This window comes from Pleurodeles waltl, chromosome 6 (genome assembly GCF_031143425.1).
Source record: "Pleurodeles waltl isolate 20211129_DDA chromosome 6, aPleWal1.hap1.20221129, whole genome shotgun sequence".
NCBI lineage: Eukaryota > Metazoa > Chordata > Amphibia > Caudata > Salamandridae > Pleurodeles > Pleurodeles waltl.
Genome location: NC_090445.1, coordinates 1,097,357,995 through 1,097,646,352, shown reverse-complemented (window position 1 = coordinate 1,097,646,352; position 288,358 = coordinate 1,097,357,995). Strand labels below are relative to the sequence as shown.

The 288,358-nt window shown below is 45.7% G+C and overlaps 1 protein-coding gene across 2 annotated transcripts; it reads left to right on the top strand.

The window, feature by feature from the left end:
- The first annotated feature begins 142,550 nt into the window (after positions 1–142,550).
- Positions 142,551–287,200, top strand: RASGEF1A (RasGEF domain family member 1A). 2 transcript variants are annotated; one of them, XM_069240201.1, is made up of 13 exons: positions 142,551–143,287; positions 248,424–248,603; positions 257,765–257,893; positions 265,509–265,646; positions 267,539–267,760; positions 268,786–268,860; positions 270,363–270,458; positions 272,340–272,442; positions 274,248–274,327; positions 278,614–278,805; positions 279,254–279,377; positions 281,015–281,087; positions 283,263–287,200. In XM_069240201.1, exons 2-13 carry the CDS (start codon positions 248,430–248,432, stop codon positions 283,285–283,287), a joined length of 1,431 nt encoding a protein of 476 aa, XP_069096302.1. In that variant the 5' UTR covers positions 142,551–143,287; positions 248,424–248,429; the 3' UTR covers positions 283,288–287,200. The 2 variants fall into 2 exon arrangements, with proteins under 2 accessions (XP_069096302.1, XP_069096301.1); XM_069240200.1 differs by lacking the exon at positions 142,551–143,287 and adding an exon at positions 218,739–219,041.
- The last annotated feature ends 1,158 nt before the right edge of the window (positions 287,201–288,358 follow it).

Genomic DNA, 288,358 nt, shown 5'->3' with positions numbered 1-288,358 from the left:
GTCTCCAGAGCTCGTCAGCTCAGTGGCTCAAGGGAGCCTTTTACCAGGAAGGCGGGTTGGGAGCTCACTGGGTCCCATCCCAGTCGACTTCGCCCCTTTGCATCCTGGTAAATGCAGTTCAAATTTAACGCTTACTTGAAAGTGTCCGTAGTTTTTCACTAAAGTTAGTGCAGTCAATGCTGTTCATCTCTATTCAAGTGTTTCTGGATAATTGCCTTTCATCAGTAGAGAGTAGAAAGCATCAAAAAATAACTGGGGCTGCTGGAAATGCTGCCAAAATCGTCTCAGGTCTAGTACCACTCACAGGCTCACAGGTGTGTCTCCAGAGCTCGTCAGCTCAGTGGCTCAAGGGAGCCTTTTAACAGGAAGGCGGGTTGGGAGCACACTGCCTCACATCCCAGTCGAGCTTGCCCCTTTGCATCCTGGTAAATGCAGTTCAAATTTAACGCTTACTTGAAAGTGTCCGTAGTTTTTCACTAAAGTTAGTGCAGTCATTGCTGTTCATCTCTATACACGTGTTTCCGGGTAATTGCCCTTCATCAGTAGAGAGTAGAAAGCATCAAAAAATATCTGGGGTTGCTGGAAATGCTGCCAAAATCGTCTCAAGTCTAGTACCACTCACAGGCTGACAGGTGCGTCTCCAGAGCTCGTCAGCTCAGTGGCTCAAGGGAGCCTTTTAACAGGAAGGCGGGTTGGGAGCACACTGCCTCACATCCCAGTCGAGTTTGCCCCTTTGCATCCTGGTAAATGCAGTTCAAATTTAACGCTTACTTGAAAGTGTCCGTAGTTTTTCACTAAAGTTAGTGCAGTCATTGCTGTTCATCTCTATACACGTGTTTCAGGGTAATTGCCCTTCATCAGTAGACAGTAGAAAGCATCAAAAAATATCTGGGGTTGCTGGAAATGCTGCCAAAATCGTCTCAGGTCTAGTACCACTCACAGGCTCACAGGTGCGTCTCCAGAGCTCGTCAGCTCAGTGGCTCAAGGGAGCCTTTTAACAGGAAGGCGGGTTGGGAGCACACTGCCTCACATCCCAGTCGAGTTCGCCCCTTTGCATCCTGGTAAATGCAGTTCAAATTTAACGCTTACTTAAAAGTGTCCGTAGTTTTTCACTAAAGTTAGTGCAGTCATTGCTGTTCATCTCTATACACGTGTTTCAGGGTAATTACCCTTCATCAGTAGAGAGTAGAAAGCATCAAAAAATATCTGGGGCTGCTGGAAATGCTGCCAAAATCGTCTCAGGTCTAGTACCACTCACAAGCTCACAGGTGCGTCTCCAGAGCTCGTCAGCTCAGTGGCTCAAGGGAGCCTTTTAACAGGAAGGCGGGTTGGGAGCACACTGCCTCACATCCCAGTCGAGCTTGCCCGTTTGCATCCTGGTAAATGCAGTTCAAATTTAACGCTTACTTGAAAGTGTCCGTAGTTTTTCACTAAAGTTAGTGCCGTCATTGCTGTTCATCTCTATACACGTGTTTCCGGGTAATTGCCCTTCATCAGTAGAGAGTAGAAAGCATCAAAAAATATCTGGGGTTGCTGGAAATGCTGCCAAAATCGTCTCAGGTCTAGTACCACTCACAGGCTCACAGGTGCGTCTCCAGAGCTCGTCAGCTCAGTGGCTCAAGGGAGCCTTTTAACAGGAAGGCGGGTTGGGAGCACACTGCCTCACATCCCAGTCAAGTTCGCCCCTTTGCATCCTGGTAAATGCAGTTCAAATTTAACGCTTACTTGAAAGTGTCCGTAGTTTTTCACTGTGAGTGGTACTAGACCTGAGACGATTTTGGCAGCATTTCCAGCAACCCCTGATATTTTTTGATGCTTTCTACTCTCTACTGATGAAGGGCAATTACCCTGAAACACTTGAATAGAGATTAACAGCAATGACTGCACTAACTTTAGTGAAAAACTACGGACACTTAAAAGTAAGCGTTAAATTTGAACTGCATTTACCAGGATGCAAAGGGGCGAACTCGACTGGGATGGGAGGCAGTGTGCTCCCAACCCGCCTTCCTGTTAAAAGGCTCCCTTGAGCCACTGAGCTGACGAGCTCTGGAGACGCACCTGTGAGCCTGTGAGTGGTACTAGACCTGAGACGATTTTGGCAGCATTTCCAGCAACCCCAGATATTTTTTGATGCTTTCTACTCTCTACTAATGAAGGCAATTACCCTGAAACACGTGTATAGAGATGAACAGCAATGACTGCACTAACTTTAGTGAAAAATTACGGACACTTTAAAGTAAGCGTTAAATTTGAACTGCATTTACCAGGATGCAAAGGGACGAACTCGACTGGGATGTGAGGCAGTGTGCTCCCAACCCGCCTTCCTGTTAAAAGGCTCCCTTGAGCCACTGAGCTGACGAGCTCAGGAGACGCACCTGTGAACCTGAGAGTGGTACTAGACCTGAGACGATTTTGGCAGCATTTCCAGCAACCCCAGATATTTTTTGATGCTTTCTACTCTCTACTGATGAAGGGCAATTACCCTGAAACACGTGTATAGAGATGAACAGCAATGACTGCACTAACTTTAGTGAAAAACTACGGACACTTTCAAGTAAGCGTTAAATTTGAACTGCATTCACCAGGATGCAAAGGGGCGAACTCGACTGGGATGTGAGGCAGTGTGCTCCCAACCCGCCTTCCTGTTAAAAGGCTCCCTTGAGCCACTGAGCTGACGAGCTCTGGAGACGCACCTGTGAGTGGTACTTGACCTGAGACGATTTTGGCAGCATTTCCAGCAACCCCAGATATTTTTTGATGCTTTCTACTCTCTACTGATGAAGGGCAATTACCCTGAAACACGTGTATAGAGATGAACAGCAATGACTGCACTAATTTTAGTGAAAAACTACGGACACTTTCAAGTAAGCGTTAAATTTGAACTGCATTTACCAGGATGCAAAGGGGCGAACTCGACTGGGATGTGAGGCAGTGTGCTCCCAACCCGCCTTCCTGTTAAAAGGCTCCCTTGAGCCACTGAGCTGACGAGCTCTGGAGACGCACCTGTGAGCCTGTGAGTGGTACTAGACCTGAGACGATTGTGGCAGCATTTCCAGCAACCCCAGATATTTTTTGATGCTTTCTACTCTCTACTGATGAAGGGCAATTACCCTGAAACACGAGTATAGAGATGAACAGCAATGACTGCACTAACTTCAGTGAGAAACTACGGACACTTTCAAGTAAGCGTTAAATTTGAACTGCATTTACCAGGATGCAAAGGGGCGAACTCAACTGGGATGTGAGGCAGTGTGCTCCCAACCCGCCTTCCTGTTAAAAGGCTCCCTTGAGCCACTGAGCTGACGAGCTCTGGAGACGCACCTGTGAGCCTGTGAGTGGTACTAGACCTGAGACGATTTTGGCAGCATTTCCAGCAACCCCAGATATTTTTTGATGCTTTCTACTCTCTACTGATGAAGGGCAATTACCCTGAAACACGTGTATAGAGATGAACAGCAATGACTGCACTAACTTTAGTGAAAAACTACGGATACTTTCAAGTAAGCGTTACATTTGAACTGCATTAACAGGATGCAAAGGGGCGAACTCGACTGGGATGTGAGGCAGTGTGCTCCCAACCCGCCTTCCTGTTAAAAGGCTCCCTTGAGCCACTGAGCTGACAAGCTCTGGAGACGCACCTGTGAGCCTGTGAGTGGTACTAGACCTGAGACGATTTTGGCAGCATTTCCAGCAACCCCAGATATTTTTGGATGCTTTCTACCCTCTACTGATGAAGGGCAATTACCCTGAAACACGTGTATAGAGATGAACAGCAATGACTGCACTAACTTTAGTGAAAAACTACGGACACTTTCAAGTAAGCGTTAAATTTGAACTGCATTTACCAGGATGCAAAGGGACGAACTCGACTGGGATGTGAGGCAGTGTGCTCCCAACCCGCCTTCCTGTTAAAAGGCTCCCTTGAGCCACTGAGCTGACGAGCTCAGGAGACGCACCTGTGAACCTGTGACTGGTACTAGACCTGAGACGATTTTGGCAGCATTTCCAGCAACCCCAGATATTTTTTGATGCTTTCTACTCTCTACTGATGAAGGGCAATTACCCTGAAACACGTGTATAGAGATGAACAGCAATGACTGCACTAACTTTAGTGAAAAACTACGGACACTTTCAAGTAAGCGTTAAATTTGAACTGCATTCACCAGGATGCAAAGGGGCGAACTCGACTGGGATGTGAGGCAGTGTGCTCCCAACCCGCCTTCCTGTTAAAAGGCTCCCTTGAGCCACTGAGCTGACGAGCTCTGGAGACGCACCTGTGAGCCTGTGAGTGGTACTTGACCTGAGACGATTTTGGCAGAATTTCCAGCAACCCCAGATATTTTTTGATGCTTTCTACTCTCTACTGATGAAGGGGAATTACCCTGAAACACGTGTATAGAGATGAACAGCAATGACTGCACTAACTTTAGTGAAAAACTACGGACACTTTCAAGTAAGCGTTAAATTTGAACTGCATTTACCAGGATGCAAAGGGGCGAACTCGACTGGGATGTGAGGCAGTGTGCTCCCAACCCGCGTACCTGTTAAAAGGCTCCCTTGAGCCACTGAGCTGACGAGCTCTGGAAACGCACCTGTGAGCCTGTGAGTGGTATTAGACCTGAGACGATTGTGGCAGCATTTCCAGCAACCCCAGATATTTTTTGATGCTTTCTACTCTCTACTGATGAAGGGCAATTACCCTGAAACACGTGTATAGAGATGAACAGCAATGACTGCACTAACTTCAGTGAGAAACTACGGACACTTTCAAGTAAGCGTTAAATTTGAACTGCATTTACCAGGATGCAAAGGGGCGAACTCGACTGCGATGTGAGGCAGTGTGCTCCCAACCCGCGTTCCTGTTAAAAGGCTCCCTTGAGCCACTGAGCTGACGAGCTCTGGAGACGCACCTGTGAGCCTGTGAGTGGTACTAGACCTGAGACGATTGTGGCAGCATTTCCAGCAACCCCAGATATTTTTTGATGCTTTCTACTCTCTACTGATGAAGGGCAATTACCCTGAAACACGTGTATAGAGATGAACAGCAATGACTGCACTAACTTCAGTGAGAAACTACGGACACTTTCAAGTAAGCGTTAAATTTGAACTGCATTTACCAGGATGCAAAGGGGCGAACTCGACTGGGATGTGAGGCAGTGTGCTCCCAACCCGCCTTCCTGTTAAAAGGCTCCCTTGAGCCACTGAGCTGACGAGCTCTGGAGACGCACCTGTGAGCCTGTGAGTGGTACTAGACCTGAGACGATTTTGGCAGCATTTCCAGCAACCCCAGATATTTTTTGATGCTTTCTACTCTCTACTGATGAAGGGCAATTACCCTGAAACACGTGTATAGAGATGAACAGCAATGACTGCACTAACTTTAGTGAAAAACTACGGATACTTTCAAGTAAGCGTTAAATTTGAACTGCATTTACCAGGATGCAAAGGGGCGAACTCGACTGGGATGTGAGGCAGTGTGCTCCCAACCCGCCTTCCTGTTAAAAGGCTCCCTTGAGCCACTGAGCTGACGAGCTCTGGAGACGCACCTGTGAGCCTGTGAGTGGTACTAGACCTGAGACGATTTTGGCAGCATTTCCAGCAACCCCAGATATTTTTTTATGCTTTCTACTCTCTACTGATGAAGGGCAATTACCCTGAAACACGTGTATAGAGATGAACAGCAATGACTGCACTAACTTTAGTGAAAAACTACAGACACTTTCAAGTAAGCGTTAAATTTGAACTGCATTTACCAGGATGCAAAGGGGCGAACTCGACTGGGATGTGAGGCAGTGTGCTCCCAACCCGCCTTCCTGTTAAAAGGCTCCCTTGAGCCACTGAGCTGACGAGCTCTGGAGACGCACCTGTGAGCCTGTGAGTGGTACTAGACCTGAGACGATTTTGGCAGCATTTCCAGCAACCCCAGATATTTTTTGATGCTTTCTACTCTCTACTGATGAAGGCCAATTACCCTGAAACACATGTATAGAGATGAACAGCAATGACTGCACTAACTTTAGTGAAAAACTACGGACACTTTCAAGTAAGCGTTAAATTTGAACTGCATTTACCAGGATGCAAAGGGGCGAACTCGACTGGGATGTGAGGCAGTGTGCTCCCAACCCGCCTTCCTGTTAAAAGGCTCCCTTGAGCCACTGAGCTGACGAGCTCTGGAGACGCACCTGTGAGCCTGTGAGTGGTACTAGACCTGAGACGATTTTGGCAGCATTTCCAGCAACCCCAGATATTTTTTGATGCTTTCTACTCTCTACTGATGAAGGGCAATTACCCTGAAACACGTGTATAGAGATGAACAGCAATGACTGCACTAACTTTAGTGAAAAACTACGGATACTTTCAAGTAAGCGTTAAATTTGAACTGCATTTACCAGGATGCAAAGGGGCGAACTCGACTGGGATGTGAGGCAGTGTGCTCCCAACCCGCCTTCCTGTTAAAAGGCTCCCTTGAGCCACTGAGCTGACGAGCTCTGGAGACGCACCTGTGAGCCTGTGAGTGGTACTAGACCTGAGACGATTTTGGCAGCATTTCCAGCAACCCCAGATATTTTTTTATGCTTTCTACTCTCTACTGATGAAGGGCAATTACCCTGAAACACGTGTATAGAGATGAACAGCAATGACTGCACTAACTTTAGTGAAAAACTACAGACACTTTCAAGTAAGCGTTAAATTTGAACTGCATTTACCAGGATGCAAAGGGGCGAACTCGACTGGGATGTGAGGCAGTGTGCTCCCAACCCGCCTTCCTGTTAAAAGGCTCCCTTGAGCCACTGAGCTGACGAGCTCTGGAGACGCACCTGTGAGCCTGTGAGTGGTACTAGACCTGAGACGATTTTGGCAGCATTTCCAGCAACCCCAGATATTTTTTGATGCTTTCTACTCTCTACTGATGAAGGCCAATTACCCTGAAACACATGTACAGAGATGAACAGCAATGACTGCACTAACTTTAGTGAAAAACTACGGACACTTTCAAGTAAGCGTTAAATTTGAACTGCATTTACCAGGATGCAAAGGGGCGAACTCGACTGGGATGTGAGGCAGTGTGCTCCCAACCCGCCTTCCTGTTAAAAGGCTCCCTTGAGCCACTGAGCTGACGAGCTCTGGAGACGCACCTGTGAGCCTGTGAGTGGTACTAGACCTGAGACGATTTTGGCAGCATTTCCAGCAACCCCATATATTTTTTGATGCTTTCTACTCTCTACTAATGAAGGGCAATTACCCTGAAACACGTGTATAGAGATGAACAGCAATGACTGCACTAACTTTAGTGAAAAATTACGGACACTTTCAAGTAAGCGTTAAATTTGAACTGCATTTACCAGGATGCAAAGGGACGAACTCGACTGGGATGTGAGGCAGTGTGCTCCCAACCTGCCTTCCTGTTAAAAGGCTCCCTTGAGCCACTGAGCTGACGAGCTCAGGAGACGCACCTGTGAACCTGTGAGTGGTACTAGACCTGAGACGATTTTGGCAGCATTTCCAGCAACCCCAGATATTTTTTGATGCTTTCTACTCTCTACTGATGAAGGGCAATTACCCTGAAACACGTGTATAGAGATGAACAGCAATGACTGCACTAACTTTAGTGAAAAACTACGGACACTTTCAAGTAAGCGTTAAATTTGAACTGCATTCACCAGGATGCAAAGGGGCGAACTCGACTGGGATGTGAGGCAGTGTGCTCCCAACCCGCCTTCCTGTTAAAAGGCTCCCTTGAGCCACTGAGCTGACGATCTCTGGAGACGCACCTGTGAGCCTGTGAGTGGTACTTGACCTGAGACGATTTTGGCAGCATTTCCAGCAACCCCAGATATTTTTTGATGCTTTCTACTCTCTACTGATGAAGGGCAATTACCCTGAAACACGTGTATAGAGATGAACAGCAATGACTGCACTAACTTTAGTGAAAAACTACGGACACTTTCAAGTAAGCGTTAAATTTGAACTGCATTTACCAGGATGCAAAGGGGCGAACTCGACTGGGATGTGAGGCAGTGTGCTCCCAACCCGCGTTCCTGTTAAAAGGCTCCCTTGAGCCACTGAGCTGACGAGCTCTGGAAACGCACCTGTGAGCCTGTGAGTGGTACTAGACCTGAGACGATTGTGGCAGCATTTCCAGCAACCCCAGATATTTTTTGATGCTTTCTACTCTCTACTGATGAAGGGCAATTACCCTGAAACACGTGTATAGAGATGAACAGCAATGACTTCACTAACTTCAGTGAGAAACTACGGACACTTTCAAGTAAGCGTTAAATTTGAACTGCATTTACCAGGATGCAAAGGGGCGAACTCGACTGGGATGTGAGGCAGTGTGCTCCCAACCCGCCTTCCTGTTAAAAGGCTCCCTTGAGCCACTGAGCTGACGAGCTCTGGAGACGCACCTGTGAGCCTGTGAGTGGTACTAGACCTGAGACGATTTTGGCAGCATTTCCAGCAACCCCAGATATTTTTTGATGCTTTCTACTCTCTACTGATGAAGGGCAATTACCCTGAAACACGTGTATAGAGATGAACAGCAATGACTGCACTAACTTTAGTGAAAAACTACGGATACTTTCAAGTAAGCGTTAAATTTGAACTGCATTTACCAGGATGCAAAGGGGCGAACTCGACTGGGATGTGAGGCAGTGTGCTCCCAACCCGCCTTCCTGTTAAAAGGCTCCCTTGAGCCACTGAGCTGACGAGCTCTGGAGACGCACCTGTGAGCCTGTGAGTGGTACTAGACCTGAGACGATTTTGGCAGCATTTCCAGCAACCCCAGATATTTTTTTATGCTTTCTACTCTCTACTGATGAAGGGCAATTACCCTGAAACACATGTATAGAGATGAACAGCAATGACTGCACTAACTTTAGTGAAAAACTACGGACACTTTCAAGTAAGCGTTAAATTTGAACTGCATTTACCAGGATGCAAAGGGGCGAACTCGACTGGGATGTGAGGCACTGTGCTCCCAACCCGCCTTCCTGTTAAAAGGCTCCTTTGAGCCACTGAGCTGACGAGCTCTGGAGACGCACCTGTGAGCCTGTGAGTGGTACTAGACCTGAGACGATTTTGGCAGCATTTCCAGCAACCCCAGATATTTCAGATATTTTTTGATGCTTTCTACTCTCTACTGATGAAGGGCAATTACCCTGAAACACGTGTATAGAGATGAACAGCAATGACTGCACTAACTTTAGTGAAAAACTACGGACACTTTCAAGTAAGCGTTAAATTTGAACTGCATTTACCAGGATGCAAAGGGGCGAACTCGACTGGGATGTGAGGCAGTGTGCTCCCAACCCGCCTTCCTGTTAAAAGGCTCCCTTGAGCCACTGAGCTGACGAGCTCTGGAGACGCACCTGTGAGCCTGTGAGTGGTACTAGACCTGAGACGATTTTGGCAGCATTTCCAGCAACCCCAGATATTTTTTGATGCTTTCTACTCTCTACTGATGAAGGGCAATTACCCTGAAACACGGGTATAGAGATGAACAGCAATGACTGCACTAACTTTAGTGAAAAACTACGGACACTTTCAAGTAAGCGTTAAATTTGAACTGCATTTACCAGGATGCAAAGGGGCGAACTAGACTGGGATGTGAGGCAGTGTGCTCCCAACCCGCCTTAATGTTAAAAGGCTCCCTTGAGCCCTTGACCTGACGAGCTCTGGAAATGCACCTGTGAGCCTGTGAGTGGTACTAGACCTGAGACGATTGTGGCAGCATTTCCAGCAACCCCAGATATTTTTTGATGCTTTCTACTCTCTACTGATGAAGGGCAATTACCCTGAAATACGTGTATAGAGATGAACAGCAATGACTGCACTAACTTTAGTGAGAAACTACGGACACTTTCTAGTAAGCGTTAAATTTGAACTGCATTTACCAGGATGCAAAGGGGCGAACTCGACTGGGATGTTAGGCAGTGTGCTCCCAACCCGCATTCCTGTTAAAAGGCTCCCTTGAGCCACTAAGCTGACGAGCTCTGGAGACGCACCTGTGAGCCTGTGAGTGGTACTACACCTGAGACGATTTTGGCAGCATTTCCAGCAACCCCAGATATTTTTTGATGCTTTCTACTCTCTACTGATGAAGGGCAATTACCCTGAAACACGTGTATAGAGATGAACAGCAATGACTGCACTAACTTTAGTGAAAAACTACAGACACTTTCAAATAACCGTTAAATTTCAACTGCATTTACCAGGATGCAAAGGGGCGAACTCGACTGGGATGTGAGACAGTGTGCTCCCAACCCGCCTTCCTGTTAAAAGGCTACCTTGAGCAACTGAGCTGACGAGCTCTGGAGACGCACCTGTGAGCCTGTGAGTGGTACTAGACCTGAGACGATTTTGGCAGCATTTCCAGCAACCCCAGATATTTTTGGATGCTTTCTACTCTCTACTGATGAAGGGCAATTACCCTGAAACACGTGTATAGAGATGAACAGCAATGACTGCACTAACTTTAGTGAAAAACTACGGACACTTTCAAGTAAGCGTTAAATTTGAACTGCATTTACCAGGATGCAAAGGGGCGAACTCGACTGGGATGTGAGGCAGTGTGCTCCCAACCCGCCTTCCTGTTAAAAGGCTCCCTTGAGCCACTGAGCTGACGAGCTCTGGAGACGCACCTGTGAGCCTGTGAGTGGTACTAGACCTGAGACGATTTTGGCAGCATTTCCAGCAACCCCAGATATTTTTTGATGCTTTCTACTCTCTACTGATGAAGGGCAATTACCCTGAAACACGTGTATAGAGATGAACAGCAATGACTGCACTAACTTTAGTGAAAAACTACGGACACTTTCAAGTAAGCGTTAAATTTTAACTGCATTTACCAGGATGCAAAGGGGCGAACTCGACTGGGATGTGAGGCAGTGTGCTCCCAACCCGCCTTCCTGTTAAAAGGCTCCCTTGAGCCACTGAGCTGACGAGCTCTGGAGACGCACCTGTGAGCCTGTGAGTGGTACTAGACCTGAGACGATTTTGGCAGCATTTCCAGCAACCCCAGATATTTTTTGATGCTTTCTACTCTCTACTGATGAAGGCCAATTACCCTGAAACACATGTATAGAGATGAACAGCAATGACTGCACTAACTTTAGTGAAAAACTACGGACACTTTCAAGTAAGCGTTAAATTTGAACTGCATTTACCAGGATGCAAAGGGGCGAACTCGACTGGGATGTGAGGCAGTGTGCTCCCAACCCGCCTTCCTGTTAAAAGGCTCCCTTGAGCCACTGAGCTGACGAGCTCTGGAGACGCACCTGTGAGCCTGTGAGTGGTACTAGACCTGAGACGATTTTGGCAGCATTTCCAGCAACCCCATATATTTTTTGATGCTTTCTACTCTCTACTAATGAAGGGCAATTACCCTGAAACACGTGTATAGAGATGAACAGCAATGACTGCACTAACTTTAGTGAAAAATTACGGACACTTTCAAGTAAGCGTTAAATTTGAACTGCATTTACCAGGATGCAAAGGGACGAAATCGACTGGGATGTGAGGCAGTGTGCTCCCAACCCGCCTTCCTGTTAAAAGGCTCCCTTGAGCCACTGAGCTGACGAGCTCAGGAGACGCACCTGTGAACCTGTGAGTGGTACTAGACCTGAGACGATTTTGGCAGCATTTCCAGCAACCCCAGATATTTTTTGATGCTTTCTACTCTCTACTGATGAAGGGCAATTACCCTGAAACACGTGTATAGAGATGAACAGCAATGACTGCACTAACTTTAGTGAAAAACTACAGACACTTTCAAGTAAGCGTTAAATTTGAACTGCATTCACCAGGATGCAAAGGGGCGAACTCGACTGGGATGTGAGGCAGTGTGCTCCCAACCCGCCTTCCTGTTAAAAGGCTCCCTTGAGCCACTGAGCTGACGAGCTCTGGAGACGCACCTGTGAGTAGTACTTGACCTGAGACGATTTTGGCAGCATTTCCAGCAACCCCAGATATTTTTTGATGCTTTCTACTCTCTACTGATGAAGGGCAATTACCCTGAAACACGTGTATAGAGATGAACAGCAATGACTGCACTAACTTTAGTGAAAAACTACGGACACTTTCAAGTAAGCGTTAAATTTGAACTGCATTTACCAGGATGCAAAGGGGCGAACTCGACTGGGATGTGAGGCAGTGTGCTCCCAACCCGCGTTCCTGTTAAAAGGCTCCCTTGAGCCACTGAGCTGACGAGCTCTGGAAACGCACCTGTGAGCCTGTGAGTGGTACTAGACCTGAGACGATTGTGGCAGCATTTCCAGCAACCCCAGATATTTTTTGATGCTTTCTACTCTCTACTGATGAAGGGCAATTACCCTGAAACACGTGTATAGAGATGAACAGCAATGACTGCACTAACGTCAGTGAGAAACTACGGACACTTTCAAGTAAGCGTTAAATTTGAACTGCATTTACCAGAATGCAAAGGGGCGAACTCGACTGGGATGTGAGGCAGTGTGCTCCCAACCCGCCTTCCTGTTAAAAGGCTCCCTTGAGCCACTGAGCTGACGAGCTCTGGAGACGCACTTGTGAGCCTGTGAGTGGTACTAGACCTGAGACGATTTTGGCAGCATTTCCAGCAACCCCAGATATTTTTTGATGCTTTCTACTCTCTACTGATGAAGGGCAATTACCCTGAAACACGTGTATAGAGATGAACAGCAATGACTGCACTAACTTTAGTGAAAAACTACGGATACTTTCAAGTAAGCGTTAAATTTGAACTGCATTTACCAGGATGCAAAGGGGCGAACTCGACTGGGATGTGAGGCAGTGTGCTCCCAACCCGCCTTCCTGTTAAAAGGCTCCCTTGAGCCACTGAGCTGACGAGCTCTGGAGACGCACCTGTGAGACTGTGAGTGGTACTAGACCTGAGACAATTTTGGCAGCATTTCCAGCAACCCCAGATATTTTTTTATGGTTTCTACTCTCTACTGATGAAGGGCAATTACCCTGAAACACATGTATAGAGATGAACAGCAATGACTGCACTAACTTTAGTGAAAAACTACGGACACTTTCAAGTAAGCGTTCAATTTGAACTGCATTTACCAGGATGCAAAGGGGAGAACTCGACTGGGATGTGAAGCAGTGTGCTCCCAACCCGCCTTCCTGTTAAAAGGCTCCTTTGAGCCACTGAGCTGACGAGCTCTGGAGACGCACCTGTGAGCCTGTGAGTGGTACTAGACCTGAGACGATTTTGGCAGCATTTCCAGCAACCCCAGATATTTCAGATATTTTTTGATGCTTTCTACTCTCTACTGATGAAGGGCAATTACCCTGAAACACGTGTATAGAGATGAACAGCAATGACTGCACTAACTTTAGTGAAAAACTACGGACACTTTCAAGTAAGCGTTAAATTTGAACTGCATTTACCAGGATGCAAAGGGGCGAACTCGACTGGGATGTGAGGCAGTGTGCTCCCAACCCGCCTTCCTGTTAAAAGGCTCCCTTGAGCCACTGAGCTGACGAGCTCTGGAGACGCACCTGTGAGCCTGTGAGTGGTACTAGACCTGAGACGATTTTGGCAGCATTTCCAGCAACCCCAGATATTTTTTGATGCTTTCTACTCTCTACTGATGAAGGGCAATTACCCTGAAACACGGGTATAGAGATGAACAGCAATGACTGCACTAACTTTAGTGAAAAACTACGGACACTTTCAAGTAAGCGTTAAATTTGAACTGCATTTACCAGGATGCAAAGGGGCGAACTAGACTGGGATGTGAGGCAGTGTGCTCCCAACCCGCCTTCCTGTTAAAAGGCTCCCTTGAGCCCTTGAGCTGACGAGCTCTGGAGACGCACCTGTGAGCCTGTGAGTGGTACTAGACCTGAGACGATTGTGGCAGCATTTCCAGCAACCCCAGATATTTTTTGATGCTTTCTACTCTCTACTGATGAAGGGCAATTACCCTGAAATACGTGTATAGAGATGAACAGCAATGACTGCACTAACTTTAGTGAGAAAATACGGACACTTTCTAGTAAGCGTTAAATTTGAACTGCATTTACCAGGATGCAAAGGGGCGAACTCGACTGGGATGTTAGGCAGTGTGCTCCCAACCCGCATTCCTGTTAAAAGGCTCCCTTGAGCCACTAAGCTGACGAGCTCTGGAGACGCACCTGTGAGCCTGTGAGTGGTACTAGACCTGAGACGATTTTGGCAGCATTTCCAGCAACCCCAGATATTTTTTGATGCTTTCTACTCTCTACTGATGAAGGGCAATTACCCTGAAACACGTGTATAGAGATGAACAGCAATGACTGCACTAACTTTAGTGAAAAACTACGGACACTTTCAAGTAAGCGTTAAATTTGAACTGCATTTACCAGGATGCAAAGGGGCGAACTCGACTGGGATGTGAGTCAGTGTGCTCCCAACCCGCGTTTCTGTTAAAAGGCTCCCTTGAGCCACTGAGCTGACGAGCTCTGGAGACGCACCTGTGAGCCTGTGAGTGGTACTAGACCTGAGACGATTTTGGCAGCACTTCCAGCAAGCCCAGATATTTTTTGATGCTTTCTACTATCTACTGATGAAGGGCAATTACCCTGAAACACGTGTATAGAGATGAACAGCAATGACTGCACTAAATTTAGTGAAAAACTACGGACACTTTCAAGTAAGCGTTAAATTTGAACTGCATTTACCAGGATGCAAAGGGGTGAACTCGACTGGGATGTGAGGCAGTGTGCTCCCATCCCGCCTTCCTGTTAAAAGGCTCCCTTGAGCCACTGAGCTGACGAGCTCTGGAGACGCACCTGTGAGCCTGTGAGTGGTACTAGACCTGAGACGATTTTGGCAGCATTTCCAGCAACCCCAGATATTTTTTGATGCTTTCTACTCTCTACTGATGAAGGGCAATTACCCTGAAACACGTGTATAGAGATGAGCAGCAATGACTGCACTAACTTTAGTGAAAAACTACGGACACTTTTAGTAAGCGTTAAATTTGAACTGCATTTACCAGGATGCAAAGGGGCGAACTCGACTGGGATGTGAGGCAGTGTGCTCCCAACCCGCCTTCCTGTTAAAAGGCTCCCTTGAGCCACTGAGCTGACGAGCTCTGGAGACGCACCTGGGAGCCTGTGAGTGGTAGTAGACCTGAGACGATTTTGGCAGCATTTCCAGCAACCCCAGATATTTTTTTATGCTTTCTACTCTCTACTGATGAAGGGCAATTACCCTGAAACACGTGTATAGAGATGAACAGCAATGACTGCACTAACTTTAGTGAAAAACTACAGGCACTTTCAAGTAAGCGTTAAATTTGAACTGCATTTACCAGGATGCAAAGGGGCGAACTCGACTGGGATGCGAGGCAGTGTGCTCCCAACCCGCCTTCCTGTTAAAAGGCTCCCTTGAGCCACTGAGCTGATGAGCTCTGGAGACGCACCTGTGAGCCTGTGGGTGGTACTAGACCTGAGACGATTTTGGCAGCATTTTCAGCAACCCCAGATATTTTTTTATGCTTTCTACTCTCTACTGATGAAGGGCAATTACCCTGAAACACGTGTATAGAGATGAACAGCAATGACTGCACTAACTTTAGTGAAAAACTACAGACACTTTCAAGTAAGCGTTAAATTTGAACTGCATTTACCAGGATGCAAAGGGGCGAACTCGACTGGGATGTGAGGCAGTGTGCTCCCAACCCGCCTTCCTGTTAAAAGGCTCCCTTGAGCCACTGAGCTGACGAGCTCTGGAGACGCACCTGTGAGCCTGTGAGTGGTACTAGACCTGAGACGATTTTGGCAGCATTTCCAGCAACCCCAGATATTTTTTGATGCTTTCTACTCTCTACTGATGAAGGGCAATTACCCTGAAACAGGTGTATAGAGATGAACAGCAATGACTGCACTAACTTTAGTGAAAAACTACGGACACTTTCAAGTAAGCGTTAAATTTGAACTGCATTTACCAGGATGCAAAGGGGCGAACTCGACTGGGATGTGAGGCAGTGTGCTCCCAACCCGCCTTCCTGTTAAAAGGCTCCCTTGAGCCACTGAGCTGACGAGCTCTGGAGATGCACCTGTGAGCCTGTGAGTGGTAGTAGACCTGAGACGATTTTGGCAGCATTTCCAGCAACCCCAGATATTTTTTGATGCTTTCTACTCTCTACTGATGAAGGGCAATGACCCTGAAACACGTGTATAGAGATGAAAAGCAATGACTGCACTAACTTTAGTGAAAAACTACGGACACTTTCAAGTAAGCGTTAAATTTGAACTGCATTTACCAGGATGCAAAGGGGCAAACTCGACTGGGATGTGAGGCAGTGTGCTCCCAACCCTCCTTCCTGTTAAAAGGCTCCCTTGAGCCACTGAGCTGACGAGCTCTGGAGACGCACCTGTGAGCCTGTGAGTGGTACTAGACCTGAGATGATTTTGGCAGCATTTCCAGCAACCTCAGATATTTTTTGATGCTTTCTACTCTCTACTGATGAAGGGCAATTACCCTGAAACACGTGTATAGAGATGAACAGCAATGACTGCACTAACTTTAGTGAAAAACTACGGACACTTTCAAGTAAGCGTTAAATTTGAACTGCATTTACCAGGATGCAAAGGGGCGAACTCGACTGGGATGTGAGGCAGTGTGCTCCCAACCCGCCTTCCTGTTAAAAGGCTCCCTTGAGCCACTGAGCTGACGAGCTCTGGAGACGCACCTGTGAGCCTGTGAGTGGTACTAGACCTGAGACGATTTTGGCAGCATTTCCAGCAACCCCAGATATTTTTTGATGCTTTCTACTCTCTACTGATGAAGGGCAATTACCCTGAAACACGTGTATAGAGATGAACAGCAATGACTGCACTAACTTTAGTGAAAAACTACAGACACTTTCAAGTAAGCGTTAAATTTAAACTGCATTTACCAGGATGCAAAGGGGCGAACTCGACTGGGATGTGAGGCAGTGTGCCCCCAACCCGCCTTCCTGTTAAAAGGCTCCCTTGAGCCACTGAGCTGACGAGCTCTGGAGACGCACCTGTGAGCCTGTGAGTGGTACTAGACCTGAGACGATTTTGGCAGCATTTCCAGCAACCCCAGATATTTTTGGATGCTTTCTACTCTCTACTGATGAAGGGCAATTACCCTGAAACACGTGTATAGAGATGAACAGCAATGACTGCACTAACTTTAGTGAAAAACTACGGACACTTTCAAGTAAGCGTTAAATTTGAACTGCATTTACCAGGATGCAAAGGGGCAAACTCGACTGGGATGTGAGGCAGTGTGCTCCCAACCCGCCTTCCTGTTAAATGGCTCCCTTGAGCCACTGAGCTGACGAGCTCTGGAGACGCACCTGTGAGCCTGTGAGTGGTACTAGACCTGAGGCGATTTTGGCAGCATTTCACGCAACCCCAGATATTTTTTGATGCTTTCTACTCTCTACTGATGAAGGGCAATTACCTTGAAACACGTGTATAGAGATGAACAGCCATGACTGCACTAACTTTAGTGAAAAACTACGGACACTTTCAAGTAAGCGTTCAATTTGAACTGCATTTACCAGGATGCAAAGGGGCGAACTCGACTGGGATGTGAGGCAGTGTGCTCCCAACCTGCCTTCCTGTTAAAAGGCTCCCTTGAGCCACTGAGCTGACGAGCTCTGGAGACGCACCTGTGAGCCTGTGAGTGGTACTAGACCTGAGACGATTTTGGCAGCATTTCCAGCAACCCCAGATATTTTTTGATGCTTTCTACTCTCTACTGATGAAGGGCAATTACCCTGAAACACGTGTATAGAGATGAACAGCAATGACTGCACTAACTTTAGTGAAAATCTACGGACACTTTCAAGTAAGCGTTAAATTTCAACTGCATTTACCAGGATGCAAAGGGGCGAACTCGACTGGGATGTGAGGCAGTGTGCTCCCAACCCGCCTTCCTGTTAAAAGGCTCCCTTGAGCCACTGAGCTGACGAGCTCTGGAGACGCACCTCTGAGCCTGTGAGTGGTACTAGACCTGAGACGATTTTGGCAGCATTTCCAGCAACCCCAGATATTTTTTGATGCTTTCTACTCTCTACTGATGAAGGGCAATTACCCTGAAACACGTGTATAGAGATGAACAGCAATGACTGCACTAACTTTAGTGAAAAACTACAGACACTTTCAAATAACCGTTAAATTTCAACTGCATTTACCAGGATGCAAAGGGGCGAACTCGACTGGGATGTGAGACAGTGTGCTCCCAACCCGCCTTCCTGTTAAAAGGCTACCTTGAGCAACTGAGCTGACGAGCTCTGGAGACGCACCTGTGAGCCTGTGAGTGGTACTAGACCTGAGACGATTTTGGCAGCATTTCCAGCAACCCCAGATATTTTTGGATGCTTTCTACTCTCTACTGATGAAGGGCAATTACCCTGAAACACGTGTATAGAGATGAACAGCAATGACTGCACTAACTTTAGTGAAAAACTACGGACACTTTCAAGTAAGCGTTAAATTTGAACTGCATTTACCAGGATGCAAAGGGGCGAACTCGACTGGGATGTGAGGCAGTGTGCTCCCAACCCGCCTTCCTGTTAAAAGGCTCCCTTGAGCCACTGAGCTGACGAGCTCTGGAGACGCACCTGTGAGCCTGTGAGTGGTACTAGACCTGAGACGATTTTGGCAGCATTTCCAGCAACCCCAGATATTTTTTGATGCTTTCTACTCTCTACTGATGAAGGCCAATTACCCTGAAACACATGTATAGAGATGAACAGCAATGACTGCACTAACTTTAGTGAAAAACTACGGACACTTTCAAGTAAGCGTTAAATTTGAACTGCATTTACCAGGATGCAAAGGGGCGAACTCGACTGGGATGTGAGGCAGTGTGCTCCCAACCCGCCTTCCTGTTAAAAGGCTCCCTTGAGCCACTGAGCTGACGAGCTCTGGAGACGCACCTGTGAGCCTGTGAGTGGTACTAGACCTGAGACGATTTTGGCAGCATTTCCAGCAACCCCATATATTTTTTGATGCTTTCTACTCTCTACTAATGAAGGGCAATTACCCTGAAACACGTGTATAGAGATGAACAGCAATGACTGCACTAACTTTAGTGAAAAATTACGGACACTTTCAAGTAAGCGTTAAATTTGAACTGCATTTACCAGGATGCAAAGGGACGAAATCGACTGGGATGTGAGGCAGTGTGCTCCCAACCCGCCTTCCTGTTAAAAGGCTCCCTTGAGCCACTGAGCTGACGAGCTCAGGAGACGCACCTGTGAACCTGTGAGTGGTACTAGACCTGAGACGATTTTGGCAGCATTTCCAGCAACCCCAGATATTTTTTGATGCTTTCTACTCTCTACTGATGAAGGGCAATTACCCTGAAACACGTGTATAGAGATGAACAGCAATGACTGCACTAACTTTAGTGAAAAACTACAGACACTTTCAAGTAAGCGTTAAATTTGAACTGCATTCACCAGGATGCAAAGGGGCGAACTCGACTGGGATGTGAGGCAGTGTGCTCCCAACCCGCCTTCCTGTTAAAAGGCTCCCTTGAGCCACTGAGCTGACGAGCTCTGGAGACGCACCTGTGAGTAGTACTTGACCTGAGACGATTTTGGCAGCATTTCCAGCAACCCCAGATATTTTTTGATGCTTTCTACTCTCTACTGATGAAGGGCAATTACCCTGAAACACGTGTATAGAGATGAACAGCAATGACTGCACTAACTTTAGTGAAAAACTACGGACACTTTCAAGTAAGCGTTAAATTTGAACTGCATTTACCAGGATGCAAAGGGGCGAACTCGACTGGGATGTGAGGCAGTGTGCTCCCAACCCGCGTTCCTGTTAAAAGGCTCCCTTGAGCCACTGAGCTGACGAGCTCTGGAAACGCACCTGTGAGCCTGTGAGTGGTACTAGACCTGAGACGATTGTGGCAGCATTTCCAGCAACCCCAGATATTTTTTGATGCTTTCTACTCTCTACTGATGAAGGGCAATTACCCTGAAACACGTGTATAGAGATGAACAGCAATGACTGCACTAACGTCAGTGAGAAACTACGGACACTTTCAAGTAAGCGTTAAATTTGAACTGCATTTACCAGAATGCAAAGGGGCGAACTCGACTGGGATGTGAGGCAGTGTGCTCCCAACCCGCCTTCCTGTTAAAAGGCTCCCTTGAGCCACTGAGCTGACGAGCTCTGGAGACGCACTTGTGAGCCTGTGAGTGGTACTAGACCTGAGACGATTTTGGCAGCATTTCCAGCAACCCCAGATATTTTTTGATGCTTTCTACTCTCTACTGATGAAGGGCAATTACCCTGAAACACGTGTATAGAGATGAACAGCAATGACTGCACTAACTTTAGTGAAAAACTACGGATACTTTCAAGTAAGCGTTAAATTTGAACTGCATTTACCAGGATGCAAAGGGGCGAACTCGACTGGGATGTGAGGCAGTGTGCTCCCAACCCGCCTTCCTGTTAAAAGGCTCCCTTGAGCCACTGAGCTGACGAGCTCTGGAGACGCACCTGTGAGACTGTGAGTGGTACTAGACCTGAGACAATTTTGGCAGCATTTCCAGCAACCCCAGATATTTTTTTATGGTTTCTACTCTCTACTGATGAAGGGCAATTACCCTGAAACACATGTATAGAGATGAACAGCAATGACTGCACTAACTTTAGTGAAAAACTACGGACACTTTCAAGTAAGCGTTCAATTTGAACTGCATTTACCAGGATGCAAAGGGGAGAACTCGACTGGGATGTGAAGCAGTGTGCTCCCAACCCGCCTTCCTGTTAAAAGGCTCCTTTGAGCCACTGAGCTGACGAGCTCTGGAGACGCACCTGTGAGCCTGTGAGTGGTACTAGACCTGAGACGATTTTGGCAGCATTTCCAGCAACCCCAGATATTTCAGATATTTTTTGATGCTTTCTACTCTCTACTGATGAAGGGCAATTACCCTGAAACACGTGTATAGAGATGAACAGCAATGACTGCACTAACTTTAGTGAAAAACTACGGACACTTTCAAGTAAGCGTTAAATTTGAACTGCATTTACCAGGATGCAAAGGGGCGAACTCGACTGGGATGTGAGGCAGTGTGCTCCCAACCCGCCTTCCTGTTAAAAGGCTCCCTTGAGCCACTGAGCTGACGAGCTCTGGAGACGCACCTGTGAGCCTGTGAGTGGTACTAGACCTGAGACGATTTTGGCAGCATTTCCAGCAACCCCAGATATTTTTTGATGCTTTCTACTCTCTACTGATGAAGGGCAATTACCCTGAAACACGGGTATAGAGATGAACAGCAATGACTGCACTAACTTTAGTGAAAAACTACGGACACTTTCAAGTAAGCGTTAAATTTGAACTGCATTTACCAGGATGCAAAGGGGCGAACTAGACTGGGATGTGAGGCAGTGTGCTCCCAACCCGCCTTCCTGTTAAAAGGCTCCCTTGAGCCCTTGAGCTGACGAGCTCTGGAGACGCACCTGTGAGCCTGTGAGTGGTACTAGACCTGAGACGATTGTGGCAGCATTTCCAGCAACCCCAGATATTTTTTGATGCTTTCTACTCTCTACTGATGAAGGGCAATTACCCTGAAATACGTGTATAGAGATGAACAGCAATGACTGCACTAACTTTAGTGAGAAAATACGGACACTTTCTAGTAAGCGTTAAATTTGAACTGCATTTACCAGGATGCAAAGGGGCGAACTCGACTGGGATGTTAGGCAGTGTGCTCCCAACCCGCATTCCTGTTAAAAGGCTCCCTTGAGCCACTAAGCTGACGAGCTCTGGAGACGCACCTGTGAGCCTGTGAGTGGTACTAGACCTGAGACGATTTTGGCAGCATTTCCAGCAACCCCAGATATTTTTTGATGCTTTCTACTCTCTACTGATGAAGGGCAATTACCCTGAAACACGTGTATAGAGATGAACAGCAATGACTGCACTAACTTTAGTGAAAAACTACGGACACTTTCAAGTAAGCGTTAAATTTGAACTGCATTTACCAGGATGCAAAGGGGCGAACTCGACTGGGATGTGAGTCAGTGTGCTCCCAACCCGCGTTTCTGTTAAAAGGCTCCCTTGAGCCACTGAGCTGACGAGCTCTGGAGACGCACCTGTGAGCCTGTGAGTGGTACTAGACCTGAGACGATTTTGGCAGCACTTCCAGCAAGCCCAGATATTTTTTGATGCTTTCTACTATCTACTGATGAAGGGCAATTACCCTGAAACACGTGTATAGAGATGAACAGCAATGACTGCACTAAATTTAGTGAAAAACTACGGACACTTTCAAGTAAGCGTTAAATTTGAACTGCATTTACCAGGATGCAAAGGGGTGAACTCGACTGGGATGTGAGGCAGTGTGCTCCCATCCCGCCTTCCTGTTAAAAGGCTCCCTTGAGCCACTGAGCTGACGAGCTCTGGAGACGCACCTGTGAGCCTGTGAGTGGTACTAGACCTGAGACGATTTTGGCAGCATTTCCAGCAACCCCAGATATTTTTTGATGCTTTCTACTCTCTACTGATGAAGGGCAATTACCCTGAAACACGTGTATAGAGATGAGCAGCAATGACTGCACTAACTTTAGTGAAAAACTACGGACACTTTTAGTAAGCGTTAAATTTGAACTGCATTTACCAGGATGCAAAGGGGCGAACTCGACTGGGATGTGAGGCAGTGTGCTCCCAACCCGCCTTCCTGTTAAAAGGCTCCCTTGAGCCACTGAGCTGACGAGCTCTGGAGACGCACCTGGGAGCCTGTGAGTGGTAGTAGACCTGAGACGATTTTGGCAGCATTTCCAGCAACCCCAGATATTTTTTTATGCTTTCTACTCTCTACTGATGAAGGGCAATTACCCTGAAACACGTGTATAGAGATGAACAGCAATGACTGCACTAACTTTAGTGAAAAACTACAGGCACTTTCAAGTAAGCGTTAAATTTGAACTGCATTTACCAGGATGCAAAGGGGCGAACTCGACTGGGATGCGAGGCAGTGTGCTCCCAACCCGCCTTCCTGTTAAAAGGCTCCCTTGAGCCACTGAGCTGATGAGCTCTGGAGACGCACCTGTGAGCCTGTGGGTGGTACTAGACCTGAGACGATTTTGGCAGCATTTTCAGCAACCCCAGATATTTTTTTATGCTTTCTACTCTCTACTGATGAAGGGCAATTACCCTGAAACACGTGTATAGAGATGAACAGCAATGACTGCACTAACTTTAGTGAAAAACTACAGACACTTTCAAGTAAGCGTTAAATTTGAACTGCATTTACCAGGATGCAAAGGGGCGAACTCGACTGGGATGTGAGGCAGTGTGCTCCCAACCCGCCTTCCTGTTAAAAGGCTCCCTTGAGCCACTGAGCTGACGAGCTCTGGAGACGCACCTGTGAGCCTGTGAGTGGTACTAGACCTGAGACGATTTTGGCAGCATTTCCAGCAACCCCAGATATTTTTTGATGCTTTCTACTCTCTACTGATGAAGGGCAATTACCCTGAAACAGGTGTATAGAGATGAACAGCAATGACTGCACTAACTTTAGTGAAAAACTACGGACACTTTCAAGTAAGCGTTAAATTTGAACTGCATTTACCAGGATGCAAAGGGGCGAACTCGACTGGGATGTGAGGCAGTGTGCTCCCAACCCGCCTTCCTGTTAAAAGGCTCCCTTGAGCCACTGAGCTGACGAGCTCTGGAGATGCACCTGTGAGCCTGTGAGTGGTAGTAGACCTGAGACGATTTTGGCAGCATTTCCAGCAACCCCAGATATTTTTTGATGCTTTCTACTCTCTACTGATGAAGGGCAATGACCCTGAAACACGTGTATAGAGATGAAAAGCAATGACTGCACTAACTTTAGTGAAAAACTACGGACACTTTCAAGTAAGCGTTAAATTTGAACTGCATTTACCAGGATGCAAAGGGGCAAACTCGACTGGGATGTGAGGCAGTGTGCTCCCAACCCTCCTTCCTGTTAAAAGGCTCCCTTGAGCCACTGAGCTGACGAGCTCTGGAGACGCACCTGTGAGCCTGTGAGTGGTACTAGACCTGAGATGATTTTGGCAGCATTTCCAGCAACCTCAGATATTTTTTGATGCTTTCTACTCTCTACTGATGAAGGGCAATTACCCTGAAACACGTGTATAGAGATGAACAGCAATGACTGCACTAACTTTAGTGAAAAACTACGGACACTTTCAAGTAAGCGTTAAATTTGAACTGCATTTACCAGGATGCAAAGGGGCGAACTCGACTGGGATGTGAGGCAGTGTGCTCCCAACCCGCCTTCCTGTTAAAAGGCTCCCTTGAGCCACTGAGCTGACGAGCTCTGGAGACGCACCTGTGAGCCTGTGAGTGGTACTAGACCTGAGACGATTTTGGCAGCATTTCCAGCAACCCCAGATATTTTTTGATGCTTTCTACTCTCTACTGATGAAGGGCAATTACCCTGAAACACGTGTATAGAGATGAACAGCAATGACTGCACTAACTTTAGTGAAAAACTACAGACACTTTCAAGTAAGCGTTAAATTTAAACTGCATTTACCAGGATGCAAAGGGGCGAACTCGACTGGGATGTGAGGCAGTGTGCCCCCAACCCGCCTTCCTGTTAAAAGGCTCCCTTGAGCCACTGAGCTGACGAGCTCTGGAGACGCACCTGTGAGCCTGTGAGTGGTACTAGACCTGAGACGATTTTGGCAGCATTTCCAGCAACCCCAGATATTTTTGGATGCTTTCTACTCTCTACTGATGAAGGGCAATTACCCTGAAACACGTGTATAGAGATGAACAGCAATGACTGCACTAACTTTAGTGAAAAACTACGGACACTTTCAAGTAAGCGTTAAATTTGAACTGCATTTACCAGGATGCAAAGGGGCAAACTCGACTGGGATGTGAGGCAGTGTGCTCCCAACCCGCCTTCCTGTTAAATGGCTCCCTTGAGCCACTGAGCTGACGAGCTCTGGAGACGCACCTGTGAGCCTGTGAGTGGTACTAGACCTGAGGCGATTTTGGCAGCATTTCACGCAACCCCAGATATTTTTTGATGCTTTCTACTCTCTACTGATGAAGGGCAATTACCTTGAAACACGTGTATAGAGATGAACAGCCATGACTGCACTAACTTTAGTGAAAAACTACGGACACTTTCAAGTAAGCGTTCAATTTGAACTGCATTTACCAGGATGCAAAGGGGCGAACTCGACTGGGATGTGAGGCAGTGTGCTCCCAACCTGCCTTCCTGTTAAAAGGCTCCCTTGAGCCACTGAGCTGACGAGCTCTGGAGACGCACCTGTGAGCCTGTGAGTGGTACTAGACCTGAGACGATTTTGGCAGCATTTCCAGCAACCCCAGATATTTTTTGATGCTTTCTACTCTCTACTGATGAAGGGCAATTACCCTGAAACACGTGTATAGAGATGAACAGCAATGACTGCACTAACTTTAGTGAAAATCTACGGACACTTTCAAGTAAGCGTTAAATTTCAACTGCATTTACCAGGATGCAAAGGGGCGAACTCGACTGGGATGTGAGGCAGTGTGCTCCCAACCCGCCTTCCTGTTAAAAGGCTCCCTTGAGCCACTGAGCTGACGAGCTCTGGAGACGCACCTCTGAGCCTGTGAGTGGTACTAGACCTGAGACGATTTTGGCAGCATTTCCAGCAACCCCAGATATTTTTTGATGCTTTCTACTCTCTACTGATGAAGGGCAATTACCCTGAAACACGTGTATAGAGATGAACAGCAATGACTGCACTAACTTTAGTGAAAAACTACAGACACTTTCAAATAACCGTTAAATTTCAACTGCATTTACCAGGATGCAAAGGGGCGAACTCGACTGGGATGTGAGACAGTGTGCTCCCAACCCGCCTTCCTGTTAAAAGGCTACCTTGAGCAACTGAGCTGACGAGCTCTGGAGACGCACCTGTGAGCCTGTGAGTGGTACTAGACCTGAGACGATTTTGGCAGCATTTCCAGCAACCCCAGATATTTTTGGATGCTTTCTACTCTCTACTGATGAAGGGCAATTACCCTGAAACACGTGTATAGAGATGAACAGCAATGACTGCACTAACTTTAGTGAAAAACTACGGACACTTTCAAGTAAGCGTTAAATTTGAACTGCATTTACCAGGATGCAAAGGGGCGAACTCGACTGGGATGTGAGGCAGTGTGCTCCCAACCCGCCTTCCTGTTAAAAGGCTCCCTTGAGCCACTGAGCTGACGAGCTCTGGAGACGCACCTGTGAGCCTGTGAGTGGTACTAGACCTGAGACGATTTTGGCAGCATTTCCAGCAACCCCAGATATTTTTGGATGCTTTCTACTCTCTACTGATGAAGGGCAATTACCCTGAAACACGTGGATAGAGATGAACAGCAATGACTGCACTAACTTTAGTGAAAAACTACGGACATTTTCAAGTAAACGTTAAATTTGAACTGCATTTACCAGGATGCAAAGGGGCGAACTCGACTGGGATGTGAGGCAGTGTGCTCCCAACCCGCCTTCCTGTTAAAAGGCTCCCTTGAGCCACTGAGCTCACGAGCTCTGGAGACGCACCTGTGAGCCTGTGAGTGGTACTAGACCTGAGACGATGTTGGCAGCATTTCTAGCAACCCCAGATATTTTTTGATGCTTTCTACTCTCTACTGATGAAGGGCAATTACCCTGAAACACGTGTATAGAGATGAACAGCAATGACTGCACTAACTTTAGTGAAAAACTACGGACACTTTCAAGTAAGCGTTAAATTTGAACTGCATTTACCAGGATGCAAAGGGGCGAACTCGACTGGGATGTGAGGCAGTGTGCTCCCAACCCGCCTTCCTGTTAAAAGGCTCCCTTGAGCCACTGAGCTGACGAGCTCTGGAGACGCACCTGTGAGCCTGTGAGTGGTACTAGACCTGAGACGATTTTGGCAGCATTTCCAGCAACCCCAGATATTTTTTGATGCTTTCTACTCTCTACTGATGAAGGGTAATTACCCTGAAACACGTGTATAGAGATGAACAGCAATGACTGCACTAACTTTAGTGAAAAACTACAGACACTTTCAAGTAAGCGTTAAATTTCAACTGCATTTACCAGGATGCAAAGGGGCGAACTCGACTTGGATGTGAGGCAGTGTGCTCCCAACCCGCCTTCCTGTTAAAAGGCTACCTTGAGCCACTGAGCTGACGAGCTCTGGAGACGCACCTGTGAGCCTGTGAGTGGTACTAGACCTGAGACGATTTTGGCAGCATTTCCAGCAACCCCAGATATTTTTGGATGCTTTCTACTCTCTACTGATGAAGGGCAATTACCCTGAAACACGTGTATAGAGATGAACAGCAATGACAGCACTAACTTTAGTGAAAAACTACGGACACTTTCAAGTAAGCGTTAAATTTGAACTGCATTTACCAGGATGCAAAGGGGCGAACTCGACTGGGATGTGAGGCAGTGTGCTCCCAACCCGCCTTCCTGTTAAAAGGCTCCCTTGAGCCACTGAGCTGACGAGCTCTGGAGACGCACCTGTGAGCCTGTGAGTGGTACTAGACCTGAGACGATTTTGGCAGCATTTCCAGCAACCCCAGATATTTTTGGATGCTTTCTACTCTCTACTGATGAAGGGCAATTACCCTGAAACACGTGTATAGAGATGAACAGCAATGACTGCACTAACTTTAGTGAAAAACTACGGACACTTTCAAGTAAGCGTTAAATTTGAACTGCATTTACCAGGATGCAAAGGGGCAAACTCGACTGGGATGTGAGGCAGTGTGCTCCCAACCCACCTCCTTGTTCTATATGTGATATATGTCATCATGTGGTCAGTGGGAATGCGTCTGCTGCCAATTCCATTCATATAATGCATCTTGGGGCATTTGATCTGTCTCAAATTTCTTTTGACACACAGGTTGAGCTGTCCTTCCTGTCCACAATATTTTCATCTTGGCATAGCTGCTCAGGATGAGTCTAGAAGTGCCTCCTGGCCTTAGCATTCCAGTCAGTGCCTGTCCTACCCACACAGTATACAGATGTCATCCTCTCAGATGTGTAAGTTCCAATGTGGAGGTGACAATCAAGGTAATTTTGAGTAGGATATACTGTTCATGTTTTTGTAATGGTGAAACAATGCCTGTTGGGAATTGTAGTGCTGTCAATCCTTGTACTACACACACTATACAGAGTTGTTGTTGCCCCAGGTGAGTCTAGTTCACAATATGGAGGCCGGACAGGGGTCTATGGACAGATGGACACTGGGCTGGTGAGTGGTTTTACAGTGAACTTGGCAAAAGGTGAGCAGTGAGCATGCATGACAATATATTTTAGTGATATTTTGTTTTTGTGACTTACCTGACTCCACTCCTCCTGGTATTCCTGGTAAGCCCTCAGGATGCCCAATACCTTTTCCTCCCATGAAGTGAGTTGGAAGGGAGGAGGTGGGGGCCCTCTGCCAGTCTTTGGGCCATGCAGCTGGTGCCTGGATGCCGTGGAACAGACCCTCCCTCTGAGGTCGTTCCACCTCTTCCTGCTGTCGTCCCATGTGCGTGGGGTGAGGCCCAAAGCATTCACTCTGTCGACTATCCTTTGCCACATTTCTATTTTCCCTGGCAGTAGTAATGTGCTGGGCCTGGGCTCGAAAAAGATATGGCTTTACTCTAATGATTTCATCCACCATGACACTTAACTTAACTTCAGTGAAACAGGGATTTTTTGGGGGTGACATGATAGGGATTAAAGAAATAAGTAGTGGGAAATGAACAGGTGATGGTGAGTTGATTGGTTGGGTAGTGCAAATGGATGTGATTGCAAATAGGAGTGTGTTGAGGATGGATGATATGTGCTTAGGGAAAGTTGTGGGTGTGCCTAATCTATAGTTTAGTGATTTTTTTCATGTGCTCTGGCTTGAGTGTTTGTCATTGTAGATGCAAAGGATTGTGGTTTGTGATGTGAAGGGGTGTGTTTTATAGTGTGCTATGGAGGTGTGTTGGGTGTGGCAATGTGTGTCAGCTGTGTTGTTTCCAAATCCATCCAATGTGGTCTTGTGTATTACTTTTTTGACCGTGAAAAGCAGTGGTTCGGACTGCCATTGGTGTGACTTTTCACTTGTAATAGGTTCAGTGGTTGTTTGACATGCTGTCGGTGCTGGTGGTTGGACTACCTAGTTCAAGCCCTCCAAAGTACTAGTGGTGTCGGATATTTGGCTGACTTTTATCAGTCCTGCCTGTGTGACTTGTAATACGGTAGTCTGTATGACCGCCTACATGGCAGCCTTTTGTCAGCTGCCACTATGGCGGTCCGAACGCCAAATTTGTAATCAGGCCCAAAATATTTACAGGTAAGAATGTATACAGTTTCTACACCTTTAGCCGCATTTACTTACCTTTTTTAAACGTAATTTTTATTTATTTTTTGGCAACTGTGACCGGGCGTTCCCGGCACAGAATACTACAAGTGACGTATCGGAGGGTTCCGATACGTCACTTCCGCGTCTCCCCGTTGTCGGGGAAACGCAACGAGAGCGAGGCTGGCGGGATGCCGTTGCCAGGGAAACCAGTGTGGTTTTCCGGCACAGCAGGATTGAAAAGGAGACGGCGGCGCAACGAGAGGAGAGTCCGTAGGAGCGAGAGGAGGATAGAAACCCAGAGGAGAGACCCAAGGAGGAGGAGCCCCATAAAGAACGACCGACGAGGACGGGAGGACGAGGAGATCCTGGAGATAACGAGGAACCCGAGCTGGAGAACCCTGGAAGGAGGGATCAACAGGAGGACCACCACAACGCCAGCCACGACCCTGGAGGGTCGTGGCTAAACAAGGTACGGTCCTTTTGGACACAAAGAAAGGGCACTTGTCTAAAGGGGATTGGGGAGGGGATATAAAGGAGGGGTGGAAAGGGAGGAATAAAAGGGCACCGCTACCACCACATGTGAGACACTTTTATCCCTCACCCGTCATAGATTATGGTCAGGTCATCCCCCAATTCCTCACTGGTACCAACCCCATCCTTTTGTTCTCACCTTTTCCCCCCCAATCAGTGAAAATAGAGAGAGTGAAAGCCCGGTCATAAACCCCATACTTACCCTAGCGTTTTCTGTCCTTCTGTTTCCAGTACCGTCCTGGATCCACCTGAGAGAACAAACCGGTAATTCCACCTGAAAGAGAGAACAAGAGAAACAGAGGACATCACCAATCCGGAGAAAAGACGAACAAGGCCATAATTTCGGGAAAACCCTGCCACGCCTTTGAGATAAACATTTCTTTTTCCACCATTTAATTTGAATAAACCACTTACCTAAGTAATACCACCGCCTCTCCATTGCATTTATACTGTTCGATCTGTCACAGTGGTGTCAGAAGTGGGATGTTTGAGGACCCCTCCCAGACAACCGAACAGTATACATAATGAGTGACACCCCCTCGTTGGAGGATATGATAAAACAACTGGCCGAGGGCCAGCGACATCTGCAGTTGGTGTGGGAGGCACACCAACGAGAAGCAAAAGAGGACAGGGAAGCCTTACAGTCGGCTTTGAAAAGTCAGGCAACAATCCTCGCAAATAATCAACTGGTCCATGAGACGGCCATGAAGAAACTAACCGAGACTATTGCTGTCAGTAAGGTTCACCCCAATGTCCCTAGTTCTGTGTTACAGAAATATCAAGAAGGTGAAGACCCCAAATCCTTTTTCACTAACTTTGAGAGAGTGGCTTCATCAGCCCAATGGCCTGAGGATAGATGGGGTCAGTATGTCGCACCCCTACTTACGGGGATATTACAAGCAGCGTATCAAGCAGCAAACCCGGGGGGAACCACACCATATCAAGAGATAAAGACTAGTATCTTAGAACGTGTGGGACATGACACCGAATACTATAGGGTCAAATTCCGGAAAATCAAATGGGGACCGAATGAGGACCCCCGAACCTTTTATTATCGTGTAAAGGATTTGGCGTTGAAATGGTTGGGTCCTTCCGGGAATAGCAGGGATGAAGTGATCCAGACGATCGTTCTCGAACAATATTTAGATGCCTTGCCTACGGCTACAAAACACTGGATCCGCCAACATCCGAAAGTGAATACGGACATGGCGATCGATTTAGCATGTGCCTATCATCGCTCAGTGGATATAAGGAGTGTACCACCCCGACCCAGCATAAAACAGGGGCTATCCAACCCTAAAAGTACTCCCAGAGCCCTTCCCGACGAGCCAGTTCCCCGCAGACTAATCGACCATCCACCGGTACCAGGACCCCAATGTTACAACTGTGGGGAATGGGGACACATCGCCCGCATGTGTCCGAGGAAACAAGATAGCAGTGAGCCAATGGAGATCGGAGTAACTCGGCGAAGGGTACTGTGTACAGGAAGAGGTAACCTGAAGTTTAAACAGACCCTGAGCATCAATGGACGAGCGGTATGGGCTCTTATTGATTCAGGTTGTAGCCAGTCTGTTGTGAGGAGAGATCTAGTAAACCTAGCAGACCAGGGAGCAGAACGATGGGTGAATATTTGCTGTATTCACGGAGACAAAGAGCAATACCCCTTACATAAACTAACAGTCGAGTGGGGAAATTACCAGGATGTCCTACCTATGGGAATAATGACAGAACTGATTGAGGAATGTATCATCGGGACTGATTATGAACATTTTCAAGAGGTCCTGGATCATGTTAGAAAACCCAAACTGACACAAGACTGGTGGAGGGAAGCTCCCTTTTCTGACAGTGTTATTGAATGCCCTATAACCCGTAGGAAGTTGTCACGTAGGGAAAAACGGGCCGAAAAAGCGAATCACCGGGGAAAAGAAGCACCAGGACAAAACCCAGGCCTTATAGCCAAAACACATGAGGCACCTGTCAGTTTTCCCCAGCAACAGAGAGAAGATCCTTCTCTTGCGCAAGCTTGGAAGTCCGCCAAATCAGAAGAAACCGAGGAGGTGGGTCCCTACTTCCTAATTAAGAAAAACCTCTTATACAGGATAACCACTACTCGTACAGGGGTACATAAACAACAACTACTGGTACCCGAGCATTGTAGAGATCACGTCCTAACTCTGGCTCATAGTCAACCAGGTGGGGGTCATTATGGGAGGGAAAAAAACGAAGAGTACCTCCTTAGGCGGTTTTATTGGCCGGGGGTTTTCGCCCACATACGCAAGTATTGTTCCCAATGTCCCAGGTGCCAACTTACTGAACCAGGCAGACCTAAGAAAGCCCCTCTAATGCCTTTACCCATCATAGACATCCCTTTTAGTAGGATGGGGATGGATCTGATTGGACCTGTAGTACCCTCAGCGAAAGGTCATATGAATATCCTAGTTATGGTTGACTATGCCACCCGATACCCCGAGGCTGTTCCTCTGAAAAGTATGACAACCAAAACTGTTGCCCAAGCAATGATAAACGTCTTCTCTCGAGTCGGGTTTCCGCATGAAATACTCACCGACCAGGGGACCCCCTTTATGTCTACTCTCATGAAGCAGGTGTGTAAGACATTAGGGCCCTCATTCTGACCCTGGCGGTCGGTGATAAAGCGGCGGCCAAGCCGCCAACAGGCCGGCGGTCTAAAATATGCAATTCTGACCCTGGCGGGAACCGCCAACACAGCCCGCCAACTTAACACTCCGACCGCCACAGCGGTACAAACAAACAGCGCGGCGGTTCCCGCCAACAGCCCGGCGGCAGACAATGTACCGCCCACCCTATTACGACCCACCAATCTGCCACCTTTTCCAGGGCGGGAGCACCGCCGATAAGAACACGGCGGAAACAGACTACGAACGGGAAAACGCTCACCTCTACGCACTCCACGCGAGATTCCGGCAGTATGGAGCCAGAGTTGCAGGTCATCCCCGCACTCCTATTCCTGCTCATATACCAGGAGCACGCCCGGCGGCGCGGAAGACATCGGTGAGTACTGCACCTACGACACAGGGGAGGGAAAAGATTACCGGCACACACCCACCCACCCACACCCACTACAACACACACATCAATGCATTCCCACAGATCACTGTCACAACCCACAAACCACCCCCCTCCGAAATAATGCAAAGACCAAAAGAAGAGATCATAAACGGGCAGATATATTGAAATATGTACACCAGTAATCCCAATAAATAAATAAACTATGTACAAAAATATACAGCTACTAAATGTAGTCCAACCACTGTCCGTGGATCACAGGGGTCCTGTGCAAAGGGGCAAGGCCCAGTCCCACGACAAGAACTCCACGGAGAGAACACTGCAGGGGCATCAGAAAGAAAATAGGACAGGCACCTCAGGGGGAAGGGAAGGGGGGGCACCTCAGCCACTTGAGTACACGACGCCAGATCCACGAGGGGACTCCATGACCACTGGCCCATCCTGGGGAGAGCAAAGCCACAGTCCAAACAGTCCATACAGTGGGTGGCCTGCCCACTGGGCCATCCTGGGGAGAGCAAAGCCACAGTCCAAACAGTCCATACAGTGGGTGGCCTGCCCACGGGGCCATCCTGGGGAGAGCAAAGCCACAGTCCAAACAGTCCATACAGTGGGTGGCCTGCCCACTGGGCCATCCTGGGGAGAGCAAAGCCACAGTCCATACAGTCCATACAGTGGGTGGCCTGCCCAATGGGCCATCCTGGGGAGAGCAAAGCCACAGTCCATACAGTCCATACAGTGGGTGGCCTGCCCACTGGGCCATCCTGGGGAGAGCAAAGCCACAGTCCATACAGTCCATACAGTGGGTGGCCTGCCCACTGGGCCATCCTGGGGAGAGCAAAGCCACAGTCCATACAGTCCATACAGTGGGTGGCCTGCCCACTGGGCCATCCTGGGGAGAGCAAAGCCACAGTCCATACAGTCCATAACAGACCCCACTGCCACTGGAGGAGGCAAGTTGGCCAGAGGACATCCTGCAGCCCTGCCCGAGATAGATCCTGCCCTGCCACGTCTGCCAAAGGGCCAGCGGTTCTTGCCCTGAAGGGCCCAGTTCAGCGGTTCTTGAGACGGCGGGGCCCAGTTCAGCGCTCCTTGCCTTGAAGGGCCCAGTTCAGCGCTCCTTGCCTTGTAGGGCCCAGTTCAGCGGTCCTTGCCCTGAAGGGCCCAGTTCAGCGGTTCTTGAGACGGCGGGGCCCAGTTCAGCGCTCCTTGCCTTGAAGGGCCCAGTTCAGCGGTTCTTGAGACGGCGGGGCCCAGCGGAGCGGTGCGTGAGACGGCGGGGCCCAGCGGAGCGGTGCTTGAGACGGCGGGGCCCAGTTCAGCGGTTCTTGCCCTGAAGGGCCCAGTTCAGCGGTTCTTGCCCTGAAGGGCCCAGTTCAGCGGTTCTTGAGACGGCGGGGCCCAGTTCAGCGGTTCTTGCCCTGAAGGGCCCAGTTCAGCGGTTCTTGAGACGGCGGGGCCCAGTTCAGCGGTTCTTGAGACGGCGGGGCCCAGTTCAGCGCTCCTTGCCTTGAAGGGCCCAGTTCAGCGGTTCTTGAGACGGCGGGGCCCAGCGGAGCGGTGCGTGAGACGGCGGGGCCCAGCGGAGCGGTGCTTGAGACGGCGGGGCCCAGTTCAGCGCTCCTTGCCTTGAAGGGCCCAGTTCAGCGGTTATTGCCCTGAAGGGCCCAGTTCAGCGGTTCTTGAGACGGCGGGGCCCAGTTCAGCGGTTCTTGCCCTGAAGGGCCCAGTTCAGCGGTTCTTGAGACGGCGGGGCCCAGTTCAGCGGTTCTTGCCCTGAAGGGCCCAGTTCAGCGGTTCTTGAGACCGCGGGGCCCAGTTCAGCGGTTCTTGAGACGGCGGGGCCCAGTTCAGCGCTCCTTGCCTTGAAGGGCCCAGTTCAGCGGTTCTTGAGACGGCGGGGCCCAGCGGAGCGGTGCGTGAGACGGCGGGGCCCAGCGGAGCGGTGCTTGAGGCGGCGGGGCCCAGTTCAGCGCTCATTGCCTTGAAGGGCCCAGTTCAGCGGTTCTTGCCCTGAAGGGCCCAGTTCAGCGGTTCTTGAGACGGCGGGGCCCAGTTCAGCGGTTCTTGCCCTGAAGGGCCCAGTTCAGCGGTTCTTGAGACGGCGGGGCCCAGTTCAGCGCTCCTTGCCTTGAAGGGCCCAGTTCAGCGGTGCTTGAGACGGCGGGGCCCAGTTCAGCGCTTCTTGAGACGGCGGACGGTCTATGGCCAACTGCTAATTGCCTGGTGGTGCCCTCCTGGGCAGCGGGGATGGTGCTCCTTCACTGCCCACCTGGGCTGTGGGTGGTGGGGCCCTCCTGGCCAGCTGGGCTGGGTCCTCCCTGGGCAGCGGCTATGGGGGTGGTGGGCTCTCCCGGGGCAGCTGTGCCGGTTCCTCCCGGGGCAGCGGCTATGGGGGTTGTGGGCTCCTCCTGGGCAGCAGGCCTGCTGCCTGACCTCTCCGACTTGCTGCCCTTGCCCTCCTTAGTCGTGGGCCTGTGGCCCTTTCCTCCCTTTGGAGCTGTGGCTGGTGACTGTCTCTGGGTGGTGTCCGGGGGGGATGTAGAAGGCGGGCTCCTGCGGCGACCCTTCCGCCTTCTGCTCCTCTTCCCAGGGGGTGGGCTGGCTGTCCCCTTGCTGCTGGGCGAAGATCCAGACATGCGGGCTGGCGGGCTCCAATACCCCTGCACCCTTGTCAAGGGGGCTGCAGGGCTGGTGGTGGCTGAGGTGCTCTTCTTACCCCGACGAGAAGGAGGGGGGGGCTCAGGGTTAGGAAAGAAGTTAGTAGTGGCGAGGAAGAGCTTCTTGGGACAATGGAGAGTGGTAGGTACAGTGGGAATGGGAGTGGAGGGAGAGGATGTGGTTGTAGGTGAGTCACGTTTGCTGTCTTTGGGTGCAGGTGCAGGAGGGATAGGCTGTCGTGAGGTGGATGGCTGTTGGGTGGGTGGGTGGCTGCGTTTGTGTGGTGTGGAAGAGGGGGTGACAGACACAGTGGGAGAGGACACAGGGGACGTGTAAATGGCAGTGGGGGTGGTGACTGCACGTGTGCGGACTGGAGTGGAGGGTGTGCTGGTGATGGAAACACTGGCTGATGGTGAGGTGAATGGAGGTGTGAGTGTAGACGTCACAGGGAGGGAGGAGGGAGACGAGGAGGTGGGGGTCACAGAGGTGGTAGTGACTGTTGGCATGTCTGCATCGGAATGTTGCGTGTGTGAATGTCTGCGTGATCTGTGGTGCTTATGTTTGGATGAGCTTCTCTTGGGTGTTGAGGTGTGTGCAGGCTGGTCTGATGGTGTGGGTGGGACAGGCAGAGGAACAGGAGACTGGGAGGAGGGAGTTAGTAGAGGCAGGCAGGAGACAGGGACAATGGCTGCTGTCAGTGCTGAGGCCAGAGCCTGGAACGATCGCTGATGGGCAGCCTGACCCGAATGAATGCCCTCCAGGTACGCATTGCTGCGATGAACCTCCCTCTCCACCCCCTGGATGGCATTCAAAAGGGTAGTCTGCCCAACAATGAGCGTTCGGAGGAGGTCAATGATCTCCTCACTGAGGGCAGCGGGGGTAACAGGGGCAGGGCCTGAGGTGCCTGGGGCGAAGGAGATGCCCGGCTTCCTGGCAGAGCGGGCACGGGGCGAACGCTGAGGGGCTGCTGGGAGGGCGGAGATGGTGCGCTGGGTGGCGGCTGTACCTGTAATGGCGGGGGGCACGGATGGTGCCACCCCCGCAAGGGAGCCCCCTTCCGAGGACGTGTCCGTGTCGCTGCAGGGTCCAGTCATCCCCGTCGTGGAGCTCCCCTCGCCCTCCGTCTCACTGGTCCAGTCTGACTCTGTGGCATGGCCCTCCTGGGCCATGTGAGATGCAGCTCCCTCCTGCCCCGATGCCACTTCTCCTCCGCCTGATGATGCTGATGCACACAAGCACAGAAAGACAAACAAAAAGGGGGGGGGAGAGAGAAATAAAGGGATATTGAGTACATGGATCTCCGGTACAGTTAGCGGACATGACAGACACAGATGCCCCCTGCACTAAGTTGCGCACTTGGGGTCCGCTACGCATTCCGTGGAACATGCCCTACACGCCTAGAGTTGACAACTGCACCCATGGATGACACGGCCCAGGGATGGCTGTACTGACAAACTACTGAGGGTGGTGGCTGGGGACACAGGGGCTTACGGGGGTGCCCAGCCTACAGATATCGCCCTGGCCTAGGGGGACCCCCAGCCCTCCTCCCCCACCCAGACACCTCCACTGCGCGACAACAGAGTAGATAATGCTTGTACTCACCCCCTTGTGTCTGCTGTGCTGCCCTCACGCGCCCATCCAATTCAGGGTAGGCCACCGCCAGGATCCGGAACATCAGGGGGCTCAGTTGACGGCAGGCACCCCGCCTACGTTGGGAGGCCATCCCCAGCAGAGACTCGGCGGTCTTCTTGGTCCCGCGGCGGATGTCCTCCCACCTCTTGCGGCAGTGGGTGCCCCGTCGATGGTGGACCCCCAGGGTCCGGATTTCCTTGGCGATGGCACGCCAAATCCCGATCTTCTCATGGGCGCGGACCTATGTGACACGTACAGGGAGGGAGAAATACCACGTTCAAGTTTCTCAGCATTTTCCTTTCCAGTGGGCCAACGCCCCCCATCCCCGCCAGGCCCCCTGCCAGGCCCCCCGCCAGGCCCAACATGCCCCCCATCCCCGCCAGGCCCCCCGCCAGGCCCAACATGCCCCCCATCCCCGCCAGGCCCCCCGCCAGGCCCCCCGCCAGGCCCAACATGCCCCCCATCCCCGCCAGGCCCCCGCCAGGCCCAACATGCCCCCCATCCCCGCCAGGCCCCCCGCCAGGCCCCCCGCCAGGCCCAACATGCCCCCCATCCCCGCCAGGCCCCCCGCCAGGCCCAACATGCCCCCCATCCCCGCCAGGCCCCCCGCCTAGGCCCAACATGCCCCCCATCCCCGCCAGGCCCCCCGCCAGGCCCCCCGCCAGGCCCAACATGCCCCCCATCCCCGCCAGGCCCCCCGCCAGGCCCAACATGCCCCCCATCCCCGCCAGGCCCCCCGCCAGGCCCCCCGCCAGCCCCAACATGCCCCCCATCCCCGCCAGGCCCCCCGCCAGGCCCCCAAGCCAGCCAGTGGCCCCAAATCCATATTGAATTAAACTCACTTGTTGGTCTGGAGGACCGTAGAGTAGCGCATACTGGGGGAGGACCCCATCCACAAGTTTCTCCAACTCCTCTCCAGTGAAGGCAGGGGCCCTTTCCCCAGTCGCAGCAGCCATTGTCCCTTCCAGACCGAGGTCACAGCAACACTTGCAGTATAGCTCCTCTCCTGTGAAAGTTCAAGTCGCAAGTGGATAAGTAGATAGGAAATGGCGGTCACGTCCGCGGCGGTGCGTACCGCGGCGGTGCGTACCGCCACCGCCGGCGCCCTTCGCCATTGGCTCCTGAAACCCATAGGCTTCAATGTTAACCAATGCGGATTCGCGCCGCGGTCTTCGACCGCCGACCGCCGCGGTGTGCCACGCCAGCGCATTGACCTCACATCCCATTGTCACACTTCACAGGTCAGGCAGCCACCATTTCGAGGGTCCACATGACTCAATTTCAACTGCGTCACACAGGCCTAGGCCTTGCATAGCCACTCAGACACGCCATTCACTGCATAGAGAATCGTTTACTGTGCAAGCTGTGAGTACGTACCTGTGGGTTGCTTGACTCTGTGCTCCATGTTGTCCTTCCTAGGCACCGTCCGCTGGGTTTGGCGAGGAGACGGATGAATCCTCGCGTGTACCGACCGCTGGTGGACCTGTCGACAATGGAAGAACGCCACATTATCCTGACCTACCGGCTTGACCGTGCCACTATACATGAACTGTGTGCCCAGCTGGAGCCCGACCTGATGTCCCCCATCCGCCAACCCACAGGGATTCCCCCTCTGGTGCAGGTCCTGTCAGTACTCCATTTCCTGGCAAGTGGGTCATTTCAGACAACAGTGGGAATTGCTTCTGGGATGTCTCAGCCCATGTTTTTGAAGGTGTTATCCAGAGTGTTGTCTGCCCTGATGAAATACGTGAGGAGCTACATCATTTTCCCTGAGGTGGGCGAATTGGCTACAGTGAAGGGTGATTTCTACGCCCTTGGACATATTCCCAACGTCATTGGTGCCATTGATGGGACCCATGTGGCTTTGGTTCCCCCAAGAGACAGGGAGCAGGTGTACAGGAACAGAAAAAGTTACCATTCCATGAACACCCAGGTGGTGTGTTTGGCTGACCAGTACATCTCGCATGTAAATGCCAAATTCCCAGGGTCAGTGCATGACGCCTACATCCTGAGGAATAGCAGCATCCCTTACGTGATGGAACAGCTAGAGAGACACCGTGTATGGCTATTGGGGGACTCTGGGTACCCCAACCTGTCGTGGCTACTGACCCCAGTAAGGAATCCCCGGACCAGGGCAGAGGAACGGTACAATGAGGCCCATGGGCGTACTAGGAGGGTGATCGAACGCACCTTTGGCCTCCTAAAGGCCAGGTTTCGGTGCCTGCATATGACAGGTGGATCCCTAATGTACTCACCTAAGAAGGTGTGTCACATCATCGTGGCCTGCTGCATGCTTCACAACCTGGCTTTGCGCCGCCAGGTGCCTTTCCTGCAGGAGGATGGTCGAGACGGTGGTGTTGTGGCAGCTGTGGAACCTGTGGAGAGTGACGAGGAGGAAGACGACGGGGCTGAAACAGACAACAGGGACAGAATCATTGAACAGTACTTCCAATAGGACACAGGTAACAATTCAAACATAATTTAGTAAATGTGAACTACTCTCCTGCATCTCTGCTGCCTGTCTATTTGCCCCAGTGTATGATGACTGAGTTGTGGCTTTTCCCTCCCTATTTCAGATCTGGGGTCCCCACTACGAGTCCTGTGCTTCGTTTCCCCATGGACTACAGCTTTGTGGCAGCTGTTTGTTGACTTCACTATGTACAAGGACATATTTGCACTGTCATGTCAATTACAATATTTTGAAATCACAGCCAGACTCCAGATAGTTTTGTGCAAAATAGGTGTTTATTTCAGTGCTCAAAATGGGATGGGTGGTTTCAAGTGGGTGGGGCTATAGTGAAGGAATGTCCATGGCAGAGTCCAGAGTAACAGTCACACAGGTGCATTGTCCAGAGGCCTGTGGAGAGATGGAGCATGGGCAGTTCAAGGATGGACAGGGTGACAATGTGGGACAGTGGGATGACATCAGGTGGTATCCTTTGCTGGCGGGGGTCTTGACATCCTACTCTGTCTTCTTGCGAGATCTCAGGGCCCTCTTGCGGGGTGGTTCTTCTCCTGCAGGAGGTGGGGGTCTGGTGGGCTGCTGTTGTGCGGGGGCCTCCTGTCCACTAGCGCCGGCGGAGGTGGTTGGCTGTTCTTGGTCCAGGCTAGTGGCAGGGGCCCTTTGTTGTTGTTGAGTGTCCGTCCTGGTGTTGATGAGGTCCTGCAGCAGCCCTACCATGGTAACCAGGGTGGAGGTGAGGGCTCTGATGTCCTCCCTGTACCCCCGATAGTGTTCCTCCTGCAGTACCTGGATCTCCTGGAACCGGGCCAGTACCGTCGCCATTGTCTCCTGGGAGCGGTTGTATGCTCCCATGATGGTGGTGAGGGCCTCGTGGAGAGTGGGTTCCCTGGGCCCGTCCCCCCCCTGTCGCACAGCTGCCCTCCGAGTTGCCCTGTTTCCCTGGGCCTCTGCCCCCTAGCCGGTGTGCCCACTACCACTGCCCCCAGGTCCCTGTTGTTGTTGGGGTGGTGGGTTATCCTGGGTGCCCTGTAGTGGTAGACACACCGCAGATTGACGCGCCCTGGAGACAGAGGCATGGGCCCGCTGGGTGGGAGTTGTGCTGGTGTTCCCAGAGGGGTTTGGGTCTGTAGTGGCCTGTGCCTGTGTGAGGGGAACCGACTGTCCAGAGGTCCCCGATGGTCCGGGCTGGTCATCAGTGTCCAGGTCGACAGAGCTGCTGTCATCGCTGACGGCCTCTTGGGTGGGGGGTGTGGAGAATTCTGGGCCCTCCGTGGCGGTGTGTTGACGGTCGGGTCCTGCAGGGGTATAGAGGTATGGTTATAGTTTCAATGTGTGGCATATGGGTGTATCTGTGGGTTCCCGTGTCCCCAAGTGCTGGCATTCGTGTGTGGGGGCTTTGGTGAGGGTGGCTTGTGGGGGGGATGTGTATATGCATTGGGCATGCTTTGGTGATGGGTGTCCATGCTTAGTGGACGCATGCAGGCCTAGGTTTTGGGATGTGTGGGTTGTGATGGTGAGACATTGGCAGGGAATAGGTGTGCTGGGGGTGGGGGTGAGGATGGTGGTGGGGGTGAGGATGGTGGTGGGGGTGAGGGTGAGGGTGGGGGTGAGGATGGGGGTGGGGGTGAGGGTGGGGTTCGAGGATGGGGGTGAGGGTTGGGGTATGATTTGGCATGCAGGTGGGGGGGAAGCAGTAGTGAAGCTTCAACTTACCAGTGTCCATTCCTCCGCCGACTCCTGCGAGGCCGTCAGGATGCAGGATGATCAAGACTTCCTCCTCCCATGTTGTAAATTGTGGGGGTTGAGGTGGGGGTCCTCCGCCAGTCTTCTGCACGGCGATGTTGTGCCTGGATACCATGGAACGCACCTTCCCCCGTAGGTCGTTCCATCGCTTCCTGATGTCTTCCCGATTTCTGGGGTGCTGTCCCACAGCGTTGACCCTGTCGACAATCCTCTGCCATAGCTCCGTCCTCCGGGCAATGCTGGTGTATTGGACCTGTGTGCCGAAGAGCTGGGGCTCCACCAGAACGATTTCCTCCACCATGACCCTGAGTTCTTCGTCTGAGAAGCGGGGGTGTCTTTGGGGTGCCATGGAGTGGTGTGTATGATGTGTGGGGTGGAGTATGTGTAGTTAAGTGTGTTGAGTGTGGTGGTGTGTGTTGTTTTGTGTGTGGATATTGTGTGGGTGATGGTGTAGTGTGCCTCTGTGTGATGGTATTCTGTGATCGCTGATGTGTCTCTCAGTGCTTCTTTCTGAATTTTTTGTCGTAGGGGTTTGTGGGTGATGTGGGTGTGTGTTTTATATTGTATTGTGTGTGTGGGAGTGGTGTGTGTATGTGTATCAGGTGTGTGGAATTCAAATCGTCCAATGTGGCTGAGTTTTGTTCGTTTGTGTGTATTCTGACCGCGGCGGTGTGTACCGCCAATGGAAAACCGCGTTTGAAAGACCGCCGCGTGGATTCGTGGGTCGTAACGGCATGGGCGTATTTCTGTTGGCGTGACGGTGGAGGTTTGGTCACCTCCACTTTTCCGCCGACCGCTGGTCTGGCGGTCTGTTGTGGCTGTCGGATTTTCGGAGGTTTGGCTGCTGCGGGTCAGAATGACCGTGGCGGGTTACCGCGGCGGAATTATGGAGGATTTCTGACCGGCGGTAGGCGCCTTTTACCGCCGAGGTCAGAATGACCACCTATGTGTGACAAGATTTCCATATAAGCAGCAAATTGATAGCACAAGTGCCCAAGGTATGACTAGCATTGCTCACAAGACATCCCCTGCACATGGCAGCCCATGTCCTAAGTCCTGCCACACCCATGTTCCCTGTCTCACCCCACCATTCTTCAGAGGTCCCTGGAAAGGGAATATGTGTACCCAGATAATCCCTCCTCTGCACACACCCAGACTCACAAATTGAATCCAGTGTGCTTCCCTCTTTAATATGGTATGCCATAGTCATTGTTCTTCTGTCTGCATGGACTTCTGGTTAAATAATGCACTGCCTTGTAGTCTGTAGGACCTGTAATCACCTGTACATTGCTTCCCATGTGAAAGGTACTGTTGGCCTTTGAGCTTGATTCTCACCTTCAGGACTTGTGAGAGACTGAAGCTGCACACACCTGTGAGCAACTCCATGGAGACCAGCCATTTGAACATGCACTGCCCTAGCAGCTGCCTGTAACAGCATAGAAACTGCCATTTTATCTATAACACTGTTCTGCATTGCTGTATAAATCAGCTGTGTAACACAGCCCCTGGGTTATTGTGTTACGTTCCAACACACAGGAGAAACACAGTTTTCATTTTCCACAGTGTTGTTCCACCTTTGACCAGTCTCAGTCTGCTCACTGTGTATTTGCCTCGTTAAATGTTTGGATCCTGATTGACCCTGCATCCTGTTAGCCTGACTGGGTCCTGTCTTTGCATTACCATAAAGGTTCCCTGTGGCTACATTTGTATCATAGTTGCTTTCCCAGCCCTCACTTTCCTCCTGGGGTATTGTCAGGTGTGTCTACAATGCATACTCAAATTGCCCCCCACATATTGATGGGGCTTGCGTGGTGAATAGCTGTGAGATTAATCAGCACACAGGCACTGATGTTCCTGGATGCAGTGGGAATTTTAGAGGCCAACCTGTGTACAAATGTTGTGAGAAAACCTGCCGGTTTAAGAATCCTGATCCATTAACTTTGTCAGCACACCAAGGTTGCCCTATTGTCAGTCTCATAACACATCTGCAGTGCCATAGCTGGACCATCCCCATGTGTGTTCTAAATTCCTCATTGGCTTTCCTTCAATTGATCTGTGAAAGATACTTTGTAGATTTAGGAAATGGCTCTACAGACTCATGACTAGACCTGCGCGTAACTGTGATAACATGGACCCCAATAATGATAGAGGCTAAACATTGGCCCACACACTTGAACCAGACACCTTTGTGCATTTTGCCACTGGAAATATGTGAACACGTGCTGCTTGGTCTGCTGGTCCTCCAGTACCACAGGAGAGACATGGCTCATTTATATGACTCCTACTGTGGCATGACATGACATTTGTGGATTGTATTTGGGACTCGGTGTCACAAATACAGTACCCACATAGCATTATCCCATGCCTGACTCATGGGGAGTAAACAAACAAGTGCCTAGGAAGTAGTATCCAACATTCCAGGACATATGATGGCTTAGTTTTGGAACATTGTCATGACCAACCGTCTGCTATCCATCCTGTGCATGCTTTGTCATTGGTGGCGCTTATGTTCCAAAAAACCTAGGAAGTGCACACAGCAGTTGTTGCTACGTGTATGACAAACACATGTCCTCTCTCATTTCCACACTGAATAGCATCTGAGGGTTCAACACATTGACTTCACATGCATACAAGCAGATTTGCAAAAATGTGTCTTGTGATGTTCACACAGTGGGACAACTACAATAGTAAGAGCCAAATCACACACATTGACCCATAGTCATTGAGTTACTGTATTGAGTTGCGTCGCCTTGCTATCCTCTCTTGACACAAAACCTGCCCAAACTGGGTAATACCCAATTGTATTCCACATGTTTGGCCATCTATTGTGTCAGTGAAGAGTGAAAATCCGGTACAACAAGTAGAGGATCATGGTCCGCAGTAGTGTGACCAGTCACATGTGCCCATACACCGGAATGCACAATGTGGTGCAATCAGCCTATCTCTGTATTGTCACAACTGTCATGTACTATTACAAATGAGAAATGACCCAAACCCAGTTAAAGCCAGAAATTTTGACGCATGTGCGTAAAACAATACGCACATGCGTCAAAAAAATGACGCATATGCATCGAAATATGACGCACATTGCCATGAAACATCCATTGGCCCTGAGCGGTAATACCTACCCAGTACCCCCCTAAAATTGGTTAAGTATGAAAAATATTTCAAAATATGGATGCAGGGTTATTTCTAAGCATGTGCGTAAAAAAAAAATGAAGCACAGACTGTAAGCGTCATAATATTTTAACGCATAACAATAAAAACGCAACGCATTTGAGGCAGGAAGTGATGTAATAGGATATCCTGTTTACAGAATTGGTCAGTGGATGTACTTTCACTTTGCAGTCTGTGATATTTCCTGACTGTGTAGCTGTGTTTTGACTTGTCTCTCTGTGCATTTTGTGAATTTGTCTCCAGTGTGGTCTTTAAATTGTCTTTTTGTGTTTCATAAGTGTCTGTGGTATCCTGTGTTAGTGTTTTTTTTTGGTCATTTCTGGTGTCAACATTTGTCCTTGTAGTGTTGGGAGTCTGTTGTGGGGAGTGTTTGGGGATAATTGGGCTGTGTTCTGTTAGTTATTTTGCATTTCCCTGTCCTACTTTCCCTCTAGTCTCCTCTGTACCCCTTTATTCCCTTTTGTTTGGTGCAAGCATGTTGGGTAGGCCTCGTCTTGGCAGGATGGGAGAGGAGGATCTGGGTGGCTTTATTTGGCTGGTGTGCCAGTTCCTGCCATTAATGATTGAAGCAGGTGGTCGTGTGATACAGGGCTATCACACAGAGGCAAGGAGGCTCCGGTGGACAAAGGTGTTGTACCATCTACAGCAAATCTACAATACACCGTGCAATGACCACCAGCTGAAACACTGTTGGGCTGACCTGGTTGCCCAGGAGCAAGACCGTCTGGCCCACCTGGGATTGTGATTGGTGGCCCTGTTGGTGAGTACAAATCAGAGTAATGTGCACATTTAAATGCTCTGTAGTAACAGTAGCAGATTTGTTCATGTGCTGCCGGCAATGTTTTTGAACATGTGGAATGCAAGTTAAACATACAGGCCCATATTTCTACTTTATTAGCACCGCATTTGCATCATTTTTTGAAGCAGGAGCGGTGCAAATTTACAAAATACAATAGTATTTTGTAAGTTAGTGCCGCTTTTGTGTCAAAAAGCAGCACAAATGTGGTGTAAAAAATGTATAAATATGGCCCACAGTTGCCTGTGAGACACACAATAATTCCTACACATTACCGTCATTTGTTGATGCAACAGCTAGACTAACTTTCAAAACACAACAGGAGCCTGTAAATTAGTGCTGCCTTCACGTCAATTGATGATGCTAATGTGGCTCTAACATTTGTTTCATGCATGGTCTGTGAGTGTATCAGGAAACACTTGTTTTAAATCCAGATTTTTACAGGAAATATAGTGTTCCTCAATATTTTGTGATACATGTCTGAACTGGATTCTGACACATAAGTAACAAGTTATAGCTGACCTCAGGTAACATTTTAGACTGATATTTGGAGTTTGTAGTGCCACATTTAAATTAGGGATGGATGCCAAAAGGTATGCACACGGGTTCATATCTCTATGGTTGGTGCAACTTACCATAGCTGTGGCACATCAAATGAAGAAAATGATACAAATTGAGGGCTAACAACTGTCCCTGGCCCTCTGTACATTATACCTGTGTGTTTTAAATTGGTCTTAGTCACAATAGCTGGGTGACTAGTATTGCAGTCCTCCCAGAAAGTGGCTTGGCATGTCTCTCATATATACACATGATGAGAGGAATACACTCCATGAATTAGTCTGCTAACTAATGAAGGAGCATGTTTGCCACCACATGATAGTTAGGGCCACTGGAGGTGTGCAGATATGTGTGTATCACTCACTGGAGTCCCCGGTCTGTACATGTTTGCAGTGGTATGTAGGATGGAGTATCATCATGTCTGAGAGGCTTGACTTTCTGAGTTAATATTACACATAGGGCCTCATTATGACCCTGGCGGGCGGCGGAGGCCGCCCGCCAGGATCCCGCCCTCCAAATTACCGCGCCGCGGTCAAAAGACCGCGGCGGGTATTACGAGTTTTCCCCTGGGCTGGCGGGCGGTTCCAGTAAAACCGCCCGCCAGCCCAGGGGAAAACGACCTTCCCACGAGGATGCCGGCTCGTAATCGAGCCGGCGGAGTGGGAAGGTGCGACGGGTGCAGTGGCACCCGTCGCGTATTTCAGTGTCTGCAAGGCAGACACTGAAATACTTTTCGGGGCCCTCTTACAGGGGCCCCGCGACCCCCCCTACCGCCATCCTGTTCATGGCGGCTTTCCCGCCATGAACTGGATGGCGGTAGGGGGGGTCAGAATCCTCATGGCTGCGGAGCGCGCTCCGCAGCCATGGAGGATTCCAAAGAGCAGCGGAAAGTCAGCGGGAGACCGCTGACTTTCCGCTTCTGACCGCGGCTGAACCGCCGCGGTCAGAATGCTCATTGGAGCACCGCCAGCCTGTTGGCGGTGCTCCCGTGGTCGGTGGCCCTGGCGGCCACCGGCCGCCAGGGTCAGAATGACCCTCATAGTATTTGAATTTGGAAGTATAGTACAGTGCACAGACATTGAGCACATTTCTCCCTTCCATGCCTTACAGGTGGACCTGCACCCTACACTATCCGAGAGGTGGCTCGATTTGCAGGCCCAGACATCTCCATTAAGTGTTGATATTTCTGTTCTGTGTTGTGTTTGCTGATGATGTGTGATTGACTCCTGTGTGTTAGACACATAGCAAGGTGTGATGGGCTGGTCAATGATCGGATATGTTCCTTGAGTGAAGCATCATTTATTCCCCATCTTTGAGTTAGCCAATCATTAGCGTATTGCCATAATTTGGGATTGTAGGTCAGTCCTGTAGGCAAGGCCATGTGAATAGGGATGGGTTATGTGGATAAAACTTAAATTCAGAAAATGTAGCAGAGGACCATATTAGTGATTTAGTCAGCAAGTCAGACCCTGATTCTCCCAGAATAGTGATGCCAAAGTCTTACCCACAGACTTCAGCTTCCCTATTCACTAATGAACATGTTTGACTGTATGTTTGACTTCCTAGCAGCATGTAGCTCCACATGTTGTGCTACGAGTATGAGGCACTTGAGTACAATGGCCTAGGTGTGCATGCAGCTCATGGCCAGATGTGTGATTGCATCTATCTGCTTGTTGTAAGTTATGGGTTACTGGTAGGAAATGATGTTGACAATGGTCTGCATTTCCAAACATAAGTGTGGATGGGATTGTCCAAGGTTTGGGTGTATCCTAGTTGGACTTCCTCCTTAACTGTGGTGGGCTGGCCAAACCCATGTACAGCTGTCCAAAGTTTCCTGGGTGTCCTTGTTGTTTGAAAGTATTTGTTGCTTGCCCCCCCTCCCCCCCTCAGGCACTGACGTAGGGTTATGAATAGTGTACCTAGGACTGATGATCCAAGTTTAGTACACAGACATGTAAATCTGTAAGTCACTTGTCCAAACCTAGGATACCCACTCATGATTAGCAACTGCATTCTATCCTGGCAATTCCATTTACAAATTGCAGATCTTGTGGCCCTTGATTGTCATCAAGAACATAGGGGGTCATTCTGACCCTGGCGGTCTTTGACCGCCAGGGCGGAGGACCGCGGGAGCACCGCCGACAGGCCGGCGGTGCTCCAATGGGGATTCCGACCGCGGCGGTAAAGCCGCGGTCGGACCGGCACCACTGGCGGGGTCCCGCCAGTGTACCGCGGCCCCATTGAATCCTCCGCGGCGGCGCAGCTTGCTGCACCGCCGCGGGGATTCCGACCCCCCCTACCGCCATCCAGATCCCGGCGGTCGGACCGCCGAGATCCGGATGGCGGTAGGGGGGGTCACGGGGCCCCTGGGGGCCCCTGCAGTGCTCATGCCACTGGCATGGGCATTGCAGGGGCCCCCGTAAGAGGGCCCCTACATGTATTTCACTGTCTGCTGCGCAGACAGTGAAATACGCGACGGGTGCAACTGCACCCGTCGCACAGCTTCCACTCCGCCGGCTCGATTCCGAGCCGGCTTCATCGTGGAAGCCTCTTTCCCGCTGGGCTGGCTGGCGGTCTGAAGGCGACCGCCCGCCAGCCCAGCGGGAAAGTCAGAATTACCGCCGCGGTCTTTCGACCGCGGAACGGTAACCTGACGGCGGGACTTTGGCGGGCGGCCTCCGCCGCCCGCCAAGGTCAGAATGAGGGCCATAGTAATTTGTTGGCCTGTCAGTGGTGGAGGACTTGCAGCATTATTTTTACCTGACAAATGGCTGAACAATGATGCCAAATCATTCAAGTCGTTACCCATCTTTTACAGCATTTTTCTGTGCTGTTTGATGATAGGACATGTGTAGGCTGCCTTGGCATGTACTGCCTCAGGGACAATCAGTGATCTGTATGATGATATGGCCTGTTTCTGGTACATTACATGTATTGTCTGATTTACTTCTGGAGCCATATCACACAATGAAGTACCTAATGGTTTTATATCTGTTTTACCAGCTGCCAATATGAATCCCATCCAGATTCGGGCGTTTCAGCGCAGGGCGATGCATTACCGCCACATCCTGGATGTGGAGTCGGGGTTCTGCAATATGGCAAGGCGTTATCGCCATGAAAGAACCTCTGGAGTGTGGAGGGCATTTGCCCAAGGGGGCCCTTCCGTGTCCACCACAGCCACCACCACCAGCACCACCACTACCACCCAGGTGGCACCAACATTAGCAGGCACCTTTGCTGGACCGTCAACATCCACAGCTCCAGGACCTGTCACAGCATCACCTGCACCTCCTCCTACAGACATGGCACCGACAAGGGCACATACTTCCTCCACTGGCATCCAGACCACCCCTGCTGCAGTCATATACTCAGCAGCTTTTCTACTGATGCAACGGAACTTGGACCGTATGTTGCGGAAAATGACCAGACTGCAGCAGGAGGTGGCACAAGTAAATCGGAGGGTGCGTGCCATCAAAAAGACCCTGTCTACAAGGGCCAACTTGTAGACATTATACTCAGCCATGATTCCCTCCCCTCCCTCCTCTTTCCTGGTTATTTTAATTAGTGGGTTTAGGGGGCTTAGTGTTAGGTTAGTATAGGCTGTTAGTTTAGTTAGTAGTAGTGGGTGGGGGTGTGGGGGTATGTTCCTTTTTATATCTGTTTTTTATTATGTGTGCGGGTGGGTGGGGGATGATGTTGGGGTTTTGGTGTTTTTCAAAAAAAATTAAATAAATTTAAAAAATCATAAACAAATATAATAAAATACAAAAACATATATATATTTGTTTAGTATAAGATAGTATGGGCCTGATTCTAACTTTGGAGGACGGTGTTAAACCGTCCCAAAAGTGGCGGATATACCACCTACCGTATTACGAGTCCATTATATCCTATGGAACTCGTAATACGGTAGGTGGTATATCCGCCACTTTTGGGACGGTTTAACACCGTCCTCCAAAGTTAGAATCAGGCCCCATGTCATTATGTACTCATTATATCGAATGTTCCTGAACTCAAACCTCATTCCACTGAATCTTTTACCGAACTTAAAAACAAGGTTATTCATTGGTTGCACGTGAATGCAGGGTTTGCTTTTTCCATGACACCCTCAATACTGATGGTGAGAAGGGTAGGTTGGGTGGGTTCCCTAGCGAAGATCGGTTCAGGGGACTGCATAGTTATCAACTTCAATTCTCCAGACCTTGTCCAACGGCTCTTTTTAAACGCTAATAGACCTTATCCTATAACTGAAAAAGCCTCCCTTTGCAGGTTAAAAGTGTTTTATCCACCTCCCATGCCAGCTTGGAGTAGACAACTGCCAACGTTATACGGGGCTCCCCCGGCTACCCACACACAGTTTATCCCTGTACTTGGCCCTAGATGCCCTTCGTCATCTCTTTCTGAGACAGACTGACTAGGAGATGACCTTTCGGAAGTGGCTCCGAGCAATGGTGAGGCTGAGGACATTCACCCTACTGCCCTCAGCATCTCTAACTCCGTTGCCCCTTCGACCTTGGCAGATCCTGTTACCCAGGGATCACCCACAAGCATCACGAGCCAAGTCAGCGAGGAATGTATTCCGTTCCTGTCAATTGTTCCATACATTCTGGGGTCCACCCGTATGGCCAACCCACCTAATTCATATATAGCTGGGGTCACATCCAGCGAGGTTCACAAGGCACATAGCGAGAAAGCCACTGGTCCTAATATACCTGAGGGAATTAGTATGGTTCCTAGCAGTTCCTCCCCCTGTAGGAAATATCCTCAGAATAAAGCAGGGTCCATAAAAACAGAGGATCTCGACAAGGTACTCAGCTGGAATATAGCAGGGTTGGAAAGCAAATTACAAAGCCCAGGATGGGGCAGTTTTATTGATGATCACCTGATCTGCCTCTTCCAAGAAACGTGGGCATTAGAACCCAAATATAGACTAGGCTTTAAAAGCTATTGGGTTCCAGCACGCAAGTCATCTTCTGGGAGACCATCGGGAGGGCTGCTTGTGTGGATCAACACTTCTCTTAGGTGCAAGATAGAAGAAATAGATACAGGTTGCCCTGACTTGCAAGTCCTATTAATAATGATCTCTGAAGAGAGACCTTTACTTTTAATTAATATCTATAACAGGAATGTGAGCTCCCACGCTGATTCTGATGTCCTGTCCATTTTGGACAGTTTTCTTAAAAACAATCCCTCCTTCTTTGTTTTGATTGGAGGGGATTTCAATGTCACTTTTGAACCTAATCCTCTAGTCCAAGGAATATGTAAAGAAGAGGATGCCCATTGGGGCATCCCTCAGCTAGTCTCCAACAAAAGACCAAGGCTGAATAAATCTGCGCGCTTACTGGCCGACATCACACTAGCCCATGGCCTCCGAACCTGCAACGGTCGCTCGCGCTCGGATGTAAATTTGCAAGCTACCTTTAGGCGCGGAGGGCTCAGCCGTCGTATTGATTATATACTTCTTGACATCCGACTGTGGAGACACATGTTCGATATGAGGGTCCAAAAGCAAATTGAGAGCGATCATGACCCGCTGATTTTATCGACCAGAGGACTTTTTCCTTCGTTTAATGTGCCCTACTCTAAGAGCCATGCCTCCCAGCTGGCTCTAACTAATAACAGACGCAACCTAAAATGGGAATCTGTTAATTCTTCCCCTAAACACCTGGCATCTATTTACAACCTGCTTGCCAACCAGATGGAGTGTATGATCTGGCTAAATGAGAATGGGGAGGGTGACAGAGTTTTCGCAGCCCACACTGACTTGTTCCAATCTTTAAAGCATCTTTTTACAAAAAAGTTTCTTAATAATCCTAACAAAAAGCACTGCGCTCCTTGGTTTGACAATTGTTGCAGAGAAGCACAACTGTCTCTCCTGGAAGCAATAAAAGATGGCCATGTTGGGCCGTTAAGAACAGCCAGAAAAGTTTATAAGAAGGAATGTTCTAAGGCACGCAGAAGTTGGGAAGAGGACAGATGGGTTATTATTTTGGAGACTGCTAAATCTAATGACACATCTAGGTTCTGGAAACTAATAACTGATGACTGTAGCAATTCCCCTGCCGCACCTGGCTCCTCAATTCTCTCAGCATCATGGGTAGAGCACTTTGGGCAACTATACGAAGGGCCTTCTGAAGCATCTCTGTGGGCCCCTGATGCCCCAATAAACCATGAGACCAACCCGATCACATTCTCTCTAACCGAAACAAGAGCAGCAATAGACTCATTGAAATGGGGAAAGGCCCCTGGCCCAGATAAGATTCCAGGCGATCTATACAAATCAAGATCAGATATATGGGCACCATATCTCAACCTTATCTGCAATGCTATTGCAGCAGGGGCCCCCGCTCCACCCACTTGGAAAGGGGCTGAAATAGTACCCATTTTAAACAAAGGAAATCCGAACATCCCTGCAAATTATCGTCCGATTAGTCTCCTTGATAACTCCCAAAAAATCTATGCAAAGCATCTTCTGTTCCATCTTGAGGAATGGATTATGGAGTCCGAAGCTCTTTCTGACCTACAAGCAGGATTTAGACCTGCAGTGAGTACAGTTGACCAAGCCCTAAGATTCATGTCAATAAAATGGAAGAATGTTGACCTGGGGAGGGGTAATCTCTACGTGGTCTTCATAGACCTCAGAGCCGCATTTGATTTGATCCCCAGGAACCTGCTGTGGTCAACATTATCAAACATGAGAGTGCCATCTGGTCTCCTGAAACTCATTGCTCAACTGCATGAAAATACTTTCGCTCAAATTAGATGTGGCCAGGGGGGCGAGTTGACTGACCCCGTAGCTATTAAAAAAGGAGTTAGACAGGGATGTGTTCTGGCACCCACCCTTTTTTTGCTATATATCAATAATTGCATCCACTACTTAGAGAACTGTATAAATGATTCACCTAAATTGGTTGGGAAAAAAATCCTGTGTCTGCTATATGCAGATGATACAATTTTGATATCTAAATCGCTAATGGGTATCCAAAACCTGATCAACCAATTCTGTGTTTTTTGTAGTGACTATGGTCTGGACGTAAATATTAAGAAAACAAAACTCATGATATATAGTACCTCCAAGAAACGACCGCGCGTTAGCATAGAAATGAACTCGATTCCATTGGAGAAAGTAGAAGAGTTCGACTACTTGGGTTTCAGACTATCGACCACAGGCAAATGGATGGCAGCCATTGACAAAGGGGCTCTCATTATAAGCCAGAGAGGTGGGGCCCTTGTCCGTAGATCGAGAAAAGCTCCGAGTCCCCCCTTGAACATACCTGCAGAGATTTACAATGTCCAAATCAGAGCAGCGGCCCTTTATGGAGCGGAACTTTGGGGGTCCCACAAAAACCTTGATACTCTGCAAATCAAGGAAAACCATTTCCTTAGACAGATTGCCCGGCTAGGTATGGGCTCACCAATGACCCCTCTAAGGCTAGACCTAGGTCTAAACAGTATTAAAACCACAGCAGCCCTAAGGCCTCTCTCCTATTGGATTCGTTTATGGAAATCTGCTGAACTCGAACCATATAGGTTGGCTATAAGAGAGCTCATAGCCACCCCCCAGGCACTGGAGAAAATTCCATGGCTGAAGGAAATGAAATCTGCCTGGGTCAAAATAGGTTTTCCTTCCTACTGGAAATACCCAGATCAAATCCCCGATAATGCAAGGAAACTTGTCACAAAAAGATATTGGGAGAAAGTTAATGAAGACTCCTTGCACCAAAAAGGGGCGGGCAGGCTAACAATGGAATTTCTCCAACTCAAGCACGAGCCCTGGCCTGAGAACTTCTTGAACCTTCCCATGCCTCCGTACGCCCGTGCTTTATATCTCCAACTAAGATATGGTACACTGCCTATTAATGGTTTTACGGCTCACTGGTCACCTAACATCGCTTCAAATGATAGATGTATCTCTTGCCAAAATTGCAAAGAAACAATAGAGCATTTACTATTTTTCTGCCCTTTGTATAAGAGTCCCAGAGGGAGGTGGATCATTCCCCTCTGCAAAAATATGTCATTATATGATAGAGCAAACGCCACCAGAATCTGTACACACGACTCATCCTCCGTGGTAGCTATTACAGTTACCAAATTTTTAGCGGAGGCCTGGTACATCCGGCGTAGGCTTATTGTTTCAAAGGGCATGTGAGCCATCCTGACATTAGTCGACAGAAGGAGTCTCAACTGTTTTTTTTTTTAGTAGCATCAGTAGGAATTTCTTAGCTGGAGCTTGTTGCCCTCTACATAAGGATTGACGAGGGCCAGGTCTTACGGGAAAACAATTGCACACATTGGTGTGTTAGACAGAATTTTATATCCTAGCTTTTATCTTTTTTATTCTTAACATTTTAGCCATGTCTTATTTATTGTACTTTTTATCTACAATCAAATACTTAGGGGGTCATTCTAACCCTGGCGGTCCAGCCTGTTGGCGGTGCCCCGCTGGGCACTGACCGTGGCGGTTTGACCGCGGTCAGAAGTGGAAAACCGGCGGTCTCCCGCCGGTTTTCCGCTGCCCATTTGAATCCTCCATGGCGGCGCAGCGAGCTGCGCCGCCATGGGGATTCTGACAGCCCATACCGCCATCCTGTTCCTGGCGGTTCGCCCGCCAGGAACAGGATGGCGGTATGGGTTGTCGTGGGGCCCCCGTAAGAGGGCCCCACAAAGAATTTCACTGTCTGCATTGCAGACAGTGAAATTTGCGACGGGTGCCACTGCACCCGTCGCACCTTCCCACTCAGCCGGCTCCATTAGGAGCCGGCGTCCTCGTGGGAAGGTAGTTTTGCACTGGGCTGGCGGGCGGCCTTTTGGCGGTCGCCCACCAGCCCAGTGCAAAACCCAGAATACCCTCAGCGGTCTTCTGACCGCGGAGCGGTATTTTGGAGGGGGAAGTCTGGCGGGCGGCCTCCGCCGCCCGCCAGACTTAGAATCACCCCCTTAGTCTTGTTTATCTTATTGTTATACTGTCCTGATTATTACTGTTTTTATTTTGTTATCTTGTTTTTTTGTTTTTTTTAACAAATACTATTTATCATGTATGATTGTTATCTTTGTTACTCAAAATGGTCTAGATTTCTAGACCGAATGAACTTAATAAATAAAGAAATACTTGAGATATTGCATCTTTTCACAATGATAAAGTGGGATCCAAGAAGCATATTACTTTGCTTCAGAATGTGAATATTCACAATATCAAAGTCTAGAGATTAATGGAATGAAAGTCCAAGTTTAATCAGGGTCTGTCTTTTTAAATAGTGGAAAACTACAATAAAAATCAACACCCACACCATCCCTTTTTAAGAACAGCTGCTGCATCTTAAATAAAGAAGAAAAAATAAGATGGGAAATATTGTTTTAATTAATCTCGACTGGATGGGTGATCTTCCATGTTTGTCTTGATTTAAAGGGCACCTTCCTCCTAGCGATGGCCAGAGTAATGTCCTCCTTTAGTCATCCTCAACCCTGGCTGTAAGGTTTCCTTTGAACATCAAATTTTTCCACAGATAGCAAACAACAAACTTAGTACCTTTCCTCCCTATTTCTGTTGATGTTCTACGCAAACATTTGTTTCTAGCACTGAATTAATCACTGAAAACATTCTTTTATCGCCACCAAGGAGGTTTAGAGGTGCTACATATACCATCAGCAGGACACCTGATTTTCTGCCATTCAGCATCTACGATAAAGGTATTTTTACCTGTCATAATATATTTAGTCCATAAGTAAAGTAATTCCACTGGACAATATAGGAGTCAATTGAAAGGCCGGTGACAATAATCTAGCAGCAACAGTCCCCATGCCCTTACCTGAGTGTGCTGTGACCAGACCTAACCTACAAGTCAAGTAATGTCAGTTGCTCATTGTTTTTACTCATTTTAAGACCACCCCAGAGAAAATCTTATATTTGTCCACAATTATGGCAAACACTAAATTTGTGAATAAAAGATAAGTGTGTTATACGGTTCCTACTCTGAAATTAGGACTGTGTATTTAGGACAGCAGAACTTCAGAATGTGGGAGACTGGGTCAATCCACACCATCAGTAACTGTCGGCACAATGCCTGGGTAGCTCACAGTTCCTCACCAAGAACCCCAAACCTACCGAGGTGGAAGGAGATTATGGCAACCTGAACATGACATCTTGACTCCCCAGGGAAGTTATGGAAACAGACCTTACCCTTTCAAGGTATTACTCATTGCTGCCAAGGCTAGAAACAAAGAGATGCGAGATCCGATTTCAATTCATTTATTGAAACAATTGCAATCTAGAATAAAGAGAGTGAGCTGCGATCATTAAGCAGATGAAACAAAGCAAAATGTAATCAGCATTACAAACATGGTAAAGAAGATAAACAATTGAACTATGGTAGAGGTGGCTCTAGATGGTCTAAAGGTTCTAGGAGTTCCTACCTAACCCCAAAACTATGCAAGAGCATAGTAGGTATACCTTTCTGCCTGGCCAATCTAAGGGATTAACCCCAACCCATACCTGAAAACAGGATCAAGAGTTGGCCTGCTAATGTACCAGGAGGCTGTTAGATTAGCGCTAGCCAGCAAGCTGCATGTCGCACAACATTCGTCCCAGGATAGTCATGCCCAGAATAACATCTGCACCTTCTGGCTCAGTACCCCGTTTATATAATAAAGTCATAGTTTGTTGGAAGAACAGTTCTGATGCAATCCTGTGTCTAGATATTAGATATATAGAAGCTGTCTGATGAATGGGCAACATAAGAGCTAGGATATTGTGTACAGTGTCCCTAGCCTTGAACAGAAATTACATATTACAGATGATGCAAAGGCTAACTAAACAAGCAACAAGTACCACAGATTCCTAGAAGACAGTCATGCAAGAAATGCAGGTAAATGTCATTGCTAAATACAGCTGCGCTAAAATGAATAAAATATGAAATATAAAATGAAGCTAAAACAGAGGTCCAAGAAGTCCGTAAGGCAAGTGCAGGGATGCATTTTTCTTTGGCATTCAGGAGCCTGGTGCTGCCAAATGCTGAAAGTGCCTAATTCCACTGATACCAAGAGACCAATTCACAAAACCATTTGTGTATGGAAAGGAGTTCTACAGGTGTACTCGTTTATATATTCTTTGCGAATTTGCCTCAAAGTCCCATCTCTCTATTAGTAAAAATGTGAAGAGGCCGCAGTCCTTTCTATTTGCACTAATTGTGCATGAACATTCCTATTTAATACTGTTGTATACAATTTGAAGATAATTCACAAAGGCATTTTAAGAGTACATAAAGGAGTTTTACAGGAGTACTGATACAAAATGTATCGGGAATAGACTTCTTACCCTGTGTTGTACAGCTTTTTTTCCAATGTTTTAGACACTTTATTTTAGCAGACTAGGCCTGCCATTGTGCACTTTAGCCCAGTTACATTTTATTCAGCATTGCTGATATTTTTCTAGAATTAGCCACATTTGCAGTGTTGTTTTATTTTTTCTGTCTGTCGGTTCCCTTGCCTAGGAAAGCATCACGTTCTTAGCACTGCATTCATTTCACTTTGTGCTTTCCTCAAGGTAGCAGTCAGATAGGGTTGCCGGCAAAAGTGGTACGCTGTGCCTCCAACATTCACAGAAACATGTACATCCTTATTGGGCACAGTTTTCCTAGAACATCCATTGTTTTTTTTTTTATAAAAACACTTCTCTGTTACATAATGTTAGAGGGAGATTCCAGCCAGATGACCAAGACTGCATGCTAATTGCTGAACGTCTTCACTACAGCTGCTTGCTTAGACTGTTGAATTCCGGGCCTACACGGGGACGGTATCTTTTCAAACAACAGGTGTCCTTGCTCAGGTATGGGGGATGATGTCTTCCCAGGGGGGAAACCTGAAGGGCGGATTAGGGCTTATTACGCTGTGCTCTAACATAGCTTAGATAGGAAACAAATATATTATTCTTAGTGACAGTACGGTGGGACTGTTTTTGTGTTTCACTCTCTTTGTCACAATTTTGCTTTTATTGTGTTTTATCATGCTAATTATTGCAATACATGCCATTTTATCTAAGATGCAGTTACTTCAATAAACCTTATTGAACTATACTGTGCTTCTGTTTGTCTTTTCATGTGTGAGACTAATGTAACTGAGAGAAAGGGATGAGATCTGATCGACCACGATTCCCATGAGGAGTCTTCTCTGTCATGCGTCAGTTGCCACAATCATCCCTGCTCTCGGGTGGAGATGAGGCACTGCTAGTTGGCCAGAAAAACCCAGATTAGGCCAACAGGTTTCACATGGTGTGGGATTGTACTCAATACCCTACAATTCAGGTGATTCTGCTGCCCAAATCCAGTAGTCTCATTAGGACAACATGAACCTACGCTACAAATAGCACCGCCAACCTTTGGTCAGGCACTAATTTTCGGATCCTCCTAAATATCTCTGTCTCACTATGTGCTAAAGGCGCCTCAATACTATACATGGAGATGTCCGTGGTAACGAGGATTTCCTCCTCAGCTAAGTAGTTAGTATCTAACTAACGCTGTAAGTTGTACAAGCTTGAATCTTAAAAGGATTAATCCCCATTTGATGTCCTTATCTCTGTACAAATACTTTTATCATTACCATGGCGAACCCCCAACGGGTAGTAATTGCAGCAAACATGCGACCACCCCTTACTTCACATTTATTAGCAAATGGTCTAACAGGCTAGGGGGGTCAAATTGCATTTGTTGTTGAGGCTTATCCAGCCTACAGAACAGAAACATTTTATTCTTGGATCACTTTTCCAGCAGCTGATGGGAACACAAATACATTTCATCACTACACACCTGCTACTAACATACCTGCACAATACAGTGCATATGCATTTTTAGAGATACCTTTATCTTATCAAGACCATAATAATTGGCTTGATGTCACCCTATCACATAAATACTACACATTAGGTTAAGTCCTCTAAGCAATGATGGCCTAACCTGGCCTTTATTGCCCACATATACACCGCACACTGAAGCAGCAACCTTGACAGTATCTGAGGTTTGCCGCTCGTTTACAGAGCTCTCGGCAATATACAGACTGTTAGTACAGTTTGTAATACAACAATTAAATACAAACCCAGCATATGCTACCCCAGTGCAACCACATGCAGTTACGCCAACCATTAATCCTGCGACTCTATATTTGATCATGGGTAAAGTACACGCCAATCGGGAGGAAATTCCATTGTGGTTAGCTCAAACAATTAATGCGCTGGAAGTAGTTTTTCCCCATACTGGACCTCAGGATAAACATAGAATACTCACTATGTGCTTGCCATTTTGGATGGTTCACACAGTAGATAACTGCAATACTTGGGGTGCGGTATTTGCAACGCTCTATACTACTGCACACGGTACATCAACACTTGCCAATCTTCCGGAGGTGTTAAAACCAATTCAAGATGAATACGAGGCTGCCCCAGCCCTGGATTTTAGGATGCAATTTATGGGCAATTTTGCCACAGTGTCCTCAATAATATTGATTAATCTGAAAGAGGAGGCAGTTACACTAGCGGTGTGTATGCGGCTCCGCGACGTTCCTGTACAGGATCAAGAACATGAGCTGCCAAAGATTATCGCTGAGACCTACTCTAGTATTGGTCGAGATAGACTGTGGGCCAGACCCATTAAACCACAATTACAGGGTAAATCTAATAAAGATTCTACCAAGCAAGCACCTGAAGGATCTAAAAAATGCTGGGATAAAAAAAAAAAAAAAACACCTAAAAATGAGAGGGGAGAATCTCCGCATTTGGAGACCCCTCAAAACCACTATAATCTTAGAAATAGAGATAATATAAAAATGCCTGACAGATATCAATACACTGATACACTCCAATCGCGTTCCTTTCAGGAATCACCAGAAAAATGCAGTGAGAGAGGTGGGCGGTCTGAGCAGCGAATAGAGTACGTGAAACCGAGAAAGGACTCACAACGCTCATCTGAAATTTCAGTTAAGTAACACAAACCCCAATTCAAAAAGAAGAAAGTGCCAGCAGTTGCAATATGACATGCCACTGAGGCTTTACTAAAGAACAGGAAGTGGGCACTAGCACTGCTAGACAGTGCAGCAGAGGTCACAATAGTTTTCCGGGATCTTCAAGAGCATCTGGAGGTTAAAGCAACTGATGACTTCTTATAAGCTGAGACTGCGGATATGCACATCTCCACGCCCAGCGGGTGTATAAAGTAACTATACAGTTAGAAGGAGACAATGAACGCACAATTGACACCATCATTTGGAATCGCATTGTTACCAATTACGATATTTCACTAGCCGAAAAGGGGATTGTTGTGGGATTTGCTGAATTCGGCTACAAATTCAATAAAAAAATAAAAATAGCCCTAATTAGTTTCCTGGGTGTGGAACACAAATTATCAGACGAGGGCAATAGCCTTACGCCCAATTTTTAGAAAAATGCTCACAATTACAACTTCCAAACAACATCAAAAAGCTCCAGTCTTTGTTGGGCTTTTTACATTTTGCCAGAACATACATTCCTGATTATGCACAACGCATCAAACCCTTATATGACTTGATCCGTCCTGACTTCTCCAGTAAATACTGGACAGTCAAACATACATGCATTTTCAGAGCACTACAGCAGGACATGCTTGCAGCTAAACCCCTACACACAAGAGACAACAAAAAACACTTGGTCATCAGAGTAATTGTTGGTGCCATTGGTTTCACCTATGTAACGTTCAATGAGGGTAAGATCATCCCGATTGCATACAAATCAAATTTTTACTCTACAACAGAACAACGTATTGCTCCAATTTAGAAAATTCTCACTGCTGTCATTAGAGAGTGACCTCTGGCACGAGGGAAACGTATCATTGTCGTATCCTCCATCCCGGCCCTAGAGGCTGTTACCATAACTAGCGTTCCTAACGCTAAAGAACTACATCCATGTTGGATTCAATGGGGAACTACTCTGACGGCCACTGATGTTGACTATATTTTTTACTCAAAATTACAAACTCAAGAATTTTTGCAATAAGAATTTGAACACTCAGTTCCAGCAAACACGTTGCCTATTGAACAATATCAAACACTTATGTACACTGATGGTTCAGCCAACCAGCTATAGGCACAAAACATCAATACTTCACTGCTTGACACCTGGGCACACAAACACATTTTAGTCGCTGTTGACTCATGCTTCAGATTTATATGGGTTTGGCCACAATGCTCGGCTGACGCACAAACTGTTATTAAAGATTTGCAAGTCTTTATCATCACATATGCTGTTGTGGCTTTCCACTCAGACCAGGGTCCTGCTTTTGTTTCAAGGGCTTTCAGGGACGCCATGGCTTCATTAGGGGTCCAACTGAATTATTCATCTCCATTTCATCCTGGGGGAAATAGTGTTGTGGAGCGAAGAAACTGTGATTTAAAGCAATCCTTAACAGCCAGAGTATTCTGCACGTGTCGTAGTCGGCTTACACACCTGTATGGAGTTCAGAGAGCACTTAATAATCTGCCCATAAGATCCCTGAGGGTGCATACCTTGTACGAATGCCTGTTCGGAACACAAATGTATGGTCAAGATCTTGATGGTCCTGGCGTGGAGTGGCAGATACACCTTCTGACATAAATTTATGTGTCACTGTCTTTGAGGACTTACAACAGTTCCATGATGACAACAAATCTGCCAGTGCTACCTCCTTGGGAATAAGGGATGTACCAATAACATCTACTGGCTAGATTCCAAAAAGTTGGGGATTCAGTGCGTGAAATGATTGCTGTGAAAAAAGAGTTTGGTCCATCCTAACGTGCACGGTTTCCAGTCCTGGGAATACATGGTACCAGAACTGTCATGCTACCACCACTGCCTGGTTCTAAAGAAAATCGCTTTGTCTCCATCGAAAATGTCAAGCTACACCACATGCCTGATCCGGCACAGCAGACCTAGGGGACTCCTGGGTAGTACCCGAATCCCTCTCACTAGCGATCAGGATGTTCCTCTACAGGTTTTAAGCAGCAACGCTGAGACCTCTCCGAGCTTGGGGAGGGTGGAAAATGATCTTTCATTAGTTCCGCTAACTTCTTCTGTGACAAGTAACATCAACAACATTGAGCGATCCTACTCAAATTCGATACAAACTGATGGTATAGTCTACTATGAACCTCCAAGGGAGACTTCTGTTAGCTCTCCTCTTCCAAACACGGCTCCAGTCTTTGCACAAACTGATTCTGGATATTTTGCCGACATGAATGACACTTTCACCGACTCATCTGCCTCTACTGCAACAGAACTGTCAAGAGCACGTAAGCTGATAAATTGGCTCACAATTAGCTATTTTATCCTTCCATGGAACTATCTATGGCTCTTACTAACCTTACTTGCCTTTCTCCTTTGGATTAGGCTTGTCATTGTTTTCTTTTTACTGATATATGGTCATTATCTTCCTGAACGCTCTACAGTTGAACTGGTAGATGAGGTCCTAAAACCACATTTTCCCTCTCATAAAGTCCGTATAGACTTGTCCCTTGTGAACATTTCTGCTATACCAATTCCTGATGAGATCGTTTTGGATAAAGTATTATTTGACATATATGGCCCGATGGAGGTCATTCAAATTCTGTACGCATTCAAACTTTCCATGAACCATGTTATAACAGTTTCTGGCGATTGGGATGTGAAAACAGTTGATTCTATGATGTCTGATCTGCAGTATTTCTCTGTATTTGAAAGTGAGGCCCTCCCCCCCATCCTGCTTCTCCATCTGCTGAAGGGAGTTCTCCTCCCACAGGCACATTCCTTTGGGTTCAGCCCAGGCTACTTCACACCTCATCAAGGCAGCCTGGCCAGGCTGCTAGAGGCTGGCCAATCAGAGCAGAGCACTACAGGGCTGAAGTAGGCAACTTTTTAGGTAGAGTTTAAAACTCTTTACCTGAGCAAGTTATATTAAACCCAACAATTGTAAGTTGTGGGATTTATTATAACAATTAATTTGATACCAAACCTGAGCTCTCTGACACTTAAGGGGACTTTGTAAATTAAAATAAAGTCTGTCTATTTTAGCCTATGGAGGCCATTCACTACAATGAGGGAAACATTAATTTGGCTGTTTTACCTCACCAGGGCTTATAAAACTATTTTTATAAGGTCCCTGCTTATAGTTACATGGCACCCAACCATAGGGGCGCATAGGGCACACCTTAGGGGTAACATATGTAAAAATAAGGTAGGTTAAGTCTTTGGAAATACTTTTAGGTCCAGATGTAGGAAGCATTTTGCGCCTCGCAAACTGCTAAAAATAGCAGTTTGCGAGGTGCAAAAGGCTGAACGTGATGCAGAATCACATTTTGCGAGTCGGTACCAACTCGCAAAATGTGATTCCGACTCGCAAATAGGAAGGGGTGTTCCCTTCCTATTTGCAACTGCATCACGATGTAGAGTTGCTTTGTGACCGCGAAAGTGGTCACAAACCAACTCGCAGTTACCATCCACTTGAAGTGGATGGTAACTCATTCGCAAAAGGGAAGGGGTCCCCATGGGACCCCTTCCCCATTGTGAATGCTCACAAAAATATTTTTTTAGAGCAGGCAGTGGTCCTATGGACCACTGCCTACTCTGAAAAAAATGAAACAAAAAGGTTTCGGTATTTTTTCTTTTTGCAGCTCGTTTTCCTTTAAGGAAAACGGGCTGAAAAGAGAAAAAAAAAACTGCTTTATTTAAAAGCAGTCACGGACATGGTGGTCTGCTGTCTCCAGCAGGCCATCATCCCCGTGAGTGCCTAGACTCGCTATGGGGTCGCAAACTGCGACCCACCTCTTAAATATTCATGAGGTGGGTCTTTGCGACCCCATAGCGAGTCGCAGAAGGTGTCTGAGACACCTTTCTGCATACCAGTTTGCGAGTTGCAATTTGCGAGTTGGAAGGACTCGCAATTTGCAAGTCGCAAATTGTTGTGTACCTACATCTGGCCCATAATTCCAAAGTCGAATTTGCATGTATTTTTAATTTAAAAGCAGCCAGCAAGGTAGGACTGCCTTTAAAATGACATTGGGCACCTCAGCAGTGCACCTATGGGTGCACCACCTATGCTGGGGTCCCTAAAACTACATGCCCTTCCATATACTAGGGACTTATAGGTAGGTTGACTTAGCCAATTATAATTAGCCGAATTTGCATACTCATTTTATACAGCACACAGGCCCTGGGACTGGTTAGCAGTACCCAGGACACCATCAGTGTCAGGAAAACACCAGCAAAAAGTGAAAAATGGGGGCAAAAAGTTAGGGGACCTCGGCAATCAGCCCTGTTTTCTCACATTAATCCAAAGAAAATTATGGAGATATGTTCTGTTATAATTATTATGGACATCATTTCTTTCACAGAGCAAGTACCCCAAAGACTTTTAATTATACGCAGTGCGAATACTGTCTGACTACATCAGTGGGGAGTTCAAAAACTTATACTGAAAAGTTTGCATATTTCTCTGGGCCCAATATTGAAAATGGTGAGTCATATTATTTTAAATTGCCATTAATGGAAAGTAAACATATCTTATTGACTGATACATTATTTATTTATTCTGAATCCTTTGTTTCCCTGTTAGCTACAGAAGGCTATGAACATTGGTTGAAGTCGATAGACTTAAAAAGTGTGTAGGGAACTAAACATTGGCAAAGGAGGGGGAAGGAAGCTTTATTTAGAGCATGCCTGATACCTGTTCAAATTATATTTTTAAATGAAACCTTGCAACAGACAAGTTGTTTAGACTTAGCAAAAATTAAGGATTTGAATGCGCCCAGTGTTCCTGCCCCTGCAAATTTTACGAATGGCAAAAGTACACAAATGCACCTGAAGATCAGCTTGATGGGTGGGTCCAGAATTGAAAATGTAACACATCACTTTCACGTCCTGGTGGGTAGTTATTGTGGCCAGTGGACACCAATGGTTGCCATATATGTTTTGTAAACTCCACGGGGGGTTTCAGAACAAGTAGGCCAGATCCTCTCTATGTCTCATCGGAACACTCGGGTATAGTAACAACATATAGTGTAAGGAAAATATGCCAGCAATGGTTGAAAAGTTCCTCACTTAATGCTGTTGAAGAACACCTCGGTCTCCTGTCTAACTATAAAGATTTGAAGGATTTCATGTTAGGCCCCAAAAGACAACGCAGAAAGTGCTTCTGGCAGTATATACTGGGAAATTGGCAATTACTACTGTGGCGGAAACCACCAACAAAGACAGCCACTTTAACACTCAGACCACCACGGCAGTACAAACAAACAGCGCGGCGGTCACCGCCAACAGACGGGAGACATTGTACCGCCCACACTATTATGACAGGCCAATCCGCCACCTTTTCCAGGGCGGATTCACCGCGGATAAAAACATGGTGGAAACAGGAATTTCGAAGGGAAAACGCTCACCTCATCACACTCCATGAGGAACGAGGACATCATGGACCCGGAACTCCAAATTCTACCTGCAATAGTCTTCCTGCTCCTGTACCAGGAGCACGAACGCCGGCGGCGAAGACCACGGTGAGTACTCCACCTACGACACAGGAGAGGGGGGAGGGAAAAAACAGGGACACACACATGCAACACCCCCACCCCCACTCTCACCCACTACAACACGCACACTAATACATGTTGATACATAACAGTTACACACCCCCAAGCCCCGCGGAAGAATGCAAAGACAAAAGGAAATTATTGTAACCATTGTAATCTATTAAAATCCAGTACTCAAAAATATATATACACTATAAACAAATATATACACCAATAATACAAGTCCAGGTATTGCACCATTTAAAGTCCGTGGACTACTGGGCCCAAAATGCATGGGTGAGGCCCACACTCGATACCAGACCAAAACAGAGAGAACACTGCAGGGGCATCAGATAGAAATTCAACAGGCACCTCAGGGGGAAGGGGAGGGGGGGCACCTCAGCTGGACGAGTGCACGACGCCAGATCCACGAGGGGGTTCAATGCCCACTGGTCAATCCTGGGGAGTGCAAAGCCACAGTCTCTCAAGTCTCTACAGTGGGTGGGTTGCCCACTGTTCAATCCTGGGGAGTGCAAAGCCACAGTCTCTCAAGTCTCTACAGTGGGTGGTTTGCCCACTGTTCAATCCTGGGGAGTACAAAGCCACAGTCTCTCAAGTGGATAACAGTCTCCACTGGTTCTGGAGGGGGACTGGTGCCCAGAGTGCTTCATCCTGTGAAGGACAGAGGTAGTGGATGGATCTCTCCACTGGTTCTGGAGGGGGACTGGTGCCCAGAGTGCTTCATCCTGTGGAGGACAGAGGTAGTGGATGGATGTCTCCACTGGTTCTGGAGGGGGACTGGTGCCCAGAGTGCTTCATCCTGTGAAGGACAGAGGTAGTGGATGGATCTCTCCACTGGTTCTGGAGGGGGACTGGTGCCCAGAGTGCATCACTCACCCCGTGACGGACCCAGTTGCGTCAGTGCCCCTGCCGCTCATGGGCTAGCGGTGCTTGAGTCGGCGGTGCCCTGTTCAGCGGTGCTTGATTTGGCGGTGCCCTGTTCAGCGGTGCTTGAGTTGGCGGTGCCCTGTTCAGCGGTGCTTGTGCTGGTGGTCCTTCATGGCCCAGCGGGGCTTGTGCTGGCGGTCCTTCATGGCCCAGCGGGCCTTGTACTGGAGGTCCTTCATGGCCCAGCGGGGCTTGTGCTGGCGGTGGCCTCCTGGGCAGCTAGGCTGGGGCTGGCGGGGCCCTCCTGGGCAGCTGGGATGGGGCTGGCGGGGCCCTCCTTGGCAGCTGAGATGGGGCTGGCGGGGACCTCCTGGGCAGCTGGGATGGTGCTGGAGGGGCCCTCCTGGGCAGCTGGGATGGGGCTGGCGGGGCCCTTCTGGGCAGCTGGGCTGGGGCTGGCGGGGCCCTCCTGGGCAGCTGGGCTTGGGCTAGCGGGGCCCTCCTGGGCAGCTGGGCTGGGGCTGGCGGGGCCCTCCTGGGCAGCTGGGTTGGGGCTGGCGGGGCCCTCCTGGGCAGCTGGGATGGGGCTGGCGGTGGCCTCCTGGGCAGCTGGGATGGGGCTGGCGGTGTCCTCCTGGGCAGCGGGGATGATGGCGGTCTTCTCCGCAATGCTGCTCTTCCCAGACTTGCTGGGTTTCTTGTGGCCCTTCCCCACCTTGGGAGGTGTAACAGCTGACTCCACACTCTCAACGGGACCCCTGGGAGCGGCTTTGGTGGCTGGAGTCTTCCCCCTCTCCCGCTGGGCACTGGCCAACCTCTGATGCTTCACAGGGGTGGGACTGGCTGTGCTGTGGCTCCGTGCCACACTGGCTGTCCTGGTGGCTGGTGCACTCCACATACCTGTGACTACAGGCACCACTGGTCCCGGAGATGTTGTGGCTGAGGTGCTACTTCGGGACCTATGAGATGGACGGGGTGGGGGAGGTGTGGGAAAAATTTCAAGGCTGGACAGGAAAATTCTTTTGGACACACTGGGACAGGTAACTGGAGGGGGTTTGGGAGTGGAGGAAGAGGTGGTGGTAGTAGGAGGTGTACGTTGGTGACTTTGGGTGCAGGTGCATGCGCTGGAGGCTGTCGTGAGGTGGATGGCTGTTGGGTGGGTGTGTGCCTGCGTTTGTGTATCTTCGGAGGGGTCGTCACAGACACACTGGGAGAGGACACAGAGGACGTGTGAATGGTAGGCAGGGTGGTGACTGCACGTGAGCGGGGTGTGCTGGTGGGTGTGCTGGTGAGGGACGTAGTGGCTGTAGAGGTAGTGCATGCAGGTGTGTGTGTAGACGAGACTGGGCGGGAGGAGGAAGACGACGAGGAGGGAGACACAGTGGAGGCAGTGGATGTTGGTGTGTCTGCATGTGTGTGATGCTTGCGTGAGTGCCTGTGGGATGTGTGGTGCTTATGTTTGCCTGAGCTTCCCTTGTGTGTGAGGTGTGTGCAGGCTGGTCTGATGGTGTGCTTGGGATAGGCAGAGGTACAGGGGATTGGGTGTGGGTGGAGGAAGTTGGAGGGGGGAGGCCAGACAAAGGGACAATGGCTGCCATCAGTGCTGAGGCCAGAGTTTGAAAAGCTCGGTGAAGGGCCGCCTGACCAGAATGAATGCCCTCAAGGAATGCATTTGTGTGTTGCAACTGCCTTTCTACACCCTGGATGGCATTCAAAATGGTAGACTGCCCAACAGTGAGTGACCTGAGGAGGTCAATGGCCTCCTCACTGAGGGCAGCAGGGGTGACTGGGGCAGGGCCTGAGGTGCCTGGGGCGAAGGTGATGCCCACCCTCCTGGGTGAGCGGGCATGGGGCGAAGGCTATGGGGCTGCTGGGAGGGCGGTGCTGGTAGGGGGTGTGGCGGCTGTACCTGTAGATGCAGGGGCACTGATGTTGCCGCCACGACAAGGGAGCTCCCAACAGAGGACGAGTCCGTGTCGCTGGTCTCAGCTCCTGTCCCCGCCGTGGAGCTCCCCTCGCCCTCCGTCCCACTGGTGAATTCAGAGTCCGTAGTGTGGCCCTCCATGGCCATGTGGGATGCAGCTCCCTCGTGCTCCGGTGCCACTGCTCCTCCGCCTGATGATGCTAATGCACACAAGAACAGGTAGACCACAAAAAGGGGGGGGATGACAGAATAAAGACATGTTGAGTACATGGATTACCGCTACCATTGGCGGACAAGACAGACACAGAGGCACCCCTCCCACTTTGGGAGGCCATCCCCAGCTGAGCCTCTGCCGTCTTCTTGCTCCAGCAGCGAATGTCCTCCCATCTTTTCCGGCAGTGGGTGCTCCGTCTGTGGTAGACCCCCAGGGTCTGGACGTCCTTGGCGATGGCACGCCAAATATCTTTCTTCTGGTGGGCGCTGACCTACATGAAATGTACAGGGGAAAAGAGAAGTCATTACTAACTGAACCGTCAAAGTGAGTGGCCCCCATCCCTACCCTTGCCATGTGGCACATGCACCCACCGTCTTTCATGCACGCAGCACTCTGCCCCCCTTCCTTCTTACATCCAGCCCTCTCCACACAGGCATAGCCCATACAACATGCTCCCTGTGTACTTACCTGTTTGTCTGGAGGACCGTAGAGTAGCGTGTACTGGGGGAGGACCCCATCAACGAGCTTCTCCAACTCCTCCGATGTGAAGGCAGGGGCCCTTTCCCCAGACGCATGGGCCATTGTCTCTTCCAGACTGAGGTCACAGCAGCACTTGCAGTGTAGGTCCTCTCCTGTCGAAGATCAGGTATTGAGTGATTGAACAGATAGAAAATGGCGGTCATGTCCGCAGCGGTCACGTCCGCGGCTGTGCGTACCATCACCGCCGGCGTACATTGTCATTGGCTCCTGGGACCCATAGGGTCCAATGTTAACCAATGCGGCTTGCACCGCGGTCTCCGACCGCCTACCGCGACTGTGTACAATGCCAGAGCAGTTACCTCACATCCCATTGTCCCACTTTAGAGGTCAGGCAGCCGCCATTTCAGGGGCCCACATGGCCTCATTTTATACTGCGTCACACATACCCAGGCCTAGTCTCAACACACATACAGGCCACCTTTTGTGTATGATTGGTGTTCTGTGTAAACTGTGGGTACGTACCTCTGAGTTGTTTGACTCTGTAGTCGCTGTTGTCCTTCATAGGCACCGTCCACTGGGACATTTGAGAAGATGGTGGCATCCTCCGGTGTACCCACCGTTGGTGGACCTGTCGACAATGGAGGAGCGACATTTGATAATCACCTACAGGTTTGACCGTGCCACAATCCAGGAACTGTGTACCCAGTTGGAGCCAGACCTGATGTCAGCAATCCGCCATCCCACAGGAATCCCCCCTCAAGTGCAGGTGCTGTCAGTGCTCCATTTCCTTGCAAGTGGGTCTTTTCAAACAACTGTGGCCATGGCATCAGGGATGTCCCAGCCTATGTTTTCCAACGTATTGTCCAGAGTGTTGTCTGCCCTTCTGAAACAAATGCAGAGCTACATCGTTTTCCCTCAGGTGAAGGATTTGCCTACACTGAAAGGTGATTTCTATGCCCTGGGACATATCCCCAACATCATAGGTGCCATTGATGGGACCCACGTGGCTTTGGTCCCCCCCCACAGGAGTGAACAGGTGTACAGAAACCGGAACAGTTATCATTCGATGAATGTACAGATGGTATGTTTGGCAGACCAGTACAACTCCCATGTGAATGCCATGTTCCCTGGCTCAGTGCATGACACCTACATCCTGCGGAATAGCAGCATCCCTTATGTGATGGGTCAACTCCAGAGGCATCGTGTGTGGCTTTTAGGTGAGCCCCTGGAAGCAAGACAGTAGGAATGGTTGTCTGGGGTTATCCCTACAGGTTAGTGTGTGTCTTACAGTTGTCCCTCGCCATTTGCAGGTGACTCTGGGTACCCCAACCTGTCATGGCTACTGACCCCAGGGAGGAATCCCAGGACCAGGGCAGAGGAACACTACAATGATGCCCATGGGTGAACTAGGAGGGTGATCAAGCGGACCTTCGGCCTCCTGAAGGCCAGGTTCAGGTGCCTGCATATGACAGGTGGATCCCTATTCTACTCACCAAAGAAGGTGTGCCAGATCATCGTGGCCTGCTGTATGCTTCACAACTTGGCTTTGCGACGACAGGTGCCTTTTCTGCAGGAGGATGGTCCAGATGGCGGTGTTGTGGCAGCTGTGGAGCCTGTGGACAGTGATGAGGATGAAGCAGAGGAAGAAGACATGCAGAACAGGGACTCAGTGATCCAGCAATATTTCCAGTGAAACACAGGTGAGAATACATTCCTGCCTACTAAATGTACTTTTACACTACCTCCTCTATCCTGTCTGTCATTTTAACCCAGTGTATGGTCACTGAGTTCTCACTTTCCCTTACGGTTTCACAGATGTGGGTCCCAACGTGTGTCATCTGCTTACATTCCTCATGGACTAGAGCTGTGTGGTATGTTGACATTACTATTTCAATAACATTTTGTCACTGTAATTGCAAATACACTATTTGAAATCACAGACAAACTCCAGATAATTTTGTGCTTTAGGTGTGTTTATTTAAATGCAAATTATTGGAAGGGGAAGTTAAATGGTATGGGGTGATGGCGGAGGAGTGTCCATGGCAGAGTCCAGTCTATTAGTCTCACAGGTGCATTGCCCATATGGGCATAGGAAGTGGAGCTGGGGCAGTTTAATTATGGACAGGGTGACAAAGTGGGACAGTGGGATGACAATTAGGGTGGTCTAATTTCTTGGCGGGGGTCTTGGCATCGTGCTCTGCCTTGTTCGTGGATTTCAGGGACCGTTTGCGGGGTGGTTCTCCCTCTGCAGGGGGTGGGGTGCTGGTGTGGTGGTCCTGTGGCGGGGTGTCCTGTCCACTAGCACCGGCGGAGGTGGTGGGCAGTTCAACGTCCATGCTAGTCTCAGGGGCCCCTTGGAGTGCCACAGTGTCTCTCCTGGTGTTGAGTACGTCCTTCAGCACCCCTACGATGGTGCCCAGGGTGGAGCTGATGGTTCTGAGTTCCTCCCTGAAGCCCATATACTGTTCCTCCTGTATGCGCTGGGTCTCCTGAAACTTGGCTAGTACCGTTGCCATTGTCTCCTGGGAGTGGTGGTATGCTCCCATGATGGAGGAGAGGGCCTCGTGGAGAGTGGGTTCCCTTGGCCTGTCCGCCCCCTGTCACAATGCAGCCCTCCCAGTTCCCCTGTGTTCCTGGGCCTCCGTCCCCTGGACCGTGTGCCCACTGCAACTTCCCCCAGGTCCCTGTTGTTATTGGGGTGGTGGGTTATCCTGGGTTCCCTGTAGTGGTGGACACACAGCTGATTGACGTGTCCTGGGGACAGAGGTATGGGCCCGCTGGGTGGGTGCTGTGCTGGTGTTTCCAGAGGGGGGAAGGTCAGTGGTGGCCTGTGCCTGTGTGAGGGGAACTGACTGTCCCGAGGCCCCCGATGGGCCAGGCTGGTCATCTAGATCCAGTTGGACATAGGTGCTGTCATCACTGTGGGCCTCTTCTGTGGGTGGAGTGGACATGTCTGGACCCTCCTGTCTGGTGACGTTGGGTAGGGGCCCTGCAGGGGTGGAAAGGCATGATTATTGCATCTGTGTGTGGCATGGTGTGCAATGGGTGGGTGAATGTGTACCCCAGTGCTGGCATTCCTGTGTGGGACCTTGTGTGATGATGGTTTAGGGGGGTGTAAGGCTATGTGCAGTGTGCATGCTTTGGTGATGGGTGTCCATGCTTTGTTGTTGCGTGAAGGGCTTGGTGTTGGGATGGCTGTTTTGTGATATTGGGACATTTGTGAGGAGTTGGAGTGATAGGGGTGAGGGCGAGGGTGGGGGTATGTGATAGCATGCAGGTAGGGTGGGGGATGTAATAGTTAAGATTTGACTTACCAGAGTCCATACCTCCACCTACTCCTGCGAGGCCCTCAGGATGCCGAATCGCCAAGACCTGCTCCTCCCATGTTGTTAGTTATGGGTGAGGAGGTGGGGGTCCACCGCCAGTCCGCTGAACCGCCAGGTGGTGTCTTGAGACCACGGAACGCACCTTCCCCCGTAGGTCGATCCACCTTTTCCTGATGTCCTCCCGATTTCTTGGGTGCTGTCCCACTGCGTTGACCCTGTCCACTATTCTTCGCCATAGCTCCATCTTCCTTGCAATTGAGGTGTGCTGCACCTGTGATCCAAATAGCTGTGGCTCTACCCGTACGATTTCCTTCACAATGACCCTGAGCTCCTCCTCCAAGAACCTGGGGTGTCTTTGCCGTGCCATGGGGTGGTGTAGGTGATGTGTGGGGTGGTGTGTGTGGTGATAAGTGTGGTGTTATGTAGTAGTGTGTTGTGTGAGGTGCGTGGAAGTTGTGTGGGTGATGGTGTTATGTGCCTGTGGATGCTGTTTTACTTGCTAGTGGTGTCTCTCTGTGTGCTTCGTTCTCAATTTTTGTCATAGGGGTTTGTGGGTGATGTGGGTGTGTGTTTTATATTGTATTGGGTGTGTGGGAGTGGTGTGTGTATGTGTCTCAGGTGTGTGTATTTCGAATTGTCCAATGTGGTTGTGTTTTGTAAATGTGTGTGTATTTTGAGCGCAGCGGTGTGTACCGCCACTGGATACTGGGGTTGAAAGACCGCCGCGTGGATTCATGTGTCGTGATAGTGTGGGCTTATTTCTGTTGGCGTGACGGTGGAGGTTTTGTTTTCGCCAGTTTATCACTGACCTTTGGTGTGGTAGACTTGTGTGGGTGTCTGAATTTTGGCGGGTTCCGAGATGTGGGTCATAATAGCTGTGGCGGAATTCCGCAGCAGCGGCGGTGTGTTGGCGGTCTTCTGCACTGCAGTAAGCGGCTTTTACCGCCAATGTTGTAATGACCCCCATTGTCTTTTCTGCAATAGACGTAGGACAGAGCGACATGTCATCCTTACACGATGGACAGAGTCAGCTAAGGTCTATTATGCAGTTAGGTCGGACACTACAAACACTGAAAGCAGGATGCGTTCCCTTGCAATACGTTAGTGCAAAGGTTATATTTTCAACATTTAATTTAATGTGACAACAACAAATAATGGCTAAGAAGGAAGCAACTTATGTCATGCTAAACATCGAGAAATTTGGAAAGTTGCCTTTTGGTGTGACCGAAATACCACCCTGCTTGAAACACATTCCAGTAGGCAGACATCAAAGGCTGGGAGATAGTTACATACACAAGGTGTGGGAGCTTCCCTTTTCGTACAAATGTTTCAATGGCATGAAAGAGGTCTTTCTTAGCGGCAGTGATTGCAAGACTTTTGTAAGCCATTCGATGGTTTGTCAGCAGCTGTCCTTGCACAGGGAAAACAATGCCTTGCCAGCAAACTTGGTTTTCTATCTGAAGGGAGTTCCAGTCCCCTTGATTAGACCTGTGTTTCAGGTGTTTTCAAATGGTAGGTATGTGCTCCTTAACAGTGAGAGTTGTTGTGGAATGCGAACCGGAATACCTTATGTCATTTTGGTCTCCCAAACTGTCACCTGTTGTGGGACTGTCCTTTTTCCCTCTAAACAACAAAAAGAAGTAACAGAGATTTGGCCTCATATTGCTACTTCAGATGTGAAATTTGACAAGTTGAGCAAACTCAAGGCCTTATTGTTTCAAAAACATGTGGCACTTACATCTGCGCTCGCGAGCTATGCGCTTCAAGTTGCGAGGTCATCGGCAGAGATTCAGGCCCTCATTGCGAGTTTGGTGGTCTTCAGGCAAGACCGCCATGCAAAATCCCGCCAGCGTTGGCGGTACAGTGTCCGCTGTATTACGAGTCACAAACACCAAGCTGACAAAACACAGCCAGAAATCCAACACCGCCACTGATGGCGAAAGAGCGAATGTCCATCCGCCGGGCCTGCCACGCCAATACCATTCCGGCCGCCATATTATAAGTTACAATTCAGCACAGCGGAACATGCACGGCGGGAAGCCATTGGTGGTGCGCACCGAGGCGGGCTAGAAAATCACCGCCAATAGAAGGCAACACCAGATTGGACAGCCCGAATACTCCACACCTGAAACATATACACACACCACACACACCTGTTCACCGCACTATAAAACACACCCCCTCATGCCCCTACAAACCCTTGCGAATATCACCACGAGCCAGAGATATAGGACCCAAGAACCACTGCACATAGAGCAATAATTCACACGTTGCGCGCACCTCCACAACAATCATCCACCCGCACTGCACCTCACATGCATAGCACGCACCCCCACAACATGTCAGTCACAAGCACCCACGCTTGACCCACACTCAGTTGCGGTTCATGGTGGATGAGATCGTCCGAGTCGAGCCACAACTGATGGGAGCACAAGTCCAGCAAACATCAATTGTCAGGAAAACTGAGCTATGGCAGAGGATCGTCGACAGGGTGAACACAGTCGGCAGCTACCCATGCACAAGGGACATCAGAAACAGTTGGAACAACCTCAGGGGGAAGGTCCAATCCATGGCATCCAGGCACTACATCGCCCTCAAAAAGACTGGCGGTGGACCTCCACCTCCTCCCCTTGACCTGACAACCTGGGAGGAGAAGGTCTTGGACAAGATGCATCCTGAGGGCCTGACAGAAATCATTGGAGGGATTGATACTGGTAAGGAAACTACACCTCCCCTGATCAATAACCACTCCAGTCCTGCATGCCTCCCAAGCACCTACCGCTCCCCATCATGTAACAAACCACAAGAATGCACCCCCACTATAACCCCACCTTCCTACTCTGCCGCATTTATCCTTGTGGAGCTCAGAAAATATTTGCGACCCGCAGGGTAGCAATGGAGTTCATTAAGACAATTACCTCACAATGACATGAACAATCTAAAACTGATGTGGAGGAAGACAGCAACTGATTCTCTGCGGCCCCAAGGGTACCTTGCACTACTGGACTATACCAGATCACACTTCAAAAAACTTTTGTGACCCACAGTGTCGCTATGAAGCTTCTTAAGACATTCCCCCAGAGACAATGCAAACAGCCTGAAGAGGACATGGAGGACCACAGCAACTGCAACTGATTTTGTACTGACAAATTGGAAATTTGAACTGCTGGTTTGTCTCGGCTTTCACTGAGTGGACTTTAGGTTGGAATATATAGGCCCTACCTCCGGAGTGTATCCTGCCCTCAACTCTACGCATAACTAAACTATCCGGTACCCTGCTGTCCCTCCCAGCCATCTCTGAACATCTGGAGAAGAACTAGGACTCTGGTGGCCTCCGCGAAGGAGCCCCCCAATATTTTCACTGAGTGGTAAAATAATGATTGAGATGTATACCCTCATGTTTTCATTTATGATTATTTGATTTGTAGGTTGTAGGATTGACTTAGCATGATTGGGATGCTGAAGTGGATGGTGGGTGGGTTTACTGTTTCTTGGTTATGTTGCCATCACCATGCTGCTACATGCTGTCCTATACAACTATTGTCACCATGATGTTAGGATGGACCTGACCCAAGGACGCATATCTCTCTTGACCTGGAATGTACAGGGGCTTAAATCCCCCCGTAAAACTCAGCAGGTACTCACATACGTAGACAGACACAATATACATATTGTACTCCTTCAAGAGACACGCTTAACATGCCAAACAGAGCCTGCTATAGGTGGTTGCTGGGTGGCTTATTAGGTAGCCTCTTCCTACTCCTCCTACTCTAGCGATGTAATGATTCTGGTGAAAAAGGGATACCATTTACTGTCACTCATTCTGGACTGTATGATCAGGTAAAGTATGTGATATAACTCATAAGCCTGTGTGGTACCCCTGTGAATACATTTGGGCCTAACATAGATGACCCCGACTTCTACATTATGTTTTGGTTCCAACTACACACTCTCAAATCGACCACCGTTACATGGTGTGGAGACCTCAACACAATGATATGGCATCTCTGGAACTAGGCACTTGTCTAAGTGCCATATCGCAGGAGCATAGGGAGAGGGAGGACACCTTGGATGCAGTCTGGCCACCAAGCTGAAGGAACCCTGGACACATACACTCATTGGGAAAATAACCACTCCAGAGGGCACAGAACATTGCGATATGCCTGCCATACTGTCTGACTTCACTGACTTTTACCCTTGCCTTTATAAATCCCAAAACTCTGCTTCAGCTGAGGGGATAGCAGAATACCTGGATGATGTGGCCCTGGAGTATCTGTCCCTTGGCCAGCAAGAGTATTTGTGCAGCCTATCACGATTGACGAACTAAAATATGCCATATGTTTGCTCCTCAATGATAAAGCTCCAGGTATGGATGGTCTGACAGGCGAGTTTTATAAGGAGTTTGTTGACATTCTTGCACTACACCTCTATGCTGTATACAAAGAGGCATATGTTAAACAGACTTTGCTGCCCTCTAAGGGAAGCCTTAATTATTGCATTATTAACAGCTGAAAAGCGCTGGAGTACTGAGAGTCCTATTGGCAGCTCTCTCTAATCAATAATGATGCAAAGATCCTAGCCAAGATACTAGCTATCAGGCTACAACCTCTTCTCCCTAGTCTACTATTGCCAGTCCAATCAGGCTTCATACCAGCTCGGTCAAATCCCCACAATCTGCGATCTTCTATTCGCATTATTACACCAGCTGAACCACTCTCTGAAGGTGGCGGCAGTCCTCTGGAAGCCGCTAAAGCCTTCAGTTCCATTGAGTGGGAAAACATGGGGATCCCCTTGACATTTTTGTGGTGGATTTGTTTACTATACATTAATTATGTAGCTAGGGCGCGTATCAATGACTGAAGTTTTGTGCATCCAGAGGGGCACACGACAGGGATGCCCTTCCTACCCAATATTATTTTCAATCACTCTGGAACCACTAGCATGCTTGATTTCTCAGTGGCTTGCAGCTTCGCATTACAATTCCAGCTGTATCCTCTTAGTATCTGTATGGGGATGATACGGTATTATACATCAGAAACCCCACCAAGCATCTAGCGTCAGTAGTACAGGATTACATTTGGTTCAAGGGATTCTTGGGTCTGAGCATTAAATGGTCGAAATCGGTCATTTATCCTCTGACTCTGAATACACGACCCACTCACTGGACTTCCCTCTGCTATGGAGCATGGGTCCTGTTAAATATTTGGTAATCTGGATACATAGGGATACAGAATTGGTGATTCATTATAACTATGACAAGCCATCACACAGTTAGAATAACAAGTACCCAGTTGATCCAGGCTATCATGTCTTTAGCAGACAGAATGGCTGTCATGAAAATGGCAGTACTGCCCAAATTGCTCTGCCTATTTATTAATATTTCTATAGTCTGCCACAGCATTTTTTCAACCCTCTCTGGACACATATGATAATACTGGCATGGGTGGGCAAACAACCCAGGATCTGTTGGGACACACTCACACTCCCATATGTGCAAGGGGGGTTTACTGTGCCAGACTTGAAATTATAGTATCTTTGTGCCAAAGTCCACTTTGCCCATTACTGGTACCATCCACACAAATGCAACCCACATCTTGCAGTGGAACATGACAACGCCAACCCCATCCCACTCAAAGCCTTGTTGCCACCCAGATGAGTAGATTTGTCTCAAACGAAGATCAATACCATTCACTGCACCACAAGGGCTTGGTGAGCACAAGGTGGTGCAAGCAAAAAAGGAACCTCTCTATGCTCCAGGACTTCCCCTACTGATCGACCTGGCCATATGAGTCGCACAGGAGGATAGAGCACTAGACATGCTTGAGAAGGCAGAGTTGAAAACGATGGGAGATGCTTACCCTGGAGGGATTTTCGTTGCTCTCGCTGACAACTCACACAGGCAACTGCATACCCGAATATTGACAGTCACATACTGTTGTCCCGGACAGCCATATGAGACCTAAATCCCCATTTTCTCAGTAAAACCCCTTCACTTTCTCTGCTATAAATTTTGTTCACTAGCACTTTGCGGAGGAGTCTTATTATTAAGCTGTATGTGGTGGCACGAACTGACAGACCAGAATCCCAGGGCCCTGCACTCGAGAAATTAAATACCATATTTAATTTGCCATTAGAGCCGGCCAACTGGATCTTTTGTTGCACACTGACGGGCGTCCTCACGGCAAAATATTATTTACGCCTTACTCACTTTAAGTATCTACAGCAAATGTATTATACACCTGTCAAACTGTTTAAATGTGGTCTGACAGGGGGTACAAACTGTTTGTGATGTGGAGGACCAGAGGCAGATTTTCTGCACCTAGCTTGGTTATGCTCTCCCATCTGGCACTTTTGGGCACAAGTTACGGAAGCTCTGGCGGACATGGCAATGTAGCCGGTGGGGTGTGACCCCCTGGTGTGTCTGCTCGCACTAATCAAAAAGACTTGCACCCAGCCAATCGTAAACTTGTGGCAGTGGCTCTGTTACTGGCAAAAGGGAGAGTGCGTATGCATCGGGGAAAACGTGGTGCACCAACTAAGCGACAATGGTTATCACAGTGTCTACTGCAGGGAACAATTGGAACTGTATGCAGAAAAACTACCAATGACCTGGAGGCCCAGGAACATATGCAACCCCCTTACTGTCTAAACGCTGACAGTCCAGGGTGTCTTAGAGGATCAGGTTAAACAGGAGATGAGTTTCACAAGACTGTATGGCAGGAATGTCTACACATGTGGTCACAATGCTGCACAGACAGGGCCCAATATCTCATTGTATACAGCACTACTTGTCCTTATGCTGTTGTATTTCTTGTATATGATGCAAAAATATAATTAAAAAAGACACCTTGTCCTGGGTGAGTTCCTATATCAGATTTAAGAGCAATTGTGGACCTGTGGAAAAGATTCACTCCGACGATGGCAGCTGAAATTGTATACGGGAAGAAGGCATATTTCTTTTAATATTTGCCAGCTCCCTAGCACAAGAATAAAATATCAAATGACCTGTTGCGAGCTATTACTACCCTACATGGCCTTATTTCTGCCTTCTGATCTGGGACATTCACTAAAAAGTAGAATGTGTCAGTCATCAGTGCCACAGCCTTTGCCACTCTCTATAGTGGTGTACCAATGTAACTGTTAGTTCTGGTCAATTGACCACAAAGTATTATGCTATTTGCTTCATGGTTGTGGCGGGAAGAGCATTTTAGATCCAACTTTTTTGGTGATTGATCTCGCTGTGTACACCTAACTCTTCACTGCTGCGCTGTTTCTATTAAGGGACATTACTGGACATTAACAACCAGATACAAAGTACACACACCCAGGAATGATGCGCGTAGCACAAAGGCTTTTGTAGTAGTGCATAAACCGTGATTGGAGGTAATCTTAGTATAGGTTAATCGGATCAGAATGCTCTTGTTATGTGGCCTGCAAACTGAATGCCAGTCCCCATCACTTGCAAGCGACTGTACAAATTAAGCACTTAATAGCACTATTCTTAGATCGTCCTATTTTCTCTGATGACAAAGCTGGTGGAAATGCTTTTAGCACTGGACTTAAGTTTATTGCCAACAGTGTTAGAAGCCTGATTTAGTGTAATGTCAGTAGTGGTGACACCATTGGTAAACAAGCATTGGCAAAGCTAATAGGTCTCGACAATACAAGAGCTATTGCATTTGGCAATGTGTTTTGCAAGTTGGACACCAGCGTGCCTGCTGTTCAGCATGCCTCAAAGTTAGTGGTGTGCCGTGTCAGAGTGGACTGCGGGAGTAGAGTGTTGTAGAGTGGATTTGTTGGAGTACCGTGAAGTAGGGCGAGCAGAGTGTCATAGAGTTGAGTAGAGGGGAGTAGAATTCAGTGGCAGAGAGTGTTGTGGAGTGCGGTGGGTTAGCATAGGGTGGAGTGGGTTGGAGTCGATTGAGGTAATGGGGTGGATTAGATTGGAGTAGCGTGGGGTGGGGTGGATTGGAATGGGGTATAGTGGGGTGGATTGGATTAGAGTGGATGGATTGAAATGGGGTGAGGTGGAATAGGTTGTGGTCGATTTGAGTGGGGTGGATCAGATTGGATTGGGGTGGGTGGTTTGAATTGGAGCGATTGGGCTGTGGTGGGGTGGATTGGATTGCAGTGGGGTGGATTTCATTGGATGGGATGTGGAATGGAGTGGGGTAGATGACATTGGACTGGAGTGGGATGGATTGGATTCACTGGATTGGAATGAGGTGGATTGGACTGAAGTGGGGTGGATTGGAGTGGAGTGGATTGGACTGGATTGGGGAGGATTGGATTGGAGTGGGGTGGATTGGATTGGAGTGGGGTGGGGTTGAGTGGAGTGGGCTGGGTGGATTGATTCCAAGTGGAGTAGTTTGATTGGAGTGGTGTTGGCTGAACTGGGATGGGGTGGGGTGGATTGGAGTAGAGTGTGGTGGGATGGAGTGAATGAGGTGGATTGGAGTGGGGTGTGGTGGAGTGGGGTGTTTGGATTGAAATGGGAAGGGGTCTATTGGATTGGGGTGCAGTGGGATGGATTGGATTGGAGTGGGGTGTGGTGGATTGGATTGGATCGGAGTGGGTGTGTTGGATTGGATCGGGGTGGATTGGAGTGGGATGGATTGCATCGATGTTGGGTCTAGTGGAGTGGGGTGAGGTGGATGGATTGGATTGGAGTGGGGTGGGGTGGACTGAACTGTGATGTGGTGGGTTGGGGTGAATTGGATTGGAGTGGGTGTATTGGAGTGGGGATGATTGGAATGGAGTTGATTGGCATGGGGTGGATTGGATTGGGTGGATTGGATTGGAGTGGGGTGTGTTGGATTGGAGTGGGATTGACTGGTGTGGGGTACGCTGGATGGATTGGATTGGAGTGCGGTGGACTGAACTGGGATAGGGTGGGTGGACTGGATTAAAGTAGAGTGGGGTGAATTGCAATAGAGTGGGATGGTTTGGAGTGGGGTGGATTGGAGTGGGATGGACTGGGTGGGGTGGATTGAATTGATATGGGGTGAATCGGATAGGAGCGGGTGAATTGGATTGGGGTGCATCGGATTGGTGTGGATCAGATTAGGGTGGAGGGGATTGGAGTGGATTGGATTGAGGTAGATTGGATTTAGTGGGGTGGATTGGATTGAGTAGGGTTGATTAGGGTGGGGTGATTTGGATTGAGTGTGGTGGACTGGATAGGAGTGGGGTGGATTGGATAAGGGTCGGTGGATTGGGTTGGTGTGGGGTGGATTGGACTAGGGTGAGGTGGATTGGAGTGGGTTGGACTGGGTTGGGGTGGGGTGGGGTGGATTGGATTAGAATCGGGTGGATTAGATTGGAATATGTTGGAGTGGATTGTTGTGGGTTGGATTTATTGGCGAGAGGTGGGCTGAGTTGGAGTGGGGTAGGTTGAGGTGGTTTGGAGTGGGTGGATTGGACTGGAGTAGGGTTAATAAATGTGGACCGGATTGGATTGGAACGAGGTAGATTAAAGTGGATTGTATTAGCCTGGGATTGATTGGGATGGTGTGGGTTGATTGGATTGGAGTGAGGTGGTTTGGGTAGCAGTGGACTTGATTGGAGTGGGGTGGATTGGAGTGTGTGAACCTGGTTGGGTTGGGTTGGGTTGGATTTGAGTGGGATGGATTGGAATGGAGTGGGGTGGACTGGAATGGAATGGGGTGGATTGAACTGGAGTGGATTGGGGTGAGGTGAATTGGATTGGGGTGAGGTGTTTTGGATTGGGTGCGGTAGATTGGACTGGGCTTGATTGGGGTGGATTGGATTGTGTGAGGTAGGGTGGACTGGATTGTAGTGGGGTGGACTGTGGTGGACTAGACTGGGGAGGACTGTGGTGGATTAGAGTGGGGAGAATTGGGATGAAGTGGAGTGGATTGTATTGCATTGAGGTTGCTTGGGTTGGAGTGGGGCAGATTGTTTTGGATGAAAGTGGGTTGTTTGGGATTGGAATGGGGCAAGGTGAAGTGGGGCAGATTGGAGTGGGACAGATTTAAATTTTTGGGAGTGAGGCAGTTTTTTTGGGATTGAAGTGGGGCAGGTTGGAGTGGGGCAGATTGTTTTGGATTGGAGTGTGGAGGATTGGAGTAGGACAGATTGTTTTGGACTGGAGTGGGGAAGACGAGTGGGATGATTGGAGTGGGTCAGATTGTTTTTGATTGGAGTGGGACAGACTGGAGTGGGGTGGATTGGAGTGGGACAGATTTTTTGGGTTTGGAGTGTGGCAGATTGGAGTGAGGCAGATTATAGTGGGGCAGATTGTTTTGGACAGGATTGGGCGGATTGTTTTGGATTGCAGTGACACAGATTGCAGTGGAGCAGATTGTTTTGGATTGGAGTCCAGCAAACTGCAGTGGGGCAGATTGCTTTGGATTGGGACAGATTGGAGAGGGGGCAGATTGCTTTGGATTGGAGTGGGGCAGATTGGAGCGGGGTATATTAGAGTGGTGCAGATTGAAATTTATTGGAGTGAGGCAGGTTGTTTGGATTGAAGTGGGGCAGGTTGTTTTGAATTGGAATGTGGCGGATTGGAGTGGGACAGATTGTTTTGGATTGGAGTGGGGCAGACTTGAGTTGGACGATTGGAGTGGGGCAGATTGCTTTGAAATGGAGTGGGACAGACTTGAGTGGGGTGGATTTAAGTGGGACAGATTGTTTTCGATTGGATTGGGCGGATTATTTTGGATTGCAGTGATGCAGATTGCAGTGAGGCAGATTGTTTTGGATTGGAGTGCAGCAGACTGCAGTGGAGCAGATTGTTTTGGTTTGGGGCAGATTTGAGTGGGGAAGATTGGTTTGGATTGGAGTGAGGCAGCTTGCTCTGCATTGTAGTGGGGCAGATTGGAGTGGATTAGATCGGAGTGGGCACATTGTTTTGGATTGAAGTGGGGCAGATTGTTTTGGAGTGGTGCAGATTGTTTTGGATTGGAGTGGGGAGAATTGGCGTGGGGCAGATTAAATTGGGGGTTGGGAGGACTGGATTGGGTGTTGTGAGGGTTGGAGTGGGGTAGGTTGGAGTAGATTGGCTTCGGGTGAGTGATTTGCATTGGAGTGGGGTGGATTTGTGTGGGGTGGATTGGAGTGGGGCAGATTGGAGTCGGATGGATTGGGTTGTACTGCATGATTATGTGTTAAAGCAGAACTTCAAAAATTATAAATAATAAAGAAACAATGTTGCTTTTCAATATTTAAAACAAGATAATATCCATCTTTTGAGAACAGCGCCCATGAGCAAAAACAAAAGAAAACATGAGTGAAAAGTGAGAAAAGATGACTTTGCAAAATAAAAGAAAGTTAGTTATAAAAAATAAATCCAATGTTGTTTGCCCTGCTGGACAAGTTTTTGCCAGTCATAAGCCTTCTGTTTGCAGGGCACTAGAAGTAAAAAATACACGAATAGCACCTCAATCGCATTGGGAGCAGTGGACGGACACTAGTTAAGTTGAATCAATCAGTGCTTGGTCCCTGCTCCACACAGAGGAACGGAAATGATGCTTGGCCTGCAGTGACGTATTACGAGGCTGTAAAGAAGAGTGCCATGCAAGTCAACAAATGGTAAGTGACAGGTGGGCTCAAGCACTTTAATGTACACAACAGTCTTGCAAGCAAGACGCATGCACGAGCACATGTACTTGCAAGCTCGACCCTAAAAACACACCTGCCTTTTTCAAAAAGATAGCCATGGTCTTTAATTTACATTCCAATGGGATGCAGACACACGATTACCTTCTTCACTAATCAGCGGTGCATGTAGTGTTGTACCGCATTTCTCACATGTTCTTATGCACAACTGGGGTACTCCAGAGACTCATATTGATACAGTTCTAGACTATACGTGACATCTAGTGCACAGAATATGTGCACTATCAGGATGCCATAGAGCTGTTCACTGTTTATTTTCCACAAGGGGTATGTAGTAAAATGGAAACAATATGTTGCAGAAGATTAGGGTAACTCCAACCAGAAAAAAACAGATTATACCCTCCCTCAGTTATTCCTCACAACAGCCAACAGCCCACTACCTTTTTCTGCATCACACAGGCTGGCGATGCTCTGGTCGGTCTGGATATAAAACGCCTAGGGGCACCTTAATGCTTATCAAACCTGATGAATTAGGTAGGAGGTCATAAAGATTAATCTTACCTTCTACCTCCCAACAGGAGATTTTAAGAACCTGGTAGCCTCTGCCTTGCTTGTGACTCTAAATGACTTCAATAATTCTAGGAAGACAAAGACAATCAGAAAGTTAGCTTAAACTAATTGCACTAGGAGCACCTGGTTGGTTGTAATGGTCCATAAATCCCATAACCCTGTAGAAAAAATGAACCATCCTAGTGAAACTGCCCTACTAATCCAGAAGAGAGAGCCCTCGCAGCCTGGAAGTAATCTCATAGCCTGGCAGTGTGCCTGCTTTCAGCATCATACACTGGTAGCACTGGAGACTATTTCTCAACATTCCACTCCAAGCCCACATCACACCACACTTTAGGGAACTCTACAGGCTCCCCATAAACAAGTGCACAGAGTTCAAATTCCTCGCCCACTTCTATAAAGCACACCAATTTCATTTCCACCAACCTTCCAGACACTTCCGCTCTCCCATCCTCTCACTAGCACACAATCCAAGCATGCAGAAAAGCAGTGCAGGAGTCTGCACCTTATCCTATCTGGCTCCTAAAGCCTGGAACAACCTCCTACAACACATCAGATCCTCCTCCTCTCTTTTAGATTTTTTCAGGAAGCTGGGGGCCTGGATTTACAAGTAAGCCCACCAGAGCTGGCCTCACACACCAGCTATAGAGCACCTGCATACCCTCACAGGTGATTAGCGCATTATAAAAATACCAATAACAGAACATGACATCGAGTTAAAGCACGTTTCATGGTGAATGGTGCAGTCAGATTGTCTGTCCCTTGGAAGACCTAACTCTAGCCCCTACACAGAAATGCATCACGTGAGAGAGACAAGCATATTTTGCCGAGACAGCACAGCGCTGGCCTAGCATCGGCATTTGTGTGGCTTTGAGAGGTCACATAGGGTTGTCAGGAAATTGCTGTGGCACTTGGCAGGCTTTCCATTTCAGACAGAGGGGACGGGTTGATGCAGGGATCTGAAAACAGTCTCATAACTGCCAAGTGACTGTAATGACTGTACTAAATCAATTATGTTCTGTGGACAAGCTTAGGAAAAGTGATAATGCATGGTTCTCTGTGGCACCCTGTTTGCTGTTAGGCTGCAGCTTATTCTGTAACTCTTTTGTGTATGAGCTGCTGACATTAGAAGTGGGGAACCAGGTTTGTGTTGCGGCATCGCTCAACATCCTATGATTCTGGGAAAATCATTTAATCCCCATGCCTGAAAAAAAATAAGTAAACATGACCTTGTGTAATGTGCCTATGTGAGAAATTGGGACGTTGGTTGAGAGGGATAAAACCCTACTCAACCAAGGGCCACATTTCTTGTTAGGGTGAACAACAAAAAGTTATTAAATTAACCTGTGCTCAGCACTCTGGTAGCATGGCACAAAAGCAGTCAGGGTAAACTTAGAGGCAATGTTTAAAGAATTATTGCCGCACTTAAACGGTAATAAAGTAAAAACAACACACACTAATGTAGAACTAATAGAGTAAAATTTGTTAAATTATTTGACATTAAAACTACAAAAATCCAATCAGCAGAACCAGAGAGATTTAAGTTAAGTATAGCACCTAAAAGCACAAAGAGACACTTACGGTTATCTGGTTGTGCAAAACTGGCTATCTGGTCATGTGAAACTGGGCAAAAGCCATAAGTTCAGGCAGACTGCGATCGATCGCAGGATGGGTACATGAACCAGGGTACTCCCGCTGAAAATGTTACCATCTTAAAGTCCAGCGCGAAGAGTCCATTTCGTGGTGGTGGAGGCCGTGAGGAACATCGTCATGGATGGTCTTCGCTGTAGCACAAAGATCCTGTTGGGCACTGTGGATGGTTGTTGCTAGAGCTTTGCTTTGGGGTTACCATGGCTTGTCAATGCTGTAGTGCGAATGGCAGATCTCCTGTTGTTGGCCATTGCTGGCAGTCCCAGTAGTGTAAAGAGTTGTGTACCCCAGACCTTCGCATTAGCGGTCAGTGAGGGTGGCAAGATCTTGGCGGGCAGTGCCCACAGGTCAAGGAATGTGCTGAAGATTGAGCCTAAGGATGCTTGTTTTTTAATCTGGTGCCAGTTTTGAAGAAGAAGAAGCTCCTGGAGTTCCCCTCTCCACCAACAGAAGTGTCTGGAGTTCCTGCCAAGATGTTATTGGGCACAATAGGCTAGTATGGAGTTTGTTGTATGTGAGCTGAAGCAGTATTTTTGAATTGCAAGTGAGACAGGTGACAGCCCCACCCCTCCTATCAAGTCAGGATGGGCCATCATGCAAAGACCCAGTCCCTCTATTGTGTGGGCGTCTGTGTGGAATACACAATGCACATAGCCCTGTGAACCAGGAACAAGCTGTAGGTAACAAATGGTCAAGGACAAAAAACGCCAATTTTCTTAAAGTGGCATTTTCAGGATTGTGTCTTAAAATTTAACTTTAGTGTTAAAGAGAATTTAAAATTACAATTCTTTAGACACCAAAATTACTTTTCGACTTGCTCCCAAACAAACGTTATCACTTATTAAATGTAATATAGCAACCCAATGTTATCCTATGGGAGAGGTAGGCCGTGCAGTAGGGAAAAACAAATGTAAGAGTTTTTCACTACCAGGATGTGTAAAACCTAAAAGGACTTTTCCAACTTTATAAATGTATTGCACCCTGCCCTGCGGATTGTTTAGGACCTTTCCTAGGGGTGACATATATGTATTAAAAAGGAAGGTTTAGACCTGGCAAAATATGTTTTGCCTGGTCAAAATGGCAGTTTAAGTCTGCATACAGGCTGCAAAGGCAAATCTGAAAAATGAAAAGATACTTAAGTAGGTGCCAAGATAAGTGCTGCAGGCCCACTAGTAGCACTTAATTTACAGGCCCTGGGTACATGTAGTACCACTTTACTAGGGACATACAAGCAAATTAAATATGACGATTGGGTGTAAGACAAATTTGCATGTTGAGAGGATAGAGCACAAGCACTTTAGCACTGGTTAGCAGTGGTAAAGTGCAGAGTCCTGAAAACCAACAAAAACAGGTTCAGAAAACTGGAGGGGTGAAGGGAAAGAGTGGGGGGTGTCCGTGCAGAAAGGGCCAAGTCCAACGCAACCTAGTAATCATGAAAAGCGCTCCAATTCCTGCGGGTCAATTTCACTGTATATGAAACTGCAAAAATAAAGAAAAGGGGGAAGCATGCCATACTACTGCCTGTGTATATATTCTCTGTGTGTATGAGGGTACAGCTACTGTTGATAATGTACCCGCTCTGTGTGTGAGTGAACTTTTCACTGCTGCTGTCCAACTGCACCGGCTCTATGTGTGATGGAAGCTTGCATTGCTGTCGCTGATATTCTTATCTTTTCTGTGTAAGGGAAACTTGCACAGCTGCTCAAAATGTACTGTCACTATTTAAAATGTACTTTGCATGTGTGAGAGGGAATATGGGATAACTGTCATCTATCTGACTTGTAATGGTTCAGTGTGCTAAATCTGCAATACTGCTTCTCAGTATGGTACATGTTTTCCATTTGTTTACAGTCTTAGTGAAAAATCAATATACAGAAGCCAGTACGGTGGTCTTTGTCATTGCTCGCCCCAAATGCTGCCAAGTAGCGACAGGACGCCTCGCTGAAGTCTGCAGCGGAGGCGCCTCTCAGCCAGAGAAGCATAATTCGCAAGTCATAATTTGCCATCCTCTCGATAGGCCATCTTCGATGAGAAGAGCTACCTTGTCTGAAGGAAGTCCGAGGGACGGAAGGAAAGAGAGAGGTAAATAAAGCCATGCGCGAGGGAGACATATTACAGGGGATTAGTCTCCGTGAATCCACGTCTTCTTACAGTGATTGCATCTAAGCTGTATCTCCCAACTCACCCCCTCCTCCCCCTCACACAGACCCCTGATCCTACCAGGCAATATGTCAAGTCAGAGGCCCTATCCTTGAGAATAAGGCACGTGCTTTGAGATTCATTACTTTAAGGGCTGGGGGGGGGGGGGGGCGTTATCTCCCTTCAACTTCCCATAAAGGGGGTGGGGAGTGCATCGCACCCAAGAGCTGGTAAAATAACACCATGTGTCCAGAGCTGACTGCACAGCTTTGTGTATATCCACAGGCCGGCAATAATATGTCCTCAAATGCTGATAGGGCAGTCGTTGTTTGCTTTCTCGCTTTTGAGGAGTATAAAAACACTACTTCTGAGTCTCGTAAGATGAAAGGAAAGTCTTTTTTTAGGCGCTGAAGAGACAATTCGGGATACTGCCCTTGTACGCAATGACCTTGAAGTTTTCAGAGCGTGTCAGATTCTCACAGAATGGGGGGCCACAGGCCTGAAGGGGTGAAAAGTCGCACTAGGACAGGTAGCAGGAGAAGCTTTTTGTTATGGGCGAGCGCAATGCGCTCCGTCCATGCAGTAATCTCTCTTTGGGCTTCAAACCACGCCCAGGTCACGTCAGTCACTTTCATTGGTTCCTGGACTTGCTCTTTGAAATCTGCTTGCTTTCATTTGTTAAAGGCATGCACATGTCATGCCTTTTCTGGTGTTTAGCCCACATACACAGCACCGGTAAAGTACTGAAACCATTCGAGGCTCGATGTTTTCAGCCCGGGTTTCCGGACTACTTTATCTGTTTATTTTCTCTGCACCACGATCGCGTTGGGGGTTTACATAGCACGATCGCTCTCTGTTTTTTTATTTTAAATTTCAGCGCGATCGTGCTGCATTTTACATAGCGGGATAACGCTGTGTTTTTTTCCTTTTAATTTGTGCGTCAAGAAAAGTCTGCTTAGGAGTGTACAACGCAAATAGCTCTAACTCAAGCAAATGCGAGCCCTGTTGCATTGAAATGCTTGTTTAACCCTACACCTAGATATAAACGCCACCTTGCAACCTAGAGTAGACTTCACGTCCCACGATGTGGATTGATAAATATACTTTCAGAATCATAGCAGATCTCTGTACAGCACAAAGTATTTAAGAAAGTAAATAAATAAAATAATCGCAGGTGCTAACATTTGTTGAGTAGACTGTCAATGATGTTGCTGATTGCGCGGTTTTCGAATACCAAAGCTGCCTAGTATTAATCCCCCACACATGTCTTTTTTCCACAACCACCCTACACGCCCTTCTCATCTGTTTCTTGCAGATTCTTTTTGATTGCTAATTTTTCGTCTTGTCACTGCTTTCCTTAATTCTCTTCCTTTTTTTAGGTCGAGCAAAGCAGCGCACAAGCGCTGCTTTCCCGACGTGTTGATATGTATCTGGGCTTTTAACAATGCCCACCGCATCCACTGCATGTCCATCGCTACCACTCATTCGTGAGTTTGCCCTTCAAAGATCCTTTGATGACATTGGTAAATGCTTTACGTTTGCCCCTTCTTGGGGAGGTTTTGTTACTGCCTTGGCCATCGCCCCCTGTTACATGGCTAATTGCACTTTTGCCGATAAGTTTGACTGCGAGTGAACTTCTTGTTCCTTTTGTGTGTCTCTTCACGCTGATGCTCATGGCGGCTGTGGTGCTGTGAATCGGCTCGCTTATGTGAAACTGTTTTACTTTTAACTTCCTATTTATGTGGCATGAAAAGTCCGGTGAGGAGATTACAGCGCTAATAGGGCAAACTCGAGCAAATGCGAGACTCATTGCATTGCAAATGCTTGTGTCCTTTTCCTCTCTTGCTTCAGGCCAAAGTTTGAAGATAAAATAGAAACCCCAGTCCCCCCTAAAAAAAGGTGCCTGTGCCAAGCTCCAGCTGCAACCTACACAAATTAAGCACTCGTCTGCCAACTAAATCACTTCAAGACACTTCCAGATCGAATGGGTGTCTAGACTCGGGTGCATATTTATGGGATTGTAACGCAGCGCAGCAAGTCAAAGTCACCTTGCTGTGCTGCGTTACTGGGAAAGGGCAGGAATATGCTATATTTATTGCAATACTGCCCATTCCTGTCCTTTCCCAAGTGCTGGAGCACAATGGGTTGCCTTGTGCCAACACAGGCACCCTTGCACCATGGTGCAAGGGTCTCTGCATTGCATGCAGGATTGCTTTTGTGCAGGAAGGGTAATCTTTCCTGCACAAAAACAATCCTGAGAGGCATGTTGAATGCAGCACATATAGAAAAAGGAAGTAACAAGGAGTACTTCTCCTCGTTACAGCTGCCCTGAGAAGGCCTATCTCTTTGGAGCATGTGCAGGTCTACCACTTCTGGTAAATCTAGGAATGCGTAAACTATGGGAGTTGTGTAGGAACACCCATGCAACACCCATAGAACGTCTTCCCAGTGCAGCATAAGGCAACACAGTGATTTGCGCTGCATTACTTTACTCCAGATTTATGGAGCCATTCATAGCCACGCAAAGTAGCCTTGCAAGGCTTCATAAATTTAATTTATAAGTTGTGTCACGCTTGCACCACATTGCGTAGTGCAAACATGATGCAACAGGTCTCATAAGTAACCCCTGAGTATCTAGAAAAGATGTTGCAAAACAAATCTGTTAGGTGAGGTGTTTCACTTTGGTGATGATGGTCTTAAGGAATGTGTTGCAGTGTATAGGTCCTAGAACAGCAAAGTGTCTACTTGGTTTTCACTCTACAGAGCAGTAGACTTGCATCAACATCCCAAGAAAACTGTGCTGGGGTCCAGAAAGGAGACATTAATTTGGTGCAATGCTGGGTGAACAAAACTCTGTCTGTACTGCAGCTGGTGTGAGCAGAGCGTTCATAGTCGGTGCCTGCTGAGGAATAAGAGGCTACACCTTACTGCCAGTCAGAAACCCATACCTCCTATTGCTTCAACGTCCCAGGTCATAAAGGCCGTTGCTGATCCACCTAAGGGTTTAGCATCGCACCCCAACATATTGGATGAGATAAGGGCTCATGCCAGGAGGCATCATTGCTTCGCTGCCTGACTGACTGCCTTCCACCCTCAAGGTATGAACTTAGCTTTCCTTTTGCATCCCAAGCCAATAGTTCTGATGCTGCCATACTGTGCTGTAGAGACTGCATTGCCCCAGCTCAGTTGCTGTTCTCAGAGGCGTACAGCCAGGACATTCTCTGGGTGAGGGTTCTCATGCACACAGAGGAGCTGATGCTACCGTACACCACCCTGACCTCCAAGTCCTCCGTGGGTAGGGCCACAGCAATGCTTATTTTGTAAAAAAAAATAAGTGCCATTGCCCGATGTTTAGCATAGAAGGCCGCCGCAGGCACTTATATAGGTCAGGCTGCGTAGTCTAACCCCACTTCACGCCTCTTTAGTCCCCCACCAGACACTCAGTGCATCTTTTCCTTACTATCTCAAGTACTTTTCATCCTCTTCCCCCTTCTTTCTCCTGTTTGTGTTTTTCTCTCCTTTTCTCCAGATCAAAGCCTGCTGGGGAAAAATCAGTGGCAGTCACAAAAATGAGTGCCGATGGGCTCCACATGCAACCCCAGATCAAATTAAGCTCTGGTGCTTGGTGACTTTTCCAGTCAATCCTTTCCCTCAACCCATTTTGAGATACAGTCACCTAGGCGGACTAACCATGTTTTCCAGTAGGGATGTAATGCTGCTGGAGGATGGAACCGTCGGGTGCAAGGAAAAGCCAAGGTCTCCTGTCAAATGACACCTACGTCATCCCTGACCCATCCAGCCAGTTCTCATTTTTAACACTACAACGCTATACATGCGAGGTCTTGTAGTTTCGTTTGTAACATTATGGACGTTAGTTTAAATCTCCCAGTCTGCGGGTGCTCTTGGCTTCAGGCTGGACAAGATGGAGTCACCCTTGACATAGGGCCACCTGGTGCCTTTGACAGTGAAAGGGGGAGATAGATAAAACAGAAAGGGGGCCTTGCCATGCTCAACAACATTACTGTTTTATCTACGCCAAGGCAGAACCCCTTTGATAATCGACTGCTGCCTCTTTTACGTTCAAAGCCCTAGCAGGGTCATTCACCTCAGCCTGGACAGTCATTAATGTAAAGCGAAGCTGCACCCATCTCAGAGTTTCTGCTGCTCTCTGGGCGTCTGGGGCTGCAAGGGAAAGAAGGTTGACTGAGAGTTTAAAGACTTGAATCCCTGTAACCAAAAACCTGTCTTTGATGCTGGCGACTTTTTTTTCTTCATGGCGTTCTTGTGTTTTCATCTCGAGAGCAGACTCCACAGAATGAAACCTACACCCTCCTTCTAAACGCTGGACCCCACAGCATCCCTCTGAAAGTGGACTGCAACAAATTCACTGGGGGGTCATTGCTCGTAGCAGAGCATGGGCTGCGAGGCTACAGACTGCCACCCACGCACGGTTTTGGCTCCTAAAATATGAACAATATGGGCAGTGCTTATTTTTTTGTAAATTAAGGCCATGATTTCTACTTTTTTTGCGCCGCATTAGCATCATTTTTTGACGCAAAAGCGGGGAATACTTACAAAGTACAGTTGTATTTTGTACGTTTGAACAGCTTTTGTGTAAAAAAAATGACGCTAATCAGGGCCTAAGCGTATGGTCACAAAGTTATTCTTATGAGCCCGCTTACTGTGCACCTGAATACTAGGGTTAATGAATATCAAGGCTGGCTTGGTTTGACTCCATCTCATTCCTTTTTCTTCTTCCTCCAAACTACACTTCCTGTTTCTTTGTCTCAACCTTGAAAGTTTTCGGCCCTATTCTCTCCCTCTGTCACTGTATTCCTATCTGTGATTTGATCCTGCTTTCGCCCCTTTCCTATCTCTCTCCCCTGTTGGTCAAAGTCTGATGATGAAAAGTAAGTGCTGCCCTAGAACATGAGTAGCGGTGCCCACAAGAGGCGACCGTTAACACAAATTAAGCACCCAGTGTGGGCCAATAAAAAAAGAGCCTGGCTCCAGGTATTCACTGAAATGCATTGGCAAAATGCGGGCTTTATAACAGCAAAATAGGAAACAAGACTAATTGCCAGGTTAGGTCCCATGGTAAGTAAAGAACCCTGAGAAGTTATTGAACCATAATTTGCATCATCAGAAAATTAAAAAGAGTGTTTTGTTAAGAGGGGGGGCTCAATATTCTCCTCAAATGCATTGTGCACACCTAGAATTTGAAATGAGGAATAATATTTTGAAATTAGGGCAAAAGAACTTGGCAAAATAATGGTAAATTTTAGGCCTCAACTTCATAGACGGTCTTGGATGGTATTCTCAAAGTTCCCGAAGATGCAGCCGGTAAAACCAATAAGAAAAAAAGCATTGGCAAAGCTGTAACAACATAACGTTTTAAACTAAAAAACTCTGAAATTCACCAGTTCTAGTACTCTCTTGTAATTATAAATCATGCCCAAAGCATCAGAGGCCCATCATTAAGGGCGGATGGGCCACAACGTCGCACCTTTTGGACCTAAAGAGTGTCTGTCAGGATGAGCAAAAGTCAACCTGACAGACACTCTTTTTGGCTTACATACAAGCCCCTTGCGCCACTGTTGCATTATTTTTTTTGTTGCAATGGGGCACAAAGAAGTTCCTAGAGTTCACCACCTTTAAAACTGGCACAATGGGACCATTGCGCCAGTTCGTAAAGCCTTGCACCACATTATACCTGCAACAGGTATAATGTATGCAAGGTAGGTGTTCCCCCGTCGAAAGCCAGGCAGAACTGGGGCAGTGAAATCTAGAAGATTTCCCTGCATCGCTCTGCACCTTCACTGCATCAAAATATTAATGCCTGCTCAGAGAAGGCATTAAACTAACACAGAGTTTTTTCCTATAGTGGCCTCCACACATTGCTGGAGTAGCATAATTTTTTTAATGCTAGTCCAGCAATGCATCATTTAGCGCCACAGATGTGTCAGAATTTCTGACGCATTTGTGGCAATAAATACAGCGCTACCTTGGTGTCATTAGGGGGGCGCAGGGCACTGCATGAAATCTTTCTTGTAAATGGTGCCCTTTATTTTCAGGCAGCCAGGAGCGAGACATGCTCTAAATCTGCAGACTCCTGAGTGCCTGAGCTGAAATCTGCTGGCCTGAAGAGGTCACAGCTCATGTAGGCATGACCGCCTCAGCTCAGCAATTGTCCTCAAGGCCCTCCCCTACTGATGAGGGAGAGTATCTGTGATAGCCTCATACCTAGGTGCTTCAGGTTTCAGCCCTGAAGTGCCCAGGGCCAAGTGACTATCACTGACACCCCACCACATCGTGGGTGGGGTCAGCAGTCTCTCTGACCCCATCCTACTCTGTGACAAGGTAGGGACTGCTGCCTCCCCTCATTGGCTGACCTGAGGCTAGCCAATGAGGGGAGGCAACAGTCCCAACTCTCCTTGCACAACAGAGGTTTCTCTTCCTGAGCTGCAGTGCTGGTAAGTGTTGTTTTTTTATTGACTGTTTGGTGCTTCTGAATGTAGGTGTTTGTGTGAGAAAGTGTTGTGAATGACGGTGTGTGCGAGTGTCTGCATGTGAATGCTTCGGTGTAAGTGTGTGTGCGCTTCCCCACTTCTGCCCCTCTTCCCTTTTCGACTACCAGTTGCCACTGGCCTTTTGGTAATTATAGCTCACACCTATGCCATGCACAGACTTGTAATCAATTATGTTATTTTAAATGTTGCAGTGATGTTGTGAATGTGTTATAGAGCATCATGAGTGATGTAATATGTGCAGCAATTAGCTGTGCATGTTGGTGTGAGTCATAGTTAACTTACATATCCTAGTGAATTTCTAGGTTTTTTTTAAACGCAAAGTATAATTTTATTACTAAACGCAATGCCACACCCTGCAGGCAAACCCCAACAGGCAGCCACTCCCCACCTGCATGGCATTTACCCATGTGCAGTGAGGGTTTGGCCTCAGGGTTCTCCCAAATTATGTCATTTGCGACGTGTTGTTATGAACACTATTATTTCATATGGTTTAAGTGATGTAATATAAAAGGGTATCAGCAGTGCATCATAAAGCTGCAAGTTATAGTTTATGTAGTGTGGCTAGTGACTTGACAACTCTGTGTAAGAAGGTGAGCAACCTGGTAATTTGAAGATGTTGAATAAATTATAAATTTAAGTCAATAGAGTGGTGTAGAGTGGAGTGGCACATTGTACAATGTGTTAGAGTGGCGTGGCATAGAGTGTCGTAGAGTAAAGTGCTATATAGTGGTGTAAATTGGCATGGTGTACAGTGGAGTAGTGTACTACAGTGGAGCATAGTACCCTATTGTCTCCCAGAGTACAGTGGAGTAAGGTTGAGTGGAGTGGCATTAAGGAAGTCTGTAGAGTGTTGCACAGTGGAGCGCAGTGTCACAGAGTGGCATATTGTATTATATTGTATTGTAATAGTATCTATATAGCACTTACTACCCCTGACGAGGCATTGAAGCGCTTTTTGGTGAGTAGCACGCTATTCTGGAACCCAAAAGGAATTAGTGGTGGATTAGTATAGGGAAATATGAGTACAGTTTTAGTATTATTATGAGTTAATTTGAGCTGCGGATATGTGAGTTTGTTAGTTGGATTGACTGGAGTAATGGAGGGGTGGAGGAGGAAAGAATCCAGAAGTGTTAATTGGGAGTTTATAGTAATTGAATGAGGCTTGGGATGAGTAAAGGAGAGATGGAGGAGGGAAGAGTCTGTGGAAAGGGTTAGGGAGATCATGGTAGCAGGAGGGGTTTTGGATTGGGAGATCATGGTAGTAAACTGAGGTTTATGTGAATTACATGTGGAAAAGGAGGGAAGAGCTTAGGCAGGGTTATTTAGGAGATGAAAGTAGTAGAATAGGTTTGGGATGAGTCAGAGTGGGAATATATTGATAGAGACATGACATATGGTGACGGGTAGACAAAGTAAAGCTTACAAGAGAGTAGAAATATAATATTTTTTAATTTTTAATTTTATTTATATATACTCATTTTTTGATCATTATTTTTATTTAATTTATTGATTTATTATTCTTATTAATATTTTTTTTAATTTACTTATTTATAATTTGAATTTTATTTATAGATTTTATTTTATTTTTATTTTATCTTTCCCTAGTACAGTAGGACTACAGTAATAAATAGATATGTAAATACATAGCAAGGGAATATATGTTCAAGGAATATAATAATGGGTATAATATGAGACGAAAAGTAGTATTGTATAAACACAGACTGTAGAGGCCATTGACATAATCCAGTTTGGATAGTACAAGTGAGATAGTAGCCTGCACCTTGTGTGGAAATCTGAGGTGGGTGAAGATGCGTCGTAGAGTCTTCAAGGTGATGAAGCTTGTTTGTGCTAATTTGTCCACTTGGGCATTCATTGTTAATTTGGAGTCCAAGGTAATTCCAAGGTTTTTAACTTCCTCGGATAATTGAGGAGGTGGTCCCAGATCGTCAGGCCAGGCGCACTGTGGGTCATACTTTTTCCAGTCACCACATAGAAGTATTTCTGTTTTGGAGGCATTTAGTTTGAGATGGCTCAAAGTCATCCATTGATCAACAGCTTTGAGACAACTGAAGATTTGTGAGTTTTCAATGTTTTTGGGACATTCTAATTTAAGTAGTATTTGTGTGTCATCTGCATAGTTGTAGCATGTGAGTTGAAACTCGTTGATCAGTTCTGGTAATAATATCATGTAAATGTTGAAAAGCAAAGGTGAGATGATTGATTCTTGGGGGACCCTGCTTTTGTGACGTAGGGCTTGGACAAGAAGGGGGGGAGAATAGATGATATTAGTTCTTGTTTTAAGATAGGATGTAATCCAGTCGAGAGCAGTCCCTTCTATGCGAGCTTCGTGGAGTCTTTGAATTAGGTTGTCATGGTCAACCGAATCAAAGGCAGCCGAGAGGTCCAAGAGAAGTAGTGCAGCAACTCCATTGCGGTCCACTGTGTTTTTAAGATCATCCCAGATTGCTATGAGTGCCGATTCAGTGCCTCTTCCTGGGCAGAATCCAGTTTGGTAGTCTGAAAGTATGGAATTGTCTTCAATGAATTGTGACATCTGGGCGAATGCTGCTCTTTCTATCAGTTTGCCCAGGAAAGGTTCATTATATAATGGACTGTTGTAGAGTGGAGGTGCATACAGTGGAGTCGAGAAAAGTGGCATAGAGTGGAGTTAAGTGGCTGACAATGCAATGGCGTGGCACAGAGTGGAGTTGTGTATCATATAGTGGAGTGTTGCACAATGTCTTAGAGTGAAGGGTGATACAGTGGAGTTGCGTAGGGTGTAATGCCATTTCATAGAATGGAGTGTCGTGCCACAGACTGGAGTGGAGTGTCATACACTGCTGGAGAGTGGTGTAGAGTGAAGGGGTATAGAGTGGAGGTCATTGGTGTAGAGTGGAGGTACATGTTGTAGAGTAGAGTGAAGTGACATGGGTGTCAAACAGTGGCATAAAGTGGAGTAGATTGGTGTAGAGTGGGAGGGCATAGAGTGGAGAAGAGTATTTTAGAGAGTAGTGGCATAGAGTGAAGTGGTGTGTCGTGGGGTAGAGTGAAGCAGTGTGTCATAGAGGGGCAAGTTGTACAGTGTGTTAAAGTGAAGTGGCATAGAGTGGAGAGGCATGTTGTATAGTGTGTTAAAGTGGAGTGGCATAGAGTCGCATACAGTGGAGTGGGATACAGTGGTTTAGAGTGGCATGGAGTACATTGGAGTAGTGTTGTACAGTGGAGTATAGTGCACTAGTGTCTTGGAGAGTACAGTGTTGCATTTAGTGGCATACAGGGAGTTACATTAGGTGTTATAGAGTTCAGTACCATGTTGCAAAGTGGCCTAGAGTCGAGTAGAGTGGAGGGGTGTATCACTGAGTGGTGTGTTGTACAGTGTCTTGGAATGGAGAGGTGTAAAGTGTATTGGCATGTCGTAGAGTGGAGTGGTGTGTAATCGCATGGAGAGCAGGGGCATAGAGAGGAGTAGAATGTTGTAAAGAGGAGTGGCAAAGAAGAAGTGGCATGTTATGGAGTAGAGGGCAGTTGTGTGCAAAACAGGTGCACATTCTACAGTGTGTTAGACTATAGTTGAGTAGAGTGGAGTGGAGTTGTGGGTCATATGGTAGATTGGATTAAAGTGGCATGGAGTAACATAAAGGGAGTTGCATAGAGTGTCACAGACTGGAGCACAGTTTCATAGAGTGGCATAGAGAGGAGAGCATGTTGTAGAGTGGGAGACATAGAATGAAGTAGAGTGGAGCAGCGTAGAGTGGAGCGGCATAGAGTGGAGTGCTACAGAGTAGAATGTCATAGAGTGTCATGTTGTAGAGTGTCATAGCATGCATTGTTATGTCGTACAGTGTCATAGCATACAGTTGAGAGGTGGAGAGTGGATTAGCATAGAGTGGAGTGGTGTAGAGTGGAGTAGGGTAGAGCGGAGTGGCAGACAGTGGGGTGGCATGTCACAGAGTAGATTGGAGTGGCATAGAGTATGTCACAGAGTAGAGTGGAGTGTCATGAGGTGGATTGCCAATGAGTGTGTTAGAGTGGAGGGCATAAAGAGAAGTGCTGTAGAGGGGAGTGACATGTTGTATAGTGGAGTGGCATGTCATAGAGTGGAGTGGCATGTCGCAGAGTGCAGTGGTATGGAGTTTCATAGAGTGGAGTGGAGTGTCGTACATTGCAGTGGCATATGGTGCAATAGAGTGGCGTGTGATAGGGTTGTGTCATGTGTCTTTAAATGGAGTACAGTAGAGCGGCATGCAGTTGTGTGGTGTAGATTGGAATGTTGTACAGTATTGTGTTATTAAGTGTCATGGTATAGAGAGCTGTAGCATAGAGTGCTGTGACTTAGTGTGTCAAGACACTGTGTCATCGAATACAGTCTTGTGGCATAGAGTGGCATATACTGGAGTGGCATATACCCGAGTGCCAGAGTGGAGTAGTGTGGTGTATAGTTGGGTGACATGTTGTGGAGTGTCATGTTGATGAGTGGAGTGCCGTTGAGTGGAGTGTCATGGAGTAGAGTCATGTGTTATAGAGTGAAGTGACGTGTTGTTCAGTGGAGTGGCATGTCATAGAGTGTTGTAGAGTGGTTGAGTGGCATACAGTACAGAGAAATCCAGTGGAGTAGAATGTTGTACATTGGAGTGGCCTAGAGTGGAATGCCATGTTGTACAGTATGTTAAATTGGAGTAGCATACACTCTCGTAGAGTGGAGTGGCATACAGTCATGTGAAGTGGTGTTGCACACAGTTGAACAGTGTCATCCAGTGGAGTATAGTGCAGTAGTGTGTGATACAGTAGAATGAAGTAAACTGGCATGGAGTGGAATAGAGGGATTTACACAAGATAATGCAGAGTGGAGTAGTGTGTTGCAGAGTGGCATAGGCTGGTGTATAGTCTTGTACAGTGGAGGAGTGCAAGGAGTTGAGTGATGTAGAGTGGAGTGGCATGTCGATGAGTGGAGTGATGCATCTCAGAGTGGAGTGGTGTTTCGTATAGTGATGTAGAATGTCATAAAATGGAGCGGCATGTCGTTTAGTGGAGTGGATTGTTGTAGAATGGAGTAGCATGTTGTAGAGTGGAGTAGAGTGGCGTACAGTGGAGGGGCATGCAGTGGAGTAGAGTGTTATGGAGTGGTGTAGTGTGTAATGACATGCCGTGCAGTAGAGTAGCGCGGTGTGTCATAGTCTGGGGTGTTATACAATGTCTTAGAATGGAGGGGCATACATTTAAGTAGCATAGAGTGAAGTGAAATGTCAGAATTGAATGGTGTAGAGTGAAGTGGCATGTCTTGGAGTCAAGTGGGTTGTGGTAGACTGGGGTGGTGAGTTGTAGACTGGAGGTGCGTTTCATAGAGTGGAGTGGCATAAAGTGTGATACAGTGGAGTGGACCCACATAGTGTTGTAGAGTGGCATAACTTGGAGTGGACTGAGTCCCCTATGTCTAATGGTGATGGCTTATTTTTCCAAATCTGTTGCCAGCCAATCTAATTGCTCGGTACCATGGCACCGGCACTGAAATGACTGCTGGCCGATTAGAGAAAAATCAGTTTCAGCCAATTTGTAGGCCCCCTATTTTCAAATTTTTGGTACCCTGTTGCTCATACAGGATCAACAGTCCAGATATTCCTAACTTTTTAACCACTCAATGCCAAACCTGAGCCCCCTCTTTAAACATTAATTTCTCGAAAACGGCCAATTGAGTTTATTCCAAATCACAAAATAGCACACTTTCTGAGTTCAAATTGTCTGTCAAATTTTGTGCCATTCCGTTCCACCTTTCTTATGTGTGAGAGAGCAAAGTTTCCTATAGGGAGTCATTTGGGAAATGAAGGTTGTGGGATCCCTATTTTTTCTTTGTGCACCCCCAGTTGACACCCCCGATCCCCATCCAGCGCTTGACAAATCAGGACAAAGCATTTCATGAAGGAGCAGAAGTTACTGATTTTTTTGTAAAATTTCATGCTGATTCGTCAGACAGTACCAAAGTTATTGGAAAAACAAATAAGACAGTTCCTATGGACACTCTGACTAAACTATAGCTGCACAGTGGCACCTGCTACTGTTTCATATATATTTAGGGAGGGAGAGGTATCATGACCCATTCAATGCTTCATCTCTCATTAGTCATGGTCCTTTTCCACATGCAGCAATGATAATGGATAGCATCTTACACTCTGCACATCTGTATAAATACAATATCTTACATGTTTGGGAGCTTTTATTGCACAAAATGTAGTGGTAGAAAAAACATATTTCAAAGTAGAGCCCTCTGTTGCCTATTTTAAAGATACACTACTTAATCAGACAATAGTCGGCCTAATTCTACATTTGATTCTACCAAATGTTTTTTTAGTTGCCCATTCGTAGACCACAGAAAAAAATCCTATCACCAAAGAACACATTTAGAAAGTGAATAATCCTGGAAAAATGGAAGGGCGGCAAAGTCCTGATACCTCACTGATGTTCTCGTAGAGGTTGACTCAAGAAGAGGTGGTGGTGAGATTACACCTCATGATCTATGTCTTTTTTTATTCACTTCCCTGCAACTAGCTCCATTTCTAGTCCTGAACTGGTATGTTGAAGAGGACTTCAGGTCTTCCCCTTTAAATGTCACGAAAGGATTCTTTATGGTTAAAATTATATTCTAATGCAGTAGCAGAATGTCAAAACCGGGGTAGGGAGTACATGCCATGACAAACATACCCATCATCCTTCTATTATCTTTTCTCTCCTAGTAGTTTGGTAATTTACGCTGCACTTAAAATCTGGGGTGGCAAAGTGCCCTGTTTCTTGCCCGTGTGTGCATGAATATTTCAGATGTGGTGGATCTCTGGGGGTTAGATGCCCATCAGAGTGGCAGTACACCACACAAACAGATATGTAAAAATAGAACAAAACATCTAAAAAAATGTTTGGTTGTGAAGAATATTGTACAACCAACTGAAATACTGAAACCTCGAAAATATATTTCTTTGGACAGGTTTTAAACTCAAAAGATGGTCCCTGTGAGAAATTGGGCTGTTGGTTGACTGAGGTGTGAGCCGTGGTGAAGCAACAACCACAATCCCTGTCAGGGAGAGGCACAACCCTGTGGCTGCTTGCCACAGATCAGTCAGGCTTAACTTAGATGAAATGAGTAAAATATGTATTCAACATGTCATACAGTTATAAGAGAGAAAACAGCACACAAAAATAATACTACACCAAGTTAGAGAAATAGAACTAAGTACAATGAGACTAAAACAACAAAAATTCAATTCACGGAACAAGAGATATTCATGTTTTTCAAAGAGTAGAGTAAGAAAAGCACCAGAAAGCACAAAACGCCAACTGTGGATGTCGGGTTGCATCAAACGGGGACTAAGTCACAAGTTCAGGTCAACTGCGAGAGAGCCGGGCCGGCTACAGGCACCCAGTATGGCCCACTGAACAAAATACCTTAAATCCTTGTTTGCGTAGTATTGCGAGGAGCCATGTTGAAGATGTATCGTACAGCCAAAGCGATACGTCCATTCTGAGGTGTAACGGGGCTGCGTTGCAAGAGCCTGCATCATTGTCGAGGATCCCATTGATGGGGCTTGCAATGCAAAGTCAGGCATTGAAGATGTGGCTTGCAGTCAGGGAGATGCGTCAGTTCCGAAGATCTGTGAGGCTGTGAATGCAAGTCCATTGTCGTCACCTAAGCTGCCATCGACGAGGAATGTGAGGGCCTGCGTGGGAGATGCATCACACAGTGGCAGTTTCGAAGTCCTTGCAGGGAGCGGAGGTGATGCAGTTCGTTGCGACAGGTCCAATTCACACAGCAGCAGTGATGCCTTGGTTCTTCTAAGGTTTGTACTGCACAGCAGAGGAGATGTGTCAGTTCTGCGGATGCCTCAGAGGCTGGTGGAGCACCTTAAGACCACTTCCAAGGGTCCAGGATTGGGATAGCACCCACTGGCGGGACAATAGCCCCCCAGAACCCCTGCAGTGTGGGAGGGCCCCGAGTTCCAGGGGGTCCCACAGCACAGTACCCTGTGCACAGGCGGCGGGCCCTTGGCTTGAGAGCTCCTGTGTTGGTGGGGGAGGGGTCCCCTACATTTACTTGGCAGGGGTCCCCCTCAAGTTTCATTCTGCCGCTGGTGGCACCACTTGCAGGGTAGACTCACAGATGATAGAGTCACTGTATAGTTGCAAGGTTATTGGAAGCCGGTTGTTGGAAGCCTGTTTGTGTCAGATCAGAAGGCCAGCCAACTAGTTCTTGGAGTCACTCTGGGTTCTGGTTTCAAGGAGTGCAGGTCCAGTCCTTCTCATGCACACAGGAGGGCTACACGGAGCAGGTCAACACAGCAGGGCAGCAGTTACTTTAGAGCACCATTCCAGCAGAGTGGCAGTCTTTTCAGCAGCATAGCAGAACTCCTTCTTGGCAGAGTATCTACAGGTTCAGAATTGTAATGAAGAGTTAATCTCTGAGGTCCAGTATTTATACACATGTGTGCCTTTGAAGTGTGGAGAAGCTTGTGTAGGCATGCCTTTGAAGTACACAGGTGGCCTGCCTTCCTGGCTCCAGTCTAACCACAGGGGATAGGCAACCCTTTTTGTGGAGCCAGGTTTATGGGTAACTGGGGCTGGGCTCAGTGCCTTCCTCCCATCCTGGCAGTGATGGCCTACCCAGTCGCACCTAAGCTTCCCATTGTGTGGTAGGGTCTAGGATGAATACACAAAGCCCAACTATCACCCACACCCAGTCATGTAACCCAGAGACAGGTTGCAATCACCAAATGGCTAAGGCAAGAATATGGCAAATTTCTAAAAGTGCCATTTTCAAAATTGTAATTTAAAATCCGACTTCACCCTAAATTAGGATTTGAAATTACAGTTCCCAAGACAACAAACGAAGGGTTACCTGTTCCCATTTGGAAATTACACTTATAAAATGCAATAAGGTAACGCCAATGTCATCCTAGGCCTTACAGTGGTGGAAAAAAGAATGTACGGGTTTTTCACTACCAGGACAGATAAAACTTAAAAGTACATGACCTATGTTTTAACTTCCTTACACTCTACCCTCTGGGCTGTACAGGGCCTACCCTAGGGTTGACATATATATTAAAACAGAAGGTTTGGGCCTGGCAAAGGATTTATTTTTCCCTGGCGACATGGCAGTTTAAAATTGAACACAGGCTAGTTTAACGGGCTACTTAAGTGGGTGGCATAATCCGCGGTGCAGGCCCACTGGTAGCATTCAATTTAGAGAACCTGGGTACATGTAGTGCCATTTTATTAGGTACTGATAAGTAAATTAAATATGCCAATTGGGTATAAGACACTTTTGCAATGTTAAGAGGCGAGAGGACAAGCACTTTAGCACTGGTTCTCAGTGGTAAAGTGCACAGAGTCCTAAGGTCAACAAAACAAATTCAGCAAAAAGTGGATCGGCAGAGGTAAAACGTTTGGAGATGACCTTGCAGAAAGGGGAAGTCCAAAACCCCTGGCAGAATGTGATGAGTAGCTCCCGAGTCTCCCATAATTCACAAATATTCATTGACTTAGCCTGAATAAGGGTCCCAGAAGAAGTGGAGTTGCCTGAAGGGGTGGGATTGAACGGGTGGGTCCTATTCCACCTCTGGGCTACGGATGCTTGTGTCACACCTCTGGCTGAAGAGACAAGGGTTACACCCGCAGCAACTGAATATCACAGCCTGCTGTTTCAAAGCACTATCCATGCCTCTCTTTTTGTTAAAAGTGTTAAAATGATGCGAGTGCCAATCAATTTAATTTTAAACCAGTACCCATCGCCTCTTTTCTAAATGCCATTACCATATGCATTACCTTGGCCACACCGAATTCCTGGCTTTCCGTCATAGGGGTGGACTAACTTCATGCACGACAACACACCTCAATCAGGTAAGAGTCTCCCGATTTGTAAAACTAAAAATGGAACTAAGAAGAGTTTTGTTTTGGCTTCTTCCTGCCTGAGATTACCAACTTCAAGGCAAGTCATTGAGTAATATAAATAAACCCGACTTATATTTCAAAACCTCCCTCTTTCCTGCTTCAAAATGTTAGCATATACGTTTCGTCCACATGGTACTGATCTGTGCTGGGAAGAAGTGGGTAGCGTTCCGGCATGCTTGAGGGTCAGGAGAAGGCATTTTGGTGCAACAATGCCTTTGAGTGAAGAACCGTGAGCAGTGTTTAATTTGTGCAGGGTTGCAGGTGATTGGCACAGTCACTTATTTTTTGGGGTCTGGGAATTATTTTTCACCGCCAAAACGTGACCCTTAGGAAGAGAGATTGAAGCACAAAAGACATAAAGAAGGAAAATATGGGCAAATAGTGACAAAGGGATAAAGCAGGAATGAAAGGTAACATACAAGAGTGAGAATAAGACAGAGAAGGGAGTAGCTCGTGAAAGAAAAATGCATGAGGTGGAATCAAGACCAGTCAGCGTTAGTATTATGCAACCATAGTATTCAGCAGCAGGTTCCCTGAGAAAAACTTTGCACTCAGCACTTTATTTACTTAAGTATTTGTTTCAGAAATGAGTCACTGGGCATGAGCAAGCAGCAATGGGCCTACTAGTATGTAGTCAGGCAGGGCTGCGCCTGGTGCAAGGCTGTGCACTGCTCCTATGTCAGGACACTGGGGCAAGCTTAATGGGAAAGGCAAAATGGTGGCTGATCCTTTGACTTGCCTGTGACTGACAACTCACACTACAGTGAGTCCAGTTTAAATTTAACTTGAAGTTTTGAAAAATAATGATTTATGGTTGCCTGCAGCTCCCTCGCCACTAGAGCACAGGTAAAAAGGTCCTGGACTGGACAAATAAGTCATAAGACTTAATTCATCAGAAGCATCTAGAAGGATGATGAAGCAGTCATGACAGGTAATGCCAAGTAAACCAAATAAAATGTTTCCTGAAATCTATGTACAGCAAAAGGAGGGAGGGCTCACAGTGCCTGGTATAGCAGCCACAATTGGCCCAGATGCATTGTTAGCATGCACTGCATTTACAGATTGTGGTAAATGCATTATAACATAACCCTCACGTTAGTATACAGTTTAAATATTTAACATTGTTGTTGCAGCAGGTGCTGTGTGTCTGGATGTGTTTCAGAATATTTGTCCTTCTTGAGTAGAGTCACACTTTAAATTTGGGGGTGCTGACAATGCAGCGCAAATTCTTCTCAGATGCCAGTACCATTCCTGGAACGCGGGTGCATGCTATCAAACTGGTCAGCCCAACAACTCAACAAGGAGCCGATCACAACAAACATTTGCAATGTAATGTGTTTTGCGTTTGCTCGAGTTAGAGCTATTAGCATTATAAACTCCTAAACAGACTTTTCTTGCCACATAAACTGAAAATGAAAAAACAGTTTCACATAAGCGAGCCGACGGCCACCATGAGCACGAAGCAAACAAACAAAAGGAAACAGAAGTTAGCTCGCAGTGAAATGTATCGGCAAAAGTGCAATTATCCATGTTTCCGGCAAAAGTGCAATTATCTACGTAACCAGAAAAAGTGCAATTATCAATGTAACAGGATCGATTTCATGCAAAGCGCACGACTACTGCCCAGCGAGGTCATGCTGCCTGCGAAATAAAGAGAAAAAGTAGTCCAGAAACCATACGGAAAATTTGGAGCCTCATATGTTTCCAGTAGTTGGCCAGTGCACTCGAGGAGGGCTAAACACCAGAAAAGGCATGGCATATGCATGTCTCTCACTAATCAAATCAAGTTGATTTAAAAAGGTAAGCCCACAAACCAACCAAACTGATGGGTGTGGTTACAAGCTGTAGAGAGAAAACAACAGAGACAGAGCACTTTACGCATTCAACTCTAAAAAGGAGTAAGGAGCACACTGTGAGGCACATCAGCTCACAATTCGTCTGGATGCTTTGTGTCTACAGTAGTAGAAAGCCTCTAAAATTCACCAACGTTGGTGCAGCCAGAACTGTGTACAGCATGTTCTGCACACAGAAGGCGCGCAAAAAATTGTGACATAAGTTAACGATTTCAGACCGCGTAATGCTTTCAGGATGGTCAGCCAGCCCCTTATTCTCCAGTAGCCCTTGCTAACTTTCAGGGTACATCTTGACAAATTCTACGCTGGTTCGAAGTAAATGTGCTAGATATATAGGTGACACAGTCTAATTTAGAAACATTCTGTTCTCCCTCGTTTGTGCTCCCCCCAAACTTTAATCCTCTCCTATTGGGGGGGGGTCTGTTTTTATTGTCCTAAGCATCATAAAGGGCCATTTTAGGAATTCCTACTCCGTTTTCTGTCTACAGGAACCCCCTTTGTCCTTTGAATGTTATTGTGCCATTCCCCTCCCACTCCAATTAAAGTTAAAGATATCGACTGCTTTGTGATGGAGAGGGGGGCGGGTGTGTGTGGACAAACAGAACACAGCATTTCTGCAGACCTTTAATTACAAGGAATTCCTATTTTGTTGCCTCCGTTCTCGGCCCCTTTAACTGGGACCTGCTTTCTTTCGTGTTCCCATGACAGCAGCCTCATATTTCAGCCAAGGCTTAGCAAGTCTCTGCTGCTCACTGGTCACTGATTAATGCCCTGACCTTTCACCTCTTAACCCCTGCAACAACACAGAACAGCAGACAAGCGTCCACATTCTCCCACAGTTTAAAGTGGGTGAAATATGCTCCTTTCCTGTAGGGTAATAGGAGATGTCGCGTGATTTGTTTTCGTGGAAACCAGTGTGGTTTCTTCTTCCCGTTAAGCTGTAGGCAGTCAATTCATCAAAAAGTCTATTGTTGGGCAGGTTTTATGTTTTTTTGTGCTCCTCGTGACACCGTTCATTCGTGAATACAATTGAGAAATACTGTGTATCCCATGAGCAAAAATTGCTTATGAAAGAAATGAACAATAAATGGTCATTTGCATAATATAATAAACAGTATTTATGCCCAGAAAAGAGGTGCTTATTTTTTAATATATTCTGTACACTTTCTGTGCATTTTCCCCATCGTCTACTAAATAAAACCAACTGGAAAAAAAGTCTCAAATCCAGCTTTCCGCATAATTGTCTGAATAATCGGGACAGGTGAAATGTATGCCAGATGGGTATTTTGAGCATGAACTTGAAATATTTGGAGCATTTTATGTGGAAATTATTTTAGGTATGGATTGACAGAGTGGTCCACTGACCTTATGTGATCAACAAAAAAGGAGCCTTCAGAAGAACTTTTAAGCAAGGGTTTTCGGGTCACCCAGAGGTCATTGCCCTTGAGTAAAGCTCCCTGTTAGGCAGAAGATGTGTGTTTTAGCTGTGAAAGTGTGCTTTTATTGTAGGAAAACCTTTGCTCATTACGACAGGAGCCAGTTGAGTACCAATTCAAGGTTAGAATAGGATTCATATATTATTTTGAAGTTACGACGAACGGGGTGGGCCTATCATATTTGTTCTGAAAAGCATATGTTATGGACAATAGGCATTTAGGAATAATTGTTATTATACAGTGTTATTGGTACCTTGTCACATGGACTTTCACATATGAACCGAGATGGCAATGGTCTTGGTGTTGGTGTTCCTCTCTGATAGTGGAACATTTGCCCTTTTATCATCTTTGTTAGGCCTTCTAAGGAGGTTGTATTTTGTTTTGCTGACTCTAATGTTGTAGAGATATTTGTAAATTCATGAATGTATACCTGATGTTTACATTTTTGGAAAGCTCATGCTCTATACAGTAGACCTGAGTTGGTAATGTGACAAGCCAATTTTAAGCGATACAGACCTGATTGATTAATTGTGATTTTTTTGTCAGAAACCATGGGCCAGACTTATTTATTATGAAAGGCATGTGCTAAAGCAAACACGCAGGTATTTTGTTACAAGGAATCACTCTAATTGCTTCGGTAGTCAAGGATTTGGATGATGATTTACACTATGATAATCCATGCTAGACCTGCTTAAGTGAATTCAAAGGGTTAGCTGTCAGATTGCCTCTTGTAATACCGAAATATTATAAAATATACTTCCATATAAACACTTACATAAACGTGCAAAGAGAGGCTTTGGACCATCCCTCTTTCCCCATTGGTCTGGGTAGAGTATCATTCTCACTCTGCTTCCATCCACAACAGCACACAGCAAGGGGCAATGTGTCAGCTCACTTCAGCCACTAGCTATATTGACCTATAACTGACTGCATTTTCCTAAAGATATGTCCACCTCAGAAATGTTAACTCCAGCCACCCAGTATCCCAACATCAGAAACTGACCAACATGTAATATATTCCCTCAGTTGTAGTCTGACACTACTGAAAAATTAGTTAAACTGAATTAAAACTAACATCTAACGCCCATGATGTATCTTGGGAGGACGGCTGAATCACAGTTTTTTAGTTCCCAGGTCTTCGGTTTTAGCTAGAAAAAGTCGTGCTAAAGTGGGCGAGGTAAACTTATAAGGCAGCTCAACAGCCGGTTATGGTCCTGACTCCAGCAGTACATATTAGAAGCAATCATGTGGTTCAGTCATGTTGGTAACTCAATTTCAAGCAATGCAGTTAGCAACCTCAAAGCGCATCCATCGTGAGTGCATTTTTTTATTTATGCATGTAAATGATGGAACCATATCTAGGTGCACCAAAGGTAGAAGAAAAAAAATACAGTGAGAACACCAACCCAGTTGGTCAATGGACTACATAACATTTTCAGAGTTCTCTGTAAAGCAAACAGTGATTGTTCTTTCTTGATGTTACATTTTGGGGTCCAAAACTGAAACTCTCCATAAGCTACACCAACTCTAGGCACAATGGTATACACAAAACTGTCACTGAAGAGTCTCACGACCATAGGGAGTAACAACGTCAACATCACAGTCCCTTTTTAAGGTCATGGAACTCTGATTTGACTTGTAATATCCTTTAACTGTAAGACAGAGGGTTCTCATAATACATGGCCACACCATTATCCTTCCAACAAACCTCTTAAATACTTTGGCCCACTTTTAGAAGCAGCCTCTGCCACCGATGCATCACTTTTTTTTGACACATTGTTGGCACAGCTTGCTGACCCATAGCTACAAGGTCACGCAAAGCCACTTTGCGTGGCTTTACATGGCCTTGTAGATATGGAGTAAGTCAACGCCGCACATGTCGCTGTTTTGCCTTACTTTGTAGCGGGGAGGCATTTCCATGGGTGTTGCATGAGTGTTTCCACGCAACACCCATGGATTTTGATGTGTTCCCAGATTTACAAGGTTTTGTAAACCTGAGAATGCATCAAAACCCGATGTCACCCCAGGGGTGGCATAGACGTGACGCAACAGGAAGAAACATCTTTATTCCTCCACGTATTTTCTTCTTTCTATGTATGCTGCATTTTGTAGCACACATAGAAAGAGGAAAACTCCTCTTGCCATTGTTTTTGTGCAGGAAGGTGCCCCTTCCTGCACAAAAACAATCATCCCCGCAATGCAGGCACCCTTGCACCATGGTGCAAGGGTGCCTGTATTGGCGCACAGCGGCAATTTGTGCTCCAGCGCAGGGGAAAAGGACAGGAATGCGTCATATCTCGTAGATGCAGAACATTCCAGCCCTTTTCTTTTCGTGCAGGGCAGCGCAACCCTATGCCAAAAAATTGTAAATCTGGCCTTTTGTGTATTGCCTTCATGTTCATTGCAGACGCGAAAATTAAAAACCGAATCTGTACTGCAAAGTTAAATACACCAATAACCACTTACCAATGTTTGGGGGGCGTGGCCAAGGACCCGGAGATGGCGCACGCCTGAACTTCTCGCTCCGGAGGGGCCGGCGAGAAAGTGCTTGAAATCGTGCCCTCTCCGGGCCTGCCGAGGTCCGAGCGGAGGGACTGGGCCGGAGGAAGTGGCCAAGAGGGCCCGGACCCTTGCGGCGACCACGGAGAGTGCCGGGTGGCGAAACCGGCCAGCTGTTGGGCTCGGGGCCCGGAGGCCTGAGAGCGCGGCCGAAGCCGCGGCCTCGCGCTGGGCCGAGGCCCGAAGCGGCGTGTGGGCAGACGGAGTGGAGAGGCGGGGGACCCCGGACGGGTCTCCCCGCGGCGGCGCGGGTTCCGGAGGGGGCCCGAGAGCCCAAGAGTGACCGCGCCTAATAGGGGTGTGGCAGGGCAATGCTCCTAGAAGCGGTCGGCCCCAGATGAATACGGGGGCCGGCCTACGAACGAGGTTTGTGGCCGCGGGCGGAGCTGCGGGCCGAGGCGGCACGAGGGCGATCGGCCCGAGGGCAGCGGGGGATGCCAAGGGAGTCCCCCCCGCTGCGGCGGGGTTGCCGGTTGGGGCCCGGTGGCCCAATAGTGGACATGTTTTGAGGCGCTGCTCTTAGACAAGAGCATGACCCCAGAGAAGAAGAGTGGGGGGGACGAGTGACCGATAGAGAGAGTAGGAGCAGCGCGACACCGGGGTGACGGTGCGACCCGTGAGCAGGCCACGAGGCCGCTTGACTGGAGGTGGAGCTCGGGGCCCCGGCAAACTCCGAAGAGGTGAAATGATTAGAGGAAAGCGGACCCTGGTGAACCCCTGTAGACATCGGTGAGTTCGCAGTGCGACTGGTGGCCCCTTGGGGTAGGGTGCCAAAGAAGAGTGGCCCGGGACCGCGCCTGCCTGAGCCCCCTGGGGGCGGACTTGGAGCCCGGGGCGGGAGGATCCAACTGACAGGATCAAATCAGCTGGGCAAGAGGAACAGCCTGTGGAACCGGTGAGTGGCGGATCGCGCCCTGGGGGTGAGCGGAACGTGGAAGGACCAGTGGATGGACTTGTGGATTCCCTCGGGCGCCCTAGAGGGCCGGAGACCCCTAAACGAGTAGGGCAGGGAACAGTAGAAGGGGGATTAGCCCCAGAGGGGTGAAACAGGGTGCCCAGAAATGTTATTGGTGCAATAAGGAAGCCAAGTGGGACGCAAAGCGGAGCCGTGAAGAGGGGAGACAGACGTGAGCCCACGACGTGCCAAAGGGCCAAGAACTGGAGAAGCTAGCGGCCTAACAGGAAAAGTCGGCGTATAGACCCCCCGGCGCCGCGGCCCAAAAACAGCGGGTCTGGACGGAGCGCAGGGGCCCAGCTGAGGATCAACCAGGAACAAAAAAGGTGCCGCTTATGGTGAGTGGAAGCGACGCCCTGGAGTGGAACTATAAACATCGTTGGGGCCACTGCTGGAGCCCCTAGGGCAAGGCCGGCAGCCAGTCTGATGTCCCCCAAGAGCCGCCACAAGACCAGAACCATGGACACTGCGGCTCCGGCTGAGAGCGGGGGACCGGGCACGCAGGACCACATGCAGCTCAAAGTCCAGGATACTCTAGATAAAATACTCGGAGCGATTGAGGACACAAAAGCAACGCTGCAGCGGGAGATAAGCCAGGTCGCGGTTGAGGTGAGCCTACTGAGAGCGGACCACCACAAATTGGTGGACAGAGTCAAAGAAACAGAAACTGCACTGGCGGACATTGCACCAAAACAGAAAGACTTGGCGGCCGAAGTGACCTCCCTGGTTGACAGAGTGACGCGCCTCGAAAAGAGAGCTGAAGACGCGGAAGGTAGGAACAGAAGGAGCAATGTACGCATAGTGGGCCTCCCGGAGGGGGCCGAGGGGGCGAACATGGTTGAATTTCTGGAGAAGTGGTTCAGCACAACAGTGGCGCCCGGGCGCCTGACTCCTTTCTACACGCTGGAGCGGGCGCATTGAGTGCCGGCGAGACCCCTTGCTCCGGGCAGGCCCCCCCGGGCAGTGATAGCTAAATTGTTACACCACAGAGACAGGGACACCCTCCTGCAGAGGGCCAGGGAGTCGGGCCCGTTCATAGTCGCAAACGGGGAGGTGACACTATTCCCGGACTTCACCCTGGAGGTGCAAAATAAGCGAGCTTCATTTCTGACAGTCAAGAGAGCCCTAAGGGATGAAGGAGTCCAGTACTCGCTACTCTACCCAGCCAGGTTAAGGGTAATGCTGCAAGGGAAGACAACGTTCCTCCAATCCCCTGAAGAGGCGTGGGAATGGCTGGAGTCACACAGTTCACGGGCGGGAGGGCCAGCAGGAGAGGGCGCGAATGGGGGCAGGGCTCACCGAGCTCCGAAGGGAAGGAAATCCAGAGACCGCAGACGACTGGCGCCTACGCAAACACAGAAGGAGAAAGGAATGAAGGAAGCACTGGAAGCAGCAGCACGCATGGGTGGTGAGGCATCCCCCCAGGAAGGCTCTGGGGATGAAACGGATGACACGCTAGTGTCCTCTGCGGGAGACCTGGAACACTCAGCCCGGGCCCCAAAGGTAACCCCACAAACGGCTGACGAACTCGGCTAACATGGACCTGCGGTGGGCACCGGAGATAGAGCGTGTCATGGGAACTAACGGCCCCTCCGGACTTGGCCACCCCCGGACCAGAATCTCGCCTATCCAAAAATGGCGAGTACTGCTGTTAAGAGACTAAACAAGTTGCACTGGTGCACAATTAGCTGGGCAACCTACAGGCTTAGAGGCGCCCTGGGGATCAGGAGTTGGGATACACAGTTAAAAGTTAATATGGCACAGTGGGTGGCGGAATTAGTTTGCGGCAAAGTCATGAATATGTGGAAATACAACTCTGAGGCTTGGGAGGGCCGGGGACAATGTTACCAGTCTGAAATCACAAAATGGCAGATTACAATCTCTTGACCTGGAACGTTAGGGGAATGGGTACACCAGCTAAAAGGCACAAAATACTCTCCTATTTAAAGAGAAGGGGTGTACAGGTGGCACTACTGCAGGAGACTCACCTGGCGCCTGGAGAGGGAGAGAAGCTAAGACGCAGGTGGAGGGGGCAGGTGTTTGCATCAGAATACTCAGCCTATGCAAGAGGTGTATTAATATGGATCAGAGCGGGGGTCCCCTTCACAATGATTTCTTCTAACATAGACCGAGAGGGAAGATTCGTGATATTAGAGGGGAGGCTACACGGTATACCAATGGTCTTGAGCTGCATTTACGCCCCCAACCAAGACCAGGTACCCTTCATATCGGGCCTATCGAGACACCTCACACGCCAACACGCCGGAGAACTATTAGTGGGAGGTGATTTTAATGCAGTGATAGACACAAGCATGGACAGATCCACCCCACCTCTACAAGGGGCAGCTACAATTAGAACAGCCAAAAGGTTATGCGAGTGGTTGGACACGTGGGGGTTGTCGGATGTCTGGCGAGTGCATCACCCAACTACTAGGGATTACTCTTATTACTCGGGTCTTCACCGGGTGCACACTAGAATTGACAGGGTAGTTTGTACTGCAGGCCTGATGAATAACATGACACGCTCTGAATACTTAGCCCGCACCTTGTCTGACCACAATCCCTTGCTAATAACGATGAGGTTGTCGGAAGATAGACCCCCCATACCTTCATGGAGACTGTCCCCCTCAGCACTTGAGGACCAGGCGTACAGAGAGGCCCTGCACTGTCACCTAGCAGAATATATTGAGACGAACAGTGGGTCCACCCCATCTAGGGCCTTGGAGTGGGAGGCACTCAAGGTGGTGACGAGGGGCTTCTGTTTGGGGCAGTCGGTGGGGGTGAGGCGCACGCTAGAAAAGGAACTGGAGGCCCTAGAGAAGGATATGCATGATGGGGAGTTGAGACAGGGGAAGGCAGTCCAGGAGAATGGAGAATACAGCCGTGCCCGCAGAGAACACTCCCGTATTGAAGAGCAGCTCAGATGTCATGATAGACAAAAATACATAGCATCCTTGCAGGCGGAGGAGGGCAGATCGGGAAGGCTGCTGGCATGGCTGGTCCGCCCAGGGGGGCAGGGTGAGCCGGTCACATGTGTGCTAGATGGGGAGGGATCGCGCAGACTCAGACCGGGCCCCATATATGATGCATTCAGGGAATACTACACGCAGTTGTACGGGAAACCCAGTGAGCTGCGGACGGAGGTCTTTGATAATTACTTACTACAAACTCCACTGCCTACACTGAGTGCAGAGGAGAGAGACGGCTTGGGGGGTCCAGTGTCGGTAGAAGAAGTAAACGAAGCAATAGCACAGTTAGCACCTGGAAAGACCCCAGGAACAGACGGCCTCCCCATGGATTTTTATAAAAAATACAGATCACTGCTGGCTCCCCAACTGATGGAGATGTATGCGGAGGCACTGAAACAAGGAGAGCTACTGTGCACACTGCGGGAAGCCTTGGTGGTGCCACTCCCCAAGACAAAAGAAAAGGAAGCTTCGGTGGCGGACTTTAGGCCTCTATCAATGCTAAACAGCGATTTCAAAATTCTTAGCAAGATCATGGCTGCTCGGCTACTCCCCCTTATGACCAAGCTAGTGCACGCTGGCCAGAACGGTTTTGTCCCCGGCCGTAATACCTCCCTGAGACGGGTTTTTACGGTTCTGCACATGCCTAAGAACCTGAGGCCGACGGCGGGGGTCTTGCTCGCGGTGGACTTCGAGAAGGCCTTCGATTCTATCAGGTGGGACTACTTAAGAACTGTGATGCTTAAAATGGGGCTGGGGGAGGAATGGGTGAAATGGGTGGATCTGTTGTACTCATCCCCACTAGCAAGAGTTAAGATCGGAAGGACGATTTCTAGTGCATACCCTGTTTACCGGGGAACTAGGCAGGGCTGCCCCTTGTCCCCACTGCTGTTTGCTCTGGCAATTGAGCCCCTGGCCTCGCGGCTGCGATGTGAAGGCATGGGTAGGGGAATTGTGTGGGGTCCGGATGAGCATATTGTTTCTCTGTATGCTGATGATATACTTATCTACCTGAGAGATGGGACAAGCGGACTCACGTGGGCACTGGGGACGCTGGAAGACTTCGGAGACATATCTGGTCTCCGACTTAACCGGAGGAAAACATTTGTATTCCCGGTGCTGTCAGACGGCATGCGCCCTTGATGCGTGCCCAGCGGATATAAACTGGGCCCTGCAGACTTTTAAATACCTGGGCCTACAGATATTTCACGAATTGGCCGACCTTAGAGACGGGAATATTGGCAGGACACACAGATCCCTGCGCACCTCGGTGGGGTTCTGGAGATCATTGAAGCTAACAATAATGGCCAGAGTGGCGCTCTCAAAAATGATCATGCTTCCGCGCCTCCTTTACTACTTTGCTAACTTACCGCTACAGGTCCCCTCTGCATGGTTCCGAGAGCTGAATGCTCTGCTCAGAGAGCTGATATGGGATGAGGGTCGCAGGAGAACAGCGCTTTCGATCATCTGTAGACCGACACACTTGGGGGGGCTGGGTGCTCCTGACTTCGAGGCTTATTACTTGGCATCCCAGCTACAATGGGTGGCCGGCTGGCTAGCGGGCAGGGGACGGCTGGACCTAGCTACCGCGCACAGAGTAATAGACACAGCTCGGATAGCAGCAAGTATGGTGGGCAGGAAGATTGCCCCCATAAGAGACAACATAATGTGCAATGTGGCGATGAAATGCTGGAAACGGTGTGAGAAAAGGACTGGGGTGGGTCCGCCGTACTCTCCCGCTCTGCCGCTGGCGGCCGTCGCTCTGGACCCGGGAGTGGGGGAGCGAGGGGGGCTGGGATTGGGACCATGGACGAGAGCAGGGATGGTGACAGTGGGGGGGCTATTCAAGGAGGGGGTGCTGAGGAGCTTCGCTGATGTGGCAGGGGGGGGGAGTGCCGCAAGGACAATTTTTACTCTTCAGGAGGCTGGTGCACACCCTGAAAGAGCATTGGGACACGATCAACGCGGAACCCACGATTCACGGGGTGTTGAACCTCCTGTTGACAGCAGGAGAGGAAACTCACTTGATTGCAAAAATATACCGGGCCCAAATAGAAGCAGCAGTGGACCCCCTGCATTCCCTAAGAGAAAAATGGGTGAAGACAATTGGGCGGGATCTGTCTGAATCCGAGTGGAACAGAGCACTAGCTTATCCCAGGATGATCTCGCGCAACACGAGGCTGAGATACATCCAATACAACTATCTACACAGAACATACCTCACTCCTCAACGGCTGCACCGCATATATGGGGGGAGCCCAGGACATGCCCAAGATGTGGGGACGGTGAGGCCGACTTTGACCATATGGTGTGGGGATGCACGATACTCCAGAGGGGTTGGGACGCGATGATGGCAATCCTCACGGAGCTGTTCGAGATGGAGCTCAGGCCAACCCCTGTCATGTGTCTATTGGGCCTTAGAACCGGCATCAAGCGGAGTAGGGTAGGGGTCCGTTTCCTTGACCTGTCCCTAGCCCTATATAAAAGACTGATTACGAAGGGTTGGAAGTCTCCCACTTTCCCATCTCTGACAGAATGGAGAAGTGATGTCACAAGACGGTCCAGAGCTGAGCTGCAGGTCCTTAAGGCCGAAGAGGCCAGGGGGGTACGCCAGACTCCCATCGCCTCGGAGTGGGAAAACCTAGTGACAAACTGGGACGACCTAACGAAGAGACCAAAAGCACCTGAGGGGGTGGGATGAACTAATTGAAATGGCCAGCGGATAGGATCGTGGGGGAAGGTCCCCGTAACTATGACAGGAGGAATACTAGGCGCCCCTCTGAGCCAGACGCGGAGAGTGAGTGAGCGGGGGGACAGGACACAATAACTAAAATGATAGAGGACGGAGGGGCGCGAAGCACAGGCCAACCCTACATAACAAGTAATGCCCTGACAATTGCCCCATTAAGAAATTAAGCAGATCCACCCACTTAAGCCAATAAGTTTATTCAAAGTTTGAAGTTGAGTTAAGTCTGTTATTAGGTCACAATATCCAAGAGGTAACAAGGGGTACTGAAAGTACTGACAACATAAAAGCGATCTGATTTAGAATTGGAAATACTGATGTATAAGTATTATATTATAATATCATTGAAATGTACAAGTAATTGTAACACGCATCGCAAGCAAAGTATAACAGAGTTGCGGCTCAGTGAGCAGAAATGTACAATAAGGACAAAATGTTACAGTAAACAGACCTACATATGTAAAACAGCAAACAGTTAATAAAAATATATTTGGAAAAAAAAAAAAAAACACTTACCAATGTTTGCCATGAAGTTGTGAGAATCGTTTAATGTAAATCAGACTATAAGATGTTTGTGATCTCAATTATGTAGAAACATGAGAGAATCTATCTTTCCATTAATGACTTGTAGCATGGAAAAAATAAACATTTTTCCCAAAATATTTCCTTTCTATAGCTTGCTTTTTCTTTCAGAAACCCTTTTCAGAAGAAAGAAAAGCTAGTTCTGTCTGTTTTTCTTCTTTAAACTGCAGCTGTGATCATGTTCCATGACCTGCCATTTCCCTTGGCTATTGGCTCTGGTAGGAAGTATTGTGTTGTCATAAGTCAACTCACTGTAATAATTTATTATTTATTACACTTGAATAGCTTCCTCATTTCTTTATTACAGCCAATGAGCGGCATCACGTTACTTGTAGTAAGGAAATAGGTGACAGGCTTTTATACAGAGGTGGCAGTGTCCCATGTAAAAGTGTCTAGTTACCGGATAGTGTGGATCAACATTATTAATAGCCCCCATGTGTTCCATAACTCTCTTATTGACCAGCAGTGTGATACTTCCTATTAACCTAAGTTTACAAGGGCATGTAAGATATATATCACATGTATAGTACTACACGTCAAAAATTGTTTTATCATTCATCACTTTTAAGGTTAAATTTGTATTTGCTGACTTTCTGTACCATCTTGCTGTTACAGCACTTCTTGCAATGACCACATGGGAAAATACGCTGTAGTGAAAGATCTCTTATACTTTTATATATATAGCAACATCATTATACATGACCATATCTCTCAGGTTTCGACCTCTTCTGTAAGTTACTTTCAGACGTATGTCCACTTTATCTCCAATCTGAGGGTCATTTTTTATTATATTCCAGTGTTTACAAAGAATTCCTCTGATCTCACCTGCCTCGTTGTTATAATTCATGATAGCACGACAATTATCCTAGTTCTTGTCCATCATCACGTCCTGTTCACATAAGATCTAATGTCTATTTATTTATTTAATCTTCCTACGGGCCTGATTTAAGACCGATAGTGGACACACTCTCTAAGTGAACCTATTCATCATGATCTCTTCTCCCTTTCTGTACATCTCTTCACTGCTGCAATTTATTTTTGCTCTTAATAATTCTCCAAATGGAATACTCCACTTAAGGTTGGTCGAATGATCACTAAGAGCATGAATAAGACTATTACTTGCAGTTTGTTTCCTTTTAAGTTTGGTGTCAAGTTTATTGTTCACAATTTCCACCTGTTGATCCAGGTAAATTACCCTTTCTTTGCTAATATGTTGGTTAAATACCAGATGACACGGGTTGTTGTTTAGTTCAAACACAAATGCTTCTGCCTCTTCAATGGTTCCTTTCCATACTGTAAACAAATCATCTATGTACCTTAGCCACAGTACAACCTTTTGGAGATGCAGTGAAAAATTGTTGTTATCAAACTGTGATTTTTCCCACATCCCAAAAATAAATTTGCTGGACTTGGGGCAAAGCAAGTACTCATAGCCACCCCAAGCTTTTGTCTGTAAACTACACCATTGAATGGGAAGATGTTATTCTTCGAGCAGTACTCAATCATTTTACCAAGCATCTCGGTGTGTGCAAAGAAACTCACTGATCTGCTGTCAAAGAAATGTTTGCAGGCCTCTATCCCTGTTTGATGTTCAATATTTGTATACAGACACCCACTGTATAAAGTCATAAGAAGATAATCAGCATTCCACTGCAGGTCATTTATTTTGCTCAGAAAATCTTTGGTATCTCTCACATAGGATGGGAGGCTCGTTACATAATCCCTCAAAAAGAAATCAACATATCTGGACAAATTTTCAAGGGCACTCCCTCTAGATGACACAATGGGTCTCCCTGGTGGACTGATGGGGTCTTTATGAATTTTCGGTAATATGTACAACACTGGAAGTTTAGGATATTGATTTTTGAGAAAACAAAATTCTTCCCATATAGTATACCCCTATTAGTTTGTATCAAATCTCAATTTTGCTCTGCATATATGTTTCTCTACTGATAACCTCATAGACATTAATATCACTTAGTTGACGCATTGCCTCACAAATGTAGTGATCTTGCGATAGGATTACAATATTCCCTCCTTTGTCAGAGGGTCTGTTGATTATCTCATTGTCCTGTGCCAATGATTTAATAGCTTTTTGCTGTTCCTTGCTCATGTTATATCTCTTCTTACTCCATTTGTTATGTTTTAATAGCTTTCGATATTTATAACCATATCATGAACGTGTCAATATTGTCATGTGCTGTATATTTAGGTTTAAAACCACTGTTGCTGGCAAGATCCTATGCAATACCCATGTCATCCAACCACTCACATGCTCCTTGTGAGGTGATTAAAACATTATCATCTTCATTCTCCCTTGCTAACATCTGCATGGAAATAAAAAAAACAACATCTCCTATATTGCAGTCACTGATTAGATTTCTCTCTCTCTCTTTGGTCCTTTTGCAACCACTTGTTAAATATTTTTAGTACATGCCATTTCTTAAGCTTTATCTTTCTTATAAATTTGAATACATCTATTTGGGTATCAGCATAGTCAAAATGTCTAGTGAGGCAAAAGGATAAGCCTAAGCTTAAGGTCCTCTTTTATAGGTCCGTAAGTGTTCTATTATTTACATTTACAATTATTTTATTTACCATTTCCATCATTGCCATTACTGATCCATATTTGAGCTCCTTGTCATGATTCCCGTGTGTCCACTTTTTCCACCTCTTAAGGACCTTTTGCTTGAGTCTCCTTCTCCTCTGCTTGCTCCTGCTTTGCCTCCTCCCCTTTCCCTCAATCGGTTGTTCATAGCTCGACCACTTCCTCTTGGTTTGGGTCCCGCAAAATTCTGATTCATTTGTCATGCCTGGCGTAAAAGCCGGTATTTGTCTAAAAAAGTACCAGGTTTTAAGTTGCTTCCTGACCTTCCTTAATCGCTTCCTCCTGATGTATCAGATTCATGGCTCGTCCCAGTATCAATATCAGTGCACGAACCCATTACATGGTCAGGATTGTTATCCTGTGTCGATCCACTGGTCTTTATAATATTGTCATACTCTCTATTAATGGTAAGAATGCGGCCTCTTTCATGGTCGCCATAATCTCTCTGTAGTTTTCTTTGTTTCCTCTCCATTATATCCTCCTCATATTTCTTCAATAGTATGTTCATAGTGGTAAAAATTCTGTGATTGTCTCCTGTTCAGGCCTTGTTGAAAGAGCATCCCGTATGGTCTTAATTTCCACAAGTAATATTTCTCTATCAGATCAAGAATTTTTCACCAAAATTTGTAGCTTTCTCCTTGAGCTTGTTTTATAATTTTCAGCCCACTTCTCCAGCATTTTAGGATTTGGTGGTTTATATGAGGGAATAGTATATATTCTAAGACCACTCAATATCATATCCACATCTAAATAATTTTGAAATTATGTGGCCTCCCACCATTTTGAAATCTCCACTTTGTTTAGTTTCTCCAATTTTCTAAGTTGGTTTTGTAAGTCAACTTCTGTATCAGTATTCATATCAGAACCACCTCCTCTCATTGGGAGTTTGGAGAATATTGCCTTGGCTCTCACTTGTCTATCCAATTCACTGGACATAGCCATCTTGTATGAGTTCAATCAGCAGTACTAACATTGTGTTAATCACCAAACTTCCACCCTATAAATAGGGGGTTCTCCCTGCTGGCACTTATAATGTTAATATATTGGATATTATATTTATTTAATTCACAGTCCTTTTACCATATGCTTGCTATATCACTTGCAAAGGTGTTATTGTGAGTTGCAGTGGGAGGGCATAGATCGTTTGAAATTCAAAAATGTGCGCCCCTCCCCTTCCTCTCAAAAGTGTCTTATATGTATGTGCAAAAGAGTTACTCAGCGACCGAGTACACATATCAATCTCACACTGTCAGTCAACAGTAAGAGGAAAACCTTGCCCGGCAATGACTGAGACACGCTTGATTATCGTAACAGCGGCGTAATGTGATGAAAGTCACATTCATTACTCACCGCATTGCAATCACAATTGTAAAACGCCGTATTGTAATCTCTGTGTGCTCGCATACATCCTGTGAGTATCAGGTGTTAATTTAGTGTAAGTTCCAAATCCGTTGCACCATCAAATTTGTTGCGAAGCCGGTACTTAATGACTCCTCCATTAAATCCCAAAGAACCAAATGCTCCTCCTGGAGTCCGTACCAATGGGGGGTGGAGGGTCTATGCCAGCAGAGCAACCTGGCTGTCAATTCCAATTGTGAACAAGCCCGGTTGTCAGGGTAAAATGCTTCATGTACAGCAGTAAACGTTGTGTCTCACTTTCTTGAGGAAGCGTTGTAAGTTACTTTTCATTTGCAATAGGAATATATATAATTTGATAACTTTGGCACCGCTTGACTAATCTTCACAAATTTTTCAAAATTATTACAACAGTCAGTTCAGCTGCTGTCATGAATGTTTTGGGTAATTCATCAAATGGGGGCCAAGGAAAAGGGGGGTGGCCTACAAAGCATTTCCCTATGCATTTTCCTATAGGTTTTTTAACACAACTACAGGAATACGCTGGAGGGAATTACGCATAATTTGGCAGAAAGCTAGCTCTTGGTCCAGAACGTGTGCTTTTTGTGATTTAGTGTAAATCAGTTTCGTATTTTTTAAGATAGTAACGTTAAAAAATATAGATATCTAGGGATGTGGAGAATCCACGGATCCCACTGTCCCCGTGATGATATCTGATTGGCTGCCAACACTTCAACCAGAAAGTTTGAGCAGTCAATTTGGGACTTGGCTTCAGCCGAGACCCCCCCCAAAAAAGCAAAACGCCCCAAAAAAAGAAAAGGAGCCAGGGTATGAATACCCTGAGCTCCAACCCTTGGTCCAGGGGACCCACTGGGACCCCGCCGGGACTAAAAAAATATATATTTTTTAAGTTCTCATCAATATCTGCAGATGGATCTGTGGATTTTTCTGAGAATTGAAAAAAAGCACGGTCTCCCTCATTCTAAATTCATTTGACCCACGGGTGGGCTTGGTCCCAGAGGAATTAGAGCATTTAAAAATAGGAGGGAGGGCACATGGGGCCCCCTCCTAGGGCTCTTAGAAGCCCTGGGGACCATCACCTCCCAAGGGCTATGTGTAATAACTATTCACGGGGCTGCATGGCCCCCCTGCCTGGAGACCAATACCTTCTCTGGGCTTCATTTTAAAAAAATAATAGGGGGGTCCCTGGGGCCACATCTAAGTATGCAGGGCATGTGGCCACGGGAGAACAGTATCTTCCCAGGACTACATATTTATAAAATAATAGGGTCATTCTGTGGACCTCCACCTGCCCCAGGGACCACCATCTTCCCAGGGCTACTATTTCTAAATGTACAGGGCCGCAGGGAACTGTCCAGGCCCCAGCAGCTACCACCTTCCTGGGGCTGAAATTCTAAAAGTACAGGGGGCGCAGGAACCTAACTGTGTCTCAGGGGCCAACACCTCCCCAGGGATGCAAATTCTGAAAGTACGGGGGCCGTGCAGACCCACTGGGCCCTGGGAACCGCCACTTCCCTGGGGCTACAATAATATTTAAGCATGGACCCCCAGCCCCGAGGACCACCACCTCCCGGGGGCCAAATATAAAAGAAGGAGGGGGGCTGCGCGGCCACCTTCCTGGAACCATACATGGTTGTGACAACTCCTGCCAAGCAAAAGCAAACACTCTGCTTCTAGCAAGCAGAAGCTTAAAAATGCTCCCGCTTCCTTGAAGCTGAGATTTCATCTCTTTTCCTGCCTGCAAACATGCGGGCAGGGAAAAAGATGAAATTATTGCTCCTGAATGCAGGGAGCTGCTATTTATAGCTGCTCACTCTGTGCGGGAGCAATGGCAGCTCCCGCAGGAGATGGGAGCCAGCTGGGGCCATGGGGGCCTTGAGGCTCCCTCTTCACGTTCCCCATAAGTTTCTATTTGGTGCCCTTGCACCCAGGAACATGTTGGCAGGCCCTGGGGGATGGGGTCCCTGGGCCAACATCAGCCAAGGCAGGAGGGCACATGGCTACCCTCCCTTTTCAAAGAAAGTATTTGGCCCTGGGGAGGTGATGGTCCCCTGGACCAGTGGGTGCCATTGCGCCCCCTATAAATGTTTTTAAAATAGCCCAAGAGTTGGGGGTCCCCAGAGCCCAGAGCCCAGGGGGATCCATCATGACTGGGCAGTTATAAACTATACCTCCAGGGAGGTGGTGGTCCCCAGGAACCGGTGGGGTCCGTCCAGCCACTCATATGATTTTTTTAATATTGTCCCTTGGAGGTGGTTGTCCTTGGGGTCTGGAGGGGCTGCGTGGGCCCTGTAAGTTTTTTTATTATGTAGACTCAGGGAGGTGGTGGTACCCGTGGTCCCGGGGGGAGGGGGGCATGTGGCCCATTCATATATTTATTTTTATGTTGTCTGGGGAGGTGGTGAAAAATTCGCTAGCAGCTGACATGAGTCTAACTTAGATTCTCTGCTTATGAGGTTACATACTACAACAATGATGAGATCTGAAATCTATGGCAGTGTAAGTTATGCTTATGTCCGTTACATATAACTGGCAAATTTCCCTTTTTTTGTTTTGAATGGTAGTGCTTTTCAGTGAATGATTTTTTTTACATAAGTTTAAATCTTACTACCTTCCTCAAGTATAACTCCACGTTAACCTTTGTTTTTTTCCTGGAATTTCTAAGTTTAAAAAAAAATATAAGGTAATATCATATTATGATATATTTGCCACCAATGTATTGTTGCGCATGGCCTTGCTCTTGTGCCCAGTGGAGAGGTGCATGGGGTGGGGTGCAGTGCAGGGATTGGCATTTGGCCAGGCCCAGCGAACAACCCTCCACTTCTGACCAATGCCCTATTTGCGGCCACCCTCATTGCAAGGATTCTTCAGCCATCCAGCAAAGAACACCACAACTTTTAAAACATTTCTTTTTTGCCCAGCGACACTCTGGCTGGACCCCCACATGAGTACTAGGGGAACACACAGAGGTCCAGGCTGTATGCCACAGGAGTCTCAGGTGACCGTGATAAGGCCCAAAACGTTATGTTTCATTTTGGTCGCTGGACTGTCTCTCTGGGACCCCCACATAGAAGTCACGGGGTTAGGGTACATCTACGCTGACTCCTACTATCTTAATGTTTTTACATCTTAGAACAAGAGGACTGAATCTCCTCCTCTAATACCGGCCGCAACATTTTCTTTCATGTTATGGCCATCTAATCCAATCACTTGCTCCCGCAGGACCATGAGAAATTGAGACAGATACATCATGTCCTACTTTTTTTAGATCTAAATCGACCTTTGTACCATGGGTACAGTGAGGCCATAGAAGTATTTCAGAGGGATGTCATTGAGCAATTGAAAAAAATCAGATATGAATTGAGAAATAGGATTTCTCTCATGCTCAGAAAATGGCTCTACAAAGGCTGAAGAATGACTCCAATATAGTGATTCGCCACTCTGATAAAGAAGGGAATATAGTGATCCTAGATAAAAGTCAATATATAATAGAGGGTGAAAGACAATTAAAAGATCTGAATTGTTATACACAAGTTAAGATGTGGGATGTGAAGTCAGCTAATGTCCTCTATTATGAGCTATTGTCTGATTGGAGAGAAAGAGAATTATTGAATTGGGAGGAATTTTGCTTTTTGAAATGTGATCATCCCACTATCCCTATATTGCATCTTCTATCTAAGTTACACAAAAATAAGAAAACCCCTCCGGGTAGACCTATTGTGTCTGCTATGGGTGCTCTACTTGAGAACACCTCAAGATATGTAGATTATTTTCTCAGACTATTTGTAGAAGGTCTCCCGTCATATGTGAAGGACATGGCGCATTTTTTTAAATTAATTGATGGTGTTCAATGGGAGGATGATTATATATTACTAACTATGGATCTCACAAGTCTCTATACGTGCATTCAACATGATTTTGGTATAATGGCCATTAGACACTATATAAGAGATAGATCGATATCATATTTGTTACATACTGAGATGATTTGTGATATGATCAGTTATTTTCTCAAAAACAACTTTTTCTTGTTTGATAATTAGGTGTATAGACAGGTACAGGGGACAGCGATGGGTACTTGCTTTGTGCCTAGTTACGCGAATTTGTTTATGGGTTGGTGGGAGGAGCAGGTATCCATCAATATATCAGACTATGAGGATAAGGTAGTAATGTGGTGTTGATATATTGATGACATTTGTGTGATCTGGAAAGGTGATGAACAGTCTGTATTAAGTTTTGTGGCGGCTTTGAATGAGAATGAATACAACTTTCAGCTCAGTGAGCAGGATAGCAATAAACATATTAAATTTTTGGATGTAGAAGTTACACTTCAGGAGGATAACTTAAATACTAGGTTACATAGAAAAGCCACTGTTGGGAACAGCTTATTGAATGCCAAAAGTGCACATCCACCCAGGTTGATAGAGAACATTCCATATGGAGAACTATTAAGAGCTCGGCAAATCTGTAGTACTTGGGATGATTACCAGCGTGAAAGCCTGACAATGTGTAGAAGATTTCAAGAAAGGGGATATAAGAACAAGACCATACAACAAGCTAAAAACAAGGTAGATAATCTCAAGAGAGAGGATCTCTTATATACAAAGTTTGATGAATGGAAGTCAGATGAGATCTTGAGATTCATCACAACATACTTGAATCAGGCATATCCAATAAGACAGATCCTTACCAGAAGTTGGCACATTGTACAGACTGATCCCACCTTAAACACTCATATTACCAATATGTCATTGGTTACTTTTCGTAAGGGCAGGTCATTAAGAGACAATTTAAGTCACAATGTGACACTTCTGTTCAGGATGTAAGAACATTATCGGGAAATATATAATCATTTTATTTATAAAAAGTAGTATTTGCCACATAATAATTCTTTTATATATATAGACCGTTTTCACAGCTTAAGACACAGATGGGATATAATTATCTGTACTGAAGGACATATTATGTACAACATTCCAAGATGGCGGCCATCTGTCTTTGTATTGTTTGAATATGTGTATGTTAGTCCGTCATTTATGTTCATATTTTGAGGGTATTTAATATGCAAATCAAATAGCCGTCGTACACGTGATCAAAGCTACAGCTGAAACGCGTTGTGAGTAGGTATTGTTTTATTAAACATATGCAACTACGCTAAGTGTCCAAGCATGGTGCAGTATATCCATATATATATATATATATATATATGTATATATATATATATATATATATATTCATACTCACAAAAATTTACACAGTAATCACGCTCACACGGTGAAGGTGCAAAGTCAATTCTTTATTCACCACAACCTCAAGACGTGTTTCAGCCCAGCTGGTCCTTGGTCACATGACTTTCAGTTACAAGGTTGCCAGGATATAGGCAAGTGAACATAAACATAAAAGAAATATACCGTGCTAGGACACTAGGTGATCGCCATGGTGGTAGAGCACTGAGGGGCATGTTTATACTTTTTGGTGCAAAATACTGCACTAACGCAGTTTTGCGTCAAAAGGTTTACCGCCGGCTTGCATCATTCCAAAGCATCAGCCGGGCACCAAATTTATGGAATGCCGCAAGCCAACGCTAAGCTTGGGCTAGCGTTGAAAAAAAAGACATTGAGCATCTAAAAATGACGCTTGGCTGGTTAGAGGCAAAAAATGCTCCCAGTCTATCGTCATTTCCTGACGCACAACCACCCATAACACATGACTCCTGTCTTATAAAAGACAGGAGTCATGCCCACTATCCCAATGGTGTCCCTCTGATGTGGGGGGGGGTCCAGGGGCTTGGGTGGGCACCAGAAGGCCCATTCCATGGCGCTTAGCCATGGAAATGGGTCCACAGGTCCCCTAACACCTGGCCTGCACCAGTCATTAAATAACCAACCTTGGCGCCATTATTTGGGTCCGCCTCCGCCTGTGCATCATTTTAGCGGGGGCTGGGGACGCCTACCTTGCATCTCATTGACGCAAGGTGGGTTCACGCATCCAAGAAATGGCACAACCTCCAATATTTTGACACTAGGCCTGTCTAGCGTCAAAATATAAATATGGAGTTAAGTTTGCACTGCATTTGCGTAGAAAAAAAAATGACACAAATGTGGTGCCAACAAAGTATAAATATGCCCCTAAGTTTCTTGTTAAACATACAAACTTAAAGTAAATCTCATACACAATTAAAAGTTAAATCATGTAATAATCTCAAAGACAAAATTACAATGAATCAAATTCACAATTACCAGTTGAACCATATAATGCTAACAACATCCAAATTTGAACTGAATTTCAGCACTTCTGAAATGTACTTCAATTGTAGAAAATCAACTAAAAGTGGGCTGACTGGATATTCCGGTGCAGGCAAAAGTAAGAGGAGTGGAGCCCCAGATGGGTATAAGTAGTTTCAGTGCATGCCAGTCAAGTGAGCAATTCGAGATACTCACAATTGTAAAGCCCAAGTGAGCTGAGATTTCTCTGGAGCTGTGAGTTACCAAAAAACTTATTTTATAAATGTACTTCAGTTGGGGGGACCATTTACACATGCGTGTCCATCTGAAGCTGAACAAGAGAAAGGGGCACCGTAGATATTAGTGTATCCCGGTCAAGAAAGCGTCTTGCAGTACACAAAGTCATAGAGCCAAAGTGGGCATATATTCCTCAGGTACTCTTGTTTATGTGGATGCCAAAGCTGTGCTGTAACCTGGAGAGAAGTACACATAGTGCACCTAATGAAGGCCAAGTGGGCTAAAATAAGAACCCTCCACAAGATGTCAAGGCCCATTGTGGTGCTTGACTCTCAAACAATACAAGCGTCAAGTGCACTATTTACATCAAATGGAGTCAGAAGGGCTAAATTAAATCCTTCATCTCATCACCATGCTAAAAATGAACAATTCATGATCCGTAAGCAAATACTGTAGACGTCTTTACAAAGTCAAGGACAAAACTGCTCAAATGGACATTCCTAATTGTAGTCAGAGGTCGTAGATTAAACCTACAGTAATGAGGCCATCTGTATAATATGATCAGCCAATGAAGCCTCCATAGTTCTGAGGTCAAAGTACCAAAAGGAAAATGTATACAGTCATGTGCTGTTAGAGCTTCCCACATACTCTAGTAAGGAAATGCAACCTCCCTTGACTTAAGGAAAACACCTTTCCAAAAGGGCTGACCTAGGGCCCCAAAGTACAATACAGAGCAACATTGAAAGCAAAGTCACAAACAGAACTGAAGATAAAGCAAAACTAAACTCCAGGACAAAGGTCACTCAGTCATGATACTTCAAGTGTAAATGAGGCTCTCCAGTTTAAGACAATCGTGGCCAGACATAGCCACAACATATGAAACCAATAGTCAAACTAAAGCTGATAATAAACAAGTATAATCTTCTCTTATCTGTTGGAGATAAAGTTGTCTGGATGAATAAAAGGGTATCTGACTTCCTAGAAAACAACAGTTTGGCCTCTTGTAATCTTGCCCCCGTGCCCTAAGAAAAGTATTGCGGGAGCAAGTGATTGGATTAGATGGCCATAACATGAAAGAAAATGTTGCGGCCGGTATTAGAGGAGGAGATTCAGTCCTCTTGTTCTAAGATGTAAAAACATTAAGATAGTAGGAGTCAGCGTAGATGTACCCTAACCCCGTGACCTCTATGTGGGGGTCCCAGAGAGACAGTCCAGCGACCAAAATGAAACATCATGTTTTGGGCCTTATCACGGTCACCTGAGACTCCTGTGGCATACAGCCTGGACCTCTGTGTGTTCCCCTAGTACTCATGTGGGGGTCCAGCCAGAGTGTCGCTGGGCAAAAAAGAAATGTTTTAAAAGTTGTGGTGTTCTTTGCTGGATGGCTGAAGAATCCTTGCAATGAGGGTGGCCGCAAATAGGGCATTGGTCAGAAGTGGAGGGTTGTTCGCTGGGCAAATGCCAATCCCTGCACTGCACCCCACCCCATGCACCTCTCCACTGGGCACAAGAGCAAGGCCATGCGCAACAATACATTGGTGGCAAATATATCATAATATGATATTACCTTATATATTTTTTTAAACTTAGAAATTCCAGGAAAAAAACAAAGGTTAACGTGGAGTTATACTTGAGGAAGGTAGTAAGATTTAAACTTATGTAAAAAATAACATTCACTGAAAAGCACTACCATTCAAAACAAAAAAAGGGAAATTTGCCAGTTATATGTAACGGACATAAGCATAACTTACACTGCCATAGATTTCAGATCTCATCATTGTTGTAGTATGTAACCTCATAAGCAGAGAATCTAAGTTAGACTCATGTCAGCTGCTAGCGAATTTTCCACGTTTTTTTCTGTTTTTTAAATAGTAGACATTGATATTGATAGGTTTCTAAAGTGCGTGAATGCCAGTGGCGTCTTGGCGCTGAATAGCTACCATACTTCTAAATATAACCTGGGGTAAGGACCTAACTGTACTTCGAACAGGCAAGTTTTTAGATGCTTTCTAAATTTCAAAAAGTTGGACTAGCCTCTCAGATGTTCCCATAGGCAATTCCATAGTTAGGCTGTAGTATAGATAGAGCTTCTGCCACCACAGTTGGCTGATTTTATAGACATGAATTGTTCTAGAATTAGAAGATCGAAATGTTCTGCTGGGATTGTACCAGGTGAAATTTCTTTTTAGGTAATCAGGAGCTTCTCCATTGAGGGATTTGTGCGCGAGACAGATTACCTTAAATCAGACTCTTTTTTTTCTACTGGAAACCAGTGAAGCTCTTTGAGTTTCCAGACCCTGGCGGAAATTTGGGAACTTTTCTTAGGAGTCTTGCTGCTGCGTTCTGAAGGCATTTACGTTTTTCAATGAACTTTGATGAATGCCTAAGTATAAGGCATTGCAGTTGTCCAGTCTTGACAATCCAAGTATTGTTACTACAGTTTTCTGTTATTCATAAGGAATATACAGAAGAATCTTCCTGGTCTTACACAGCATGAAGAAACAGAAGGAGGAAAGTGTGTTTATCTATCTATTGGAAGACAGGCTAGGGTCAAAGATTGTTCCTAGATTCTTGACTGTAGATACAGGTGTGGGGAGATCTCCCAGCGATTATGGCCACCAAGACTGGTTACAAGGTGGTGAGTTTTTCCCAAAGAAGAGAACCTTGGTTTTTAGCTGAGTTAAGCATGAGACTGTTAGCATTCATCCATTGGAAAACAGCCCCTATACACCTATTGTAACGTAGAGTTGTTTCTTCTAAGTTATCAGAAATGGACATGATGAGTTGTGTGTTGTCTGCATAAAGTACAGAAGCAAGGCCAAGGGAACAAATTAGTTTTGTCAATGGAGCCACATAAATATTAAACAAAGTAGGGCTCAAAGATTAGTCCTGAGGGACGTGAAGACCAAGTCCCCCAATGCCACTATGTGTTCTCACTGTGAGAGGAAGGAACAGAAGAGTTTGAGAGCAGGGTCCTCAATTCCAACCTCGGCCTGACAAGATATCAAAATGTTGTGGTTGATGGTGTTGAAAGCTGCCGACACATCCAATAAGGCCACAGCAGCCTTCCCACCTATATCCAAAATACTTTTTACTTGGTCGGTGTCCACGACCAAGGTAGTCTCCGTGCTATGATTTGGTTTAAATACAAATTGAGCTGAGTCCGGTACTTGGTTCTCTTCCACGAATTTAGAAAGAATAATATTCATATTTTGTCTAGTGCTTTTGCTGGTAGGGACAGACGAGAAATAGGGTGGTATTTCTTCACCTCTTTGGTGTCTAGAGTTGGCTTTCAACAGAGAGAGGATAGATACTTTTTCCACTCTGAAGGAAACTTTCCAAATTCCAGAATGGTGTTCAGAAGCTGAGTAAGAGAATGTGAGAGTGCTCCCACAATCTGCTGCATTATTTTAGGAGGCCCCTGATCTGAGGGCGCTCCAGATTTTGTTTGCCCAACTAGTTCCATTACTCTCTCTTTTGTGAGAGGGGGCAAATATACAAAGGTATTTAAACCTGGAACTGAATTGAATTGACCAGACAGAGGGGAAGTCAGGCTAACTTTTCCATTCAGTTTCTAAAACATGTCCTCCATCGTGCTGTTAAAGAACACTGCAAGTTGATTGTGAACAGCTGACAAGGAGCTACGGTAGGGTTAGAGGCTATGCTAGATAAGGTCTCAACTGCTTTGAAGAGTTTGTTCATTTAATTTTTTGCGGCATGTATTTTTTACGAAAATAATTCATGGCCTCAATACGAGTTTGGCAGTCGCAACACGGGGCCACCAAACTCGTGTCCCCCGGTCCTATTCAAATGTTCCTGCCAGTCTGTCTGGCGGGAACATTGTAATAGAGCGTTCCCGCTGGTCAGTCCAGCGTGAAGAGTGCTACGAGAGAGCACTCAGCGCCCTTAAAGGAGCCAAGTGCTATCTCGTAGCACAGAGGGTGCCGACCACCACCCTTGGAATTTGCACTGTCTGTAAAGCGGACAGTGCGCATTCCATTGGTGCTGGACAGGGGGGCCCCTGCACTTGTTCTCTGCCGGCCTTTTAATGGTAGGGAAACCGCTATGAAAAGGCTGGCGGAAAACAAGGTTGTGATCAGCCAGGTGATGCTGAGTTTAGTGCCGCCCTGGCTGACTACAACCAAGACCACCATCAGCTCATCAGAAATAATGTTCCTGACATGGTCAGCGGTCCCCTGGCGGGTCCACCCACCAAGGTTGTAATTGGGCGGTCCGACAGTCAACATGAGTGTGGTGGTCCTCTGACCACCACACTTATAATGAGGCCCTTATTCTTTTTGGCCAAAATCAAACTTTTATATTCTTGAATAAGACTATTATATTTCGTTTATTCTTCCACTCTACACAGCTTCCTCCACACTTTTTTTGCCTTCTGCATTTATGTTTCAGTTCTTTTAGCTTCAGGGAAAACCAAGGAACAGGGGGTCTTTTTCTGAAATTCTTAATGGTTTTTCACAGGGGCATGTTTAATTACTGCAGCTCCATATCACTCTGAGAGTGATCTTGCCGTGGGTTTAGTATATTGTAAGAAAAGCGAATGTGATCCTTCGAGACCTATATTAATTAAGGAATGGGAATCTTATTCTAAGCCTGAATCTTTTTATATTGTGTTTGGCTGTTTGCGTGATTTGTTGGTCGGGACGACTCTGTGCTAAAATTAGGTATCTTGTAATCTAACCAGTTGATGTAACAATATCATCAATTGTCAGATCAAACATATATGAAAAAACGCCATCCAGAACATAGCCAGCATTGTGGGTGCAAGAGTTCACCTGTTGGGAAAGACTAAAGCTGTTAACAATGTCCAATAATGTCTCCATTTCTTTGCTAGTCGTGTCCTCTAAATGGAAATTGAAATCACCTATAACAGTGAGATTTGCGTACTGAATAAAAGATTTGAGTGTCTTCCAAATTGTCTTAGAAGCTCTATTTTGAGCCGGGAGGTCGCAATATAAGCAAAAAGTTAAAAAATGATTGATTCAGTAGTTAAAACCTAGAGAACAAGGCTTTGCGTCCATCAATCATATCCGGATTACATGATACTTTCAAATGATCTTGAAAGGCCACCCCTTTTTCAGTGATTTTCTCAGGTTTTTTTAATGAAATTTAAAACTAACTATCTTTCGCACATATAATTCCACTTGATCCTTTGTTTTTTTCAGTGAATAGATAGATAGATAGATAGATAGATAGATAGATAGATAGATAGATAGATAGATAGATAGATAGATATCCATTACTGTCAAGTAGCCGCATGGCATGTGCAACAACTTTAGCTAGCCAGTTTTTAGCTGAAAGCAGTTTGCTTGCTACTGGGATTTGTAAATGAAGGCTCACAATGCTAGAAACTACATATCCCAGAATCCATCATGCTTTTGGTTATAAAGGCAGAACTGGATGAAAATATTAAATATCATGTGCGCATTTGACTGCTGTAAATTACTAGATGTAATGTTTCTGCCTAAGAGGTGGGAGGATCATGCCAGCCATGAGCAGACTTTGAAAGATTACAGAATGGTGTGTCCATGGTGATGCCCTCAGGTGCACTTCACTCTGTGTGTGTGGAGAGGGAAGGACACGAGGGGAATGGCGAGGACTGGGAACTGTGGGTATTCATATGCAGGTGAGATTATCACACCGGTGCAGGAAACAGAAATTCCTTGCCATGCGTCAGCCATGGGTTTCTATCAGCGTGTGTGCGGCACAAAAAGATGTGCTTTAAATAGCCAGTTGTTTGTTATGTTCTCGGCACCGAGACGTTTAGATCCTTAAAGGGGCCAGTTCAATAACTACTCAGCACGGCCTCCATGCGTTTATTAGGGAAGTACCAGCACTTTTCAGCGCAGCTCCTTTGTTTTTAATAACTCAAAGGAGGGTCGTCGCTGTAGGAAGAGCTACTAAACTCTTCAAAAACCCTGATGAAAAGCATGGGGTGCTGCACATATAACCTATAACTGCAAAATGTGCTCACGGACAATGTAAGTGCCTGGTGGAGAAGTTTCAGTCACATGCATATATGAGCTTGCATTAGTGGGTCGTGGAAAAATATTTAAGCATTTACAAAGTGATTCTTTCGAGAGAAAGAAAATTACGTAGGTACCTTCCTTTTGTGTTGATAAAATACCATTTATACCTACCTGAATTATAGTAAGCAGCTCTTGATAAAAGTTTCTGTCTAACGAGAGTTCGTAATTGAAAATAGCTCACTAAGAGAGAGACAAGCAGATAGCAGGTACATGAGAAACCAAACTACTTAAAAGCCCCAAATAAGCCTAACAAACAAATACTGGCAACGACAATTGGTGTCTCTTATAATTGCAAGTGCTTTTTCAGTCAGTGGTGAATGTAGGCACTTAATAACATGGCACAAGCACTCTGTCATTCTTTCGTGACCTCACGCATCCATCCATTCATCCATCCACTAACTCATTTGTAATTACCCACCCACCCACTTTCAATAAAACAACAGATCCTTAAAGGTCTATTAGCTTTAACATATATTGCTGACGATAACTACGTTAGCCCTACTGAGTTTGTCATAGCAGTCCTAATAAGCAGATCAGAAATATGGCATCTCCCTTAACTTTACCCGCTGACTCAATCAGGATCTAACCATTACCATTGGCTCTTCACCACCAAGACAGGCCTTCTATTTTGTGCTTAAAACTTCCCTCAATTGAACCATCAGTCATAGTGTCATAAAATTAAAAATATGTACAAAACTACTATTGACTAAACTATGAACAAAGTTAACAAGGACTATCACAGTGCACGTCTACTAGTCCCAGTGACTATCAGAGTGGGAAACCATCACCAAAACCCTTACCTTCTACTGTAATTTACAAGTAACAAACTATCTGATACATGTTTTAACACATTATAATAGCAATCCACAAATGAAGTCCTATTGCCTTTAACATAGTCTTTCCACTGTAAATAAGTCAGATCGTCTGCCTTTTTCATAAAAATCTTAATAAACAGACCAACTTTCATCACTGGCTAGTCCTGCAACCTTATCTGGTCTACTTTTGAGCAAAATCTTTCCCACAAGGCGAAAAGTGCAATACAATCAGGGCTTGGCCGTTGCTCAGATAGCACCCTGGATTAAACCATATTTGACACCGCATTCCAGCTTTCATTTAAAAATATTCCACTAACCCTCTGTTTGTTGGAGGGGCAGAGCGAGCCGGCCGGCAAGATGGCCGTCACTGAGTGAGGCTCCGCCGGACTTAGGGCTCTTTATAACGTTTCTCCTGACGGAGCGGCATGATTAGCGCTCCACCCGGCTGGGAGACACTTGGGCTGGGCAGGTGCCCTCATCTGTGTCGGGGCCTGGCTGGGAGCGGGCCTTTGAGCCGTGCTGCGGAGGCGGGCCTGGCTAGTGTTGGGCCCGCGAGTAGAGGCGCGCCCGGCCTGCGCGGTCTGCCGCGTGTCGCTGCGGGCGCCCGGGGGGTGCTTTTTGGCCCCATTGGTGAGGGGCATGCGGTGAGTGCTGCCGGGGGGGGCTTTCGGCGGTCTTGTCGGGAGGAGCTTTGCTGCTGCGGCGCGTTGGAGGCGGGGAGGCCTGTTCTGCCCCCCGGGCGCGGCGGCGGAGCCGCGTGGGCCTGGTGGTGACCGGTGGGGACCTCCTGAGTGGCGCGGCCATTGGAGAGGGAGGCCCCCGGAATTTGGTGGCAGGGGGCCTCCTGTGCTGCGAGGTGCCTGGGCTTGGGCTCCGCGGCCGTGCGGGCTCGCCCTGGGCCTTTGACGTCGGCCCCTGCTGGGAGGGCCTGGTGGCAGTGATCGCCGGCCGGATCGGGCCAGGGGGTACGCCGAAGAGATCTTTTTTTGCCAAATTTTGGGCCCTTGTGGAGGACTGGGCCCCCCTTGATCCGCCGTCGCTGCTGATTGGCCTGAGGTGGCGACGCGTGGCGCCCTGGTGGTGGCTGCGGTCTAGGGGTGCTCCTGGTTGGTACCTGGTGCCATCAGGGAAAGGGAGGACTGCCTGGAGCCCCCTTGGTACTTACCTTGGTGGGTGCAGTTATTCACTGAGGGGTCCTGCTTGGCTCTGGGGGCTCCATAGTGAGACGACGACTGGACACCATATTTCTTGAGGGATCTATCTGCTCCTTGGTGATTGCCGGAGTGACTCCGGCTGGGCCTGTAGTGGAGCAGATATGGGCAAGGCGGATTAGCGGCAGGCCAAGCTGTCCTTTGATGGCAACAAGCGGAAGGGGGGGGTCCCCCTGTTCCGCAGTCTGGAGAGGTGCAGACGGATGATGGGCCCTCAGAGACTTCTGTTCGATCCATGTTTTTGGATCTTAAGTGCAGTTTGGCGGGCATTGATGCCAAGCTGGACCATTTGACGGAACAGATGGACCGCATCAGGGCTAGGGTAGATGAGCATGATGCCCGATTTGAACACCTTGAGTCGCGCACATCAGAGATGGAGGCTCAGCGACAGGGTGAGAGGGAATGCTTGTTGCAGATGGAGCGGGTCCTGGAGGTCATCAGGAATAAAAATGAAGATTTAGAGGCGAGGTCTCAGCGCAATAACGTCAGGATGCTTGGTCTGCCCGAGTCCACTGACATGGGCAGGATGGAAGACTTCATGGAGAAAATGCTTGCTGACTTGTTTCCTGGTGAGCTGTCTCGCATGATGGTGGTCAAGCGAGCTCATCGATCGCTGGGCCCTCGGCCCCCTCCTGGGACTCCGCCGCGACCTGTTATTTTCCACTTCTTGAATTATCGTGACCGCGACACTGTGCTGCGGTTGGCTAGAGAACGGCGTCCGGTGATTTATAAAAACACGGAGCTGCAATTCTTTCCAGACTATACCCCAGGCGTGCAAGCAGCGTGCAGGGCGTTCCTGCCGATCAACCGCTCTTTACGTTTGACTGCGGCTCGTTTTTCCCTCATCTATCCGGCGAAGCTTCGGATACAGCATGGTGGCACATTACATTTCGTTACAGATCCGAATCAGGCGGCCAAGTTTGTCAAGACGCTTCCACGGAGGTCTGCGGCTGGAGAACCTGGAGATCCTGGCCAGGAGCGGGCGAGCCTTAGTGACACTGATTGACTATTTTTGGTGCTGTGGCAGTTTTGGCCTCTTGCCCTTCTAGGGTGTCTTACTGTGTTGCCTTGTTTATCTCTTTAAGAGCTGCTTTGTCGGTTCCTGTGCTTTTTTTAGCCCTTTGTCCCTTCCTGCCTATCTGCGTCGCGGATGGGCTGGACGGCTCGACTCGCGCCCCATGGATGAGTCCCTTTGCTCTGCTGTGTTGTGGGTTCCTGATCTTTTTGGTTGGGAGTTGTGGGGGTATTTGCTTTGGCCCGTTTGGGGGGTCTGCGTGGGTGGGGGTGGGTCTGTGTTTTGGTTTGTTGTTTCTCTGATGTTCTGATTTGCTACTATTGTCTATCTGTGCTCATTGAGTATGCTGGGCGGCGGCGGGTGGCTCTGTGGCGGGGCGAATGGAAATGTTGCTGGGCAGCGACGGGGGATAATGATGGTGGTTAATTGCTTGACTTGGAATGTGCGTGGCTTGAATGATCAGCGTAAGGTGGGTCATATGTCTGCTTACATTCAGCGCCATCATATGGATGTGTGTATGCTTCAAGAGACTCACCTGGAGGCCTCCACGTTGAATCGTCTGAAGGCTGGGTGGATTGGTGAATGCCATGGAGCGGTGTACTCGCGTTATGCTAGAGGGGTGGCAATTTTGCTACGTAAGGGGCTGCAATGGCGTACGCATCGTGCGATAGTGGACCCGAATGGACGCTATGTGTTGTTGAGTGGAACACTGCTAGATCGGCCCTGTCGGCTGGTGTTGGTTTATGGCCCTAATGTGGATGACCCTGGCTTTTTTTAGTGAGGTGTGGCGTCTGGTTGATTCAATGGGGGGCGGGGCTGTGATTTGGGGGGGGACTTTAATGTGGTTTTGGATCCGGAGAGAGATCGAGAGAGTGAGGCTCGGCCCGACACTCTGCTGCTGCTGCTACCTTGCTGACTGTGATGAGTGATGGTGGTCTAGTTGATTTATGGAGGGCTAAGCATGGGGATCGGAGGGAGGGCACATGTGTCAACTATGTGCATAATTGCTGGTCCTGCTTGGACCGTTGGTTGGGCACCAGGGATGTAGAGATGTGGATGCAGTCGGTGGAGCATCTGGCCCGGACCCTTTCGGATCATTCCCCGGTTAGGCTGCAGCTGTCGATTCCTGAGATTCCGGGTACTGCGTTTGCTTGGCGCTTGCCGCGAGGTGCTCTGAGGGATGAGGTGTTTCGCGAGGAGATACGTGCAGCCATCCTCCATTATTTCGCTGTTAACTCTGGATCGGTTAGCTCGGCTGTAATGTTATGGGAGGCCTTTAAAGTGGTTATTCGGGGAGAGTGACTTTCCAAGCAGCATGGTATGCTCCGAGCTCTGCGCCGTGAGTTGGCGGGGCTGGTGTTGCAGACAGCGGAGCTGGAGAAGAGACTGGTGGAGGACTGGGCTGGCAAGACGTTGGCGGCTTTGCGTGATGCGGTCTCGCGATATGAGGAGGCTTCCCAGTGGGAAGTTTGTTTTTTAGGGCGATATGCTACAGCCCGGCGTTACAGGGAGGGAGACAGGGCGGGTAGAACGCTGGTGAACATGCTGCGTAAACCTTGGGCAAGAGATTACGTCACTGAAATTGAGGGACAGGGAGGTGAGCCGGTGATTGGCACGGAGGGTGTCATGAAGGTTTTTACGAACTATTATGAGGCTTTATATTCAGCTCCTACGGAGCTGCATCTGGACGCGGTTCACGCTTATTTTTCAGAGATTAGTCTGCTTTGGTTCGAAGATGCGCATAGAGCCTACTTTGATGAACCCTTTTCGGTGGATGAGATTAAAGCTGTAATCGGTGGCTTGCCTGGTGATAAGTCCCCTGGCTTAGATGGCTTAACTGCTGCCTTTAATAAGAAATATTCCGAGATTTTGGCCCCTTATTTGCAGGAGGTTTATGCTGAGGCGCTGGAAGCTGGGTCTCTTCCTGCTTCCCTGCGGGAGGCATTGATCGTTACGATACTGAAGCCGGGAAAGGACCCTTGTAGTTGTGAGTCATACCGCCCACTCTCCATGATTAATGTGGATAACAAAATTTTGGCTAAACTTTGGCGCTGCGTTTGTTGCCGCTGATGGAGCGCCTGGTGCTCCCGGATCAGTCTGGATTCGTGCCGGAGCGGTCGACGGCGCATAATTTGCATACGTTCTTTGCGGTTCTGGGTGGACTTGCGGCAGAAGATGAGGCGGCAGCGGTGTTTCTCGACGCCACTAAGGCATTTGATTCTTTGGCATGTCCATATCTATTTGAACTGTTAGGAGGGTGGGTATGAGTGGCCGCTTTATAAAGTTGATACGCTTGTGGTATACTGAGCCCATTGCGAGGCTGCAGTTAAATGGCTGCATCTCGGCCCCCTCCCTGTGGCCCGAGGGACTCGTCAGGGGTGCCCCTTGTCCCCCCTCCTTTTTGCTATAGCGATGGAGCCCCTGGCGGCATTCCTGCGGCAGCACCATAATCATAGGGGGCTGCAGTTCAGGCAACGTCCGATCCTAATTTCAATGTACGCGGATGATATTGCGCTGTACGTGCGAGAGCCGGGTGTGAATCTGGATGTTTCGCTCTCTGAGATTGTCCACTTTGGTGTGTTTTTGGGCATAACGATGAACTGGTCTAAATCGGTTGTGCTCCCCCTCACGTGTAGCACCACAAGTGTTCGGTCCTGTTATCCCATTGAGTGGGCGGATGGCACGGTTCGCTATTTGGGAGTTTGGTTGAGTTGTGATGCGGAGACTCTCTGGATGGCCAATTATGGCAAACTAATGACTTGGTTGGAAGATAGATAGGAGGTGTGGCGTCCGTTGCCGCTCTCGCTTGTTAGGCGCATAGGCCTGGTTAAGATGGTCGTGTTGCCAAAGTTTCTGTATCTCTTTGTTAACCTCCCACTGGTGCTCACTGCGAGTTTTTTGCGGAGGCTCAGGTCGACTTTGGTTCGGCTGGTGTGGACGGGTGGGCAGCCCCGGATTTCCTGGGAGAAACTGGCGCTGCCGTTCGAGATGGGGGGCCTCGCCGCCCCTGATTTGGAGCTTTACTATTATTGTGCGCTGGCTCACTTTGCGTACTTTTGGATCCGGCCCATTAGATATTTGCCTCATCTTGCGGCCGAGAGTGACGCGGTTTGGCCATACCGGCTGCCGAGGATTCTTGGATGCATGGCCCGGACTCGTTCCAGGGGGCGGTGAACACGGTTGCGTGTACTTCTGGGGCTTGGGCTGCTTTGGTGCACTGGTCGGGGATGAGCGAGCCCTTTGCTCCTGCGATGCCAGTGTTGGATGCTGCTGATGAGAGGATGTCGCGCGATGCACGTTTGCGAGGGTTCCTTGTTGACTCGGAGTTGTCCTTGTTAGGGGACTGGTTCGCGAATGAGCGGTTGATTTCTCTGGAGGAGGCGCTGCGGCCCAGAGCTGATACTGGGCTGCATCGGTTATATTTACTTCGCGTTTATGCTATGCTTCGTGCTCGATTTTCTGGTCTTCCGTCGATACCTAAGACCTTCCCAGCGCTTGAATTGCTGTGGCGCGTACAGTCGCCACGTAGGCTCACCACTAAATTGTATGGCTGTTTGCAGGAGCAGAGCAAGGCAGTGGTGGAGGCGGCTAGGGTTAAATGGGAGAGGGATGTTGGGGAGACTATTACTGAGGCTATGTGGAGAAGCTGCTGTGGCCATATGAGAGCCCCGTCGCCTAATTAAAGGCTGCGGCTCATACATTTTAAATTTCTACATCGTTTATATTATACCCCTCGCGGCCTGCGTGATATGGGGCTTCGTGAGGATGCATATAGCGAGTGATGCCGTGCTCCGGATGCAGACTTTCTACATCTGGCATGGAATTGTGGAGAGGTGAGGTCCTTTTGGGTAGAGGTGATGCGTGTGCTAGCTGATGTGACTGGTTTGGATCTGCCTTTTTCCCCAGTGTTGGCACTGCTTGGGTGGCTGGATGGGGTCCCATCGGAGTGGAGGCGTCTGGTGGGCATGCTGCTCTTGTTGGCGAAGAGAAGAGTGGCGATGTGCTGGGGGAGGGGCCGGATCCCGCAGAGGGCTGATTGGCTGCGTGATGCTGTGTTTTGTGAAGAGCAGCTGTCAATTTTTTGGGAGATGGCTCCTGCGTGCTCTCGCCCTAAAGACATTTGGGCATCCTTTCGTGCTCTTTTGGAGTCCCAGGGTTGACTTGGGATGACTGCCCGCGAAACAGTGTCTTAAAATACGAGACAAGGTATGTTGAACAAATGGCAGAAGAAGGGGTAGCGTCAATGTAAAAACCAAAATATAAGCATCAGGAAATATTCAGACATTATGCAAACATGGGCATCAGCAGACATCAGAAACAGTGTTGAAACATACTTTTCTTTCCAACGTTGCCAGAGGGAGGCTGCTGCAGGACATGTGGTTCCAGCTCATCCTTGCTCCAGGCTGGCCTGAATAGACGCACTTCTTTTCAGGGGAAGCATACACTTTCTGCACAATGAAATTCTTGTAAAGAGGAAGATCAACCCACGTGTTGAGCCAAAGTCTCTCTCTCTTTCAATACTCTCTCACTATTACTTCTTAAATCTCTTTTTTTCTGGTGATCACATAAGGCATAGGCAGCAGTTCTATCCAGCCAGACCTAAGACAGAACTATAAAAGGATTGGAATCCTCTAGATCGGGTGAAGTACATTCTCTTTGACATACGTGAGACCACCAGACTGCAGTATATTTCAGCAGTATTTGGGATTGGAGGGCATAAGCTTCAAGCATAGGATGAGAGGTCATTTAAAAGGTAACCCGAATAGATAATGAAAAATTCAGATGTTGAAATCTTTACCAAGACCTTGAAGATCACACTGTTCGGATTGACAAAACATGTGGACCTGAATTGGCTCCTTAATGCCTTTCAGATTTAATGGCGCTATATAACCACTAAGGACAAGCACATGTTAGCAGGGCTGCCACACTTTCAATGGGTCTGGGACAGCGCTTCTCAGTTCTAATGTTTACGGCATGTTACACGCACTTGCAACCAGACACCATATACTTTTAACAGGCGGTCAAGTACACGCACTTTCAGAACTGCTTAATTTGCACCAGTGGTTTCAGGTGGTGGCTATTGGTGGTGGGCACCGGAATTAATTTTTTGGGCCCGGCCTTATTTGCTTGAACCCAGCTCGAGAAAGAGGGAAACTGAAAAAGAAGGGGGAAATGAACGACAGGAAAATTGGGACAACGAAAGAAATTGGTGATGACAACGAACCTGCAGGTGTGGGAGCAAGAGACAGAAGGTGAAGGAGGGTGGAAGGAAGGCATGCGGTGGAATAGGGACTACGGAGCTTTGGTAAGAGGCAACCCGTCACTGAAAGCGTGTATTTCAGGCTAACTCTGCCCCCAATCACTTTTATAATTGAATACATTTATTAATTAATTGATTTATTTTTCAAATTATGGCCAGACTCTCAGTGACCCGCTATAGACTAAAATGCGCCTCCTCGTCCGCGCAGGGTCTTTCATCAGACCCTCGGTGCCGGCGCTTCTCGGGGGGAGGCACCTGCAGGGACACGGGCATTAGCCGCTCCCCCTGGTCCCCATCTGAAGCTGAGAGCGCGCTGCCGGCGACCACCACGACAACACGTCAGGGAGTTGCTGCGGAAGCTCTGTCGGCGCCTGAGCTTAGGGAAAAGGGGCTGTGTCGAATTTCAGAAGGCTGTCGGATTTCTCCCACTCTTTAAACCGATTCGGCGTTCCCCCTGCGTCGACCCTCCCTCCTCACTCCTGCCAGCCAAGGGAGGAGAAGCGCTGCCACCCAGCTCGGGCTGAAGTCGAGGGTCTCTGTCACAAGCTGCTGCGTCTCCCTGGACATTTTCTTCCTTCCATCCGCTGGAGCGAGGAGAGGTTGCGAGGTTGTGCGCGGTTCTTGGCTACAACTGGGATTATTTCGGCGGGTCTCCGGCGACTGGTCTTTCCATCTGGCTGCCTACGGTGGATCGCCACTGACATGCTCGGGCTGCGAGGTAGGTGATCTGGGAAGACTGAACGTATTCTACCGGGGGAGGGACCCTGTCCTTTCCGGACGCACTGACACATGGCGAGCGGCTGACCGGCACTCAGGAAAGGATGTGGACTCAGCGTGGCCTGCAGGTAAGGGGCTCAAACATAGAATACTCTGCTGTGTTATAAGGCGGAAGCATAGCTCGGTGTGTTCATGCACCTGCCGCAGAGGTCTGCTTGTATCCCGCAAACCACAAGTTCGAAAATCTGGGGGGGGCGATGGTGAGGATCATTGAGTGGGGTACTAGTGATACGTGTTACCGACAGTGCTACGGTCGCGTTGGGCAGTGTTATCCATATGAGTGTTAAAACAATTCGTTTCAAGATACAAAGGTAGTTGGCACCGTATGGAGGCTTACCAGTCAAAGGTGGTTGGTGTGTGTTTTGTAGATGGTTACTGATGTAGCCCTTTACCCACAACGTCGCCTCAAAGCGCTGAGGATAAAATACACACATCCAGTGCAGAAGGGGGCGGGAGAGATGGAACGAGTAAACGCAACAGACGTGACAGGGGGCTTGCAGGAGGATAGAGCGAACGAGGGACCCGGTTTGAGAAAATAAGTAAACAGGTTAGAGGGAATGAGTGACTGGTTTAGGAATGAGTAAACAGGCTGGAAGGAACGAGCGGACAGGCTTGAGGTGATGTATATGCTAGAGGGGAACTGATTGGACTGGATAGATGGAAAGGGGGACCAGGTTAGAGGGAATAAGTACACAGGCTAAAAGGATTTACTGGGCAGGATCCAGGCTACACGGAACTAAGGAGGCTGGATTGAGCGGTCAAAGTTACGGCTACACAGTGATTTGATTTTCATGTATATTGTCCCTGTTGATGAATTAGACAAATTGGTAACCAGCTCCCCAATTTTTAAACAAAAAGTATCTGGCAGTCAAGTAGCTCATCTCATGGCTAAAGAACCAAGCTGATAGTCACTGGACCAAGCTGGCACCAAAGTATCCCACGATGCTCAGCAGCTTACCAGGGAGCCCAGTTGATGGCAAGTGGATTTAACTGAAAGCAAATAAGCCAAGCTGGTAGCCAAGAAGCCAGACTGCAGCAAAGGAGCCAGACTTGTGGCAAATAAGCACTATAGACATTAAAGCATCTATCTCACATATTGTCAAGTAACAGAACTGACAGCCTAGAAACTTAACTCTTAATCAAGGGACCGAAATGTTTGCTAATGAAGCCGATTACTAGCCATGAAGCTGAAATAGCAGCCAGTAAGCATAACTGGTAGTCGAGGAGTCTAGGTAATAACCAAGAAGAACAGCTGTCGGTGAAAGAACTCCACTGGAAGACTGTAAGCTTAGTCAATACTTGAAAGGCCTTGCTGGTAGCTACAGAGCCTAACTGGTAGCCAAGGAGCCAAAGAGAAGTCCAGCTAGTAATCAGCGAATCTGACTGGTAGCCAAAGAGGCCAAATTGAGACCAAGGAGCATAAATAGTCATAAAATCATTTAGACTAAAACAGCGTAACACAATTGTTAGTAAAGAAGTCCAATGTCTGATCAATGCTAATCTAATTTTTATTTATAGTTTCAGGACACTACAGGGGCAAATAAAAGGGAATGAGGGATCCACAGAAGACCAAATATTGGCCAAGGAGTCAACATAATAACTAATTATGTTAGCTGCACCAAAGAGCACATTTAGTAGTCAGTTTGCCTAACAGGGTGCCAAAGAGTTCAGCTGATGGTCAAGGAGCCCACCCTATGAGTTCACAGAGGCCAGCTAATGGCAGTTGCATTAATCTGAAAGATAATGAGACCAGCTGGTATCCATGAACCCATCCTGTTGACTAGGGGTCCCATAAATAACAGAGGCACGCTAGTAACCAAGGAGCCCAAGAGAGGTCAATGAGAGCAAACATCAAGCCACCACTGAGTCTAGTCAGTAGTGCAAGGGCCAAGCTGGTAGTCAAGGATTATATGTGGTATTAAAGAAGCATAACTTGTAAACAATAAGTCCAAATGTTAAGTAGGGAGTACTTTCAGTACGAAAACGTGCTGAACTGCAGGCCAGGGAGCCAAGGTGGTACTCAAGAACCTGAACAAAAGCTAATGAGTACAGCCAGTTAACAAGGAGTCAACTAGAATCCAGTGAGTCCAGTAGGTAGCCAAGGAACTGAACTAATATCCTAGTTAATGGTCAAATAACCCGACTAGTGATAAAAGACCAAGGTGTGGTCTCAAAGGGGCACGTTGAAGTCAGGGACCATAACTTTATACATCTTTGATATACATTGAACACCAAGGAACCCAGTTAGTACTCAGTATTTTTTTATTATTTTGAATTTATTTGTAAAACGCTAGGGTAGGCAATGTGTGCTTCCAGGAGCTTGAAAGGAAAATGAAGGGGCAAGATGGTGCAACAAGGGCTCAAATGCTAACTAATGATTCCAAATAATACTCTCTGAGCTTAATTTGCAACCAGAGAGTTCCACTAAGTGCCCAGGTGGTATCTCAGGAGTCCCCTGGATGTCAAGTAGCCCAGTTATGAGTCAATTGGGAGTCACTGAGCCCAGCTATCCTCCCAGTGCACGGAACGTCACCTAGAGGCGCACGGGCAGGACGTCTGTCATCTGAGCAGCTCTGTTGAGCAATCAGCCCAGCTAGTAGCAAAGAACACAGTTTCTAACCAGGGAGCACGGGTGGAGCCCAGCTGACCCAGAAACTACCCAAGGATCCCGCTGTCAGCCATGGACCCTCGCTATCAGCACAGGAGCCTGAGTGTGAGCCTCGTTCTCAGCCAGGGAGCCCCGCTGTTAGCTAGGGATCCTCACTGTGCGCCCTGGAGTCTCGCTGGCAGCCAGGGGGACTCGCTTTTGACAAGGGATCCACTGGATTAAACTCGCTGTCATGTTTCGAGGTTTACTGTCAGGAAGGGAGTCCTGCTGTCGGCCGGAGTGCGCAACTATGGACCTCATTGTCAGCAAGGGAGCTGTGCTGTCAACCCGGGAGCCTCAGGGTTAACCTCGCTTCCATGCTTCAAGCCTTACTGTCTGTAAGGGAGCCCTGCTTTGAGTCAGGGAGCGTCACTATCAGCCTCATTGTCAGCCAAGAAGCTGGGTTGTCAGCCAGGGAGCCCCGATACCAGCAAAGGAGCCTCGAAGTTATCCTCTCTGTCCGTCAATGAGTCTTACTATCAGTAAGGGGACCCTACTGTCAGCCAGAGTGTGTCACTATAAGTCTCATTGTCAGTCAGGAAGATGTGTTGTCAGCCAGGGAGCTGTGCTGTCAGTAAGGGAACCCCGCTGTCTGCCAGGGAGCTTCATTATCACTGTCAGACAGGGATCCCCTGTTAACAAGGAGCCCCAGGGTTAACCTCGCTGTCAGACATCGAACCTTACTGTCAGTAATGGAGCCCCGATGTCAACCAAGAAGCCGTGCTGTCAGCCAGGGAGCTTCATGGTTAACAAGGGAGCCTGAGGCTTAACCTCGCTGACAGACATCGAGCCTTGCTTTCAGCAATGGAGCCCGGCTGTTCACCAGGGAGCCCTACTGTCAACCAGGGAGCCTCGGGTTAACAAGGTAGCCTCAGGGCTCACCTCGCTGTCAGTAATGGAGCCCGGCTGTTCACCAGGGAGCCCTACTGTCAACCAGGGAGCCTCGGGTTAACAAGGTAGCCTCAGGGCTCACCTCGCTGTCAGTAATGGAGCCCTGCTGTTCACCAGGGAGTCCTGCTGTCAGACAGGGAGCCTCAGGGTTAACCTGGCTGTCAGCCATCGAGCCTTGCTGTCAGTAGTGGAGCCCCGCTGTCAGTCAGGGAGTCTCTGGGTTAACAGGGGAGCCTCAGGGTTAACCTGGCAGTCAACCATCGAGCCTTGCTGTCAGTAATGGAGCTCCGCTATCAGCCACGGAGCCGAGACATTTGGGAAGAAAATTCCTTTGGGTGTCTACTGTATAGCTCTGCACAATTGCCTAGCCCTGCTTTGCTTTTACTTTTTCAGACCCCGTTTCGGAGGTTGTTGAAATCTAATTGTTGTCCTTCTTGATGTGATTATAGGTGGTCAGGCGTGTCGGTGCCCTCGAGCTGTGTCATTAATTGAGCTAATATCATCATCATCGTGGTTGCTGTAGTAGATGCGCTAGTATAGTAATCTGTGCACGTGAATTTGAAAGACTCTCCTTCCTATCGCTCTCCCTGGTGCTGAATCTGGCCATTGTTATTATCGAACTTTGTAGAATTAGAGCACGACATAGTCAACAAAGCGATGAAAAACGCTCCTCGGTGAATCACGGAGTAAATGGCGCAGATAAATAAACATCTCAGAGCAGAGCTGCATAGTCACTGGTCCAAAAAGATGTAAATGCCATCCCTTCACAAATCTATTTTTACCAACTTCGGTGGTGCGCGGGTTTCTCGCCGCGCCCTTCATGCACAGTGCAGCTGCTGCCGCCTGCGCCAGCTGTCCACGTGAGGAGGCCAGATCAGGCTTTAAAGTTACTTCGGGCTACTCCGAATTGTGGATCGGCGACTGTGATGTGGAGTACAATCCCGCCACCCTAGGTTTGTGAAACCTCAAGGTGTAAAGTTCATTTATGAACGTTTGGATCTGTGTTTCTAGCGCCATGAAGAGGGGAACTGGACTTTTGATGCTACATGGAAGCGTTGCTAAATATGTGAAAGAATATGCGCTGCGGCCCAAGGTTTTGTCTAGAAGCGCGCGGACGGTGTACGCCTGGTCCTCCTTGCACCTCATGCCTCACTAATCCACCATTAGGCCTCTTTACTTCACTTTTACAGGTCTTTTCCATCTATGCTTTCTCGCTTTGTAACTGTTTTTTTGTGTGTTTCTTCTTCCTCATTTCTTCCAATCAGTCTCTAATTTGAAAATAAAAAGGTGCCGGTGCACAAAACTCTCCTCTTAAACACACGGCTGCTATATTTAAATGTGCGAAGACGGAATACTGAGGCGGCGTAATCCTGAACTCATCTCGGGCCTCTTCAATCAATTTACAGCCACTCCCTGCCCCTTCAGCTCACTCTGGCAGCTTTCAACTTTCTCCCTTTGTGACGCTTTTTCGTTTTTCCCTTCCTTCGTCTTTCCCATAGGTGTCATTTGCTCGCAGCAAATGCTTGAGGCTGAAGAATAAGCCCCGGCCCTCAAAAATAAGTGCCGGTGCTCAGCACCTGAAACAACAAGCACAAATTAAGCACTGCTTCAATTTGTGGTTTTCTCTTCTAAGGCCTGTTGAGGAAAAATGCATTTGTTACACTGATGCTTGTACGCTGCAGCCGAGATATTCGACTCGCCTGAAGGGACGTCCCAGCCCTTCATCCTCCATGATGTAAACGCAGCGAGTGCTTTTGAGTAACAGTTGCATCATACACAAAAATAGCATATTATTGTGTTTTATTTTAAGTAGGGAAGTTGAAGCCGCCCACAGAGTAGCACCGCTTCTCCTTGTTTCGATTTTTTCCTGAACCACAAGTCAATAAAATTGATATGTTTAAAGGCATGTTTTTGCGCTTAGATTCTTCGTTTTAGCAGAACTCTTCCCCTCATCGCTTTGCATGCATCAGGAATGTCGGAAGCTGTCTAATCTACAATACTGTGTGACGTTTCCGGTGTCTCACAAGACATGGTATCCATATCTGGAGGAACGCTAACTTTTATTTAGCACTTGTTGCTGGTTTTCAGCCCTGATTTATACTCTGTGCTGAATTGGAGTAATTTTTTAATGCTAATTCAGCACAAACTTAACTCCATATTTATATTTTGACGCTAGACTAGTCTAACGTCAAAATATTGGAGATAAATTCATTTTTTGGATGCCTGAAACCACCTTGCGTCAATGAGATGCAAGGTGGGCGTTACCATCCGAAAAATGACTCTAAGGCCCTAGCGCCTTATTTATCCTACCGTGCAAAAACGGTGCACAGGAAGGAGGCGGGCCTAAAGGCTCTAAGCCTGCTTAGCGCAATTATTTAGTGCCTTGGTCTGGGCAGGCGTTCCGAGACCTGTGGACCCATTTCCATGGTCAAACACCATGGAAAGAGCCCACGGATGCCCTCCCCAAGCCCTAGGAACACCCCCACCCACATCAGAGGGACAACACAGGATGGGGGACCCCATCCTAGGTAAGTATAGGTAGGTATTACATTTTATTTTTTAAAGTGCCATTGGGGACCCAGAAATGCCCCCCCCCCCCCCCCCCCCCACATGGCACTGGGTGCAATGGCCATGTCCAGGGGACCCTTGTCCCCTGTGCTGGCCACTGGGTTGATGGGCATGACTCATGTCTTTTTTTAAGACAGGAGTCATGTGGTATGGATGGTTTCGCATCAGGAAATGACGCTAGGCTGGTTAGAGTCATCTTTTTTTACACTAACCAGCGTAACATAATTTTTTGGTGCAAAACACCATTCTCTCATACATCCACCCCCACCCGGCTAACGTCATTTTCCATGACATTAGCCCATCCTTTGCGCTGAATTGCACCAGTCCATTAATTTGGTGTCAGGCTGGCATCCTGGAATGGCGCAAGTGGGCGCTATACTTTTTGATGCAAATCTGCGCCAATGAAGTTTTGCATCAAAAAAGTATAAATCAGGGCCTTAGTTTCATAATATCATGCATAACCTATGGTTTTATAAACTAACTATATGGGGTTCTGTCATGCACCACAAAAGGCTGGAAGTCAGAGAAAAAGTTCTCAGCTGCTAGTCGGCTTATGCAGCAGATGCTTCAACCCATCCAGCTACATTACCATCCCACTACACTACAGTGAAACCGACTCTTCGGAATCCTTGAATGTGAACTTGAAAGGTATTTTTAATGGGTTGGATAATGTATGGTATGTGGGTCGGGCTGCAGGGGTGCCAGTCTGAGCAGGGCAGCAGCTGTTGCTGTACATTTGTGTAGATTTTCAGTACCAGTCGTAAGGGACAACAGGTGTGAAGGTCGACAGAGATAGGAGTAAGCAACAGAAGGGATTCCAGAATCAGCTGCTCTGAGTGTGAAGCGGTGTTTGTAGACGGAGACGCAGGAGAGGAGGCCCTCCCAGCCTCCCCGTCGATTGGTTGCTCCTCTGCAGCTCACTCTCTGCTGTCACAACTGTGGCTGGCTTTCTGGAGGTGCCTGCGGTTCTGTATTTAGTAAAGAAGCTACGACTTTTCAAAAAGTAGGTTTATCCTGTTCAAAACACTGCAGTGCTAATAATATTTAGGTGTGCATCACACAAGGGTGTATGCATGCTTGTGGTATGTGTACCGCGCGAACCTGGTCAAAAGGCAGTGGAGCGCTGGACAGGGTCAAATGCAAGGATGCAGTAGTGACAGGAGAGATAGGTGGGTTGTGGACGGTTAATGCATTGTGATGCAGTGTGCTTCAAAGAGGTTCATTTTCAGTTCTTTCCTAAATTGGCGCAGAATTTAGGCGGTCCTGATGGATACAGGGATGTGGTTCTAGATACGGGGTGCAGAGATGGAAAAGGGCCTGTTGTCTTGTTTTCCCCTTTTATACTTGTTAGTCTGCAGTCTGACGGTGTCCTGGCTGCAGGTGTTGCTGAGGCACCAGAATTGATAACCGGGGAGATGGCTGTGACAACTTTGTACATGACATAGCTGGTTTTGATGATGGTAGGGGCAGTAAGGGGAGTCAATGGAGTTCCTTCAGGATGGGAGTGATGTGATAATTTTTCTTAAGGTCTGGATGAGAAATTCTGTGGACTGTAAAAGGTGCCAGTGAGGAGTCTAGGAGGCCAAGGGACAGGGCGTTACCACCATCCAGCTGTGCTGGCATAACACACAAAAACTAGTATTGCACCTATTAGGCCAGTTAGTACCTATTTTTATATGATTTGCATCGAAAGTTACCACCAGCTTAAATATGTAATAACTGCACAAAAACAATTGTTTATAGAAAACTCCTACTTAGAGTTGGTGTTAAGAAAGCAACATTCCTACATAGAGTCCAGTAATAAAGTAAGCATACGTAGTGTTACAAGATGGCGCCATGTCATCAGGTCACAACTTTTCCGTTCGTGGCTTTCTTTTTCCTGTTTATTGATTTCAGGTTTGTTAGTCCACTTGCCTTCATTGAACTGAAGGAAGACCACAACTCCCAGAATACACTGGCTTGTTAAATAAAAGTCCAGGACTGGTAGAAAAGTGTACCAATGACATGGTGTCATCTGGTCACATTTCTCTACTCTGAATGAATTCCAGAAAAGATTACTTGTGGTCTTCATTTCATTAAAGACGCAATGTTCCAGTCCTGGATTTTCATGTAACAACAACATGCATTCCGGAAGTTGCAGTCTGATCGCTGAAAGAAATTGAAGTAGACTACCAGATAACACTAGTTCATAAAAATAAAAAATAAAACAGGGCTACACCCTTACGATCTTGGTGACATGGAGTCATCTGGTAACCTCTGTGTCAAGATGTAACTGTTTACAGCATATGGTGTTATGTACGCTTAAAAAGCACTGTAAAGTTGGCAGAATGACCTTACAGCACTATTACGATTCAGGCACATTTACATTCTATGTAATAGACTGAAGCCTGTTTTCCGTGTGGTGTATTTAGTCATGTGGCGGGTTGAATATGGAGCTTTATTGTAAATGTGTGACTGTAAGTATACACATCAGTTTTATGTTCTATGGAGGGCTGATCAGGCTGGACTAGATGCAGAGGGTTTCTGTTATGTGGCCTATTTATGGAGATGTTGTATATCAAGTAATTTTACCTACTAAACGTAGTCCTTCAACGGCAGGGCACAGTTACCGACTCTTACTCAGGAGTCTCAGATAACTGTTATGGTTGTCCCTTGTTGCTCCAAACCATTTACCTGGGCTGCCAGTGACAAGATCGTCCTGTGGGTCGTGAAACTGTCACTTTTTCCCTAGCTTTCTGTAACCAGTGCTTGCTGTGTTCACTCACCGGTCCCTCTTAATAGTCTAGATAGATCATCTGCCATGGCCGCCTGTGGGCACTGCATCCCATGGGCTGATCCTCTGTTGCTCCTGGGAGTACACCTTAGAGCGTGGAGCATATCCTGTGCGGCTGCCACCAGCGCATGTCTTGTGCTGTGTCTGTGTCGCTCCAGGGTGGACCCCGTAGAGCATTTTACAAAAGTTGTATGTAACTAGTGCATGCTGATACTGCTTACCCTCACTAATGGGAGAGCACATGGAACACATACCCTAGCAGGGCACATTATAATCTGCCTAGCACTTCTGACCAATGTGTAAGGACTGATTGTTGACTTGTCGAGGCTAAGCATAGCTTCTTCGGTTTGTTGCTTTCCACACTTATCTCGTCTTTGGCAAGTTGCCTGTTTCCTTCTGTTGTGGGTCTATACTCCCAATCATGGCTTCAGGGGCCTGGCTGCTTGTGACCAGGGCATGCCTGTAGGCTGCTTTTTTTTCACTCCTGAATGAACACACTCTGGCTGCCTGTTGCCAAAAAAACTCTGTGGAATGGTCCTTGATCGCTCCTTTGTGGCCTCCGAAGGGCCTTGATAAGACTGCGTCCCTCCTCTACATGATCTGTCACTGCTCCTTCATCTCCTCTGCTTGGACTCTTTAAATCATTTTCCTGCCTGTCTGTCACCAAAGCATGACTCCTGGGTTGCTCTTCTGTTTATAGTCTATTTTGAGTTTTTAGTGTGGAAGGGTTACTCATTACTTTCCTGGATGGAATCTACAGATGATTTTCTCGGGCTGCCTGTGTCTAGTGCACGCCTGTGGGATGCTGCTGTTATGCCTCGGGGTTAACACTTTCCAACACTTACTAGGCCTCCCTCTATCCATTGTAAAGCTGGCAGTTGCTCAGCTATCTCTCTAGGGTAATGGCTCTGGGGCCTCTTAGATCATGTGCCATAAATGCCTCTACACAGGGTATGGCGTGTTCTCCTCTGTCACTCCTGGGCAGACTCTACAGAGACTCTTTCACCCATGTAGAATGATAAATGAAAGTGAGGCGCATTCATTATGCCCCTCACACTCCTACCCTCCATTCATGCTTAGGAGCAGCAATCTATATTATGTCAACACCACCTAGCTGGTCAATCATGCACAGCAGCAACCGTCTGCATCATTTAAGAACTCTTCCACCCAAACAAGCACTCCAACAAAGAGTAGCTTGAAAGTGGTCCAATGATGCATTCTATCCTTTGTTAGGGGTATGAAGTCTATGGAGATGTGGAACAGGATAATCAAGAGGTGAACTTAGCTCTCAAAGAGACTTTGGTTGTCGCCATAAGCGGTGCTAAGTGTTTATTTCACTGCCAAGCCTGAATGGTGTGTAGGGAGGGGGTGGCAGAGGATTCATAACTCAACGGTGTGTGCAGTGTGGTCTGTAGCTTTAGTGTGCCCTGAAAGGATCACACAATACTATTGCTATTGGGGGGAGTAGTTGAGGAACATTTCCTTTACTGTTATGTGGGAGCAGCATAACTAAATCCTTTGATACCAAATATTAACAGCAACAACAAATATCACTAAATATCACTACTATAGAAACAATAGCACGAATTACAATAACACTAATAATAACTTTAATAATGATAATATTGATATTCATAATTTTGACTGATTACACAGGGCACAGCACACACTAAATTACTAAGCAGCAGGTGTTGTTGCCCAATTAAGATCGATTGTTTTATTGACTTCAAAGTGATGAAAGGCAGAGTCAAGCCTATCAATATTCGAGCCTCCTCGTGAGCGAATAAAATCAAGCACCCGGACGCTTCGAGTGCCCCTATTTGTTGCTCCAGTGCTGTCATTGCCACCATTGGACCATGGAGGTCTAGCCTCCGTTGTTGTAGGCAGACGCAGGGTACTGACTTTGGAATACTAGAGGAACACCCAGTGCAACTACAGCAAGCAAACAGAGGAAGAGGAAATACGTTATACAAAAATATTCATGACAGCGCATGCACTGTTGCTTGCAAGACCATTCGCTTACATGTGGGGAGAAGGCCTGGCCACTGCTATCCATTGGTTGGCTCCATAATCATCCTTAGTTCCTGGCTTCTCTTTGGTCACCGCGTGCTATCTTCGCTTCCTTTTTGTGCATTTGCTCCTCTCCTGGAGCATGGCTCAATGATCTCTTTCTTGCCAGTGTAGTTTCTAAGATATTGATTTTCTTTTAGTGGCAGCACTAACTAAGAGAGCATGTGTTTGCAGGCCATCTCTCCCTTAACCCCATTCCACTTTTTCACTTGCAACCGCCACATCCCTCCCTTCTCTTTCCCCATTCCGTTGTTGCTTGCCCCTTCCCTCCTACTCCCTCCAATATTCTGTTTTTGCTTGCCCCATCCCTCCCACACCCTCCTACATTCCCTCGTTATATTAGCCCCAGTCCCTCCCACCCACTACTACCCTCTTCCACATTCCATTGGTTCAGATTTATGTGTCAACGTGAACCCCCTACGTGTAGTAACAGGGGCACATGATCAGGCAGTCTATGAATAGTACAGAAACACAAAACCATCCCCGTGCACGGAACAGTTTCACAACATACAGCCAGGGACGGCTTTAGCGCTGGTGACACCTGGTGCTACAATGATTTTTGCTCCCCGCCCATGACCTCTTCCACAAATTCCCTCTCTACCACCCAGCAAAAGTGCACTTCATTTCTCCAAGGTCCCTCTCTCACATACATTTCATTTGTTTTAAAGTGCTGGTAAAGGCTGTCTTTACTAATCCACTCAGGCCCCGATTTAAGAAAAGTGGCGCTGCACTGAGTGCAGCGCCACTTTTCTTTGGCCCCTTAGTGCCCCCTTAATGCCACCATGTGTGTGTCATATCTAAGACACGCGCACCATGGCAATAGTTAAGGGAACTAGCATAAAAAAAATTGCCGCTAGTTCGGAGCTTTGCAGGATTAGCGTGAACATTTTTAACGCAAATCCTGCAACGCTCATTGAGGTCCATTTAGAACAATGGCATGCCTCCCTTTAACTCCTGCTCTGAGCAGGCGTTAAAAGTGCTGAATTTTTCGGCCACCCCTTTGTATACATTATGCGTGGCGTAGGCATAATGTAGCGCAAAGGGTTACAAAGTGGCACAATGCAAGTATTGCGCCACTTTGTAAAATTTGCCACAGCGATTTTTGGCCTCTTTGGGCCACATTAGCGTAAAAAAAATATGCTAAAGTGGCGCAAGGAGTTGCTATGGGCTCTTAAATCAGCCCCTCAGTTTTCCACTTACAATAGCAGATCAGTTTTTTGAAGCAGGCATATTAACCCTCTACGCTACTTTACCGCGAGTCAAAACTGCCATTAGACAAAACTTCAATCTTTCTAGCAGGCACATTAATCACAAGAGTTATCCTGATGTTTTTTTATTGCTGCCTGAAAGCTGGACGCTGCAAAGGAACCCTGCAGCAGGCGCTTTTAACTCATTTGTTATTGTTAAACACCGCCCCCACCCTTGAGGTCAGTAACTCCTCTTTAGGTGAGCACACAGTGCAGCTGCACCAGTCACACTGCCCTGAGGCAGAAACAAAGGTGGACGTCCCGTCAGCCTGTAGGTGCAATTATTTGCCAGTAGTCTGAACATTCAAGCTTGTGTAAGGCTTCGAGGCTAATCCCCAAGATTCATGGTGGGCCAGAGGACCAAAGACCAGAATGGCTCCAGGAGGTAGCACAGCTAAGCACGTTTTGCTCAGACCTTGTGTGCAGTTTGATCCCTTGGTCATAGGTTTGAATCTCAGCGGATTCAATTTAGTTGTTCAAACTTTTGTGGTTGATACAGTGAGCACCATTTGATTCGGTAAAAATAAACATCTGTTTATTAGTGCAAAGAAGAAGGGAAAAGCACTGTATAATTCTTCAATTTCTGCAACTGCTAATGCAAAATGATACACTCTGGCTTTAAGAGCCCTAAACAGAAAGATGCTTTCCATCTAAAGAAGCTTCAAAACTATTCCCCCTCCACAATGTACAATGCATTAAGGAAATGAGCATTTTATCATAGGCCGAGGGCACTGGAACTATGCAGCTATGGTGGACTACGTTACGCGACAGGGTTGAATAAAGTATGCACCAAGAAAAAGACAAATTACCCAACAAAATAATGTGCTTGAATCTGTGGCAGCATTAGTTCACTATTTAGTCATTTTGTTTGACCGTAATCGTGCCTGGGAAAAGTTTCTCATGGGTGATACTTCTTTAACACTTGAATACAGCAACCAGCAACTAAAAGTGACCATATAATATTTTTATAAAGAACTGCCAGCTTTTGGTCAATTTGAGCCAGAAGCAATAATGTTTTTGCTAAAATCTTCCAATTATATAGCAGATGGTGGATTATGTGGCAACTGTGGTAATAACTTTGTTATGGAGAACATTTCACAGTTGCAAAATAGAATAATTCAATTTATTCCTTCTATAAGTCATGCACATCTTGGAGAGAGGACTCGAATTGTATTACTAGTGGCTAGTAACTTTGCTGACTCCAGCACTAATACAAAAATGCAATTTGTTACTCCAACTATCAGTGAAAATTGGTATTGCAGCTATCAGTGAAAAAATATTAAGAATGGAAGGATGCCCCAGTCCATCAACATTAGTCACTGCAAAAGTGTATTCTGGGATAGACACTCAGGGGCAGATAATCAAAACATCACGCAACGCAGCAAGACAACTTGCTGCTCTTCATCGTGTGAGAAGAAGAGAGCAGAAGGTGTACCATACCTACTAAGATATGACGCATTCCTGCTTTCTCCCTGCATTGGCACACTGAGTGCTGCCTACTGCCAATGCTGGCACACTTCCTCCAAGGTCAGACTGGCCCTAACAGGCATCAGACATTTCCCCAGGTGGCTGGAAGGGTGGGTGGGCACCTTTGTTACTTCGGGGTGGTTTTGTAGCAGTGCAGCAGTTTTAAAAGCCCTGCATAGTTCATTATAAATTCAACTGTTTTCAGGTAACACTAAAAGTGTCACAATAAGTCTGTGGATTAATGTACCTACTGGAGAGAGATCTGAGTTTTGTCTAGTGGCAGTTTTGACTAATCTAGGTTAGCACAGAGGGTTAATGTGCCTGCTGCAAATAATGTGTGCTATGCAGATTATAGAACAATGTTTTAGGTGCATAGCTCAGTGGGTTACTGTTTTTGCCACAGAGATCCCTTCGTAACTGTGCAGTTCATAAGTTACAATCGTGATCTAGTACAGTGAGCTATAAAATGCCATCAAAGAGCAGCATGCAAACTGCATGGCCACAGTTAAAAAGTGATTTTTTTCCCAGTCTTTCATTATCCTCATTTTGCTAAAAAGGGTTTGTTCGGGTAGAAATAAATGTAGATTTTCCTAGTTTATGACGGAAAGTCTTAATTTTATTAAAGACACGGAGGCGAGTATTATGCGTTTCTCTTCTCGCTTTATTAACACAGCAGTCAAGAAGAAACTACAAATCCCATGGTACGAACACAGGGAACCAATGGGATTAAAAACGTAGTACATAACAAATTGACCAATAGAAACAGCCCCGTGCCATTATGATGTCACTTGACTGCAAGCAGCCCTCTTTTCTTGCGAATGAAGTCAATTGTAGAATAGTAACGGAAATATAGAACAAAGAATAAACAAAGCCATCAGGAAAGCAAAAACATCGGAAGAAAAATCCAAAATCCTACAAAGGAAGGAGTGGTCCATTAAATAAGGAGAATACGGTCCTGTGCATGTCCTGAACGAAGCCTTCTCAAAGTGTGGAGAAAACGTACTAGGACCCTGGTTGAGCGGCTGGAACTGTCGCTGGAAGAAAGGGAGGGAGAAAACAATGTTTAAACTAGAGGTGGGATAATACTCGCCTCCGTGTCTTTAATAAAATTAAGACTTTCCGTCATAAACTAGGAAAATCTACATTTTATGCCAAGACCGGAGGCTCCTATTATGCGAGTTCAAAGCATATTAATTACATTTAACGAAACATCATCAACAGGTTTGCAATAAAAGACTCTAAAGGTATTGTCATTAGACCAGTCTGCAGATTTCAGAATATCCTCTAAACGGGAACCTGCCCAGAAGGCTTTGGAGGCCATAGCCCCTCTGGTGGAATGAGCCCCAAATCTGGAGATATCGATACCCGCTAGGGACATAATCCACCTGACCCATCAAGCTAAAGTAGCAGACGAAACCGGGAGATAGGGTTTCCTAAAGGAAATAAGAAGTTGGGAGGAGGATGTTCTCAAATCTGCAGTTTTTTGTTCATAAACTTTAAGACATTGGCCCACACATAATTTGGGATGTTGTGGGAAATAAGGATAAAAAACTGACGATAAACTGGTCTTGGTGCGTCGTACAACCGAAAATAGCACCCCCGAAGGGGTGAACTGTCGGTTGGAGACGTCCAGAGCCTTTACATCTGATAAACGTTTGATGGAAACTAGACACAATAACATTGTTAATTTAGCAGATAACATTTTTAGAGACAAAAAAGGATTATCCGGTAATGAAATCAGAAATTTTAGAACAATATTAACGTCCCATAATTGGTTATATTTGGGTAAAGGAGTTTTGGAAAACTTTACTCCCTTTATTAATCTGCATACCAGTGGATGTTCGCCTATCGGTTTGCCATTAACATGTATATGGTTAGAAGAAATAGCCGACCTATAAAGGTTGATGGTACGGAAAGCTTTACCTTTACTGGCTTCTGCAGCCCAAAAATTAACTACAAAAATTACATCCGCTGAAAAGGGATCAAGGTGTCTTCCCAAACACCAGCCGTCCCATAAAGACCAGGCTGATTTATAGGCTTTCTTTGTACCTGGAGCCCAGGAATTTTAGATGTATTGTGAAGCTTCTGACGAAATGACAGGGAGAGATTGGGAATTCCTGAGATCTTCCAGGCCGAAAGAGGGAGGATGTTGTCCACAATGAGGGGATGAGGACGCTGGAGAGGGTCCAACAACAAGTCTGGGAAGGATGGAATTAACAATGGAAAATCTATTGAGAGTTCCAGGAGGGTAGGAAACCATACTTGGGCCTGCCAGAACGGTACAATGAGGATAAGAGAGGCCTGTTGGCGTCTGGCGTGAGCAAGGACCCTGTTGATCATGATAAAGGGGGAAAGGCGTAATTGAGGGAATGAGACCAATCCTGTGAGAAGGCATCTGATGCCAAAGCTAAGGGAGTTGGGTGCCAGCTGTAAAATTGGGGAAGCTGAGTGTTCAGTCGAGATGCGAACAGATCTATGGAGAAAGGACCCCATAAGGACTGAATCTTGTGAAAAATTGAAGGGTGTATTCTCCAATCGCTGGAGTCTCGGAGATGGCGAGAGTGCCAATCCGCGACTGAATTGAGAGCTCCTGGAAGGTACTCTGCATGAACCGAAAGATGGTTTGAAAGGCAGAATTCCCCAAAACTCTTGGCCAAATCCGCTAGAGGTTTGGATTTTGTGCCTCCAAGATGGTTTATGTATCTTACCGCCAAAATATTGTCCATCCTGAGGAGTATTGCGCAATGCACTTTGTGTTTTGCTAGGCTTCTGATTGCAAAGGAGCCAGCAAGTATCTCTAAACAATTGATATGCAATTTGGACTCCTCGGAAGACCATGTACCTCCAGTCGAGATGGGACCACACCGGGCCCCCCAGCCAAGGCGACTTGCATTGGACTCTAATACAAGATCTGGGGCTGACGGAAAAATACTTTTCCCGTTCCAAGCATCTAAATGGTCTATCCACCATTGAAGTTCTGTGCGGGACTCCACGTCTAAGGGAATGAGGTCGGAATACGATAGACCCTTCCTCAAGTGTTGGATCTTTAGTCTTCGAAGGGAGCGGTAATGGAGGGGACCTGGAAAGATTGCTTGTATGGAAGAGGACAGCAGGCCTACTATTCGAGCCAATGTCCTGAGAGATAAGAGAACTGCGAAGGACTTGTAGAATCTCTGACTTTATGGATCTTATTTTTGTGGAAGGTAGAAGCAGGGTTGCCGAGATAGAATTGATTTGAAACCCCAAAAATTCTATGACCTGGGAAGGCACTAGGAGAGATCTTTCTCTGTTTATGATGAAACCTAGATCCTCTAGAAGGGAGCAGGCTGTTTGTAAGTGGAGAAGGAGAGTTTGGGGAGACTGACTCAAAATTAGGATATTGTCTAAGTAAATTAGGAGCCTTATGCCCTGGGACCTTAGAAAAGCCACCACGGGTTTCAAGAGCTTGGTGAAGCACCAAGGGGCAGATGATAGCCCGAAGGGTAGAGAGGTAAAGTGATAAGTTTGATCGAGCCAATGGAACTGAAGGAATTTCCTTGAGTCTGGATGTACAGGAACTACTAAATATGCGTCCTGTAGGTCCAGTCTGACCATCCAGTCGTTCTGAAGAAGTATATCTCTGAGGTGGAGAATTGTTTCCATTTTGAAATGTCTGTATACTACAAACCGGTTGAAATGTTTTAGATTGATGACTGGACGCATCTTTTTGTTCTTCTTTTGAACTAGGAAAATTGGGCTGGTAAATCCGAAAGGATGGGGTTGGGTGATTGAAACTGCTTGTTTTTGCAAGAGAGAATTTACTTCGAGAGATATTAGATGAGTCATTTCTGTGGAAAAATGGGGTAGAGGAATGGAGGACGTTGCAGCAGCAAGAAAAGAGGGCTGCTTGCAGTCAAGTGACATCATAATGGCACGGGGCTGTTTCTATTGGTCAATATGTTATGTACTACATTTTTAATCCCATTGGTTCCCTGTGTTCGTACCATGGGATTTGTAGTATCTTCTTGACTGCTGTGTTAATAAAGCGAGAAGAGAAACGCATAATAGGAGCCTCCGGTCTTGGCATAAAATTCGTATTAGAAAAGTCAACCCTAACCACTGTGGTACATTCTGTACTTCCCCAGAGCAAGCACTACCAGTATGAATGACATGTGAATCCTACACCTTTCAGTCCCCTTTATCTTATGTAACATTTTCTATACACTGATTTACATATGTATAATTCATTGTCTCTATATGAGTGTGTGATGTAAAGTGCTCCGAAACACTACTCTCGCACTATAAAACAATTGGAATATACATGAGAGAGGCGCTATGGAGAGATGAGTCACTGTTGAAGGGAATCACTGAAGAGGCCCTATAAATACTGCTATATCCTGGTGCATTGTAAGGTTATCATTTACTGTACTTTAAAAACTAATACAATTGAATATAAAATGAAGCGTATTATAGAAGGCACCATTTTTGCCATTTTTTCCCAACTTTTCTTGGGGAGACCCCCCAAGCTCCCTCGGAGTGGTCAAGGTCACTCACTGTGCTCACTATACACCATATGGGAGCTATTATGGCAAAATTTACCATGGCTGTTTTGGATTCCCAGTCCGGTGCTGTCTTGCGCTATGATGCTAGGGTGCCTGTGTTACAGACAAGATTGTTGTTGTGCAGGAAGGGCCACCCTCAAAACAATCCTTTGAGGCATTTTCCTCTTTCACCTGTGCAGCATATTGCAGCACACAAAGAAAGATGAAATAACAAGGAGAAATGAAAGTACTTCTCCAGCCATACCCTTTTTTACTAAATCCCAGGTTCGATAACCTTAGTAAATCTGGGACATTGTCAAAATCCATGGGTGGATGCATGGGAACGCCCCTGCTCCACCCATAGAACGCCTACCCAGTACAGGGTAACACCCGCTTTATGGTGGATGTAGCTTATTAAATGTGAATGCTGTGCAAAGCATCTCGGAGTTCCCATTTGCCACGCACACACACAAACATCATAGACAGACTCACAGATTTGTTCAGCTCATCATACTTCTCTCTAAGCCTGAAATAACTTTTACATCACCCATTGAGGCAATTGAGTTGTGGCCTAACAGCTAGAGCTTCCGACTTTGGAACTGGGAACCAGGTTTGAATCCTGTGGTATGGTCAACATTCTGTGATTATAGGCAAATCACTTAGGCCCTCATTAAGAGTTTGGCGGGCGGTGGAGTCTGCCCGCCAAACTCTTCCTGCCCTCAGACCGCCTGTGCAGCCTGAACCCCGCTGGCCAAAATAGGACTCCTTGCAGTGAACACTGTTTCCGCCCGCCGGCTCTGCTGTGAACAGGGCCTAATGGAGCCGGTGCCAATGTGGTGGTGCAGCGGGTGCAGCAGCACCCGTCACGCATTCCACTGCCCGTAATTCGGACAGTGGAATGCGCGATGGGGGCTGTGCATGGGGGTCCCTGCACTGGCCATGCTGAGAGCATGGGCAGTGCAGGGGCCCTCAGGGCCCCCCGAGTCCCCCATTCCGTGAGCCTTTCCATGGCGGCATGAACCACCATGGAAAGGCTGGCAGATGGGGACTCCTAATCCCCAGGGCGGCACTGCCCTGGAGGATGTGAAACCACTGGGACCACCAGGCTGCCAGCTTGAGGCAGCCTGGCGGTGTCGGTGGTCCAACCGTGACGGCTCCGCCACTGTCATAATGTGGCCGTCCCACCACCAGCCTGTTGGCGGTGGGACCACCACCGCGAGTCTGACGGCCATGTGACCACCAGACTCATAATGACCACCTTAATCTCTCAGACCCTTTAAAAACCAAATACTAATAATGAATCCGACCTTGCGCAAATATAATCTTGTGTTCATGTAAAGCTCACTAGGGCATTGGGCCAAATTAGCCCCGCACACAAACTACAAAAAAATGAGTAAAAGGCTACCCAATTTCTGTGTGTGTTGTTGATAAGCTTTATGGTGTGGAAGGGTGTCATAAATCATGGATAAGTGTCATGAATCACGTTTGGAAGAGTGCCCCACACATTCTGTGTCGAATTTGTAGCTGCAAGGAGTGAGATGTGAAAGAGACACATTCGCCTTTGCATGCTCTCAAGCTGTGAAGGGCTCTCGAGGCACCAAAAGAACATGGAGTCAAAATATAAAGAAATTGGAGACAGCGAGATTTCAGGCAGACATCTACAGACCCTTGAAAGGACAACACACGCAGCATTTATATATGCATAACAAGGGGAGTTATTTGCATTAAATAATACTTTTAAAGGAACAGTGCAAGCATTTCTCTACAGGATGATAACCATGTCTTCTTACCTGCAATACCTTTTCCCTGAAAGGTCATATGTTAATTTGAGATAAACCTGTGGCATTCTGATGGTTACACCACTTGTTCTGGAAGGTTGACGTGACATTGAACTAAAGTGGTATGCCATTTAGAATGTGGGGATGGCCGCTCTGCTGCTAACGTTGATGAGTTGGCAGTTGTCCTTCTTCCTAGTTAGGTTACCATGTTTAGACATGCTCCTATAATGCTGTAACTGCATCAATATTCCTGGAGCTGTGAGTTCTCCCAGCAGTGGTGACATGAGTTCCTTCAACCACGACCTTAAGTTTTTAATTCATGTTTAATGTTTTAGATGCGGAGTACGTGCGCAGGATTCTGATAGGCTACTCCCTGGTCACTACCTGCCGGTAAATTGGCAAGGGGTGTGGCCTTGATGTACATTCCTTGCAGGCAGTGTGGATAGCAATAGCAGAGACCATGCTACTAGTAGCTAGGAGGAAGACGTTGTAGGCAGGTTTCGAGCATCATAGGCCTATGCACACAACACTACGATAGCCCCACTCAATCAGTCAAACATTTATAGAGCAAGACAAATCACCTGTGAGGGTCTCGAGGCTGATCTTTGAGAAATAATTTATAAACCTGTGCTACATGAAACGAATTGCTGCTTTCTTTGTCCAGTCATAAAGCAGCTGATGATGTTTTTCCATCTTATCCTAGACCCTTCTTACGTATTTTCAGCAAAGTTGGGGATCCTCTGGCCCTTTTCTCTTGCTCCCGCTCCACCTCTCTTCTTCTTGTTAAGATGGACTGAGCCTCTTTCCTTTGCGTGGCTTCTATTTTCGAAAGAGACCACTGCTGGGTGGTTGTCAGTCATGAACGACATGTAGGTCTCGTTTTTAGGCTTCCTGCACTATACGGAAGAAGTGGGGGGTAGCTATCTTGAAGAGCGGACAATAGGTTTAAAATATTTACTGTGCCATTTATCTAGAAGATGCTGTATTTTTTTCTGTTGACACCTCTGCATTTGTATAGCGCTCAGTATCTTTCTGAGAGTATAAGGTGAAACGTCAAAGGTCAGATCCAGTTGCCTATAAGCGGTCCTCTTCCTTAATCGATGCCCCTTGAAAAGACACTACCAGGTACTTATTGATCAATATTTAACTAGAGGCTACAGCTGTGTCTTAAAACTCTCTGACCTCAACCCTACCCAAAAGTTGGCAACAGTGACATGACTTTTTTTTTAGCTCCCAAAGTATCATAACCAGATAACGTCCTAGATCCTGGCATCTGGAGGATTGTTTAACGTACTAGTGCTTGTGCCTTCATCCTATTACATGTGCAGCATTTGTTACATGTCTGTAAGCGGTGGGGCTACTATTAATAACATTTTTAGAGGCCGTTATCATGAGACTATTATGTCATACCAAAAATATTATATCTGAAGAAAAGGCATGGTATTTTGCAACAAGCACAAGACTTCTCGAGGCCAGCTAATTTCATTGATCCTAAAAAAAAAAATTTAAAAAAAAAGAACAACATCTGATGCGCAGTTCCATGCTTTAAAAACGTATTCGCTGGAAATCAATGTGCAAAGTTTATTGACCACTTAGAAATGTTAGCAGGCTGTGGCCCTCTGAAGATTTCAGAACATCTCCTTAAGTATCCTTCTGTGAGGACAAACGCAGAAATTGGCTTTAGACGAGCAGGGACAGAGAAGTGCTGTTTTAATATAATATCCATGAAGTGCCTCGTGAATGACTTGTGGGGTCAAGACACAACTTATTTTTAGAATTATTGCAGGCAATGTGTATAAATCAATTATTAAACAAATGGGTAATGATATGGATTACCACAATCAGCTTGGTTATACTACAGTACCAAATCTTGTTATAATGCTTGTACATTACTCGTTAACATTGGCAAGAATAAAGCTAAGCAGGCCCTGCTGAGTCTGGAATGTGTATTATTACAACTGGCAGCCTTCTCCAGCAGGTATATTGAGCTGTGTAAAGCAGTGGTTCCCAACCTATTGACTTCGGAGGACCCTCCCCACTTTATCATTACTGGAACCCAGGATACCCCACTGAATGATTATTGGAATGCAGTGACCCCCACTGAGTCATTACAGAAGCCAACAACTCCGGCCTAAACATTGTCAAAGATTTGAAATGCAAAACAATACACAAAAATACAGAAACAAGCGTTCATCAGGATCATACACAAGTAATCAAACATTTTATTTAATTTGCAAGCAAATATAATTAAAACATTTTAGCCTCTATTTCAAGTTCCTTGACCTTTACAGTATGTTTTAAAATTTTCAATTGCACATTTAGCATTTTAATTATATATGCTTTATTAATCTGTTAATACTATTTAAATTTCTAAGCAGTCACGGATTCCGTGGGGAGGCTTCGCGGACCCCACAGGACTCCAAGGATCACAGGTTGGAAACCACCGACCTAAAGCACATATTGCATAGTTTTGTGTAATAATGGTTTCTTTGCCATGATCACGATTGCACCTTGTCTAGCCAAAGCTAGATATACAAGCTGAAAAATCACATTTCTTTTTCAACTGCAGAGCACAAAAGAGTCATGTTTAGGTCTTTCAATAGATTCCTTCTTTAGAAGACTTAATACCTTTGTTAAATGTCAAAAAGGGACAAACATTTTTTTTTCCTGCACCACTTAATGCCACAGGCTTGCAGAGCTATTAGAAACAGGCTTTGCTATTATCAAACTTCATGGTCATTGGCTTTTTACAAGTTTTCTTCGTCCAATAGCCTTTGCATACAAAACGTGGTAAAAATATTCCGTATTTGGAAGTTAAAAGAGTGGGAAAGTCAGGTAGGCAGCAGAGACTGCTGTGGAATTTTCCTCAAAAATTCACAGAAAAGTTAGGAAAACAGGACGCTCAGCAGGAGCATCGCCAAATTCAATGACAGCTTGATATTTTCATCTAACGTTTCTGTCAGAATGAAGATACCTCTCAGTGAGCAGGAGTCAGATGTCTGGTTCATGTAGCTAAATGTAAAGTGCACTTGCTGTAGAAGAGTGCTTATCATCATCATCATCCGTAAGTTTATTTTGGTAAAAACATACCTTGAAAACGTACTGTACAATAAAAAACACATCAGGTTAAATTAAAAACAACCAAAAAAGAAAAAAAAAATGCAAATTGACTTAAATGTCTATTAATCATGAATGACCGATCTCAGTTATTAACCCCTTCGATGCTAGGCCAGATGCTGAGCACCTTTTTGGCTATTTGGGGTAGTTTACTCTTAGAGCTCAATAACTTTTTTTGAGACAAGGTACCCATACCAAATTTGTGTCCTTTTTTCCCCAACATCCTGGGGATTCTAACGATCCCCAGGGTTTGTGGATTCCCCTGAAGGAGACCAAGAAAATAGGCAAAATATAGCAAAATTTTGAGTTTGTAAAAGAAATTAGAGAAAAGTACTCCAGATAAAAGTGTCTGTGTTGTGCATAACAATGGCAACCACAAACAGTTTGCTGTACTAAAGTCACCATACACCCATCCTTCAGGAACATGCGGAGGTGAATCAAAAAATCAAAATTTGTACTACAGTTTTGACATTTTTCAAAGAGGTTGCCCATTTTTTCTATTTTTAGGTTGATTGCAAAAGCGCTTTGACCTGTTGTAAGTATTGTGGGCTTTTAACCATGCCCATGTCACGCTCATCACTTTCACTCGTTAGTGGGATTGCCTTTCAAAAATCACTTGATGTAATTGGTAATCGCTTTACGTTTGTCCCACCTTAAGGCTGTTTTTGTTGCATACTGCCCTGGTTACATGGATTATTGCCCTGATTGCCGCTATACTTCAGCATGGGTGAACTATTTTTTTCTTTTGTCTCTCTCTTTCATGCTGCATGGCAGCCATGGCTCTCACAGCATGAAATGGCAAAATAGGGTGAACTCGATCAGTGGTATTGGAGCGGTGGTTACATTGTTCACAGTTACCTAATCAGAGTCATTTCTTGTGGCTCTCACCTAACAACCTTGAAATTGGGGAATCCTTTACGTAAAACAATTCCTCATGGTGAAAGCAACTCTCCCAGCACAGCCACAGAGCTGATACTACAATATTCACTGTCTTTGGGCAAACCCAACCCATAATGCTTTGCAGGGCATTACTTTCACAAAACATTTTTGCTTATAATTCAGCTTGTGGTGGTCCTAAGACAATGGGACCGCCTCTAAAACATTCACAACAACGTGCTCTTTCTGTCTACACAGGTTAGTGGGGACCCCAAGATATTAACCCCTCCACCATTCAGTGTCTATTTCAGCTGTCTCATGGCTGTAACTTTTGTTTTACACAGGGAGTTGCTTATGTTTTAAGGGTCTTGTTTGTAATATGGTTAACGTTTGAAAGGCATAAAGACAGCAAAATTCAAGAGGTAATAACAAATGTTGAACTGTTCTATGCTCTCCCAAGTCTACCAATAAAAATAGTACTTCACTTGTGTGGGTAGACCAAGTGCCCATGACAGAAAACAGTCAACAATGCAACATAGACACAGCTCATTTTTCCTTCCAAAACTGACCAACTTTTTCCAATGTGGGTAGCTCTAGATTTTGGACCCTAACTCAACTGGCACCTTGGGAAACCTAGTCAAACTGTACATTTTTTTAAATTACACATATAGGGGTATCCAGGGTGGGCTGACTTATGTGGCTCTTACCACGTTTATTTACCCAGAATCCATTGCAAACTTCAAACTTTGACCAAAAAAACCACATTTTCCTCACATTTCTGTGATGGAAAGTTCTAGAATCCATGCGGAGCCACAAACTTCTGTCCACCTGGCACTCCCCCAAACCTCACGATAAAAATGGCACCTCACTTTTGTGGGTAGATCTAGTGCCCGCAACAGGAAACAGCCTCAAACCATACATGGAAGCAGCACAGTTTTCCACCCAAACTAACCCCATTTTCCTAAAGTAGGTAGCTCTAGATTTTGGACACTAGCTCATCTGGCACCTAGAGAAACTTAGCCAACCTGTACATTTTTGAAAACTAGACACCTAAGGGTATCCAGGGTGGACTGACTTGCATCATGTGTAGTTACACAGATTCCCTTTCAAGCCTCCAACTTTGACTAAAAAAACAAATTTTCCTCACATTTCTGTGATGGAAATTGCTAGAACCAGTGGGTAGCAACAACCACCCATCTACCTAGGACTCCCCCAAGTCTTCAGATAAAAATGTTATCTCACTTGTGTGGGTAGACCTAGTGCCCCGACAGGAAACAGCCCATAAATGCAGCACATTTTCCCACCCAAAACCAACCTCTTTTCCCAAAGTGGGTAGCTCTAGGTTTTGGACCCTAGCTCAGCTAGCTCCTAGGGAAACCTAGCCAATCTGTACATTTTTGATAACTAGACACCTATGGGTATTAAGGATTATCTGATTCAGTGAGTCGATTTCTCTAGATATAAGAACATATGGGGACCGACTTGAAAAAGTATACATCTTAAATTGGAGCTGTTATTTCTCCATAAACAGAACCTTATGGGTGAGTAATAATATAAGTAACATGCAGCATAGAAGATGCTTGGAGTGACACATTACTGAGGTTGGACATTTCAGTCCTTATTTTTGAGTCCCTATGATGACCGCTTTGGAGCCTGGACTTGGCCCTATTGTTGCTATGGTATAGCCTGGATTGTTTCATGAAGTCAATTTGAGGACAATATTGTCTAGGGGAATTTAACCTGGATGAAATGAGATTTACTCAATTGTGTAATGGTCAACCAACAGGCTTTGTAAACAAATGTTTTTGTAGATATGTTGTAGATTTGTGGCTGATTTCTATGTTTCTAATCACGAGCACTCACTGTTGCACCTTTTTCTGTCTTCTTTTCTGTTATATTGTGGTAGGAAATTTAGATTGTTTTATAATTGTGCAAGGAATAATTAAAAAGATAATATTTTCTGATATGGAGTAGTTCATGTTTTTCTGGTTGTCTGATCATTTGTGATGTTATGCTGCATGGCTAGAACATATTTATAACTCTATATGGATCACTAATTGAACACTGTCACTGAGACATTGTCTCCGGATGGGCCAATGTAGTTTTGTATTATAATTTACCCAGATCCTTCGGGTTTCTATTGGGTTACCCTGTGTATACTGATATATATGCACCATGTTTGGGGCAAGAGTTCAGCACTTCGATAGGAAGCCTTTCAGTCCCAGGCTGCAATCCAGCTGCCTCTTGCTGCACTATTGGCACATCAGTGTCCTCCTCTAAAACAGGTCATTCCTTCACACTGGGACTGGCTTCACCATCAGAGGATTCCTCTTGAACAGAAAATTTGCTGCCAGAAACTTGCACGTCCTCCTCTGCCTCAGATGCAGAGTCAGTCTTGTAATCATGGACAGAGGAAGATTTAAAAAACATAGCAAAAACCTGCTGAGCGCTAATCCTACAGCTATCCATAATCCATACTAATAAAAGTAACTTGACAAATCAGTCAACAATAACCCAAACTGTGTAAAATAAGTAGTAAAGAAAGTGCAGCTTTATTACAAAGACATACATGTTCAAAAACAATACCACTCACTTGCCAGAGACAGTTAGATTAATCTGCACCTACTCTGCACAGACACAGCAAGCATCAACGATATTCCACTAGAAAGGAAAAACAAAAGAAAATAACACACAAGACAACACAATACACATCATGCAGAAATCCAAGGAGAATTTCACACACAATAAAACTAAAACTAAATATGCTGCTATTATTACATCCATTTACAAAAAAACACATTTATGCAGGGAAATGATACTCATCTAGAGCAAACAGTACAAAAACCTTTTCTTACCAAACACAGGCAACTACTCAACCTGCAGATCTACCAGTGCCGATTACGCAAGCATGAGTTGCAGTAAAGAAAATCAAAAGCTTTTCACTAGAATAAAAGAGAGAAATAGGACATTACAATCATAAAAACTAATGATGACAAGAGATAAAACAGTTACCATGATAAAATGCTACCCATCACCACCCAAATGCCAGCCACACACATCACCAGCAAGAAGCCAGTCAACGCACCATCAACCAGAAGCCAGTCAACACACACCACCAGCAAAATCCTCTGTTCAAACACACTGCCAGTCAAGCCCCTGTCTACACACACCGCCAGGCAAGCCCCAATCCACACACACCACCAGGCAAGCACCAGTCTACACACACCACCAGCCAAGCACTAGGCCACACACATACACACATTCCACCAACCAAGTGCTAGCCAAATGCTGGTATACACAGCCAGCCAAACATAGGTACATGCAGACTGTCAGCCAAAATCCAGTTCACACACACAGAAACTTTCCCTGGTGTCTAGTCGCTTTCACCCCCACCCCCCAACCGGGGGTAGATTGGCCTAAAAATATGACCAATCTGCCCTCAGGGGCAGAAAATGGCCAAAAGTATACTAATTAATTTCCCTTCTACAGGGACCCATGGAGCCACCTCCTAACATATCAAAAAGAAAATCCCTGGTGTCTAGTGGGCCTACCCAAGGGATCGCACCCCACATATTTATCACATAAAATCCCTGATGTCTAGTGAATTTCGACCCCCACCCCCATGGGGGCAAATAAGCTAAAAATATGGCTGAGTTAGCCACTGGGGGAGGGATCATAGGTTAAAACACTGAAAAAACATTTTGCCCCCAGGGCAACGGGCTTTGCCCAGTGGGTCGCTCCCTTCATTTGCACAAATAAAAATCCCTGCTGCATGGTGGGTTTGGATCACCCCCACCCCCGAAAGGTCGGAATGGCAAAAAAAAGGCCAATCTAGGTCCCAGGGACGGATGAAACACAGAAAAAATATTTTGCCATCAGGGAAGAAACCCTTGACCAAGGGGAAACTCCCTTCAATTGCACAAATAAGAAATCCCTGGTGCCCAGTGGGGGAAGGTCAGCCGAAAAAATGGCCAATCTAGTCACGGGGTGGGACAAAACAAAGAAAAAGCATTTTGCCCCCAGGACAGCAGCTCTTGCCCAAGGGGGTCACTCCCTTCAATAGCAGTACAATTCCCTGGTGCCTAGTGGGTTTCAACTCCCCCCCCCCCCCGGCAGATCCCCCAGTGAGCGACACTAGCCTAAGGCGTCGCCACCCTAAAATACATTACTAAAAATCCCTGGTGGTCCCCTAACATAAATTACAAAAAATCTCTGGCGGGTCTCACCACGATCGTGGAGCAGGAATCAATTCAAAACAGGCACAGGGGAAATGAAAAACTCCTTTCTTTCCCTGTGTCTGTTTTAAAATAAACCCCCCCACTGACCCCAGGAGAAGGACTTACCACATCCTCTCTCTAGATGCGCAGGAAGTGGTAGCACTCCCGCTGCCATCCGTGTTGGGGGAGTTGAAATGAGCGACCATGGGGCGAGCCCCACCACTTCCCCCGTGGGTGGTTGCTAGGATGGAATGGTTCCATCCTCAGCAAAAGCCCACTGTGGCTGAGGAGGGAACCATTCCATCCCCAGCATGCAAGGGATTAAATAGAATGCAGCACCGGAAGAAACATCTTGTCTAGTGTTTAATATGAGCAGGTGATTGCCAGTGGAGTCCACCAGCACTTTTTTTTGGTGACGAGCACTTATTTTCTTTTTGTGATATTTGCTGATTGAAAGAAAGGGAAAAACAACAGATCGGTAAGGTGGGGGAAGAAAAAGATGGCAAAATATTGCAAAGAGAAAGCAGCAACCTTCAAAATCAAGAAAAACGGGCATGGGATGTCTAGTGGTAGATCAAAAACTACCAGCCTTGGTATTCGTGTGTATTGATGTTTAATTGCTCCAGCCCGAGCTTCTGACTGAGTCTTGGGGCACCAGCACTCTTTCTTTCAAACGTTAAGAACTGACCATGTCTGCTTAGCCCACTGTCTCTATTCGCCTTCCCAGATGCACAGTAAAATACCAGAAATCTGTGGCATTGTAAACCTGATTGAGAAGAACAGGGAAGATATAAGGGAGACTGCAGATTATAAAACTTTCTTTGTTCCATCCCAAACAATCACAGCTCTTTGGGACTGAAATAGTAATGTATAAAATGTGTGTACTTTCCTTTTTCGGAATTGCATGAAATTTCAGAAAAAGATATGCAAAATTGCATGAAATGCAAACCCGGAACTTTGCAGTATATGAGAAATGCCTGTTTGTACCCATTTTGGACATAAGGGAGATTTTTTGTGCAATAAATAGAGCAAAAAACACAAATAACTGAACAATGGCTGCTCGCAGTTTGTTTGCATTTTTACTGTGCTCCCACAATAGGATTTTTACCTGAACGAAGTTGAAATGACATGATGGACATAAGGGTGTAATTTCACTTACCAAATGCAACATGAAATCCCAGAAATTATTTGAGATTTTGCTTGTGCGACAAAAATGTAGCCCAGACCTGCAATAAAGGCAAAGGGACATAAGGAAACAGTAGTAAAGTCTAGAAGGATGGGACCATTATATTTTTTCTTCATCCACAGCAATTCACCAAACGTTTAGGGTAGTGAAAGTGTCATTACGTACCCTTTGACTCCTAATGACATCAGAGGGTTTACCCAATGTATCACTCGGCCACCACCCACACCTCATCTTTCTATTTGTTGCTGAGGGACTAGGGGAAAGACATTGAAGTGGAACCTGCAGAAAGTAAACATGACTGTTTGAATCCAGCTTACTTCCTGATCCTACAGGGGAAGACGGGTATAGCAGAGTTTTCACCTTGACATGCATGTTTGGTTTACAATGCCTTTTATTTTGACCATTTAATGAGTTCCTTGGATTGTTGTCTGGGTGGCTCCACCCTTCAAGCCGCTGTGAAAAATTGTTCTGCATGTGATCTGTAGGCTGGGTCGGAAATTCAAGTATATCAGAGTAATCGGAGTAATTTTGCTAATTCTGCATTACTCTTTGATGTGGAATTACTATTAATAAAATGATTAGGCCTGCTTGCATAGTTAGGAATAATTTGGGGGAACAAATCCTACAATGAAGGTACATTTAGTGAGCCTTGACAGCTCCTCACACTGCTGTTTATGTTTTATTGCATTTACTCCTATTTTCTTAGTGCGAAAATGCATCCTCATGTCCGTTTTGTACACAAGGGTGCATTCTGTGCTAAGAATCTACTGTTAAATGCCAAGAGTGAATTGGCAGACTATACTACCCTAGGTGCACAGGCTTGCTCATGTTCTGTTGCATTTAGAGCTATGTCTCAGGGCAAACTGTATCCTTGTGTCCATTTGGGACGTGAGGCAGAATTTTATGCGCTAAATGCAGAATTACTGTTCTCATGTAATTCTGCCTAATCTCGCTGAATTTTTGGGTAATTTCACATGATTACACTACACGGAATTACGCTTCTTTCCACAATCTTGTTATTATGACTCACAAACTTTGGAATGTTCCATCCCTTCTATTACATATAGCATATTTTTCCATTGTGTTTCTGGTGTGACATTCTCTTAGCTCCTTTCAGGTTTTTGGTTCAAAATATTCTCTGCTCACTTTTCCCACTATCCATGCCTGGCTTTTGTTATGTAGTACCATCCATTTTGTTAACTTTTAGCAGTCTTCTACATTTTGAGGTTCTTTTCATCTTGATGTGATACTTTGAACTCATTTTCGGCACATGGAGGCAACTAAGCCTTCAGATGGAGAATGTCTTATTTTTCTTAAAAGGTTAACTTTCCCTATTTAGGCTGTCATTATGAGTGGTCTCGTAATTCCAACTAGACCAGTAATAGTGGTTACCACCTGTTAGACCCGGCATCCTTAGGAAGGGTGGTCTTACCGCAGACCTTTTGCCTTTACCTCCTGTTTTGTTGCTGTATCTTTTTGTTGGCCTTAGAACTCAGAGCACTTTACTACTGCTAATCAGAGCTAAAGTGCATGTGCTCTCCGCTAAAACATGGTAACATGGGTGTATCCCCAATTGGCATATTCAGTTTACATATAAGTCCCTTGTACAGTGATGCACCATATACCCAGGGCCTGTATATTGAATGCTACTAGTGGGCCTGCACCACTGACTGTGTCAGCCCGAAAACCTTTATTAGGCCTGCCACTGCAGAGCCAGTGTGCACAGTTTCACTGCCACTCTGACTTGGCATTTGAAACCTTTTGCCAAGCCTGGCAGCTCCCCTTTTCTTAACTGTAAGTCACCCCTAAAGTATGTCCTAGGTAGCCCACAGGGCAGTGTGCCATGCAAGCATAAGGCAGGACATGGACCTTTAAACTTCTCATGTCCTGGTAATGAAAAACTCTGAAAATTCATCCTTCATTACTGTGAGACCAACCCCTCTCATAAGCCAGCATTGGGAATTCCTCATAATTTCTTTAAGCTGTAATTCCTGATCTGAAAGGAGTAGTGGCATCATGTTTGGTAAAATTGAAATTGCAATAATAATTTGGTAAAATGGAATTCATTATTACTATTTTAGGAATGCCACTTTTAGAAAGTGAACATTTCTCTGCACTTTTTGCCCTGTGTGCCTACAGCCTATTTCCAATATACATCTGGCTTGGGCTGACAGCTACACTTGTGCATTCCGTTCAGGCACCCACAACACAGGACACTCAGCTACATCTGCATAGTGATGGGTCTTCCCGGGGAGGAGGTTGGGAAGGTCTCCCACTTACATCTCAAAGGGTAGTGACCAAAGCCCACACAAAGAGGCGTATTACCTCACACTGGTCGTCTGGAGTCGAGGCTGACCTGAAAGGGGGACCTGTGTACTTCACAAGAATTTTTTTGTAGTCATCCCCCCACATCAAAGGCACTTTCCTGTATAAGTACTGGGTCTTTTGACCAACAAAGACAGTACACTACTGGACCATTAAGATACTCTGCTGGTGTAAAGGCTGCTGAGCCTGAAGGGTTTCCACTTTCCTTTCCCTGACTATTCCTAGGAATTGCTGCTGTGCTTCATGAGCTGCCCAGCTGCCAGCTGACCTCTGCTCTGCCCAAGGAACCCTCAACCCAATTTCATAGTGATTCCAAGGGCTTGACAGCTATTCCCTACCCGTGTCCGAGGACTCTGAACCACCGCCGACCTCAGCATCTATGAGACCTGCCTCTCTGCGTGTTCCTGCAGCGCTGCCCAAGCATCGAGGCCTGAGCGCCGTGAGAGCGCTGTAGCAGAGCCCCAACAGTGCTTCAGGACTTTGCGCATCCGCTCAACAGAGCACTGGGACTGCCTCGCACTTCAGCAGGTGAGCCTGAACTCGCAGTCCAAGGCTCTGTGCAACATTCGTTTCGCCAGCCCCTCCTGCTGCTGTGTAGCACAGCTGCCCAGCCTGTACTGTGGACCCCGTGGAAGGAGTCGCTCATGTCCAAAGAACTGGAAGTTCTGTCTTGTTGGCAGCTGGTCACCCTTCTGTGCGGTACCAGCTGTTCATCCAATGCTCCTCGTTGGAGAGGAAGTATTACCGCATTCCGTCTGATGCGCCCAACCTGCGAGGCCCAACCTGAACACCAGCCACAGCCTCGCTCATATAATCATTAGTCTCTGTGCATCTGCTGTATTACCATAAAGGCCCTAACACGAGCCCCACACACTCAAGGACACTGGGACACTTGTTTTGGTACATCTACCTTTTAACCCTTGCAAAATCCCTATATTTTCTTTAATCTTGTGTGGAGTCTTTTTGGTGATGTTCTACTGATGTTGCTGATAGTGTGTTGCACAAATACTTTAAACACTGCCTCTTAAATTAAGGCTGACTGCTCTTCACCAAGCTATTACAGGATGAGCACAGGATAAATTAGGATGTGTATCTGACTTGCCCTGACAAGAATGGTGGGTTCTGCCTGGTTTAGGTGTACACCCCTGCCAATCAGAAACACTATTTATAACACCAGCCTATTGGATTTATTAAATATGTGATGTTTCTGTGCATTTGTTTATTTTCATGCAGCAGCTCAAATCTCTGGGTGAAAATCTGGGGAAGAATGAGGAATTACTGGGGGGACTTGCACCTGGAATTACCAAATCCCATGTAATTCCTAATTTCTATGGAGACTCTCATGGTCCAACTTTTAATGACCCCGATGCTATCCACACAACAGAGTTACAGATGATCCTGATAACTATACTCTCAGGGTGGCTGTGGATATTGGTAACTAGGGAGTGGGGAAAGTCCACCCCATTTTGCACGGTACTTATAAAAGAAAGCTGGTTTTCACAGCTAAAAATGAATTTTATGGCTGCCCATTGTCACTCTAGTATGGAAGTCATTTTAGCTTTTAACTGCATTGAGGTATAACTGGTGTGTTTGTCTCAGACCTGGAAAGAGCCTTAAAGGTTAATAGTTCTCTTTTCACATAATTTTGACCCTGTGTCTGCATTTTACTTTTGCCTCTCGTGGGGATAAAATGGCACCACTTGCACTGCCGATCTTGCATTTTCAAGTGTTCCTTGGCACCTTCTTTATATTGCGCTTGCTACCCCTGACCAGGCGTCGAAGAATTAGCAGTTCACTAAACATTATACCTTTGTGCCTTCATTTTCTGATTTTCATATGATCATCTCTTCTCCCTTATTCCTCATCAAATTCGAAAATTCGCTTGACTTTTGATGATGGAAAACATGAAAACGTGGAAAGATAAAAAGGAACTAATCGAGGTTCACATTTCTCTGCATATAAACTCGGTGTTTAATTCGTCTTCGATATTTTGAATTGTATATTCCATTGAAATATCAAGAGTTAGGTCATTTGAAAATAAAAAGAGATGGGAGTGTCTGCCTGGCACCTCCCTTCACTGATGGGTGGGCGCCGCCTGCCTACGCAAAATAATTTTTCTCCTCGCGCCAGCATATTTTGGCGGGTGGAGCAGCCCCCACCCTGTCGCTGCTGCGTGTGTTCTTGTGCTCAGCAGCACGGACGGAGCACACGCCTGCAGGAAGGGCAGGCCACGGGCTGTCATAGCTGCCTAAGCGGATGCATCTGCTGGGAGCTCCCTGCACTTGTCCTTTCTTAGATATCTAAGGATCTGGAGGACGTCATTGACTGAAATCTGCAGGTTTCACGAACGATGATAAAAACAAGAGTGGTGTAGTAACCGATTCAGTAATTAATCACTAATGGGCCGGTGAGGTGGGAATAGTTACGCGCCTTTTTCTTTGACAGCAAGAGCATGTATCCTTATATTACTGGTAATAACTGGGAAGCAGTCACAAATTGCACCAGGTGCGTACATTTTAGAAAACTACACCTTCATTTAACACCCTAAGGCAACCTGGATTGTGTAGTCTTGGCTTACTTCAAGAGTTGGACTGTCCTAATGGAGACAGGGGTTTGGGACAGATCCTGGGCAGAGAAGACCTGTTGATTTTTCTTGTTTGCACATCTTAATTCTCAGGCTAATGTTGCGGGTGTACAGAGTCACCTGAACCAGACCACCCAGGGCACTTTCTCCCTGAGGACTGGGGCGTGAAATTCCCAAAGTTCTAGGTGTAGCGGGATCCCCAGAGTTATCGAAGGGTCAGTTCTTTACTTGTAATTGAATAAGTGCTGCAGCCCAAACCTCTGCTCAGAAATCCGTGGCCGGCGTTTTTAAACGTCAGGGCACCGAATACCAATGCTGTGTAGTCTTGAATTGACCTCATGACTTCCATCCACGATCAGACTCTCCCTGCGCCTGTATCGTACTCGCACGGGTTCCTGTGTCATCTCCCTGTGATGGTTTTCCCACCTCTTTCTTCTTAATTGTTCCCCCTTTGTGTGTTTTCGCTCTCTTAGTCGTGGTCAATGTCTGATGAGAAAAAATACGTGCTGGTCTCCAAAAATGGGTGCAGGTGGGCCACCGGCAAGCACTGGCTCAAATTAAACAGTGGGAAGGGCTAAGAGGATGAAAGTGAAGGTAACAGGGCCTTCATACTATTGTATCTAATGATGTTTGAAGCATTATCAGTGTCATTTGTTATTATATCGTTGGCTGGACCACTGGTGAATGACAAAAAACGTATTCCCGCAACATTTTTGAAGTGTCCATTATAATATGTGCCAGTCCAAAATGTGTATTGGACTATCTGAACGAAGACAAGCAGGACAGACTTTGAAGTGACCTTTGCCCTTTTAAAAAAAATCACCTAGGATAGTTCACATTTGTAGCCTAGCTTGTTGGTCTGCTAGAAGAGTTACATATACTTTTTGATCTGGTTAGATTGAAGGCCCAGCTTGTGATGATCATATGTGTATTATTTATAATTACCAATTCTAAGTATTTAAAGCAAAATCACACTTGTTACTCATTTATATCAAACTGCTAACAGGCATGCACCAATAGGTCTGGCTTGCTTTAGGCATACGTTTGCTATTGTGTGATATGTCTGGATGCAAAACCAGAAAACTCACAAAGAGGCATCTCAATACAGGTCAGGCAGCATGCTGTGTAAAGCACAGAATTGTAGTTCACGTATTAAGCCACACCTGTATTCACGCAGGCCTTGCTCCTTATGGAGACCTGCCCTGCTCAACACCTGTTTTTAATATCACTTAAAACTTTGTGGCCCACAAATAGGATGAAAGCTGTCTTGTACGTGAGACCTGAGAATTGTAATATTTTAAACATTTGGAGGCCTTGAAGTCAAATCTAAAACTTGTGGAGCAGAAAGAAGGAGCAACGGCTTTGCACCTCTGTGGCACTCAATCTCCAATGTGTCTGGGAGGGCAGGAGCACAGATGGGGGCAGATTTAAAGGCCCTAGTGCCTCCTTGAGCCACATTAGCATCATTTTCTTTTAGGCTAATGTGGTCCAACGAGGCCAAAATCGCCACGCCAAATTTACAAAGTGCATTGCCCCACTTTGAAACCCTTTAAGCTACATATGTCTGCACCAGGCATAATGTATGCAAAGGGAGCGTTCCCCCATTATGGGGGGGGGTGAAACAAATGGATCAAAGAAATCTAGGAGATTTCTTTGCGTTATCTTTTTTGGCACTTTTAACGGTGTTAAAAGAAGGCACACCATTGTTTACAATGGGCCTAATTGGGCTTTGCAGGATTAGCATCAACATTTTTTACACTAATCTTGCAAAGTTCCAAAGTAGCATCAACAATTCTGATGCTAGTTCCCTAACTACTGCCATGGTGTCCTGTATATTAAATATGGCGCACACATGGTGGCATTAGGGGGGTGCTAAGGGGCATGAGAAAAGTGACGCTACACTAGGTGCAGTGCCACTTTTCATAAATCTGCCCCATGGTGTTATTCATCACAGTTAAGTTGTGCACTTAAGTGAAAGAAATACAAGGGCCAGACTTCCTCTACTGTGAGATTGCATGCTGTGATTATAGAGGCCAAGCCTCTTGGTGTTTCACCCATTTAGAAGCGGAGCAGCAGCATTTGTTCCAAGGCAGTTTTGATTCAAAAGTCATAAAGGTAATTTTCCTGAAGTTGAAACAGATTCAAATATCCTTAGCTTCTCTGGGAGTCGAGGGCAAAGGGAGAGACATCATTATAGGGGAAGCCAAAGCAAATTGAGGGAAGAGGTGGAATCCTTTAGGTTGGGTTAAGGAGAAGCAACAGGAGGGCAGAGTAGAAGCAACACATGGGCACGGGTGGGGGTAAGCAACACAGTAAAAATGGGGCGAGAAGCAAACTAAGATAGACAGGACCATGGGGGGACAGAGGAAAAGCAAACAATTGAGAGATCATTGGGAGCAGGCAGAGGAGAACAACAGCAAAAAAATATAAATAGGGCAACACAGAGCACTGAGGGGGGATGAAGAGCACGCTATGAAGACAGCTGGAAAACACACACTTTAATGGAGTTCTTAATCAAAAAGAAAAAGGTAGCACCTGAAAAATGAGTAGTGTAAAGACACAAGTAATGTGTCCATGCCGTAGGGGAGAGGGAAAAATAAGAAAAGGAAGAAAAGGCCACACAGCCTAAAAAATAAGAACCAAGCAAATAAGAGTGACAATGAAGCCCACCAATGGTAAGCAATAGGCAGACTCTAAGCCCATTGTAAGCTAACAGTATATCTTGCAACAGACAATGCATGCACTGTTAAGTAGTCAAGACCAAAAAATGGTTGAGCCATCTGAATTGTGTTTTACTTTGACCTGAAAAACAAAATCTCTCTCTCATTTTCTTGTTCCTTTTAATGTTCAATGGAAATGTTTTGCTTTTTTAGGGAGCTTGTGAAGGTAAATCACTTGCTTAATCTGACTTGTAGCAATACTATGAATTGAGACTGCAGTGTGTTTCAAGCATGGATGGGCTTTGGAACTGCTTCTCTCTGAAGTTCCAGGAGAGTCAGAGGCTTGCATAACATTCCTGAGACTCCATTTAAAAATGAGTTAGGCAGGTCAGAATAGCTCTCTATCCAGACATATATTATTATATACAGCACTGGGTGGGTGGGGTTGTTTGCCAGTGCCACCCCAGATGTTTGGCCTTTTTACCTTCTCTTCTTGTTTTGGTACCATAGCAAGGCCTACGCTGGGGATTTAGCATTGTTCATGAAAAACGTTTGTATCTGCCTCACTTAAGCAATCAGCTGTTGAAGGTTGTTGCCAAGTGAACACAAAGAACTGTTACTACGAAGTGGCTGTGTGTACCTCTGCAGACTGCTGTAGTATTAAAGACTGCACAGGGGCATTGATCAGTTAGGGTGAAAAAGTGAGTAATGGAAATTGTCAGCTTTATCCTCTGACTAGATCAAACACAACCAACACTACTGCACTGCAAGAACAATACAGCTATAACACTTCAACTTCATGGGTAAAGCTATAAAGCACTACTAATGAAACACTAGAACTACAACACAGCGACGTCACAACTACAACGATACAGGGCCACAACTATAACTAAATCCACCAGAAAGTATTTTACCTACCTTAATTTTACTGGCTCAAACAAAGCGCTCCAATACATTCAGGTAAAGATTGTGCTATTTAAAACTGTAAACAAAACAAGCATTTGCAATGCAGTGGGTCTCACGTTTGCTAGAATTAGAGCTATTAGCGTTGTAAATTCCTAACTGGACTTTTCTTGCCACATAAATTGAAAATCAAAAGTAAAACAGTTGACATAAGCGAGCCAAAATTAAAGTGCCGTGGCCGCCATGAGCGTGAGCACAAAGGAGACACAAAAAGGAAAAATAAGTTTGTTCGCAGTCAAACGCATTGGCAAATGTGCAATTATCCATTATCCATGTAACAGGATTGATGGCCAAGGTGGTATCAAAACAGCCCCAAGAAGGGACAAAACGTAAAGCATTTACCAATGATTTTTGAAAGGCTAGCCCATGAATGAGTGATAGTGATGGGCATGCAGTGGGCATGGTTAAAGGCCCACAGATAGATTACAACACGTCAGAAAGCTTGCACACTCGACCTAAAAATGACAATAAGCGCCATTTTCTGAATCTCTAGTAGTTCCCTATGTCTACAAACTCAACCTACTGGTCTATTTACAAAATACAATATAGACATCTCTGATTTCTAAATATGGATGGTGGGAAATTTAATGCTTTCTAACGGATGCCCAGCATCTGACACACTCTGACTTTCGCCTTCTGTCTTTTATGCCAGTGAACCAATTTTGACCTTGGATAGGTTGTATTAAAATTAGGCTGTGCAAATATATTCTATTTTAATCTATCTAGGAAATTGAAGGCAAACTTGCTGGAAGGCCACAGGTGATGTGTATGACTGTGGTCAGGTGAAAATTTGAGATTTAGTAAGCAAGCACTTTCACTAGCATTGTGACAAAGAACCTGTAAATTTCAGGTCTCTGATGTAAAGCCATAGGAACCACTAAAATGCCAGGACAGTTTGGCTCTGCAAAACTATTCAATCACATTTGTACCTGAACTGATCAAAATTGTCCACATAGAAAATAAAACTTGAATACCTAATTTGCTCCTTAGTTGCATGAACACGAAAAACAGGGTGTCATAAAATATGCTCCATTTTGTTTTTGACATAATGAAAAGTGTTTTATTCACAAACCTTGTCTAGTATTTAAATTTATAAGATTCACTTTGAATTGTGCTGTTTTAAAAATATTTTTTTTAAAAAAAGGAATTTAGGAAGATATCATAGACCATCAAAAGCTCAGCGGAAGGTTAGGAGTGGAAGGGAAATCAATACAAGAACTGGCAAATCCAATAAGTCCTTCCTTGGCAATCTGGTGTTTTTTAAAAAAAAATAAAGCAACACTATGCCACAAAATTGAAAATAAAATAAAACAAACATGTGGCTCCCAAAATGTGGAGGCCATAAGCTTGCATTTCTCAAATTTAAACATGAAATAACCATCACATATAATACTAATAGAACACTGTTGGTACTACCTAGTAGACATGTACTTTGAAAAAGTATAGAAAACCATTTTAGTTTAAATGCACTTAACATGAAACTATTACTGTTTAGTACAAAGAAAATGTGCTGTTGGTTCTGAATTACTCTAATATAAAGAAATAGTTTAAACACATAAGAGTGACTAAACTAAACAAGCATTTGCAATGCAATAGATCTTGCTTTTGCTTGAGTTAGAACAATTGATATTTTAAATTCATAACTGGACTATTCTTGCCATATAAATTGGTCACCCTGCCTCATAATTTCGTCTTTCCCTGTCATATAATTCCAGTGGGTCTGCATATAACTAAAGAACTTCCATTTACTGTCTTCCTCTTCCTGCAACAAAAAAGGAAAATGTTGCCATTTAGCATCCCAGTGCAAATCTGCCATTCAAATTCCAATAGAATACCACTTTCACCACCGCACCATCAGAGTTGCTGGCTGGCTAACACAATTCCTCCAAAAAAGACACATGACAGCCACAGTGGAGAAATAAACCAGAAGGGTCACCCAAACATATCAAAAGTGTTCAAACAGTCATAGTGTAGTAAGGATTTTAAGATGGCCTGAATCATGGTAATATTTGTATATAGGAGAGATTATTAAAACATATACCATTATCATATAAACCTTTATCCTATATTACAAACAAGGCCTTCAAAACAAAACTTCTCTCCATTGTAAAACAAAAGTTCTAGCCATGAGAAAGCTTAAAAGACACTGAATGGTGGGAGGTAGTTATTATTTTGGGGTCTCCACTAACCTACTGTGGAGACTCAGAGATGATGTTGAGAGAAAGGGAGTTTTGAACGGGGTCCCATTGTCCTAGGACCACTACAGGTTGAGTTGTGATCAAAAATGTTTTGTAAGGGGGGCGTGGCATAACAGCAGCCAAGATGGCTGCAATCTATGGGAGCTCCGGAGATCCCACACCTATAACCCTCTCCATCTGTTAATAAATCCAAATACATCTCTAGGTCACAGTGTTCCCCCTGTCAGGTTAGAAGTCGGTGGAGCCCGAAAATCGCGGAATTGTGATGAGAACACTCAGGACCAGTGAGGCTGCCACAGGAAGATCTGACCTGCTGACGGAGGAGTGAAGCGGCCGAAGCGGGGGGGTTTGCAAGTGGCACCTGTGTGGTTGGCCTTGTGGCGGCTGCTGGAGATGGGGCCCCCTGAAGCTGATCACCTGGGCGAGCCGGGCATCCTGTGTTGGGAGCCTTCAGCAGCTGACCACAGATTGTTGGCATGCAGAGGAGCTGCAGTCGTGGTGCAGCCCAGTCAACTTTGGGACGCTGCGGCAGAGACGTGCTCAGGAGTTAAGTCCCCGGTCTAGTGTGAGGTCCAGTGTGGCCAGGGCCTGAGGAGAGGTGACCGGAACAAGGTGAGCGGGCAGCCCCAGTAGGACAGCGAGGTGCGGATAAGGGCCTGATGGCCTGAGGTCACTCTGCCCGGGCCTGGGGCTGCCCCAGTGGCATTGTAGGCCTCTCCAGGCACAAGGCACAGGGGCAGTCCACAACCTAGGCTGTGCAGGCCTGTTGAGGAGTCCCCCCATGACCGGCGCCACAACTTGGAGGAGGCACTCTGGTGTGGAGGGGGGAGCGGTGGACGGCAAGGACGGGCTTCTGCCTGGGCCTGGGGGTGCACAGGCGGAGGCCATAACTGCTCTATTCCCTGTATGGACTTTTTTCAGCATCCCTGGATGGTGGCTAGGAACTGAGAGGGGCGAAGCAGTGCAGCATCGAAGCTGCAATAATCCACCCATCCACAAAGGACACACTTGAGTGGGAGTGCTATACCTGGTCATATACACAATGACATTTGGGGGTTGTCTCCCCGCCCCCCCCCCCTGCTGGGCAGAAGTCCCCAAAGAAAATTGTGAAAATGGTGAAATCCAAGGGACACACTCAAACACAGCCCAACAAGATGGACAAATATGCGGTGACCAGGCCAGTGGTGGTGTGGTGGTGAACGACAGGGGAAGGAGGCACTGGAAGTGACGGAGCCCTCACTGTGCGCCATAATGGCAGTGATCTGAGACCTCAAGAACTCACTTGAGTCCAAACTGGATGTCGTCATAGTGGATGTCAACCTTCTGCAAGCTACTTTCCGCAAATATCAGAAAAAAGTTAAATCTGTGGAATCACACATTAACCTGCAACAATCCATGTCCAAAAAACTGGAGAACTAGGTTCAATATTGGACAAAAAAGCAAGCGCTAATGGCGACCAGGGCAAGGAGAAACAATATCCAAGTTGTGGGGATCCCTGAGGGGTTGAAGTGGTCCAGCTTGGACCGCTTTCTTGAAGACTTGATAGTTGTCAGGACATTACCCATTTAATCAGACTTCCACAGGAGCAGATGCCTTTTACCCAACTCCCTCCAACAAATGCGTTCTCAGATTTAACTGATTATCTGAACCCTGCATCCTCTAGGGGGAAAGGGGAATGGGAATAGAAAAAGAGAGACCGCCTCCAGATCCAGTTCCAGCCTGCGTTTCCCACTTAAAGATAGGATATTCAGTGTGTGCTTCTGTAACCTGCACCTTTCTTCTTATTGGGATGAAGGACCTGCAGTCGGGTGATAGGAGCATAGATAAGTACATTCCTACTGCGCATTCAACTGTTCAGCCATTCACATTCACCCAATTCTATCGTTCCCCCAACCTGAATCTTTTGAGAGACTAGCCTCTCTCTAAGAGAACAATGTTAACTTAATATCTTCATTTCTCCGGGAGTCAGAGGTATCCAAGGTTCTCTGGAGAACAGTTCAAAGGTTCACAAATATACATTCTACTAATGTCTTTTACAGGAAACAAAAACTCCTTCTCTAGGTTCAGTTTTCTCAATCACAGTCTCTAGTAATTAGTCTGAGCACTGAGGTTTGTCTCTAAGACTGGCAAGTCTGCAAGGCAAAAAGTTTTTGAATATTTATTTACATATATATATTGGCAAGTCTGGAAATCATACAAAAGAATCCCTTACTGCAGTTGCTTGAAGTTCTGTTAAGCCAAAACAAATTCTCCTCAGAAAGCTGATAGCCAGTTGTTGGAAGAAGGAAGAAATTCAGCTTCTCTAGAAGGGGAAAAAGTAGCTGGTGTGCACACCTTAACAGGAAAAATAATGAATTACTCAAAACTATGAAACAAAGCGCCTCAGGAACACTGCTCATTCTCCTCAGGGTGACAGTTGAAGTGCACAGCTCCCAGAGAGAAACTGCTGGAGGGAAGCTTCAGCACGAGACTAAGGTAGAAACACTGGAGCGCTGACCTCGCAAAGATTTGCAGCCACCATCTTGAGTGGCAGTTAAACCTGAAGAAGCTAGTTCTAATAACAGCCTTTGCAAGAGCCACCAGGAGTGAGGACGCTGCTGCAACCAACGTGGGTACAAGGAAAAGGGGAATCCTTTTTGCTGAGGGAAGAACTTAACAACACTGGAAATAGTTTTCCTGACAATAGTCAAAACTCTCCGCCCCAAGCGCCTCTAGAAATTCTTCACCATAGAAGAGGCACACAAGGCACTGATACCACCGCCCAGACTGGGAACCCCGCCAAGGACCATTATAGCAAGGGTGTTTAATCACTGGGATGCCATACTCCAAGCTGCCCACACGCACTGCGATCTAACTTATGAAAACACCACAATACAGTTCATTCTGGACTTTACGTTAGAGGTCCATCGCTAGCAACAAAGTTTTCATGTCATCAAGACGATACTACGGTCCAAGGATATTAAGTACACAATGCACTTCCCAGCCCTCTTATGAGTACTGGTGGAGGGAAAATCCTGGTTCTTTACCACACAGTCGGAGGCCTGGGATTGGGTTGAAGGTTGGCTTGCAGCTGGAATACACTTCCCCAGAGGCACAAAGACAAACCGTTCCACAGATAAGCAGGAAAGCAATACAGTGGCACAACCTGCAATGAATACAATGGACCATGATGCAACTGAGAGCTGACTCTTTCCAACGAGGCATGTACTGGGAGGGGCCCATTGTCGGACATACGGGTGAGGTAGTGGCAGGGCTAGACGCCGAGGGAGATAACATATTACGCAATTTCAGCCTTGATGTCATCGGTTTCTAATGTCCAAAGGGCAAGCAAAACTACATGATTGTGTGGCCGCCGAGGGCGGAAACACACAGACAAAGAAAGTTGGTGCTAGAATAGGTGTTATGCAAAACAGATGTATGGTAAGAAGTATCGGCTAAGAGGGTTTTTGTACAAACATATTGCACTCAAATTCTGTTTGGCAAAGCCAGCCAGTCCTTAGCTAGTTATGTTGACGCTGATGTGACAGGCGCTTTGCAAGTTGGGGAGGTGGGTGGATTTAAGCCTACTATAAAGGGTAGCAGGGTGATTTTGTTCTGTGACATGTTATGGTGTTTCAAGAGTTTACTCTGTTCTTGCTCAGCTACATTATATCTCCAGTATTGGGGCGCTAAAGCGAATGGGCGGGGGTGGTTTGATGGGTCATGACTGTGTGGGGGGAGACTATGGTATTACCCGACACACCATGGAGCTTAGGAGTAAATCAGAGGTGAAGGTGATGACCTGGAATGTCAATGGCATGGTAATAAAATCAACCACACTGTAGCCCTACAATACATTAGAGGGCATGCACCGGACCTTGTCCTGGTACAGGAAACCCACTTGAAGGGAACAGACATAAGGCATTAGATCGAATGGGTTATTAACTTTTCGCACATGCGGGCTATATGTCTAACTCCAGGGGTACAGGAATATTGGTCAAATGGTCTGTGCCCTATACACCGGGCAATACATGGGCGGATCCGCTTGTTAGATTCGTAGTGCAGACAGGTACCTGGGAGGGTCAAACACTCAACATATGCTCTGTCTATATGCCCATGCGGATACATATTGAAACCTACCAGGCGCTAGGTGAAGTAATGCTGGAACTGCCTAAGGGTGCCCTGATTTTGGGAGGGGATATGAATGATATTATGGACCCAGGGAGAGAGATATTAACAGGAGCCAAGGGGGGGAAATGTTAGTTCACTCAAGACATTTGTGGATGCAGTCGGACTAATGGACCTCTGGAGGGAGCATAACCAGTTAGGGAACCACTTCACATGTTTCATGACAATACACAACAGTTTTTCACGAATAGACTATAACTTCACATTGCATTCCCAGGTGGGACAATTCCACAGGGCTACACACCTTGCGCAGGCATCTCCGATCACTCCCCAGTGGCGGTGGCGATCTCGGCCCCAAGCAGGGAATGGAAGTTATTGCGGTGACCCATGGTATTTTAAAGATACTATCTTCCAGGACAAAATGCAGGAACAGACCACTCAGTACTTCCAGGATAATGAGGGGTCTGTAACCTCGCCATGTACCCTTTGAAAGGCTTTCAAAACAGTAATCTGGGGCCAAAGCCAAGCCCTGATGGGAGGGATAAGAAAAAAACAATTCCTCCAGTGTGGAGGTTGGAAACAGAAATTGCAGCTCTGGAATCAGCAATATTGCAGGGAGGGCGGCCAAACCCCAAGCAAAGTCATAGGCTTCGGCAACAGGAGCTCAGAGATCTGGTGGAAAGCAAGGCAAAAACATGCGCGCTTTGCCACCCAGCGTTGCTCGCATGATGTTGGGTACAAGGCCAACAAACTAATAGCCTGGCTTAAGAGGAGAAACAGGGGGAGAAACTGGGTAGTATCACTCCGAGACGTAACAGAGGGGACACATACTACCAGGGAGGACATAGCCGAGACCATCCCCAAGTTTTATAACAATTAATTGCATCCAAGAAAATGAATTCGGGCGAGGATTGTGCTGATCTCCTGGATGATCAGAGACTGGCCACTATAGTAGAAATTCCAAAGAAGGGTAAAGACCCGGAGGTTTGTAGTTCGTACCGGCCCATATCTTTCCTGAATGCTGAGGTCAAGGTTCTGGCGATGACTTTAGCCAACAGACTGAAAAATTAAATAACAGCAGTAGTTCACCCAGACCAGTCTGGTTTTATGCCCCAAAAGGGTACCAGTCTCAGTCTTAGATGTCTGTACGGGGTCTTGCACATGACAGGATCTCCCAGCCACGAAGTCGCAGTTATGCTTTCCCTTGACGCTCAGATGACCTTCAACAGTATTGAATGGCCGTACCTCTTTGCTGCCCTGACTACTCCACATCTTCCAGATTTTTGAATCTATTCTGGATACCAGATCAACTGGGACAAGTCCCTTGTTTTCCCCCTCACAGGGAACACCTCTGCACTGCCACCACGCTGTACCACCCTGGTGGCGACGGCTGGGTTACAATACCTGGGTAAGTATATAACATGTAATATGGACAGATTCAAGAGGGATATTTTGCCTTCTCAGTTGGAGCGCCTCCATGGTGACATTTCCCAATGGCGGGGACTCCTGATGTCCCTGATGGGATGCGCTGTGCTCTTCAAAATGATGGCTCTCCCACGTCTGCTATACACCCTTCAGAACACCCCACATAGGGTGCCGCCCGTGGTGTTCCAAAGAATCAACAGTGAGCTGTGGAGTCTTCTATGGGATGTAGGTAGTTCATGCATCGCCTTAATTAAGCTCCAAGGAGGTGTGTTTGAAGGGGGTCTGGCAGTTACAAATATGCACACCTACTATTGGGAGAGGCAATTGTGCACGATAAATGATTGAGTGTTTATGAAGGGAGACAACCCGGCATTCAAAGTGAACAGAGAGGCTACAAGTGCCCGAGGCTATCCTTCTATCTTATATGGTGGATGGCAGGGGGACCAGCTGCCACTTCATACTCAGTCTGTGGTGCGGGCATGGAGGGAGGCTAATAGATTCTTGGGATGGGAGGTAAGCTTACAACCAGAACCCCACTGTGGGACAGTAAACTGCTTCATGAGTTCTAGAATTTCCAGGGCTTTAGGAAATGGGAGCTGATTGGTATAGAACACCTGGGGGATGTCTGGAGGGTAGGGTTGTTGCTGTCTTTTGAGGACCTAGAGGGGGAATTAGAGTTGGGAAAGTCCGAAAGCTTTAGGTTTCTGCAACTAGGACATACGTTACGCTGACACATACTAGAGGGAGAACAACTGCTGGAATCGTCTCCACTGGAAGACAGATTATTGTAAGACCCCATGACGGATAAGGCCATCTCCCTGACAAGCAAACACACAGGAAATTAATGAATAACTTCCCTGACCGTATGCAGTCATTGAGGGCGGCTTGGGAGGGTGACCTGGGGTTAATCAAAGACAGTGACTGGGCAGAGGTGGTCCAGAGCCCTAGAGAGATTGCAATAAGTGCCCGCCTCCAGTTAATACAACTAAGGGGCATATTTAAGAGCCCCTATCACCACCGGCGCTATACCCTGCGCCGTATTTACAAGATGCCGTTAAGCCACTTCTTGTGGCTTAACGGCATCTTGTAAATACGGCCCCTTCACAATCAGCCCTTTGTGTGGTAGGGGCGGGCAATGGGTGCTGCAGTGGGTGTGCCACAGCAGCACCCATTGCATTTTGACGCTGCCTCAGATTTACAAGATTTCATAGACCTGATGCAGCGCCAAAATTTAACACCAGCCTAGGAGCGGCGCTATCAAGGTGCAACGAAGAGGAATACTTTTATTCCTCCTCGTTTTTTGCTTTTCTGCAGCACACATAGAAAGAGCAAAATGCCAGACACGATTTTTTATTGTGCGGGAAGGTGTCCCTTCTTGAACATAAACAATCATTTGAAAATTACGCTCAAGCACTTCTGTGTGTGCTGCATTGTGCAGCACACACAGAAGTGCCAAAGCGCCATTGGTGATTATGTGCAGGAAGGGACACCTTCCTACACATAAACAATCACACCCCTCAACACAGAAATCCTTGCACGATGGTGCAAGGATGCCTCCATTGGCACTGGCAACTAAATTTAGCGTCAGCACAGAGGGAAATGCAGGGGTGCGCCGTATTCCCTTAAATATGGCACATCCCTGCATTTCTGAAGTGATGCAGCACGGGCTGCCAATTTTTGTGCAGTGTCGCGCTGCGCCACTTTTCTTTAAATGTGGCCCTGAGTCACTCACAGTGCAAGTGTGCCAATGGCTGAAGAAGGCCGGTCCACTGCTCCATACAGTAAGATCTTGCATATGTAAACAAAATGTTAATGACAGTTGAACAGACCAATGGATGGATGGTAGTCTGTTCTATGTATGTACGTATTCATTTTTTATTTATGACTTATTTAGAAATTGAAGATGACGAGACAGCAATAGCGGCCTCTAAACACCGCTTGCAGACACTCGCTTGCCATCAGATTTCAATTAATAGGTATACTACTTTATACATTTTATATCTGCAGCACGCACAGTTACCACTTCTTTTGAAAAAATATTCAGCCCATTCACTTTTTGACTCACTTATTTGATTATTACTTGATTTAATGTGTACATTGCAAGTGTAATCATCTGCGGAGGTTTTCACCTAGAGTCACACACACCAAAATGTCATAAGTAGCTGAAGTGGCATCACTCAGTCTTGGACTCCGATGATGATTTCAGACGTTTCACAACGTGGCAAACATCAACTCACTCCCAAAGCTGGTGTTTACCCTGAGGTGACTGCCATTTTTAGGTCGAGCATAGCAGCTCACAAGCGCTGCTTTTTCTGACGTGTTGGTATGTGTCTGGGCTTTTAACCACGCCCTCCGTACGACCATCACTATCACTTGTTTATGGACTTGCCTTTCAAAAATCTTTTGTTTTTTGTTGGTAACTGCTTTGAGTTTGTCACTCGTTAGGGCAGTTTTGTTACTGCCTTGGCCATCGACCCTGTTACATGGATAATTGCACGTTTGTGGATAACTTTGACTGTGAGCGAACTTCTTTTTTCTTCTGTCTCTCTCTTCACGCAGCGCTTTGAATCGGCTCACTTATGTCAACTGTTTTACTTTTTATTTTCAGTTTGTGTGGCAAGAAAAGTCCAGTTAGGAATTTACAACGCTAATTGCTCTACCTCAAGCAAACGTGAGACCCATTGCATTGCAAATGCTTATTTATATTTAGAAGTGTGCCCCCATTTTCCTGTTTCCTGTTCCCAACCTGCTGATTTTCCCCACCTACATCTGCAGTATTGTTTAAGTACGTACTGCAGGCGCATTCTGTGAATTGTCCAACAGCAGGAATAGCGCAGCATAAAGGCTGCATAACCCCCTGATGACTTCACAGAGTTACCCCTTGATCTACCCTTTGCTTTGCATAATCTACAGTTGCTGTTGAGGGGCTAGGATACAGAGGAGTAGAAATCACAGAAAGTAATTGTGATTCTTTAAAGGCTTGTCACTTTCTGTTCCTGATGCTGCCTTTATGAGGCCAGACACATAGTTAGCAAAGGCAATGCCATGTGTCCAAAGTGCATATTTGGGGTAAAAGCTATTGCCCATGGCTAACCCTAATTGATAACTAGGGCAACATCCCCAATTTTCTGTATTTTTACCGTGGCATCATTTGATAATTTGTTTCAACAGAGTTAGACTCTGTTTGAGGTGACATGAAATGTCTCTGATGTGCCCGTTTCCTATCCATAGTTTGTTTTTATTACAATATCGAATTGGTCAAAATGTTTTGATAATACATAGAAAACTGCTACGAGGTTTTTTTTAGTTCGCCCTCCATCAACTATCTATAAAAATAACCAAAAAGCTGGAAATAATGTGTTTCTGTCAAGGCGCATATTCATAGGATCAGATTCTATGGAGGGGTTTGGAGGATTACCTCAAATTATTTTTGCTGGAAGCTTTCTACTGCAACATCTTGTCTATTTTGGTAGACTTTATAAGTCAAAATAGATTCTAATTTATAAACCAAGGCCCAGGTTTAAGAGGGCCTAGAGCCTCCTTGCGCCAATAGAGTCAAATTTGCTGGGCCAGATTTACAACGTGGTGCAATCAATGCATTGTGCCACTTTGTAACCCATTGCGCCACATTATGCCTGTGCCAGGCATAATGTATGCAAGGGGGTGTTCCCCACTTTTTCTGCGCCCCCTCTACCAGCACCTAACGACACCATGGTAGCACCATATTTATCATACAGTGCACCATGGCGGTCATTAGCACAGTAGCATCCACATTTTTTGACACTATTGTGCCGATTTGCTATACTAGCGTCAAAAACTTTGATGCTAGTGTAACAAAGTGCAAGGAGGCCCATAGGTTTCTATGGGATGTCATTTTAATGCCAGCTTTCAGCAGGCATTAAAAATGAGGCAAAAAACGGTGCAGTCAAATCTGTTAAATTTCACTGCGTCAGTTGTCGGGCTTCCTAACTTCATAACCCCCCCCCTTGCATACATTATGCCTGGCACCGGCATAATGTGGGACAAGGGTTTACAATCTGGTGCATTGCATGCATTGCACCACTTTGTAAATATGGCATTGGGAAATATCAACTTGAGTGCCACCTTAGTATAAAGAAAGTGACCCTATGGCAGCACTAAGGTGGTGCGAGGGGCTATTAAATATCCTCCAAAATGTCTAGCTTTAAAAGTATTTCTGACCAACAGCTTAGTCGATCGAGTAGTAAAAAGCTTCAGCGTGTGTGATAGGCCTGAATAAAAATGGTTTAATAGACAAGTGGTAATTTGCTCAATTAGTGGGTTTGCCCTACTTGTGTGTGTGCCTTAGCTTCTTCTCTTAAAGGAACAGCAAACATTGAAATTCGGAAAGATAGCCGACTTACATTTATTTCTCTAATACTGTATGCAGGGGCAGCTTCTTCACAATGGCAAAGAAGCAACACCCCCCTGGCTAAGCCAGGAGCGGAAAAATAAAACAATATTTCTTTATCAGCCAACAGCATGTGAAGGGAGGAGCAGGGCTGGCCCACAGGAGGTTGGAGGGGAGAGGAGGAGAGAGTACACCTAAGTGTACATTCGTGTTTGGCCAGCCGAAACTGCACAGACCCCGGGGCAGTGTCTGAGGGGCAGTCCAAGCCACTCAGACCAATCCTGGTGCTGCTTTCATGCTAGCTTTAGCATGAGAGCAGCACCATGATTGCTGGGGCACCTGTGCCAGTGTCTCAATGAATGCTAGGGCACCAGAAGAAGAGCAAAGGAGCAAGGCGGCAGAAGGCGGTGGTGAAGGGAAGAGGTTTGTTTTTTTATTATTTTTTTATTCCCCCTTTCCTCCCCCCACCCCTCCACTTGAGATTTATGGCGGGCGCCGCTGACTGTACGTGTAACTAACCTTGTAATTTGCTCTCATTTGGATGTGAAGTATATTTTTGCTTCATTTTTATTTCATTAATGTTCACCAATAGCAGTTTTCCTCAGCCCGCCACCCCATCATAGAAACTGCGAGCTGATCCTTCACACCACTTTGCCCCACCTAACTTCAGGTGTGAGTTAAGTGTCTCCAGTCCAAATCTGTGTAAACACTTTTCAAAACTTTGGTGAATGCACCTGAAGTTTGCTACTTTGCATATATTCATAAAATGTGCTCTGAGCGTGATTTACCACTCTCCTGATCGGCCCCTTTTTCACTCTTCTGTTTCTTGGAAATCACACCCCCTGTTCACATTTTGCTCAGACGGTTGCAAGCGAGTGACCTAGATGCATTTTATTTACATTAAGCTTCGTGAATCATGTGGAATATGCAGATATGTGCTAGTTACGACGTTTTTCAGGAGTAGGTCGTGTTTACTTTTAGAAAAAGCTTTTCACCAGATAGCTACCTCGCAAGACTGCCTGATGAATATCTCCGCTCTGATCAGCCTCTCTGTCCCCTCTCTGTGTTCTCTCCATGCGGTAGTCCCTTCAGGATGCCTCCGGCACCATCTTCTTCTGTTTCTGCTGTCTTTCCAAATGTGTAACATTCTGCTTCATCTTCCGACAATGTTCCAAACTTGTACTCCACGGATTTCCCATAATGCAGAGCGCTTTAAATGTCATAATTCTCCTGTGCCTGTGTGTTCTGCACATTCCTACTGATCCTTGATGTGTAGAGTGCAGGAGTTAGTTGTAATTAGGTTGAGCATAGCAGCGCGCAAGCGCTGCTTTTCCGACGTGTTGGTATGCATCTGGGCTTTTAACCATGCGCACTACACGCCCATCATGATCACTCCTTCATGGGCTTTCCTCTCAAAAATCCTTTGTTTTCGTTGGTAACTGCTTTACGTTTGTCCCTCCTTAGGACGGTTTTGTTACCGCCTTGGCCATCGATCATGTTTTATGGATAATTGCACTTTTGCTGATAACTCTGACTGCGAGCGAACTTTTATTTCCTTTTGTCTCTCTCTTCATGCTCACAGCGGCACTTTGAATCGGCTCTCTTATGTCAACTGTTTTACTTTTTATTTTCAGTTTGTGTGGCAAGAAAGTTCCATTTGGAAACTTACAACGCTAATAGCGCTAACTCGAGCAAACGCGAGACCCATTGCATTGCAAATGCTTGTTGTAATTGTATTTATATAGCGCTTACTACCCTTGACACAGCCTCAAAGTGCTTTTCGCCAAGTAGCACATGCTGCTGCCTGTATTTGATTATAGCGCTGTGGATAGCTAATTCTCTACTGTGCTGGTTGTCATCATTTGTGCACTGTGTCAGTGGTCATTGCTTGTATTCAGTGATGGTTTGTACAGTTCTTCTGTACACCACCACCCTTTTTAGGGGCAAGTGCAAATCGCTCCATCCCCTGTAGTAATCTCTCTTTGGGCTTCCAACCATGTCCATGTCATGTCAGTCACTTTCATTGGTTCATGGGCTTGCCTTTTAAAATCTGCTTGCTTTCATTTGTGAAAGGCGTGCATACGTCATGCCTTTTCCGGTGTTTAACCCACCTACATAGCACCGGTAAACTACTAAAAACATACGAGGCTCGATGTTTTCAGCATGGTTTCCGGACTACTTTATCTGTTTATTTTCCACGCAGCGCAATCGCGCTGTGGTTTACATTGCGCAATCGCGCTTGATTTTTCCGTTTTCAATTTCAGAACAATAGCGCTGCATTTTACATAGTGCAATCGCGCTGAGGTTTTTTTTCCTTTAATTTGTGTGGCAAGAAAAATCCGGTTAGGAGTTTACAATGCTAATAGCTCTACCTCGAGCAAATGTGAGACCTGTTGCATTGAAAATGCTTGTTTTAACAGTGAACAGGGTGGCTGTGTGAGAACTGAGTACACCACTGCTGGGAACCACGGCATTAATTGCATAGATTGCTTGTAGGGGGTTGATTTGCACAGTCATTGGGCATCTCTTGACTGTTGGACTGTTGTGCTTTAATTTTGTACATCACTGCTACAAACGTATTATATACATTTGTTTACGGAGCAGATGTGCATTCATTTTGTATAGGACCGTTGTGTTTAGTTGTATACAGCATTGCTAGCCATCATTTCTGGATAGTAATGCATTGCATTCATTGTGTACATCAGTGTACTCATTCATTGTGTGCCATACTGCTGAGCATGAGGCGAGGTGCAGCAATATTCTACTTAGGGTGCCCCTTAGTGATGGTAATATAGTACTACAAAAGGCAATAAATAATGTGTTTCTTTGCATATGGCAAAAGGCTTTCCCTACTTTCAAATGACATTTGAAAAATGACTAAGAGAAAGTGGATTTATAACCAAGCCTGTGATCTGTTACCGTTGATTCTGTACTGCCTTGGCTCAGGAGGAGGGTGGCGGGCTGTTGTGGACTGTAGGTACTGAGGTTATGTTTATTTATTTAACAGTTTTACATAGAGTTCCGGGACCAATGAATGCATGGAGGTGTTTAGACATCCAACCAAACATATAAAGTTTAACAGTAACAATAAATGTGGGCGCAGGTCTGTGGATGAAACAGGGTACATGGGTGTGTCCTAAGTCAGATATATTCTACAATAGGTTAGCGTGCAGATGTGTGAAAGAAGCACATTTAGTTTTTGGGACATATTTACTAAACTTTCACACTGCGCAGGACAGCAAGCAAGGTTGCTGCTGTGTATTGTGTGAAAGGAAGAGAGCACAAATGCTCCATATTCAAAACGATATGGAGCATTTCTGCTCTCTCCTTGCACTAACGCACTTTGTGCAGCCTAGCGCCGCTGCAGGCATCCTTGTAAGGGTGTCTGTGTTACAGGCAGGATTGTTTTTGTGCAGGAAGTGGCAACATCTTCCACAAAAAACAATCCTTGAAGTAATTTTCCTCTTTCTGTGTGTGCTGCAGAATAGAGCACACATGGAAAGAGGAAAAAACGAGGAGCAATAAAAGTATTTGTCCATGCTATGCCTCACTTGGGACAGCACACCATGTAGACACATTCCCAGGCTTACAAGTCCTTGTAAATCTGGAACTGTGCCAGAAACCATGGGTGGATGCATGGGGATGCCCATGCTCCTCCCATGGAATGCCTTCTAAGTTGAAATGTTACATAACACAGCGCAAGTAGTTGCCTTGCATTGCATTTCTTTAGGAAGCCATCCAAGGCCATGCAAATCAGGTATTGATTAGCTTTGTAATACTGAAGCCTTAGTGTTGTCCATGCATCACCTTGCGTGATGCAAGGATAAGGAAAGAGCTTCATAAATATCTGCTGTGGTCTTTAGATCTGAAGGGAAAGCTCTTCAAGAAAGAAGTTGCTGTACAAGAATTGAATTGGTGCAGGGCTTGAAATTGCCTGAATATAGGCACTCCTAGAAGTAGTGTGTTCCTTCTTCTAGATCCCCTTGGTTTGCCCAAGATCTCATGAAGGTGGGCCAAGTAGGGTAGTGTGTTCAAGTGCAGAGCTTTCTATATTAGACAATGCAGTTAACTTTTTATTCTTGACTGGTTCTGCAGTCTGTGACTGAACTTTCCAGTGAGGAAAGATGCCTGGCTCTGGCATGTAAAATGGCCTTGAGTGGATTGTGGTTTTCATTTTTACTGGTGTTCAGTTATGTGCATTTTGTCATTTATTAATCTGAAGACTTGCATTTCATCTGTATATTATGTTTTGGGTATCACCTGATATGTGTTGGATGCATCATAAGTCTGTCTGTTATTGTATGGCACTATAAAAATAGAAAACGTACAAACAATAGGATGTGATAGGTTATTTAGGTAAATACTTGTTGACACAGCACCAAAGCTTCTCAACATCTCCATCTTTCCCTTGTAATTCAGGTACATCTAAGGCACTAAGAGCCTGACTTAGAGTTTGGTAGACAAGAAACTCTGTAATGTGGTAGACACATCACGTCTGCGATATTACAATCACATTATAGCCTATGGTAAAGTGGATAGAATATCTGTCATGTCAAAGCAGGTGGGAATAAATCAAACTCCAGATTTTATTTTTAATATGCCTACAAGAAATATTTGATTCTAATCTATGCATACATTGCAGATAGACAAGCCAGGGCAGGGCCAACTCAGCCTTATGCCTTTCCAAGATAGATGAAATTAATGCCATTGAACACACCATACCAATACCTTCAATGTATGACGTGTGGGCACTCATGAAAAAAAAAACATTATTGTAGCTGAACCTGGTGAAAGAAGTTTGTTGCTGCTAGACGTCTGCGGTGGGTTGACGTCAATGGCAGTTGTTGCCGGGGTCTGGAAGGGTGCCGGGGACGCCCACGACGTCTTTCAGAACACATACCTGGCGCAGGCACCCCTAGGCACAGCGCCCAGGGCACAGTGGCCTACCTACAGGGCTGTTGTGCGCACAACTTCTGGATAACCTCCAACTAGGTCTGTAATTTTCACGCATCTAATTATGGAGCCTTGTAGTCTGTTTCTGCTAAAAATAAACACGGCTTTCGGGCCTAGTACTTGTCAGGAGATCAGAGTTGGCGCCCACGGGCACCTGGGGAAACTGGTTGTTATAGAGCTGGCCTGGCGGGGGTGTTCACGGATCTGTCTGTCTTCTAGGGAAAAGGTGGGGCTATGTATTAAGAAGGCGTGGTTTCCTGACGGCCTATGTACGCACTGCCTTGGGTTCAGACGACAGCGCTGGAAAACAATTACGTCTGTGGGGGTGTGAACAAACACCTGGGAGCAATGACTGACAAGTTCATTTGACAGGCAACGGAGTGTTTTGGAGCAGAGATTTTGTGTGCTATTACAAAATCAGTGGTGAGCGGGCTCCCGAAATGTCACATATGCCTACATTTTGAAAAAATCTAAGCCAAGTCCCAACCAAGCCAGAATTCTGTTGTATCACATAAGTTGTGAGTGCGCTTCGAGATTTCAGAAGATGTTTGTTAATTAACCGTCATCTGGTTTTACACAAGATGTGGACAAGCCAATTAACCCAGGCTCCTTAAAAAAAAATTGGTAATCTCCATCATGCCAGTCTATTTAATAATTAAAACACAGTCTGGTGTGGGAGTGCGAAAATAAATCAAGCCATCCAAAATAAAATAAAAGGCTGCTTTTTGGTCCGAAGTTAGATCCCAAAACTTTATATTTAATGAGAGCAGCTGGAGTTATACAGTTTTGCGGCTTTGATGCAGTGCGTATCATTATGAATTTGCCACTTAAATCAGCAGCTGTTGCATAATCTGCAGAATTCAAGAAAAATGTTTCTATATCAAATATGACTAAAAACACAGTGCATTTATACTTTGCAAAGGTTGCTGTCATTTTTTTGTTGCTTATGTCCTAAACACTCCTCCCATTCCAGTGATTTCCCTTGGATCCTCCCAGGTGTGGGGAGTTAGGGGAACTCGATGCTCCTGGTGCAGATCCTCAGTTGAGGCTTGTGTCTGTTCAAGACACCGTGGCAGCCTCTTACTCTCAATGACAGTCTTGAGCATTCCATGCTCCTTGCCTCATTCCTGGTGGTCCCACATGACATAAGGGGTCACTGTCCTCACTCAGCACGTGGGCTACAGATCGATCAACATGGCAGCAATCTTCCCAGTGGCCCTGCCTGGCATGTGCGTTCACCAACTTCACTATGCATATGGACTACAGCCTAATTGGCAAAGCAGTAATTATCACGGAAGCCCCACCTGGCAGACAGGGTCACAGACTTCACTCCGCACATGGATTAAGGCCCGATCTGAACTATAGTAATCATTATCGTGGCCTCTCCTGGAATGCTGGGTCCCTGCCTTCCCTGTGCACATGGGCTATGACCCAATCGGTGCAGAAGCACCTCACTTCAGAGATCCAATCTCATAGATCTCCCTATGGACCTCGCTCCCACCTGCGCTCTGTTCTTCCTCACAGGCACACTGTTATTTGCAAGCTGGCGGGCACTGGTGTTCCAGGTTCCAGGAGCAGGTGGTCTTGTATTCCCTGGGTGAGGGTGATGTTTCCTTACCCCGCTGGGAGACTGGCAAGCCTTAGCCTTCTGTCCTGGTCACAGGCAGAAGTCTAGCAGAGCTTCCCCTCCTCTCACAGCTTGACTGGCTGTTTGACAGTTCACAATTTTGGGAAACTCGAGCTCCCCCTCTTATAGTCCATTTACAGTCACAAAATGTGATTTAGGCTTTGAGGTTTTGGAGTTTGTGTTGGGCATAAGCTTCTTTTTTTGTAGTCATCTCTCTTCTGTCTTGTACCATTCACAGCTACACATGCATCCAGCACAAACATATAACACACACACTTCACAGCACTGCATCTTCCATGTATTGCACCATTCACAAGCACACATACACCCAGCACATGCATATAACACACATGCACTACAGAGCACTACATCGTCCATGTATTGTACCATTCACTGGCACACATGCACCTCAGCACTTGCACTCTTGCTCTGCTCAATGCTACCTGATAATCTGATGTAGGCCAAGGGTGAGTTAAGCACAAAGCAGCAGAACTTCATGAGTGAGCGTGTGGGCATCATTCCAGTAACAGAGGTAAAAAGGCATGTTCACTTCTGTTTATCACTGCATAGTATGCTCCTACCACCATGGTGCTAGTTAACTGTTGGCAAAGGCAGCCTTTGACCACTAGGTTGCACTTTGGGTGCCCCTTTCTGTCCAAAAGACCGCAATCCATGAAAAAAGCCAATGTGATGGCGCACACTCACTGCCCGTATTCACCCATGACAACAAAATTAGCACCAGGGATCCACACATGATTGCAGTTAGGGGCACTCATGGCAGGGGTAAATGTACATCATCATGTGAAAGACTTTTCTGTCCCAAAACCACCCCATTAGCAAACTCTCCTAAATAAAGAGCCACCTCCTCCACACCGATTGTGCTTAAACACTCCACCATTCATTCAAAACTTAACCCATCTGGTGCCTTTCATATGCCACTGTTTTTCCCTAAAGATCTCTCCGACTTCTCCCTGATGTACTTATCTACATTCCCTACCTTTTAGTCCTTTTCTAGTTGCGTCAACGTAGTGATTCCTCAGCTCTAGAGGCAGGGGTTCTGCCCTGTTTTTCTCACTAATGCCTGTCCAAAAGAAGCAACAAAACTCAGCCCAAAACCTACAACCACAACAAACTACTATGAAACTATAGCCCACCCCACAAACAAATAATTCCATTTCATTGGTTATGCTAAAACCCCCAAAAGCCCTAACTCAAATATCTATAATAACCAAGCAGAGGGAAGGAGCAGCAAAAAGCAAACACATCCAAAGGCTCACAGTGATGAAGTCCACTCTGACCTTACCACCCTGTACTAAAACAACCTACCCCGGTCTGTCCTACCCTGGACTGCTCCACGTACTCAAACTGCCCAAGGAAGTGACATCATAGGGACAACTTCCTCCCTCCCTTCCCAAATACTCTTAATTATAAGAACCATTCCTGCACTTCTGACATTACAGTTCTTAAACAAATGCAAATGTGACTCTCTGTTATGTCCATTACAAATTGGTTATAAAACAACGTGATAAACTCTAGACCCCTGAATTATCAATATCAAGGGCATTAGTAATTCCAGGGGGTCAATACCACATGATTTCAAGTTGATACAAAGGGTCCCTGAAAAACAAAGAATTACTAAGAATCAGGAACAACACCCCATAGTCACCCAGTTATTCTTTATATTTTCCCAGGTACACCTTCCAGGAAATTTCCGGCATTCCGCACTGAGTACATACAATTTTTGAATAACACCCTTTGAATGTTCTAATTGAACCCACAAACGTTTGACATCTTTATCCTTATGGTGTTCTAGGTGGCATATTCTTCCCCTTGCCCTGGGCATTGGCTCGTATATATGGCCAGTTCTTGATGTATTTTTTAACTGTATGCCTCTTAAAAATACTGCATTTTGATGGGAGATGGTCTGCCCAAGGTAATTCCCTAAATCGATACGCTACTTCATGTATCTCCGTGGTGAGGTATTCTAGATAATGCATTCTTACATGGAATTATACACAATCCATAACAAAGGAGAGATGTTCTACCAATGTATTCCAAGGCAAATTTGTCTGTCTGATGTATTCTATTGCACATATATCAGTGACTTGGCTCTGCCTTCTTGACTTCAAACTGTAATCATAAGGGGTGCTTATGATATCCCTTATTATTAAACCTTACACAAAGACAGCAGCGGCCACCGCAAAAGGGGGGAGGGGCAGGGTGGATGACGGGGACAATGAGGATGACAGGGGAAACAAATAAACAATTACTTACTGTTCCAGTCGCCACCGCCTCCTGCCCCCTCATTCCTCTGCTTTTCTGGTCTTCCAGCATTCACTGGAACACCAGCACATGCTCTCCATTAATCCTCGTGCTGCTCTCATGTTCAGCCTAACATGAAAGCATTGTCAGGATTGGTCTGAGCGGTTTGGACTGCCGCTCAAACACTGCCCTGGGCTCTGTGTAGTTTTTCCAGCCTTCTGTTCTTTACAGCCGGGTTGGAGAAACCTAAGTGCTCATGCATGTTTGGCCAGCCTAAAACAGCCGGCCAAACACATATGCGCACTTAGTGCACAGATTACAACCCCTCCTCCCAACGGCCAAGCCCCGCCCCTCCCTTCACATGCTGCTGGCTGAGCCAGGAGCTGAAAAATAAAACGATAATGAAATATTGTTTTTTTTTCTGCTGCTGAATCAGCCAGTGGGGCTACACTCCTTCGCCATTGTGAAGGAGCTGCCCCTGCACAGCGACACATAAAAGTGTTGGTGGTGAAAGGCAGACCTTTAAAATGGGATGAAACATAACTAGCATACCCCCTTTAATCCAGAATACCAGATCAAAGTGATAATAAAGAACGCAAACTGAAACAAATACACGCTGAAGGCGTGATTACAAAGAAGCCATTGTGAATAAAATAGTATTTAACTTTTAATAGCATTTATGAGGACGCTAGTATGCAGAGTACCAGACTGAAAAACAACCCTGAGATGAACTCTAACTATATAGCTCGCATCTTATCCAAAACCGTGTCAGCCATGATATTCGTACTAAACAAAGCGCTACCCATAAATTTAATACTAAACTGCAAAACAAACCTAAATACAAATCCGCCCCAAACCTTAAACAAATCCTAACCGTTGAAATTAAATATATCCTTACTCTATACACAAACCGCTGCTTTTCCTCCAACATGTGGCCTATGCCAAACCTAATTCTGACTGTACCCACAACCCAAACCTCAATCACAACTGTACACTTTAATATTATCCTAAAAATGGCCCCCCAAAAGTATGTTTAATCCTCATCCTTCTTCAACACTGCTGAAAGTATATATTATTCTTTATAAATTCTAAACATTCACATTTTAGTTATTTTATTTTCTGCCTGTCCAGTTTGTTTATGATAGTTTCTTCACTTTAAGATAATGCCCATCATATTAGGCCTCGTAAATTCTCCTTTGCTCACCTGCCTTCTCTCTCACACTGCTTACAACTGTGATCCAGTTATGTCACTCTTCACACGTCTTCTTAGTCGTTATGCAATGTTGTTAATTGGCTGCCGAGAATAGCTAAGGAGCTGCTTGGATAGGGCTGGAGCTTCTTTACTTCCTGGTGCATTAATAGGCAGTGGCATTTTTAGCTTACCAAGGGCACGCTTCCGCATTCAGGGAAGGGCAGAAGCTTCCTTAAGAAGAATGGGCGATGGGCTTAGGTTGGAAATCTTGGGTGCAATTTAAGGAAAAAACGTAGCCAACCTGCACCCGTAAAGTAACTACTATGACAAGAAAAAGATTAATAGTTTTTTTAATTCTCAAAAATTAGCAGTAGTACGCCTGAATATCTTCTCCATTCGCAGGCTCTCAGCATAATGCAATCACTGGCGTGGTGACGTGTTAACGAGGCGCTATTGCCCCAACTCAATCTCCCTTTCAATGTGAGTGACGGCATTTAGGGCCATATGTACGAACACATTTTCCCATAGACACAAAATGGGTAAAACCCTTTGCTACATCTGGCCCTTAGTTACTGATCGCGTGTGCACATCCACCTTAAAGGAAGTGCTTTTCAGTCCACTAGAGATGGCGGACCAACACCTTCACTTATCCATGATTTTCCCCTTTCCATTGCCTATCTGTTTTTTAACCGTCATTGCGTGTGTTAACTGAGTCTTCAGTTAAAGGTAAATCAAACCAGTAGAAATTTTTCTTACAGTCAATAAGAAGCTCATTTTCCTGTGACGTGTTAAAACTAATACAGAGTTTCTACACTTTTTCTAAATAGACCTGCTTATTACGGAGCAGTTGTGCTGTTCTATTAAAATTATATCCATTTTTCATTGTTTTAATTTACATTTTTTAATGCAAGCATATGGCCACTCCATTTAGGCTGTAGTATGTATGTTTTCTTATTTTTATTTTTATGGCATCTGCTCCCAATAAAATATTTCTAAAATATCCAGTACCCCACCTTGCCAAAGACAGACCTATTGCTTTTGTCACTTAATCTTTGTAACTCGATTACTGTCACTGAAGGAAGGCTCTGCTTTACGCATTCTTGTAAGAGTTGACTATCCTCTGAAAGGTATTATTCTCCTGTTGGCTCGGTTTGTTAGTTTTGTCTACCATTAAAATTGACACCAGAAAGATATCTTTCACACTGAATCTTCAAACGTGGGGGCTACATAGACATTTGACACTTTTCAGCTCGTTTTTCCACATCTTGATGATTCAATGTTTAACAAATCCTGTTTTTGTTCTCACTCAGATGGCTTCTCTAAGTAGTAAAGCAGGTGGATAATTTGTAAGGGAAAATATAAAGGTGTGCACATTTTAAACATGAAAATCAACTCACCAAATTGAATTGTGTTGCTTTGCCATCCTTCAGCCACTCATTTTGTGTTTTTGGCCCTTAAAGTATATGGTTTGTGTTACATGGTGTATAACTTATACTTTCAGAATTACTGGAATTATGTGATTCTGCTGCATTTCTCACATAATTATGGCATAAATATGGATTTGCCACATAATCCATCATTTGCTGCATCATTTGCAAATTTTAACAAAAAAATGTGTTTCTAATGCAAACTGATCACACATTACTAATAATGCGGCAACGCATGTTGCTGTGCAGTGAAAGCCACTCCACAAAGGTTGACTGTTCACCTTTCAGTTACTTTACAAATGACAGTATTTGGTTGTTAAACTAGTACTAATAAAGTGAAACCATTGCTTAGAAAGTGTTAAATATGTGTAAAAATGACATAATAATGAAATTATAGCCTTAACAAAATGTGCCGTATTATGCCATATAATTGTGCTCCACCTAGTATGGAGGCTTGCCACAATAATTTAGGAACTCCTTCATATGCTTTCTTCCTATGTGTCCATGTTTTTATGTTGTTTGGGAATAGTCGATTGAAAGGTGTACATCTCCGAGTATGGCACATCACACTACATATTTGAATTTCTTCTTATGAGGCAATTTATCACGTATTCAAGAAATGTTTATGCTTCAACAGAATGTATTGTTGCAATGGGCAAGAGTTTGGCTGAAGCGGTGTGATTTTTTTTTTAGCAATCAATCAGTACTTGTAGAGCGTGGCTTATCACCCGTGAGGGTTTCCAGGCACTGGGCTGCTGAGTTCAGTGGACGAGCCAGGTCTTGAGTCTCTTATTTAAGACCATCAGCGAGGGTGATGTTTGGCGGTGGCGAGGGAGAGCACTGTAGGACTTGGGAGTGAGGTCGGAGAAGAATTGTCTTCAGCTGTAGCTATGGCAGATGCACGTGGTCTGTGCCAGACCAGTGGGGCAGAGCAAATGTTTCTGGATGATCGTGGATGTTCCGGCAGTGGTTCAGGTATGCTGGTCCTTGGTTGTGGAGGGCTTTGTAGACTTGTGTTAGAAGTTTCAATTGCATCTGTTCTGGATAGAGAGTCACTGGAGGTTCCTTAGGTGCTGTGTGGGTCCATTTGGACAGGTTGAGGATCAGTCTGGCTGCTGTATCTGTATTGTCTGGAAACTTCTCATGAGTTTGGTGGTGGTTCCTGCGTACAGTGCATTGCCACACTGGTGATTAGGGCTTCCATGACTGTTTTTCTGTTTTAGGTTTGGCATTAGCTACGATCTTTTAATTTCATCAAAAGTAAATGTATGATATATTTATTTACATGGACTTTAAGCAAGCCTATTTCTCCATTGATTTATTATTGGCACTTTAAGTGGGATGAGAAAATTGGGTGGGGGTCAATTTCTAAAATCGGCATGGTCTAAGGAGCATAAACAGTAATAATTTCCAAGGCGCATGGTCTATTTAAATATGGGTGTGGCTTACAGCATGAAAACTGAAATGATGTCGTTCCTGTAGGGTGTCATCTGACCAGTATGTTTGTGCCGCTCTGTGAACTTTCTGTTATTGCATTCAGACAGACATCTAAAAGAAGCCAAACCTTGTACCTCAAAACATCGTTCTGAAATCTCCACTTGGCATATCTCACACTTCATCTCCTTCCACCTCAGCACCCTCTGTTCACTCCCTCATACATGTCCTTCCTCGCATCTACTTCACTGCACCATCGTTCTCCCCACGCAAAACACACACACTCACCTCTAACAGCTGCATTTCCATTTAATATCACCATGTCAATATTTCACTGGCTGTGTATGCCCTTCACATACTTTTACATGTATCCCAATTACAAATGGCACCCATGACCTTTGCTTCACCCCAATGTGAGAAACTCACACTCTTCCTACAGCCTCAACTTCACAGCTCTCAATTGTGGCCCATTATAGACGCGAACCCACATCCTGAACTCACAGACACATCTAGAGGAGATTTAGTTCAGTACCCATTATACCAGAGTAAAATGCTGCGCAGAAATTAAAAACTATATCCTGGAAAAAGCAAACACTTTAGGGAATGCAAGATTTTTAAAAAGGGCATACTTCCCTGACCTGGATAACCTCAACAGGTTGTACAGTCATTGTTAAAAAATATCTGTGTTTTTGCCGGCAAACTTAAGGACATGAATATAAAGGCTAATAGGGACCCACTTAAATGTCAGTTTTTAATTACTGTCTAAGACTGAAGAGACTGAACCCCACTTAAATATGTGTCTGATACAGCAATCCCATTGTTCATCAGTCTCACTTTGAGTGTCAAGATTTAGCCCTTCCACAAGGTGCACACGCCCAATCAAAATCTTTACCTTCAGTTCCAGGGACTATTATGGCAATGTTTGCTTTTTGAGACCAAAAAACAATTTTTGGATTAATCATTTTTTGTTTTTAGATTGAGGAGGGCCCACCAGTTTCCCCAACAATAAAGTTTTGCAAAAGCCATGGCAAAACAACGACTTCAGAGAAAGTGTGCACAGTGTTGCATATTTTCAGAAAGCTGTTTTGGTCCATACATATGGGTTAATGTCTGTGTGTGGCTGTGGGAAAGGCTTGTTTCCAGCTCCAGTCTCTTGGTTCCTCCAGACACAATTTAGCAGACATCTACTTCTCTTTATGGCAAGTGGCTCGCTATGCTACAGTCCGGGAATGCCCCTTTGTATTCTGGAGCTTGTAGCACTTGTTTTATAGTGTGGTAAACTAGATTCAATTCTCACGATGTAAAAATAAAACTTGGATTGCTTGTCACCCAGGGACCAGTGAAACTGGGCACGGGCCTTTCATTCCATCAGGCATTCGCAAAATACACTCCTGCCCCCCACCCCCTTCGATCCCGATTTTGAAAGCCAGGGGCTCCTGGTGCCTCTGTCACACTCCCCAACTCCATGAAATGAATAGCAGCAGTCACGGGGAGGCTTCAAGGGAGAGAAAAAGAGAGGGAGTGGTAGAGAGAAAGCGATCAGAGAGGGTGGAGAGAAGGACAGAGAGAACGGGCGGATGGAAAGCTCGAGACTTCAGAGGGAGAAAGAAGAAGGTCTTCATTGAGCTTTTTTCCCCAGAGCTGGATGTGGTTCCTCAGGCCAGCCATGTATGCCATTGGCTGCGTCTGGGTTACTTTGAGACACGAGTGTCACGTGGGAAAGAACCAGGCTTGACCACCATTCAGAGCCCGTGTGCAGGCCCAGGAAGACCAGGAAGGGGTGAGGTAGCAGTGCCGCTGTTACATAAAACTAAGCTCCCTGTCACAGGCCGCCGGGGTGGAATGTGTGACCACAGGTTCCCACGGGGATCCATGCCACACCGTGCTGCTGCCCTGACACCGAGACATGCTGACAGCGAATGTTGATCAATCTGAGAGGCTGTTCTCCTCTGTATGGAGCAAGAGCAGCCACGGAAGCCTTCTCAGGCATTCCTTACATTTCTGGCGCGCTCTAGTTTATGTAGATTTGTGCGCGAGACAGGAAGAGAAAAAGTACTGAGTAGATTTTCAGCTACCTTAACATGCATATCACGGTCAAAATTCACCTCTACCACCGTCACTAGCTAGTGACGTAAGGTAAGATGATGCCCCCCCCTTCCCCCCCCCGGAAAGAATGTGAAGAGGGGGCGCTGAGTCTCCCCATACCTCATAGGTATTCACTGGCCTTGGGTGGAGTGGGGCGCCTCTTAAGAGTTTGGGGGGCGATGAACGGTTGGGAACCCCCTGCGCAGAGGGGCCTGCGTTCCGCCCCTGCCACCAGCATTTTTAACCTGCCTCTGTAATGGAATTTTTCGACAGTGATTGTTAGAAACTGAGATATCGGTCGTGGTTATTTCCAGTGACCCCTGACCTCAACTGTGCGGTACCAGGAAACCCTGCAATGCTGTGGCAAATAAAATAACAAGTAAGAGTAGGACTTGGGATACTTGTAATTTTTCTTTGACTTTTGTATCTGGAGTTTGATTTAGGCTTAGGTAAGAAAACAAAAATCAATTATAGAAAATGTAAAAATCTCCAGGATACTCAAGGATACTACATGACTGCAGTTTGTGATTTAGATTACCGTATTGCAAGGAAACTTGCGTAGATACCCCTCTTTAAAACATTTAGGGCCAGATGTACCAAAGGATTTTACCCATTCTGTGTCTATGGGAAAAAGCTTTCATATATATGGCCCTTAGTCTCATAGGGCAGGACCAGCACTGGCCCATTACTTCCTGGGAGAGACATTCTGCCAAAAGGAATTTCGGAACGGAACGCAAACCATGCCACGAACAAGGGAACCGGACTCAAACCCTAAAGCTATTTCCTTGAATGTCGCTGGAACAGTTGGGGCTAGAGACCCGAGACGTCCTCTGTTGGCCTTCATTGTACTCTGCTGTGTATAAGATGTTTATTAAAAGGTTACTACTATTTAAGTGTGGTAACGTGTGTTGGACACCCATGTTTATTGTGTGATAATTGTGTTATACCATGTCTAGCTCACCTTCCTATCACCTCCCATGTGTTGTGCTTTGACTACTTGAAAAGGTCCCCATGAACATCACTCCACAGTGAACCGCTGGCAAGCATGTGCCTTACTCTAAAATCATCTACCTACCACACTCTAGCTTCTTCTGCTTGTGAAACACCAGACATCGTAGTACACATAGTGACTTGCGTGGGCAACATTCCTGTCTGTTTTTCGAGCCCCATCACAGGCACTTTGGTACTGCAGAAGGAGCCACAGATGCTTGTGTAGCCCCTTCTGTAATATGAATCATATCAGTGCAAAATATGCACTAACGAAGATCGCAAGTTGGCATTCCCTTATTTGCATGGTGGTGTGCCCTTTGTAAATAGGGGAGCACCCATGTCCTGCCGGCTTAGTACAGAGATGGACTCATGGGCAAACAATCCCCTGATGTTGCATCAGAAAGAGGAAGTGCAAGTCAATACACCACAAGTATTACACTACGTAGGGTGCATGGTGATACTTGGGGATTCCCAGACATCACACAGTGCACTAACCAAAAGGGGAATCACTTCACCCACTGACCGGGGAATCACATACCCATGTTTGAAATGAGGTTGGATTACCTTCCAATAAAAAACAAGCCTTTACAATGAAATATTTCTCCAATCTATGAAAGTTAGCGCTATTGTTATTGTAAATGGCAATATCTTTTACCTATGTGCTGTGATTTGGAGTGTAGTGGATGTAAGCCAGGTGCCACCACAACCCTCCCAGGCCTGTCACTGCAGGAGAGGGAACTCAACAAGGCCACCATCTTGGGTGTGTTTTTGCCTCATTCCTACAGAAGGCTGTGATACCCTAGAGATGCAACCCTTTCTAGTGTGTTTATCTAAACGTTTATTGCAACAAAAAAGCAACAAAGAGGCACCTTCGTGGCATTTAACCTGAAGAATGAGGGGGTCAAAAGAGTTAGGAGTACAGAAAAGGGGCAGACATATATCTCTGTGTGTTAAAAGTTTCAATAAGTTATTCCTCTACATTTTCAATACCAGCCTAACTTTTAAAAACATTGACTGTATACAAAGAGAATAACAGAAGAGGCAGCTTAACTGCAAATGAAATATAGCAATTTTGTTTAAAATGGCACCTGCTTTGCAGCGCATTGAAATCACAGAATCTGTGTTACCAAGAGCTATACTTTAAAAAATGAGTTATTCCCAGACTGCGCCAACATGAATCAGGTAAACAACCCTAGGGCCAGAGCTGCCGACTTTAGAGCTGGGGAACACGGTTTGAGGCTCGACGTCGACTCGACCTCCTGTGATTCTGGGCAAATCACTTAATTTCCCCTTGCTACAAAAAAAATAATGTGTTCTTGTGTAATGAAACCATTGCTCATGCAAAGCGCTGTAATACCTTTGTATTGAGTTTACACTAACTGAACTATATTTAAAAAGGCCCAGTTTACATCCAAAGGCTAGATGTTTTTTGCTGTCAAGCTTGAGCCCGTGAAGTGCTTTAGTCTGGAGTCACGACTGGAGTCACACCAACACCTTTCACCATCTTCTTGGCTAGAACTAACCTATGTACTTGGTTGGTGACCCTCTGGAGGTTACCAAGAAAAATGAGCAACGGAAGGATACAAGTAATGCATTCATGCGTCGGGGGATAGGAATGCACATGACGAAGAATGGCGACAACGGTATCTGACTAATAACAAGCAGACCAGAGTGACAATAAAGCCAACCAGTTGTACCCAATGGATGGTCCCTAAGCCCACTGTTGAAAAATCAAAAGTTCTTCAAGTGACAGCACATGCTGTGTCTAGGAGAGACCTAAAAATCTTCCCCACCACTTAAGACCCTTGTCCTTTGTTTGATCATGTTGCCATCCCCCGTGCTCTCTGGCTCTTTACTGTGCTTCTCTGTAGTCTGACACTAGGAATGTTGTGAAAAGATCAGCACTGTCTCGGTCCTTTAGAGAGTTCCCACTCCGCCTCCAAGCGCCTATGGATGTCAACAACCATATCAAGAGCCAACATGACACCTCTTAAAGCAACTACAGGCCACAAATGTCCTCACCTAGACCCATAGAGCAGTCACCACGATCCAATTTTAGCCTTGATTGCATACTCCACTCACATTCCACAATTCTCTTGCTTAGGATGCTTTTGAATGTGGCCTTAAAGATGTCAATAGTTTAAGCTTTCCTAATAGAGAGAGTGAGTTCCAGCGCTTTGGGTCAACTCCGGAGAAAACTTGCTTGGCCATTGATTTGTGTATGGCTGGGTCTAATCTGAAGTGGCATGTTGGGCAAAAGACGATGGCTGGAATCCTATGGAATCTTACTCCGAGCGATCGCCAGCGGTTAGACAAATTGTAAGCATTCCTCCCATCACCTATGTGTTTCAAGTCACAAGTTCCCTGTTGCACAGCTGTCTGACCCTTAGCAAGCCTGGAGCCTTCCTTAATTATTACTTGTGGTTGTGTGGAACTGAAAGACTTGATTTTCAAACGGGATTTAGGCTGGATTTACGTTCTTCTAGGTTTTGTAATCCATTTTCTAGAATATAATATTCAGTGCTTAATTTATCAATACACTAGTGCGGGAGCCCATGTTATTGCTGGAGAACCCACTGCAAGTTGCACAGCCGACTAGAATTCCCTTGACTGCCACATGCCAACATAAACACTCCCTGCTAAACTTCCTACTTCTATAAATGTAACAGTTTGGACAACTCCAAACCACTTAATTGAGTAATGATGGACTGGACGCTCTACAATTGTGTTTTAAAACAGGCATTTCAAGACTAAACAGATCTGCTTCCTCAAAAATACACAGACAACGCCACCGTGTGCTGGGCTGTCATACCGTAAGTGAGGGCGTTAACAACGGAGTGCCAGTACCGCTAAATACCGGCACAAATTAAGCACTGATAATAACCTTGGGACTTGGAAAGCAATGCATCCTCCTCCTTGTTTGCATTCGCGATGTTCCTGTTGAGCGATAGATTGCATATTTTGTAGTCAGTCACGCACTCTCTTTGCATTGGACCCCTTCTCTGAGTTACCTGGCTTCTGCCGGTTTTGAAGCAGGCTTTTGACAGCTCCTCAAGTGCGAGGTCTTTGCTGGCACAGCTCTATCGCCCCGTGCTCTGCCCTCAGAGGACACATTCACCCTCCGCTCGCTCGGTGAAAGGTGCGTCACACAGGACCGACTCCTTCCCAGCCGTACTACCCTGAAGAAGCACTGCATTCATGCCTGGTGCATGGTAAAATGGAACGGATGACACACATAGCAGCGGAGCGGCGTAGAGTGAAATGTGCACACTTTTATTTCCACAGACTCGTAGAACACGAGGGCACATTCCAGAATCGCAGGTAATTGGCTCAAGATAAGACAACGGATGAGAGAGACATAAATAACAACTTTACCTTGTAAGCTGCCGCGGTCTCCACGTGTTGTCGAGAATACGCTTCATCCCCCCCCCCCCCCAACTGAAAAACCAGAAACACCGCATCTGACGTCGATGAAAGCATAGCGACTGGACTCGGAGAGACGGAATACTACGTGTGCTGTGGTAAATCTAGGAACCATGTATGCGCTCCGTGGTAAAGCATGCGCTCGTGGTAATGCATGCGCTCCGTGGTAAGAACCGCCAGGGGCTTGCTGGAGACCCGGGGCCGGGCGTCACCAGGAATCGAGCTGTGCTTCTCTACATCGCGCTGATCCGAACCACTTTTGTGCTCTACTGCGTTATAAAGTGGTTTTAGTGATTTATTGATCTGAATTCATGTATTGAAAAAAACTCAGCCCTTCGATCTGTAGGGCCGTGCAAAGCATGTTAGCTGGATACTGGCGGAGGTTGAGGTGAGAGTTTGCCGGGGATTGTAGAGATATTTAAAGACTTTGTCTACATGAGACATGATGTGCACTAACCCCCAGGCTTTATATACGTCCAAATTCCTATTAAGCTATAATCCACGCTAATGTCTTACCCAGCAATAGTGCGCCTTAATGCCCTGATACGTCTCTCTACTAACCTGTGATGCGATGAATCCCTCGGCTGCTCTTTCAAGCAGTGCTTTAAATGGAAATACAGAAGTCGGGGTACTCACTACATCGCATACTCGTTACCTCCTGAGAACTGCTGGTATTATTCCATTAAATGTGTTGCGAGGATGCTGAAACGCGCAGGCACTCTCCTTTCAAATGTATTGCAGTGTGCTGAGAAGTGGAGGTACTCTACCTCTCAAATTAAAGAAGTGCAGGTCCTCAGTACCGGACAGAACATGCAGCTCTCTGGTACTCAGTCTGTTTATAAAGCCCTTTGATGCCTTCGTGTAATAGAATACTTGTAAGTCAAGCTATAAAGCCCTTTCATTAAGGTGCCCAGAGTTTCAAAATGAACAAGCATTTGCAATGCAATGGGTCTTTCATTTACTCGAGTTAGAGCTACTAGCGTTGGTAATTCCTAACTGGACTTTTCTTGCCACATAAATTGAAAATGAAAAGTGAAACAGTTGCCATAAGCAAGCTGGCAAGCATAACCGTGAAGGAGACACACAAAAGGAAAAAGAAGTTTGTTTGCAATCAAACGTATCAGCAAAATTGAAATTGTCCATGTAACAGGGTGGATGGCCAAGGCGGTAACAAAACTGCCCCAAGGAGGGACAAACATAAAGCATTTACCAACGATAACAAAGGATTTTTGGTGATGAGCGTGCGGTGGGTGTGGTTAAAAGCTCACAGATAGATTGTAACAGGCCAGAGCGCTTGCAGGCTCGACCTTAAAAGTGAAACAGGCCGAACACAGAACTAGGACTAAAGAGTGACAATGAAAATGCAATGCGCATAAAAGAAAGTGTGTGAGCACAGCACGTGTGCGCACCAACATCCAAAGTGTGGTGGCAATAGTAGTAACCTTTCAGACACTCTAAAAAACTGTTCTGAAGGTTGCAGTTCAAAAAATGTTTCCTTAATAAAGCTCTGCTACCTTTACAAATGCACCTGGAAAGATAAATTGAAGCTACTTTTACCTATGGAGTATGCTTGCAACCTACCTTGATAAGTATTGTGAACCTCGTGTTTCCAGTATAATTACGGCCGCACAGACTCGTTCTGAAGTTTTAGGCTCTTGCCAATTTGAAATCTTTCTTTACAAGTAGACTTAATTTTGAATGCATAAGCTATGGCAGAATGGCAAGATCACCTCCAGGCCCCCAGCCCCCTTCTTTCCACTGGGAGCAAGAACTGATGCTTCAGCTGACCTCTTGTGATCTTGGGTAATGTAGCTGGTGTTCATGCACAGAGTTCCAATACCTCTAAAACTAAAGAAAACAGAGACAAATTACTTAAGTTGTTTTTGGACTTTAAAGGCGTCTATAGCAGTGAATGGTATTTAATTTTTCAGTGCTGCTACTCACTCAGCCCTCTTCTCAGAAACCAGGACATCTATTTAAGTTTTAAAAGTGTTGGGATGCCGGAACAGACCTTTGAAAACTGAGACATTCAGGGGACATCCAGAACGTCTGGTCACCCTACCTTTTATGCCCTTTAACAATAAAAATTCCTCCTATAAATTGCCTTTTTATGAAGTGCTTTGATGCCCTAATGTACTACAAAGTCAGTTGAACACACAGGCAGAGGCTAATTAAAATACTCCAATTCCCTCACCTTACATCAAGCATCTCACCCTGTAAAGAACTCTGATGCCCTGTGATGCCATGTTATATTGTAACTAGGAACAACAAGTTGCCCCCATCAACCACAGAAGGGTTTTTGGCACATCAGGAAGTTTTGTAAACAGACCGCAATTACGTACCGTAACTTCTTTTTTGTAGGCAATTGGTCTAGACCTTCAACACTTACAGGCCATTCGTGAGTGAAAACATGGTGGTTACTGTGGCAACGGCATTGTCAACTTTCAAGATGCATCTTCATATGTGTAAATGTGTAGTATTTGTGTCCTACTAGGAATTATCTGAGCCCTGAGGAAGACCTTCATTCAAATAATAGTCCCCTAAGAAGGTCAAAACACATCAGCGTAATTTGCACTCGTTGAGGGCTTATCCTCTACAAGTATAACAGTCGTAAAGTTTCCTTTTCAACAAATTAAAGTTGAACTGTTTATATGAACTGAAAAGGATGGATTTATTTTATGCCAGAGCTGCTTAGGGCCTTTGGATGTCCCATGCAAGACAAATAAAAATAAGAAACCTATTAGGTGTTTATGTAACCTAATGTGTTGATGTTATATGTTGTCATTTTAGTTGATGTAAACTACTCATGCTTTACAGGTTTAATATATTGCCATTATTCTTTGTTGTTTACAAAATGGTTTTGAGAATTAAATTATACTGAAGTATTTCTAACGTCAACAAGTTCACTGGAGATGTTTTTTGTGCGTGTGAACAGGAAGATAAAAAAGGTTTTTGGAATAAAACAGAATGTTTTTCTGAACAAAAGGTGACCAGAGTAGCTATGAGGCTTACAGATTAGAATGTTACATCTATTGTTGATAGGGGTTTCTTGTTGTTGAAAATTTTGAATTGACCCTTCCCCCTGATTCCTAAATTGGATCACTTCCTATTTTTGTTTCTCTGTGCTTGTACAGAGCTCTTAAGCCAGACATCTCAATGTGGTCTGTCCAATATACATGGACTGGTGCATGAAAATGAATGTGTCACCCTGCCTGCAGAAAAAAAATAATATATATTTATATATATATATATATACATATATAATTCTTTTTTTTAATCCTCCAAACAGCGTAACCAGCATGCACCAAATTGTCAGCAGTGCTGTTCTGTGCTCACCAGCGCGATTACACAAAAGACCTTCTCCCCATTTTAAATAACTAAGATTCCACTGTGGCAACGTTTCACTGTGATTTATTCATCCAGCATATTAGGCATTCAAGACACAAATGCGTTTTGGCTCTCCAGAGCCTTGTTCACCGTACCGTAATACTTCTATGTACTCTTCCACCTTTTTTAATACGGCATTTCCCCAAGTAGTTCAGTAACACTGCAAACGGACTATTGTTTTTGCTTCAACAGTGCTCGCCATCTTATTAGTATGTATAATCTTTACAGCAAATTGTTTTTGAAACTCATCCCTGTTTGTGTATATTTTACAAAGGATTGTTTCAAAATGGACAAAACAAAATTATATATACATAAAAAAGTTCTGCATTATTGATCAATATGCATTGCATTAACCATAAAGTGTGAGCCTTATATAACATTTGATTAAATACCCTAATGGGTAAATCTATATAACATTGTAAATGTCCTATGAATATAGTTCCCGCGATAGATTGCCAGTCTCTCTCTATCCCCAGTGGGTAAGCTGTCTTCCTGCTGACAGCTGCTGTTTTCTAAAAAAAACAATAGAAACAAACAAAAAAAAAAATGAAATAGTAAAGCAACAACTATGGGGAATATTTTTTTCCTTATAAACATTCAATGACTTTAAAGGATTTCTTAGTTTCCGGAAGGGAACCCACTTTAGACTTCACTGTATCATCACACTATCCACATGCAATGGGGTAATTACCGAAGGGTATAATCATTATTTTCATACATCCAATGAAGAACTTAACTAAATACCATTACCACATATCATACTCCATATATCCATTTCTTCACAAAAAGCTATACAACTCTCCATCTGTATTTAAACCTAACAGCTCCATAGTGTCAATATATACATATATATATATATATTATATATATATTCACTGGAAAAAAGGTTACAGGGACTTTATAGTTAGGCTCTGAATTTACTCATACAAAACAATCTAAATTCAGCAGCTATAGTTAGATTTATTTCAACTAATTATAACTCGAGCCCTAAGGTAACTATAACTCGCGCCCTCATCATGCACAGTTTCCTCATCAATAATTTTATTGCAAATGTTGCAGTGATAATATCAGAGATGCCATAGAAGGTGTCATCAATTATATAATTATGTGGGGTAACTAGCTGTGCAGGGCTGAATTTCTATAGCTTTGTATGAGTAAACTCAGAACCTAACTATTCTGTCCATGTAACTTTTGTTTTTTTTTAGTCAATTTCTATGTTTTTTTCAAAGTAAAGTAAGTTCAATTACTATACATTATTCTAACCACCGCCGCACACAGCCTTCATCCGTGCATGGCAGAGGTTGGCCACGGGGCCTCAGACAAGCCCTTATAACCACCCAGCCCTGTGCCGTGCATAACCTTTGGCTGTGCGCAATGGGGATTGACTACAGGGACTCTCTCTGTCAGTGGATCTGTGAGTGGGTGTGCGAGTGTCTGAGTGGGTTTGAAAGTGGTGTGTGAGCCATGAATGGGTTCTTGAGTAGGTGTGTGAGTGGGTGCATGAGTCTGTGTGTGCATGTATGAGGGAATGCTTTAGACTATGGAAGTCTGTGAATGTTTTTTTATTTATTTTTGCTTATTTGCAATTAATCTTGATTCATCTTGATTAATCGTGAATATCATGCATGGTAAAGTAAAATTATTTTAAACCCATAATTTGACCTTCAATCTCCCCTATATCACACCCCTGGGGTCAGAGTAGCCCCACTCCGACCCCTGATGCTACTTTTCATTTTCTATTTCACGCCCAGGGACTGTCTCTCTGAACCTTAAAATGGCAGGCACAACTTTCCGTTCAGGTTGTGGGCAGCCAATTACACCACTTCTATTTGCACGTGTATTTGTGAATATTCGCGAACTATTTGCTGCCTCAGATATGCAAATTTATTTTCCCTTTAATATCTCAAAAACTACTGAACATTTACACAAAACACCCAAAAGCACAATCTGTGCACCAATAGCTACCTTTCTGCCCAATTTGATGTAATCCGTCCAGTGGTTGGGGCTGTAGTCATGTTTAAAGTTCCTATGGGAATTAACATGAGAAACAACTTGTTTGCCCCTCCCTTTTTCTTGGCCGCCACTTGAAAGATCACCCCAAGCATTCCATGAGCAACAAGAAGCACTGTGGCACTTTTTTAGAAAATGTTGTGAAGATTCATCAAACAGTGCTAAAGAGATAGGCAAGTCAAAAAACGCTTTTTATATGGAAACATTGCCCTAACTATAACTCCTACTGGCGATATTTGCACCTCCCTCAAAGGTCATAAAAACATAATAAAGGAGCAGCCTTATGTTTACTTTTGCGAAAAGAAAACTGTATAGTGCAATCAGACTTGCAATGCAATAAGTGAAACCACAATTCCCAGAATGCAACTGCGTTCGTAAAAATTATGAACAGGATGATAGCGTCTTTAAATTGAGATTCTGTCGAACTTGACAGTGGCAGTTTACTGGGTTTATCGTGAAAGGCCCTGCTTCCTTCTCTGGTAGCGCAGTGCTCCATGGAAGGGGCGTGGTCCAGTTCAGGGGGCGAGGCCTGGGAAGCAGAGCTACTTTTAACCTGCCGATCGACTCTCGCCTCCCCAGGAAGGAGGAGGAGGCTCTTCTATCGGGAGTATTCAGAGCACATACAAAAGCAGCAGAGCCCGAGCTCTCTGTAAAGAGAAGTACTGCAGCCGACCGGGGTCAGAGGCGGAGCAGGACCACCCAGGGAAGGGCGCAGGAGACCCAGCCGTACAGTTGAAACTTATATAAACACCCACGGAGGTCGGGGCTGTGCTTCTCTCTGCATTGGCGGGATCCGAAGGATATTTATTCTTGCCGGTGGTCTGGGGGTGCAAACACTGGACTTCAGAATACCCCACCAGTGGATCTCAACGGCGACCCCACGGTTTCACAGGCGCCGCCTGGTGCGGAAAATGAGGGTGAGTTTCAGTACCTGCAATGTTAATGTTTCGTTTTTTTTACAAGGTTTTGGGGACGGGCGGGGTGGGGGTGAGTACGGGGGAATTTCTAGGGTGCAAATAATTTCTGGCAGGACAGATTAGATGTCAAAGTGTCACGATGGGGTATGTGGGATCGGTGAGGCTGTTTACCCATCTCTCTCACGCCATCGTAACAGCGTTTTCATAGCACCCTTCCCTATACAGATCGCTAAAAACTTGTGCATTCACCTGTTGATTTCTGCCACTTCATATCATTCCGAATGTGTTTTGTGCAGAGGGCAGGGTGTGAAAGTAGATATCAGAAATTAGTTTGCATATTGTGTTTTAATGAAACAAAAGTGTACTGATTTCGGAGTGGGAGTGAGTGAGACTGGTCTGGGCTGCAAAGCTAGTCATCCCACAAATGCTCCCTTTTATTTAAAATTCTCATCCAAGACCAGACTGCCTCCTCTTGAAAGGGGCTGCAACGGTCCTACTCCAGACGAGAGCTGGTGCAGGCTTGTCTGACAGTTTTCCCGGCTGGGGGGCGGGGCTGGGGATTTTGTTTGAAATAAGTTGGTGGCGCGACTTTCCCTTTCGACTGGCCCCGCTGATAGGCGGGACCCTGAATGGGGCTCACATTTTACGAGAATATTAGGAAGCTGGGCTGGTGGGCTTGATTGAGTCGACAAACTCCCCCTGGTGGTTAAGGAGAGCCGGGCTACTCGGCATCTTCACGGTTCGTCATTGTAACTTGTTTGTAGACAGTAAAGCGTGCGGTGCCTCTCAAGGGCATCCCGTGCAGTTCAAATATTTCAGTTTGTGGTTTCAAAGGGCACGTGCAGATCATCTGATCTGCTCTCTTCCTTGTTTATGTGGCGTCACGACACTCCTGAGGTTCAGCGATGCGAGCATTGTCTGTCTCCTTCAATGCACAAGCTGGGGTGTGTTCTGCCCCGTCCTTGTGCAGTTAATGTTTGTGTGACCTCTTAACCCGAGGGCACCCTACCCACTCACTGTGCTTTTGGAATGTTTTTGACTTCGATATGTGCGGCACTTGTACCCACCGGCAGTGCGATTCAACTCCAGCATCATTTCCTCTGGTGCAGTAAGTAGATGCATTGGCGCCGGGTCACGGAGACCTGAGAGCCCACTGAACCCATATTATTGCTGTATTTTGTCATTCAAACTGCTGCCCCGGGCCCACTTCTGTCCTTGCACTAGGGACCATGACACGCTGGCTACGCTGCGGAATCCAATGTTTCTGTGACGGCAGAAAACGAGAGCACTCCCTCCCCCACGTCCACCCACTATCGTTTTTGACGTCAGAAACCAGGGGTTCCCCTTTTCCTTGCATTTTAGCTAGAATGTCATGTTATCATTCAAGGAGTTCCCCTACTGTTTGCTGTTGGTGGGGTTCCCCAAGCCTCTTCTCTCTGCAGCCAGTCAGAAATTTCTAATGATGCCATAGTTCGAGAGGCGGCTCTGTCTTTTCCGCTTGTATTGAGGAAGAGTATGTAAAGCCGCAAAAACATGCTTTGCGAACATAATGTTTCTGTGAGGTCAAAATACGAGGGGTTTCCATCCCCCCCCCCCCCCATTTCCTGCTGCAGTTACAGTATTTGTATCGTGTCATAGAATACGCGCGCCAGGATCATACCCGCTTGCTTTGCACTTAGAACGTTTCTGTGATGTTATCATTCCAGAGGTTGATATACCTCCTTCCCGTAAAAATGTTTGTATTGTAATGCAACGGTCTCCCTTTCGTCAGTGTCTGTGTGCTGTCGTTAGGAACTTCAAGAATGCGCGCGTTTCCCAAGTCCTGGATACGCCTGTAATACCAGTTGTGTGGATCTCTTGCCGATTTCCATGTGCCTTTAGAATGTCTGCGTGATTTCAAAATGCAATCCGGACCCCTGTTTAAGATTGGCTAAGAATAGTGGGTAACAATGTAGCTATCATGTTAGTTATTCAAAGTCGGTTTCTGCGTTGCTGGAATACAAACGCCCCTATATGTCTTCATTATGAACTTTGTCTTTTTTAATAGTCCTTTCCATCTGATGTGACCAGTGTCGGTGGTGAATGGTATTTGGCCGAACGTACCTTGGATGCATGATACAGTGCGGTGCAGGGCCATAGCTTGGTGTATGTGTCTTTGCGACAACCACAGCACCTGCCTGTAAGCTAGGGGTGAGCGACAAATTCCGCTCCGCTGGAACGTGAGCAAGATTTGGCATCTCCTGGGGCGATTTGTGGTCGCTAGGAGAGCACACAGCGAGATTTCCCAAACACAGGAGGCCTCAACAATCAGTGGTCAGAAAGCTGAAGCTCAATTAGAAAATCTACTTGAGTGGCAGTAAAATAAACTCAAGAAGCAGTGTCATGTGGTGTGCTGCTTGGTGCAGTTTGCACTGATTTTATTTTTTTTCTCCAGTACGGAAGAGCTCCCAGAACTAAAAGACAGCACAACATGCCTAACTCCGCCCAATCGTGGAGCTCCACAGAATCTTGCGGAGTTTCCCTGTAGCTCCGCAGAGTGAAACTCTGCAAGTTCTGCCCACCCTTGCAAAGCATTCTAGAGTGACAGGTTCATGGAACCATTCATCTCTGCTGACTCTTGTCTCATAAAGAACTGAAAAATATAAAGCTTTGTTTATAGTGATCCCTGGAATGTACGTCTGGGCCCTTTCTGCGGACTAACTTGTGTAGCGTTTTGTGGTCTAGGTTGTGCACAGGGGTAAGGATCAGTGCCTTGCTGTTGAGACGCATTTGTATTGCACCTATTCACTCTTCTGAGCCCGTCCTGCAACAGCATGCCATGGGAGTGATTGTGTATCGCGTAGTGCAAAATAAACATCCTTGAGGCATAACTTTACCACCGAAGACCATGATATGGTAATGATGGGTCAGGGAGCTGAGTCTTGGGGTCATGTTTAAAGGTTTTTGTGTTGGCGTGATAGAGTATTGGTTTGCTTGCTGAAGGCAGCCGGTTTGGAGAATTGGAGAGGTGGGAGGGTCTGGGAGAGTTGTTTCTGGAGATCGTTTGGTTTGAGTGTTGAAGGGATGTAGAGGTAGGCGAGTCTCTGAAAGCTCAAGCTAGCTTTCTGGCTCCAGCCCCGCTCCAGATCCTCTTCGAACCCCGGCCTACAATAAACCAAGCTTTCATGTAGATTCTACCACCCACACTTTAACCTCATGCACCAAACATTTAAGGAAAAACAGGAGAGTGAAAGAGGGACTCACAGGATGAAACCAGAAACTTGGGCCCTTATCCATCTTCCTGTCGACCAAATAGTATAATCCTAGGCAAATATATCTCTTGTGTTTAGAGTGTGATATTGCTCCTTGTTTACTAAGAATCTGAGCTATATATATATATGGGGCACATAACAACTAACTTGCCTCTTAGTTCCCTAATAGCATTGTAACCAGGGAGGGGCATGAATATTTCTAAGTTCAAGCAAAGTCCATCCTATGGCTTTAAAAAAAATGCCTCTGAATGCACTGATTATACTCAAGCGTAGTACGCTGAAACACTTCTGAATGTTAAAAAATTACACTTGTTTAAATTTTGACGAGGCATCATATTTGTATTTGATGTTTGTGTGGTCAAATTACATGCCAAACATTTCCATGGCTTGGCTCTAGCACAGGCTCCGGGAGCAAAGCCAGACGGTCTCATATCTGGCTCAATGCTCTGTGTCATTTGGTTTGCTCTCCCTCCTATATTCATTTGTTGTTTGAAGGGATTGCTTGGTTGGGTTGTTTAACACAACACAAGTTTGGAGTACTGACAAGACGAGATGGTCTGAAGTTGTTTCTGAAGGGCCTAGAGTTTGTGTGACAAAGGGCCTCATTACGACCTTGGCGCATCTGATACTCCGTCACAAATGTGACAGACATTCCGCCGGACGTTTTACAAGTTCCATAGGATATAACGTATCCCACCTGCCAAGGTCGTAATCGGGCCCAGTCATTAATTGTTTTGAAGAGGCGCACAGGTGGAACAATGAGGGAATGAGAGGTTGAGAGTTCTCTTTTTTTAAGACTGGTATGTTGTAGTACTGGAGGCATGGTAAAGTCTCTAGTAGTTTGTGCTTTCCAAAAGGCCATTGGGTTTGGAGTACTGTAGGGACAAGGAGGTCTTGAGTTGTTTCTTGAAGGCAGATTGGTAGATTATCGAAGGGTTTGAGTTATTTCTGAAAAGCCTGTTTTTCAGATTGTTGGAGGGAATGTAGAGTCTTGAGTTCTTTCCAAAAGGCTGCTTGGCTGCAGTACTGAAAATATGATAGTCTTTACTTGCTTCAAGAGACTGATGGTTTGGGGTATTGAAGGTATGGTGGTCTTTAGTTGGTTCCCTGGAGTTTTGCTGGATTGTTAAAGGGACAGGACAGTCTTGAGTTGGTCTTGTAGTCCAACTGGTTGGATTATTGAAACTATGGGAGGGTTTTAGTTATCTAAACGGCCGATGTGTTGGAGGGAAGGTTTGTGGGCTGGTGTGATGAAGGGGTGATAATCATTATTTGTTTCCCAGAAGGGGTTTGTTGGAGTGTTAAAGGGACAAGGAGGCCTCGCTTTGTCGTTTGGAGGAGAGTAGAATAGAGTCATTACAGAGCCCTTCAGCCCTTGTTATTGGGGGTAAGTTCTGTCCATTGGCATAGATGGACCAATAGGCCAGGGATGGCGAAATTGACATCAGAAACCATTTGACCCTGATCACATGGTTGATTATTTATTTCTCCACCCATTGCTTTTTTTATGGCTTCCGTTTTTTTTTTTAATGCCCGGGGGCCAGGTGTAGCAGGACCACTGTAAAGGGTAAATTATGTCAAGCCCCAAAATTGAGACCTATGCTTTTGTCCAATTTCGCCCTCTCTAATGAAGTGCCTGTTTTTAACATGGCGTCTCTCCCTCGCACCACGCTCTTGGATGGTGAACAGCCTTTATTTGGACTGTCCCTCACAGAACTGCCTGTCACACTTTCGCTCCTCCCCTTCCTGAAAGTCAGAGCAGCACGTGCCAGTGTTTGCAGCTCCGTAAACGTCCTTCATCTCAAACACCCTCCCCTCCTCCACATCCCTAGTATTCCCATCCTTGCTTCACCGACAGCCGGATCCTTGCTAAGCAGGGTCCCTCGCGTGTCAGGCAGATAATTACATTTCAGATGTCAGAGCTGCCTGTTCCGAGCTGCCAAATCGGATTGACGGTGTAATTTGCCATTGAAAGAGCAAAGCCGGTGAATCGGGGTTTTCCATAACCACCGTCGTCTCTGTTTTTATGACTACCGCAGCTTCTCATCTGCTGCTCATCCTCCATCTATCCTGAGGGGTTGTCCAATTTCCATTGCCTGTTAGTGAAAGCTGGAAATGTATGAATGGATCTTTGTATGTCCATTGGAAATCAAAATGGCAAAGTGCCGCTAAAGGGTGGCAGTTATTATACGGATTCAAATATTTTTCATGTTGCAACGTTAAACGCCAACACCTATTTTAAATCGTTTGTGTCTCTAGCGCATCAGTGCCATAAATAAACTGAAACATCACTGCCTCTTCCCAGTCTGTCTAATTAACATACTATTGACGTTCCAATCATACATAATACTACGTGGCTAATTTTAATTGCCCGCCTGCCACATTATGGTCAATTTTAGGGGGGTGTGGCATTTGCGTAATTTGCTTTTACGTAATTACTCGAAGTTTCAAGCAAATTATGCATAATTACACGCAATTACGAGAAACAAGCACTTGGCACGATTAGTGTAGCGCAGTGCTTAATTTGTCAATAAAAAGATGCCGGTGCCCAAAGCCCTCCTCTTAAACACGCGGCTGCTGCAATTAAATGTGCGAACACGCAATACTGAGGCGGCGTAATCCTGAAGCCAGCTTGGGCCTCTTCAATCCATATAAAGCCACTCCCTCCCCCTTCAGATCACTCTTGCAGCTTTCTACTTTCTCCCTTAGTGACTTTTTTTTTCGTTTTTCCCTTCATCAGTCTTTCCTATATGTGTCTTTTGCTTTCAGCAAATGTTTGCGGCAGAATAATTAGCCCTGGCCCTCAAAAATAAGTGCCGGTGCTCAGCACCGGAAACAACAAGCACAAATTAAACACTGGTGTAGAGTGCACCCTGACTGTCCATGTTAGTGCATTTTCACTAACAAAAATGCAGAAAAACAGAAGCAACGTAAATAGTAGCTGCTTGCATGATATTTCTTTGCACTGTCTTGTGCGCTTGGCTAATTTTTAGCCATGAACTGTACATATTTATAATACATAGCTCAATGGGGTAACTTTGGGATTTTGTGTAACAAGCTAATTGCTAATACTGCAAATAAGGAGAATTTCAGCCAGCACTATTCAGTTTCCCATGCTTCCAGTTAGCACATCATAACGAGTTTATCTCAATTTAGCACACAGGGGACCTTTTTCATTTATCCCAATTAGCACGTAATTTCACTTTATTTTACTTCCAAAAAGCAGGTGTGTACGACAGCCTAACCACCTCTCATTATTCTCATTTAGTAGATTGACGCTTTTCACTTACAGAGAGTTAAAACCCCGACTTTTTTTCCTTATGACCGGAAAAAACAGCAAATCTGTTGTGAGGATTTTTCTGTTCTCTTGGGACCTTATGTCACTATCAAAGGTGAGATTCCTTGTGTTGCCCTCGGATATGGGTTCCTTGCGTTAGGCTGGCACAATGAGCCTACAAACCACCCTCATCTCTTCTTGGTGGTTTGGTTGAACACCAAGGATTAGTCTTTGGCAGGTCGTCCGACAGTGGAGTTGGACATAGTATGACACAATTATATACATACATGTGCAGCCAGGATTACAACTTGAAAATAAATACTGCTGTAATAACGACACTAAACTATAGTAAGACAAAATCAGAGAACCGTGAAATGCTCACGTTTTTAGCCCATAAAGTTTCAGATATCTCATAATCTAATATTAAGGTGGCATGACTGGTCGGTTCTTCAGACCAGTTTGTGGGTCTGTTTCGTGGTCCAGTTGTAGGGAACTTGGGTCATTGCTGTCTCATTAGTAAACAGCAAGCTTGTGTATCTGGAGCTGTCCACAGTTCTGAAAGCCTTTTAAAACGACCCTACAGGTGTCCAGGAGTACTTTAGAGAAAGGACACAAGATTCATAGTCAAGATGTGCTCCTAGAGGACTTGCTTCTGCGTGTTCCCAAAAACAAAATCGTCGGATCCAGATTTTTCAGTTTCTTATAAACAAAGTCGAGAGTTTATGGTTTCTCCAAGCTTTTGGGGTTGGCTTTAAACTCCCAGTTGGAGTCAGAGGTCACTGTCGGATACCAGAACCAATATATTGGAATCGACTTTTCTTAGCTATACATGTATGTGATGTTTGGGTAGCAAACACATACTTGGCAGTGTTGAACTGTACATGGTCGAAGGCAAAGATGCAATCATTGAGTGAATCTAGGTGGGGTGCTGCATTCTGAGACCATTATTCTATAGTGATGCAATGTCTAGAATTGTGTCTTCCTGTAGTGTAGCAGTGGTACCTTGGGGCATAGAGCAGGCAAGGAAAATACCACCCCCAACCCACTAGTTCGGTAGACAAACCCCAAAATAATCAGGGTGCAGAGTCCCCTCGGCCCAGTGCTCCCTGGTTCCACTGCACCATTGATGACTAGGCCCCTGGTGTCTTCAGCTCGGTATTAACCGGATGGATTCCATGGAGATGCTGATGGTGTTACCAATCCGTATATGTTAGTTTCTGTTGCAGGATCCTGTGCTAGGAATATTCTACCTTTACAGTTTCCTTCACTTCTCAATTGCTAGTTCAATGACCTGTGATCATTTCCTCCTTACGTTGATGATCTAGGTCATCAACCACTTTGTATTCCCTTCGCTGGATTTCCAACAACCTGTTTTTATCTTTGTAGAGATGTGACTGGCAGGGCGGATGTACGGTAACCCAGATGTGGCCTTCAGGCTTGGACTCAGCACTCCACAGGAGTCCTACCTTTATGAACCTATTGCAGTGTTGTGGATGTGGCTTTCAGAACTGGGCACAATACACTAGACTGAAACTCTGTTATTAATTGAGAACTCGTAGTCGACCTCCAGAGATGGGACTAGATTTTGCGTTTCTTGTTATCTGTGTACTTGATAAATGAGCTGATCGGTTTCTTTTTGTAATTAGTTGTTAGCCTGCTGAGAACAATGTATAGGCATTTTCTTTTACAAATAAAATGGAACAAGAAGATTTGCCCCATTTAGAAAATAATAATAATACAATTTTCCACTGCTGTGGTAGGACTGGGCAGATTTCGGTTAAGATAGATCTGAGGAGCTCATTAAGGAAATGCAGACTACTTCTTCACCTGAACGTCCCCCTCCCCACAGCAGTAAAGTACCTGGCATCTGTGACCTGCAGTGTGGGATTTTATTCTAGTTACTGAGTCATAAAAGTCCTGGAACCCATCGAAATTGTTATCAGTGACAGTGGATGTGAAATACAACCGTCTACTGATTTGTGTATTGTTTGGCAGACTTCTTACCACATGTTCACATGTTGCATTTATTCTACTATTTTTTTTAGTAATGTCACTCTAAACTGGTTTTTATCATCTCAGATGTAATGCTACTACCTACCCTGGTCCCATGATTGCATCTTATCACTTCATCTGTCAGGGATAACCGGTTGGCTTGGAAATTTTGATTTCGCAAAAAACATGTGAAATACACTTGCTGCTATCTCGCTTGAACTTGTGTTCAAACGTCGCTCGAGATGCCGACAGGAGCCTGGTTTGAGGAGAAAATGACCCCCACAAGAAATTGTCTACATGAGCCAGACCGACACCTGCGACAAAACGTACGCACAAAACGTTTTGCGGAGGTGAAAAAAAGCACTCGACCTTAATACCTTTTTTGTACATAACACTTAATATTGCTCTTCTACTTGTAATCACTATAAATAACAGCTGTGACTAGTACCCGTTTAATGGTAACTCTATTTATACCGACTTCGGGAGAACAGAAAGCGTGAGTCGTCATTGCAAGGAAGCGATCCCGTGATTATCACCGCAGATATCAGTGGCGAGCGGTAACTTACTGAGCCATGGGTCTTTCTGACTCATGTACTGTGCCGTTGGAGCCGAGAGCTGGTGTCAGACCGTCAGCTGCCTGCCAGGAAGCCTTGGTGAGAGCGTTACAGTCACGCGGGCGCTTCTGAACAGGGCAAGGACCAGGACAGAAGGAGGGGCGACCCTGGTGTTCTGCCAACCAGGGCATGAGCGACGCCCGTACTCCTCCCTTTGTCCTGTTCCACTTGTGCGGACCGCCTTCTTACTCCGTGTTCCCAACAAGTCGCTCATGTAACAGCTTATGTAACACAAACACCCGAGAACGCAGCCCACGCTCCTCTTCTAATAATGGACATTTAGGGAAAATTGGTCAAGCGCGTGCGGAACTGCATGTCTTCGTTTCTACCAGAGTTCTCAAATGCTTGGAAAAATAACACTAACATGGCAGCAAGCCAGCAAAATAAATAAGGGAAAGAAGTGACTAGAGAAATCTCTCAAATTCCCTTTTGACATTTTCTTTTAAAACAAATGAGTCAAAGGGCCCTGTGAGTCCTTAACGCATTTTGCTCGACAATTCATTTAATATGCGCTAAAATGTTACAATATGTACATTTGTATAAAGTGTTTAATGAAACGGCTAAATATTTTTCTGCTACCCCAGTAGAATGATACTTATACTCGTTCTTGTCTGTAACTCTCCATTCTTGCTGGGTTTATTATTTTATTTTATTTTTTTAACTGTAGCTGGGTGGGACATGGTCCTGCGTTTCCCTGCCTCTTGAGCCTGACCTCTCTAGGAGACCACCATCCGCGTCTGAGGTGCTTGTGTTATGCGCCCTTGTGTAGTGACTCCTGCCCACTTCAGGGTTATTCATTTTATGATCTGTGCCAGGCAAAATGCCGTACAGGCAAAATAGCAAGGCCTGATTTTGGGCCTTAGAATTATTTCCCCAAATAGCTGTGACACGTTTCTTGGCACTGAGCCCGCGGTTCCTGCCTTCCAGATGGGGCAGAGGTGAAACCTAAGGTGCATGCCTCATGTTGATGTCAGCGCACCTACTAGTAATTGGAACCTTTAACTCTGAAACACGTCATACGCTCTTATTGACTCAGTACGAAGCAGCTCCAGCTTTCCAACTCTTCCGATTCTGAGACCTAGAATTGTTCATTTTTTTGCCTCTCGTGTACATGTGTTTCCTTCCACAGAGATACCTGCACGGTGGCCTCTGTTTAGACGCGCGCCCACCTGGCTCAGATCGGAAGTACCGGCTTCCATGCTGGCACACACACTACCAGAGGCTTTCAGGAAACCATGGGAACACTTATTCACGCTGCCCAAGTTTGGGGAACTGCATTGCGGCAGCACGGATTATGCTGCACCTTGCACTGGAGTATGGCTGAGTCGTTCCTATTTTTAAGGGTGGGTTACTTGGTTCTTGGTAAGAATGTCGTTTTGCATCACACTGGCAATTTGGCTTCACAAGTTCACATCCTTCATGAGACCGGGCTCTCTTGAGCGCGGCATGTCTCGGCTCCGCACGTGGGTTTGTCAGCTGCAACCAGGTGCTCTAAGTATTGGTCGTCAGTATCATTCTTGTTCTTCCAATAACCCGCAGGCGGTCTCCCTAGTCCGTGGTGATTTCTTGTTAATGTCAGGATCGCTTGATGTGATGGGACGTGGCAAGAAGCAAGGGATGAGGAAGCTGAGCCCAGAGCTACAAGAAAGCAAAGTTTGTTGACACCATCGTTTTCGCCCACGACGCCTGGCTGTGGAGTTGACTTTGGCTCAGCGCTGCAACCGCTCCCAGGGTAAAGAGAAGGAGCCCATCATGTGACTACGTGGCAACCACAACGCAGCTTGCCTGCTTCGCCGCCCATGCACGGGGGGCCCGAGCCTGTCACAACACCACGTAGGTGCAGCGGTTGAGCACCATTGTGCAACGTGCGGGCCACATACTCAGGAAACTCTGCCCTAGTCTAATCCCAGCATGTGACGCTGAGTGGGACTGCTGTAGGAGTTTGTCCTGGATTAGGTCATCTCTATAATGGTGTCTAATAGTTTCATAGTAGTTACAGTTGGATATTGTACAAAATGAGCTGAGATCCCTGCAATACCTTATCCCTGACTCATGCTTGGCGCACTCTGAGCTATTTGAGACGAACAGCACGTGAGTTTTGTGAACCTGATGAAGAGGCAGTCATCGCGATTTCGGCATTGTTTCTTCATCGTCATGTGGGCTAGGTTGTGAAATTTGCATTGTTTTCCTCTTTTCCATAAACTGATGGGCTCGAAATAGAAGTAATAAAAAAAGCTAAGGGCCTGATGACAAAGCCATCTTGTGGTGCAACACCTACAGAGTGGCTTTTTGTTAGGTACTAAAACCATTTTGCATTCGGTAACTGGTAACGGGATCGGAGAAGAGGTTTGGAAACCCATAACGAATCAACACTCATAAGGGTGTGTTTAGGGAGTCCCTTCCAAACAGCGAATCCTTAAAGTAAGTATTAGTGTTCTGCAACCGAAATCCAGTTACAAAATATTGAAATTTTCCCAACACTTCAAAGGAGGTGGTATGTAACCCATTTGTAAATGGGGAGGGCTGCTTCCCCTTTGTGAATGTTTAAAAATAAAATAAAAATTGGAATATATGCAGTGGTCTATAGCAGTGGTTCCCAACCTGTGGTCCGGGGACCCATAGGGGTCCATGAAGCCTCCTCAGGGAGTCCGTGACTGCTTTGAAAATTAAATAACATTAACAGATTAGGTCCCCAGCTTTCAGTAATGACTCAGTGGGAGGTCCCCGGAATCCCATAATAATTCAGTGGGGATCCCCGGGCTCCAGTACTGATAAAGTGGGGGTCCACAGAAGTCAAAAGGTTGGGAACCGCTGGTGTATAGGACAAATACTAACCCTTAATAAAAAAAATATTTTTAAATGTAACATTTAAGGAAAAAGGGCTGTATTTATTTAAAAAAATACTTTTTCAAAATGCAATCAAAGAAACGGTGCTCTGCTGATGGCAACAGATTACCCTCCCTCTGGTGGCATCCAGTTGCTGTGAGTCACAATTTGCAACTTAATTCATTAATATTGATGATGTAGGTTGGATTGCGACAGTATGATTGTGGCTTAGTAGTACTAGGTCATAAAGTTCCCTTCTAGTCACAAAAAGTTGGTGTGCAATTTGCGAGCACATTATGAGAGTATACATTTTGTACAAAAGGCGCGTCGATATTTATGAACTTTGGGGAAGCGCCAGGCCTTTGCATAGATCTAAACTATAAAAAAAAACAAAAAAAAAATTTTTTTTTTTTTTTTTTTTTTTATCCAGGAATGATTTAACCTGTATTTGTGTACAATGTCCTCATCTGTGAGATGCGCTCATCAGCCCTCCGGGACCGTTCATCCGTGCTGTTCCCCAAGCTACTCAATTACATGATGGCGCGCTCTGCTCCTGTTCCCGACCACGTCCATGTAGCACTAATTATGTTCAATGCTGTGGAGAAACAATGACTCAGGCAGGTGGTTCTGTGGCTTGCCGGCACACATCTGTTCCTATGCACGCTGGAGTCACACGTAGTTTAGAAAGCGATTCTGCATTAGGTATATCGCCATAAACACTGCAAATGAGCTGCAAGTCACTGGTGAGATTACCAGCATTTTATCAGCCAGATTCCGGTACTATGGCCCATATTTATACTTCTTTTAGCGCCGCATTTGCGCCATTTTTTTTACGCAAGTGGTGCAAATTTACAAAATATAATTGCATTTTGTAGGTTTGCGCTGCTTTTGCTTCAAAAATGACGCAAATGCGGCGCTATAAAGTATAAATCTGGGCCTATATGCGCACAGCGTGTCAGGTGATAATTATTAACTATCTTAATAAAAATCCCAGGGACTGTGTAACAGCACTGTGTGATCTGAGTACTGGTGCTTTGGGTGGTGTGCAAGTACAGCTAGTCCAATCTGAGGTAACCATTAACTTGTTTGCTAGAAGTGCATCTAAAGTAGGCCCTGCAGCAGTCCGGCGCTGAAAGTAGATTGAAGGTAGCGTTGGTTTGCTTACATAAGGTGTTGTTTACGCCCATTTTTAAGGGAAGTGCTCCAGACCGAATTTGTTTTCAGGTGAGAGAGGGCGGGTGCGTGCATCAGCAATAGCTCGGTTTCAGGAAGGGCGTCCCCTAAGCCTTGTGGACAGATGATTGCCGGGGACGTCCTGTGCTTCCCGAGCTTGGGGCGGAGTCCTCCTTTTAATGGGGTCCTCGCTTGGACTTGCATCTCCGAGTTATTCTGCACTTTGGCGGTGTCAGTTGTAGCGGCGGATCGCAGTTTATTTAAAGTCACACTGACCAGAAGGAGGATGCTTCTCAGTTAGAGGCGCGATCAGATCGAGGCGCTTCTTGACCGTATTTCTTCTGGATATGTAAAAATGCATTTTAAAATAAATTTGCGGCAGCTTAATCTTATTTTTACATGATGCTTGTTGCTTAATTTACAAGTCGACTATTTTGAGGGCTCGGCTCGTGCACGGGCTCTTAAGCTTGAGTTCTGGCTCGCCTTTCCCTGTTAATTTGTTGTCTCGCCTGCCTTCCCCTCACTGATGCTAGAAACATGCACACACGAGACTAAGCAAGGGGGTGTCAATGCACACAGTGGGGGCAGAGAAGTCCCTCCCTGCAATGAGGCCATTTAGCTTTCATCGTGTTGTCTCGGGTACTTTTGGCCTCTCTGGCTGTGCTCCTGGAGACTACCTTACCCACAGCACATATTTCAATACTAATTTAAAAGTCATTTTACGTCAATTGTTCTTACGATTTTACAAGTAATAAACAGGACCCGTAATGCTTTTTACATTGTTAGGCACTGTTTTCGATGGAGAGAAACAGAAGACTCGCTCTAAGTCCCCTGCCCGACTATACTGACAGGGCGAGACATCAGTGTCCATATAAGCATATACAACGACATCAAGAAAGGGGCCCAAGTAATGGACATTACCTCCCGTCCCTCCCTCGCCTTCCTTTTAACCAATGAGGCCTCCCGCCTCCCCCCTAGACCCTCCCTTCCCCTTTCAAACCCCCCCCCCCCCACCCTTATCCCCTCCTGTTCTTTTGTCTAGCCCACGCTAGACGGTTTTCTTTCCCTTTCTCACCTGCACGGCGGGGCCTGGAGGTCGTCGGTGGAGGCACTCCTCAGGACGCGGAGCTCCGCGAGGAGTGCGCCGGCTGGGTCGCGTCTTTGACGAGCAGCATGGCTGCTCGGGAGGCGTGTACTGGGGGCCGGCTGACGGAGTCTGCCAGCCCTCTGTGGCTGGGGCGTCGGTTTCCGGGTTTCCGCGCCGCGGGGAACTGAGGGACTTCGATTTTGAGCTGCTCGTCAGGTAGGACGGGCGTTCTGCCCGTGGTTTTTATGAATTTGGCCAAAGTAGTTGTCCTGAGACCTCACTGTTACCAGGCAGGGGTACTCCCCTCATGTCCAGAGAGGAGGTGCAGGATTTGGTTGAGGTGGCTGTTACCAGGGCACTGCATGCAGGCGTGGCCAGGACTGGTCAGCCTAAGCTTGCACACTCATCGATAGCGGCAAGGAAGTCCTCGTCGGAGAGTGAGGATGAGGCCCCATTGACGTCATCTGGGGGGAAATATGTTTCCAGAGACGAAATGTGGGAAGTGATGGCACATGTTCGGGACAATTTGGGTTTCCCAGTGTTTCAACCTACAAACTCGGATTCTCTTTTATTTCCTCAATATCAGACACCTTCGAAGTTAGCCATGCCTTTTCAGGGACCTGTGAAGGATATGGTGTTTCGTGAGTGGAAGGATGTGGATAAGGCTCAGGTGCCACGTTTCCTTCAGAAACTTTACTTGCTTGAGGGTGAGGAGGTTTTACCTCCTTCAGTACGCCTGGATTCTATTTTGGCTACTCTGTTTGGCAAAATGGCAGTCAATCCGGAGGATTGTGTGCCTACCGATGCCACAGACCGTAAAGTGGATTCAGGTCTTAAGAGGGCTTTTGCTGCAGAGAATCTGGCGCTGAGGGCAGGGATTTACTCTGCTTATGCGTCACAGTCATTGGTACAAGACTTTGATAAACTGGCGGTGGCTGTACAGGAAGGGGCGGAATGTTCGGAGCTCCTGGCTGGTATGGAGCAGCAGGCCCGATAGTTGGCTGATGTGTCTTCTGATGTGGTCCGTACTTCGGCTCTGGCGTCTGGGTCTTTGTTTGGGGCTCGTAGGTCCCTCTGGTTGTGTTCCTGGAAGGCTGATCCAGGGGAAAAGGCAGCCTTGTTGAGCCTGCCGTTTGTAGGTCGTAGCTTGTTTGGATAACAATTGCCATCCATGCTTTCCAAGGCATTTAAGGAGCGGAAGCATGCCTTACCTTATAAAGGGGGTTCTTCTTCGGGTAAAGGGTGGAAGAAGCATTCCAGATCTTCTCCTACTAGGGATGCTAAATCCTTTTCATTTAGGAAACGGCGTTTCCAGCCGCGTTTTTCGCCTAAGAAGTCGGCTCCTGCGAGCCGGGGTGGTTTCAAGAAGGGGTCCTGACAATCACTGTGGGCCTGGCAGAGGGCCGGTTGGGGGAAGACAGAGTTCTTTCAGCTTGGGAGGACAGTGTAAACGATCATTGGGTTCTAGACATTGTGAACAATGGTTATGTCATAGATTTTGTGAGGGTTCCTCCAGATTCAGGGGTACGTCCCACTCCTCTGCCTTCAGAGGGGTCACGGAGAAGAGCTTTTTTGGACGGAGTGCGGGACTTACTGGTCAAGGGAGCCATTTCCCACGCTCCGCTAGACGAAAGGGGCCAGGGCACTTATTCGGTCTTGTTTCTTGTGCAGAAAGTTTCAGGGGGATTTCGACCGGTGCTCAATCTAAAGGAGGTGAATACCTGGATCAGGACAGTGCATTTCCGCATGCTGTCCATTCAGACTATTTTTCCATTGGTCAGGCAAGGGGACTTTCTGGTGTCACTGGATCTACAGGATGCTTACCTACACGTACCTGTGGCAAGATCCTCTCAAAAGTTCCTGTGGTTTGCTGTGGGTCAGGACCATTATCAGTTTTGCGTTCTACCTTTCGGTCTAAAATCTTCTCCTCGAATTTTCACAAAGGTGCTGGCTCCTCTGGTGGCTTTGCTTCATTCAGAAGGGGTGTTTCTGCATCCTTATCTGGACGACATTTTGATTCATGCTCAATCACGAGACCTGTTGCTGAGGCAGGTGGACCAAGTTCGGGGGGTCCTGCAAAACCACGGGTTTTTAATCAATTGGGAGAAGTCAGACTTAGTGCCGTCCCAGGATCTAGTTTTTCTGGGGGCTCGGTTTCAGAAACTTCCAGGGTTGGTGACTGTGTCAGAAAAAAGGTTGGGTGTACTCCAGGCTTTGGTAGCAAAGGTATTGTTGCTGTCTGCTCCCCGAGCTCTTCTATGGTTGCGGCTGCAGGGTCATTTGGCATCGGTGATATTTCTGGTTCCTTGGGCACGTTTCCATCTCCTGTGCTTGATGACATGGTTCTTGAGAAGGTGGGCACCAGGGTCCGGTTCTCTGGAGGACAGGGTTCCAGGGTCCGGATTGATTCACAGAGAGTTGCAATGGTGGTTGGATGCAGACCACCTGAGGGTAGGGGTGTCTTTATCACCACCACGGTGGTGACGACGGATGCCAGCCTCTCCGGTTGGGGGGCATGGATGGGGTCGGCTCAGGTTCAGGGGTTTTGGTCCCCTCAGGAGGCGAGTCGGTCGTCGAATTGGCGCGTATTGAGGGCGGTATTCCTGGCTCTGGTCCATTTCCAGGATTCCCTGAGGAGATCAGCGGTTCTGGTTCGCACAGACAACTTAGTGGCCACGGCTTATGTCAATCGGTTAGGGGAGACCAGGTCAAGGGCTCTGTTCATTTTAGTCAGAGAGATTTTTGTGTGGGCTCAGGAGTGGGTTCCTTCTCTCAGGGCTACGTACATTCGGGGGGTGGTGAATGTTCGGGCGGATCTGCTGAGCAGAGTGATTCCTTCCTCTCAACTTTTCTCTCTCCGGAAGTCTCTGTTTCGGCATCTGGTTCGGCTTTGGGGTCTTCCAGTGCTGGATGTGTTTGCGTCCGCAGGGAATGCGAAAGTGGATCGCTTCTGCTCCCAGTTTCGGTGTCCCCAAGCATGGGAAGTTGACGGGATGTCGTGTCCTTGGCCGCAGGGCCTTTTGTATGCGTTCCCTCCTTTTCAACTACTCGGGGCGTTTCTGTTACGAGTGAGGGATCTGGGGTCCAGGGTTATCCTCATTGCGCCACTTTGGCCGAGGGCGAATTGGTTCCCGTTGTTGAGGCTGATGGCGGACGGGAGGATGTGGCCTCTGCCCCTTTGTCCGTCTCCCCTGGAATTTCCCTGCCTCCCATTGGGGGTCATTGAGGAGGTTGCACTTGACGGCCTGGAAGTTGAACGACGGGGATTGACAGGTCTGGGGGTGCCTGTGGCTTTGAGTTCTACCTTACTGGCTTCAAGGAGACGTTCCACTTTGCTTTCTTATGGTCGACAGTGGAAGGTGTTTTCGTCATGGTGCTTAAGTCGTGAGTTGGATCCTATCTGCGCTTCTATCTGTGAGGTGATGCAGTTCTTGCAGGACGGTGCTCATTTAGGGTTGTCAGTGGCTTCTCTTCGGGTACAGTGGGCGGCTATTCAGGCTTTCAGAGGACCATGGCGTAATCTTCAGGATGAAGGGCGCTTGATGCCTAGATTTTTTTTCAAGTGCTTATTGATTTATTTCCTCGCCCGGTGCGTTCTTTTCCTTCATGGGATCTGTCCTTGGTTTTGGATGTGTTGACGGAGGCCCCTTTTGAACCATTGGGGGTCTGTGATTTGCGCCATCTATCTTTGAAGACGTTCTTTTTGGTAGCCATTACTTCGGCTCGTCGGTTGGGGGAATTGGGGGCATTGGCTTGTTCCTTTCCTTTTTGTAAGATTTTTCACGAGCCGTTTGCATTCGTTGGATGTACGCAGGGTTTTGTTAGAGTATCTGCGGGTGGTGGCTCCTTTTCGTAAGGGGGATTCACTGTTTGTTAATTTTGGTCCGGCTCGCAGAGGTGAAAAACCTTCCACGGCTTCCTTGAGTCGGTGGGTAAGATCTTTAATTCTATTGGCCTATTCCTTGAAAGAGGTGGTTCCTCCTCAAGGGATTCAGGGGAGATCTACCAGAGGCATGGCGGCTACGGTGGCGGAGCTTCAGGGGACGTCTGTGGTAGAAATTTGCAGGTCCGCCACTTGGGCTTCTCCTTTGACGTTTGTGCGTCATTACAGGCTGTCGGACTTGGGCAGTTTGGAGTCGGTGTTAGGTCACCGGGTCTTGTCCTCTATGAGGTAATTTTTGGGATGATCTTGGTGCAGGATGTTAAATAAAGGTCTTGCAACTCGATGTCCGTCTCCTGTGTGTTTTCTTGCTATGTCTCATTGGTTAAAAGGAAGGCGAGGGAGTAGGACTAGGAGTAATGCCATTATCGTAAGAAAATGGAAGCATGAGGAGACAATGAGCTCCCTGAAGTTGAGCTCCCATCATGCTCCGTGAGTGAGTTAGCTGCATCAGGCGGCACAGCAGGATGGCCGCCAGGTGAGTTGCCAGGATGGCGGCTGAGGGGGGTTGAGGGGGCAGGGACTAACCATACTAGAAAGGGGGAGAATGACCGGCGCACGACCAGCGGCGAGCCAGGAGGACTGCGAGGATTGTGAACCGCTCGGAGGCAGAGGCGAGGGTAGCTGATCCCGCGTCTGTGCGTCCGCTGCAAGACAGCCAAGCGGGACTCGCGGCTACGAACAAAAAACGGGGGCATCTATACGAGTGCGTTCCTTGCCTCGCACTATGGCGTGGTCCAGGGGTAAGCCAAGCAGATCAGCATGCCTGACTAGAGCCAGTAACCAATGCCAGTAGGCTCCGGAGTTAAGCCCCTCGCCCAGACTTTTTGCCTGCTCGCTCAATGTTGGTTTCTCCATTAAGGAAACGCACAGCCACGACCGCAAGAAACCCTTGCAATTCTCTCCTGCCTGCTGAGAGCTCACTCCAGAGCCCATAAGGGGTAGAAGCAACCAGTAGGGCAGTATTCGATTGCCCTGCAGGTGGAGAGGATTGGGGGAAGCTGCAGAAGCAGTCTGTGCAGCACAGGTGCGGCTTGCAGCACACCCTTGAGTCTCTGGCACCCCCCGCTAGCAATCCTAAATAATTATGGGGAATTGACTTAGAGGAAGGATGAAATATCTTGCCCGTAACTGGCCTTTGAAGTCTTGAACCATGGTCAAAACCCCCAAATCTAGCAAAAATCAAAAACTATCCACCAGGATAGTCAAAGATTCCACTACATCCTCAAATAAGGAGGCCTATCCTGGCGAATATTTAGGGGCCTCGCAGCATGTGCAGGTGCTGCAAAAAGATGCATGTTAAAGCCCCCTTGATTGGCGGCCCAAATTTCTATTGAGGTATCCAGGTCAGAGCCAGCATACATTGACCAGCAATTTTCGCTACATACTTTCTCAAGAATGGAGCAGGGGACCCCCCCCCCCCCCCCCCCCCCCCATTCGCGGGTCAGTCGGGGGAATAAAGCAGGTTTTAGCTCTGCTCCTTACACCCATAGTTTCAAACTTTGTGACCGATCCAAAAGCAAGCCTACGTATCCTTTGTTTGCTGTCATTAACTCAAAGTTAGCTGACAGAGAGAGGACTTCATCTGAGATCCGGGCACAATCTATGGAGCTAACAACTGGCCAGCAGCGCAACTCTGACAACCCCAGCACAACATTATCTCATGTCTTGGAGGTTGCAACTGTAGGCCGTTGCAGGCTCCTCGAATCTCAGAGGTTACCATAAACCCAATGCAGGCAAGACCCCTTCTAACTATGGTATCCAGATCAGCTACTCAGCCAGAGGTGGGTCAGTTCTCTACAGAACTACCTGCTTCATCAAATCGGCTTCCATAGCCATTGTCTCTTGAAGGGATGCTTGCCGAGATTTTAAAAGAACTAAATGATTTGAAAATATCTCAGGAATTAAATTATCAATAGCATTCTTCAACTTTCCTTCCTTAAGACTCAGGTTGAGTAGTATGTTTCCGACTTGGAGGATTCTAGTAGAAAACACAAAAGTGGGATCGCAAAAATGCAGGAGGAACTTGAAGTGCTCCAGATAAAGTTGGACAAAACCGAAAACAGGTTACAACGCTCAAATATAAGCTTTGTAGGTATACTTGAGGATTGAGGCAAGGACCTCCATCAGCAAGGTAATCTCAGACCTTATTTTCAAGCACATTCTCCCAGAGAAGTCTGCAGGAAACGCAGACCTAATAATTATGCAGGCTCATCAAGTATCTGCAATTAGGTCTGCCAACATGAAATTCCCATGCGCTATCTTGGTGGATTAAAGAACAAATTCTGCCCCAAGCTATTAGAACGAAAAGCTATAAATCTGCAGACAATTTTTCTTTCCATGTCTTCTCTGGTACGTCTGTCCAGGTGGTCCTGCATCGGCGAGAGTTTATAGGAATGATTGATGACTTTAAGAAACAAGGAGCTCCCGCTGGCATAATCCAAAAAGTCCAAGCTTAAAGTGTTTTTTAAGAGTTAAGCTCATATTTTCCACTGGGTTGACCAGGCAAAAGATTTCTAGCAGTGTTTAAGGAGGGGAGATGCCTGATAACACTCACACGAACCAAACCCATGACATGGTTCCAGAAGCATAATTCCAAAATGGGTCAATGTGTATGTTATAATGTTCTATTATATTGCTTTGACTAACCCAGTTTCACCTAGGCCATTCTGCTGTCAACCTACTGATTTAGGTTCAGGAGAGCTATATCTATGCACTGTATTTCATGGGGTGGGGAGGGGAGAAGAGAGGTTCACAAGGGAGGGAGGTTCCCCAGGGGGGGGGGGGGGGGGGGAAGACCATGACTGGTTGGGTTTCGTGTGGACAGGGGGTGCACACTGGCGGGGGGGAGGGTGTGGGTTGGGAGGATGGGAGAAAAAATCAGGTAGTGAACCAGGAGATGGTTCTTTTTCCATAATATGCATTTTTATGAGAAGGTATAGTATTGGGAGGATATGGTCAGATAAAAGGCTTAGACTATATAGCAATGAGCAATTAATATCAGTAGAAGGGAACTAGAAAGGTAAGTACACAGTAAATGACGAGTGGGATTTTTAAAATCTCTGCATGTAATGCAAATGGGGTGAACACCAGGTAAGTTTTTAGAGCCATATTTGATTGGTTAAAGTCGGCACAGGTTCAGATAATTCTTTTTCAGAATACCCATCTAAAAATATAGGCCAAAATACCTAAAACCCCTAGTTTTGTCTCATTACTTTTTTTATCCGCCAGTGCTGTGGTGCAGGGGGTGGCCGTCTTCGAAACACGTGAATTTCAGGGGGAAGTTTATCAGGTTTTTAGAGATAGTCAGCACTAAATTTGTCCATGAGCATGTGCATTTTGTAAGTTTCTGTGGTCCTATAGAAGATGATATAACCTCCGTTCAGGAACTTTATAATATTTTGATGACACTCCGCAGGCTGTTGGTCGTGGGGGGTGAATTTAATATTATTCAAGATGCAATAGCTGATACATCACTTAAGAATAAGACCCAGAATAAAACCTAGAGCATCTCGTTTTTTGGCAAAATTTATTTGAGACTTGGCATTCGTAGATTCCTGGAGGGCCGACCATGCTCAGGCTTCAGAATTAAGCTGTTTCTCCAAAAGAGTCAACCCTGCCTCCAGGATAGATTATGTTTTAACCTCCCATCAATGGGCTAACGGCAGCTCACGTATCTTGCCTAACCCTCTCTCAGACCACTCGGTCCCCCTGATCGAACTATCTATGCCTGTTAGACAGACAGTGTGACCATGGTGGAACCTAGATAAATCTCTTCTGACAGATGAGCGTTGGATAGAAGTCCTTGAGTTTTCTGTTACTGAGTTTAAGAGAAACCGAGGGTCGGCTTCTAGATTTTCCATTTGGGAAGCTTGTAAGATATTCATGTGGGGGGAAGCTATCTCTTATAAGGCATATATAATTAAGGTAATTAGGGAGAAAACGACATGCCTCCAGCAGGAGTTTGACAGAATGGTTCAGGTCCATCAGGCGTTTCATAACCCAGCTTCGGCTGACAGATTGATCGAGGCATGTTACAAGTTAAGGGAGTCCTATTTGTCCCAGAAAGTATTCAGTCAGCACACATGCTTCCAGCGTTATGAAGAAAATGAGGATGTTGGTAGGTCAATAGCTTGGTCGGTTAAGAAAAGGCATAGCATTGCAACTATTAAGTCTATCCTTGACAAGGCTCAGGGAATCATGGTGAATCAACCAAATGAAACAGACCGGTTTTTTTTTTATCACATTACTCAAAACTGAATACTCCGACATCGGTGACCAAAGCAGGGCAAGTAAATGAATATTTAGGATTGGTTGATCTACCTACTCTAGGTAAGGAGCCCCAAGCTTCGGTCGTGGCACTCACTGAGCTGTTGGGGGTGAAAGAGGCAATTGCAAACTCCCCTAACGGGAAGGCCTGTGGGGAGGATGGCCTGCCAGCAGAGTTGTATAAAGTATTGACAGAGCAAAGAGCCAAATTCTTAGTTATTATGTTCAATTACATTCTAAATGTGTTTGAGGTACCTGGGTCATTTACTAGAGCAGTTACTGTTAGTTTCTCCAAAAATGCTAAACCAGTCTAAGTTGGACTCTTATCGTCCGATTAGTCTCCTGAACTATGACAATAAGCTTTTTACAAAAATCTTAGCCTCCAGGATCACCCCTCTGGCAAAAAGTGTGGTCCACAGCAACCAGTGTGGCTTTCTTCCAGGCTGGTCTATGTCAACCAATACTAATTTGCTGTTACAAACCATAGATTACTTTTCTAGGAACAATGTCAAGGCTGCAATCATCATGGAAGATGCAGAGAAAAAGTTTGACCTAGTTCAATGGGAAATGTTGTTTTTAATCCTGGATAGGTTTAACTTTCCCCAAAATTGTCAGGCTACTTCAAAACTTGTATCTGAAGGCCAAAGCTACGATCCTAGTCAATGCATACATAGCAGGGACCGTGACAATCTGCTGTGGGAGCCGTCGAGGATCTTCCCTTTCACTGGTGCTTTTATCACTTTTTGTCGAATCTTTGGCGGCAGTGCTGCGGCAAGATACCTCTATTAAGCCACCACTGCCCTATGCCACCGAAACTATTCACTGATGAGATGATTTAGTATTTATTAGCCGAGCCACAGATGGTAGAAAAGGGATTCACAAAGATCAAGGTATTTACTAATCTGGGGGGACTATAGGGTCAATCACACAAAGTTGGAGGCTCTCCTGTTCAATAACTCTGAACTAGTACTACTTACCGATATGCAGGCACATTTTCGGGCTACACATTCCATTAGCCATTTGGGCGTCCATGTCTCCCATGATTTTTCTGACCTCTATCAACTTAACTATTTGTCCACCCAGAACGGAGCCCAAGATCTGCTTTGTAAATGGCAATCATTTCTGTAAAACAATTATTGGTTGTGTCGTACTTAAACGAAAAGATGATCCTTCCTCTTTTTCTATTTATATTATCCAATGTAATCATCAAAATTCCATAGCAATTCTTTAGCGAAATTGACCTAATATTGCATCAGGTCATCTGGATGAATAAAAAGCCCATACTAAACTCGATACACTCTTGTTACCTATAGAGGAAGGTGGCATCTCCTCTGGCATTTCCTCATTTCAAGCTATATTACTAGACGGCTTACCTAGACTGGGCCGTAAGAGCGGCTCTACCTCATAAACCGGATCACAATTTTTATCTCAAACAGCTGTTATTGGACAGTAACTCTCAGCTCTCCCTTGTCCTCAAAATTCCGAGGCTCCCGAAGCGCACAGAGTATAAAATTCCTCATATGGTTTGGTTCAGGGCTGCCAAGCTTCAAGATAAATATAATTTCCCTAGTTTTCACCCCTCAATTTTTCTACAAGACTCCAAGGCATTGGGCCTACAAGGGGGTCCCAGTTCTATTAGAGAATGGGGAATTTTGGGCTTCTCTGGCTGTAATGATATTTTTTGTTGGGTGGGAAAATCAAAACAATGGCGCAATTCAGAGAGAGCAATCCAGGCATCCCAGCTGACTTATTATTTTTTTTCTTAATTTCATATCCATCATTTTATGCAAGCAACCAAGATAATAATGGACCTATTAGCTTCCACGATCGCACAGGATTTTAATGTCAGAAGTCAAGTAAGGGTGGGCAATTGGTATCAGATTTTGCGCTAACAGTTATACAAAAGAATTCTTCCCAAAGCTTTAACCAAGATCGAGACCACAATAGGGTGCAAGATAGATCCACAGCTTTGGAGGCACTATAATATCCTTTACCATAAAGCCATAAGAGGTGCCAACTTTAAAATAACTTTCTTTGAAAAATGGATGCTTTGTTACACACCTGCTCGGATTAAGAAAGAATTTCCATCAGCTGTAGGCGAATGCCCTCGATGTCAGTATAGCCAGGGTGATTGGTTGTATCTATGTTTTTTATGTGTCCAGACTTCTGGGGGAAAATCTTTCAGTGGGTCAGTTCCAAAGTCCATGTTCCTCTAGCCCCAGACTCTTAGGAGCTCTCTTTGGCATCTCCAGCTGGTCAAGGTTATCCATCTGCTCAAAGCTATTTTTTTTTTATAGCTTCTTTAATGGTTAAGTCATTAACACTCCAAATGTGGAAATCCACAACACCCCCATCACTGGGAATGCAAAATGAAAGTGGTACAGCATAAGGAGCATCTGTATGCACAACGAATCGGTACATTTCGGAAATTTAGGGGCAGGTGGAAAGATAGTTGTGATCCATCTTTTGAACGAGCTGTGAGATTTTCATAGGCAACAGGTGCAGGTTTATGCTTTTATTCACGAAATTAATGATCTGTGTAAAGCACTATGTAAAGTATTGAACCAAATAGTAGAACAAATCTATATCGGTTGTAGGCTCGTCCAATTTAAGATCAATTGCAATCTAATTTAACTTCAATTTATCTGACGGTATCCCAAATCATGTCTTATTTTGCGGTTTTAAATGTGAATTCTCGTTTTGGCAGCTTACTTCTGTTTATGTCTCCCTTCAAACTGATTATTTAAATAGTCGATGCCGTTTATGATGTGCATATTGGCCATTATTAAAAGTGTTCATTCATATTAATGTTTATATTCTTTCCATTCACTCACAAGAATAGAACGCGCATTCAATAAAGCCAGATCTGCTTCTGAGTGGAGGGTTCGCGTTCTCTCGGTCCTCGCTCCTTGTGTGTGACGCGCGAGAGGGGTTGGGGGGTGTTTTTACTTGATACACAGACACATTTTAGGCACGCTGTGTGCACTTGTTGGTCCGTATGGCAACAAAGCGGGTGTTTGCTGTAAATACCTGACCTCACCTTGGCCTTGGCATTGGGGACAGTGAATGGTATGTGTTGTGACCGCCTTGAAGAAAGTGTCCTTGTTGCGTTGACAAAGTAATGTGCTGGCGACGCTGTTTCAAAACCGAGGAGCTCGCAGAAGCAGATTTTTCTCATTCCAGACACTGTAAAACAATAAGTGCTGTATGGCAAAAACATGTCCAACAACATGTCGACCGAAGAATAGCCAGACGGGTGGCGGAATGTTCTCTCTTGGCCAACTGTTGCGAAAATAAACACACCCGTTGTACAAGCAGATTATTGTGAAATACTTGGCTGAACTCTGAGCCGATTTCCCTGCTGGACAGAATGTTTGTTGCATCTGAAAGCTAGCGGCGTGGGTGTCGACGTCCCAAAACGTCAGGCACAGCGAGATGACATCATCCGTCCTAGGAGGTGCCAAATGCTACCGTTGATTGACAGTTGGCGTTCACGTTGACTAATATCACTCCCCTGGCAAGTGTCTGTACCTGATATTGGTTTACTTACCTAGAAGTAACGATTGACTTTCCTACCGTTGAGGCCCGATTTATACAGGTAATAAGAGTTGGCATCCTTAATTCTGTTCATGCCTCTCCATTAACACTTCGGCAGTGAGTGCATTTTACAATTACCACCACTCGCCAGTTCCTGCGCTTAGTCTGTATTTCTTGGCCTTCTCCCTGCTGGATGGTTTTGGAGGCCTTTAGAACTCTTGACCCTCACAGGGTGGCAGTGTAAGTTAGGCGTGTAATTCGCCTTCTTCTACGAGTGCCTTCTTACATTGCAGTCCCCGCTTGAGTGTTTGTAAGTTGAAATTACAAAAACTGCAATAAAGTTCACACCCTCCACATAATTTCCCTTTAAATTTCAGTAGTTTACCTGCCAAAATGTAACAGTGGATAGAAAAACAGAATATTAGAGGACAGGAAGGTTATGGTTTAGTAATTCACGTGTTGTCCCAGTTTTATGGACAAATTGGTTATTGATTCTATTTATGGCACCTGGTGAATTCCAAAACCCGGGCTGTTCTATTTCACTAGGTGTGCTAGAGTGTGTAAAAAAAAACACAAAATAAAACCAAGGTGAAATGCCACTCCAAAGTGTTGGCAGTTGTTAAACTTCTTGCAAGTATACCTCAAATCCCCTTTTGTGTGTATTCTAGAAGACCACAATTGGTCAAGATCATGCACAAACCTGGGTATCCTGATTAATGTGCCCTAGAATCCAAGCTAAGCTTCTCTGACAAGACCCCTGTAGACAAATCTGGTCTGGGTTTGCTTATGGACCCTTCTGGAGGGGGCCTCACCTGGCAGTTCCGGTTGGACTGCTCCCATGAGGAGCATAATCTGTTTTGATTTGCCTAAGGTGGGCCTTTGTCTTGATTGGCACTCTGGCTGAAAAATGTTGGATTGGAATACCCACCTGAGTGATAACAAGTGGTTAGTATTTTTGTAAGTATGCATTCTATCACTTTTGTGTGTACTTTGTAGTACCACACCCTACCAGACATACATATCTAATGGCGGCCTTATTCCTTCATTAAGAGTGGGGTGGAAAATTCAGACCCCTGCACACACAAAAGTTTACACAGGGTCAAAATGTTATAAACTAAGTCTTTAGCACAGCCAGTACTTACTGAGCTTGATACAAGCCCACGGTACCCAATAAGTTAAGGCAGATCATACTTGCCAGGATTTAGCTCCGGAAAAAGGCCTGCTAACTACAGGAACATGCAGATTTTGATGCAGTAAGCACCAGAGTTTGCATATTATGCTCCATTTTCAGGACAGAGCTTGCAATGAATGCTACTTAATGCACCTGACAAATTCCAATCCCTCTGGTGTCAAGTTTTATTGGACGCCTTTTTCCAGCACTCGTGATGATGGACTTTAAATTAGTGTTTTTATGGAGTGTGTACTGCAAACTGTTGCTTATTGTCCACCTGAAGGTTGCCAGTTTTACTGACCTCCGATGAAATGCAGAGTTGTTTCCGCTACTATCTAATCCTCCAAACGGCACACAGATCTCTGCAGTAAAAGCTAAACCCACTGAGCTCCTGTATATTACTTGTGAACTATGTGGATGGCAGGTATTGTTTCAGATCACCGTAGTGTATTTCGCCAGAGCCCTGCGCTGCTATTGAGACCCCACACCAAGTGACCATGCTAAGTAGGGAAAAGATAACTACATATGACATCCGCTATCTAGCCTCTAGACCTAAGAGATTGTTGTGTCTGACAAAGCCTGTTCAATTTATTTTGTTATTGATGCGCAGCTCGGTGGTGTTTGTAGAGCCTTGAAATGAAATTAAAGTGAGGTCACATTCTGGTGGTGGAGAGTGGGACTGGAATGAGTGGCCACCTAGCCGGCCTGCAAGAAGTTCACAACAATATTATAAGATCGTATAAAGTATGTAAGATACTATTAGGTATTGTGAGCTAGGATAAGGTAAGTATAAAATAGCACAAGAGATTAGATGGTATTAGGTAAGTATAAGATAGTATCATGTAAGAATAAGATATTACATGTCAAGATAAGATATTATGAGATTGTATAAAATAGTATAAGATGTTATAAGCTAATATAAGATAAGAATAAGATAGTATAAAGGTTAAAGTTTGCCTTCATCTAGAAGAGCAGTTTCCCGTTTTCTACCCAAACAAGGGTTGAGAAGACATGGTGCCATTACACGTTTGTCAGTCTTGAGGGGAAAGGGTGATCCATCTGTCGACTGTCAGCACTGTTATCAAAGGTCTGTTGTGTCATCTTGTGCATTTATGATTATGAAAAACAAACTTATGTACATTTGATCTTCCCTTCTTGTCTTTTCAAAATCAGCAAGTGGAATCAGGTTATTGGTTAAGGGGCAGATGTCACGTTTTGGCCAAAAGTAGAGGATCGAGGTGACACTACTAGGCCCATGTGGGGCTGCTGTAGTTTACCAATGATGAAAATTGTAGAGTTGGAGTGGCAGGATTTTCTAGAGTTGTACGATGAAGGATGTTGTTGTCAAAGAAAACACGCTATGCGATACACTGTCGTATAATCATGTCACCGCTTGGCTTTGAAAACATGAGTTATTCTTGTACTCTTGAGTAGTTGTACTGAAGGAACACATGTATAGAAATTTCAAGATCAAGACAGATCTCTGTGTGCCACCCCATAATCCTGAGGAGCAGATGTGGTTTATTTAGTAAGCTTTACGTAGAGTTCAGTCATTGTATACCGAAGTGTAGGTGTGTTGTCATCTAGTGTTATGTTACTGGATTGAGTGGAAGGAGGTCATCCAGTGAGGAACCAACATAATGTGCAGCAGTTGTGGTATTTGGTGAATGATTCAGAGGTTATTGTGCTGCAGTTGTGGGTGTCTGTTGAATAGATGCAGCCTTGTGGCCCGAATGAGTGGTTATCTGGACAGAAGGTCAGATCTTACATTGTAGGGGTGGGAGTTGTGGTCTACTAATAGTATAGTAGGATGCTACATTTGGGTTGACCAATGGCCAACCTCCTACCTAGCTGACCACAAGAAACAAACACTGTGTGATATTGGACAAATAATCCTCTACATTAGTCACTTCAGTAGCCTAGGCAAGCATACAATTCAGGTTCATGGGAAGGAACTATCTGAGATACTAGACAATGCACACCATAGAAGTGGCATTGGCTTTGATTTGCTGTAAGCCATTGAAATTCATAGCATCTTCTGATTGACAGGCTTGCATAAAACTCCCTCTTTATCCCCAAAATCACCCCCTCTCTGTATACCCATCTGGGGACGCATAATGATGTCCCAACTACAAAATTGTGAGCAGCAGAAGGTCTAAAGTACACATGCACATTTTGTTTTAAAAGAATAACTTTGCATAAAAAATCTCATAAACACTCAAGTCAATTATTTTCTTTTTCACAGGAAACTATGCCCCAGACCCCGATTTTCCCCAGCATGCTTGGTTCCAGCTGTAGTGGGCAGGTGCAGCCAGACATGGGCGAGCGGAGCAGTGACCCGGTGTATCAGGATGGAAATGTAGTGTCTGGATCACTAGAGGCGCTGATCGAGCGGCTGGTACCGACTGTGGATTACTATCCTGACGTGAGTTGTGGGTTTCTTTCATATTGGCTATACCAAGGGGTAGAGAAGGAGAGTCCAATGATTGGTGGGAACTGTTCAAGGTGCTCTCTCCTATCATACACATTCTAGAATACCTCTCCTTTCCAGGTGTGCTTTTGTGTTATTTTGGGCCTATTTGTATGACTGCTCAGTGCTTTTTTGTATTGTGTTACTGAGCCTTTTTAAGTATATATGGGCTTTGGCAAAGTGTCACATATTCATCACGCCATATACATGACAGACGTTCCTTCATTGGGGAAAATGGGTGCTTATATTAAAGAGGCAGGACTAGCTGGCATATGTTTTTTTGAGTTTAGAGAATAGACCTGTGGATCTTAGGGAGATTAGAGCTCAGCTCAGCAACAGCTTCACAGCCAGGGGAGTTGTGCTTTCTAATCACCAACCTTTCTGGGTGCCTGCAGCTACACTCTTTCTCCTAGTCTTTATGTGTTGATTCTCACTTGTTAAAATTTCTGCTTGGGGTGTGTTGTAGCCAATTCTAGAGTCTTGTAATGCATCATCAATTTTTTACGAGGCTAAAAGCAACGTGCACAATTCTTCCCTCTAAGGATTGGTCACTAGCTAATTCAGATACTCTCTTATGCAGCCAATTGGCTTGTACCTTTAATCAGAACGCAATGAACATCAATTGTAACAGTAGGTGAACTGACCATGAATTCGCCATGTTGACCAAGAGCAAGAGGCAGGGCTTAATTTGTTAAAAGAAAAAATAAACGTAAATGCCAGGGCCCTTCTCTGGATGCCCCTGCAGCTTGCAGCATCCATTGCTCCAACCAGAGCTGCCAATAACAATGCCAATGTAACTTATAACCATTTTATTTCTATTTAAGTGTGACAAATCTGACTACTCCAGGCCACCCGAAACTTTAACAGGCATTTGCAATGCAATGGGTCTTGCGTTTGCTCGAGTAAGAGTTATTAGCACTGTAAACTCCTAACTTGACTTTTCTTGCCACATAAATTGAAAATAAAAAGTAAAACAGTTGACATAAGCGAGGCGATTCAAAGCGCCACGGCCGCTGTGAGCACGAAGGAGAGACACAGAAGGAAAAAGATTGCTTGCAGTCAAACATATCGGCAAAAGCACAATTATCCATGTAACAGGTTTGATGGTCAAGGGGGTAAAATAAACTGCCCCAAGGAGGGTCAAACGTAAAGCATTTACTAATGATGATAAAGGATTTTTGAAAGGCAAACCCATGAACAAGTGATATTGATGGGCATGCTGTGATGTGGTTAAAAACCCACGGATAGATTACAACAGGACAGAGCGCTTGCGCGCTCAACCTAAAAATGGCATTGGTGGCAGCTATCATTTATTTTTAATGTATATTGAGTTTAAAGAGTGTGTCTGCTCATTTCAAAATTTGATAGATACCTCAAGCAAGTGGTAGACTGTCAGAACCTGTGTTGAGAATAATGTGCCGAGCACGGGAAAGCATGTGTTCAAATTAAGCACCGGACAAAGGTTGGTAATAGCCAGTTTTCTTGATCTGATTAGTTTTGTGCGCTTGATTGAAATCCAACAAGCCCATTGATTGGGCTAGCCAACTGCATCTTACATCCATTTGAGATGAGTGGATAATGTCTACTTTAGAGTCTCCTGAAGGACAGGACTGTGAGGAGGTCTGATGTGGACGGAAGGAGATGTGTCTTAAGCTTCTTCCTCATCTTTGACCTCCGGTTTCGCTCGGACAACAAACCTTGCATTGATCAGGGGTCAAAATGATTTCTGCGTACTGCATTAATCTATAAATATTGTACGTTCTGAGCTGATGTTCCTCTGTTCTTTAACTGATATGCTGTCGTACAGGTGTGAGAAAGGTCGAATTTCTACTTGTCGGACATTGTGTGCTTTATTCCTGAATCTTTATTAACTAGGGATGTCATACTACTTCTATATGGAACGATTCATGCGGATATTTACATGGAGCTTGTCTACAAAAGGGGTTGATCCTAAACTTCTGGTATGTACCAGGCTTTGCACTGGGCATCTGTCACTGGTCATACTCCCAAACTCTTCAGAGGTGTGGGATGCGTCGCCTCCTCCAAATTAGTTTTGTAAAATATACCACACTGTGCATTATTCTCAGATTGTTTACGTATGTACACTGTATGCATTGTTCCGTGCGGTTCTAGCACGACATGTTCTGGGAAATAAAAATAGCCCAGACGAACTTCTCATCTAGAGTGCCTTGCAAAGGCTTTCTTACAAAAAAAATAAGATTTCCCAATCTGCCTCCCTCGACATTTTGCTTCTTGGGAAGCAAAAAAACGAAAGGCTGTAAAATTCCTTCTTGGACGAGACCACAAACTGGTGACCTTTCCGTTGACCTGGCGCGAGGGTGCACGCAGGGAGCAGCGCACGGCGGCTCCCAAGCCTGCGTTCATCTGGGAGGGGATTGAGAATCGGTCCTGTGACTGCATAGAGAACATAGTGTTTGGTAAAGGGGGGTGAGAAGTTGCCGTGATTTTGGGAATGGAATGTCCCAATCCACAGCTCTGTTGCCTCGTTTCGTGTCAGTGGGTCACGCTTATCCCAAACAAACACCCACATGTATCCTAGATTGGCCTGCTACAGCAAGAGCGGAATGTCCCCTTTCCTCTGAACATTCCTGGATCATAACGCGGGGCCCGGTTCAGCAGTGCTTATCTCACACTCATTATATATTTATTTATTTTGCCTGGCAAGGTTGCCTAACAAGTCGATCCCTGTGTTGGCATTTTGGAATCTAAACCTCTTTATCTTTCTTTTTTTTTTTAATGTACACGTTTTGAACAAAGGATATATTTTTCAAGCTGTTGAAATTATTACCCCAACCCCCCATAAAAAAAATATCGATTTATATTGATGAAAGAATTACTCTATATGGTGGAAATAGAAATTGAAAATTATGGAGGATCTTTGTGCTTCACACACTACATTATGGAAATGTCAGGGTGGCCTAGCATGAGGCTTAAACGTAGTGTAGATTTAAGTGTTAGTGCTACGCCCAAGTCAGTGGTGGTATTTTATTTATCAAACTTTGATAATGTTTGAATGTCTGAGATCGGAAATCGTTGCCGAGCGGGAATACACATAGTCAGTCGTTCACCCACCTGCCTCGGGGTGAGCCTTGTTCATACATAAATTAATGCAGTGTGAGCAGAAGATTCAAGCCGCCGTAGTGCTAAACCGGAGCGTAATAAATAAGAAGTAAAAAGAAAAAATGTGTAATGAAGGGCTTGAAGAAGGACTATGGCAGCACGTCCTTTTAAAAAGTATGGTTTGTAGTTACGTTGCTCTTTAAGCCTTAGAGTAGGTACAGCCCATATGTTTTTCTTTTAGCGACTTTTAAGCGAAAACTGCCGGGCCTTTCAGAATTGTCAACTATCTTGTTTTTTTTTTTTTTTTTTTTTTAATTGCATTCATATTTTTGACCGGGTAGACCCAGATTCGCTTATGCCTGTTATCACGTCAGTTTCTGTCGCCTCATTTCTGATGGCTGACATTGAATTGCCGCCGACACAGGCTGTTGGTAAATTTCCACTCTGAGCAGACATGGCCGAGGAGGGCGTTCTACCGACCTCCAGCACAATGGCCACTGATGGTCTTGCAGTAATTCTCTCGCGTGTTTTGAACTGTTGCAAGACTGCGGCGCGCCGTATGAAACTCTGTGGTCTGGGAACCTGGAGCCCACAGGATCAGAAGAAGGAACCAGAGAGGCCTTGTGGTTAAACTCCACTCACTTGTGAAAACAACAATGTAAGATCTTTTGGGGAGCGAATTGGCACGACTGTAGTGTTTGAGCAACTGCCACGGCACGAAGGCCCTGCTGATGAGAGGTCTTTGAGCCAGCTGGATCTTGGCTTAGTTGTCACTGATCGTGAAGAGGAGTTTACATAGATATGTTGTTTTTTGTTTTGTTTTTTTTTTATTTTCATTTCACGCATTTAGGGCTTTCTCAGGAAATTAAACCACAGTTCACATAAATATATTCCATGATAATCTACTTAGGAGTGTAACTAGGTTGGTACTTTTTGGGCACAGATGCCACCCTCTGATGGCATCCCTCACCTCTTGATGCTGTGTGAGACTGCCTGCCTCACCTCACCAACAGGTCTAACCTTAAAGGGAGCAGATCTAACACAGAATTTGATTAATAAAATTAAGTTGTATTTATATTTATCATACTGTAAATTTGGATACGCTTCACTGTTCAATTTGTGGAAAAGTTAAGAGCGGTCCCCTAAAATCTTCCTTTGTAGGTCACCATTGTTGGCGTCCACTTGATGGCCACCTGTAACCAATTTTGCTAGCTACCACTCTACCCTTTTTTTGCGGCATAGTAAAATGCCTTCCATATTACTATGTAAAGTACTTCACTTTACCTCAACTGGATTTGCACAGCAATATCAAAATGATTAGCTGAATTACTTGCCTGAAATGGATAAACTTGAGCACACTTATTTGATTACTCGGATTTAAATTTTAATGAATGATTGAGGGGTGGTGTTTTCCAAGTGTAGCGCTGTCCTTGCCCATACTAGCTCAGATCAGCCAATCTATGCAAACCAATGGCTCTTCCTGCTTAAGGGCGTGGCAGGCATAGGAAAGGGAGAGCGTACTGCTAGTGACACACCCTTGCAGTGTTAGCAGAGCCATTTTGTGTGTTTGTGTGTGTTTCTTACAGTTGACAGTTACGGGTCTTTCAAGCAACATGTACAACAGTCTATTATTCTGTCAGTCCCGACATACTGCAAGCATCCCCTTTAAGTGTAGCTGCTCTTGAAAGAGTTCCAGAGCTAAGCCAAAGCAAATGTCTGCTGTAATTAGGCACTGGTTGTTCACCCAGGCCTTAAGCAACCAGAAATGCAAATAAATGTTCTACTCCAAAGCAAACGTTCATCCTTGCACTGAAGCCTGCATTGAGGAAAGTTATTGTATTTTGCACCGTTTTCCCACTGACCCCTTATGTCATCTCTATCAAGCCGCTTCCTACTTTTTCAAGTCTTCTTGATCCGCAGGCAGTCTCTTTGAAATCGATCAATCCTCTAAAATCGATGCAAATTATCAAAAACGAATGGAATGTTTACACAGTATGAGTGATAAGGATGCATTCTTCTAAATGTGGAGAGCTTGCTTCTGTTCCTGTGTGTGCGACTCCCAGTAATAACTCCCATGCTGCATCTTCCCTGCCACATCTTCCCTGCTACATATGTTTACCTCTGAACCTGCAGCTGAAGAGGGAGGAAGAATTGAAAGGATGTCGATTTCCATTGGCGCTGTAATTTTCTGGAGACCTCTGGCCATAGGAATCTGAATTCTACAAGGAGGCACCCACTGCCACAGAGCAAAACTGGTCTGCTAGGACCACAGAGCAGAACTGGTCTGCTAGGACATATTGAAAAGGCTTACTGCCTCTGTAGGAATGACCGGTTGGTGCTGGTGAACAGTCATAGGTGCCTGCCATGTAAATGAGACTGCCATATGCCTAAAGTCTCTCTAGAAATCTTCATAGCAGGATAGTGGGTCAGTTCAAGATGGCCAGGAAAGGCAAATGTGTGTGCAAGTAGATTGTAGAAACCAGTAAATATTGTGATAATAAGGTTGTTGGCAGGATAGAATGGAGCAATATAGCATAATTATTGCCAAAACCTTAGATGTTTGTTCAGTGAATGCACCATTGTCTTTGCATTAGCATTTGCCACCAGGTTCTAGCTGGGAGTAGAAAAGTTTAGGCTTCCAAAAAACTTCCAATCAGAAAGTAAAAAGACTGAGATAAAACGTCCTGGGGCATGTTGTGCTGCTTGCAATTGCTCCTATTATAGCGTGTAATCAAATAAGTGTTAATATTGTTTTAGTTCTGGAACGAGTCCAATCGAACCATTTAAAGTTTTGTTTGAACTGAAGTAGCTTTGAGTAGGCAACAGTTCGAGATCTATGACCCATATATAATGCCTGGCCTCCATGACTCTCACACCAAAATGTGTGCAGTCCTAAATTGTTTTTAGGTCAGGCACTAGCCAAGACATTTGTATTTTACAAAAAACATATCTATAAAATATTATTTCCTTAAAGGGGCTTTCAGCCAAACCCTCTTCATCCATTGATCGTTAATTGTGTTATTCACATTTTTCTCCCACCCACTACAGCATAACTATGGGGCATGGGTCAGCCCGTTTAAGTCAATGGCCAACAGTGTGAGTGACAGCATACTACTATCACGCTCAGCACATACACACAAAGTAGTTCCCACAAGCTTGCTTTACATTTTTTACGCTATTTTTGCTTTTAGCCAATCACTCGTGTGTGTGTTTTTTTTTTCTTCAATTGAGGACCAGCGTCTTCCCCTGCAAAACAATTTTGCATACACCATAGCAAAACCAAGCGAACACTAAGAGAGCCAAAAGGTTGGCAGCCAGTGCCAAAACTTTTGCCTTTGCCAATGCATATTTGTTTTTGCGACACCTGCTTACAGTAAACTGAACCAAGACCAAAACTCATTTCACACGCCCCTCACTCGAGCTTTGGAATGGAACTGGGGCCTCAAATACCTGTAAGGGCTTTTAAACATAGGGATCCCAGATGAAAGAATGTTAACGCCTTCGCCAAACAGAAAACCTTTCTAGCGACCACTTTCAATCGCTCTTGATCTGCAACTACTTACAGTTCCTCTGCTCAGTTCCCGCTATCCTAGCGCGGGTGGAGTTGCCCGGACTTTAGTCACTCCTGCTTCGTGTCAGTTCCCAAGGTAAATATGCATTTGATATACTCCCCCCTTCACTCTGCAACACACGCACGCAACACACGCACGCACATACTGTTGTAACTTGTTCACTGATCACAGGCCTCAGTCAGAAAAAAGAAAACTTAATGTGCAGCCGTACAGTAATTGTTGGCATATGAGAACTAATCCCAGCCAGGTCACGTGACTGCTAGCTGTGGGAAAAGAGGCCGGGAAAGAAAACACACATTGAACTCAAACAGAGTTGCGGTCGCAGCCTGAATGTGGCCCGCCTTGAAGCAAATGTTTCACACACAAAGGCGGCAGGGCTAGCATAAAGGGGTGTTGATGACGCGTGGAGCAGCTCAGCGTCCGTTTCAAGAATGCTTATGCCACCCGACATATGGTCTATATAACTTTAAAAAAAAAAAAAAAAAAAAGCATCATGAGCATGAAGGAAAGACAGAAAAGGAAAAAGAAGTCCGCCTGCAGTCAAACATATCGGCAAACGTGCAATTATCCGTGTAAAGGGGTCAGTCCCCAAGGCAGTAACAAATGCCCGAAGGCAGGACAAACCTAAAGAATTTACCAAGGCCATCAAAGGGTTTTTGAAAGGCAAGCTCACGAACCAGTGAAAGTGATTGGCGTGGGGTGGCAGGCTTAAAAGCCCACATCAGTACCAACACTTCAGAAAAGCTGTGTTTGCATGCTTGACTTAAAAAACTGTGCCCAAGAAAGCTACAGCGGAAACCATATCCGGCCTCTCTAAACTCAAGCATGTCTGTGTTTGGTCAAAGTCTTCCAAATGCTGCTTTTTTGTTCCTGTCTCCTGTCTCTCCAAAAAAAAAAGCTTCAGTGCCCCTCAAACAGTACTGAAGTGGATTAAAATATTGATAGTATATTCATTGAATGATATGTGTGAGGAATTAATTTCCCTTCCTCAAAAAGTTTCTGCCTATCCAGTAACTATTTGGAATGAGGTATCGGAGAGGGAGAGTGTGAGAGAGAGAGAGAGGGAGAGATTCATTTAAAAAAAAAAAAAAAAACTACGGTTACAGGGAAACCATCAAAATTCAGCTGTTAGTTATTTCAAATAACTATTACTCGTGCCTTAAGGTAATATAACTTGCGTCCTCTCCATGCACAGTTTTCTAATCAATAATTTACCGCAAATGTTAGCGTGATAATAACAATGATGTTACAGAAGATGTCATAAGTGATGTAATAATGGGGGTCATTTTCAGTGCATGACGAGGGCGCGAGTTATACTTCGTTACCATAGGGCACAAGTTATAGTTACTTGAAATAACTCGAAGTATGACAGCTGAACCATTTTAATGGTTTGTGCGTATAAAATCTGAATCTAACTGTAACGTCCCTGTAACCTTTGTTTTTTCCAGTGTTATACACCAAATAACGAAAAAAGGGCCCTTCCGGACCAACAGCTACCTTTCTGCCAAATTTTGTCTAATTCTGTCCAGCGGTTCAGGCTGTTGTTGTGTCTAAAACCTCTATGGAAATTAACATGGGAAACACACTTTTTTGCACTTTCTCCACACTCCTCCTCTCCCACCTTTTTCTCTAATCACCCGGAACCTTTCCATGCCCAACAAGACTCTAGAGGACACTTATTTTTTTTTTGGGGGGGGGGGGTAAATTTCATGAAGATTAGTCAAACAGCACCAAAGATATAGCCAAGTCAAAAATCGCTTTTCCTGTGGAAACTAGAACCTAACTATAGCTACCTACTGGCAACTGCCAGTAGTGGGGGTGGGAGTGAGGTGGTGAACTTTGGGTATGGGGAAGCTACTATTTCTTTCTGGTTGAAGGCACTGATGTGTTTGTCGAGTGACTGTGCCGTGCCAGAGCTTGGTGAATGGAGTTGTGGATCTGAGCAGCGTTGAAGACCCTGCTAGTTCTAGGTAACCAGGAAGTGAGTGGGCCTTACTACCATTAAAGGTGGTAGTGGTTTTGAGCATTGTAAAGACTCTGCTAACGCAGGGTGAGATCCCTTATTGGTTAAAATGTGAGAAATATGCTATCTCTGGAATAGGTATGTGTGGAGTTTGGGGGGGGGTCCTAATATCTCTGGGTATGTGGCAGATGGTATGAGGTCCCTACTGCTTCAGGGAGTAGTTTACAGTACGTATGAGTAGTGTATATTCATGGTATGTCAGGAATAGGTTGTAGTGAGCGTGATAAGTGTTGGTTCCTGCTTTCTTAATGTTGCCTCTTGGTGGTTGGTAGGGGTAATGCTGTCTGCTCTCGAGGCAGTTTGTGGTGGTTGCTGAGGACTTTGTGGACCCTGCTATGTCCATGGTAGCTTTTAGTTGTTATAGTTGTGTGTGGAATGTGCTTGGCATGGATACCCCTTCTGATGCTGATGCTTTGTTGTTCATCTCTCCATCTCTGTAGCGGACTTACATCTTTACATTCCTTCTGAGCTCTCGAGTCTTCATTCATCCTCATGAGCTGCTGGCCAAAGTTGGTCAAATTTGCATCCAGCAAAAACAGCATCTGGAGACTGGAGTGGACGCTGACAAGGTAACTGCACAAACTGACTTAAACAGTAATTGAGCCTCCTTAATATTTTCATTTACTATTTTGTGGTACTTTTAGGGTTTTTTGTTTTAAAAAAATAATAATAATAATAATTAAATGTAGTGAACTGAGTGCCTAAATTTGAGGTCACTTCACCCAACTTGTCCACATATCAGGATCCACAGCAGCACAAGCTTTCCTCACACCAATCTGTCTCTGTGCCCTCGTCCGTAAACTATGCAGCTGCTGTGAGGATTGTTATTGGGGATTTTCAACCCAGAGCTAAGTTTGTAGCAAGAGATGAGCAGTATGCAACTTGTCACTATTTTTTTTTCAATTGCCAAATGAGTTACAAAAAAAATACAGTTGCCAAAAATGAAGCAACAATTAATTGTCACATTTACACTATTACCAGGTTTTTATAACTGTTTTGCTACATATTGCATAGATTACTTACTGGTAATGTCATTACTCCGAGTCCAGACTTCTCTGTTCGGATCATTACGAAATGAGGTATTCATGCCTCCACGGACCCTTACTTAGCCCAAATTCCTGTAAAAAAAATATACTTAACACAAACCCCTCCTTTCTCATATAGCTTTGGCTTACCTGGAACCAGCCTGGAATGTACCGAGCTTCATAATCATTTGAATTAAGTACCTGAGGCCGTGGAAGGGATGTAATGATCCGATTAGGGAAGTTTTAACTGAGTGTAATGACAATACCGGTAAGTAATCTATGCATTACCACTTCATCCCCTTCCCTGTTCTTCTCATTACGAAATGAGGTGCACCAGAGCTATATGTACCAGGAGGGAGAGGTGGGGTTTCGGTTAAGTATATTTTTTACAGGAATTTAGGCTTAGGGAAGTGTCTGTGGAGGCATGAATGCCTCATTTTTTTAATGAGAGGAACGGAAGGGGACGAAGAAGAACTGTTATTGCATGTGCTCTTTGGGCTTGCAGGTAAAACAAAACGGGATGGTTGCACTTTAAAAGGTTCGTAAAATTAATGCTCTCAACTCAGCATAGGCTTTATTTGAACTTTTTAACTTTTCAAAGTTTACATTTGTGGTCGCAGGGGCACGTATTTTCGATTAAACCAGTTTTGCTGATTTTTTTTTTCTTTTCTCCCCGGAATGCGCTATCCAAGAAGCCCGACCACAAATAAAGCATTTATCATTTGGTGCAAGTTGGCGCAGTAGGCTGGCATTCTTTCTGTGGAGTCTAAGAGTGGATGGGTCTTGGCGTCGTTCCGCGGTTCTGGGCCTCTTAGGACCATTTCAATCATTCCTTGGCCTTGGCCGTCATCTTAGCGCGCGGCTGCGGCGCGGGAGTCGCAGTGCTGAACTCTGTGCTCTCTCACGCTCAAGCCCCTCTGCTCGGCTGCATTGCATTCTTGCGCAGTTTTAACTGCATTCCGGCCTCTGAAGTCCGGCGCGCACCGTGCCAACAGCTGTCAGGCTGCGGCTGGGAGCAGACATACTGCCCCCCGCCCCCGTCTGTCCCGCGCGCGTTCCGAGGCCTTTGACTCACACCGCTTGGCTTTGTTACAAGGAACCTAACCACCGAAGCATCCTTCGCTCGAGCCACGGTGGCACCTGTTTCATGTCCAAAAGAGGAGCGCGCGTGCGATGGAATGAACCACTTAAGTCTCCGTAGCATGGGGTGGGGGACGCTATGGGAAGAGGGGTGATAAATGGGAATGTAGTAATTTCTATTTAGTTGAGTGTTTTTTGACGCACCCGGGGGTGGGGCGGCGGCGTCGTATCTTGAGTTCTAACATTTCTGAAGCTCCTCTTTCCTCTTGAGCAGCCATAGCGCTGCTGGGTGGTCGAGTAAGATGCTAATCTTTTCGTTCTGTGTCGTTAGTAAAGTGAATGTGTTTACAAATAAACTTATATGGGAAGAGTTTGGGTGTTGTGCGTTAGGGTCGGAGCAAGGGCGCAGGGTGGTCAGTAAGAATGTGGGGGGTGGGGGAAGGGGATATGTACTTCAAACTTTCCGTGTCATATAATGTTAATCTTTATAATATAACCAGCGCATGGGGGAGGGGTGGGGTGTTAAGGGCCAGTTGAATGGGAAAGGACTGTAGATTATGAGGGTACTTAAAAGTGTATTTTGTAAAATAACCATGTTTTAAGACCTTAAAAACAGATACATAAGTGGTTTTGTCCGAGTACTTAAAAATCTCATGGGAAGTCGAACAGACATCTTGCCATACCCAACTGGAAGCTCCTGTACCCGACTATTTATTAAATAAATAATACATTTATTAGGGGGTGTAACGCCCCATATACCTCCCTGAAGCTAAGCCCCTGGTTCGGAGCGGTACTTCAGGAATGTTGTAGCAAATCTTTTGCTGCACTCAAGTATGGAGTGAAGCAGAGAGGCCGAGCTGTGTTTGCACATATGCTTATCTTCGACTCAGACACACTAACCCATGTGCTGCGCTTATTTGGTAGAGTGTGGATTTATAGAGGGGCCTGCATGCGTAGGTGTTGAGTGATGTTCAGATTGGGTGCTCCAAAATGTGCTGCGCGAACTTCTGGCTGTGCATATGCACGGACCAATTGACCAAGAGAGAATGCTTTGAGAAGGACAGATCTGTAAAGACCAAGGCTAGTGTTTTAGCAGGTCTGCTGCGGTGATCTTGCGCTGCACCGGAAGGTTCTGTTTTTCTCACCACAGCATCAATACTGATTGACCTCCAGGCGCATGTCTTCAAGATATGCTTATGTTCACGGGATTTCTGCCGCCATCGGTGTATCCACATATAAGGTAGATGGGTATTTTGGTGATGACCATTACAACCGTTAAATGTTTTGGATATATTGTAAATGTCTTGAATTTTCAATTTTGCTGGCTTCTGGGGGTGCAGATGATGCTACTGGTAGTTTAACCCTTCTAGTTTGTGAAGGTTAAGTTGGAGCGCAGGTTGAATGCAGACACTGAGGAGCACACAAGAAGCGAGCTCCAGTGAAGGGCATAGCAAGTTGAATGCTTGATGTGGTGAGAGGAGGTTTTGGAGAAGGCCTGACTGGCAGATAATAGGTTGCAACTGGGGACGCTTTGAGTAAGATTATAGAAGAGTCAAGATAATTTTCAAAAAACTAGAATGCACAATTGAAACATACCTTAGTGCCATTTTTTTTTTTATTTCTTCTTATTTCCCTGCACCAATTTAAAATTGCTCGTGCTCTTGTTAAATACTTTGGTTTATAACTGTTGTGAGAAACAAATACACAAACCATAGATAGAGATGAATTAAGTATGTTATTCCTTACTAGTGTTGAGAAAAACTTGGTGTATAGTGACCATCTTAGCCTCTTGTGAGTCATAGGACCCCTTCTCCCTCGCCACGCTTGAAACCTGATAATAAGTACCATTTTACGTTGCAACATTCCTGAAAGGACCAGCGCACATTGGATGAGAGTACCAACACGTTTTTTTAATTTTTTTATTGGAGTCCAAATTAACGTTGTGCCTTCCACTGGGCCCCATGCCTGCTTTGTGCGCTATAGCTTTGGAAATGAAGGTGGTTTGTTGTAAAAGTTTCTAGATTCGATTGCCTCTCGTATTATGACTTATGAAGAGGTATAGTGAATGGGGAAAAATGAATGTTTTTTTTTATTTTTTTTATTTTTTACCTTCGTCTATCTATGAACTAATGAATACTTTTTTAGAGTATTGGGTAGGTCTTATGAAATGGTGAATTACACATCACTTGGTAATGACCACTAGTTTTATTATTATAGAAGAATGGCGCATAAAAACAGGGATACATGGTATAAGGTCTGAAGGAATTTCCCAAAATGTTGATATGTATAAATCTATTTGTAATAACAGAATGGCAATTATATTACACAACCTCGCAATGAAATTGCCGATTACACATCCTAGTCGAATTTGTTTCTTGGTTGTGTTTGATTGGAAGTATATATTGTGCCATATGTTTATGTGTGTATAAGTAGCGTTCATCTGAAAAATGAGATGGATGTGTCCCGGAGGAAGTGTAGACACCAGCTGCAAGCGTGATACAAATGCGGGCGAAGTAATGCCGCCACATGGGCTAGCCGGCCTAAAGCCCGTGGCACCATCGCAACTGGTGCAGCTGTTGTGCTCGGTGCTGTAACTAACTTCTAGCTGCTGCTGTTATCTCGACCGCCGAGTGCGTCACTAGACTCTAAGGGCTCATTGCAGCTTCCTGTCAGAGACACGAGGACTGCAATCTTGGCTGCCTGCCCCGATCTAGCAGTTATCACTTTGTCCTTCCCGAGAACATCTTGTTTACAAACTAGCATGGTGCCCATGTGATAAAATGTGGCTCATGGAAAGCTTTAACCCCTTTTCCCGGCTGTGCGTAAGATTTAGTGTCAGAGTAGGTTTGCCCTACACTGTCAGGGCAGAGAGGAGACGGAGGCCTTGGCGTGCTTGAACAACCAGCTGTCTTTCTGAAATGTTGCGCTTTGAGGCGAGTCAGTTGACATCGTGGCCAGAAGTTTTCACAGTTTTACAGGTTAGATTTTTCAGCTTTAAGATTATCACTGATCGGCGTCAAAGTTGTGTATTTGGTTGTGTTTCATATTCTCTAGATATGAATCAGACTGAATAGAAAACAATTGGAGTAGACTATAGTGTTTAGTAAAGGTATGCATTGGCTGGTAGCCAGCTGGATACAATTATGGATTAGTATGAATATTATGATTCGGTCATGAACCTGTGTGGATCATTGTGTGCTTTGATGTATGGGCCAAAGCACTTAAACACTTTGCTGCTTCTGCTGTTAATTCTGCACCGAATGTTCTTCGTATTTGCAGGAATCCTGCAAGCAGTGATGGGCAATCACCAGTCGCTGTATACGGAAGAGTCAATGAACGGCCTGGGGAACCGCTTACAAAACTCGCCCTTGACTTTCCAAATGTTGTTTTCTCTTCTTGGACAGTAGACATCACTTGATACTCTTGAAAGTGTTTCATTCTGGAAATTAGCCAGTGCTATACCATGAGAAGCAACTGGGGATCAATTACTGCCCTGCTGCTTGCTGCCCGTTCTTCTTCATAGTTTATAAATTCTGTTGTGTACAAGGCCCTGCAGTGGCAAAGGGGACATACATTTTTCATTGGTAAACTTCTCTCCAAGAATTGAGGAGTACTTTATGTAAACCATTTGTAGGCAGGCTAGAGCACTAGCCAGCTCATTAGTCTGTCCTTGAGATAGCCAGAACGCAGCACCCTGCAAGTGGCCAGATGTTGCTGCCATGTACCTGTGAAGGTCAGAGTATCTGGTTCTCTATAGTGTTCAACAGTATTTCTAAATCAGCAATAAGGAATATCTGGGCTTTGGCGACACCAGTCCCTGCACTTTGATGGTCGATTCCTACTCTGTGTTACTGCAGCCACAATCTGTGTGTAGCATGTTATCTTATCAGAGCCTGCTGCAGGTCGAACCAACCTCTTGGGGGCCAGCGAAATGAGACACCTTTTACTACTCACTTGAATCCTCTTTCTCCAAATTATTGAGAGTGACTGCTCATACGTATAAATCACGGTTCGGCACTCACACCATTGGTGATCGTGGACAGTTATGCAGTTGATTTTATCCTCAGTCTGTGCGCTGGGAATACGTAGTTTAAAAGCTGCTACAGGGTGTGTCGCGGCCTCTATGCATGCAACTTTTCAAGCAGCATGGTAGCATAGCAGCATTGCTGTCAAAGGGCCTATCCACTGACATTTTATCCCCGAAGAGTTTAATCTTGAAGACAGAGGGGGTTTGTGTTGTCATGAAGCTGATGATCACTAGCAGTCGTAGAAACTATGGGGCATATTTTTAAGCCCTCAGTGCCACTGCCGTGTTGCTGTGCACTGTGTCATATTTACAAGGCAGTGTTAAGCCACTTTTTGTGGCTTAACGCCACCTAATAAATACGGCCCCTTCGCACACAGCACTTTGCGTGGAAGGGGCGTACAATGGTTGTTGCTGTGGGTGTTCCACAGCAAAACCCATTGCATTGTGACGCTGCTCCATATTTACAAGAAACCATAAATCTGTGGCAGCGCCAAAAGCTAACGCCACCCCAGGGGTGGGGTTGATGGCACAATGAGGAGAAATGCTTTAATTTCTCCTCGTTTTGTGCTAATTCTTTGTGAGCTACATTCTGCAGCACACATACAGCAAATCGTCATTGAAGATTTTTTTTTTTTTTTGTGCAGGAAGGTTTCCCTTCCTGCACAAAAACAATTTCCCATGCAACACAGCCATCCCTGCACCATGGCTTCAAGGGTGGCTGCGTTGGCACTAGGCAGTTAAGTGAGCACTGGCACAGGGGGAAACAGAGGGATGGACCTTCGTTTTGTAAATACAGGATATTCCTGCATTTCAGAACTCATGGAGCGCGGCGCTGCCGATTTTGGCCCTGAATCATTAAAAAAAAAAAAAAACTTTTCCTCCTGCAACCAAAGTGTTTTTTTTTCGGAACATATTGTAGGATCCTTCTATTAATGAAAGTTTGCTTAAACTCTGTATTAAATCAATATCTTTAGTGCAATACAAAGTGACAAATATGCTGCTCCTACTACACCCTGACATTGGCATGTAAATATGTCATCACTCTGAAATATCCTAACATTTCTAATCACAGATATACTATGAAATTGCTCTGCCATTGTAAAGTATGACCAACATATGCACACAGATTTTCTATCAGTGCACATTTTGAAAGCTTCACTAGTTTGTCACCAATGTGTTGTGGGGAAGGGGCATGCTTACGTCCCAAGTCGTTCCTCTCTGGAGTGGGATTATCTCTAAAACCATCAGGTCTCAAATGTACGAACTTTGTGTTCCTTCCATTTACTACCTGTCAGCTTCTGCAAATGGTTCCAACAGAAACATGGCACATTCAGAGGAGACCACTAGAGAATAACTGGGGTGTCTCTTTGCACCTATCCCTTTTATTCTGTTAACGTTTCACTAAGGGCAAGTTTAGTTGTTGTTCTCCTTAAAAAGACGCATTGTATACATTAATGCTAAATAACTGGTTTGATGTTTAATGCAGATGTGAGGGAAGCCTGTGGTTCATTTTATGAAGTGGGCCGCCGTAACAGTGGCCTAACTGTAGACAATGATATTGGTCAAGTTGTTCGTACTTACAGTTGAAATTCCTCAGTGTATTTGTAGACTACACATTTGATAATTGAAAGGATGGGTGTATGGAGATATAGCTATGTGTTTATTGAGTTTTAATGTCTGAATGTTGTTTACAAAGAGCGTAGAGCAGAGCATACAGTCATTTCATTCATGCATTCTCACTCTATATCTATGCAATGTACTGAAAAAGAAAAATGCTTTTACATTTTAGAGAAAAGTTGTATTCGTAAAGATTAGTATAATTGATCTTGAAATATCATTTGAAAAGGCATTTGGCCAGGTCATAAAAATGTAATAATATTCAGAGGCCTGCTTTAAAATATTCAAAACTTGGAAGTGAAATCCCTCCATTGATCTGTTCTTTGTGTATTTGCACCCACACTGTGTGAAAGTTTTCATTGCTTCGTAGCAATGTCTGTTAAGTTGCAATGAGCGTCCTCGGTATGTCTAAACCCGCCTCTCGTCTCTCCGCAGGCCAAGCTCAAGTCCTTTGCTGCCAAGATCATCCAGCTGCTGAAGGAGTGGACGGAGACATTCCCATATGACTTCCAGGACGAGAAGAGCATGAGGGAACTAAAGGAGATTGCGCACAGGATCACACAGTGCGACGAGGTACATGCCACCTCGCGGGAGCCTGGGAAATATACCCTAGAGTCTGAAATGTGATGGAGGCTGGGGCGGCTAGGCACAACTATGGCACCACTGCCATGCCATTAAAAAAAAAAAATATATATATATGTATGTATGTGTGTGTGTGTGTGTGTGTATATGTATATGTATATATATATATAAGTGCAGGGATCCAAAGATTCTCTTGGTCGCCTGGTGTGGTGCTACCGAATGGCAGTGTTACCAAATAGCAAGGGTTCCTGGTCTCGATTCCACATCGTGTCTTTCTTCCACTACTCTATACTTTTGTCTCATGAACTTGCATGTTCAGGTTCTTTTCATCCTTGCTTTCTTCCTTTGTTGCTGTTTCTCCCTTGTCTATTCTTTTCTCTTCCTTTAATTCAGAGTCTGATGATGAAAATAAGTCCCAGTCACCAAAAACAAGTACCTGTGTCCACCACTGGTACCAACTGAGCAATGTATGTTAGTCGAATGGGTAGCAGTGTGTACATGTATGCATGGCAAATTCAGCCAGTGTGCTTTAAAAGAATGAACAGTGCACTTCCAGTTACGATTAAACTGCTAGTCACATACTCTGCAGTTAGTGTGGCTTAGCATGCCCAGAAGGCTTGTGGAAATGTTTCTGCCCTGGAAGACGTTCAATCCGCCTAGCACGTAACAGATATCATTCGCAGTAAGTGTACACGGTATAGTGACAAGTGTGCGTACCTTGCACAAACCTCCTGCCCATGAGTGATATGGGACATTCATGGGTGTCAGGTCCCTGTACCATTCCTAAAATGTAAGCACAGAAAGATGCCTATAGTCTGCCCAACATGACTTCAACCAAAGCATCCAGTCACATGGCGACCATTGATATTGGCCATATTCTCCAACCTAGCCATCCACCCAGGACCCCCTCCACAGACCTTGTTTCTGAATATGTTTTAGTAAATCAAATAAAGCAGTGTGGTCAGATTGTCTGTCTTCCTTGTCTTCTATTATAGCTTTTAAATTAAAATGAGGATTTATAATGTAAATTTTTAAGTGCGCACCCAGCCCAGACTTTAAGTGGTTTGTTTACACTTAACACATCTTCGCAGTCCTCTGTTGGAAGTTGAAGTAAATCTGGGAAGGTGATGGAGACCGACGAAAATAAAGTTATTTGGAATTACCTCGTGTTTAAAGTGACAATAAAATTGTCACATTTTTGTTCTGTAAAAGTAAAAGAGCTAAGTAACAGCGACATCCGCCTTCTCTCATCCGGAATTGGGGTCAGAAATTATCCGAAGGCAGCTGCGAAATACCATTTACACTTCTGAACAGTTGATGGGCTATTTATAAGTCGGCGAACATTGCTGGAGCCCAGCAGGTGTAGAACCTCTTGTTTTTTAAGTGTCAAGAGAGTTTGGAAAAAAAACCGGCTTTTCAGGTGTGTGGAAGCGGAGAGAGGAAGCGATACCACGAACATCTGATGAATAAGCACTGCTGCCACATTCCAAGAAGCATTTGAGTTTCGTTGTTAACAGTTTCTAAGGTCAGTTACGGATACGAAAGTGACCCAGCCAACCACGCCCCCCAAGTGGACACCTTCTCTCTCTCTCTCTCTCTCGTCAAGTACAGTTGCTCACGTGATCACGGAAGTTATTACTCGTGTGGCTGAGATCCTAATTAATTTTTATAGTATGTGTGGATGTAATCCCTGTCAATTTAAAAGCACAATTGCTGTGTAAGTGTGTTGGATTGGCGATGTATGGAAAAATGACCCTGTTCTATGTTTATTGGTGCGAAGCTGTTCTAAGTAGATCTGTTATTTTCAGTCAGGTGTTCGGTGTGAGGCCGTGGCTGTCAGTGGATGCTAATCCTCGTTTCTTTCTCCTTTCACCTGGCCACAGGAGAATGCCACCGTGAAAAAGACGATCTCTCAGATGACGCAATCGCTGATGCGGGCGCTGGCTGTCCGGGGTCAGTTTCAGGACATTCGGGATAAGATCCGGCAGCCTGTGCCTGACAAGGGCACGATCATGAAGAGCAAGCCCCAGTCCGCGCCGAAGGACATCCTGAGCCTGTGCAGCGAGCCGTCGGTGCTGGCGCAGCAGCTGACCTACATCGAGCTGGTGAGCCAGTAGGAAAACGTGAGATTTAGAGTTTGAGTCTGGAAACCGGTTTGAGGATCTCTGGAGAGGGTGTGGGACCAGGAGTTTCAGGGTGATGCAAAAAAGGGGCATCGTTCTACGGTCTGTGATCTACTACTTCAGACCTTCTGGATTTTAGAGGGGAATCCGAAACCTCTAGGTTTGACTAACAACAGACACTGGTATCTTGGGCATAGTACTAATCTTTTATTCTAGGTTGCGTGTCCTTTAATTGGTTACACATCATAAATTATTCTTCAGTCAGAAGGCGTTGTCATATGTGGTGGCTTAGGAATAGTCAGACACTGCCCAATTTGAGGTTATGCTGCACCCTAGGAATATTTAGGATGGACATATAACCTTACATTAATTTTCACCATGTGAGTGGTTGGGGTCCTGGCGACGACATGGGAACTTAGACACTGGGTCTTTAGACCCTCAGCCCTGCCTAAAAAATACACACCTTCCCTCTCAGACAACAGAAAGTAACTCATTGGAGTCCCCTTCAGTAACCTAGGGTGGCTTAAAAGGAGCACATCAGTACAGAGCATTCACAAATGAGCTGGAAACCTATTATGTGCAAGGGGTTCCAGCACACCGTGTGATATCGGCTTTTTGCCATGGGGTAAGTGAAGAGACCATGTGTCACACGTGCCACCAGTGTGAGTTGACAAGTCTGGGGGTGAAGCATAGCTGGGTATCAGGTCGGCATAACCTAGAAGAATGTGCTTCATAAACGAGTATTCGATTTCAATTGATCATTTCAGAGCTTCCTAGTGGCTACAGCAGGCACCATTTAAAACAGACTAGCTGTTCATGTGCTAATGCCATTCATAAAGTTAAACCTCTAGGACCTATCTAGTACTCCCCATCCTGACACTTGTGCCATAAGCACACATCTTTGGAGGACTTGGCTGGTCACCATCTTTCTGGTGTATTAATGCTTGGCGGTGGCATCTGCACTTAGAACTATCCTAATCATTTTCGTTTTGACCTTTCCTCCCCAGGAGCGACTGAGGAACATCTATCCAGAGGATTTAATGCAGATCGTCTGCCACATGGACTCGCTGGATAACCATAAGGTATGTACATGTGACAGCAGTGTGTCCTAACGTGTGCACCTGACATTGAGTGGACCTCCAAGAACTCTCTTGGGGGAGTGAGGTAATTCCCTGTCTGGTTTTATGGAATTTAAAAAAGCTAATTCTTGGGTGTACAATGGCACCAACAAGGTGCAGGGGGTAGATCGATGGTTGGTGGATAAAGTTACTACCTTAAAGTAGGAAAGAGGAGGGAGACTAACTGTAGCAAAATATGTAATAAGTGGTGGAGGAGGAAGAGAAAAAAGAACACATTAAAGAGGAAGAGAAAAAAGGACACATTAAAGAGGAAGGGGAATACCTTAAATTAAGTCATAATCGAGATGGAGCATGGTAGTCAAAGGTCGGACATTGGGTCTCTTTGTTGTGGACATTTACACTACACATTGGTAAAGGGAATTGACAGAAAGGATTCGACATGTTCAAAATGACTTGGAAAAAAATAACAAAAATTGAGGTTGATTTTCACAGCATAGCATAGACAACTGTCATTCTGTATTTGTATATTAATGTGAAACGCACACATTCAACCAAAGGGGGTCCACATAATGATATAATCTTCTATTTACGTCCTGGTCAGTTGTCTTGCTTCTCGGTCGTCTGTGTATTTCATGCATCACCCCTTCTGTTTCTACATGGATCAGCTTTGCCTGTTCACGCATCTCTTGCTCTCTTCCCTCGGTCCCATGATTCTCCTACATGCCTTCGCGAGTGCTGTTTCCATGTGCAAATTCGATTTTTCCTTTGTATTCTATGAAGTGAGCGAAACTGTGTAATTTACAGAAAACTTGGAAGAAAAAGTGAACATTTGCGAGGCTCCGTAATCTGGACTAAAGCAATATTACATTAGTGGAAGGAAAAATATATATTTCTGAGTTTATCATTAGCTTACTTTCTTGCTCCCTATTTTCTTTGTCATTTTCCATCTGTCTTTTTCTTGGACAATCTTTCCTTCACTTGTCTCCCTCCTGTCCATCTTCCTCATCTCCCCTCTTTCCTCAAATCTGTTTTTGCATCTCACCTATTCTTCACCATCTGCTGTTTGTTTACCCGATAGTGTGCGCCCCATAACTCTTGCTTCCAGTTTCTTGTCTCCACCAGCCTCTCCATCTATTTCTACACTTTCTGTTCTGTGTGTAGTTACTACGTGTTCCAGTGTTTGGTGTGACCTCAGCTAGTGCTAGGCTCTTATCCAAGAGTAACTCCCGTATATATGACTGGTAGTTGTTCTTTTCCCATTGGAACTGTGGGAGCAAACCTCCGGCATCCACAGCTCACTTGCCTTATGACCCTGGCTTGGCTGACGGTGTCTGATAAAGTGGGGCCTCGTGCCAGTCTGCCTGTGTCTATTACACCTCCCTCTAGTCTGGATTCAGCTTTGCACGCTGCAGGTTACCAGACACTCTGGTGGTGACAAAGGAGCTGGCAGGCCAGGGCTGCATCCGTATTGCTGTGGCTCACATCACTGCTTTCTCACTTTTCAGTGCCGAAGTACAGACATGGGAAAGACCTACAACCTGGAGGCCTACGACAACTGGTTTAACTGCCTCAGTATGCTGGTGGCCACTGAGATCTGCCGGGTGAGTTTATTGAGTTATGCGTGTGTTTGCGCGCATGGGATTGTCCTTGCAATGTCACAGGCCACGTGCGTTGCACAGTTTTCGTGAAATGTGCTCTTTCTGCGTTTCGACCACGTTTGTCTTCGGTGGGTCTTCTCGGGCTGCTGCTAAGACACATGAAGGTAATGCTTAAGAGACCAAGTATCCCCCACGGTATCAATCAGTGTAAATAAAACATCCCCGTCGACGTCATCCAGACATCATGCACCTGTGTTCTCCACCCAGCCCCCTAAGAATCCAGACACAATCTTCCTTGCAAATTAGCTCACTAGGGGACACTTGGCATTCGGCAGCACAAGTAGCTTAGATCACCACAAGTTAAAGTGTGATAGCCCCAGAAACCAGTTCTAAATTATCAACATTCTGAGTCGGGTTTTAACTTGCTTGAAGCTCATCAGTGTGGATGGGCTTTGATGAAAGAAAGACACACCTGGCGGCACCGAAACACACGCTGCACACCAAGTACAAGGTGGGATACAGCCCCATCTCCATTCTGACACCGAGCCCGCTTTGAAGACAATGCCTGTGAGCTGCACAGACACTGGTAATGCAACATGGTACGTTTGTCAAACATATCCACAAGGAGGTCTCTTCTCCCCTACTCAACAGCAGCCTGAATGTTACTAGATCCAGCTTGGGAACACAAGCATTTGGTGTTGGCAAAAAATGAGTGTATGAATAAATGAGGGAGTCCCGGGTTTTACTTCCTGGTCCCCTCTTCTCCGGATAGCTACATCTCTGGCAGAGTGTGACACTTGCTGCTTACCCTATAGCTCCTGGCACTGCTTCTGGTTAAGAGCATCGCTCCTTTTCTTACAACCTCGGCACTATTAAGATCCGGGCTCGCGCCTTATGTTTAGAAATGTATGTAACAAATACTGACTTTGTATGACAAGGAGGGGGTAATATTCTGGAATGACTGTAGTCTCATTATACCGAATGATACTGTAAAATCAGTAGTTTGCAAGTAATAAAGACAGTTGGAGGCTTGCAGTTACATTTACGCACTCACTAAATGTGGAACGCCAATTCGGATTGACCTGGTAACTCCGGTTACAGGCTCCATCGGGATTACTAGTGTTACAGGCACACACAGGTCCAGTATTTGTCACCTAAACACTTCGCCTGCTAAAAACGGGCAGTATTTGTGCGAAATACCAGGCACATCAATAGGTGCAGAAACACAGATTCTCATGTTATTCGCGAAAACCTAACAATGGACATAAACTCCGCACCCCCGAGTCACTCCTGCCTGCTGTTTCACGACTTTCAGGTGCCGGTGAGGGGAAAAGATGGGATTACCTGCCTATTTTCTCTGGCACTCAAATTGGGTCCCTTAGTAGATTTATTCCGAAGATACAAATAGACATGAATATAATTAGGGAAGAACCACCCTCCACACAGGAGCATTGGTGGGAACTAACTCCGCTTCTAGACTTCTTTTAGGTCAACAGTGAATTAAGGAATGGACAAAACAAGAACACTACGAACGCAATACACTGAGATGATGACATAGAGACATAAAGATAGACAAAGGACTACAGAACGCTATTCAACAGATACTAAAGGCAGCTTTATGTCCCCCATTTTGATAGGTTTGGTAAAGGGGTACATCGATTTGGCTAAGATAAGGTGTCTCATTGTAGACGGATACCTGAAGTGTGACTGTGGAATGAAGCATCTAGACCACTCCCCTAAAAACTCCTGGATTTTCTTTTTAGTCTTAATTTTTAGTGACCCTCCCCATTTTCTCATAGTTTAACCACTAGACTCAGCCAGGTTGTGTGGAAGCGTTTGTCTAAAGTCTCTGGTTTGTGAGCGCCTCTTCTTTCCGACCTGCAGGTGGTGAAGAAGAAGCAACGAACGCGGATCGTGGAGTTCTTCATCGACGTGGCTCGCGAATGCTTCAACATCGGCAACTTCAACTCCATGATGGCTATTATCTGTAAGTACACGCAGGAAGCATTTCCACCCAATCAGAGTGACTCTGGGTACGATTTGCCACACACCTGATTAGTATTCAGCAGGATTAGCCCATTTTAATGAGAGCTGCTTTAATTTTGCAGCATGTCAGTCCCACTAAACAAGAGTCTTTGGGGCTGATTTATACTTTTTGATGCAAAACTGCGCAGGTTTGCGGCAAAAAGTTTAGCGCCATTCCTAGATGCCGGTCGGTCGCCATATTTAAGGAATGGCGCTAGCCGGCGCTAAGGCCCTGTTAGCGTCCTTTGAAAGGACACAAACAGGGCCTGGGAGGCGTAGGGTGAACCGGGGCTTGTGCGCCAAATTATGGCGCTACACTGTTTAGAGGTAGAAAAATTGCCTCTAAGCAGTGTAGCGCCATTTTCTTGCACACAAGCCCCATGGACATGGCTCCTGTCTTAGTAAAGACAGGAGCCATGCCCACCACCCCAAAGGCCATGCCCAGGGGGCAAATGTCCACTGGGCAAGGCCATTGGTGCCACATCCGTGCAGGGGGCCCCACGTCAGGGCCCCCGAGAGGCATTGGACCACAAAAAGAAAATACTCACCTCGACTTACCTTTAGATGGGTCCCCCATCCGTGGGTGACCTCCTGGTGGGGGTGTCCCTGGGGACAAGAAAGGGCACCTGTGGGCAATTTCCATGGTCTCTGACCATGGAAATCTGCCCACAGGACCCCTTACGCCTTCCCAGAACCAGGCAATTCAGCAAGCTTAGCGCTATTATTTAAGGCCCACATCCCGCCATACTGGATTTCAGCACAGGGGATCAATATGGCACAAAGGCCATATCGTCCTTTTCTGGATGGGAATGCCTACCTTGCATCTCATTGACGCAAGGTAGGTATTCCGTGCCGGAAAACGACAAACTCCATTACTTTGGCACTAGACGTGTCTAGCGCCAAAGTATAAATATGGAGTTCGGTTTGTGCTGAACTAGCAAAAAAAAAAATGCTTATTCAGCGCAAACCAGGTATAAATATGGGCCTGAATTCTTAACAAAATGTGGACTGTTATGTAGCATACCTCACAGTTGGTCAACAAGCGACTCTTTAAAAAAAAAAAATAAATAGGTGCAGACATATGTGACTTGTACGGCAAAATAAAAACCTCTGCACTCTGCTCTGATATATCTCAGAATATTCCCATCTACACAAACCGGAATTTCAAGGGTGGGCGCGGGGCAAGAAAGTTGTGTATTCTCATTTCACAGATGATTGCCCCAGCTGGACTCCGTGCTGGCCAGTTTGTGGAATGAAAGGGAACTTTTTTTCAACCCAGGCCATTCATAAGTGCTACTACATGTTTCCAGCGTATGCTATTACACACCATATGCTTGGCATGCTGCCATCTAGTGTCCTCTAGAGTTCGGTGCGGATGTTGCAGAGAGTTTTAGTTTGAAGTGGAGGTTTGAGTTTTGAAGTGATTTGTGACACCTCCCCGAAGCCCACAATGAACTAGGAGAAAGACTCCACCTTGGATTGTTTTTTTCACCTTCGAGTTTGGACGTAGTTTGCAGAACGTCTTCACCCCACACTAGAAGGGTGGAGATCGCAAAGCATGTGAATCCACAAGACTACAAGCAGATAGTTACCAGACCGTCAAAGGAGTTTGGTTTATTAATGAATTGGCACATAGACCTGAGGGTCTAAGTTTTACAATATTAGCTCTCTTAGCTCTTAGCACTGCTGATGTCTTCGCTAATATGATGAGAACATGCACTGAAATTGCTCTTCAACATTACTTTTTCACTTATGTTTTTTATACAGCTGGAATGAATCTGAGCCCAGTGGCCCGACTGAAAAAGACATGGTCTAAAGTAAAAACGGCAAAATTCGATGTGCTGGAGGTATGTGAAATTCAGTATAGTTTTTTTTTTTATTGCACTTTTTTAGCGAAGTGTCCAAAGTCATCTAATCTTCAGCGGACTTTATAGACATCCAGACATGGCGACTCGCTCAAAATCGCACAGTATCCATGGAGAGCGGGTTCTGATACCATTTTTTAACGTAGCTACACCAAACCTCTCCCCACCTGACTGCATGTGTGATCTTACACACTGAAGCTCAAACTGCTCAAGAGGTGATTCGGTGTTGCGGTCTTCCTCTCATTTACACCCACTGCTTTGCACCGCTGTTCCTGAACTTCCTGTGTATGTGGTTGAAACGAGAAAGTTTTCAAGTGTGATTTAACAACCTTAAATGGTTCTACATGTGTCACATCCCAGTGCCGTCTCTAGAACAGAGATTTTCTTCCTGTTATTCGAGGTATTGAACATTGCAAACTATACTGTGACAGTCAGCAAAAGGATTAAAAAGTGCATGACAGCAAAACACCGATTATATCAATTTGCAATCCTGGGCACGATAAAACTTTAATTGAAATATGGTAATGGCGGAAAATAGATGGCAAAATACTGGTGACATCCTTCAGCAAGTTAATATGTAATATAATTAGCTATTGCCCATTCTTCATTTCCCAACTCGGCCTTATCCTGTTTTCCAGCTATTTCCGAAGGATCGGACCTCCCCTCCCTTTTTTACACCCCTCCCCCTCCTTTCCGTCATCTTCGCTTCGCTTGCAGGCTGGTCATTATTGTTGAATGTATGGGATAGAGAGACCTCTGACAACAGTGCACGGTGCAGCTCTCTAGTGGCAGGATATGAATACTACAGCCTAGCATTTCCTTCTACTTAGTGTTTAACAACCGTGGGTGACAAAACATTTATTTTTCTGAGGGTAGCAAAATTCTTAGCAATACAAAATGCCTCTACTTTCTGTATTTAACTTGTAGCGTTTCTTGTGCTTCAAACACCTGAATCATATGGCAGGCTATGTCTTATGACAAATTGTTACCTTTTTTAAACATGCGGATTCTTTCACTTTGCAGCCAGGGAAAGAAATGTAAAGTAAATTAAGCAACAATTTTGATAGAGTCCTGGGGGTCTGAAATGAAAGGCTATAGGATGTCATTTTTTGTAAAGCACAACTAAATGTAAATACCTTTAAAGGAACTGTACACATTCAGCAGGTATGAAAGCAGATATGAAGTATATATTTTTTTTATAATTCTGAAGTGCGATGGAAACAACGTTATTAATAGGATCAAAACAAATTAAGATACTTTAACTAAAATGTGTGTTTTATTGTCCCATTTGCTGTGGGTTCGGAGACGAAGGTCAGATGTCAGGGTGTGTCTTTCTGACAAATTGCTTCTTATTCTTTTAACAAGCAAACTGGTGTTTACTTTTCTTTCTCTAACTGCAACCTAAAAGGATTTTGTCAAGTTGACCTAGGTGACAACCATGCTGGACTACAGGGAGCTAAGGAAAAGGCTGTAGGATGTCAAAGTTTGCTAACACACAACAATATTTAAATAAACCACGGAGGCTTCAAAATGTATCCGTAATTAGGAAAGCACAAATGAAGCACATTTTTGGCAATTCTGAAGTTTTATGGAAACGAAGATTTTAATAGGAGCAGAACAAATCTAGACACTTCAATGAGTGAGGTGTAAAAGATACATTTTCTCTGAAACCTGATTTCCACACACTGCTGTTAGTGTGTTATATAGTTTTATCAGTAAAACTGCAAGTCTATGCAAATTTCCTGGGCATTTCAACAGAAAATGTGCTGTATGTAAATGGACAGTGCACTACCATACCAGTGCTGCAAAATGCCCCAACGGCTGCAAAACACATCCTTACCACTCTCCTGCTGAATAAAAGTGGCACATTTGCAACACTTGTTCTTAGTGTGAAAGTTGGATCTTTCATAATTCCTGTAACTTCAGTGATACATAACATTAATGGTGGCACACACATTCTGGTTCCTTGCACAGATTGCCATGAAATGAAGCACAAATTCCCTCACACATTATTTCAAGTAGCAGAGACGCCCCAAAGTCACATTGCAAGCATTCAACGTGCTTCCCGGTCACATATCTGTTTTGCATCTCATGTCAGTGCTGTGTGCCTCATGCTCTTCCTTGGGAGGATGAAAGGCTGAGACAAGATTTGTTCTAATTCCAGCATTAAGTGCTCCTCACAGCTGGTGTCTCCAGCAGTTGAGCTTCTGAGTGCAAGCCAGCAGTCCGGTCTGTACGAGTGCGGGGTTGATGTAGAATTTGTAGCCACTGTCGATGGTGCTTTAACCAGACTATTTCAAGCAGTCTGGAAGAAACCATGCAGCCTGCACGACCACGTCCACATCTCGGTGACAGCTGTTCCACCCACATTTCCTTTTTCAAGCGAAACAGGTGTTTTGGCTTGTCAGCGTGACAACCATTTGTAAATTACTCCATCTGGCGTTCGCTGCTTGGTACTACACCCTATAACAAATGGTCAATAGTGTACTTGCTGGATGAATTAAAGCCCTACTAGGCGAAAGACACGATACCGAATTGTATAATTAATGTTCAAAATTCAAAACGTCCTTTGGACGAACATGGAAGAAAAATAATGAGGCTGTTTAGGAAAAAACATGCAACATAATCGTTCAGTAGACACGCTAAGACTCGTTAGTTCTTGAAATTAGCTCTGTAAAACCAGTTTAGCACCACCAGGACTTCTCAAAATAAACGCTTAAGTACCTTTTTACTAAAGTTGCAAATAATCTCGCTGGTAGCCTTATCCGACAGGATGTAAAATATATTGTTCTTTATAGTTCAACAAAGTAATGAAAAAATCCGATGTTAACTGAAATGTGCCACAACATTTTTTTTTTTTTTTTTTTTAAATGTTGTTAGCGGAAACAAATACATTGATTGAAAAAAAATCTAAGATTCTTTTGACAAAGTGCACACTTATAGATTTCTATATGAGTAGCAGTGAATTATAGGGACGTCTTTTACACCAAGGGTTCTGAGTGCCATCAAGTGAACGAGAGCAAAGCTCAAGATGCCTATTGTCACTCAGAACCGCAAGGTAAAAAACATCCCTGTAAACAACTTTGTATCCAAAATGATCTGTATCCGGGGTTAACCACTACGCAGGGGCAGAAAAGTAATGAGAAGGACATAAATACATTACATGGCGTCTGTGGAGTGTCAAAAATGTTTAAATTTTTTTTTTTACAAAAAATTGTAAGTGTGTGTATGTGTGGTTATATAATTTATACATACACACATATACACTCACAGCCATGCATTCACAAATGCACAACCACACCCATTCACAACACTCACAAGAAATTCATATATTTATACATACATGGACACACCAGACATTCTACGACATAAAACTAACCTGTACTGCAGTTCCTTGAGAGGAAACCTTAAAGGTCCCAGGAGAGTTGGGGCTGCTGCCTTCCCTCATTAACTGACCCTAGGGAAGGCGCAAGTTCCCCACTTGTGACAAACTGGAATGGAGGTCAGTGAGAGTTGCTGACCTCACCCCACTCTGTGACTGGGGGCCACTGGTTGACACTTGACCCTCGGCACTTGAGTGCTTAAAACTGAGTCACCCAGGTCCAAGGCAATTAGTGACGCTGCCCCTCATCATGAGGGGGAAGGCCTTGAGGCCCTTTTGCCAGGCTGAGGAGGTCACATCCACAGGGCAGTGAAATTCTTGTCCTGGCAAAGTTCAGCTTAGGCAGCCCAGGAGCCTGCCAATTAAGGCATGTGTAGCTCCTGGTTGCCTAACCTGAACAAGAGTGTCTGTCAGGCTGACATTTGCTCAGCCTGACAGACAGTCTTCCTCTCTGGAAAAAGGTAAGGGACCGTGGCCCCCAGCCCATATGGATGGGCCATGGCCCTTCAGCTCACATGGATGAGCCGCGGCTGCCCATGACTATTTGTTCTCTCCTCCAGAAGCTGTGTTCCCTAGTTTCCAGTGCTGGTTTGACAGGCTCTTAATGGGCCCAGTCAGAGCTGCCTGGAATTCACTTACAAAATAACAACAGTGGGTAGCTGCTTTTGTTGACAACTGTTGCTACATTGCACCAGTGAATTTCTGAATTTGAAATCAGTTATCCACACTAGAGGCTGTCTGACATAGCTATACAAAACAATAGTATTAACAACTTGAAATTAACTGAGTCCGAAACAAATCTATAATCCATGTAATGCCTTTTCATCTCATTGAATATCTAGTAATATTGGCCGCCATCTTCAACATTTTCTTGCTTTCCCAACAGCATCACATGGACCCTTCCAGCAACTTCTGCAATTATCGCACTGCTCTTCAAGGGGCAGCTCAGCGATCTCAATCTGCGAACAGCAGTCGTGAGAAAATTGTCATTCCTGTCTTCAACCTGTTTATTAAGGACATATTTTTCCTCCATAAAGTACACTCCAACCACCTGCCCAGTGAGCAGATCAACTTCAAGGTAAGATCAATGAGAACGTGACTTTTGAATGCTCTTGTTATGTGTTCTTGTGATGTAAAATGTATATGAGCTCATCACACACAGTAAATCTGGTAGAACGAGGCAGGCTCGTGAGTGCTCTTGTTTTGATGGCCTTGATGATGATATCTTGTCTCTATCTGTTGGCCAAGGCACGTCATCCTTATGAGGTTTCAGATCACAGAAAACAATATCTCCTCTTTAGGAATCCCCCCAAAATGGCTACGAAGGAAGGTAGTGGGTCATCGTCAGACAAACCGAATACATTCCGTCTTGCATTGAAATTTGTGTCTTTGCCCGCTTAGTCAAAAATTGCATTGTTCAGAACTTTGAATCCAATCATTAGAGAAGTTAGCTATGTGGAGGAGTAAATAACACTGTTGCCAGGTTTTTATTGACATCATATCTCTTGTTCCCCTCATCCCTACAGAAATTTTGGGAAATTTCCAGACAGATCCATGATTTTTTGACCTGGAAGCAAGTGGAGTGTCCATTTGAAAAAGACAAGAAGATCCAGGCATACCTGCTGTCAGCGCCCATATACTCCGAAGAAGGTAGGCACAAAAGCAACATCGAGGTCTAAGACAGTGTTGCTTGCTTCCTCTTGGGCAGTGGTCAAACCCTTAAGGTGGAGCAGTGCTGAATGTCTGACTTGAGAAATTGGTCCTATATAAAATAAAATATAAACAGCCCTTTACCCTACTATCCTACACAAGAACCCTCCAGTTATAAGTATATAGTCTCTTCTTCCCCACAAAAAGAGTTTTAGAGTAAATAAAACCCAGTGTTACTTTACAAGTGGACACTTTATTTTTTTTTGTTATGCCATGTTGTAATCCTTTGCATAGACAAATAATTTTTTTGTGACAGAATGTTGTCGTCCAACATATGTTAAATCTTGAGCATGCAAAGGAGTCTTGTCTGTGGCAGTGGAATAATGAACTTGAGAAGAGGCCAGTGTACCTCTGAGCTCAGATTCCTTTAGAAACTAGCAACTACTAGTGTTTACCTAGACGGTGCATAGTCTGGTTTGAAAAGCCATTTTTTTATTGGTGTAAAAGATCCGGTGTCCTCTGGGTAAATGCATACAATTTTTATAAAGATGAGATTAGCTTGGTCCAGTGCACTCATATTCAATAGATATAAGAGACGTCCCAGTACCAAGCCTTATTCTTCAGTTTGAAATCTCTTCTTGAGTTACATGTGCGTTTTCTGCTAGCTAGTGTCTGGAAGTTAAAACTAACCAAAGGTTTTTAGAATGTGTGTTCGTTTTTGCTCAAAGTGCACCTAATGGTCAGATTTATAATAGTTACTAAGATGTCCTGAGTACTAAGGTCTGTAAAAAGGCATGAGATGTGATTAAGTCATTGTTGACAATGAGTACTCAAGTGAGCTTTATCTGGAGCAGTTTCAGAAGTCTCGGTGATACGTTACCATGCACATTTCTTTTAGATATAGACAAGAACCAAGAAATGTAGATTGGCCCCGACTAGTTACTGTAACATAGATAATGGAAGGAAGACTTTTCCAATCTCCGTTAAAGAGTTTTGAGGAAATCACCAAAGTGTGATTGAACCCCCTTTCTTTGCCCCAGTTGTTTCTTTTTGAAGAGTAACTTATAGGGAGGATTCCTTCTCATACACACATTCTCGGTTTGTGATTTGTCATAGTTTATTCATTCTAAGGTATAGATGGCTTAAACAACCGAACATCAACATGATTTATACCAGCTAGTTTCGGAACTACCACCAAAGCAAATTGTCCCTCCGACATATAGGAAAATGTAAAAAAAAAAAAAAATCCTTGCTTTTTCCCAGTTCGACTCTGTAAAACGAAAAATTGGTCTTAGTAAATTGATTATTACAATGCCCCCATTTTTTTTTTATCAGAATGGAGATAGCTTTTCAATGGCTTTCCTTACTGTTTGTACATATTGATCCTGATGGGGTGTCATCAGAACCTCACAGAAGAAGAAGATTTTGCTGTCTTGACTCCCCTTTTCTCATTGACATTGTTTTATAATTCCCTATCATCTGTTAGATTTTGCGCACGGCGGTTGGTGGCGGGGGTTTCACGGTGGAAGTATTTCCTTTTATCAAGGAAATGAGGCGACTTAAGAGCAAATGTAAAACTTGTACAGTGGAAGAATTTAGGGACTTTCAGTTCTAATGTCCTTTCTCTAATTCCTTAGCCCTGTACCTGGCTTCCTTTGAGAGTGAAGGCCCTGAGAATCACATGGAGAAGGACAGCTGGAAGACACTCAGGTATTTATGCCCGAGCCATGAAACTAAGTGTAAGGTTTTAGTTAGGCCTCTTGCTTTTAGACTTATGACATCTTCTGGGTTTTTACATTCGTTCTGAACAAACGAAAAAGCTGATCGGTTGTGGTAGTGCCATTTCATTCGTGCCTCTTGCTTGTGTTGTTTTTCAAAAAATAAACCCTTTCTCATCTATCTGTGTGTGTGTGTGTGTGTATATATATATATATATATATATATATATATATACATAAAATGTATAACTTTTTCTAATTTTTAACCGACTTGCATTCCACCTCACAATGGGCCGTTTTTCAACTGTATATACTTTTTTTTTTTGTTGACAAAGTTCACCTTATTGTCATGCAGACATTGTTTGTTGATGAGCCATTAGACACCTGAAAAAATAGGAATTGGAAAAATAGCATGTATGTGGTAATTATCCCAGTGATTTTTCTTGTGTTATAAAACAAACAAATATATGGCCTTTAGTGCAGTATATATTCTGACTTCACAAAGTTATTGTTTTTAAACGTAAGGGGGTATTTGAGATGCAATGAAGGACTTTTTAGGTGGGGTCAGGGGTTAAAGTTAAATATTTTCAAGCCATTTTTGCGATACTTGCAGTTAACCTGTTCCAAACATCCAAAACATTCCAACACATACCGCTCGAACCGCTAAGTTTAAGCCCAAGTGTACATTTCATTACAAAATATGTTCCCAATTAAAAAATCATGGGTGTGATGAGAAGTCTATGGATGTTCTACTCCTGTACGGAAGAGCACTGCCGAAAAGGTGCTAAATAGTTTCCATGCCCAACACAAATGTACAGACAGAGGGCCTGATTACAACTTTGGCAGAGGGGGTTAATCCGTCGCAAATGTGACGGATATCCCGCCCACCGTATTATGAGTTACATAGGATATAATAGAATCGTAATACGGTGGGCGGGATATCCGTCACATTTGGGACAGATTAACCCCCTCTGCCAATGTTGTAATCAGGCCCAGGGTGTCTTCGGGTCTAGTGTTAGCCAAGATCTTTTAATTGTAATAAAGTAAAAATGTGTAATAAACTTACTGTATATGGCTTACATCCAGCTGTCTTCATCCATTAGACCAGTGGTTCTCAACCTGTGGTACCCCTGGGGGTCTGCGAAGCTTCCTCAGGGCGGTCTGCGACTGCTTAGAAAATGTAATAACTTTAACAGATTAGCTCCCCAGCTTTTAGTAAAGATTCAGTGGGTGTCCCTGGGGTCCAGTATTGATAAAGTGGGGGTCCACAGAATTCAAAGTGTTGGGAACCACTGCATTAGTCTCTTGCATCATTCACATTTTTCTTCCACCCACTATTGCATAGGGCATGAGGCAGAGTCGGCTCACTTCTGCCACTGGCTAACTCCCCTCAGAGAGATGGCATGCTGCTCTTTCACAATGAGAACATCCCAACATAAGATAGTTCCCTTGAGTGCTAGAAAATTAGAAACAAGAATGGCAGTGCGTGCTTTTCCGAACCATTGTTTTTTCTGTTGGTAAAGGTCTGGCAGTTCCCCAGCGATAAAAATGTATGCCAAAATAGCAAAAAAAATTATTGACAAAACCAAAAATGCTTTACGCCAACAACAGGCCTATTGGTTTTGCCAATGCTTGTATTTCTTGAGTGCGTCATTTGCATCGAATGACTATTGCCAAAGCGACGTTCTCTACTAGTCTATATAGAATAGCAAGTGGGTCGCCAACTCTTCTGTTTTTTCTGTCGCTGCTCGATAACAGATGCTCTCTGTCAAAATGTACGTGATGCACTGGGTTTAAAAATAGCCTCTTCGAAAGGGGGTGTACGTAAAAATAGACAGTTGTACCCATGATAATGATGCTTTCTTAACTACACTCAGAGCTCTAATCTGTGATTTTTTTTTTTTTTGTTTGTTTTTGTTTTGTTTTTCTTACTTTTACAAGTTCAAAGTAAAATTAAATAATTGTGACCTATGCTGTTGTGTGGCTGGGTTTTACAGGATTCAAGCATAAACTACTGTAGCAGTGCCATCTAATGCTCATTGACAGAATGGCATCGAGCTGCGTTTTTTTTAAAGGATGTGAAGCTGATCTTGTGTAGGTGAAAATTATAAAGCGAAAATGTTGCGTATGCAGCATATCTTACTCTGTTTTATCCTTCTGTTTTCAGGTCTACCCTACTGAATAGGGCCTGACTCGTCGATGAGGGAAGAAAGCACACGCAAGAAATATTTTTCCTCCCAGAAGATAAACTTTAAAATGAGCCCAGCCTCACTGGTTGAGGAGGGTTTTGTAAATAACTTTTTATGATGGAGAAAAAAGAACAAAATGCTATAGATATATATAAAGATATATATTTCATGCGTCAGATTTTTGGCACTTAAGACTAGAAAGAAGAAGAGAAAGTCTTAATTTGTGTTTGTTTTTTGTTATACTAAAGGGCAGGGCCCATTTTGTGACCGAAGGAAGGCATCATGGGCAAGAAGCTTTTGGCGTACTGTTGTGAAAGCCGAAGACTGTGGCCAAAGCTAACTTTGGACTGCGATTTCTGCAAGATCGCTTCAGATTTTGTTGAACGTTCATTTAAGTGAAGAATTCAGAGGACCAGACCAGCTAAGAGCCGCCCACTCGGAGAAGAGGACACCCATCCATCCAAACAACTAATGTGATCAGCCCCTTCTAAGACTTATAGGGGAACATCAACCACATTAGTTGGGCTGTATTGATACGTCATGTCAGAAACAATTGGAGAGGATCTTCCCTGCCTGTGGAGATGATGGTTTCAGAGAAGCAGATTTGTCTCCAATTTTTAAGCAAAGTGAAATCTACAATTTGAATGCCAACTTTGGCTTGCCTGGGGAGGGGTGGTCTGCTGAACAGGTAGCCCCTACAGTTTACCATGTATCTTTTCTTCACCCTGAAATGATCTCCTGTCACTTCTGCCCTGGAGCGCAAATGCTTGCTAGAGGGCTCCGACAAAGCTTAAATAGGATTTATGATATATAAGTTTCTTGTTGAGGCTGGCATCAGTGTGAAAAATAGAGACTTACCAAAAAAAAAAGGGTGGATGAGGGACGGATGGTGTTTACCGAATCTCCCCTCCTTAAATCAGAGTAGATTCACTTCATATCTAGATAGGATGCTCTGCCAAAATCTTTTTACGAATTTAAAAGCTGGGGGTTCTCGAAAGAAACACATTTGAGTTGTGGGACATTGGTGGAAAGGGGATCTGTTACACAGTCATTTCTTTCTGAAATCTTTTTTGTTTCATACATGCAGAAATTACTGTGTGACTTCGAGCACACTTTTTTTGTCAGTACTTGTGGAACTGTATATCAAAATCGTTTTCTGACTGGTGTATATTATTTTGACGTATTTTTGGATTTGCCTTTTCTTTTGAGAAATCTATACTGTGTAAAGTTGTCAACTCGTATAGAATTCTTGATGAAGTGGTGTTGGGAATGCCGGTATGGAAGATGTCGCCAAGGTTGTCCTGGCTACTGCACAGAACATTAGGAATACATTTTGGACACTGCAGCCCACATAACCTAGCAGAGAGGCACATTTATTGTCCTTATTTCTTGGCTTGTGAGTGGAGGCTTCATAATGACTTTGGACATGTGCCACTCTGACCTGTTAATTGTGGTGTTCCAGACCCCCTCTGGTCCCTATTTCAACAAAGGGGGAGGTGCCTGGATATACCACTCTAGACTTGAAGGGTGAGCAGTGCCTAGAGTAAACAAATCTGTTTTCTGTGCCCTGCCATTCTGGCCAGTGCACTCTGTGTCCAGAGCCTTATCACTAAGTGCGATAATATCCATCTGAAGGACCAAACCAGTATATCCTCATCGTATTGCTAGACTAGAGGCTAGGGCACTGAGATCACGAGTCACTCTTGCAGCACCCTTGTCCCACTGATTTCTTCTGCTGTTACTGAAATCGCTCATGTACAAACATGAAATTCTTCTGTTTAGTCAACAACTGTAGGCGCCGTAAAGCTGGGTTACAAACAAGACCATAATTATGGCTAGAAGACCAGAAGAAGTGGAAGAGGACCACTTTCTGAACCCGGCACCCCCTCCTCTTGGGCATTATATTAAATATCACTCTAGGCTCCTCCTCTCTACTCTTATTCTAGAGCGTTGCATTTAATTGAGGTCAGAACTCCAAAAAATATCCACTTTCAGAAATTTTGTGGGATGTAAATTCATGTATCTAAAGTTACTCTAACTTGTGACACAAACTTCTGCGAGACAATAGGCTGGACAATCTAGCTCATTGATCCATAGTTACACAACAGTGCATATAGTATCGCAAGAAAGCACTAAACTGGCCTGATGGGAAATTATGTAATTTCTCCTGCTGTTTATAAAGATTCCTAAAGTTGGTTGAGAATTAGCACTTTCATTAAAATGTAAATGAAAAAAAAAGTGCAAAAGTATGGTCTCTAAAGTTCCAGGCTCTGTTTTCAGTGTGACAACCAGAACAATTTAGTGGAGCCATTGGGCAGTGCTCAGTGTAGGCATAATATCGGCACATGCTGTGCTCACTAGGTAGAGTGCTTGCCACCAGAGGTGGACGAAGGTTTTCCAACTGGTTGACATCTCTCAAAGCCTCCGCGTGCTGAGGGAGGTTCACTTAAAAGGCAGGTTGATTGGGGTATTGGTGGCTCTGCCTCAGCCTGCAGACCTTTCAGAAGGGTCGTCCTGTCAGGAAATCCTAAATTGCCATAGTCCAGCCCAGCTCGCATTTCACACACTGGAACACAGGAGGCAAGATTTACCAATTTAAGTCTTTGCAGTCACAGTGCTGCCTTAATTATCAAAAGGTGGATTCAATGATGCCTCAGCTTTAGAATTATCCTTGTATCCACTTCAGGAACCTAAAATAAGAACTTGCAAATGTACAGAACTTGGCATGTTCTATAGAACATCAACATTAGACCTCAAATGCTGAGAAGAGTGAAGTTCGGCGGTCCTAACCCGAGACTTTAATAACTGTGCACCACAAACCGTAGAGTGTAATTTATTTAATAAAATATGGTCTGTTTTCTACAACCATATGTATGTGAGCATGCTGTGCCAGGACATTTCAGAAGGAGTATCTGATAAGCAAACCGACTTCTGTTGGGTGCCGTAAAAATGTACAAGTACATTACCCCCAAATCAAAAAGTAGGCATAGGCAAGTGGAGTTGTTTTATGGACAAACGTAACCTCACTTTCCTCTAAGACTACCCACCTCCCAAAAAAATAGATCAACTTCATTGACTTAAATGTATATCCCTCAAAACGTACTTACTTCTGGGTGAGAGCCTAGAGTGTGAGAGGTATATAGCCTAGGACGAAACTGAAAATGCCGCTCCATAATTTCACCAGTGCTTGACCTTTCAAAAGTCTTTTGTCCTAGAATACTTCTCCCGTTTCTGTTATTTCACTGCAAATAGATAAAAAGGGGTTGGTTTTGGATTTTTTGGTAATCGGTTTCCATGGTAACAAAAGGATGCTTATACATAGATGCTGCTCTGCCCTGATGTAAATATAAGAGAAAGAGGAAGGGAAAGGCAGTTGCCAATGGCAACCGTTCAGAACACAGGCTGGCTCTGATTCGAACACTGCTGCTAAAATGTTCCTGCGCCAGAGAATCGTCGAGCTTACAAATATGCCTACTGTATTATTACAGTGTTTTTTTGCACTTTCATCTCTAAGTGTTCATGCTAGATATTGGACACCTGGGGACACTACAAAAAGGGATTGTATATCAGCTTTGTGTGTGTATACTTGACATGTTTTTTTTTTTTTTTTAAAAAGCAAAGCTTATAATGGTAGAAATTATATATTTGAAATGTACTTTTAGAACACTGTGCAATGTGTTCAGCTGAAAGCTTTCAAATCTGACTGTGCAGCAAGTCACCCACACTCTCCGTATGTTACTTGAAGCGAAAGCAGTTTGCATTCCAGTATCAATCTTTGTGTTTCTCGCACATTTTGCAAATCTTCATTCTTTTGTTGTTCTGCAGTGAACTGTTAACTATTAGCCGTACCATAAAGCTGATTTTTCTGTGTTTTGACTGGATGTGCTTGCATTAATAAAATATTTAATTAGTTGAAGACCAGCGTCTGCTACTTGTTTCATCCGAGCATGCACGAAAGCCAAGCCTTAGCAATGAGAGGTCGTTTCTCTGTCTCCAGCAAAGTTCAAAAACCCTTTGGAAAATGGTGAATTTGATTTACCAAATTCGCCTGTGTGAACCATCACAATTGTTTAGAATATGTTTATAGTTTTTTTCATGAATACAATTAAATGGCTACAAGAACCACAAACTAAAATACAAAATATTACTTTTCACATAGAGAGAATGTGTTCCTTGTTGCAGAAGAAGGCAGGGTTGCTGACCATTTCAAATTACAGAGGAAGTCTGAAACCTGCAAATTATCGGCAAGTAACACTCAACTTGCCCATTCCCCATGAGTGAAACTGTTGCAGGGAAATGTATATTTAAGCATGCATACAAAGTGGACAATTAAATGTGGTGGTTGAAGTAATAATTTTTTTTTGCATGATTACAATCTTTACAATCCCATCTTGTTACTTGAATGCATCACAGGCATCAGATAGCTAAAAAAGAAGAAAATCCATAATCTAAGAACAATTGGCTACCATCAAGGTACATATTAAAACGTAAAACATACATCTTCTAACAGACGTCCAGTGGTGTTAATGCAAGATCTCGTTGACTATATATCAAACAATCAGCCTATGGAAGGAGCGTTGGTCGATAAATTCAAAACAACAAGAATACAACGTTGCAAAGTGCAGGTGATCCCCAAAGTGCAGCATGATGTGCACCAGGTCCGTACAAATGTTCCAAAATGGAGATTGGAAGCAGAGTCAGAGGAGGATGGACAATAGAAAGTGATTGAAATTAAATCCTAGTGCGTACAAACATCAAGTAAAATACCCCGTTATAAATTCATTCAGCTGAAGTCAAAAAGCATACCAAGATGTAAGACGTACGTCCTCTGCTTACATCCAGTATGGTTGATGCAAGGACTCCTTGCCTATGTGACAGACAAACAGCCTGTGGATGGGTGGTAGGTTCACAACGGGCAGCGTGCCGAGCCACAGGTCACACAGATATTTCAGTGGGGAAATGGAGAGCTTGATCAAAGCGGGATGGGCAATGAAAATTAGCTGAAGCTATGTCCTGGCAAAGTTAAATGCAAGTAATCTAAAACTTTTGGGGAAAATTACGGCATAACATAAAT

Coding starts and splice junctions, on each gene's coding strand:
- RASGEF1A (XM_069240200.1), top strand. Junction 248,604..257,764: donor CTGTGGATTACTATCCTGAC/GTGAGTTGTGGG, acceptor CCATCTCTGTAG/CGGACTTACATCTTTACATT. Junction 270,459..272,339: donor TGGCCACTGAGATCTGCCGG/GTGAGTTTATTG, acceptor TCCGACCTGCAG/GTGGTGAAGAAGAAGCAACG.